Raw genomic sequence first — 236,542 nt, 5'->3', positions numbered from 1 at the left:
AAATTGTTGAGTTTATAGCTACAAGTGAAAGAAAATGTCACGGTGCCGCAAGTATCTGGTTATAGAGGACACAATGGTGGAGTCGAGTAGTGAGTATTTTTTACATTTTTTCATACTTAATATATGATATTCATGAATATTATTATTTACATTATTTACATTTTGACTTTCACTTAATTTCTGTTTATTCGGCTTGGCATATACTATAGCTTAAAACATAATATTTCCATGGTATATTGCTTGTGTGTTTTGAAGACACTCATAATTAATTTGTAATGTACTTATAACACAAATAAATAACACTTTAATATCACTAATCAAGCGTGTAATAATGCTGGCTTCACATGCCATCGGAAATGTCCTACATCTGAAGTTGTGATTACAAGCTTGTCGCATTTAAGTGCTTTGTTGTCAGAAAGAACAGGAATCATGGAGGACACCGGGCTTATTCTTGCCTAGTAATTGGGAAAATATTATTAAAGCCAAAATCATATTTAGCGTCCCATTCATTGACAAGCATAAACATTTACCGCCGCAGTCAGCTTGCTGACGATTTTGGAATTTCAGTCAGACAGGCTATTCTCGCTGTGTATAACATATAAAATGTGTTGGCGTGGACAGAAAGCTCTGGCTGAATTCGCATAAAAGCATAGCATATTACTCTTACTATTTTTCTTTACATGGCTCATGTAGTAAGTATATTATGGTAATATGGTATTCTGAATCCAGTCACTGATTCTGCACTTTTAAAATAGTGAGTCACTTTAAAATAGTCAAAAACACATCTCAAGAACACTTTTCCAATAAGGTGCGCTCCGAGTTGTTTTGAATGCAAAATAATGTCGTATGTACATAATTTTTTAATAATTTAAAAAAAAAAAAAAAAAAAAAACACTGAATTTTTTTTTTTTTACTCAATTAAAGTAATTGTATTTACTCAAAATACTTTTGGATTATAAACAACATTGAACAAATGGATGTCAAACAAAAGGTAGTCTATGACATTTTTATTATAGGCCTATTGTCTAGGCTGTATTTATGTCAGTTATATAACACTTTTATATTGTAGTCAGACAGGTACCAGGTTCAAGGCAGAAATGTTTTCAGTAAATCACACACATAAAAGATAAAAGTTGTAAGTATTTTGAACAGAAACTTTTTTTACTGAAATATTAGTGTGGCGAGAAGCAGGATGGGGACGAGAGCCGCGGGAATGGAGTGAGTTCGGTGGCGCTAGGGTGAATGCGTATATCACCTGTGCGCCATACCGGTCTCGAGTCCCACGGAGTATCTCCGGAAGGATAAAAAGAGGAGTGACAACAGTGAAGGATGAGAGAGGATCAAGCCAGGGACATTTACATTGGCTACATCTGAAATCGCTTTACTAGGCGAAAAACAGTATGTGACAAAAGAAGTGTCTTAATTCACAGTAGGCTATACTCGTAAAAGAGTAGGCAAAAAGTACCCTAAGATGACCGAGATTCTGAAGTGTGTGACGGGCACTTTACTATTATCCCACGAGGCCACGGGAGAGGGGCAGCAGTCATCGATAAGGGGCTGGCGCTTACTTTTTTGTTTTGTTGTTTATGTTTATCTTTGTGATTAAAGTTATGTTTATCGTTCGCCGTTTCCCACTTCCTTCTTCATGAACTTGAACATTAAGGTCAATACAAGACTTTCCTTCAGTGCCGGCCAGTTATTTGCAGCATGCCATGTCGTAATAACCGTAATTTTGAGATGACAACACGTGACATTCATGGCACTCTGAGCTGTTCTGGGACAGCTGACTGAGAATTATGTGTTTCTACGGCAACGCTATCAACTCCTAAATAAATCTGTAGCGATCATGTGGTACAAAATTCCCAGCTTACAAGTTGTAATTACGAGCTCTACTAGGATGTGAATGCTTTTACATGTTGAAATCTTGTAATTACGGTAATTACGAAATAGTGTGAACGCACCTATTTTTACCAGTTTTGTACTAAGTACTAATGTACAAAGACAGTGATATTAACAGACCAAGTTCAGTACACACCTGATTGATAATGCATACAGGCGAACAGATGAGCTCTGAATATGCTCAACTGTACGGTACTTGGCTTCTCATTGGAAACCATTATACAGATGGAAACAGGTGATCCAAATATTTGTAGCTTGAAACAGATTGAAAATGGACAGCCATGTTCTGCAATTTTATGGATGTTTTGCCCCCCATATCTCCATGCCAGTCATGTGACTGAAAACAATGAATATAAGCTTGTGCTCAAAGTGAGAAAAAAAAAATGCAGGTAAGCTTATGTAGGTGTTTTTTTTAATCAAATGGAAGGTGTGCTGTATATCTAATGTACTGTATTGTGTCTTTTTCATTTTTATGCAACTTTCTCTAAAACAAAAGGGTTACGACTAGTTGAACATTTTGCAAACCCCCATTACATCCCTGCCACTGATTGCACACCTGCACCGGCACTGTTTTGCATCCCATGAGCCCGCCGGTGCCAGCAGCACTCGGTGTGTGTGTGTGTGTGTGTTCCCATCTAATGATCATGACTTCCACACATCCTTCTTTTCTATCAGCTCACCGCCATTTAGTACAAATTACAGCCATCAGCTCCACCCACGAAGAATTGTAGCCGTCGATTCCTGAGGGAGCAATTCTTCAAATCTTCTTCAAATCTTCCTTCCACATGCCCAGGTAAGACGTGTTCACCTCCAGGCCAGCATGCATGAATGCCCATACTTGCTGGCCCCGGTTACCCAATATAACCCTTTCAGCTGAACCCTGGCCAGCCATAACTTGATTTAATTACGATCTCATTACTCTCTGCAGCTGCACATACTCTGTCGACTCTCTGTCCTTCTACTCCAGGCTTGTGAATTCCACTCAATTGCCCCGGTTAATGGGGAGAACACAATAAAGCATCGAACACTCTTGGAGGTAGAGCTTCTCTACACGCCCTGACTTTGAGCGGCGAAACCTCAGAGCCTGAATCAGCCACAGAACAGCCTGGCTCTGTTTAGCGGCGCTGGGTTTACATGATCGCCAGCTACGACTACCATATTGATAGACCCTCCACTATGGAGCGGTAATGCAGCCGGAATGAACGGAGAACTAAAATCAGCCATGCACCCTCACGCCCACCGCTGGCGCTCGACTCCGCTGTAATAGTTTCTATTTGTGGAAGAGGAAGGATATAAACAAATGCATTAGCTTTGCCTCGCCACAGGAACGAAGGGGGAAAACAAGTCAAAGTGAACAGCGGGAAAGAGAGGAGGAGAGGCGGTGGGTGCGAAGAGAGAGGGAAGGCAGAAATGAAAATGTTGAGATTGGGATGTAAAACTGCAAAGTGGCGTGAACAGATAAGGGACGGAGAGAGAGAGGGAGGAGGAAGATGGTGTGAGTAGATCCAATCTCCAGCCCTGTCAATCAGAGCTGCAGTGTTTACTGCCCACACATTCCTGCCCCTCTTACAGGCATTACACACGCAGCGAAGAGTGTCTCGAGTCAGCCGTATTGATCATGTGCCAGGATGGACCGGCGGCCTCTGCTGATTGAATATGTTGGATGACTTCCATTGTGGAGCTTCGTCTTCAAAGTGGTTCCAAAGCTCCGGATCAAACGCAGAGTGTCGTAAGTGATTACGGACGGTAATGATAATGACTTTGTTCTGTTCTGGATGACTGTTTGATGAAGTTTGTTGGGCTTCTTCAACGGCTCTGAAGTTCAAAGAGGCATGCCGAACACTTCCTATAGTGAGTGAAATGGTTCCTGTCGTTAAATTAACTCTATAATAAAGTAATTTGCTAGCTCATAAACTGTGATCTCTGTATAAATCTACAATAATTTTTCTACAATATCAGTGTCACAATGGAAGAACTGCTCATCCGTTGAAAAAATTAGTATGGTACTCATAGTATTTCTGCAAAAAATCCCATTTACATTCTAAATTCACAACTTAGACCAGAATAGAGTTGTCACAAAAATTTTTATTCTTCATTAACTCACTCTCATGATTTTCCAAACCCATCCTACTTTCTTTTTTCCATAGAACAAAAAAGGTGAACACTAAACTTATCTGTGCAACGAAGCCATTTTAGTGACCGGACGCCATCAAGCTTTAAAAAAGGACAAAAATACAATATTTTACAATAAACTATATTCCAAGTCCTAAAGCCATATTAGCATTGCGATATGCAGAAAATCTATTTTAATTGATAATTTGTGCTAAAAATGTAATTGCTTAATGCAAACATAATTGGTTCATCTAACCTAATTACTTCCAAAGACTGTGTATATATAGCCCTGTGTTTGAGGGGCCATTTACACCGTTTTCAATAGAAAATGAAAATGTGTTTTTGCCATTCATTTACACCACAAAGGTGTTTCGAGGGCCTGGAAATGCAAACTTTTATAGTATTCAACTGTATTCAAAGTGCAAGTTTTTGAAAACTATACCGTTCATGTCTCATGTGTAAACTACAAAAACGCGAATTTGTGAAAACGGTGACGTCATGCGCATGGCGTGTTTAGTTCGTGTAGTGTTTCTTTACAAAGTGACATCACCAACTACTGGCCTGGCACCATAATGCAGTGTTTTTAATTATTTCCGCGGATTGTTTGGACAACGCTGTCGCCTGTGCACGAAAAACGCAATAGAAAAACTTTTCCGTATTTAGTACATCATTGTCGTTTAAAAATGCCCTCAGTGTTTGTCAGTCATTGTCTTTAAACAACAGAGTTGTTGTGTCTCCTGTTCCCCCTGTGGTCTCATCTTCCTTTTGGATTTATGTTTTCATTTTTGGTATATGGCCATCTGCTTTCCCGTTTAATTTATCTTTTTTTTTGTTTTTGTGGAATAAAGACTGCTCGAGAATCAGATCCTCGTCTCTCTTCTTCCCTGCACACCGTAACAACTGTAAATCATGCGACTTCATTTCTTAATTGTAGTTTGTATACCTAAAATTAATTTTATATTGATCAAGATGATGCAGAGCTATTTTCTCCATTTTTTATGCTTATACAAAAATTCACTCTTGTAATCTTTTTACAATACAAATTCAGAGGTCAGAGTCTTCTTCACATCCCGCATTCACATAAAGGTCGCTAGTGTGACCTTTAACACTGTTTGAAGGAGATCCTGCAATATATTCATTTTAATGGTCTCACAGCAGTATAATTGTATTAACTGCAGCATTTTAGCATAAACCACATTTAAATGAGGGAAAGGTCTGTACACTGAGCAGTTCAGACGAGGATAGTAGTACAAATTACAATTGGGCCAGTAATGATGACTTCTTTTCAATGTCAGTGAAGTGACTGGCCCAGAATGGAGCATGACATAAAGCTCCAACTATCTTTTCTGACAGGCTCGTCTTCATCTCAGTAACTCTTACATTTTCATTCCCTCCTCTGACCTCAATCAAGGCCTTTCGCTTTTATCATAGCGCAATTTCCATCACAGAGATAAACTCATTTGCGTTTATGAAGGTCAATGACTGAATGAACACAAACGGAGAGAGTGACAAGGGCTGGTCTTACAGCAGAATCTGACGTCATTATGAAGTTTCACTGTGGCACGACTCGGTACATAAGCAGCTATCAGAGACATCAGACAGCTGACGACTGCTGCAAAGCGGGACGGAGCCGGTGAAGGACGGAAAACCTACAGGCTGGGAAACACACAACATGATGTACGAACCACACACACAAACACACACACACACACGCACGCACACACGCACGCACACACACACACACACACACACACACACACACACACACACACACACACACACACACACACACACACACACACACACACACACGTAACAATACTGCACTCCTGTAAATATACCCTTCCCAGAGCAACCACTAATGAATGTTAATTTCAGTCCCCTGGTGCTGATCCAATATGCTGATAAAGAGAGGGTGTGCATTTCTGTGTGTGTGTGTGTGTGTGTGTGTGTGTGTGTGTGTGTGTGTGTGTGTGTGTGTGTGTGTGTATGTTTGAGGCCCTTGGGGCCACCTAAGTGTCTCGTGGAGCGGCGCTTTCATATTGAACATTAGTAAAATGGACCAGAACGCCTGGCTTTCTTCTCCCGTCTGTAATTAACGAGTTGATTATTAAAATTAAGCTGTAGATAGTTCCCTTAAGCATGCTGATTCCATAACATATAGAATTAGGAGCTCCATGCAGATGCTCTGACAAGGGTAACTGTAGTGGAGACTCTCTGTATCAGGTGCAACTATCAGTGGCGCTTGGGGGCTCTCACGAGACCCACGCCATCCCTGACCTCTGCTGCGGTTTCCTCTGCCTACTCACTTTCGAAAATCCTCCAGAAATAGAAGAAAATATTGATATTCGACCTTGTGTGGGGTTATAGTATCATCTTGCGTATCCACAAATTGATAAGCTGCATACAGTCTTGCCACTGAAGCCACATGGCAGCTACATGCTCAAAATATTCTTAATTCTAACTGTGGGGAAAATTATAATAATCATTAATAAAAATATTATTCCTAGTCATGTGTTATCATGTTTTTCACTTTAGAATACTGATCCAAGTAAATCCTTCTGAAGTATTTATTTGAGTAATAGTGGGTTACCATGACCTTCACTTTAGAATTAATTAATTAATTAGGTCAAAACATTATTCATGTGAATTATAGTTCTTAGTAGTCCTCTGGAATGTATGAAAAAATTGTTTGCTAATAGTGATAACACATTCAACTGAGCGCTATTTCTTACTAATTTGTTAATCAGAGTTTCTTGTTTGTTATAGTTGCTTGAATGTTAAGAGCGCGTTACTCATTTGTTCCTGTGTAGTTGTTAATTAATGGTGGAACGCCTAACGTATGGTTATGAACTGTGAAATAGGCTCCACATAATGCCTGATATGTTGTTGGGGTACTTTTTCGAAGCCAGTAACCATATATATTTTTATTCTCAGTGAATTTGCATTTGCAAAGCATTTGACATGCCACAGAACTTGTTTTTTTTCTTTACAGTCTACGCACAGAACTGCTTGAGTAAGACAGTAATAGAAGCCTTGAAGTTTGAACCGTGATTTAAGCCCCGCCCACACCGCCGCCTGCGGTTTCATAGCAATTTTTCCCCTCTAAGTGACACGGTTCACCGAAGTGTTAAAAAATAACTTTAAAAGCTCATGTTGATAAAGTGGAAAGCACAACTTAACTGTGAACATAAATGTAGCTTTGCAGCTAAAGGTCAACCTGCTAGATTAACCCTCTGATCTCGGCCAATTTCAGCTGATTCACACAGCGTGTTTGCAGTAAATAGGCCTAGTGCAATAAAAAAACCTTGAAACTTGCTTTTCTTGCTTCCGTTTTCAGTTTATAGCTGTTTGATGGACAGTGAATACGTCGACGACGCCGTTTCCTCAGCAACATCCCTTGACAATGTCATATCTTTTTATGATAAAATAAATAAATACAAAATAATGACAAACAGGCAGCAGACTATAGGCTACTATCAATGTGATGAAATGTTCTATTTTATTACACATCTCCGCGGCAAAAAAAACATAACAAAAAAACAACTAAACTAAATGTACATCACAGAAAACAAATGATTCATCTGCATAATAACAATATAAACAGAAAGCAAATGAGGCAGCACAAGAGCTTGTCATATCAGTCTCTCAATTTAGAACAACAGCGCCTTCTGTTGGTGTGAAATTAAAGCCTGTGATGAGAGATGGCAGAGGCACAATGGTGTCTGCAACACGTCATTCATGTGACCTTGTCCTCTCTTCATAATTCATATCATGAGAATTAAAGATATCAATGAAATCGTGGAGTTACAAGAATTCCAATTTAAATAGTATTCTCGATTATAATACAATTCTCACTTATGCAGAGTGTCAGATGATCATACATGTAGGCTAGCCTATATATACTAAGTGGTACAGAAAAAACACATTGTACTATTCTGTAATCTCTACTCTTGTGTTACCAAACAACCTTTACCTCCATGATAAGTTCAGGAAACTGCAGGGGAAAAAAAGAAATAAAATATATGACCTCTTCAAAAATGTTGCAACTTAACAGTGGTACTTTTTTTTCTGATTTATTTGAAATCCATGTACTATTTTCTGAGTATCAACCCATGAGAAATCACAGTATGAGAGTCAAGAGAATGGATCACATTGGACAACAAACGCATGAACAAACACACGCTGCTTTGGAGAATAGTGCTGCTCGCTCTCCGCTGCTGCGGTTGCTTATGGATTTGCTCCATGCTTATGGATGTTCCTATGGAAATAGAGAGAAGAGGAACGTATCTAATGCCAGTTGATGGATTTCTCTTCATGAGAAAGACTTAATGAAAAAGCTCTCAACCACGAGGTGAATGTATTGGCAATATGCATCTTCTTTTCTTACCTCATCAAAGGTGGACATCAAAAACCTCATCCTGTTCCTCCTGAGAGCCGTCTGTGATGACTGTGACAGAGAGAGAGAGAGAGAGAGAGAGAGAGAGAGAGAGAGAGAGAGAGAGAGAGAGATAAAATTAAAACATTTTAGAGAGAGAGAGAGATAGAGATAGAGATAGAGATAGAGAGAGAGAGAGAAAGAGAGAGAAAATAAAAATATTTTAGAGAGAGAGAGAGAGAGAGAGAGCTTGAAAGTCACTGCAAGTTACTATCATCGTTTATTCTTCAAAAGATAAATAGTACGGTACACTAGACAGGATCTGGTTTCTACTGGGTAAAGACCACTAATGAAAATGTTTTTTTTTGTTGCATTTTTTACATTGAATTACAAATGTGTGTGTTTTTTTGTATTCAGCTTGACAACATATGGACCTTTACAGTAATTTTATTTATTTATTTAATTTTATTTATTTGCAGGTACATGCACGTTTACAGTAATATATTGTTGATGATTTTATTTGTAAGTAGAATACATCTGTTCTTTGTAAATAAAAATATATGTCACATTTTGATTAAAAAAACTATTTAAAGCTGCAGTAGGTTACTTTTGTAAAAAAATACATATTTTTTTTACATATTTGTTAAAACTGTCATTATGTCCTGACAGTAGAATATGAGACAGATAATCTGTGAAAAAATCAAGCTCCTCCCAGTGGTCCTATTGCCATTTGCGGAAATACACCGCTCCCGGTCAGAAACAACCAATCAGAGCCAAGAGGAATGTCTCAGCAGTGTCAATCAAGCTTGTGTACGCGCTGATCGCACCCCTCTCTTGCACAGCACGTACCATCGGTCAAAATCAAGATTGCCGGTGTGTGCCGCAGCAGCTTGTTTCAATGCCGGACAAACAATCAAAACTGCCAATTTCTCGAGTGGCACCTGCTCATACAACAAAGACGGGTAAACGGAAAAAGACAGATGCCGATAAACAAGCGAAAAAGAAAGAATTAGACAGAGCCCGAAATAAAACGAGGGTAAACATCGGAGCGGCTTTTCAGAGGTGGAGGGAGCTCCGTTGTGGGGGAGGAGCTGTGGAGGGGGGGCAGCAGAGAGCAAGGGGGAGTGACCTGTAAGTTGTGCTTGTTCAACATTTTCTAAAAACTCCCTACTGCAGCTTTAACTTGGTTAAGGTATATTTATCTCACAAAAATGATTTGCTCCCAGGAAAAAAGCATACGTTGACTACAACATGATCAGTTACTAATATTTCGTTGGTTCTCTCTTGTTTTTGCATGTATTTATCATTTCTTTGTATGACAGCCTGCCCAAAAATAATGTCTGCACAATTTGGCAGGTTTCATTGCGTTGTCACAAATAAAACAATTGACTCCAAGCACAACGCAATATACATACAAAGTCTTTAACAAATCTTAAATAACATTTGAATAAAGGGTGAAGATGTCAATTTCCCTATAGGCTGGAGGAATCACTTTTCACATTTGATTTGGCCACATACATGACACGCTGCTGTGAGCAAGTAAGACATGCTGCTGCTGCACATACATGAAATAATCAGCAGACCTATACAGGTGGAGCTGGGGAAGGTGGAGGGTTTCTGAAACCAGACTGCTAACAGCAAGTATTTGAATGCTGAACAGCAAGCTCATTGGCTGCTGATGCAATGGCAACCCATCAGCAGCACTATGTAGAATAGCGCAGAATAGAGCCTGTGCCATCTAGAGTTTCATGACAGAACATTGTATATATATATATATATATATATATATATATATATATATATATATATATATACTGTTTATATATATATATATATTGGATTGTGTTATGTAACGTACATGTGTGTGTGTGTGTGTGAGTCTTGTATTCAAGTACACTTGCGTATTAATGTGCATTTACCTGGGGACTCTGCAATCGGCTCTGTGCTGGTGGGAGGCGGAAAGCTGAAGGAGCGCGTGGCCTTAAAGGAAGCGTCATTGTGACAACTGACGCTCTGTGTCCGCTTGCGGCACTCAATGGCCAAACGACTGCAACAGTCTTTATGACAGCTCACCCCACACACTGAAAAAAATGAGAGGAGGGTCACAATGCCACATTCACTCACGCGCACACACACACACACACACACACACACACACACGCACACACGCACACGCACGCACGCACGCACGCACGCACGCACGCGCACACACACACACACACACACACACACACACACACACACACACACACACACACACACACACACACACACACACACACACACGTAACAATACAATTTGGTTTCATACCTTTGCATTTGCATCGCTGTTTGAAAAATCCCCATATCTGCAAGAATTAGCATTTATTAAATAACTCAAAAAGACAAAATATGTAAGGAAAACATGGAAAAAATCTGTTTTAAATGGATTTGTAAACATTTTGTTCTATCCAGTCAGTTGACATTGTAAGATGCTTTGAGTTGGAACTATATTCATATTTTTTATTCATAATTGGATGTATAGAAATCCAGACATGTTGATTTGAGTGTAACATTTAAGAAATTAATAATCTCACAATACAGTTAAAAAGTTTGGGGTTTATATGAATTTAAAAATGTTTTTAAAATAAGTATCTTATGATCACCAAGGCTGCATTTATTTGTAACAGCATAATTTTTTTTACAATCACTTTTGATCAATTTAGTTTATCCTTGCTGAATAAAAATATTAATTTCTATAAAAAATGCTGACCCCTTACTAACCCCAAGCTTTTGAACGCTAGTGTATAGTATATTTAATTTAGTTTTCTACCAAATTAAAATATATTAGTTCTTGTTTCATCGCTCTAATGATGAGTGGATTCTATATGTCCTGTGAGTTGACATAATATTAAATCTTTCAGAAATACTGCTTATTTCTTTATATGTAAATATTTTAATGAAGAAAAATAGACCTTGAATTTAATGACATGTTAAATTACATTCACTGAACATAAAAAAAAAATTCTGGTAAAAAAAAAAAAAAAAAAAAAAAACAGAACATGAAAGAAAAAGGGAAGTTAGAAAATAGGAAGTGGTTACTATCTACACCCAAGTACCGACTGTGAATACAACAACATCTTTTCCTCAGACACACCCTAAAACACACTGCTGCACACTGAGCGAAAACAGCACAAGCACCATAAACTTCTGACAGCAGAGACGAATATGAACAAATGCAAGCCATAAATACAATCTGGCTTATGAGTGATAATAAAATAGGCTTTGAGTACATCTGTGCTTTTTGAAATGAATACAGATCTGGATGTCTGTTTCTCATGACACTGAAAAGATCTTATTTCATCTTATGTGTGGGTTGTCATCACGTCGTTGGAGATGAAGATAAAGAGTTCGAGCCATAAATAAAATGTGTACTCACCAAGCGAGAGCAGTGCCGACAAAATGAAGGCTTGACGCTGCTCGTCTCTGTAAAAGTGTGAACAAAACCCATCTTACAGTTCTGTAAGGAGCTCGCCTTCGTGAAGTACTCAATCATCTCCTCTCGGCTAATTTTACAGTCCCTGGGAGAGAAAATGAAAAAGAGAAAGATGGGACCTTTACTGTACTGGAGACTTTGACAAATGAGGGGAAATAATTCCTCTAGATAAACTGGACAGATGTCTTGATAAACCCACTGGTTTTGGTCCAGTTCATCAAACTTGCCGAGGTAAGGGAAATTGCTCCTGATGATCTCAAACTCTTCTTGGGAAATGTTGCCATCGCCATCTGTGTCAAAATTTTGGAACACTGACTGAAAATAAGACGTCTTCTGATTAGTTCTTTTTCACCGCAAAATCATTTAGTACACAGCTCTCTGGAATACTTGTCAAATTTATGCAATAGCGTGATCTTTCTTTTATTCAGCCATTCTATAAATAAGAATTTAATACAGTTTAACTTACATTTCAGACACAATATTAGCAGTTATTTTTGCTCCACCAAATGAAAATATTTTAAAGTTTCCCACTTATGTTACTGAATGAATCAATGTTTTTGAACAAATCGGTTGAGTGGATGATTCAATGAATCAATCAAAAGGTCAATCACTTTTTTATTTTTGAATTCATCAGTGTTTTAAATTAATTGGTTGTGTGAATGATTCAATGACTCACTCATAAGGTAAGTCACTTGTTTCATTTTGCATTAATCAGTGTTTTTGAACAAATTGGTTGAGTGACTGATTCAATGACTCACTCATAACGTAAGTCACTTATTTCGTTCCTTAAAATTAGTGTTTTTGAATCAGCTGAGTGAATGAAAAGAAGTCACTATTCATCACCTGTTGATGTCAACAGAAGGAGTCACTGTGATACAGTACAACAATACTGATTTATCGAACACATAGTATAGATCAGATGTATAAATATAAAATAATATATAATGACGCAAACTTTATGACTGACCATTGTCCCAGGTAACCAATATCCAACATAGCTGTGCTAGTTTTACACAGCTCATTATTGCATTCATTTTGTGATAAAGACTGGCTCACTTTACTGTATCCTATATTCCAAAACTATATTCTGTGCAATCAGTTTATCTGAGATTCATAATAAATTAATTAAAAGTAGTGCATGTCACATACCTCCACCATTTTTTCAATGTGCTTGTTGATAATCGCTGGATCTGCTTTGGGTTTGACTGAAGATGCCCACTCTTCTATTAGGGGAGACTGTGACTTTGAGCTGGAAGTCTAAGAAGCCAGAAATCAATGGTGTATTCACTTAGCAAGTGGAAATAAGGCACCAGTAGATATGGAGAAATTACTGCCGTCCGTTGCATGAACAGAATAAATATAGAGTAGTGGTTCAGTCTCCCAGCTGCAAGTCTACGTAAGTGGATTATGCAAGCAATATGGTAAAATTAATCTGTCAAATTGTGTCATGAGTGGTTGTAATTGGTGGTTCTACCTCATGGTGGCCACTGATTTGCTATCTGAGCAGTTGGTGTGTCGGTGGGATGACTCACTGATAGTTTAATACTGCGAGGCTCCCTCTGCAAAGACAGCTGATATATCTCGTCCTCTGAGTGGTACTGGTCCAAAGACACCTAGACAGGGACAGAAGATATGCAAATGATGAACAATAATTGATCATCGATATAGATTTCACAAATCATTCAAAGGCTATATCAACCTCAATGTTTCCTTGAGGGATGGTTCGGAGTAATTTCAACATAGCGTCCTTTGCACCATGACCTTGAGCCAAACACTCCCCCCAGAAGCTATTTTTCCCTTGGTCGAACATTATTAAAGTTAGAGCTTATTCAGAGATATCAGCCGAATGGCTTAGTGCAGGCGCTAATGGACCCGAAGGATGTATCTCGTAATTTACCCCACTAATAATGCCGGGAATGGTACAAAACTTCTACAGTGGTACAAATAGGTTCTGTACTCATAAACCGAGGCATTGGAAAGTTTGTAAGTACATCAGGAGTTTATTTAAATAACACTTGCCTGATGGCTTATGATACCGGTCACTTCCGTGATTTGGGAAAAGCCCAACATTCAGCTTTGCCATCACTGGATTTTGATTACAGCAAACCCGTCCCACCCATAATAGACTCACTATAAGCAGATTCAGCAGGTCTGAATTGGCTTCTATATTGGGTGGAGTGCTCTGAATGAGTGCCAGCTCTTCCAAGATGGCATACAATTGATGGGTCTTGGTTAGGTTGACCCTAGTCTTCTCTGGGTCAAACCAATCAGGCAGGGCCACATGGACAGCAATCAGGTCCTTCAAATGCACCCCGAGGATGGGGAAGCGGAATCCCGAACATTCAGAGAATCGCTGACGGTAGCGACTGTAGTTTCCAGAGGAAGTGACCAGCTCCACCAATCCATCAAACACCTGATTAAACACAGAGGAGGCCATCAGTTAGGACGAAGGTCGCTGCAGCCGAAATATGAGGAAAGGGGATTTCAGAGGTTGGTTCATTGGTAAAATATATTTCTGCTCATGTTTGGTAGCCTGATAACAGAGCACTTGACTTGAGTATTGATATTTCTGTGCAATCTGGCAGAGAGTATGAAAATGGCACTCAAGCCACCTAAAGCAAAGTGGAACTTAAGAATCTTATCTCCCATAGCCAGATTTGGAGTGTTACAGCTGTTTGTTTTTCTCGCCAGTATTGGAGGTGTGTTTATAAAAGCAGCTCTTTGGCAGTCCTTACCTTGCGCGTCTCGCTGCCGATGAGCGCCTGGGTATCTTTGAGTCTAGCAATGGAGCTGTTGCTGAGCCCACCCACTACAGCCATCAGTGTGTTGAAGTTCTGCAGCTGCAGTAACCTCTGCGCGCACACACACACACATACATGGATTTTCATATTTAATGAGAACATTCCATAGACAATGATTTGTATACTGTACAAGCGGTATATTACACACACACACACACACACACACACACACACACACACACACACACACACACACACACACACACACACACACACACACACACACACACACACACACACACACACACACACACACACACACACACACACACACACACACACTTTTGGATCCCGCTGTAAACAGATTACATGTCTTTAAATATAAGCAAGCAAGCGAGTTGGATTAACCTGGGCCACTTTGATGAATTCACTGATGACAGTGGCTCTCTGCTGAGCTGTAGGCTTACTGAGAACCATGATCTGGATCCACTGGGAAACACTGTTAAACAGAGTAATAAAACGCTCCAGAACAGGATTATCCACCGTGCAGCCGTGCATCACGAAACTGTGGTAGTCCTGGAACTGAGGGGGAACAGATTTTTCATTTGCAATATGAAATAAGACTTGAGGTCATGCTATAACAAGCACAAACACGTGATTAATACTGCATCTATAAATCAAGAGACTCACTAGAATTTTGCAAAACGATTTGTACTCCATATACGTAAGGTGTCCAGCAAGGGTTGAAGCATCAAGGTGGTCAAAAAGAAGGGAGGTCTTGCGTTTCTTCTGGACAGTCTCATCTAGTTGACGTCGCCATTCGTATGATGGGCTATACAGGCAAAACAAACAAGACATTGTATTTCAGATCTTTCGCCAATATGCCTATATATCATGTTGGCTATAGTTTGGATTAGTGATTTGATTTGAAGTAGATTTTAATTAAACTTAAAAAGACACCGACGTTTAATATGTACTAAAGACTCATTGACTTGACACTCTGGATCTATTAAGTTATTCAAAAAATGCAGTTAATTCAATATTGATTGAATACACATCTTTAAAAGGTTTTGAAATGATAATGAAGGCCGACGTTTCAGCGTCTCAGACATGCAGCTTGTTTGTGATGTTCAGTCCATATTCTCCAGCCCTCCGTCTCAAAGGAGCAGCGTTTTGGGTGAATACCGTGCCCCTGTGACTCACATGCTGTCTATGTCGATGAGCAGACTACGCCTCACATCTCCATTCTGCTCCAGTCGCTCTTTCAGACCGCGGATCTGCTCAGCCAGTTCGGGGTTCAGGTCAAACTCAGCTGGGAACTCAGATATCCAGTACCTGACAGAGAAAAAGAGACGGAAGACAGAGAGAACTATGACACAGTGTAGCTGTGCATGAAATAGGTCTGGGCAAGACATCAGGAGGATGAGTATTTTCAGTGAATAGTCTTGCCTCAACTGTTTTATGTGAATTCACAATACGCTTCTGTGATCCAACCCAGCTGCCTCATGACACAGACCATCACGTCTTTACCAGAATAATACACCAGATGGCCAAATAGTATTTGGACACATAAACAGCACAGCCATATATGCTTTCGGACATGCAATTTCAAAACCATTAGCATTACAGTTTTTTTCGATTGCTAAACGACAGTGAGCACAACTGGAGCTACATGTGCAAAACTCTAACTACAGTCTGCACTACCAACAGTCACCTAAGCTAAACAGTTCACATCACCTGCAAAACTCACTCCAAGCAACACAACTCTTAACACATGGCTCAAAACAGGCTCAGTGCAGCCAAACACTATGCACAACCCTCACTGAGATAACACACACTGTCACTCAGAACACACTGAGAGTAAAAACACAAGCATCAAACACCAATACAGAAAATACAAAGTTTTCATCTTTACAGTTTGAACAATTTCAGTGACTTCATACAAAGTAATATTTTCTTCAAAGAAAAGAGTGACATTCTTTCACATGATTTATTTACAGTAAATTTTTAGAACATAACAATTCTTTAAGGTAAATGAAAATTAGCAGTTTGCTTCACAATAGTCTGTAGTAATTTACAGAATTACAGTATAATGAGGAAAAAAAGGTAGAAACTAAAAGTACATGTAATTCAAACAAATAATTGAGGGGCTAATCCTGCTTATCTCTAGCATCAGGCCACAGGTTTTCATCAACATCACATAAAATGTTCTCTCTTGCCATGCACCTGGGGAAGAACCTTCTGGAGTGCCTTATCCATCCCTGGTAGTCCTCTGGACTCGTGTCCTCACATCCGGCACGCATGGCTTCCAAAAGAGACATTTGGTCATGTGGGTGGTGGTGACCAAACACTTTACACCTCCAGGCAGAGAAAAACTCCTCTATTGGGTTAAGGAAGGGTGAATATGCAGGCAGGTACAAAACCATGAATCTGCGACAATAGCATTTTCCTGCGCATCTGAAAATATGTTTTCTCTTCCTCCTGTTGGGGCCAGCCTTTGGGTTATGTTGTATATTACAGTATATACAGTAATACAGTAAAAATATATTTTACAGTCAAACTTACTGTAATATATATCTGTGTAAATATTCTATAATTGCAATACAAAATATATTCCTGTAATGTTCTCATTTACTGTAAGGATGTAAATCTCACCTGTTTCAGCTGAAGTTGCAATCAGCAGTGTTTGAAAGACACAAGGCTGAAATCTATTCTGTTTTGAATGTGTGGTTCACAGTTTTGACAGCAGTGTGTTAGCATTTGAACAAAGTGCTGTAAATCCACAGAGTTGTGCAGGTTGTGGTTAAAGTCATGGGATAAGTGTGTAGAGTTTTGAAAACTGTGTTCAAGCAATGAAAAACGAACTAGAGTTTGGTCCACATGAACTGCTGCTGTGCAGACTGTAGTTAGAGTTTTGCACATGTAGCTCCAGTTGTGCTCACTGTCGTTTAGCAATCGAAAAAAACTGTAATAGGGAGTAGGTCCTCTTTAAGGGTCTGAGCACTTCACACACAACATCTTTATCTATGAAAAGGCGATAGACAGATGTGCTTGACCAGTGCACTTGCATATCGCATGTTTTGCAGCATCTCACCATGACAGAACTTCTAAAAAAGCAGCGTTTAAGTTAAAATAGGTTGCATTTTTTCTATTTCACTGCTTTGCGTCTCACATTTTTAAAAGCAAAAACATGTTCTGTGGCCCCTAAAACGTGTCCCCTGAGGAAATGTGGAAGTGGAATGGGAAAAAGACAATTTTTTTCAGACTTGAGCTGAGCATCAAGGTTTTAGATTGCAGCGTCATGCGTGAGAAGCTGCAAAAGTATTGCTTCATTGTTCACTGCTCCCATTTCCTGAGCACGGGATATCAGTCGAAGTTCACTTCTCTTGACAAAATGCATTGATTCCGAACATACTAGCCAGTAAACACAGATGAAAAAGTTGTGCATATTAGTAATGACATAAAATACTACCATACATACATGTATGTTAATATATATATATTTTTACATTAAAATGTATAGAAAATGACATTTGAAAGAGCTAAATTTAGTGATAATTGTCTATCAATGTTTAATATGAAAATTAACAATTTGGTTCTATTAGATGTCTTATATCTCATTTAACAGTAAATGCATTGTAACTGTTGCCTTTATGCCCACATAGGATTAATTAAACTCAATAATAACGAGGAGCCTCTTTCTACGTCTTTATTTTCAACGTTTAAAGTGCCCTCAATAATTGTATCTCTTAAAACTAATCTTTGATCACCAAATGGCATATTTATGTTTTTCCTGTGGGGGAAAAAATATTCATGCCTTAAAATAGCATGAATGTAAACCTCCACTCGCTCATTCAGGTTCGTCAACAAGTCGATGTATCAGAATGATAATGCGTTTATGTATCGCTCTCTACAACGTACACATAATGGTAATTAATATGATTAGCCTTTTGCTACTTTATCAAACAGCAAATGATGTGTTGCTAAAATTACACAAAGTGTTTTCCCTCAAACTCTGGAACGAACAGCGAACAACTTACAGCGTGAGAAAGTTTCTGACCGCAGTGTCATACCCATGAATTATTTAATGAAGCCAGCGCTGATCGGGTTATGATTGGTTGTTTGTTGGTTAACATGAGATTCTAATCTATCTCACCCTCTCGTTTCACACGTTTTACGTAACAGGGTTAAAAGCGCCGCTAACCTTGCTGTTGAAACATTGCTTTTAAAGGCAGGGTATGCAATTTGTTCACATTGTTTGTTATGCTGGTTGAATGTCTATTCACATCCTTATAGCAATCACTAAAAGTTAAGTGGTCTAAATATATTGTCTGTGCATGGCCCATAAAATGTTTGTCCAATCATTGCATTTGGTCCTATTATTGTAATGTTATGTGCTTTGAGACATGAGTTAGGCCAAAAATCGCTTGCCCTACCTTTAAGACGGGGGTTTAAAAGATGATAACGCTGGGTTAAGATTGTGTGAAAAGTTCATTTAATGGCCATTTACATTCAGACGAGTGTGATACCGGAAGAGAAAAGGTAGGCTATACGCTCCACTCAAGGTTTGTAGAATGATAGGGTTGTACTTGATTTCATGTACTTGGGTGTAACTGAAATAGCCAAACCTTGGGTGTCACGCTTTTAGCCGCCATGTAGCATATGTACAGTTATTAAGGTTTTTTATGTATGTATGTAAAAAATAAATAAAAAAAATAGGTGAACAAATGGGTCTTTAACCTACTTGACAAGATGACAAATCTGAGACTGGCGATTTGCAGAACAATCCTGTTCCTGAGACCTGTAATACTGTCAAGGTAGCTCCACTTCATTACTATTATCAGCTGTGAGGAGAGTGATGGAAACAGTTTGTGATGCTGTCAGCCCTCTCTATAAATGACAAACCCCACCCATGGCCGACTGTACTAAGTGCTGAATGTCTAGCATAAAAGCCGGCCTGTCACATCGGAAACTAAATGTACGAAGACTTGCATTTTTTTTTCTGGTATTTGACTTTAATGCTAGTTATTTGAAATGCAGAGTTCTCAGAAAGTATAATGTGACAGGTCTTAGGAAGGAGGATACTTGTGCATGAGTTTCTTGGCTAGGTCACTGGATGACAGGAACCAGGGATGCATGGTGAGAAACATCCGCACGAGAAACGTCTCCTTCAGAGCGCCGTCATTGTCTGTGAGGAAGACAGAAAACCAGACAGCGATTTGCACATGAATTAAAATGAGTCCATTAGCCTATGATTTTCATTTAATAGCTTGAACATTTCTGCTCTTATAAAAATTTAACATACAGATGAAACAAACATTTTAAGCTAAGGTCAACCAAAAGGTCTAAAAGCTAAAGTTCAGCTAATTTTTTCTTTGTCCATCCCACATTAAAATGTATCAAGTGAAATGCAAGTTATTATAGACCACACTGTAAAAAGTGGTAACCTTAAAGAGCTGTTTTTAACTTGATTTAACCCATAAATAATAATGTTGTTGGTATAACTTAATGTATTTAGGTTGATTCAGCAAAATAAATGATATTTTGGTTTTGAATAAAACCAGTTAAAGGGATAGTTCACCCAAAAATGAAAATTCTGTCATCATTTACTCACCCTCATGTTGTTCCAAACCTTAATGAGTTTCTTTCTTCTGTTGAACACAAAATATAATATTTTAAAGAATGTATGTAACCAAACAGTTGATGGACCATACTGACTATTTTAGTCAATGGGGTCCATCAACTGTTTGGTTACCATCTTATTTTGTGCTCAGCAGAAGAAAGAAACTCATACAGGTTTGGAACAACATGAGGATTAGTAAATGATGACAGTTTTTTTTATTTCTGGGTGAACTATCCCTCTAACTTAGATGCTATAATTTTTAGGTTACCATTTTATCCCATGTGCATCCCTAAAATATTATTGCATATAGGGGGTCCCTGCTCGAAGACCCCAGAGCTATAGAGAAATATTGAAGAGTGTGGGAGGGAATATTGATAAACAGACACAAGTACACAGTTGAAAAAGCCAGCACTGTTCCGAATGGCTGATCAGATTGTTTACACAAGAGAAGGAAGAAGCAAATATGAGCACTGACCAAAGGCTTTGATGCAGGCTTCCACCAGCTCATCCACGCTGGCTGACTGATCCGATGAAACGCTCTCCATTCCTTTCTACTTCACTGTTCCCCACAGCCCCTCCTTTCCCCCCCACTTAATTTTCCACTCCTCTCTTTGATCCCTCTCTTTTTCAGTCTGAAAATGAGGCGACGGCATGAGCGGCAAAGGAAACAGAATCAATAAAGCAGAGAATGGTTTAGATGTGAGAGGTGTCACTGGTTTTTCATTTTCATCAAAAGCACACAAATCCTGGTCACACATGGATAATACAACGAACAAGACTCATCCGGAGAAAAACAAGGTGCATAAAAGAAAAAGAAAAATCAAAGATCCATAGTAACTGTTCTCAGACAACAGTAGAGAAAAAAAAAGCCTTAGAAATACTTTCAAAGGAACTTACCCGTTGAATCTGGCATCAGAGGTCCAACAGTGATCACTGATGGTATTTGAAAACAGAAGTGCTAATGAACACAGGGTTTGAGGACGGCCTCTCTCTACCCATGTAGTGGAAACCACAGAGGGCCTGACTGAGGTTCACTCGCAGTACAACTGCCGTATACGCTTTCCTGTCAGTTGAGAAACTTACTGTTGCGTTTCCTGTTCATAATGTTGTTTCACACCAAAAATGGGTGGAGGGTGTGAGAAAAAATGGAGAGAGAGAAAAAAATCAAAATTTTTGTCTTAAAAAGAAAAATATCTAAACATCCTTAAAACAATACATATTTATTTGAGAAGCAAAACTACATGTTGTCAGAGAATATATCTTGATTTTGTTTTCTCATTTTAAGCATGAATTAAAAAAGTTATGAGGTTTATGTTTAAAAAATGGGTATACTTTACAATAAGGTTTCATTAGTTAACATTAATAACATAAACAAAGAATGGACAATACTTACAGCATTTATCTGAGTCTTAGATCATGTTAATTTTAACATTTACTTATTATTCAAATCAGATGTTTTATTTGTTAACATTAGTCAATGCCCTGTGAACTAATATGAATAAACAATGAGCAACTGGATTTATTAACAAAGATGAATAAATACTGTAACAAATATACTGCCCATTGCTAGTTCATGTTAGTTAATACATTAACTAATGTTAACTAATGAACTCTATTGTAAAGTGTTACCAGTCAGTCAATAGAAAATAAGCTCATCAAGCCGGCATTTATTTGACCGAAATAAACTGTAATATTGTGAAATATTAATACAATTTAAAATAATGTTTTTTTATTTTAATATACTTTTAAATATAATTTATTTCTGTCATGCAAAGCTGAATTTTCATCAGCCATTACTCCAGTCTTCAGTGTCACATGATCCTTCAGAAATCATTCAAGTTTGCTGATTTGATACTCAGTTATTATCAATGTTGGAAACGGTTTCTGCTGCTTAACTGTTTTATACTTAAATAAAGAATAGCATTTATGTAAAATATATATATTTTTTAACATACCCTACCATTCAACACTTTTGGGTCAATATTTTTTTTTATTTCTTTAAAAAAAGAAGAAGAAATTAATACTTTTATTTAGCAAGGATGTGTTAAATTGATAATAAGTGATTGTAAAGATTTGTATTGTTAGAAACTATTTTTTAATAAATTCTGTTCTTTTTTAACTTTTTATTCATCAATGAATCCTAAAAAAAAGTATCACAGGTCATTAAAAAATATTGAGCAGCAAAAACCGTTTCCAACATTGATATTGAGTATCAAATCAGCAAATTATAATGATTTTTGAAGGATCATGTGACACTGAAGACTGGAGTAATGATGCTGAAAATTCAGCTTTGTATCACAGGAATAAATTATATTTTAAGTAGAAAACAATTATTTTAAATTGTAATAATATTATATTGATCAAATAAATGAAGGCTTGATGAGCATAATATATATTTTTTAAAGTAATGTTTCCAAACTTTTTAACTGTAAAATATTAAACAATATATATTATCTTAAGATATGTATAATTATAGCGTATGAAATTTGATTTCTCAAGTAAATGTAACTTTTTGAGAATAATTAAGGATAACTGTGACTTTGTTTGTTTAAATGGCACGTTGAGCATAACAGGACTGTGATAATAAAGCATGCACACAAACTATTTCACTCATCCACAATCCAGTTCTGAGGGTGTGATGATCAACTTGAACTTTAACAGTTGTGTTGGCTCCCCTCAGTGGCCACATATTGTCATATACTTTAATTTCTCACTCTACTGAAGACCAAAAAAAAAAAAAAAACGTGCTTTATTGAAATTGAAAAGCAAACAAACAAATTACATTATGCTTAATGTCTCATTTGTTAACTCATTTGTAAAAAATGTTTCAAAGTTAAAACCTAAGCCTGATGGAATAAGGAGAAATCAGTGGTGTTTAATTAGGAATAAAATTGGACGTAGATTGTGATTAGGATATTCAATTATTTGCACTGGGAAAAAAAATACTTCCACTGCTTGTACTGCCTTATATTTATCTTAAATGTAGGCCTAAGTGTACATTTAGATTATATTCAGTGCAAATATGTAAATTAGGAAGATATCCAAGAACTGATTGTTTAATTATTTATTGTGTTTTAGATTAAGAATTCATGTGTGGTGCTGTATCCAGATGCTGTGGTGCTCAGCTGTTATATGGAACTATGTGAGCCGCATGCCGTTCAAATATCATGGCCTTTGAGCTGGGTCATCGCAGCTATTAATGTCTTGGGCTCCAGAGATTTCTGCACACTCAAGCTATTGTACGAGTTGCTGTTCAACTCAAAAATACGGGTATTTATCAATAGGCAAATTTACACTTCTATTGAACATAGTATTCAACAGCTGCGTAAAAAAAGAAAACACCGTAGGCTATCCTCCTGTTCAAAAAGCGTAAACTTAAATTGAAAATGTAATTGGCAGATGGCTACGCGCCGACCCCGCCCTCTAATTAATATTCATGAGGGGGACTTTAAATTAAGAGAGCAGTCAACGAGGCATGGGTGCTGTTGCGTGCGGTCTGGTGTTTTACACTCTTACCTGATCTGAAGACGAGACTGCTGTCACCATGTCCAAACCACTGTCAGACCACGACAGGAAGAAGCAGATTTCTGTGAAGGGGCTCGCCGGTGTGGAGAATGTGTCGGACTTAAAGAAAAACTTTAATCGTCATTTGCATTTCACGCTGGTAAAGGACAGGAACGTATCCACCAAACGGGATTATTACTTTGCGCTCGCGCACACAGTCAGAGACCACTTGGTAGGCAGATGGATCCGAACACAGCAGAGTTATTACGAGAAAGACCCCAAAGTAAGTTCGTGCATGTCGAGATTACCAAAGCAAAAGCAAGTCCATGCATGAGTCATGACACTACTGCACCAAAACAAGACATACGCAATTAATAACTACATCCGTCAATGCATCTCTAATAACATGGCATCTGTGCAGGGGCGATGCCCTGCTTGACCACAGCATTGTTGACCTTTTCTGACCCTTCTTGACAGCTCTTCAGAATCAGCAGCCGCCTCTTCTAAATATAATCAGGATTCACGTATAGATTAAAAACAATGTGTAATTTTAACCCATATTAGGTAGTTTAATGTAATTTCTGAAATTACGTTGACTGGCATTAACATAGACCTCAACTTAGGGAAAATTAATAAGTATTTTAGCTGATCAATAGCATGATCTGTACATTACTAGTGCATCTCCAGATTAATGCATCCTGTCATGTGCATGCATAAAGCATCTTGATTTATATGAAACATCTATATTTATATAATATTTTAGGCCTATCTGATTTTACAGCATATTATATTTCATTGAAAGGTTACTAGAGGGACCTTTAAATATTAAAAAGATCAAGCAGCAGTAAAAGTATAACAGGAATGTGTCAGTATTCAAGGCATCAAAATCTGAGTCGGAAGACAGGAGATGAAACCACAGCTCAGCATCCCTGACCTTTTCCTCTCCAGTCTAGCCCGAAATCCCCGGATGGAATTGGTGTCTAGGATATAAAGGTTAAAAGTGGCTCCCTAAAAGAAAGGTCACTGAAGAAACCTATTTGGGAAAATGTGTGTAATTCAGCCTCATAATAAATCAGAGTTATAAAGACAATACAACCTTTTTACAGGAAATATCATAAATACAATTGACCTGGATTTGTTAAAAAAAAAAAAGTTCTGTTTTGCTCGTGTTCCTGTTCGTGGACTTTAGCAGTAAACCTTGATTTAAACACTAGAGCACCAATGAGGCTCATGACTGTTTCCGTGAAAATGTGATTGTGGAAGTGATGTGAGAAACCTTGTCAGTTTCATGAGTTCAAAGCTTTTGGATGCTAAGAAACTGCTGGTGTGGGCAGAAGTTTGTGGTTTACATGGACATTGCCATCTGTTGCATAGTTTTTAACATCATTAAAAACTTGAACAACACATTGGTTGGCACACAGAACTTCTTCATTAGCTGCTTTACAGAATAATATTACACACTCCGTAACCTTTTCTGCTGACCTCACTGCTGGTTATTTTTGCTGGAGTCAAAATGCCACTGTTATATAACACCATTGACCTTCCCCAATCTCTGACTAGTCTGTTTCAGCCCGTCGTGCCGCCACACACCCACTCTCACCTCCACTGTCTCTTTCTCTCTTGCTTTTCATACCCAACACCAAAGGAAGGCCTAAAATGTCAAAGGCTACAACAGGGATGGTATCGGATTGCCATGTGTTAAATTATCCCTCTTCCAGAAAGTATTAAAATAGTTCGACTCCTTAATAAAGTCTAAAAATAGTCCCCAGGCGGAGGATGGTCCGTGAAGAGCTTGACTTGTTAACTCCAAATCAATATATCGAAAGTACATAACCATTACGTAAGCAATGTCATGTTCCTTATATAAATGATATAAAGAAATATTAACACTACAATAAGGTTTCATTTAACTTCACTAGTTAACATGAACTAACAATGCAAAATACTTCTACATCATTTATTAATATTTATCGATTTTTTTAAATAAGTATTTTTAAATGTTCTACATGAACAAAAAATAAACATTTATATTTGTTTCTAACATTAAAGATTAATAAATGCTTAAAAAAAGAATTGCTCAAAGTTCATGTCAGAGTTGTAAAGAGTACCTGGAAACCATGGCTGAGTAACAGATGCCTTAGAGCAAAAATGACTCCATTACAAGTCACTCCGAATTCCAATAAGACTTAAAAGTCATACTGTCGGTTTCACAGACGAGGCTTAAGCCTAGTTCCAGACTAAAATGCATGTTTGAGCTGCTTGTTCGCGTATATGAAACAACTACCTGCCAATGCACTCGCATTCACGTAAAGTAGCCTTGATAAGTTTGGGTGAGTAGTAAGGGCAAAATGCACGAGAAATAGTACCTTCAATGCCCTGTAGGTGGCGATATCACTTATTTAGTAGCAGAAATAAACCGCTGCAGAAAAAGTTAGGTGCCATGCAAAATATAACAAATTATTGCATTTCTCATCACAAATGTATTGAAAATTCATTGGCCGACGGCATCCATGTTTTTTGAGATGCATGAATAGGACATTCATACATAGACAATCTGTGGCATCTTGGACAAAGACACCGCATACAGTTTTCAAGTCCATCGGACTGACTGTGGCGTAGATATAACTGTTTTCATGTTGTTGGTTTTTTCATTTTATAGTGTCACTAAGTGGCCAGTCACTGCGTCCTTTTTCATGATACCACAGACTGAGCCCAATAGGTGTACCAAATTTGGTGAAATTATCTCATTCCATTCAAAAGGGATAGCCATTTTTGTAAAAGTGGTCATGCCCACTTTGAACATTTTGGCCACAGAACTGGTGTGATTCTGATTGGGCGAAAAACTTGGAACTAGTTAGCAAAAGTCGTTTTTTTTCAAATATGCCTTGAGCCAAGGATTCCAATGATATAAGACAATTGAGCGCGACAAACAGTTTAGGAGTTATGAGCCATTACATACTTTTGCTCGCTGTAGCGCCACCATCAGGCCAATTGGGGCGAGCCTCGATGATGTTGTAGACGTTGTACCATTCCTCAAAGTTTCAAGTCTCTATGACTTGCGGTTTGGTCTGCCCCGATCACTTTTAGCTGATCCTTGGAAATTTTAACAATTACAATAGGGTTTCACTGCTACGCGCTTGAACCCCTAATAATAAACACAAACAACGAATGACTCCTGACTAACTCTATCTTATCCTTCTTGTGTCTGTTAGCGTGTATATTACCTTTCCCTGGAGTTCTACATGGGCCGTACCTTGCAGAACACTATGGTGAACCTGGCCCTGGAGAACGCTTGTGATGAAGCCACGTATCAGGTAAGACAACACAATGAAGCCAGTGTACTGCTTTAGATTATTGTTTTTAAAACCAATGAATGTTTACACACCTTGTTCCACAGCTGGGTCTGGACATGGAAGAGCTGCAGGAGATGGAGGAAGACGCTGGACTGGGAAATGGAGGCCTTGGTCGTCTTGCTGGTGAGTAATCTGACCTTAGGTTTGAAGGAGGAACCATCATTCTCAGTATATGGATTTTTTTAAACTTTGCCCAAGAAAGTCAGAGAATAGTGGAACAGCCTGATTTTGAAACAGAACCTTTCACAAGCATGGCATTTCTGTTCTGAAAAGTCGCCCTTGGTCTCTCTCTCTCTCTCTCTTTGTCTGTTAGCTTGCTTTCTGGACTCTATGGCCTCTCTTGGCCTGGCTGCCTACGGTTACGGAATTCGCTATGAATTTGGTATCTTCAACCAGAAAATCTGCAATGGCTGGCAGGTAGTTTAAATTACCTTTAATAGTTTGACTTGATTTGAAAAAAAAAAAAAAAAGATAAACAAACCCCAATTGATTAATGGTGCTTTCTATTTCTAAAAAACTGCCTAGCAACACCCTTTTCACATATGACTTATAATTAAACATGTTTACTCTGCACATATCTTGAAATTCGTATAATATCAATGATGAGATTGAAGAGGCAGACGACTGGCTCCGCTATGGTAACCCATGGGAGAAAGCCCGTCCAGAATATACGCGTCCTGTGCACTTTTATGGCAGGACAGAGCATCACCCAGATGGAGTGAAATGGGTGGATACTCAGGTATAGCATCACCATTCATAAAGATGTACGTTTGTGTGTGTTAATACTATATATTTATAAACCCCTTTTTATATTGTTTACCCAGGTTGTCTTGGCTTTGCCCTACGACACCCCTGTACCCGGATATAGAAACAACGTCGTAAACACCATGAGGCTGTGGTCTGCCAAAGCCCCATGCGATTTCAACCTGAAAGACTGTGAGTGCCAGTGACAGTTATCGTACATGCTGAAAACACCAGCCTAGACCATACTAACCAGCATACTAAGGCCCAATATACTTCAAGCGAAATTGAAGAACGAACAGGTGTGAGGTCATTTCCAACAAAATCAGGCCAAAACTAAGTTCGTTTGGAGCTCGTTTTTGAGAGTTTGAAACTGCTTGCCAAAGTGAACTTTCCGCAAAAAATTTTTTTTCTGGCCGGTAAACACCTGTAAAAATACCACTGGTTCGTGGTGATGATGTAATAGCAGAGATGGTCTTATTATTGGGAGATACGTGGCTCTACGAGAGAGCGCTATGGCTAACTTGGATCACGTGTGCCTTAATAACCAATCACATTACAGCCTTGAAGTCATTTAGTTTTGTTCAGAGTTGCGCAACAGTCAGCCACTGTTTGTGGATACCATAGAAATGAATGTAAACTGAATCCTACCTGTCACGCACTTGTTTGGGACTTCTCTTATAAAAATTTTTTTGGGTGTAAATTCTACAAAAAGAGACCAAAACAAATGTTTAAGTGCAAATATGTTGAAGATTGGCCGATAGGCTGTAGATTCGTTAAATGATAAGCTGTTATCCCACAAAAGCCGTTTATTCAGTGTAGTGAAGCCTTTCTTCCATTGATATCCATAAAAAAGGCATCGGTCTCCTTCTCTGTGTACCGTCCGTAGCGTTAACAGGCATAACCCTTGTAGGCTTGCCTTTAAGTAGCTTTGACGTTATAGTGTGGCTCTGAGGCTCTGCCATCTTTGATGTGGAAATCCTATCTGGTTTATTTCTTTTGTTCAGGTGGTCGAGGTCAAACATGAGTAAAAACATGAACACACTGCTTTATAGTAGAAATTGAAGTTGTAATTCTAATTTAAAGCGACACTGACACTTTTTTCATGTTTAATACTGTAAAGATGTTTGATTTAAAGAAATCAATTGTATAAAATGCTACAGTATATGAATAAATGTGGTGCTATATATATATATATATAACTGCGTTTTTCTCCCCGCTGTCATTTTTTTATGTGTTTATTTTGTTATCGAGTAGTAAAGCATGAAGCACATAATTACATATTCATCTAAATGCCGTTCTCAGCAGCGTTGGCAGCATCAGGATGTTCGCTAACAGTATACCTCTGTTTACATATTTCAAACTTATTTTTACCCATAAGCGAAGAACACAAAAGAACTTCGCTGTGAGTATATTAGGGCCTTAAACCAGGGGTGTCCAATCCTGCTCCTGGAGGGCCACTGTGCTGCAGAGTTTAGCTTCAATCCCAAATAGACACACCTGAACCAGCTAATCTAGTTCTTACTAGGCATAACTTCCAGACAGGTGTGTTGAGGCAAGTTGGAGCTAAACTCTGCAGGACAGTGGCCCTCCAGGAGCAGGATTGGACACCCTGCCTTAAACCATCCAATCTGGAGTCTATCTCACATGTTCTCCTTCCATCCTCAGTTAATGTTGGTGGCTACATTCAGGCCGTGCTGGACAGGAACCTGGCGGAGAACATCTCTCGTGTGCTCTACCCTAATGACAACGTCAGTAAACACACAATAGGTCCTTAAATGAAAAGTTCACAGAAAAATGAACATTCAGTCAATATTTAAATTGAGGAAAATGCTGTTTGCTTTTACAATGTATGAAGACTGAGCCTTTCAAGCTTTAAAAGGGCCACAAAAGCATCATAAAACCATTCAATCTCTGGGTCAACTATTCCGTTAAGGACAGCCATAGTTTTGACACAAGTGGTCTTTAAGCACCTGCCTAAAGCTTTTGGTCCCTGTCTTGTAGTTTTTTGAGGGTAAGGAGCTCAGATTGAAGCAGGAGTACTTTGTAGTGGCTGCGACTCTCCAAGACATCATCCGCCGCTTCAAGGCTTCCAAGTTCGGCTCCAGGGATATTGTGCGCACGGACTTCAGCACTCTGCCTGACAAGGTCAGCTCCGTTCTCCTATCTTATACATATATGAAGATCTTCTAAAGTCTCAATGAAAGATGTGTGTCTTGAAGTTGCTTTTAGCAGTGAAGGGTGTGGGAGTCACAGCTCTGCTTTTCTTGATCTTCGTTTGTTTGACTGCTCTCAGGTGGCCATTCAGCTAAACGACACTCACCCTGCCTTAGCCATCCCTGAGCTGATGAGAGTGCTCGTTGACGAGGAAAAACTAACTTGGGAGAAGGTTTGAGATTTGTGAATGTGTTTTTTAATTTTTTGTATTTAATCATTCCTTCAAGTTTCATACTGCACTAAAAGGCCACAGACTCATAACTCTAGAGGGCGACAGAGTACAGACAAGCTCAGATCTCAAAAATTATACTGAACAGTGAATAACACCATCATTACATTCACTATATTACTTTTTAAATTATATTTGTTTTGTTCCTTATTTATAGTAAACATTAAATAAGTGTTTTAAAATCCCAAGTTACTCTTGATATAAATGAAGTCTACTGGATAAGTTGTAAGCCAAACTGTGTAAACTCCCTCACTCTCTGCAGGCATGGGACATCTGCACTAGGACCTGTGCCTACACCAACCACACTGTGCTGCCTGAGGCTCTGGAACGCTGGCCTATTGACCTCTTCCAGTCCCTGCTCCCCCGGCACCTCGAGATCATCTACGAAATCAACCGCCGCCACATGGAGGTCCAGCTTCAACACAACACAAAACTATGACACACTTTTACACTAAACCAGACAGCCTAGATTTAGCCGTTCAAAAGTTTTGGGTCCGTAAGATTTTGAAGCAAATCTCTCAATGCTTTGATCTGTACTTGATCCAAAATACAGTTAAAACTATTATTGTGAAATATTGTTACAATTTAAAATATACATATGCATATACATATATATTACTGTACACACATTATATAAACACAAACTTTTATGTTCACGATTAATCGATTTGACAGCACTAGTTTTCCACAATTATTTGATGAATAGAAAGATCAAAAGAACAGCATTTTTTACTACATTTTGTAACATGAAAGAAGTCTTTACTTCTGTTCAATTTAACGCATCCTTGGTGAATAAAAGTGTTTCTTTCCTGCTGATAGATGCCGAAACATCAAAAAGCATGTTTTGTGAGTGTGCTGTATACAGAACAGTCTGTTTGTTGTTATAGCGTGTGTCCTCCATGTACCCCGGTGATACGGACCGCATGCGCCGCATGTCTCTCATTGAGGAGGGTGGACAGAAGAGAGTCAACATGGCTCATATGTGCATCGTAGGCTCTCATGCAGTCAACGGTGTGGCACGGATCCACTCCGACATCCTCAAAGCTACCATGTATGTATTCAAACACGCATACAGACAAACCATTTTAATCACAGGTCTTTACATACAATCTTAACTAACTTATGGTATTAAAGAAATAGTATAAATGACAATTCACACGATATGTGTCATATGACAGCTTTCTGTTCCTCGATAGTCTGAAATTTAAGGAATTGGATCATTAAGTCAGTGAATTGAACTTGCGAATTGAATCGGTGAACAAATTGCTGTTTTGAGATTGTGCAGTTTATACGGTTCACTAAACGGACTAATTGATTTGTTGCTGAAATGTTCTTACAAATCACCCTGTCACTGTAGTTCTCAGTGAATAATTGACTTAAATTTTTACTAGTTTATAATGACATGAGGGTGAGTAAATAATGACCCTATTCCTTCACTAAACAGATTCAAAGACTTCTTTGAGATGGATCCAAACAAGTTCCAGAACAAAACCAATGGTATCACCCCTCGCCGTTGGTTGGTGATGTGCAACCCTGGTCTGGCTGAGGTCATTGCAGAGGTTGGTGAGCTTCATAACTTCCTTTGTTGTTTATTAACATAACTGACTGCGACTGTGACAGCAGCTGTGTCTGCACTAATTGCACTTTTATATAATGTATAATGTCATGGTGTGATAGTCATGTTCCTGCTCTGACTTTCTTTGGCCTGCTCAAATGTTAGAGAATCGGAGAGGACTTCATTCGTGATCTGGATCAGCTGCAAAAGCTTCATGATTTTGTCAACGATGAGGCTTTCATTCGAGATATCGCCAAAGTTAAACAGGTTAGAAATTATGCAAATGTGGCCAAAATCAACTACCCAGTGGGTTTTGGAATTTAAAATTGATGTTTTTTTCTTGATGTTCGCACCTATTCCAGGAGAATAAGCTGAAGTTCGCTGTGCACCTGGAAGAGCACTACAAAGTAAAGATCAACCCCAACTCAATGTTTGACCTTCAGGTGAAGAGAATCCATGAGTATAAGAGGCAGCTGCTCAACTGCCTACACATCATCACTTTCTACAACCGTGAGTGGCTTCTGCACTTTAAAGGGATAGTTAACCAAAAAATAAAAAATAAACATCCTGTCATCATTTACTTCTTCTCAAGTTGTTCCAAACCTGTATACATTTCTTTGTTCTGCAAAGAAAGATATTTGGGAGAATGTTTGTTACCAAGCAGATCTCTGGCCCCATTGGTAGTCAATGGTGTCCAAAATCTGCTTGGTTTCAAACATTCTGCCAAATATCTTCCTTTGTGTTCAGCAGAACAAAGAAATGTCTACAGGTTTGGAACAACTTGAGGGAGAGTAAATAATGACAGAATTTAAATTTTTGTGTGTACTATCCCTTTAACTCCTTATTGTCCCCTTCTCATTTATCACTATCAATCAGGTGTATTTTTTGGAAGAGAAAATAAACATACATAAAAATTATATTTTATATTATAATAAAATTAAACATTTCCCCCGTTTTTACTATTGCTTTTAATCAGGGTTGTCTTCTCGGAGGAGAAGTTTTTGACATTTTTGTAAGAGAAAATAAGTTTAATTCATTAAAATTAATTAATGAAAAAAGACTTGTCCTTTTACCACTATCACTATCAGTCAGGGCAGGGGTGTTTTCTTTGAGGAGATATAAAATACAAAATTTATGAGATATATAATATACGAGTTATTTCTATTTTGCAGGTATCAGGAAAGAGCCTAACAAGCAGTGGACCCCAAGAACAATTATGATTGGAGGAAAGGTAATCTTGCCATGTCAAGTGACTCCAATGCAGTTTATTTAATTCTTTTGTCATATCTGAATTTTTGTATGTGTTATAATGTTCTGCTCAATCTTTCCCAGGCTGCTCCAGGCTACCACACAGCTAAAATGATTATTCGTCTCATCACAGCTATTGGTGAGGTGGTAAACAATGACCCGGTTGTGGGCGACCGCCTCAAAGTCATTTTCCTGGAGAACTACAGAGTTACCCTTGCTGAGAAAGGTGCCAAATTACAACATTTCAAGTGTCTTGATATTATCCAGGGGCGCCGGCAGGTGTAAAGATGGAGTTATCATATAAATTGAATGTGCATTTGTTCACTGGCAAAAAAAAAAAAAAAACCCACACAAAAACCTCACAAATAACATTTCATGAGACTTTTACATTCATAAAACACATACACGATCAATGTAATAGAGAATGTTACCTTGATACCTTGATATTTTAATAATATAATTGAAGTTTTGATAATTGGAAATGAGCTTTACTACAGACACAATATTCAAATGAATACTAAATGTGATTAATTAATTAAAAAATGAAAATAACATGCAGCATTGTAACTCTACCTGCCCATCTTCGGTTCCTCACTTTAAAACTCATTCCAGCGCCACTTATACTGCCTTATATTCACCTGCAAGTGTGAGTCATGTGTTGATGAAGAATATCCTTGTTTTTGTCAGTGATCCCAGCATCTGACCTGTCCGAGCAGATCTCCACAGCCGGCACAGAAGCTTCTGGAACAGGCAACATGAAGTTCATGCTGAATGGAGCTCTGACCATCGGCACCATGGATGGAGCCAATGTGGAGATGGCAGAGGAAGCAGGAGATGACAACATCTTCATTTTCGGCATGAGAGTGGACGATGTCGAAGCCATGGATGCTAAAGGGTTTGGGGAAAAAAATACTATTTTTAATACTAAATAAAATATTTTTTAAAAATGTTTTATATATAATAATAAGCACTCACACAGTGTATGTATGTACTGTGACATGACCTCCTTCCATCTGGCAGATACAACGCATCCGAGTTCTACAATCGTATTCCAGAGCTGAAGCAAGCCATGGACCAGATCGCTGGAGGATTCTTCAGCCCAAAACAGCCAGACCTCTTCAAGGATATCGTCAACATGCTGATGCACAATGATAGGTAGACAAATGGGAACAAGAAACATTCACGTAAACATTACCACAAACACAGATAGTCAGTAAAAGACACCATTTTTTCCCCTGATGTACAAGGAAAACATACAACGACCAAGGCATTTTTTACTGTTAATTGTAAATTGTGAAGCCATTCATCCTGGAAACAAAATTCTTTCAGTTTCCAAATGATTTGTATTCTCCTTCGTTTTAACAACTATACACAATATATATGGGGAGATAATTCTAACTTATAACTCTTAAAGGAACTACTGTATCTTACACATAATTTGCTGTTCATCTCACATCAGTTTATTTGAAGTCTGTTCAAAATATCTTCTATCTGGGTCTTTAAAGAAATAGACACCTTTTAATATAAATAATATGCTACTGTAGAACATATTTTAACTACATTTGTATATGAATCATGTTTTTTTTGCCGCACAGGTTCAAGGTGTTTGCTGACTATGAAGACTACATTAAATGCCAAGATAAAGTCAGTGCTTTGTATAAGGTAAGTGTGCAAACTGTTTTTGTTGTTACATTGCCAAACAAATTGAGAAATGATTAACCTTGATGATTTATAAATATCCTCTCGTTGACAGAAACCTAAGGAATGGACCAAGAAAGTAATCCACAACATCGCCGCTTCAGGCAAGTTCTCCAGCGACCGCACCATCTCCCAGTACGCCCGTGAGATCTGGGGTGTAGAGCCCACTCTGGAGAAGCTTGCTGCACCTGATGACCTAAATTAAACCTCCACATGCCCATCTCGAACCAAGAGCGACATGTATGATCGAGCAACGCTAGATGCTCCGTCTTCATGAATCTTGCTCTTTCTTCCTATGGCCACTCGAACGCAATCTGTCAATCTTCAATCTTAAATGTTCTGCCTCATTCACTTCACATACAATCAATAACTCCAACAAACTCAATGTTCAACAGGTAACATCAGCATTATTCAGCAAAAAACAGGGCTGTATTTCCCAAAAGCATTGTAGATCGTAGAAACTATTGGCACAAATGGTCTATATGGCCCTGTTTACACCTGGTATTAAGATGTGTTTTGTTTGATCGGATAACAAGTAGACGAGGCAGACACAAACCTGTTTACACCTGGTGTTTTAATCCAATCTCTTAGTCCACTTTCGAGCACTTCTGTCTTGATTTTCCAATCTAATGGACAAAATTAACTCGTGAAATTTAGCTATGAACACGAAGACGACAAAACGCACTGAGTACATCAGCTTTCATTTCTGCTCTGACAGCCGCAAGACCACGCTGACCGCTGTGAGTACGCGCGTGTTAGAAATCAGGAATGGTGAGAGAACATTGTGCTTGGTATGTTTTTCGTCTTCAAACCAAACTTGGGTCTCCAGCCAACAAAGTTTAAATCCTGTCTCGTCAGCGCACTTCCCAAAATGTTTATGCTTTAGGTCAGTTTGCGAAGAGTAGGCGGTCTTTGCTACTGTTTGAACACATTCGACCACATTTACACTACGCCAGCAATCCAGTCGAATGCGTTTTCGACTACCTCTGGAAGTGGTCTAAAGTGGACAAGCTCAAAACTTTTTAACCCCTTTTACACCTGTATTTAGCATTGTTCACTTGTGATCCGATCGACCAAAATGCATCATAATAACAGTTGTAAACAGGGTCTATGAACTACACGGGCTCAGTGTTGGGGAAAGTTACTTTTAAAAGTAATGCATTACAGTATTGTGTCACTCCCTAAAAATTAACTAGTTGTGTTAGTTACTTTTTTGGAAAGTAATGCATTACATTACGTTTGCGTTACTTTTTCTCATCTGGGCTGGGCTGTTTTTTTTTTTTATAACAACAAAAAAATTATTTTGAAACACAAATGTGATGTTTATTTAAATGAAAGTTCAGCCCCAAAGACATTGCTTAATAAAGTGAGATTAAATACATAAAGTATATTTGTATTCTTTAACATATTCATTATTGCAGGTTTGCATAATATTCTGAGTTTGACTGTTTTTATTCATTTCAAGGTATACTAAATCTGTTTTTGTGCAAGTAAATGCTTTCTCACAATTAGATTAGAACTACATGACCATCATGTTCACGCAGCGCACACAACGCCATATTTCTCAACATGGGAACAATAAATTGGAAAGCAAAGCAACTTGTGTTATTTAAAGAAGTAACTCAAAGTAAAGATATTTTGTTGTAAATGTAAAATGAATACGTTACTTTACTTATTACTTGAAAAAAAAGTAATCTGATTATGTAACTCGCGTTACTCTGTTGTTACCCACAACACTGTTAGGATGCTTTTGGGAAACGCTCTGAATTGCATATTCAGAATGAGATGAGGAAAAATCACATCCAAGAAGGTTCTTGATGTTATATTTGGGTTTTGAAATTCAATAGCTGTTTTTTTTTCCCCTAAACTGTCCAAATACTGCATACTTGAAAAAAAAAAATCCAATTAAATCCAATCTCACACACCGTTGCATTTGGCTGTTAGTTCGTAAAGGATTAGGAGCATGCTTAAAATGACAAGATTGTCAGTAATGTGTGTAAAATGGCTGGTGTAGGTTTTGTGTAGGTTGGCATGGTTGCTTTTAAAGTGAGGCATATGTATGTGAATCTTCACGTCTAACACTTTTTGGACTGTGTAATGTGTAAAAGTCTCTCGCATTAGCTGTTATTAATAATCATAACCAGCTATCCCAAACACAAGAACTTTTTTCAATTATTTTTGTTAAAGAACAACAAAACTGTGTAATAAATTACAAAATAAACTGCTTAGTTCGGTTATTTATTTCACCAGTTTGCTAAGAATGAGAATAGGTGTTATGTAAACACACACTCATTGACCCATTCATGCTGGACACTTTAGTATTTACCCACGTGTGAGCAATCTAATCTCACACACTATTGCACGCATAAGCAATGTTTGAAATCAGGGGTCAGTTATGCTATGCGCTGCCATTAAACAATCATTTTGACGCTCAGTACTGTAATGGGTAACCAGCAAAGTCTAGAGCTTGGTTACACCACCGTGATTGCGTCAGGAATGCTAAATCCCCCGTATTGCACCTTCAACCTTGAGGTCATCTCACAAACTGGAAGGGGAACGCAAGAAACTGGCTTGATCTGTCACAGTGTGTTTCAAGCGAAGGTCTGCGCTGAGTTATTTGCTCTGGCAGCTGGTGTTGCTCTTCACTGGAGCGATTTGGAGATAAACGGGTCCTGACTTTCCGTTCACACTGTAGAACGGGGGCCGCTGGATTATCGCACACGTCTGTTGCTTCGCTTTACAACATTCTCTGCAAAAATGTCTGTGGCTAGAATGAATGTGTGATGTCAGTTCCCCTCAAGTTAATGCAGGTGGAGTTTATCACATTAACTGTGAATGACTTCATTTTACATCTATGTCAGCCTTATTCAGCAAACACTGATGATTCATGATTCTGGTCATTCTAAATATGCAACCACAAGGGCTGCATCCGTAAAACTTATTGGCAGCTGACTTGTAACTTGCCTCGATGACTTTGTTGGCAATGTTTGCGTACAAAGGTACTTCAAGAAACTGATTTCGGACAGACTTCTGAGGCAGGGTAACGGTTTAATGATCTACAGCAGAAACCATCTTTATTCTTTAGCTTAACTGTCACAGATAGGAAAGCACAGGATTGTGGGATATCAAAGATAGTGAAGGATACAGCTATGCTGCCTTCAAAACTCGATCAGATGAAGGGATCTCAAGAGACAGGAAGAGAAGCTAACATTGGATTTGGACGTGCCTTAATGCCTTTCTACCTCGGAAAGGCATTTCTACATTTTCGGACACAGCCAAAGTGTTCACTTGCACAAAATATTTGTTGTTGTATCATAAATGCATACACATCAATACTGGCAACTATACCTTAGGGAACACATTCAGGAGTTTTAAAACTAGGGTCTGGGGACCCCCAAGGCAAATTTGAGACTTAATTTACTTTTAATGTACGTTCAGTATAGTGAAATGCAAATTTTTAATTATTTTTTTTTTCTTATGTTGTAATATAGGATTAAGTTTAAGTCTAATATATATTTAAACATTTAAATAAAATAAATCTATATGATTATATATTTTTTAATAATTATTATATACATTACCATTTCTTTTTTATTTGATCAAAAATACAGTAAAAGGGAATATTGTGAAATGGTATTACAGTTAAAAATAACGGTTTGTAATATATTTTAATCTGTGATTTATTCCTGTGATGGCAAAGATGAATTTTCAGCAGCCATTACTCTCAGTAATCAGTCTGCAGTGTCACGTGATCCTACAGAAAAGCGAAATTTCATAATTTTGCAGATGTGATGTTGTCTTATCACACTTAATTTTCCTCACACAGTTTAAATGGATATGTATATATAAACATATATAGCTGCCTTATACATTTTAGGAAAGATATTCATCACAAGGGGGTCCTAAAATATTAAAGCATTAAAAAGTTTGAAAACCCTGATCACACACAATGATGACACCCCAAACTGATATCATTGATAATTTTTTTTTAATCAATGATACATATTACATATGTTATAAGTGACTTATTCTTTCAAGTCAATCAGGTGTATTGTCTTACACAAGACTGAACATATATAACCTATACTGTAGGTGTGTGCATGTTTATGAGGTATATTTTGAACTTTGAGAGTCAGAGGACATAGACACTGGATAAACATCATTGGTTACTCTTCTACTTTGTCATACCTTTTCTGTCTCACTCATTGCTTGAGTGAACAAAATGTTCTGAATACGCTCAGCTAAACAGAGAGTTATGCCTAAAAGTAATTAATTCACCCATAATCTCCTCCTCCTTTCACATTGATAATGAGACATGAAGTCCCGCACACTAATCTACCCTGAGTTGTACTCAGTTCCTCACAGTAACACCCCACCGGCTCGGACGCTGGACCATCTTCAGGACACAGCAGGTACGAGCACAGAGGTTAGCCAAGGGATTCCAGAAGGAGCACAACTTCAGTCTAGCTGAGGCACCTCTTCCCGTGCCTCATGGAAAAGTCTGTTCGTGCCACAAGCGGTTTAAACGTGGACCTTCTAATCCAGAGCAAACATTTGATGCATTTCCACCCGAAAGCCTGAGGAATTTAAGAGCTGATTATACAACAACGCATAACAGTTTCTCTATTTATTTCTCCTATTAAGAATATCTTTCTAGTTCCATTTGTTTTCTAGGGAGAAAAATCAGGACATCCAAGTCACCACAGGTCCGTGCACACTTGTTTTTTTATCCTCATCTGTGAAGCTTTTTATTTAGTGTTTAATTTTTATTGCATTTGAGGCCTACACTGAAAAAAATGGATATAGAAACAATTTTCTCTCAAATTGCTAGTACATTTAAAAATTAATTACACTGAAAAAATAAGTTCTGAATCAACATGCACCAATTTTCTATATATCCTAATCATTTGTTAACAAACATGTATTCATAACTTCAATGAGCTCATTGTTTCTGCCTTAAATGCATACATTGTTTAAATTAAGAGATTATTAGCTAACTGTGTGATTTGTACATGTACATTTCTGAAATACATAGCTGAGACAGTTGTGAATTGAATGTAAATGAATTGAAAAAATAAGTAACACATTGAATTAAACGTGAAATTGTAAGGTAGAAAGACTGAAATAATAGTTCTTGCAAAACGTAAGTAAAGCGTAATCTTTATGTACAACTTTTTTTATACAGTGATGCCAATATTATTAGCATAATCTCTTTACATCCTCATCTACACTAGTACTTTTAATTATTTGGATAAACACATCTGCTAAAATATTATATTTAAATCAGATATGCTGCAAAGTAATTGTCTTATGATTGCAATATAATTGTATTGTGATAAATGCAGTGTATTACCTATTTCAGAGCCTATATGTGAATTTTCCATAAGGGCTTTTTTTGACCAACATGCCTTATCTTTATATTCCCACAGACACATTTTACAACCTATTTAGCAGAACATTGGGTTATAAACTGTATCCACACGTGAGTTGTAATACCTGTGATATTCCCTGTTGTTGTGGACATCTGAGCCATGGCCTTTTCTGACCTGCTGGAGCAGGTGGGCAGCACAGGACGCTTCCAGATCTTGCATGTCACCATGTTGAGTATGCCCATCCTTATGATGGCCAGCCATAACCTGCTGCAGAATTTTGTGGCCTCTGTGCCACCGCACCACTGCGCCCCCTACGCCAACCTCTCAATGTCCTCCACGGGGGACGTGTGGCGGGCAACGGTGCCCCTGGGCCAGAACGGCCAACCGGAAAGCTGTAGACGCTACACACATCCTCAGTGGCAGCTCCTGAACAGCAATAGTTCAGAGAGCCTAAGGGAAGAGGGCGAGGAAGAGATAGAGATGCAGAAGTGTGAAGATGGATGGAACTACAACATGACAGAAATGAGCTCGACTATTATTAGTGAGGTAAGAGTTAAATGTCTTTCCATTATTATTATTAGCAAAAAGTTTGCTTTCATGGTGACATTAATGTTCATTTCAACATTTAATTTTTTTTTTTTTTTTAAATCAAAAGTTGTTTCTGGTAATATTACTTGCATTGTGTACTAACATTAATAAACAATGAACAACATTTATTATTAAAATGCTGTAAAACATGTTCATTGTTGGTTCATGTTAGCTAATGCATTAACAAATTAGACCTTTTTCTTTTTGTAAAGTGTTAGCAAAATAAGTTAAGAAAAGGTACCATTTGTGCAATAATTCAATGAAAATCAAATATTTGTAAGTGCGCCTTGTGTGTCCAAATACTTTTTTGGGGCACTGAATGACCTCTGCCTGTTCACCAAGCAATAAGCAAAGAAATGAATGTGGTATGTTTAGTAACACTTTATTTTAAGGTGATTTAGTTACACTACATGTAGCCTACTTATATAACTATAGGTATAAATTATAAGTAACTTAATTATTATTACACAGTACTTATTTGAGTAAGTATGTAACTACGTCGCCTTAAAACAAAGTGTAACCGTATGTTTTTTCCTGTGTGTCTTTTAGTGGGATTTGGTTTGTGACCAGCGTGCGCTAAAACAAATGAGTCAAACTACATATATGGGAGGCGTCCTTGTGGGAGCAGCGCTTTTTGGGGGACTTTCTGACAGGTTGTGACAGCTTTTACTGTTAAATATGACAACAACATCAACGAAAAAACAACAACTTAGAAATGCAGACAGAGAAATGCAGCAGGACACTAATTCAATTCCCCTAATCTGTTGTAGATTTGGCCGGCGCATTTTACTGCTGATCTCTAACCTGATGATGGCGGTTGGAGGAACATGTGCTGCCTTCTCCACATCCTTCACCATGTTTTGCATTTTCCGTGTCTGCTGTGGCATGGCCCTTTCTGGTCTGGTGCTCAATTCTTTCTCTCTGAGTGAGTATAGTGAATAACACAGCTGTGGATTAGAGGTTGGCATCTATCCAATCCATGTGATTTACATTATTTGGTGACATCTAGTGGAGAAAGGCATGAAGTGTCATTGTTGCTTCTCAGTTGTGGAATGGATCCCCACGCGTGTGCGGACGGTGGTGGGCACAGGAACAGGCTACTGCTACACCACAGGCCAGCTGATCCTGGTAGCCATCGCTTACTGCATCAGAGACTGGCGCTGGCTCACACTGGCTGTCTCTCTGCCTTTCTATGTGTCCTTCATCTACTCATGGTGTGTCTTCTGCTCATGACGGTTTATACTAAACAAAGTTCAAAAGAACAGCATTTATTTGAAATATAAATCTTTTGTAACATTACTGTCACTTTTGATCAATTGAATGCCCCCTTTCTGAATAAAAATGTCCAAAGCGTTGGAAGTTGGAATGAACAAAGTAGCAGAATCTATGTGCAGCATTATTAAATAACAAATCAAAATAACCAAACACTCATATTACTCAGAACTTCTAAAAAAAACTTGAACGGAACAACCAATACAATAGCAATCATAGACAAAGAACAACTAAAAATAAGCAATAACAAATGAGGGCAAATTAAAAACCATGTCAACAGATAAATTAACACATGAAACTGAACTGGGAACAAAGCTGAACTAAACACAAAGTCCTACTCAAGCGAAACACAAACATAGATCAAACGTGACACCCCCCCCCCCCCCCCTCCCTCCAATAAATAACAACAAAAAGTCCAACAGAGGAGGGTGGGAGGGAACTTAGGAGGAGGATGTATACCTGGCAGATGGGACAACCCAGGACGAGGGAGAAGCCAGGGAGTAGATGATGATGGGAGGAGCCAGGAAGAAGATGATGGTGGGAGGGGCCAGGAAGAAGATGATGGTGGGAGGGGCCAGGGAGTGACCCCAAACAATGTTGCAGGCTGAAGGCCCACTGTGGAGCTGATTGAAGGAGCCATGGTGAAGCCTTGGTCAAGAGGCCAGGCAGAACCAGGGGAATGACTGACAGAGGCAGAGTCAGTGGAGGTGGAGGTAGAGACCCAGGTGGAGCAGAAGTGCCGAAGAGACCGGTTGACACCGAAGGTCCGGCCGTGTTGACGAGTGGCCGAGGTGGAGCCAGGGTGCCAGAGGACTGAGGCAGAGCCAGTGTGACTGAGAACTGAGAACTGAGGCAAGGAAGCTCAGTGGAGCCTTAAGGATGATGGTCCATGGGTGGTGCAGAGGGAGTAAGGAGCCAAAGTGGAGCCAACTAGTCGAAGGGCCAAGGTGGAGTGATGGGCTTGGAGGTTCGAGGTGGAGCTAGAGGATCGACACACCAGGGCAGAGCTGGTGAACAGGAAGACCAAGGCTGATCCGAGCTGCTGAGAGGAGCCAGCAAAGGAGTCGAAGGGCTGAAGGGAGCCAGCAGAGAAGAAGAACTGGATAGCATGGGCAGAGGGTTACAAGATGGCCTCCTTAGCTGTGATAGGGCAGGCAAAGAGATTTTAAAAAATGGCATCCTTGGCCAGTATGGGGGAGGCAGAGGAGGTGGGAGTGGGAGACAGGGTGGGAGTATCATCAACAACACTGACATGGTGCTGGACGACGAAATAGACTTGGTGCTAGGTGACAAAACAGACTTGGTGCTGGGTGACAAAACAGATTTGGTGCTGGGTGACAAAACAGACTTGGTGCTGGACGGGACCAACGGCAAAGGGATATCCTGGGAAACAACCTGCTCCAATTCCTCACACAATTGTTTAGAAGCTCACCCTCTGCGAATGGGCAGGACTCCACGTCATGCCCAAGAACTCCACTAACACACACTTTGGGACGGATGTTGAGGAGCTCAGTTGTCAGCTATGGCATGGACTCCCGGTCTGCGGTGGGCTCTGGCTTACTATCCTTTGTGGGCTTGGGCTCTAGCTAAGTGAAGGATTTGGCTGCTGGCCTGGGGAGGATTGGAGTAGACAATTGCAACGGGCAAGGGGCAAGTTAGTCTGGGGCATGTTTATCTTCCATCGCCTCCACGAAAAACTTCTGAAGCTTACACAAACACAATGTCTATTAATGTTTAGTCTTTTAAATATGTCTTTAATAATATGAAGTGATACATAATTTAAATAATTTAAATAATTAAATAATATAATTATTGTAAATAAATATTTATTGTAAGAAGTCAACCACTTGAAAGTCAGTGTTTATTTTGCTCATGTTTGAGTTTTTATCTTCTGCAGGTGGTTCTTAGAGTCTGCTCGTTGGCTGGTCCTGGCCAAGAAATCAGAGCAGGCAGTAAAAAACCTCAAAACGGTGGCTCGCATAAATGGACGCCGTGCAGAAGCCGATAAAATCAACCTTGAGGTATGACTTTACGTGGGTTGTGTCAATTGCAGCATCTTCCAGGTAATTCGGAATGCTTATTCTGTTGTGGTTATGCATGCAGATGTTGCAAGAGTCCATGAAGAAGGAGATGGCCTGTTCACAGGGGTCTTACAGTGCTCTAGACCTCATGCGCACATCCACTATGAGAACCATCACCTTGTGCCTTAGCGCAGTCTGGTCAGTCACTCAATCCTACCATTTCATTCAGTAACAACCAGCATTTGAATCATACCACACTTGTGACCTTCGAACTGTAACATCTCAGGTTCTCAACCAGCTTCGCCTACTATGGCCTCTCTATGGATCTGCAGAAATTTGGGGTCAGCATTTATCTTATCCAGGTCATCTTTGGAGCAGTGGACATACCAGCCAAAATCTTGGTTACGATATCCATGAGCATGTTAGGGCGAAGACCATCTCAGTGCGGAGCTCTTGTACTGGCTGGTGTAATGATACTCATTAATCTTCTGGTGCCTCATGGTGAGAATTTGAGCTTGGTTAGCAGTAAAGCGCAGTAATAATAAAACTGCAGTCTCATTGTCACATAGGGTCACCACAATTGAAGTTTGACATTCACATGGCTGATCATGGAACTATGTGTTTGTGACACTTGTTTTTGTGCATGTGCAGACATGCAAGTGTTACGCACTAGCATGGCGGTGATTGGGAAGGGCTGCTTGGCTGCGTCATTCAACTGCTGTTACCTGTACTCTGGAGAGCTCTATCCTACGGTCATCCGGTAATTAAATCCCAAAACAACGAACAAATTCCCTACGATTCACAGCTTTATTACACTTCTCCACAAGGCCGTAACCATGTCTTGAACATTAGTGGGGGAGGGTTTTAATGGTCTTTTTATTTAAAGGATACTAATAATTAAAGGATACAAAATGGATTTTAATGGAATAAAGAAAAAGGCAGAAGAGTAGCAACAGAACAAGAATATATATATATTCTTGTTCTGTTTCTTTGATGATTACGGCCCTTTTTGTATATCATTTTGTTTCTTTTTGACAAGCAATAACAAGAACCCCAGAATCCCATACTATTTTCCAGTGCAACTGATGTCAACTTATGCAATGTTCTGATGTGTCCTCTCAGTCAGAACGGAATGGGATGGGTGTCCATGATGGCTCGGTTTGGAGCAATGGTGGCCCCCATGGTGCTCCTTCTGGGAGAGGATTCCCAATGGCTACCTGGTTTTATCTACGGAGGGGCTCCAATTGTCAGTGGGATCATTGCCTACTTTCTCCCAGAAACCCTTGGACAACCTTTGCCTGATACTATCCAGGATGTGGACGACAGGTGAGCCTGTGCACTGTAAAAAAAAGTTAACTTAACTTAAAAGTTAACTTAAAAGCACGTAACATTTAACATTAAAGCAACCAGCTGCAAAGCATTTTTGAGTTCACTCAACTTCAGCGGTCATAGTTGTGCCAAATCATTTTTGAAAGTTTTCTAAACGTATTTGATTAAGTTAATTCTACCTTTCTCAGAAAGTTCATCTACCAGTCCAACTCAAAGAAACAAGTAAGCACAACTACAGAGGCCGGAAGTTCACTAAACTCAAAAAACAATTTTTTTAAGTTGATTCAACTTTCTCCAAATATCTCACCCAGATACTTGAATATCCCTCATATTAAGAATCATACTGTTTACAAGTACCGCAGGTCCCCAGAAGTAGATCCTGATACCTTTGCTCGGCCTCGGAGGCCAGGCCATGTCCCGCCGCAGATTGCGTCTCAGGCAGTTTTAGGCGGAGCTCTCTCGACGAGCAACACCACTCCGCGCGTTACAGCCGTCGGAGTTCGGGGAAAAAAAGCCCTCAGGCCGGGTGCGTGTGGCCCGTTTATGACGTACAAACCATATTGTAAATACAACACAATAGAAAAGGCAGTGCCATCATTACAAAAATTATTTATTGACAACTCTGCAAAACATTTTCATCTTTTTCGTCTGCAAGAAGTTCTACTCCACTCTTCAAGATTTATAAAAAAAGAGAAAAAGATTACTCACTAAATTAGAGTACAACATGGAATACATAAATTCTGAACCTTATGATTATCCATATGGATTGCAGCTATTTGAAGATTAATAATTTTTTGAAGGACCAAACTCTTGCGCACTTGGGGTCAAGACCTAGCCTGGCAAGCCAGACCAACATCAAGATGTTAAGTCTGTCAACTCACCATTGGGATGGCTCAATCCGTGGGGCAGAATAAACGATTGTCGTTCAAATTCCCTCTTCACGCAATAGGATAGCGATACAACCAACCAGAGCAATGAAGAAGGTAATGTAATCAGAGCGGCAAAGATCTGGTCCGGCAAAACTCCAAACACATTTTCCTTTTTTAAGAATGACTTAAGTGCCGTTCTTTGTTCTATTCTCAAAGAAAAGCTTAACTCCAAGTCCTCCAGAGTCGCGGCCAAAGCCGATTCGAAAGACAGCTGTTTGCCAGCAGCAGCAGCAGCCATTCTTTGTTTTCAGGTAGCAGGGATTCGTCGCACTCTGTTGTCATCATGTTAAGCCCGCCCGCCGACTCTATACATGATGTGATTGGCCTGACTAGAGTTCAGTTTTTCCAGCTTGCAAACCAACGGAGAGTTGCTAGACTACCCTTGCTGCAAAAATAAATTTTGCTGCCGCTAGGGTGCTTCTAGATTACTAGGCTAGTCAAGACTAAACACTTTTGAATTTGTAATTATTTTATTTGAATTCTTTAGGATAGTTCACATTGAGGTCATCAATCAAAGAGGAGAATAACAGTTGTGGCATAAGTCTTGCACATTATCCGACCCAATCTGCTCTTATAGTACTACAGAGAGGCACCTTATATTTGAGTTTGAGTGGATGGTGGCAACATCCCCTGTCCTGCAGTAGAAATCAGCAGAAAATTTGGGGCAAAACTAATTTTTTATTGAATCCCAGTGGACCACAGAGTGTTCCTAAACATGTGCTCATGTAACTTCATTTGGAAAATAAAGATGGTCATGTTTTTAAGCTTGTTCAAATTTAGCCATTGAACTAAAACTGATCAACGAAATTCATTTCCCAAGCCCAAACAATCACACACTTGTGCTGTTAGATGCCATATCAGCATTGATGTGATTACCTGTGGCACTTGTTAACAGCAGAATCCATGCCCATTGATTTAAAGCTTTTCATGTTGTTTAAAAGAGATAGGTCACCCAAAATCACACATGCAAATGGAATAAGGAAGTGTATAGGCTCACATTCTGTTCATCGCCCAAACTGATTGTATTGAATCAGGAAAGATTAAATCACTAGGGTCATATGACTTTCATGCTGCCGTTGTGTCCTTTTTGGAGTTTAAAATTGTTGGACCCCATTGACTTGAATTTTGTGGACAGAAAAACCTTCAATCCTTCGAAATATTTTTGTGTTCACCAGAAGAAAGTAAAGACAACAAAAGGTGTGAGTAAATATTTAAGTTCCTCTTGTTTTTATATTCTATATGCATATTATTTCATATTATATTAATTGTATTTACTCTGCTATTGCCATATTACTGTTTAACCTTATGATTGTGCACTGTATTGTTTTCACAGGTTAGATATCAGAGGGAATGTCTCAATCTCAAGGTTTTCAATGTCTCCGGACAGTGTTGCGAAGCAGTAATATTCCATTGTTTTTGCTTTAATATAATAACAACTTGTTGAATGTGTGGTATCAGGTTAAGTCAAACTGATCACAAAGAAAGACTTTAATATTCAATAAAGTAATTTTTACCATGACTTTGTCTCCTGCTTCTCTTTCCTCTGCCTCTTGGCTGATAAGAGAGCAGGGGGCGTTTTCGCAAAACATTTTATCTTACCAGTAAGAGTAAGTCTCCTAAATGACAGTAAAAGTTCTTTATTAAGAGTTTTCTCTTAAAACCTATTCACAATGCTGCTGAGACCAAATTTTACTAAGGAAGAGAGAGAAGTCTTCAGCTAAGAGTAAGGGCAGGGTTGACCTTGTTGCTATGGGTGATGTCAACAACTACTATGACCACAGATATTGGCTGATGGGGGAATCTATGTCTGTGATTTAATCATAGAAATATTGTAGAATTCAAAGGTTTTCAAATAAAAATGTTGGCATATACAAATAAAGATTTTAAAAAATATATGTTGCCATATTCAAATAAAGGTTTTAAAATGTAAGGTAAGTGTCACTAATTAAACTAGTATATGTTCAGCTATTTGTCAGCCTCTTACATGTCTGCATGTCCGACAAATGATGTCTTATAAACAAAGTTTGGGAAGAGGACGTCCAAATGGTCTATCTAATCAGGTCGAGAGGAGGCATATATACACAGCCGACAGCCGACTCACCTAGTTACCTCAACAGTTTTCTGTATCCCTCCACCACCCCTATTGGACTCTCGGCGAAGATACTCTTTGCTCTCTATTGGGGATACGGGGGAGAACGTCTCGGTTACGTATGTAACCTTGGTTCCCTGAGCAGGGAACGAGACACTGCGAAGCGGTCACTATGGGAACACCTTCGGTGTGACGAATGTCTGAAGCCCTTATACCACCACGCCAATTTGATTGGCCAATAGCGCTTATCATCGCCCAAAGAATAGGTCATGTAGCTTAATATCAGCCTGCTGGACGCTATTTGATCAGATTTCCATGACGAAGGAAGCACTAATCGAAAAAATACGGAAAGGCCGACATCGCAGTGTCTCGTTCCCTGCTTAGAGAACCAGGGTTACATACGTAACTGAGACGTTCCCTTTCATATGTTCTCTCGACACTGTGAAGCGGTTGCTATGGGAACTATTTATTCAATAACGCCACCACGTAACTGAGAATAGCTGGAAGACCTTGGAAAGCGTCCGCTCAAGCAGATGAGACCTGGGAGCCAGGAGCCATCTTCACTCCACCTTCATCTTCAACAGAACGTTAAACTTGATAAAGGTGTTCAGAGAGGACCATCCTGCCGTAACACAAATATCCTCCAAAGAAGAGCCTTTAAAAAGAGCTTGGGAAGAAGCCATTCCCCTGATGGAATGAGCACGTATACCTAAATTATGCCTGTAGAAGCCTGACTCCATCTGAGAGGGGGTATTTCTTCTATAGCCCCTTTCTCCAGGAGTGACAAAATCTCCTGACTCAAACTCGAGACTTCCCAAGGACGTACCGCCGTGAGAAGGATCCCGTCGAAAGGAGGTGGGCCTTTCCTGAGCTGGATGGTGTAACCGTGTTGAATGGTGCATAACACCCATTGTGAAATTTCGGGCAGGCGCTACCCAGTGATCCGCTAGAGGTGTTAGCCGTTCTACTTCCAGACCCTGCTATGCTGCAGGTGCCAGTACATTACTGAATGCAGAGAGCCTCTAAGGTCTGCAGAAACAGGAAGTATTGCATTTTTAGTTATAGACCGGACCGGACCTGATTAGGGCTCCGGAGCACATAAGTGGCGGAAACCTCTTAAACAGGGAGCCGCCTCATCGCCGGATCGGGCTGACCCACCACATTGAACGTGGGGGTTTTGAAAGCCACCATACACAGGCCTCACGTATGTGGCCCTAGGGCTTTTTCTCGAACTCCGAAGGCTGGAACGCGCGGAGGGTCTGAGGTGGTGCTCGTCGAGAGAGCTCCGATGAAAACCGCCCGAGACGCAATCTGCGGCGGGACAGTTAAGGTCAGAGCTGGGAGGCCACAATGAGAGATATATCCTTGCGGGGTTCATCTAAACTCTCCGATGGAGGGCCTGGCCTCCGAGGACGAGCGAATGCATCAGGAGCTACTTCTGGGGACCTGAGGTTGAGTGGCCTTGGCCGTCAAACCCATGTCTATCCGTCTACGTCACGAGCAAAACGATGGACGAGTCCTAGGACCCCATTTTCTACAAGGGGGCTCCATAGGCGATGTCTCACTTCGTTGTGACTCACGGGGGCCCTGTAGCGAAGATGACTGCGACCGGACTGGAGGTGGCTGTCGCTCGGCCTCCCTAGACCTGTGTGGGATGAGCTAGCGAAAAACAGATTGCTGTTTCTCTGCCCGAAATTCACCACAGCGGTCACAGACTCCCCAAATAGGCCGTCTTTAGATATGGAGGCATCCAGCATGAAGGTCTTGTCTTTTTCTTTGATGTCCTTCAAAGTCTTTTTAGTCTTTTAACATAATATTATATTTGACCAACTAGTGTAATTTATATAACTTATTTTCATTCGTAAAGCTTAAAGAAAACATATAATTCCGTTCCTTTGGCAGCATGGTTGAAGGAGGAAATGAAACCCGCAGAAGAAAGTACAGCGAATACAGACTACGCACGCACGATACCGGGAAGTTAAACGTTCGTGCGACGAAATCAAAACATTACGTTTTCCCAACTTAATTGTTTGTATTTGTTGGACAAAATAGTAGTAAACATGTAGTTAAATCGTTTTTATGGGTAAACTCAACGTTGTGTTTAAAAATTGTCCACTCGACGTAAAACTTTAAACCTAACAATTTGCAATTGGATTTTTTGCAGTGTGGTGGCATACACATTAAAGTTTTGTGCTGGTTGAATCTGATCAAACATGATGCAATTGATATCGCAAGAGAATGTTACGTCAAAAGTTAAAGTGCAAATGAGCAAAGTGTAAAATTGCTAACAATAACATGTTTTTCAACTCTTTCACTTATTATAGAGGTTTAGGACGGACAACTTCTAAAAGATTACCTGAAAAAGAGGATTTGGCTAAGAAGGATCCCAGTTGTGTCCTCCTGAAAGAGTCTGCCTGAGACCGTCACTTCACTGCAGTATAAGACATTCATTGAGATGATTGATGCCATACCGAAGAGAACTCAAGTGTTAATATGATGGAAACAACCAACGGCTGTAAATGGGGGTTTCTTTGAATTTGAATTATAAATAGTTTGTGGTATTTTCTTGTTTTTCTGACTGCAATTAATGTATTTTAAAAGTATTATTTACTTGGGCGAAGTGAGATAGAGCTTCATGGAGCTTTGTGCTCTTTAGAAATCTTTTACTGTTATATACAGTACTGTATGTGTGTGTGCGTGCGTGTGTGTGTGTGTGTGTGTGACATTTTTGTTTTATTACATGAATGATGAAAAGAAATAAAAAAAACTAATTGTTGATGAATGGGGTTTGTGTTTTTTTTTTGTTGATATTTATTAAAGCTTTCATAAGTAGTTTTCGGTAAAATGCATTCAAATTAAAAAATATAAATGATTAATTATTTAATTTCATGTCATACTATCATTTAGCCTGCTGGCTCTTGGTAGAGCTGTCATCATCTCTCAGATTAAATTAAGTTATTTTGTATTTAATTAAATGATTTTGTATTTAATTAAATGATTTTGTATTTGAGTAAATAAATGAGTGACAATTTTGTAATAGATGACGATCTAAATTTCATCAGCAGGCTCTTGCTTGGACGTTATGCTACACCCACAATTTTTCTCCACATAAAACCTTTCTATGGAACAACTCTAATATAATGATTAGGAATAAATCTGGTTTTCTCAGGAATATAATTGGAATTCTCTCAAATTTTTTATATATCTGGTATATTTTCAATTTTATTTGAAGAATGTATGTCTGTTCATAATTTCCCCTTTCCATTTAAAGAATATATATATATATATATATATATATATATATATATATATATATATATATATATATATATATATATATATATATATATATATAATGCAGTGCTTAAAGCAATTCCTACCGGTCTAAGTCAACTTGTTAAATGTCATTTAAGTTTTAGTAAGAGTGTCACCAAAAAAACCTGATTTGATCTTAGATGGAATAAGTATTTTTGACAAGAAATGTAATAATAAGCATATTCAACAAATTCTTCAGAGTAAAAAATATAATGTTGCTAAAGGCTAATTGTATTGGGCCTCTTTTATTGAATATAGACTGGAAGCCTGGCTGTTATTCCAATAAGACTAAAGAAATTAATTTTAAGATCTTACATAAAATATACCCGGTGAATGATACTGTGGCAAAATATATGGATGTTGATTTTGTTGTGTTCATTTTAAATAATTAAAAAAAAATTATTCACAAGCAAAATTTCTCTAAATCGCAGCCTACTTTTCCACATTTTTGTGTGTGTGAAATGTTACATATATTTTATATAATTTCATTCCTGTAGAAGTTCTATCTGTTCTGTCCTTTATGTCTGCTTATTGTTTGATACAATAAAAATACCTATACTGGGACCAGCCACCAGGGAGCGATCGAGATACTTTAGCTTCACTTTTCAGGACTTGTACGGCAAGCTTGGGTGAAAGTCTGGCACACCCAAAAATGTGTATAAATAATATAAATAATTATATAAATATAAATATTTATATAAATATATAAATAATTTCTTATAGTATGCAGACAAGGATCTTCTGATAACTTGCTCTTTTGCGTCAACTGGCACACGTTCTGCTGGGCTCATGAGGCATGCAGGCGGTTATGTAAAAAAGTAAAAGAAGATTGTTTAGTGACCATTTAACTGTCACCACAAAGAAGCTGTGTCATTGTTACATAACTAACGTACACAAATGTAATGAATAATCTTAATAATGTATAACTAGTGACGGCGCAAGTATTTTTAACAGCCTAACAAACTAAAAATGGGTTATGCACAAAAAACTACAACTCCCACACATACGCATACGGATGTTTCCCATGAGCGCTTGCTGCAGATTCCGGTGTCATTTTCCTCTTCCTGTTCATTACATACTCGATATATCAGAGCAGCAAGATGTCTGGATTTCTGCGGGGAATTGCTCGGATCCGCACCGCTCCGGTTCTGCGGGGATCAACCATCACCCAGCGAGCCAACATCGCCTCGCGTCCAGCCAAGGATGCACTGGGGCCCGCTGTGAGTATCTGTAGAGAGCGGACGAAGTGAAGGCCATGATCTCCCTGGCGTTCACCTTTAGACCCAAAGTGGTCATCGGAGACATACAAATTCAGTTTAGTCTGACCTCTAATTCACACGATTATTATAAATAGATATCGTTTGTACTTTAGCATTATTCTTGGACTAATGTGGTTTGTGGTTGAAACGGCACCCAAAACTTAATCGTCCCATAGCGGTTATTCGGAAGGTCGTGGAGCAAAAGGATCGACGGCGAACTGAATTTCAATTTTTTTTAGTTATATTGCTTTTAGTTACTCTTTAAAGAAAAAAAGAATTCGCGTTTGAGGACCATTGTGTATATTTCAAGCGATATATAATAGTTAACGTTAGCTAGGCTAATACTTATGCTACAGAGGAGTGTAACGTTGCCATGACTTCCTCTAGTGCTACTTTCAATTATCTCTCATCCATTTCTGGATGTTTCTTACGGTTCCTTATTTCTCGGAAGGATGTTTTCGTTTTCTTGCTTTAATTCGAGGGATTCTGGCCACGTGTGTGTGTGTAATATCTTTAATTAAAACAATAATAATAAACAACACTTAATAAAAAAAAATAAAAAAAAAATATATATATATACATATATATATACACATGTATATATTAGTTAGGCTAATACATGGCTATATATACTCTTAATGACACCGCAATAGCAAACTACAACAATACAATCAAATCCCAATGGACAAAATCAAATCCTGCCTTCCATTTTTCTTGTTCGAGAAGCACGATTATTCAAAACAGCTACTGTGTACTAGCCTATCTAATAGTACATTTGGTGATACCTTTAGATTTCCAAGGCAATTTTTTTTTATTCCATTTGAAGTCGCAGTAACCGTTTTGAATCTCAAGATGGCATTGATTAGCTTGCATTGGAATGAAAGTACAAAGTCTGTGCAGTGCTACAAGTGATGTGTCAGCAGGATGTTGCTACAGTTCTATTAAAGTCCGCATGAAACAAGTTGCGGTTCTTTTTTTCTTTCTATTGTTACGCATATCTGAGTGAAACTGCTTCTCGAACAAGAAAAATGGAGGGCAGGACTTAATTTTGTCCATTTAGGATTTGATTGCAAATAATGTAGGCTAGTGGTTTGGTATTGCTGTCACTTGAGTGCAGGTTGTCACGCCATCATCAGAGAAGATATGAATATGATGTTGAAAGGAGTGGAAGATATGTTGATTAACAATAACGAGGGCACATACAAAATAATGTGAACGAATAAATCATAATAAATACTGCAATTTTCCTTATAAAATATACCATGATTTCATGGCGACTTTAAGTGGTTATAATGTTGCATTCACGCTAAGTCCTAATTACAAGATGCAACACATGGCTACCTAACAGTTGTTTGGGTCTTACTCTTATGTCTGTTTTTACAGGAGACAACAATTGGTCTGGCCTTATTTTCTCTTGCCATCCTGGGACCAGCTGGGTGGGTTCTGGCCAACCTGGAAAATTACAGGAAGGGAGACTCTGATGCATCTGAATGATCACTGTCATTGACTGAAAGCAGTTTGTCTGGTTTTATTGCTTTTAACACATTGGGACCACCATCACACAGACCTCCGACTTACCTGAACAGCAGAACAATCTCTCCTTGAGCCACCCAGCTACCTCTCCATGCGACTGGTTACTTTCCTCCAAACACTCCAGTCTTCATTACACCGAGCGTCTGCTCCCTGTTACCAACTGTGTAATAACATTTAATGATGGGTGTTTCTTATTACCTGGAGCTGTTACATTTGAAATAAATCATTATTTAAATCTTAAATTCTGTGTCTGTTTTTTGTCTTTTGTTTTTGACAATATGCTATTGGAATAAAGCATAATATATAATGCCTTTCAATAACCTGTTGCATGATGGGTTTGTATTTGAATGTCTTTTTGCTAAGTCAATGACTGCAAGGCTTGTACAACTTGTATAAGAGAAGTTAATGTTGGAGTCCTGCAACAAATTTACTGAATTATTTATTGGGTCTGATCAAATGTAGATATATGGTGACAAACATCTAATTGCTGACACAAAGGTGTATAATGAAATAAAAAAATAATAATGATACAATTGGATTTATTTTAGTTCTATACTTTATTTTTTTCTTTTAAGATAACACTTTGTTTTCTTAATTAGTAATGTCAAGATGTATACTTATTACCACCAGCTTTTATGGGAGAAATTCGGTTTAAAACATTTAAATAGTCAAACGTTTTTACACGTGTAAAACAATTGTAGTGCATTAGGTTATGATTCAGGTACAAAGTGGTGAAGAATCTCATCCGGAAGTAGATACATCTCCAGCGATTCCAATCCATCAGGTGACCGGAAATGACTGTTCTGCAGGAACATGGCGGAGGAGCAACAACAGGAGATCCCTCAAAAAGAGGCTGATGGTGAGAAGTACTTTACCGCTATTATCTAGAACCAAATTCGCTTTACATCGTTTTGCACATGTCGCTGGTATTTTGAGCTGTATGGAGCACAAGAGTTAAGGGATCAGAAGCTAGCGCTCTGCTAACCTGCTAATAACAATAGCTGAGAGTTCATTGTTTATGTTTGAAAGCACTTGTTTCAGTGTCCAAATAATTTTATCATTCTTTATACGATTAACGTTACTAGCTTTAGCTTAATATACACGTTTAATGAAAATACTCCCTGTGTGTCACACACGCCTTTATAAATGCACTGCACCGTGGAAACAAATGTAGAAATTCCTTTACACTCGTCTCGGAGTAACAGCCAATAACGTTACTAGCTGCTAACGTGTGTGCCTGACCATGTAACGTTAGGAGAAACAAGTATTATTCTCTCAAGCCTCTCAATTTTGTGTTTGTTCTTTGACAGGGCTGAATTGTCTTGCATATGACGAAGCCATTATTGCACAGCAAGATAAGATTCAGCAAGAGGTAATTATTGAGCGATTTACTCATTCATTTGTATTGTAGTGTCATGTGATGCTTTATACACGCTCCTGTAGAGTTAAAGGTTTTTCTGCAAACAAAGCACTCTCAACAGGTCATGATTTTTCTGATTCTGCTTTAGTACAGTTGAAAGATTGTATTAATATTAGGTTCGTTGTCATTAAGTAATTAATGGAAACATAATGTATAAAAAACGTAAACTATGTTTATGTTTAAAAAACAAATAAAATGGCAAAAACACAACAAATCCTAAAGTTTTAACTAAAATTGAAATGAAAAGAGAAAAATACTAGGCTAACTAATTTAAAATCTTACTAAAAAAATATAGTATTTAAATGATAGGCTACTAAAGTAACGTCGCTGATTAAAATCGAGCAAAATGTGTGATGTACTTGAGACAGTTTAATGAGGATCCAGGTTTCCTACTATTATGGAAAACTATTATGGCATTGCACTAAAAAAAAAGTTATTCTAGTTGTTATCATTATTACTTATTTGTTTATTTGAAGAAAAATCATTATCCAGTAATCATGAATGACAGGAAGACTCATGGAAATGCATTGGTCAAAAGGTGTGGGTACTATTTTAGCCACTATAGGCTACATGTATTTATGAATGCACATGATTATGAAAAAAAGCAAGATTCAATCTTTAACCCATCTTGAATGTTATTATAGATAGCAACCAGTATTTCTCTGGTGTCAGAAAGACAGGAACTGTCTATCCTTAAGCGAGAGTATTCAGATGATGACACCATTTACCAGCAGAAGATAAGAGTAAGTGAACCTTTTTAGTAGAGAATGAATGTTTATGGAATACTATGCATACATTATTTTTTATAAAGCAGTTATCTTTGTCTTTTATCTCAGTTATCCAGCCACATACACAAATATGTACTTATACACAAATATTTCCAAGAACCCGTATCTCTGACTTTTCTTTTCAAAACTGTTTCATCAACAGGACTTACAGGAGAAGTACTCATCTATACGCAAAACACGGCCAGATGGGAACTGTTTCTACAGAGCCTTTGGTTTCTCACATCTGGAGTCTTTACTTGAAGACAGCAAAGAATTACATAGGTAACTTCCTGCCAGCCTACATTCAAGTGAACATCTAAATGGCAGTGATCGTCACATCATGCAGCGTTTTAACTTTCAATGTGGACTGACGAGCTACTTGTTGTGTCAAGCCTGTTAAGATACATTTCATGAAAGTATGAGGAGAAGAATATGGTCTCAAGTAGCTCCTGTAACCTTTAGCACACTCTTCTAAGACTGTGTTTGGTTCCGTTCACTTGACAGGTTTAAGGCTATTGCTGCCAAGAGTAAACTGGATCTGGTGAGCCAAGGTTTCACAGAATTCACCATTGAAGATTTTCACAACACAGTAAGTCTTTGGGAAAATGTCCAGATAATGTATATTTTATTATAGTATTTATTACTATTTTAAATGAGTTTTGATTTTTTTTTAATACGTTTTATATATCAGGTTTTATTTAAATTTGAGTCATTTTGTTTTGCGGTTTATTTTAATTTTATTTAAAAAAATATATATTTCTGTTTAGCTTTAATTCATTCTTGTCATTTTAGTACTTCAGCTTATTATATTTTAGTTCGTTGCCAGGGCTACATCTCTAAAGGTACGGTCACACTACACTTTTCGTTCTATTGATTTCCATTCATATGCATGAGGCCGGAAACGCATTTAGCTTTGTTCTAAAGTTTGGATTTGGTGAACTCTGACCTGCGGTTTCATAAAAATTACAAAATAAATTTAGTTATACTATTATGTTAAAATGTAGGATCGAAACACAGCAAACCAACAATCAAATAAACATCAGATAAAAACATGACACACACACACACACACACACACACACACACACACACACACACACACACACACACACACACACACACACACACACACACACACACACACACACACACACACACACACACACACACACACACACACACACACAGGCAAGAAGCCAGCAGTGGGCAGTGAGAGCAGGTCTAGAAGTAAGTTATTGTTGAAAGCGCTGATAATCAATGAGCCATTTCTTTAACTGGATCTTAAAGCTACACTGTGTAACTTTTTTAGTTTATTCTTAGCTAAAAACACTTAGTTCTTTCAAAAATATATGTGCTCATTAATGTATATTTACTTCGTTCAAGTAATAAAGTATTCTCGTGAGTGTATAATATGCCATTGAAAATACATACGGGTGAGGGGTTCGAATGTCGGTCGCCATGTTGTCCCCCTCCATCTTGAAAGTACATTAGCCAAAGAGGGACATACCCGTTAATTCAAGCTTCGCCTTTCACGTCTCCGCAATTCACTGGCACCGGCCCTGTTTTTATTTTTTCCTTTCCCTCTACCTCTCCCTCTCCCTCCGTCACATCAGCTGATCTCTGCTCACGGAGAAAATGATATAGCCTACAATGTAAACGTTGCCTTACGCTAGTGATGTCATACAATATACAGAATAACGATAGCACTGATAAAAGTTACTTTACTAAGATTAGCTTGCATTAGTCTGGGAACCTGATAGCTGATGTTAACAATGAAATGGTAAAAAAATAACAAAAACATAAAACTATTATTAATTTTACATAGATGTCATAACCTATATGTTAACTGACAAATTAAATTACTGCAAATTATAATAGTTTTCTAAAGTAACCTCATCACTTGAAGGAACACTCATGGACGAGGTCGAACTGGAAGACATGTTAATCTTGGACTACATTGGCCACCGTAGGAGTTAAAACTAAATCGGAATTGAGAGGAACAGAAACTAATATTCACTGGATGGTCATATACCTTTTCACCGCTAGATGGGGGTAAAAATCACACAGTGTAGCTTTAAATGTACTATATGCGTTCAGATTTCTGATGGTTATGGGGGTGAGGTTCCACTCACATCATATCACAACCATCACAGTGTCTGAAGAAATATCACAAGCTTAGGGTTATTTACTTGTAATTATGCATAATTTACTGTACTAGAATGTACATGTAGTAACTACGTCACCTTAAAATGAAGTATTACCTTTTTTGTCTCAAATTAGTTTTTCATCTAATATATTTCAGCTTTATTTTAATTAACTAAAATCATTTTTAATAGTTTAAGTTTACAATTACAGCACTGGAAACTTGAAACCAGTCCTGTTGACGTAACAATTATATATGAAAATGAGTACGGTACAACATTGAAGATCATGTATCTCCCGTTTGCCGTTTTCTTTCTTTGGGGTAATCTCAAATGAATTTCTTGCACAATTAATTTCCTCTTGTCTTGTTCACTTCAGTTCATGGACCTGATTGAGACATGTGATAAGCAACCGTCTGTAGGTGAGCTGCTCGGCTCCTTTAATGAGCAGAGCGTGTCGGATTATCTGGTCGTCTATCTGCGGCTGGTGACCTCTGGGTACCTGCAAAGAGAGGAAGACTTCTTCCAGCACTTCATAGAGGGCGGTCGCACCGTTCGAGAGTTTTGCCAACAGGTAACACTGAAAAAGTGATTTATTATTTTGGCTCCTGGAGGGACACTGTCCTGCAGAGTTTTGCTCCAATCCTAATTAAACCTGAACCAGCTAATCAAGGTCCTCAGGGTTACTAGAAACTTCCAGGCATGTGTGTTGGGAAAGGTTTGAGCTAAACTCTGCAGGACATTGGCCCTCCAGGAGCAGGATTGGACACCCCTGTTGTAGATTAACCTGCTCTTCAATGACTTTGCAACATTTTTAACCAGCGTGTCCTTCTTTTTTGGCCAGGAGGTGGAGCCCATGTCCAAAGAGAGTGATCACATTCACATTATAGCTCTGGCTCAGGCTTTAAACGTGTGCATCAAGGTGGAGTACATGGATCGAGGAGAGGGAGGAACAGTCAATCACCACATCTTCCCTGAAGGCGGAGAGCCCAAGATTTTCCTCCTCTACCGACCAGGCCACTACGACATCCTGTACAAATAGCAGATGGGCTTCTAAAGGCCTCGTCTATCTCTGTGCTGTGGGTTTGACTCGACTCTAAACCTGTGAAACCTCGACATTGCAATTTCCTGTCAAAACCCCCCTAAGACTCTTGGAGAATCTGTTATACAAGGCACTGGACATTGTACAGTTTAACCTTCATCAGATTTTTTTTTTTCAGTTGTATATGGTTATTTCACTTAGTGGTTATTTTTGTTTGTTTCTTGTAGTTGAAGACTGCCTGTCATTTATGATAGGAATGGAAATTGCTTTATCATGTTTGACTGTATTTGACTTTCATCAGAATAAAAAATAACTTGCAGTAGTCATAGTTTGCATAGTCACATTGTTTAATGTACGTAGGTTTAAAATTGTGCATCCATACTGCAATTTAAGCTAGACGTGCACTGAAACACACACACACATTGTTCCTCTTAGAGAAGACCGAAGAAGGAGTTTGTCATGACGCCTTCTTTGGCCGGCAGCACTTCCACAGAATCACAGAATGAAGGTGGGATGAAGACATTTGGGTTCTCTATTCCCTCCACTAGGTCAAAGAAGCTACGGAAAGAAGAAATCATGTTGGCCTCTGGATCCATTTGAGGTTGAGGTGACTTTTTATTTGCTTAAATATATTACTTCAGTGATCCCTAGGGGCGAGTAAGGTGTTAAATGTAAAATACTTAGAAACAAATAGGTGATGGTATAAAATAATTGGTCAAATTAAGAAACAATCCAAAATTGTGAGAAAATGTATATTTAACTGTCAGAAAATGTTATTATAGTACCGGTCATAAGTTTGGAAACATTACTGTTTTTATGTTTTTAAAAAGAAGTCTCTTATGTTCACCAAGGCTGTATTTATTTGATCAAAAATACAGAAAAAAATATTGTTAAATATTATTACAATTTAAAATAATGGTTTTCTATTTTAATATTAGTTAAAATATTATTTATTTCTGTGACGCAAAGCTGATTTTTCATCAGCCATTACTCCAGTATTCAGTGTCACATGATCCTTCAGAAATCATTCTAATATGCTGATTGGTTATTAACGTTGAAAACCGTTTTAAAAAGTAATATTTTCTTATAACCTGTGATACTTTTATCATGATTCTTTGATAAAACGTTAAAAAAAAAGAACAGCATTAGCCTTTGACCTGTAGTGTATATTGTTAGAAAATATTTTATTTTGAATAAATACTGTTCTTTTTAACTTTTATTTTTCAGGATTCTTAGATGAATCCTGAAAAAAGTATCACATGTTCCAAAAAATATTGAGCAACTTAACAACTGTTTCCAACATTGATAATAATTTAATACTGAGTTATTATCAATGTTGGAAACAGTTGTTAAGTTGCTCAATATTTTTTGGAACATGTGATTTTTAAATTATATAATATATATTATAATTTTTTCAAATTATATTTAAAGTATATTAAAATAGATTTAAATTGAATTATTTTAAATTGTAATAATATTTCACAATATTACTATATTTTTTGATCAAATAAATGCAGGCTTGATGAGTATAAGAGACTTCTTTCAAAAACCTAAAAAATAGTAATGTTACCAAACTTTTGACCGCTGTTGTATTATAATATACAAACCACATCTGAAATGTTTACTCAGAGTCTAAGGTAATGTCTACATCTGTGACCCATTCAGCATCCACCTTTTCTCATTTTGATTATTAACAGAATTAGTTGTTTTCATGAAGCACACTTTTTGTTTTATGTGCATGTTATTCATTATTCTTGCATGAAGACAGCCTTGATCAGAGGAAGAGGAAAGGCGATGTAAACACATGTAATTGGTTAAGAGTTGCTTGCATAATCTGCTGTTGTTCTTCACCGGCGTACAACAAATGTGGTTAAGCAAAGGACAAGATTGCACACTTGATTACATAAGTATTATCCATGGGTCTTTGGTCTTTAATGAAAAACATGTTAGACATGGTTATAGTTTCTGTACAGATCAGCCTACTTTTGACCACTAACCTTGTCATGACAGATAATTCCCCTTTCTGTGTGAAATCAATGGTGTAGAGAGGCACGCAGCCAAACGCAGTGAAGGTCAGCAGGTAGTTTTCTGCAGAGAACAGTAGAGAACATAAGCCAACTAGGGAACTAGAGCACATTTTATATCGGTTCACTCAAACCAAAACGATATTGTTGTTCAAAACATCTATACACTATAAATTCTTCCAAAACTTGTATTTGTCACTATGGTAAGCCTATTATAAGTTTTTATATTTTAGACTGGTTGGGATTGTTGTGACCGTTTAGAAAAGTAAAAACTTGTGATGTTTTAATACATTTGTGTTGTTTATTGCAGTCTGTGCGAATCATCAGGCAGCATAACGCTGCACGTTACCTTTTGTTTCCTCCGCTGTTCCATTCCAGTTATTGACGAGCAATCCTTGTCCTAGAATAGAGCTGCTACCCAAGACCATTTGATCCAGGAAATGGGCATCATGGGGAACCCCAATATGTCTGAATCGCACCTTTAATGCAGTCTTAACACAAGTTTGGTTGCGGTAGTGGATCTCATAGCTGATCCCCTGTTGAGAGGAGTGCAAACTCTGGGTCATATTAGCAGTCAGTAACACAATCCCCTATGATGAATTTTGCTAAATTTATGTCTTGCTATTTTTCCTTAAATGTGGTTCTTTACCTCTCTAAAGAGCAGAAGTCTGTCTACAAGGAAGGTCTCGCTGCCCTCTTTCCCAACTGCTCGAACTCGGACATTTTGTCCATAGGCATCATAGGAGAATTTCTCAAAAACACGCAAGTGTTGCCCTGGGATGAACTGTGTTGGAGAAGAAGATAATATTACTGAGGGCATTTTCACATAACTCACGGTTTTCTGCAGATATAAGCCAACTAAGAGAAGTTAGAGATCAAAATGTATGTCAAGACAGTCCACTTACTGCGGTCAGCGCTCCCTCTAGCAAGGGTGGAGACTCTGGAAGCCAAGGGAGAATAACAAGTTTCATTTAAACGGATTCATTTAAAAGGATCCAAAACAAGCATATATCCATTTTTTGTTATATTAACTGCACTATAAAGTTGACTAAAATGTGCAGGCAAAGGACAAAAGGTCAGGAGGTCTTACTGCAGGGTTCGGGCCTCTGTGCGCAGCTGCTGAGAATCAGGCTCAGGCAAACTGGGATCAGAAACAGGATCTTCATCATTACCGTGGAGTGCTGGTAAACAGGAACCAAAGCGAATAACAGCAGTGTTTCCAAGCCCACCTCTTCTTATAGAGCTGAATCCGGATCATCGCTCCATGTTTTATACTCACCCATATTGGGCCTTTTGGGTATTGGGTCAGTGATCCAGTTCACTAAAGGTCTTAGAGGCGATACAAGCTTAATTTTATGTATTAGTTGAAATAATCATTTAGTAAGTGCAAAACAGAAGGAAGATAGGATGTTTATGAAGTTCCAATAATAGGAAATACTGTCAGGTGTCACTGTAGATAATGGGTGCGTGTGGAAAACCTGGCCTGGAGTAAAAAAAAAAAAAAAATCCCCTAAGTCACATTTTGAAAACTCAGCATATTATGACCTCAGATTTGCTTGCCACAGGTCAATGTTCAAGTGCATGTGCTAGTCATATAACAATCTATAGAGAAAAACAAGATGATATTAAAACCGTAAAATAAGTTGTTGCACTTGGCAGAAAACTGTCAATTTGACAGAATCTGATGATTATAGCTTTCTAAAAAGTCATATATGTTCTACATCTGCTGAAAAGCCATTTTAAAAAAGCCTAAGCAGGTTGACATGGCTTTCTGAAATACTTAAATCTGATTGGTCAGTTGCAGAATTCAGCAGTCTGATATTTCCTCGCAATCGCCTCTGTCAATGGCAGCTGTATATGAGTTCAGTGGGGTAATCCCTTTAGGGTTTGTGATGCCTATTGAACGTATAAAAAAACCAACACTTATTGCGTCCTAATGTAATTTAAACACTCGTGCAATTCCCCTTCCAATGTAAATACCGTTCTGACTGTCCATCTGCGGTAAGTAGCCTATTAGAATCAAGCCTCTGCATGTTGAACACATTTGTGACTGAACAAGGCCACATCAAAGGAAACATTTATGGTTTAAGTGCTTCATTTAGAGAGTTCTCGTGTTCTCATGCACACACCTTTCCCTTTGACATACAGATTTATACAGTCTGGATTAGGTTTTGATTACTTTTTTACTGCAGTCAAAGTACGACAAACATGGCTCATCTGTCAGGAGACCCATGCGACTCATATGACTCGCGATGTGGCTTCTTTGATTACAGAAGACGAAGACAGTTACTTATTGTTTGGTTCAAGAATAAACATATAGTAAATTGAACATAATTCCTTCAATCTTTCGCATTAAATGGCCTGTAATTACAGTTTATCTGACTTTTTGCCACGATCAAAGGCTTATATTCAGGGCTTTGAGGCTGGAACTGGTGATTTGAACTGATTTAGGACATACATCTCACACATATTATTTCATATGTACCATTTTATTATCATGGACCTTTGAAATTGCAATAAACACCTCACTCTTTACGCGGTTGACCTCTTAAGTTCACTATGTGCTCTCTTTGAGTGAGATCATTGGCAGAGCGTCCACTAAGGAGTCATCAGTTCTGGACCTTTCATCTGGTTGTTATATCCCCTCAGTTACCCCTGTATCTTTATTAAAATCTGTGACAGTGATGGTTTAAAAAGCAGAAATGTGCAGTTTGTATTTATTAAAAACATTTTATTAAAGGAATAGTTAACCCAAAAATGAAAAAAAAAAAAAAAGGTGAACTATCTCTAAAGCACTTCTTTGATTAAAATAATACTTGAGTCGTAAAACTGTCTAAATTTTTATAATTTGTTTTTTTGGCACCACAGTTCCAAATGATTCATTTGCGGTTATCCTATGGTGTGAAAGGCAGAAGACAGGGAGAAAATTCAATATTTGATTTTTTTTACATTGTAAAAAGTGATCAGTTGAAAAATCTGAGGAAACCCGTTGCCTTAAAATGATGTGAACTTGACAATTCCACATAATAATTTTTTTCAATTGCGCATGAAGTTTATTTACTTGATCATTTTAAGTCAATGTGCTTTTCCTCACTTTTTTAAGTTAAGTCAACTGATCACATGTAGAGCATATAAAAAATGGTCACCGTTAAAACATCTATATAATGACATTTTTACTATTTCTGTGTTGCTTGCAAAAAAACATTTGATCAGAATACATGTCTAGTTTTACGTGGCCCTCAGTGGAGATTAATGCTTTTTGCATCATAAAATGTATTTACGGCATCAACCAGCAGTGGCTAACAGGGCCATGCTCCTTTATAAAATGGGCTATGGATAGTTGTATATCACTTTCTGTAATTCTCACAGAAATAATACAAATGGAATGAGTTTGGAGAGGAACTATCAGTTTTTCTCACCAATGGAGAAGGCTGTGTTTTAAGGAAAAAAACGTATTTCTGCAGTTCTGGTTGCCCAAGTGGTGCACAAATCACGCTTCACTATGGATAACCCAGAATATTTAGTGTGCAGGATGATGTAGATGACAGTTTTGCTGCATTTGGCCGGGTTTTTTGCTCAAGTGTTGAAATAGCCTGTTCATTTGAGTGATTGATTTGTGCATTGCTTCATCACAGAGACACATGTGAACATGCTGCACATCACTTTTTCATAAGCACCCTCTGCCACACTCTATCACTGTATTCATCACGCGCTGCCATGAATCAATGGAAAACGATGCGAGAAATGTTGACTTGTTGAAGCAGATCGTGTGAAGCGTCTTAAGATTTCGAAGATCAGTAGATCACGCTTCAAAACTTGCAGCTACTATACACAGACGAATTTTACTTTCATATGCAGCATCTGTGTTCTGTTTGGAGTGCAGACACAGGCAATTTAACATGTAGAGATAGTAAACCTTCCCTCACGTCGTCATCCACTAATGGCCATTAGGGTTTTTTACGTGGAAACATGCATCATCCTGTCATGTTTTCTTTGCCTTGCAATCAGAGAGCGTGATTATGACAGTTCATGTGTGGGAAAGCGTACGGTATGTAATTAACAAGCACTTCTTGAACTTGGTGGGAAAGTGGTGTTTATTAAAAACTCTTGAAGATTCCAGCTGTCTCAGCAGAAGATTGATCTCAGAGACACACCTGCTTCTCAGGATCTGATGGTTTTTAGAAGATGTGTCGATGACTAACAATAGAGCCCATGCATGATAAAGAAAGGGAAACACTTTTGAAAATCTAGTTTAAACATAGTTACAAGTCCTTGGAAAAGTAGTCTTCATGTTGTTTTAATAGGTTTTGAAAAAACAAAACGTTATACCATTTTCAATAAAAGTTAAAAGTATAAAGTTAAATATTTCAGATGTACACATTTTCATCAATATTTTCAACAACAAAAAAAGTGAATATCATGAATTATTAATTCTTCAATATCATTGCATTTTTGGGGAGTCGCATTACATGACATTTTACAACCTATTGTCATATAAAGTCAATTTATCTGATATATGTTGTATTGGTACTTTACAGTAAGGTTCATTAGTTAAACATTAGTTTACCTTAGTAAACATGAACTAAGAATTAACTAATCTTTTATTAATCTTAGTTAATATTAATTTCAACATTTACTAATACGTTATTAAAATCAAAGGTTGTATTTGCTAACATTAGTGCACTGTGAACTAACATGAACTAACAATGAACAGTTGTATTTGTATTAACTACAAAGATGAATGAATACGCTCATTGTTTGTTCATGTTATTACATTAACTAATTATAACTAATGAACCTTGTAAAGTGTTACCATATTAAATATTTTCCCCCTTCAGAAATAATAATAAAACATGGTGCCAAACTATTTAATAGTTTTCTTTTCAAGAGTTTAATACCAGCCAGCCACCTACAAATTATAGAATGCTTATCAAATAACAGGTGTTTGCAATATATTACTTTTTTATGCAATATATTTTTTAATAAATAGATCCAGACAAAAACAAGTGTCATGTGATTGACCCAGATCCTCTTTAGCCAATAGGAGTGGATAGGAGGAAAGGATGTGTGTGGTCTTTGCGAGACGCCTGGTTCTTCACACGCACTGAGCTCTGTCTTGTTATTCTGAGCTCAGGTTAGAAAGAAGTTGGCAGGTTCGGTTCACAGATTTTGTTGACCTCAGTCTGTTGTGGAAGCATCATGCCTGTGCCTGTTGTAACATTAACATGCTTTCAGTTTAGAGTATTTATTTTCTTGTGGAGCATTTCCTCATTTGATGTAATTGGATGTTTTCTTCATTTCTTTTTCCATGTCAAGTCTAGTCACGTTAACTTCGCATTTCCAGCTGTGGATCGATAGTATCAAGTTTTCAGGTTTTGAAAGCCTTAGCTCATGGAAATATTTATACATCCACATAGTAGTGGTGCAGATTGCATGCAAATATAGTAGGATCTTGTATTCATAGAGAAAAAAGTTCAAACCAGCCTAAGCAGGTTTGGTGGGCTTAGCTGGTTATGCTGATCTATTTTATGGTTGTAAAGGGTTCTGGACACCAGGCGGGGAGACCACCCTTGTGAAAAAGAAGTAAACTTTTAAGTGCTATGTACTTACTATGGAAGTCAACACATGTGTACTTCTTAAAAGCATGGCAAAAACTTAAAACAAGCATTCAAAATGCACTTATTTTAAGTGTTAAAAAACAGTAATGAAAGCATACTCAACTTAAACTTAAGTGGCCTTTTATATTGTTATCTAACTATTTGCAAGTAGAGTTTTTTTATGAACTTTTAATATTTTAGGGACATTAGAAATGCACATTCAATACAATTAAGTGCACTTTTTTTTCATAATGGAATTTGCAGCATGGTAAAACCTGAAAACCAACTTAAGCTGGATTAAGCTGTTTTTTTTTTCTTTGAGCAGTGACACATTTGTTTTACTAGCAGATTGATCATGAATGTTTGTATGCTCATTTTACAAAACACTGTAATGTAATGATGTAAAATGTTTGATTTAATTTTAGGTTTCATTTAATTTCACAGCCTCTTGCAACGGGATAAATATCCCGCTAAACTACAATGACATTGTAGCGTTCATTCAGTTTGTTCTCATTATAAAGTCGTAAATTAAATCTAAGCACATTCCTCAACTCCTACATTGCATCACCATTTGTGAAGTACATTTCCCAATTAATGTGTCTGAAATGGTTTGATGCCGTATCCGAAATTAATGAGATCATCCTTTGGCTATCCGGCATTTGGCGAGATGGGAACAGACAATGATGCCAAATCATGTGGGAAGCGATTAGCACATTTGAAGGTTAAGCAACATTTGGAGAGTTTATGACCCAAACGCCTCGTATCAGGTTATCATCTAGAGACTAATATTCCCTTTTCCACACCTTCATCTTAAAATTGGAGCTCACCAGAGAGGAGACAACAGCCGCCCCAAACATGCACAGGATGTTCTTTCACTCCTTTAAATGATTAGACATCATATGAAACTTCCCTTGAAATGGGGGAACCACATCTCTGAACTCAGAGGCAGTCCGTTTATCACCGTGATTAATACTTTTTTCCTGACGTGAACGAATAAAGAATGGAGCCCATGGCAACAACAGTCTATTTCAATGATTCACTGCCCATTCAGGTAGTGAGAGACATTCCCAAGGACATATAACCAGATTTTCAACGTTGTTGCTTCCATGACGGAGGAAAGACAGATATGTATAAAATCTGATAACTGCCTTTGGCTCCAGAAACAAGGTAATATATTTCCTCCAGTCAATATACATCACTCAGTTTTTCCAGTGTTCAGAATGCACTAAAACCAAACTCTCTCATGACAATTCGTATATTTGGTGCATTGGTGGCGAAATTAATATGTTTTCGTACAATCTAATGCCATGTTGAGGATTGGATTTAGTGATTGTGACGTTTTATCTACAAATCATTTGTTTTTATTCAGATCAAATGAATGAATATGAAATAGCCAACTCATATTCTTATGATATGGTTGACTAGAACTTTTGCACCAAATAAAGCACCAGCTTGACCAGTTTAGCCAGATTGGAAAGGCTTGTTCTCACCAAGACAAATGTTTGTCAAGAAAATGCTGTGCTATATCTGCATCGATTAGTCTGTTCAGATCAATGATAAGATAAAAAGTATTATAAAAAGTATTAGACAGCTGTAGTTTTACCAATTCATAGTTATATGTAAAAGCAATGGCTCTGGACATGTAACCAAAAGCGCAAATTTTATTGGTTGGCCAGTTTTCTTCGCAGTGAGATGGAAAAAGTGTTAGAACCCCTCCATGTTGCATTGACATTATGTGAATGTTCGTATCGATTGGAACAGATGCATGGATTAAAATTTAAATGTTTATCGCGCTGAATTTTCCTGAAAAATATGCACGTGTGAACAGGCCACAAGTGCTCAGGAACTGCGGACTTCAGGTGCCAAAATCATCTGAATTGCTGCATTCACACAACAAAAATGATTTGCAAGTTGTCTGTAACACATTACTTTCTTGAAGCCTGCCAAATACTAGCTGCAACGAGCTATTAAATTCAGCTATTCGCATTAGAAAAACTAGAGGTGTATGATGTGAATTCTAAATGACATTGTTTTCTTTTACATTATAGTCCCAAGACATTAGCACGTTTTTGACTGTAAACTGAAGTGAGAATTCACATTACTAAGAATGTAAAAATATGGTCTTTCAGCAAGTCTACCAATTAAACACAATGTAATACTTAATTGCTCTAGTAGTAACAGTGGTCCACATACTTGCATATGACGGTTAGAGATAACATACTCAGCCTGTTTTACTGCATTTGCCGTGTAGAATCAGGCAAGTAATGACCTCTTAAAGTTGTAAGCGTGAAACTTAAAACAGGTAGGCTGCGGTCCACCTACAATTAAGTTACCATGGACTGGTGTGTTCAAGTTTACTTGGCAGCTACTCAACAATATAGTGAGGCATATGTTTCATGTTTAAGCATGTCAGGATTGACCAGAGAGTGCAGAAACACATAAAAACTGAGAGTTGATCAGGGTCATTGAGGGGAAAGCGAAGTGTTGGCGATGATGGGCCCCAGATGAATGTCTTGGAAATGTCTCACAAGACACAAAAAAAATCGCCTCTTCGACACTGAAACTCAGATGTGTGCAGCTGGAGGTACGAGCTGTTGTGAGAGAATCACTCCTGACCTTCACACCAGCCTCCTCCGTGTGTCCATGCCGTAATGTCACAGGTTATAATAATCCATAAAGCATGTTGTTTCACCCTAGTCACCCACAGACATGGGCAATGTGCACATAAATAAAATTCTCCTCTAGTGGACTTTAATTCCTCTAGCCACAAAAACTGTAACTTTTCATATAAATGCTAAACATGGTTGTATGCCTTTATCCACCTTATTTTTCAATGCAAATTTCCTGTGAATGTGTGAAATTTCCAATTTAATAGCTGCTATAGGTAAATAACAAGAAGAATAACAAAGCGCAGTACCGGTTAAACTATTTGTGTGACAAACCAGTTTACAATTACTATAACAAATTAAAAATAAGAAAACAAAGATCAGCTTGCTAATTCAAGCAGCATAAATGACTGTTTTTGAAGAGCTAAAATAAGTGGAAGTGGCTGACACCGGAAACCTCAAGGTAAAAATGGCCGCGCCTGCTGTTATGTTAAAGATAAGTGGAATAATGTATGTAACAGCGTAACATTTTTACAGAGCCTCTGAAACAACACTTTTGCACAAGACACTTTCATGTGCACGTCACTGTGTAATGTAAATTATCATAGCTTCTGCTCAGATTATTTTTTTCAATACAATATGGTGTGAAACAAGATTCTGACATACAGCGTTTCCATTAACAGTAAATATTAGGAAATATCTGACGGTTGGATGCTTCAACTGCCGAAAAAAGCATTCCAGTTTTCATGCGCAACTTCAAGCGTTTCTCGTGGATATGCTTAAGTCTCAGGGATTCCCTTTCGAGATTGTTTCGCTTGACATTGTGTCAGTAGCTGACGCTAAGGGGAAGTGCTCGTGCGATGGGTGAAGCATCTGCTATTGCCATATAAGACGGTGCTGGACCGTCACTACCTCAACATCTTTCTCCTTCTAGATATCAGAATACGACTCACCAATGATCTATGCCTTCAAGAGGATGATCCTCTGTTTTGCCGATCCCCTTCAGCGTTCCGGTGATGAGGAAGATGGCCCTGAAGGCATGTAATGCGTGCGGGGGACCTATACAACTCGCATACTGACATGGCATGCATGCATCTTGTGCCTGGGCTGCACCCACACCGAGATGGCACTTGATGGACCCGGCTGTCAGCACTGTGAGGAGATGACAGTCGACCCATGGGACAGGAAGCAGCAACAGGTGCTGAGGCTCTATAGGCGACCTCACGCTGGCCCACTTGTGTCATGACCCCTGGAGTCTATGCTCTATTATGCAGAGACAATCTTCAACCCTCCAACAAAGCCCACAAGCTGATCTCATTTGGTACCTCGGATGACGATAAAACGTCCACAATGGCCTCGGAGAAAGACGGGCCACAGAGCTGCTGCCCCCAAGTGACCGGCACCTTTTTACCCTTAGGTGCATGATGAGATCTCTCGGTCATGGTGGACCCCCCATTCAGCCCAGGCCCATGCTGGAGGAACTTCTCTTCTCTCAACTGTCCACAAAGCTGAGCGCTGAGGCTATGCCAAGCTGCTGCCCGTCGAGGAAGCCATTGCGGCCCACCTCAGCCCTTCATCCCGGGTCCAAGGCATTGATTCCTTTCAAGCCACGTCAGACTACGGCCAACATAGCAGAGAAGGTCTTTGTCGCAGAAAGACAGGCAGCGTCCGCCCTTCATACAACGGTGGTGGTGCTGCAAGTGCTCCAGACCAAGCTGCTCAAGAAGATAAAGTTCCAGATCTGGAGGTATTCAGGGATCTATGCTTGTCTAAGGACTCAGCTCTCTGGCATACCAAGGTGACTGCCCAAGCTATGGGCTGCAGCATGGAAAGCTTGATGGTTGTGATCCGCCACTTGTGGATGGCACAAAAGATGAAAGGATGGCTCTGTTAGAAAAGATGAGATGGCTCAGTTAGAGTCCCCTGTGAGTCCCCAAGGTCTCTTTGGTGATGCCCTGGGCTCGTTTTCTGAGAGGTTCTTGGAGGCTCAAAAGTAGTCAAAGGCCATACGCCAACACTGCTTCCTCAGCTCCTTGGAAAAAGCTTGAGCCAGTGGTGAGACCCATGATGTCGAGGTACTTTCCTAAGCAGATGGGACCATGACGTGTTCCCTGCCGTGTTCCTGAGAGGTGTAGCATGAGGAGGAAGGCGCTACTCATTGCAAGTGACATGCAGATGTTTGGGAAGGTGGCATGTTGGAGAGGCTGTGCATCTGTCCCCCTGCATGTTACTAGCGACAGCGTAGAGTGTTTGAATGATATGTTATTCCCTGTAATAAAAACTACAATAAAAACCAAACATGCCTCAATATCAGTGCTCTTTTTCCTCCTCTCACTCTTCCAAGCTCAAACAATGTAAGTGAGTCCCCACCCTCAGAGCTGTGAACTGCTGGGTACAAGTCACATTTCTCACTCCAAAGAAATCGAGAGCATCTCCCCACCCCAGAGCGGTGAGCCTTTTCGCTGTTCGTGGATGCGTGGCACACTCTGCCAGCCGTGTCTCGTTGGGTGGTGGTGAGTATGATAGAAAAAGGCTATACGCTTCAGTTTGCAAGCAGACCACCCTGCTTTGCTGGTGTGGGGGCATCAGCGATATCGGACCAGGAGACAGTGGTGCTCTGGACAGACATCCATTTGCTTCTTGTCAAGGAGGCAGTAGAAGTAATACCTTCTATATTACTGACCAAGGCGGTGTCCGGTCTCGACTGCTGAAGAGGCTGGCGGAGCGCCTCCTCTTGTGGGCCGATGCACATCTTGACTCCATCCGGGCATTCTATGTCCCCGGTCGCCCTAAATTGTGGGGTTCCAGTGAGGGTGTAGTCCATGGAGAGTGGCGTCTGCATCCCAGTATGGTACAGCTAATTTGTAGCCAGTTCAGGAAGGCGGAGTTGAGCCAGATGTGTCACAAAGGGTGATGAATACTATAGCAGAGACTAGGGTCCCTTCTAACAGGTGCCTGTATGCTCATAAAAAAGGAAGATGTTTGTGGATTGGTGCGAGACACATAATGAGGACTCAGTGACTTGCCATTTGTCGGTCATTTTATCTTTTCTGCAGGACCACTTGGACAACAGGCACTCGCCTTCTATATGTGGCTGATATCGCATCATTCCATGCCTAGGTAGAGCAATACTCAATCATAATTTAGTGACAGGCAAAATGACCATGAACAGACGAGACAGACAAGAGGTCAGATATGGGCATGTGCCAAAATAATACCAAGAAATATTTATTTTCTCATATGAACAGGTGTTTTCATTTTTTTTTTTTTTTACAATCTATGACAGTCGCGCGTGTTTGTCTCACTTTTTAAAATCCTCTAGCATTTTCCAAGAATGGACATGGTGGGGGAAAAGATTCCTTTTTTTATTGCTGAATGTTAAAAAAAATACACTTCCACTGACTTGAGGAAAACAAATCATCTGCTGCTTGTACCATGCACCCATCTAACCTTGACCACAAGGACATGCAGAGGTGAGGAGGTGTTTAGACGTTTCAAGCGGGGGAAACGAAAAAGGTAGAAATAAACTGGCAGGACATAACCGTCAAGAGATTGAGTAGAGATATCACATTAAACTAACTAGAGCACTGTCTTTTTTGGCATTTCCCCAAACATACAAATAAGACCCAAAATGTAAGGAAGAAAGGTAGGGGATCTAAAGTATTTCTGCTCGAACTTCAAACAAAACATCCCTTCATTTAACATAAGAAAACATGATATTCCGTTGTGCTGTCATAATACAGCATTAAACCCCTTTTATCAAGACTTAACTTGTATATGTTTTTTCTTTACCAAAATAATCACAACTCATCTCTTTTGGAAGAAGTGCACGAAAACGTATTTAGCACGTATCTGTCTAGTTATAATCTTCCTCTGTTATTTGGTGTCAATTTTCTGTTCCTAACCCAATGAACTTCAGCTCCCTCAACTCTATATTATTCTTTACATCTTCTCAATGAGGTGGAAAGCTGATGCTGACTGTGGACGCTCTTTGTAGAAGGTGAAGAGTTAAAAACAGCTGATTTTAGTACACTTCATCTCAGGCTTATCGACACTGACTGGATGTTAATGTAGGAGTGTTTCCATCCAAACAGAGTCAGTCAGTGCAGCTGTTTCTGGTTTGGTTTGGGCCCAATGAGTGCTTTAAAATGGACATGGAGTTGCATATGAAAAATAATGATCAAATAATAATTACAACAACCTGCACTATTTGGTGTCTTAGAGTAACTGTGAATATAAAATAAATAATTATGAAATATATGGACCTAATGAAAAAAAACTGACCTGAAGTTAAAAAAACAAAGGTAAAAAAACAGCCTCAACATTACACACTAAAAATGAAATGCATTGGAACGCAAGTAGAATATAAAGTTTGCATATTTTGGCATTTTAATGACCCCTAATAATTTTCACAGCTATTTGTCTTGTCATTTGAGACTGTGTTTGTGTGTGTACATGATTGTGTGTTCTGCACAGAAATGTCTCAGGGTTGTTCACACAGGACACATTCTAATATATATATAAAAAAAATAAAAAAAACAGCTAAATGCTGCACAGAATTAAACAAGTCTCATAACCCAACCCATTGTTGCGAAATGTAAATATGTTTATCCCACCCCTAGATTAATTTGATTGGTCCATTATTTTAATTTTTAACTGATACTGATCCACTCTACTAAACTTGACACTACGTCAAAAAATTTAAACTATGTGTGTGTGTGTATATATATATATATACACATACATATACATACACACACATATACATACATTGCTTATTCTATTATTTAGAATAAGTGCACATGTATACATTTCCAAAATTGCAATCTGTTTCTTTATACATAATATTTTCAAGGGTTGGGCATTTATGATCACAAGTCGGAAATATAAAGTAGGAATATCCCACATCTGATGTCGAATGGACTGCCTCAAACAAAGCAAAAATGTAAAAATAGCACAAGAACGTGTCTTGTGTGAACAGCCCCTTTACTCTTGCTGTCCCAATGTACCAGGACCAAACGATGGAGGGGACGCATCCGTCAGTCTGGTGTCAGTCTCTCTTCAGTCCTGCGCTAGATGAAGATGTGGAGTGGAATGAAGTCCTGAGACGCTGTGAGGCCTTCCATTCCTCCCGTCTATCTCTCCCGCTGGCCACTCTAACCGGATGGATGTGCTGATAATGAGGGCTACTCGACTGAGTGACGGGAAAGTGGGCTGAGTGGGAGAGACTATATGTTCTTTATTTCTTTGTTATCTGTCAAAAGCTATTAGCACTGACAGCCCGGCCCACGGCCCACTCACAGATTTAACCCCAATCCCCTTTGGAAAAAGAAGGCTCCCGTGTGACAAACCTTACCCTGTAGGGATGCAAAGCAAATCAAGGCAGTGCATCTGTAAGACGACATCAGTTGCCCACATGTGTAACTCAAGACAACAGCAGCATATTTCTCAGAGCCACAGTCATTCCGAGGCCTCTCGCTTTTGGTCGCTCACATTCACACACACGCGCACACACACTACTTTTTTCCGAACCCCCGGTTGCATTTGTCATTGATTTCCTGTTGGCAAAGCAACATGATCATAAACACATCTCTGTGGATCAAATTCATGTAAACATACACCTTATGTTAGAGTGGTTTATATTGCATGACGGTGGAGGGGGGATGTCACAGTTCAAATGGGGGTCAGCTCCCAAAAAACACAACCTTGAAAGGAAAGGAAAGAAAAAAAAAAGGCCAAAAAGAGACAACAAAAGAGTAAACGAGTATAAAAAATGAGGCGTCCGTATAAGAAAGGCTACAAAAAACTCCACTGGCCCTCTGGCATCAGCATACAGCAAAAGGCACCACAATATTACTCTATTTTTTTTTTTAAGTTGTGAAAAAATTGGCACATCTTTTTATGCTGTAAATCAAAATGTACATATAAATAGAGTTTTCCCTATAAAAAAAGTCTTTGCTGTTAACTAGTAGACAACTTTTGCTAAAATGAAAATAAATATTTCATTTGTTTATAATATCTGTCAGTTATATAAAATAAAAATATTTCTTATAGGTGCATGTCTATAGTAGATCGGTTTGTTTGTGGATAGGTGGTGGTCTCTCTAGTGGGGTGCATTGTCCAGTTTGGGGCGCGAGTGCGTCAGTCTGGTCTGTGTGTTGGCACGTGGCCCGTGCCGCCCGCTCTGGGCGTGAGAAGTCCGTGTGTCGGGCACGGGCCTGTAGAGGGCGGAGGGCTCGGCGGCGTTCATATTCTGCATACTGAGGAAGGGCGTGCTCTCACCTTCCTCCTCCTCCGAATCACTGTCCGACAGGCAGGTGCGTGAGCCCAAGTCCCGGGACGGTTGGTAGCCGCGTGGCGCCACGTGGCCATTGAGTCTGGACTTGTGCCAGCGGCGACTGCTTCTCTTTGGTTGCTCCATGGAGGAGAGGTACTCCTGGGTGCTTTCGTACTCTTCCTCCTGAGCCAGCCGGTAGGGGCTGGAGGGAAGGCTGCCCGTGCTGTCCCGCAGGTAGCTGCCGCGCTGCTGCTGCCGGTAGGGCTCGTGGCCCCGTGCCTCGTGCAGTGGCACCTGGTAGCGCCGCAGCAGCGGCTGGTCCTCCTCCGGCGGGTAGGGAGCGTGCGCGGCGGGGGGCAGAGACATGGCGTGGCTGGCGTTGGGAGACGTGATCTGGAAGGTAGGCACCTGCGGGGGCAGTGAGTAATGGAAGTCCACGGGAGACAGGCGAGCCGGCGTGGTCAGCGCTGACACGTACCTGTGGGGAGAGACACAGAGAGAGAGAGAGAGAGAGAGAGAGAGAGAGAGAGAGAGAGAGAGAGAGAGAGAGAGAGAGAGAGAGAGGAAGAGGAAGAAGAGCGGGAGAAAAGAAGGTTGTGTGGAACAGATATGGACATCAGTCAATGGTTTTAAGTACAGATAACAGCAAAGGGACCCACCACCGAGAAAGAAGTTGCATTCAGCGGTTCTCCATTTTTTTTTTTTTTACAGGTCTGATTCACCCAAACAGAATTAAACTTTAGGATCTCACAAATAGCAAATCACTATCTATTAGGGGTGTAACGGTACGCAAAAATCACGGTTCGGTACGTACCTCGGTTTTAAAGTCACGGTTCGGTTCATTTTCGGTACAGTAAGGGAAAGAAATGCAGAACATTAAACTGCTGGTTGTTTACTATAAACTTTTTTTTAACAATTTGTTTACACTTTTTTAAACACACTTTTTTAATAAAATATAGGCTAATAAATAGAAAATATATAAAATAAAAAAGAATAAGAAATAAAATACTGCTGCAAAGTTCTCCACTAAATAAAATACTCTCAAACCAATATTGGCCATGAGTCATGACGCTAGCGAGAGGCTGGGCTAAAGCGAGCGTGCCGTGTATGTGGTGATCTTTATTTATGCGATATTTATGTCCGAGCCCGACCCGAGTTAAAATTCTATTTTTTTTCTCATACTAATGACACATGTACGTTTGTTTGTGTGGAAAGCCCGCTTTTAACAGAAAGGCATTCAGAAATGTCCACAGATGAGTGCATCAGCGCGCACGGAGCTACAAGCGCTCTTAACACAGGCGCGTGTGCACGTGTTTCGTTGTCACAGCAACATAAACAAATTTCCGCACACAGGAAGACAGATGTAATGGTACTATTTTACATGTATTTGAATCACAAAAACGATTAATCAGTGCAACGCGGAGACTTCCGACACTTAATATGTTCGTGTGGAAACTCGGAATTGACCTATGTTCCGCACACAAAACTAGCCTAATTTACGTGTATGATTGCATTCGGTACACATGTGCACCGTACCGAAAGTGCTGTACCGAAACGGTCCGGTACGAATACACGTACCGTTACACCCCTACTATCTATATATAGCATTTTATCTCTGCTGTATATCTAAGTTGGATCTATAAATAATATACACAGTATATAAGATTTTTCTTATGCTCACTAAGGCTGCATTTATGTGATAAAAAATACAGTAAAATAGCAATATTATTACAATTTGATATTTATATATTTTAAAATGTCATTTATACCTGTGACAGCAAAGCTGAATTTTCAGCATTATTACTCCATTCTTCAGTGTCACATGATCCTTCAGAAATCATTATAATATGCTAATTTGGTGCTAAAGAAACATTTATTATTATTAAAGTTGAAAACCTTAATTTGCTGCTTAATATTTTTGTGGAAACCATGATGAATTTTTGCAAGCTTCTTCGATGAATAGCATTTATTTGAAATATAAATATTTTGTAACAGTGAAAAAGTCTTAACTGTCACTTTTGATCAATTTAATGCATCCATGCTGAATAAAAAGTATTGTATTCTTAAAAAATCATGTAAATAGTATTATTACAACACTTAATTTGTGCCCACGATATACATATATTTTGGTCCGGATGTCATGTGCGGGGCTCCATACATTTAATATCCGTATTATTACCATTTACCATTTAATAATAGTAAGCACAAAATAATATATTCAGTAGGTTTTATTGTTGACTATTTAAACGTATGCTAACAACATTAAAAATCACAAATAAGTTATATGTTATATTCACAGAAATCTCCTGTGCCTGACCCCATTGGGCAAACTCAAGGTTCAGAACCTCTTTCAGAGTTCTCACGGTCATTGAAAACCTCGATTTTTAATAGTCTGGAAAAATCATGAAATTCATTAAATCCTAAAAAATGATGGGAATTTCTGAATATATATTGCTTTTTGAGTGCAACCTCTCTAAAATGATTCAAATTCTTACTGCACTGTGAACAACATGGACAATTCACTCATCTAAAGATGTGGGATCCCTGTTCTGTGTTAGCTGCTCATTCGCAGTGCTCCTGTCTTGTATTTTTGCAGAATTGCATCAATTTACGCCCACCTTGCTATGGCACAAAAAAATGATAGTATGCACACTAAGACTCGGCGGCTGAAAGCTCAATAGCAAACGACAGCAGACATGCGTGCTACAGTAACAAATGAGGCCACGTCAAACCTCCCAGTCTAGGCTAAGCATTGTTACTGCAGCACGCCACCAGATGGATGACAAAGCTTGCCCTACAAGTTCCCTTCCGTTAGCGTGCATCATGCTACCCTTAATCATGTAAGCGGCTTATTTTCCCTGACGCCTTTGACAGAAAAAAAAGGGAAAAAAAGTGTCTATCTGCGTTTGTTCCTTTGGCCTGTGCTGTGTGAGTTAAAGTGAGCGTGCCTTGAGAGTGGAGGCCACAGTCAAACTGGAGCAGATAAATTAACGCTGAGCCTGAGGGCAGATAGCCGTATGCACAACAGCTCAGTCAGCTGCAGAGGAGGAGAGAAGGTAGAGAGGGAAATAGTGCAGAGCAGAACACCAGAGACCTGTTTCACCCCTGAGATAATGTGTTGTTCGGCTCTTGTTGACTTAATGAACCCCTCACGGTATAAATTCTCCTGTTTTGGCCCTTACATGGTGGTGTGGGCGTTTCGCAGGCGAGAGATAACTGTAAATACAGCTGGCCGTGGGCTAGATTCTCTCTGCCTTGATACAAATACTGCGTATCTGGAGCAGCGAAGCTTTGCTTGACCCTGACTCCCTCTCTGACATTCTCAGCTGGGCCAGAGCATCTGCACGATCGCGCAATGAATTTTACTATTATATTCGTCATGGTACGCAGTGTGTGATTTGTATAGTGAGTTTTGAGGGGTCAGCTTTCTTATCGAGAGGATCAGATGCGCTAGTGGCTGACGCAGCACAAGAAACTAAATATGTGGATGTTTATTGATGTTATATTTGTAAAAATATATTTATATGATAAAAAATATATACTTTATTTATAATAATTAAAATGTCTAATTAAAATATATTTTTATATTGTATATTATAAATGTAAAATGAATGATATATATATATATATATATATATATATAAGGTAGTAAGATAACTATAATAAAAATTCTAAACAAGAAAAATATATTATGTAGTTAATACAGTATATATTAGAATATATAATATATGTAATAAAGTATAATTACATATTTAAATAATTATATTTATTTTTTTATATATATATAAAATTGTAATATTACCTTATATATAGGCTAATGAAATGTATATATATAATATTAAAATGTGATATATACCGTATATGTCTCTATATATAATCTTAAAATGTTATATTCATATATATATATATATAGTTATATATATATATATATATATATATATATATATATATATACACACACACATACATTTCATTATATATATAATAAAATATTAAATTTGTATCGACATATATGTGTATATGTATATATATATATACAAACATTTTTATATAAATATGTAATTATACTTGATTACATATTTATATATTCTTGTTTAGATTCTTTTTATTATAGTTAGCTCACTAGCTTTCTTTTATTTATCAACATTTATCAAATTATATTAATTAATTAAATTATATTAGACCACACCAAACCCTTCCAAACGACCCAAACCCTGATGGTACATGCTGTGAAATTTGCTATTGAATCTTTCACGCCACCCGTGCCAATCTCCCGCAGTAAAGGAGACTACGCACTGAAATGCAGATGAGTCTTACTGCACACACTAAAATGGTTCTCAGTGCCATGGCTGCAGAGAGGAGGTGCTCCTGCGCACCTGTCGCTATGCGGAGAGTCCCCAAGCGAGTCGAAAGAGTCGCCGTACTGCAGGGCCGGCCGGTGGGGCTCAGTAAAGCCACAGTGTGCGGCACGTCTGGCCCGAGCCTCCATGCACGCAGGACTGTTGCATTTACTGGTCCCCACTGAGGACGACATCATGTCGGAAGGACAGTCGGAGAGGACGCTGTCTGTTCGCTCCAGACTCCACGTTCTCCCTTCATGTCTGAGAAAGACAGAAAGAGAGAAAAAGAATGAAAGAAAAGGGAAGGAAAGAAAGCAGAACAGAAAAAGCACACAAGATGCTTAACCCAGTGGTTCTCACAGTGTGGGGGGACGGGAGGCTAGTTCTTAGATTTCCTTTGTCTTCAAGACTCTGAATATAGCGACTCATATGAACTCGGTCATATGAACTACTTTCATGAGCTTTTTAGAGGTGGACAGTCAATCACAATCCTCTCATGTTTCGTCTAAGTTGGTGTTCCACAGATGGAAATACGAATTGGAACGACACCAAATCGGTGTTATTTTTTTATTTTTTTATATATACTATTATAGTTTTTATACAAATAATTTGACTAGCTTGTATTTTTATATTTTAATTTTAGTTTAATTTTTTTGTAATATTGAGATTTATTTCAATGAACAAAAATGTTTCAGTTAATGAAGAAAACAAGGGGGGTGAATAAGTTGTGGCGAAAGGTAACACAAACTTTATAAAAGTTAATGTATATCCAGTGATGATAATTTCATTCTTTTTTTTAAAGTTTCAGGCAATTCATTATTCAAAGTATAATGACATATATATACAACAAGTATACATTTGGCAACAATATCTTGCAACAATACGGCTGATTGATAACGGAAAGTGAAAATGTTGGGGGCACACAAAGGTTGTTTTTGTTTCAAAGGAGTCATGACAGAACAAACCGAGAACCACTGGTTTAACCCATATGTGTGTGAGAATCAGTTTGAGTGAAAAGCGTGAAGTCGAATCCCTGCGAGGTGATCATGGTGTATAACCTCTGAGTTTCTCTGCACTCACTCACTCACACCTGTGACTTGATTCTAAAAGGGGTGAATAATGGCTGCCTGACTCGGATTCCACACCTAGCGGGTGAAAGGAAAGAAAAAAAACAAAAAAAACAAATGCTGAATGCGATGAAAGCAGACGTATGACATGGGCCATGACCCCTGGCTATGATGATTCCACACACAAATCCTCTGCTCATTTCTGGTCAAACATGCCACGTTGTCAGGAGTGTACCTGTGAGTGGAGGAATGAGCCCGGGTGGAGGAGTTGTGGGATCTGGAAGACTGCCGGCTGCCAGGAAAAGGTGCCTCTGCTCCGTGTCTAATGACTCTCTCAGTTGCCGGTACATTTTTGGAGATATACTGCGATTGAGAAAGAAGAAAAAAAAAAGAGCCCTATTGTTACCGACAGAAGATACTACATCATAACCAATCACATTTATTAAGAGGAGTGACGTACATCTACCATGGGTATCTCCTCAGGACCTGGGCCTGGGTGATTGGGTCCGTTGGCCAGGTTTCGGTTGGGATGATCCACATAAAGGTTCTGCCTCAGATGATTGTGCATCTTCTTCCTCTGTTTCCTGGGGGGGAGGCTACAGTGAGGCAGTGTCACTCTCTCACACATCGGCCCAGAATCACAACCATCACGTCACATTTAAAAGCTCACTACGCTCAACGCCGCTGCTAGATTTAGTGCTGATTATAAGCGAAGTTAATTAATTTACTGTATAATGGCGGCAAAATGTATTGAAACCACTGAAGCCACACTTAAAAATGTGATTTCATTCGATAATACAATATTAAACCTATTGGCATCTGCAAACAAATGATGCCAGACCGTTTTCTTTTTTTTTAAAGTTTAAAAAATGCTGAAAAAATTCCACTTGAACTGATATTTTATAATGTTATGTAAAATATATCTACTTAAACATGTTTAACTTTCTATAAAAATTTGTTAAATTAATGCCAAAGCAAATGTAGTTTAATACCAAACTTTTTTACTTTTTTTGGCATTTTACTTTAATAAAATACGGTAAAAAAAAAAATTGCGGTCAGTAAATGAATAGCTTAATGCAGCAAGGATGTATTACATTGATTTTAAATGTCAGTAAAGACATTCATAATACTAAAAAAATGTTTTAAAATAATTGATGTTCTTTTGAACTTTATATTTATAAAAAAAGAATCCTGTTTCCATTCATCGCAGTTTCCAAAAAAATACTAAGCATCACGACCGTTTTCAAGCTTGATAATAATAAGAAATGTTTGTTGAGCAGCAAATCAGCATATTATAATGATTTCTGAAGGATCATGTGACACTGAAGACTGGAGGAATGACGCGTAATATCGTTTCACACTATTTCTGTTTTTACCTATGTTTTTACATCAAATAAATGCAACCTCGGAGAGCATGTTACTTACCGACTATACTTGTAGTCGATTTTAATGAAGTACTTGAATAATATCTGATTTCAGTGTTGATAGAAATTTGTCATACAACTGAAATGGATACATTTTGAAAAAAAAAAAAAAATCTGTTTGAGTACAATTTTTTTCTTATCACTGCTACAGTAAAACACGTATCATTTAACTTCTAAACTAAGTTTAAATCGTTGTTTTTCGACCTCATACTTACTTGGTTTTGCAGTAGGCCACCACACAGACTATGCCCACCACCAAAAGAGCCACACAGATGCCGGTGATTGTCAGGACTCTCTTCTGATAGAGCTCCTCTGCCTCTGCACATTGTCACACACACACACACACACACACACACACGCACGCACGCACACACACACAACACAACAAAACCAGAGAACAACCATCAGTCTCATTTAAAACTACAACTGGTTCTAAACTCTCTCGTAAACAGTCCCCACTGCTGCGGCGGTCCTCTTTCATTTCATAGTGTCTGAGATATATCATGTACAGCCCGGATTAACATGTTCTTCCTATCGGGCATTTAGCATGACTCAGATCCCGTACGCTCTCATTAACTGCGTGGATATGAGGATTAATCATGAGATGGGAACGAGGCTCAGGCCTCAACACGGGCTCTAATGGACCAGCTCAGCAGTGGAAACTGCTTGCGCGAGGAATAATGCGTATCATTATCGCGGACGTGAGGGAAACGGGCTGTCTGAACAATCTCCCAATGGGCACTGATGATTTCTGAGAGTCCATGGATGCCTTCCTCCACTGGGGGGCATCGTAATTCAGCTCAATTTACAAGCTCAAAAAGCATTTCAAGAGGACAATTGAAATGTGGATGAATGTACAGGGCAAATTGGTTTAAGAGGTGAATGCGTGGAGGCTCAGATATAATCATCAGGGTCTTTGTTTGGCTTGGTCAGTTATAGTTTATGTATTCATAACCAATCAAAGCATGGATTCTTAGCCAGCTTTAAAGGCATATTTTGGATACAGTGCAAGTTAAGCTTATTAGACAGGATTTGTGATATAATGTTGATTAGCACAATTTTTTTTACATTTTTTTTTTTTTTTTTTAAAGGCAAAACTATGATGAGGACATTCGCAAACCAACTGAATGGGTTTTATTACATTTTTCTAACCTTAAAATATTCACTTTTTCACCATGATCAAAACATTATGCATGTTTACATGATTTTGATTTCATGAATTACTTAACCACTTTGTTGCCATGATAACATGCCATAATCCATAAACTGACTAGAGAAATGAATTAAACAGTTTCTCAGCTTAAATAATACACGTGTTTTAACTACAGAATTAACGTAAGCCTCTCATTTCTGCTTTTAAATCCTCCCCATTTAATTCAATTGCAAGTGTCTCACTGCAACCTTAATAAAAAAGGGGGAAAAAAGAAAACAAGGGATGAGTCGAATTATTTTTGGTGGTAATCAACATTATGCCACACATGCTGTAAATCGAGCATAACTTCTTATCAAACACACTGAATGTTTGGTACAATTCAAAAGGACGTTTTTCAAATATCAAAACCACAGCCTTCTGCTTTTTCCCTTGGAAATGGGCCTTGGTTTGGTCTCACAGACCGTCCAAAAGGAAGAGAATGTGTGTCCGAGAGGGACGGGGGCTAGTTAGGGGAGAAATATTTCATAATCGATAATGAAATGATCCAGCTGTCGTTCGCTCAGAGCGAGAAGGGGAACATTATTTCTGAAGGGCCTCATCTGTGCTAGTAGGAACAGAGTTAAGGATGTGATTTAAACACAACGTGACTTCATAGAGGGCCCAGTTTACACGTACCATAAAATGGATCATTTTCAAGGAAAAACAGAGGCTGTTTTTGTAAGCAAAGAACAGACGATTGGGAGAGGTCATATAAACAACCTAATTATGGTACTAATGCAGTTTGGCATGCTAGGGCACTAGGATTCAGGTTGTCCAAGCCTGGTCAAAATTAAGAACAGAAAACAAAAGAGAAACTGCATTTAATTTGAACCATTATCAAATACAGATGCAGAAATCACACTGGTGAAGCAGAAGAATGGTAAAGTAGCGTGCAAGGATAGACATAAAGGGGAACAAATAATTCAGCAAAGACAACGGGAAAGAGGCCAGATGGAACAGGGAGAAGAACTTCGATTAGAATAAGGGGAGAAAATGAAAGTAAAGGCACTATTTTGTTTGAGAAAAATGGACTCTTATCTGCAGCACTCATCCATATTGTGTTGAAGGTCAACAATAAAAGACCATCTGGAGAAATTATAGCTGGACAAGATTTTACCTAAAAGTTTTGATCTGTCTTTCTGCAGTTTGTTTGTCGACATTTTTATAGTAAAGAAAAAGAAAAAAAAAAAAGACTTACAATTACTTTACATTATTTAAAAAAAAGTATAAATTATACCAAATATTTAAATTACAAAATTATATTCTCTGAACGTATTAATGTTACATAATTGTATTGATTTTTTTTTTTTTTTAGTGTCAAGTGGGGAACCCAAAGAGTTCGCTGGGAATCCTGAAAGTGCGTGCGTAAGGGAAACTGAACAACGTGAGCCAAGGCTTCCGAGGTATAACATAATTAGATTTAATGTTAGTACTACTCCAGTGCACATAAATTGACTTGAAGCTACACACTTGTTATGTTTACTGTTCAGTAAATACAAGGTTGGTGTGTACACTGACAGAGGTTTACACAAATCACCCCCGCTTAATGCTCACTCCTTAAGAGCCCGAGACTAGTTGCATACACTTGAAGAAATCTGTGTACATCTTCGAGCTGATTACAAAAAACTGACTCATTTGCCGGCTCTTTATGTCGTGCCAACCAATTCAACAAAATATATGGCTGTCAAAAATCCTACGTAAAACTTGAACTAACTACGCACACCGTTAAATGCTTACAGTAAAACTTTTTGGCAACGGTTCTTGGGCTGCTAGAACATTTACGGCTAATTTTAAAAGAGTGAGCTGACTGAAACTTCTTATAGGCTTTGTTCGCGTTGCACACAAATCCAATTTAGTTATCAAATCTGATCTTTTGGAATTTTTTCAAGGGATAAAATTGGATCCATTTGTTCAAATAGTGTTAGTTAATATCATCTATACGTGCATCGGTTGCCAAAGACTTTCCTTTAAAACAATTAAGAGTATAATGTCAGGCATTTGATGAACATACTGCGCCCAAAATCACTTATTTGTTCCCTCATTCCTGTATAATGAATGGCACAAGCCACATATGAGGAAAGAGCAAAAATGAACGATTTGGACATGACTAGATTCAATATTGTGCACTTTGTATGATGTTACATGTACGTCATGTCACGAATGACAGAAAAATAAAGACAAAAAAAAAAAAAACATTCCAAAAATCAGATTTTAGACCATATATGGATGTTTATAAACATCAGATTCATGTTGTTTTTTCCTAAACGGATTTGAGTCGGATCCGGATTTTTTTGTCTGCCTGTCTCAACAAAGCCTTAAAATCCCACTGTGACGAGACCAGGGCTGCAGATAATGATTCCCATGCTAACTCTTGGAAAGAGGAGCTACTATACAGAGCAACGGCTGATTGACAGATTTATTTCTTCATCAATTTGTTCATTTGCTTTAGAGTCCATTAGAGAGAGGCTATGGAGGTGTGTCAAATGGAATGAGAGCTACACAGTTCAATCTGGAAAACGGAATGAAGGATTGGTCCATACCCATAAATTCAATCCCAAGAGATTCTGCCAGTGCAAAGAGTTGATAACGAAGAGCAAAAACAAAAACAGAGAGAGAGAGAGAGAGGAAAAACAAGAACAAGATTTAGGAGATAGATATCCCACCATACATAGGAACACACATTGGCATAATGAAAGTCATATCAAGACATCATGCAGATACTACAATGTGAAAAGGCATAAGTGGTTAGATAATGCAGGTTAGAGCACATATGAAATAGGGGTTTCTTGAAACCAGATCTGGATTAATGGGTAAGAGAAAATAAAAAAGAGTAATAAAGAAGAATTATTATCAAAATCATCAAACTAGCATCTAGCATCAAATTATAGTAGTTTATTTGGTAGGTATTTATTGCATGGATTAGGATCTGAGATTTTGAAACGAGCAGCTAGGTTAGTAGATTTTATTTGATGAATTCATGTCATTGTGGGGTAATGTCAGAGGCGCATTGTTAGACACTTTTATTGATGTTATTTTAGGGGTGTTATTTCATCTCTATCATTAATGTAATTATTGTTATATACAGCAAGTATGCAGGAATGCAAGTAAACGGATATACATTCAAGAGTTCATTAAGTTTCACAATTCAAATATCTCTGATGTGTCTTACCTGTGGGGCACACAGACAGCTGATATTATTCATAAAAACAATTTGATGCATGTTTGTTTATGTTAATTGTTAATGACAAGATGCTATTTACACTTTGGGATGTTATATTAGTAAAACATGCGCTATGCAACAAATATCATGGCTAGACAAATCAATTTAGGTGTTTTTATATTAGAGCTGCGTAAAGCTAAAATCTCGATTTAAACACCCACGTGATCTCATTCCTATGAAAAGCATTCTCCTGTGGTTATTAAACCTTTCGATCACAATGAATATTCAGATCCAGTGAGAGCAGTTCTCGTATGAAACAAAGTATCATTATTTCTGTGTTACTGGGATAAAAGTTTGTAGTTCGGATGTAAACACTGATGTCTACGATAGAGATAAATACTCAAAATAGAGTAAATCAACTTTTGAAAGCAATTCGGCACTTCAAATACCGATTGTATTGATTACATCGACAAATGATGGTTAGAAAATCTATTTGTCATTGAATCATTCATTACAGCTCATTCAAGAGATTCGTTCAAAAACGCTGATTCATCTAGTAATGACACAAGTGATGCGTTTATGAGTGAGTCGTTGAATCATTCATTGACTTATTTAAACTGAATTATTAAAATAGTTGAGATTAAATAAACATTTTAAATAGACTACAGTACTTAACATTTTGTCAGAACCTCTAGTAAATTACATGCTTTTTTTGTTGTCTTTTCAGAATTATGGGAGAATCGTGATCTCTTTTTGAAACAAATTTTTTTTTGATTCTCAATTTATCCAGAGTCGTGCAGCTATATTTTATATTAAACGTGTTCTATAATCTACAATCAATCCAGACTGCAGATAAAGACCAAAGACGAAAATGCAGTCGTCGTGGTTTTAATTGGGGAAGTCTGCGTGTCATAACTGGTGGTGTACTGTAGCTGATAATGGCATCAAAATATGTTCTTACACAAAGGGCCCTGGGATCAAGATAATTCGATTATTTGAATTAATGGATGAGCGACGAGCACTTTTCTGGGCAGCTAACCTGCCTAATATTAGCTGCAGGAAATTCCCACTGTTGTCATGACAACATACTTTCACAGGCTTGATAGAGGTGGAACAGATGTTGGAGCGATCGTCAGTTAGAGATACGCTTTTAATTTGCATTATAAAGTAAAAAAGGAACATAACCATAACCAAGAAAACAAAAATATTACTATTCCAGGTGCCTTATATATAAAGACCAATTTACACTTTGAAATATTAAAGTTACTTTATCTATATTAAAGAACTCATCTGCCCATGTTCACTTTGCTAGTATGGTAAAAAAAAAAAGAAAAAAGAAAAGAAGAAAAGAAAGTAGCTTGGACATTCTTTAAAATCTATTCTTTTGTGTTAGAATTTCATGAGAGTGAGTCAGTTTTATATTTTGAGGGAACTACTCCAGAGCACATAAAAAATAATTTGACAAAAAAAAATGTTTTATACGAATGACAAGTAAAATAAATATATAAATAGATATTTTTCTGTAAGATTTCACAGGGGTCCCAGTCTAAAATCCCCTGGGCTTTTGCAGTGCTTTTGCCAGAGAATATTTTAGCTCTCTACTATGACTCTAATTGGTAGAACGATAACAATTCTCTCAACAGCGAGTTGAACAGAAAGTGACAGAAAATCACTTTCTCTCAGGGACGACAGCTTTGAGGACACGTCTGCCCTCGCGCGCAACCTCCAACCTGAGAATTACAGCAGGGCGTTGCATGTAGAAATGACATTTTGTCAGATGTTCTCTGTGTTCGAATATTCCTACCCTGCACTAAGATGGGAAACATCTTCTACCCGTGTTCCCTGGCGCCAAAGCCATTTTTTTAAATCACGCTGCTTGTATGTACACGCACCTATTGTGCTACATTTATGTTATTTCCATTTCCTCCGGTCTAAAAGCCTCAATACCTCCACTGTTTCAACATCTAATGTTGACAGACAACCATTTCTAGACCTCCCAAACTGAACAGCGCTACTAAGTACGGAAAGGAAGCCTTGGTTGTTGACTGTTTAAAAGCTAACAATCCACACATGTCCAATTATAATTTTTCTTGTTTTGCATCACTTTGTGTATATATACTGTACGTCATAAATTATTCTTTTTTATACGGTGTGGAAATCTATTCCGTTCTACGTGCAACTTTGTAGGCTTTCCATCTGCGGTTCATTTTGTTAACATCAATCTTTCATATGCTGTACTTCCTGTCTTTTTAAAAGTGAATATAAAAGCGAATATATGTTGAGATTTAAGGTCATGGTAAAATGTAAACAGAGGTAGCAGAGCAACACCGTCGAGAGCACAAAGGCCTGATTATACACACTATGCGGACTCAATAGCTCACAGGCATGAGCTGTCAGGTGTAGTGATCCCTGCGCCTCCCTCTAATCTAGGTGTTATTCTGTAGTTGATGGACATGTGCGGTGGAGACGCCGAGGTGTAGCCTTATACGGTTAAAATGTGTCACCTCGGGGAAGTGGAGCTGTTTAATTTCATAGCATAATTAAGGGGTGGATTTTTGAACTGCGAGGGGATTTGTGACAGGATTGTTCGAGGGAAACAATGGATGTACTTCGCAAACCGCTCTTGTTTTACACCGTACTCGCTTGTGAAACTACAGAACGATGTATTGTATACAAATTACTATGAAAATCTGTCTACAAACTCAAAAAATATATATTGTTTTACTTTGAACTAATGATGTGAGCATATTATGGTATTAAATCTATGAAATTATGAAATTGCAGAACTCAATAATAATTTGAAATATATTTACTATACAATTTGGTAGAAAAATATTTAATTTGCATTTATGCATTTGGAAGATGCTTTATGCATTTTATCGCATTCAAGGATTGACCGTTCATATATTCCCTGAGAATCAAAATCTTGGGCGTTGCTAGCTTTATGCTCCATTGTTTGGACCATAGGAACTAGTGATGCATTAATATTAAAATTCTGGCCGATAACTATTTTTATGTTTTATCCGATAAATGGTTAAACACTAAATTCTAATAAAACACTAAAAACTAAAATTGATCATTTTAAATGCTAGGCTAAATGTGAAGGTGTCACAATATTATAATGCACAGAATGACAAATGGATATTCATTTTAAGATTTACTAATGGACATTTAAATGATTAGCGCTTTTAAAGATTAAATTGTAAATGTAATCTTAAGCCAATATATATCCAATATTAACAGATACTGATAAAAAAATGGCACTGATATATTGTTAATATGAACGTTTTATTTTTTGTTATGGACATTTTTTTAAATGTAAATATTATTTGCCATTTCGTGATAGCTATTGTGCAATTTTTTTATCACAATTATTAGCTGACCAGTCACATGTTTGTGACATCTTCTATAGCATGTGTTTATGGTTAGTAAATTTACAGTAACTATATTTCTGTCGTATATGTTAAGGAATGATGCAGCATATCTTGGTGGTGTTTTATTGCCATTATGATTAAGACTAAGTTACGGTTCAATTTATTAAAGAACATGCATCATAACTGAAAACATGCATCATTGATCATGTTAAGAGGTAATGTAATGTAGAATCAATTAACCAGTGATGCAGGGGGTAAATGACACACTGGACCAAATAAAACTCAATAATTGTAAAAAAAAAAAAAAAAAAAAAAAAAAAAATTAATGGATTTGTTAGAACAGGAAGTAGATTAATAACCATTACAGAACCACATTCCACATCTCCGGTTTAAGCATGCAAACCGGACAGACAGACAGACAGAAGAAGAAATGGACATACGGTAGAAACTGGCCATAACGTAGGTTTGACAGCGATCACCAGTAAAGTCATTTGGACACCTGATGAAAAGAGACAAAACCATAGAGAGAGAGAGAGAGAGAGAGAGAGAGAGAGAGAGAGAGAGAGAGAGAGAGAGAGGGGGGAGAGAGTGTCGAGCAGAGAAAAAAAAATGCAAGAGAAAAGGGAAAGGGTGAAAGCAAGAGAGGGAGAGAGAGGGGGGAAAAGAAAGCAGAGAGAACATTAGGACAATAGCACAATTATGTACAGCAGAAGCAGAGGATCCCACTGGAGGAACCACTGTGTCTATTTCAGGACAGACTTAAGCCAGCAAGCCTTGGGAGGCGGAAGGAGGTAAAGGAGAGAACACAGTGGTGACCCAGTGACAGCCGGTCCTCTGTTTGCTGCTGTGCATCTCAAGTCAACATACTTTTATTAGGTTTGGGCATGTATAACCGCTTGGGCTCTGTCTGCAAGCACCGCTGGCCGAAGTATCCGTCCGGACATCTGGGGGAAGGAGAGGTGATGAAATACAGATATACACCAAACAAACACACAGATATCATACATAGAGGAAATTACACACAGCGGGGTCAGAAACACATCCACACACACATCTGATAGTCAGCCGATTATCCAGCCGACGTTCAGACGAACACTTTCTGAATGAATTTTGTCTTGTTTTCTGAGTATCTATCAACTATTCTTAAAACAAGATTAAGATTTTGTTTTTCAGAGAATATATCTTGAATTTACACTATCATAGTTTGATGTTTAATGTTTTTTTTTGAAAGAAGTACATATACAGTACAATTGTGTAAAGAATGTATAGTAAACACTATTTAAAATGTCCAATTTTAAATGACTGCCTTATTTGAATATATTTCATAATGTATGATTTACTGAGATGGCAAAAGTGAATTTTAAGCATCTTTCCTCCAGTCTTCAGTGTTACATGAAACTTCAGAAATATACATTATATCTGATTTGGAGCTCAAGAATTTTTTATTATTATTATCATCAATGTTAAAAACAGCCGTTTAATATTTCTTTGGAAACCAAGATACATTATTATTTTTAATAGAAAGTTCAAAAGAACAACATTTTTGACATTTTTATTTTTGGTAATAATGTAAAAGTCTTCACTGTAAAAAATATTTTCATGATTTGTTAACAACTTTCTTTTCTTTTGTCAAATCAACTTAGATATTTATTGTGGTTTAGATAACATCATGTTTTGAGTTTGTTAAACCAATCTCCATTGTATTACCTAAAATGTTTCATTTCAATTAACTCAGAAAATTAAGTTACCTGGTTGCCTTCATTTTAAGTTAAACCAACCATATTTTTTTACTGTCACTTTTAATCAATGTAATGCATCCTTGCTGAATAAAAGTATTAATTTCTTCTTCTTTTTTTTTAAAGTAACGTACCTGACCACAAACCGTTGAACAGTTTGCTAAAATATATTCTCTGAAAATTTTCTTTTTTGTCTTGTAAGCAAAAAACAAAACAAAAAAACATTGAAGTATAAACAAATCAAAAACAAAAATCACCACATTTAACTAATTTTAATTAAAGATATATTCTTTGAAAGCTAATCTCTTTGAAAGCTAATTTCTTTTTAAAATGATGCACAATTTACAATAGTTTGCTTCTCAAGAAATGTATATTGTCGTCTGGAAAACATTGCAAACACCAACAGCTTAAGCGGTCTCTGAGCCTATAAGCAACATGTCTCTAATATGGTCGCCTGATTATGACATGGCTCTCATTCATGGCTTTGATTGGCCAATTATGCTTATTCATGTCATTCCAGTAAACAGATTACGCCTCATCAGTGCGCAATGAGCGATATGAGGGTAATGTTTTCACAGTGTTAATTCCTCTAACTCAGTAACTGCTCTAGTCGGCGATCAATCACTGATGAATGGCCACCTTCAGTTTTCAGGACAAACAGAAATCGTGAGCGAGTGTTTTCTTCTGAACGCCGTCTCCCTGCACATCCAACGCTGCACCGCCAGAGGCTCAAAATTATTCGTTTTCCAGTCAAATCTCAGCATCCTCAAAACAAGTCCATTTACTTGGGAAGCATTAAAGATTTGTTTTCAAAGAATATGACTTTGTACCCTGCTGGCAAATAGTTTTTTCTTGCTTTAAGGTTAAATCTTAACACAATTCAGAGCGATTTATGCTTAAAGCAGCACTTAGCGGGCACGCATACACACAACACAAGGCCCCTGTTAAAGTTAAAAAAGCCCTTTTGAAGTAGGATGTGAGGCATTACGCGTGACACTGTACATGCAGCACACACACGAAGCCATTGTTTATAGAGTGTAAAATGAGCCACGGTTCAGGCCGTAATCTCTTCACTGTGCTGCTACAGAACCATGTCACTGCCTGGCACGCGGTAAAACACTGCAGGTTTAACTACGGAGACCCTGGGAATAACGGAGAGATGGTGAGAGACCATAAGATGGTGTAGTCTTTATGGGAATGCAAGAGGGAGAGAAGTTGGGTATGTGCCGGAGCGCAGACATGCTTTAAGTAACATGTACGCCGCTGTGGGGGTCAAAGGTCATGGAAACAATGTTATCCTGCTGGAGAGTGCCAGAGAGACGGACCGACGTGTGTGCACACGTGTGCCTCTCAGTCTGGAGAGGTCCTCTGGGATTTTAACTCCTCAACTTCATTCATTCCTTTCTCCAAATGAAGAACAGATCCTATTACGTCTGTCTATGTTCATTGTTTGCATAAAGCGTACAGACTCAGACTGGTACCTTGAAGAAATGTGGTAATATTTTCAGGTTGGTTAAAATTTAGATAAAAAAAAAAAAACTAGTGATAAATTATAAATTGTTTCTTTACAAAACCAAATGTTTTACAATAAAAAAAATCTGAAATAAATTAGATCAACTTTCATTCATGGTAGAAAAACTTTCTCACAAAAATTCTTTTTTTTTTCTAAACATTAAAAAAAAAACATCTCAGGATGCATTGGGATTATGATTTATATTCATAATTATTATTAATAATATTATATATTCAATATTTGAAAACTATTGCAGGATGCATTGATTATTACTTAATACTTATTATTATTAATAGAATTTTTTATTTGTTAATAATAATGTATTTATTATTTTGGAACAAATCTTGGCTTTTTTTTTCTTGCAATTGTGAGTTTATATCCCGTTATATGCGTGATATCAATTACCAGAAAAAAAGTCAGAATTGCGGGATATAAACTTTTAAACCAATTCTGACTTTATGTCCAGCAATTTTGAGTTTATAACACACAATTCTGAGAAAATGTAAACTCGCAATTGAGAAAAAATTTTTTTTTAATTGTGAGATAAAAAGTTGAAATTACCTTTTTAATTTTTTAAAATCTAAAATGTGTAAAATAGTGATAAAAATAATAAAATAAAGATATTAAATTATTGGTATAGGTGTATCTGAACTAATGATTGGTCCAGCCAGAAACACCTGCTCTATTCTCCACCCTGACGCTTTATTTCTTGTAGATCGTTGCATTTTTTTTTTTTTTTACTTCATATTCTGTCTCTTTCCATAGTTTTCCCCCCTACTTAACCTCCGCCTCAACCCCGAGTGCCCCATCCTCAGTTTTGGATATGCATTTTTCATTCCCTCTCTCTGGCAGTGGGAGCCGAAAGACTCCCGTTTAGTGAAAATCTACAAAGGCGGTGAGAGAGAAATAGAACAAGTTTTTTTTGCCAGAACTGGGCTGTAGAAGTAAACCTGAAGAAGATAAACACCATGATATCCCAAACAAGCCTAGATGTCAGGGACACAGATACCAGTTCCAAGAATCCAGTTCCAGGTGGCCAAATATATATATATATAATAACGAAATATATCTTGAATATGGTTTATTTATGGTTCAGTTCTTGTTTTAACCACAACATTTAAGGGGTTTGTGTGTAGAACAAGAAAACAAATCCTAATGGTCTGAGAAAAATAAACATAATTCAAGATAAATTATTTGAATACACATATACAATGAATGGTAACTAGAACAACTGTTTTAAACATTGATAATAATAATAAGCAGCAAATCAGCATATTTGAATGATTTCTAAAGGATCGGGTTACACTGAAGACTGGAGTAAGGATGCTGAAAATTCACAGGAATAAATGACATTTTAAAACTTTTAAAAATAGAATTTTTTAATTCCACAACATTACTGTTTTTACTGTATTTTCTGATTAAATAAATGCAGTCTTGGTGAGCATAAGAGACTTCTTTCAAATACATAAATTGTAATGTTCCAAACTTATTTTTTGACAGGTACTGTAGATATGGATTTAAAAGACCTAAAGTCCTAAACCATTTTTCTTCTCAAGAACATTGGTCTTGTTTTAAGGATGTTCCAACATTTTCAACAAGGTTTCACAAACTGAAAATGTTTTGTCAAAAACTTTAAAAAAAAGTATAGTTAATGGGGTAAGATCTGAATTAGAGCAATGAATGCAATTTTTAAGCGACAGATCAGGAAGAAAGAGTTCTGTAATGGTGTGTTCACACTTGTAGTTCGGTTCTCTTGGTTCTTTCGGTATGGACCAAAAAATAAATAAATGTAGCCCTGGTTCACTTAGCATTCACACTGTCATATTTAAGACCAAAGAGAAAAAAAAAAAATCTGCTTTTATGATGTATATTTTGCGGTTGAACTTACCGAACATCCAGAACAATGCGGTGTGCAGAGCTAAACACGCTTGTTGTATGTGCATATGAAAAGGCATTTTCAACCAGCTGTTGAGTCAAAACAGCAGCACTGTTACACACGAACGAAAATCTGATGCGATAGACGCTGTACCGAACTGCAATGGGCAACATAGCTCCAATGGCGAGAAAAAACAGTAACTATGCTTCAGGTATGTCCTTTTTAGGGTCGCATCTCATGACATCACATCCTGTTTTTAGTTTGTTTAGATGTCTTTGGTTCATGTTGCGTTCATATTTCAGTCAAATCGCACCAGAGTTGGTTTGGAAGTGGATCAAGACCCACTTTTTCAGTGGTCTCGGTCCGCTTGTTTGGTGCGCACCAGGGTTCAGATGGCGGCGTTCACACTTATTCAAATAAACCGCACTAACAGAACAATCGCACCAGAGTTCGTCTTAATCGAACCAAACCTGACAAGTGTGAACACACCCTAAATGAACGACCCATATTCACATTTACAGTGGAATACACTGTAATAGAGAGTACTGCAGACAAAAAAAAACTAAACCCTAAAAATAGCTCCCTCAGTCTGCTATAGTTATAACATCATCTAATCCTGTTTTAAACACACATCAGTCTCAAACCAGCACCACTGGCACATTACACATAAACATCAATCAAAATCTAAAATGCAACTGTACTTACATGAAATATTTATTTACTGAATCTTTATGTTGTCATTCTGCTAATCAGTTTTCTTTATCTAACTATTCAGTTAAATATTGAATGCTTTACTGTAAGGCTGTAGCCTTTCACTGGGTAAAGCTGCCTTAATTCATGAGCCGCTCTTAAAGTGCTGAGAGAGAGAAAAACAAGAAGAGCAAAGCGGGTCTTTCTTCTGCGTCCTGTTGCCTTCGCTCAGGTCACTGTAACTCTGTAAAATGAGAGGACCAGCACTGCCTAAAGGAGTCCGTTCTGACCCAGAAGGCTTCGCATCATTTCTACCCTGCCGGCGAATTTGTCAGAATTAATCAAATAATGTCGAAATTTTCCTGCACACACGTCATACCTAAACGACATTCTCATGGAAATAAAGCCTGATCTCTTGATCTTCATTGTGTTACATAATAAAGGATGCAGCATCTGGTCTGAAGAAAAAACTTTCGATGCAGCTGTTTTCATGCACTAATATTTGGAAAGTTTAATGGCGCTTTCCACGAACAGAGTACACAAAAGTGCCTGAGGCTCTTAAAAAAAATGAAATGTGCGTTTTTTTCAACAAATGGACAGTGAAAGGAGGCACTTAACTTGTTGATCGTCAACCTCAGGAGGTCAAACTAAGTATTTTATAAGTGGCTTTATTTGCTGTTCATTTTATATGAAGTTTTATCGATTAACAAAATTTGGGACACGAAAAATAGAGTTTAAAACCATGATTGTGTATTTTTCTAGCAAAAAAAAAAGAAGATGAAATACAAGTAATATACAGTATGTCCTAAATTAAGTTATGCAGAACAGGCTAGCCAGCTTGTATATGAATGCTCTTTCATAATTAGCAATAAACTTATTTTTCAATTAATTAAAGAAAAGATATTTGGTATTTTTTCTTACAGTAACTTGTAGAATTGAAGGATGACCTTAATGGATGCAGTCAACCAAATTTTGTTTTTGTTACAATTCATGATAATCAGATTATTTACTTGTTTTATCACTGTGTACACAAATAATGTTCTTCTTAAAGGGATACTTCAGGATTTAGCATTTAGCTTTGTATTAGAAAACCTGTAGTATTTTCAAATTACTGTGCTTCCCTCCCTCATGTCCCCCTGAGACAAGAGATTTATGTATTTTTTGTCTGTAACAAATCCTCCGATGACCCAAAAATCGTCATTTTGCGTCATCGGAGGCTTTTTTGGCCAGAGGCTAAAAACTACAGCCAGTAGAAGGCGCTAGAGCCGCATGTTTTCAACCCGCCCATAGAGGATGGGATCTCACTCACAGAATGTACAAATAGTGTCAGCCATCTTTTTTTGGAAGCTAAGCTAACAGGCTGTTGCTCTGTGGAGAAAGCTGAGTAGTAGGGGTTACCATACTCTTTTCCCCGGACATGTCCAGCCGTCGAGATCGTCCAAAATGTCCGGGATTTGGCTTTTGTTTTTTTATGTTATGTTTTTTTCACTGTTCTAGGATTTTAAATTGCTGGATACAGTCAGGAAGATCAAGAGATCAGAAGTGGGACAGGCCAAAATAACCATTTTAAGAAGAGGCTTTCACAAAACAGCAGAATACGGTTGTCAGTCCTGTATTTGATATGCGATTTGTGTTTACGTTCACACACAGTTCAGTCATTTACAGGAGTGACAACCACATTCTAGAACCGAACTCACAGCCGTACATTTTCAGGACTCACAACCAATGTGTACTGTGTTCATGAGAAGTGAATAATATAGTTAGAGATGTCCACTAAAAACAAAACTCCGTAACCTACAGTCTGCAGATCAGAACTTGTCCTTGACGCAGAGCCGAACACTACAGGGCATGAATCTCCTCTGGCATTTCTCTCTCCTCCTCAGTTTTGTCATCTGTCCCAGTCTAATGTAAACATGACAGGGGTGTCGATGTGGAGCTGCCGTAACTTGGCAGGGCTGTGAAATACTCCCCCCCCCCCCCGCCCCATCATTCCAGCAAGAAAATAATTTTAGCCCGGGTCATTTATTACTTCTTCCTTCACCCCCATATGTGTGTGTGGAACTTTGTATTTCAATGAAAAGGAGGCAGCCATAAATATGAGGTCGCTTGTATGGCTAGACTTGTTCAGCCGGTGAGTAATTCCTATGGAAGCCTGGCCTATATTGAATGAGATAGCTTTGGGGCAACAATTCCCAGCGGGCCTCGACTGCATTATCCGACTTTTCTGGACCTGTGCCTCACCCATGAGTGAATTAGCTGCAGCAATTGAGTTATTGCTCCTTCCAATTTGTACACAACTTATTGAATGGCTGTTGCAGCCATGTCCTGGCCGTTTGCTTGCCAAGCAGTATTCCAGGGACGCACACGCGCAAACACGCATGCAGTGCATCTGGACTGAAAATACCAGCAGGTGCACTCATAACATGGCGCAACATGCGGTCTGAAATTGATTTTAAAAGAAGAAGAAGAAGAAGTAGAAGAGAAACAGCACCTTACATTCCCTGCTATAAGAGCTGGTCACATAAACACAAACTCGTTTGCATGTGCTCCTGCATCCTTGTTTGTTATCTTGCCCTTCGCAGCTACTTAATCGCCCGGGTCTTGTTTTGATAATCCGGGCGAAAATATTTTTTCGGCCCATAACGAGACGTCCTGAGCACCCCCGATTTAAAAGCATCTGTGTAAATCGGTGTCCTTTTCCCCTGTGATTGAAATGTAAGCAAACTGACTTATTTACCTTGTGGGAGGCCTCTGGCTCTTGTAAATATTTGCTCTAGCTCTAAACCAGCATGACATGGCATTTCACAATGGTTTGATGCACACCGCTCCAGCACGCTAAACGTGGGCCACCGGAGGGGGGACGAGAGGTCTGTTTTTTTTAAATTCCCCAAGCACATCACAGTCATATCGCACTCAGCAACATCTGCACCAGTGAGTCAACACGCCGTACCCCGACACAAGAGGGACACGAGCAAAGACAGATGCGATAGATGGAGAGAATGAGAGAGAGTTTAAGAAGAAAAGGATGGGCGACTTGATGGATACCATTTGGCCATTGCTGGAATAAGGCAAGGGATCCTTACTTCACTTAGCGTGCAGTTCTTAATCTCTCACGTATGAGGAAACATTATGATGAACCTAAAGTGCCTACAGTTTAAGAAGAACCCATATACATTAACAGCAAATATAATGCATATGGAAGCCCTTTGATTTGATTTACCAGGAGTATATATATATATATAGACTGACATTAGAATAAAGGAAATGGAGAGAAACTCACTTGCAGGAAAACTGATTTATACCATGTATGTAGAAACAGTCACCGCCATTCACACAGTATGCCTTCTCTGTGTCGTTGCATTTTCTGGCGTGGCCCGAACCGGGAGATAACGTTGTGGTTACTGCGGGAAACAAAGACACAGACATCTCAAGACATCAACAAGGCATGCCAACCAAAACACAATAGACAGAGCTTTCAGTGAGTGCCTAGTAAACAATAAAGAGAACAACCATGTGGTTGTGCAAGAAGCAAAATACACGCATGCCATCTTTTTAGATAGCATTCAATACAAGTTACTGATCATTTAGCACACTTCAGTTCACGTCCCATTCCCTACAATAACAGTCATTCACTAGAACAATGACTCTTTGGTTTTCATCGCAAATCTCTCTGTGCATCTTTGCTGCTCGGCTTAAGTTCGAGACGTTCGATATAGGCAAAGAGAAGTATTTCAGGAAGCGCTGGAACCCCCCAGCCCACGCCACCTGCTCCGGCTGATTCACAGGTCTGGAATGGATCCGTAATCCCGCAGTATTATCGGAGCAGCGCTCAACATGTTTTGGGAATATTGCACCTCATGGGTAAGAAAAAAAATGAGAGGCCTGCAGGAAATGATATGTGGCGAAAACACATTACGGCCAGTTTGACAGCAGTTTGTTTACCTTTGGTACCAGTTCAATGGGTGAACGTTGGGATGCAAGAACATGTTTATTGAAAATGTAATCAAAAGCAGAAACGTGAAGAGTGACTGTGCAAACTGTTTCCCGCAGCCACATTAGGCACATACCTTTGTCGTTTCTCACCGCTGTTAAACTGAACATGTCTACAAACACTCATGTCATCACCACCCAACTGATGCCTTTTCAAACACGCAATGGCTTTTTGTTTAGCGCAGCGGAGCATCTTTGTCAAGCTGAAACGGCATTCAAAGCAAATGTTTTGAAGGAACATGCTTATTTAATCTTGCTAATCACAACGAAAAAGACAAATGTCTCTCTTCCAGAAGTTTTTAACATCACTTCACCACATCAAGCCCACTGTTATTTATGTAATTAAAGAAATATTGTGATTTTTAAACTAATGTTGTTAGTTTGGCTGGTTAGCGCGGCTATTAGTTAGCCCCTGCTGGTAGATAACGTTACTACACCATTTGGGAGCTAAAAAGCATCTTTCTGCATTGACGCACAGATTTTGCAAGCAACATAATAATATAATAAAAAAGGGACATTTATAAATGCATTTTAATTTAGATTTAAAAACGTGTTCATTGAAGAAGAGGTGTATTCAAAGTATTGTATGTAGTTTTGCAAGCAACATTTTAATATAGAGGGTCAAAAAAGGTCAATTTATGCCCCCCATTAATAATATATAAAAATGTGTTAATTTGAAAATTAAAAACATGTTCATTATTACAAAAGAGGTTTTAATCCAACGCAAGTATTTTAGAATTTTTTGCAAGCAACATATTAATATAAAGGGTAAATTAATGCTGAAATATGTTTGTTTTTTTGCAAGAAACATATTACTCTAAAAGTTAAAAAGATATCGTTATGCTCCCAAAAATAATATACAAAAATACCTTTTAATTTAGAAATTCATTACAAAAGACATGTATCCAAGTCATTGTGTGTGAATTGCAGTTTCAATTGTATTTTTACATAAATCGATCTAGACAAAAAAAATTGTTATGTCACTGACCCATTGGGAGGTTTTTCCACACACTGCATGTGTGGCATTCTAATCACCGCTGAATATTTCCATTCCATGTATATTTTATTTCTAAATGCGTTTCCTATTCATTTAAATGAGGGACAAGTTGAAATGATGGTCTGAGGTAACTGACAGCATGTGGTAGCTTCATCAATCTAAGGTTGAAAGCAACCAAGCATATTCGTTGAACAAGTCTGGTTTCATGTTCGAGACACTCCATCCAAACGTTTATTTCTCTAACAGATTACACAAACATGGACTCATGAACATGTCAGGCAGTATGGTGAATCAATTGCCTAAGGATGAGGGTGGGACCTAACATTATTGGAATGAGTCATGGCTTTACATGTTCTCCTGCAGGATTTGAGATGTCCCATTTTGTGCTTCAGTGGAAGAAAGAACATTTGATCGTGAATTCACATGATCGCAAATTCATTTTGATTATTTGATTAGTGACCTAGAAGCAGTGAAGAATCTTATACAGTACATTTCTTATTCATTTTTTATCATAATGTTTGTTTGTTTAAAATTATTCAAAATTCCTTTTTTTTCAGGATTAAATTAAAATTGTGAATGCCAGACTTACAATTACACTGTATAAGAGATAATGCTTGTTGTATGATGTTCAATAATACATAAGGCAACATTCACAATGATACAGTACAACAACATTGATATTTTTTGTAAGATCTGAAAACCCTGAACTAAGGACTGACAATAATATACACTAAAGTGCCCCTATTATAGTTTGTCGAATATCACCTTCATGCAGTGTGCAATACAGCTTTTTGTGAAGGTAAACGATTTGCAAAGTTGTAAAGTGCACAATAAATAAAGTTATCAATGTCGAAAGTTGTGCTGTTTTTGTGGATTTTTTTTTTTTTTACAATATAAAAGTCTTCACTGTAATTTTTGATCACTTTAATGCATCATTGCAGAATAAAAGGATTAATTTCTTTACAAAAAAAGGTCAACTTTTGAACGGTAGTGTGATTTCTTAAAGAATAAAAACTTTATGGATAAAACAAAGGGGTTTCCCCCTTGAATTCAGACATGATTGAAGACCGTCTTGTTCCGAATGAAAAAAAAAGTGTGATAGTAAGTCAAAGTCAAAAATTTGAAGGCAATTGTCTTAAGTGTAGCCTAAGGCTTGAGCGGAAATAGGTCAGGAATTCAGCACAGAACAAAATGAGCCATCTTGTTCTTTTTCTCTCTGCGAATTAAATAATCCACAGGATTTCCAACCATGAGCAGCTCATCGTAGGACTACGGCAACCCCACACACACACACGTGTAACACCCGGCTGTAGTCAGGCCAAGAAAAGTGAAACGTTAGCAGATGTGGAAATGCACTTTATGCGTATCGGGGCCTATCCTGATATCAAACATGATCTAGAGGTACTAATGTTACCACATCAAATCACAAGTGAAATCAGAGCACCCTTGTGGTTTGGATTTGAGGCGCAGAGAGTTTCTGAACTTTCTTGTTGACTTTCATGTTCACGAAACTGCATGTCTAGTCAGGTTGTGTATTTGTGTATAAGTAATAATCACATTGTGTGGCTCTGGAACCCTAGACAGCTTACAGGACATCTTGTGCCAGTTTGTTGAAACAAATACAACAGACGGTGTGGAAAATCAGGGTGTTTTCAGACTTGGTCTAAGCGCAGTTTGTGTGAATTTTGGCCCATATGTGAAGACTCCAAGAGGTCCCTGACCCCTTAAAAGCTAAGCGAACCGAGACCATCTCGGGAGGTGTCTGAATATGGAACGCTTTCAGCTAATGGTACGGTTTGCTAAAAATGTCTATAGTGAGCACAAATCAGTCCGGGCTCACTTGATTTTTCTATTCTCAAAAGGTTGGTCATCAGATGCCGCCGTACCAATCGCCTGTTCATCATAACTGTTTAAGAGAGACGCGGCTGCGTGCCTGGCCAGTTTAAAATTCTGATATACAGTTTTACGAGCACACACACCTTAAGCACATGCATAGAAAGCCAGCTGTTACAGAGTGTGTACAAAACTAAATTCTCTTTAGCGTCTTATTGCGTCTAAAGTGTAAAAAACACACAAGGCTCGCATAAACAGTTGATTTTGTCTTAAAGGGCACCTATTATGACATTTTAAATGTTCCTAATGTTGTTTAGGGAGTCCCTAACAACAGTTTTACATGCATGCAATGACAAAAAACACTTTTGTTGTCGTATAATATGCATTTATTTTTACCTGATTTGCTCACCGACTCCCAAATGATTCGTTCAACGACTCATTTTTCCAAACCCCTCGTTTGCGCGACGCTAACGCGTTGATTGGTCAGATGACCCAGCAGTGTTTACAGAGATAATACTTATTGTTTAACACGGAGTACAATGATGCTTTTATCAATTAAATTAAGTCCACTGCTTTGTAGTTTGTAGTAAAAAACTAAAAATAAGATAAATAATTTAATGTTATGTTAGCGAGCATAGCCCAGAGTTCATATTGTAAAAGCACAATCAGTCTTTGTTTGCGTTAGCCCGATGCATAAACATAACGTTTTTACAAAAAAAAAAAAAAAAAAATGCAGTTACGTTACTACGAGATATTACTCTATTCTTTAAGACAACTCCGAAAACAACGACAAACACTTCACTTATCTCAATACAGTTGTCATTGAAGACCTAGAAGCTAAACGGTGCTTACACAACAAACAAAATAATGATTAAGCATGCTACATAAAACATAAAAGCAACAATTATTAATAACACTTACAGGTTGTGATACGGAGGAGGAAGCTGATGCAAATACACTTGGAACTGAACCTTCCTTCAATATCAGCCGGCTCGCGAATCCAAGTTTGATTGCATTTAAGTTGGTAAAGCAATCGTCTTCAAAATGGCGCGAACAAAGCACAGGCTCAGACTATACTTCTGTGGTATAGTTGTATATATGAATTGTAGCCTCTTAGTCTTCAAATGCTCCTCCTTGGGCAGATGTAAAAAGTTGGCTTTTGAGTGGCACTTCAGAGCACAGCGTCTCGTCGCCATGATGTTTTCCAGTTTTCCCTGCTGGCCTTGGAGCGCAATAAGTGGGCGTATCGTATTCAAATAACTTGACAAGTTGACGTCATCTAGTCAGAGAAAAAGCTTCGGTCTTCTAACGATTCATAAAAATTACTCAGAGTCGACTCTTACTTTTGAAAGACAATAACTTTATATACGGTGCACTTTCATATTTCAAACTTTGCAGGATGTTTTTGTTCACTTAGATCTATGTTACACACTACATGAAAGGTAAATTTCAAAATTCCATAATAGGTGCCCTTTAAGTGAATGTAAACATCTGGGATAGAAATCGTGTATGTGTATCAGTATATTGGATCCGTGAATTACTGTAGTTCTTAAAGTGACAGCAGCCTAATATAAGAATCAATAGAAATAGAATCATCATATGTTTTATTCATACAGTGAAGATTATGCAGTTTTATTTTTTCATTTGATTGGTCCATTTCTTACTTGAATACTGCTTTTAGGTATACTGTACCTGGAAAATTTAAAGCAGTTTGTTACACCTGCATCTTTCTTTTATTGTATATTGTGTCGTATTGTTGTTGTTTTTTTCTATGCTGATGTTATGTTAAAAAAAACATGATGCAAGGAAAACAATTCAAAATAAATGTGATTTCCAAAGGTGGATCGGATGTGTGATATAGTGCAAGACTATGGATGTAGAATTTAACATTATGGATGTAGGGCTTAACTTAGACTTAAGCCCTTTCAACAGCATTTGTAGCAATGTCGTTTTACAAAATAATAAGAATAAAAATCTTTACAAACAATGTAAGTGAATGAGATCACATTTTAAAGGCCATAGGGTCAGCCATCAAACACTGACCTGGACTACATCCAAAAAGCAACAGTATGAACACAAAAGAGGTCTGAGACCACATTCCTACTTAAGTGGAGCAAAAGGATCCGAGTTCTCTTTACAGGGATAGTGTGAACGTAAAGAGAACTGGATCTTTCACTTGGTTCACCACTTGGTCCACTGAGGAAACAAGTTTATTAACTTGTTTTCATTTACAGTTATTATTTGACAGTAACCGTTCTCAAACGCTGAGACACATTTGCCATTGCTCAGCCAAAGAGATAGCCCCGCCCCCAAACACATGCCATTGGTCAAGGTTTTTCTTCTTCTTTCTATTTGGATAGGGCCACACATCTGAACACCAAGGCTCCAAGAAAACTCATCTTGCAACATTTTTAAATGTTTATATTTCGAAATTCACTCAGCTGTGTGACATTCAAGAGGGAGAGAGAAAACAACAGCAATTTACAACTATAATAACACTCCTTTCAACAACATGCATACGGGTTGGCCAGGATCCAGCTGGTTGCTGGGAGGCACACATTCCCTGCCACCCCGTTCCTCCCCTCCATGCCCGCTGAGAGTTTTAGCAGTTATCTCAGTGCCTATTTACCCCACTAGAGGACTAATGGCACAGCACACTCAACAAGACTCAAGGCTCCTTCCTGGATGGAAAGATGGAGTGAGAGCAGCCCTCAGAGCCTCATAAAGACCACATCCAGAGGCTCAAACATTCAGATCGGCCTTTAAAACATCTGCACACTCTCCCAGAGCTTTAGGAACAGCCATGTTTGTATCCTTTACAGTCGACTCTGTTTATGCCCTTGAGGGTAACCGGGTGGACTGCAAAGCTGGCAATATTAAGACGATATTCACTTTTGACTATTTAACGCAAACGCAAGTAAGCATTCTGGTACATGCAAAAATTCTGAAATTGGAAAGCTGTATGATATGCATTTAAATTTTCTTCCTTGTTTTATGAGAACGGAAAGTTTCAAAGTACTCTCTGACAGTTAGATTAAAAAGAAGAATGTTACTAGGACTTTTCTTCCAAAGCTGCAGAAAGACTTGCGTGTCAGCAGCCTGTGGGGTAATTCTGCCAATGTCTGTCATGTTTATGCCTCTGGTCTAGTGATACACTTCAAAAATCTCCCTCCATCAGTAATTGAGCTCTGACAGTTACACGCCTGTACAATATTCCCTCCTGTTTCTGAGGTTACCATCAGCTGTCTGCTGGAGATCTGGAAAAACTCGCCAAATACCTGCTGAGGCTGCATGTGCTAGGGAGATGTGGTGGAGGGGGAATGTGTGAAGCAGAGAGTGAAAGAGTACGGGTGGAGATTTGGGGGGAAGGTGGTTTAAGAACATTATTTGGAGAAAACTATCAATTTGAATCTCATCCATAACACCACATAACTTTGTGTGCCAATCACTTGAGCTGGAAATGTCATGTGACCACTAATGCAAACAGCCATAAGCACTTAATCAATTAAATTATTTATATAGTTATAAATCATTTATTATAAAATTCATACAATATAAATTATTATAAATATTTTTTACAGTATAAATTATATATAAATTAAAAGTATTTTCACATATATAAAAAAATATATACATTTATGTACATGTATTAAATGATTTTTCACTTTTTTAGGGCCTTCCAATGTAATATTTTAGTAATTCTGAATGGCTGTGAATACAAAAAAAAAAAAAGGAGAAAAAAAAAAAGAATTTTTTGGATCAAGATTTTTATACAAACAGATTAAGTTTGTCATCTGTTAGCATGACATGCTAACTAGCAAATCACTGACCGCTTAGTATAAGCCACATGCACACACTTTCCAGCTATTAAACCTTTTATGAATAAATCTTTTCCTTTTGAAAAATAATAAGAAAAGAGCAGCTGAGTAGAAAATAAGTCAGTTTGCTATTCTCAGTTGCTTCTAAGCTAAACCAGACTTAGGCTAGCCACGTTCACGCCACAGTTCACGCTAAATGATCAACAAAGCATTCCAAGTTAACAAGGTCAGTTTCACTACAGTCCTTGACAATCGCTGTTTATTCAGTCTCACACTCACCCTCTTTTTACATTCAGCTGCAGTGCCAGGTCATTTTCCAAGCCTCATGTTCACTTGGTTACGTTTCTATCCCTGACATGCTAAAGTTCGTAATGGCATGCACTAAGCAACTTTCACTACAGCTCCCATGAGAGGTCACTTTCTCCTGCTTGAAAACCCAAGGGTTTGGTCAGCGAGCTTAGCCCTGAGTTTGATTAATCCTTCATGGCCAAGGAACTGAAAAGAGGGCCTGGGTGGGGGCAAAACGGGGCCATCTGGAAGGCTTCATAAACATGTCTATCTTTCTGCACTCTCCAAAGGGTTCTATGAAAGTCGTAAAAATGAAAGGAGAGGTCCCTTTGCTGAGAGTGTTTTATTTTTTCTTCTGGAGACACATTCACCAGGTCCAAACCAGTAATTCCATAAGTGTAGGGATGTTCGACAGGTGCCCCTTGTATTCATTTGCAGGCTTAACCCTCATGTTCTGTTTGCAGACTCAGAGACACAATGGCTTAACAGCTTAAAAAATATACTTAACAGTGAAATATCAGGTTAATGACTTTCCAAATCTTGTGATTTATGTTTATTGACATAATTTCAACCTGATAACATGCTTCAATAGTCCTTCACTAAAAATGTTACAATGCTTATTTTGGGGGTCCTGGAGGTCCCAGATATAAAACATTTGATTCTCTACTTTAAATGGATGAATCACATTTCTTAAGCCTATTCCCAGACTAAAATGCATGTTTGAGATGTTTTAACTGAAAGCTATTTGAACTGACATACCTTAAAATAGGTCACTGATATAATTTTGTCTCAGGATGCACATCAGTAATGTTTTTTCAATGGGATATTTATAAAATCTACTTAAATGCCTCAATTAAGTAAGGCCAATACTGGCTTAATCCAAGCCCTGTCTGTGAAACCAGGCCTTTGAAGGGAAAATAAGTGGTTCATTCCAAATCACTTTTATTATTTTACACATAAATCACTGAGGTCTCTGGGACCCCAAACATAAAACAACCAAAATCAACTTAACAGAACATGAGGGTTATTTCAGAACTTAAAACAAATAATATCCACTAGCTCCAATTACTTCCACATTTGCTGATACATCCTTTGGTAGTTTGAGAGCCAAAGAAAAAGTTCAAAAGCTCCAGCGGATGATAAATGATGCTTGAGAGATCATGATAGTGAAGCCATGGTTAACCCCCTATGCCAGGAGATGTCTCTTGTTACAGCTGGGAGCAGAATCCCATCACTGCAAAGAGGTAAATTTATACAGCATGCAATCTTACAGCTTTTGAATGCTTTCCATTATGCGCATCCCTTTTGTTTAAAGGGGTTGCCAAAGCCTTTCAGAGAGGTCTTCTCAATTTCACATTTATATGTGCACCACTGCATTTATTAAAATCATATGGCCCAGAGCAAGTAAAGAATAAACAGCTATCACACTATCAGTTTTGTAGCAACAGCTTTGGTGCACTGCAGGGCACGAGAGTTCAGATGTCAGTGGTGTTTTGATTGTGTCGCAGACTGGCGCTGAACTGTGGAACTGATGCCATTTTTTGTATCTTTGGACAAGTATGCATGATTGTGTGCTCAAGGGCAAGTGCAAATAAAAAGCAATAAAATAAAATAATAAACAAAGAAATAATTTCCTTTATTATATATTATAATATATTTTATATAAATGTTTTATAGTGAACCAATTTCCAATATATATATATATATATATATATATATATATATATATATATATATATATATATATATATATATATATTCCTTAACTTGTATATATTTTCTACACAAGTTAGAGACATTTTATTTAATAATAAAATAAAATAGTACGTTTATTTTACAATTTGACCAGCAGATTCATTATGTAAGGCACAGCTACAGTTCCTATTACGTTCCACACAAGCTAGCATATAATCCCCATAGGTAACACATAATCCTATGTGCTATTTTACATAATTCTCTTTCTGAGTGTTCCATGTGTAGTAAAACAAATACATGTGTGCGGTGAATGTAGAATACAGCTGTGGTGCGGGTGCATTCTTCAGTGCTTTAAGGGCCCTGTGTAATCTATTATCGCTTTAAGACCTTTAGTGTGGACTTGAGACTCTTCATGTTTGCATTAACAACGACGCACACCAGCAACAAAAGGCGAGCCTGTTAGGAAACAGAGCTTTCCCTGAAGTGTGATTGCTATAGTGATCTGGTATTTGGATGTTTACTTAAGTCTTTGTAAAAAGAGACATTGAACCAGTTAGTGGAAAAAAAAAAACTCAATATTTACGCCTAAAGACATGCTAAACAAATGACTCTTCCATAACAGCTTCACAAGCATAAGAAAAAGCAGGTAAGACATTTACATACCGTATTTGCATATTGTATACTGTCAAAGGCAGTTTAGCAAAAGTATGAGACACGTGTCAACATCTTTCCAGTCACTGTTTAGGCAGGAGGCCAAAACTAAAATGCACCCTGTCCAAAGAATCTCTATGACTTGTATCATAATGCTCAAAAAACCTCGTACGAGTAACGCACCCCAACTTCAGAAAAAGACTTAGAGGGTACTCTTAACCCTCAGTCCACCCAAACGGAAACAGAAATAATGAACGCAAGAATAAAGACATGCTAAACAAATGACTTCCATAACAGCTTCACAAGCATAAGAACAAGCAGGTAATACATTTACATACCGTATTTGCATATTGTATACTGTCAAAGGCAGTTTAGCAAAAGTATGAGACACGTGTCAACATCTTTCCAGTCACTGTTTAGGCAGGAGGCCAAAACTAAAATGCACCCTGTCCAAAGAATCTCTATGACTTAATAAGATAACATAATGCTAATATATATAATAATAATAACATTATGCATATAACATAATGCTCAAAAAACCTTGTACGAGTAACGCACCCCAACTTCAGAAAAAGACTTAGAGGGTACTCTTAACCCTCAGTCCACCCAAACGGAAACAGAAATAATGAACGCAAGAATAACAGGAGCCTAAAGTGAACTCTGTCCTGTATTTTTTCCTTTTCATTAACAGGTCTTTATTTTTCTCCTCTATTGCATGCTTCCTGCTGCATAGCTGATGTGTCTGGTCTTGTCCTCCACAATCATTTCAGAGATGACTCTGGGAAATCAAAGAGTGCTATTGCTCGGGATTGCACAACAGGACGCGAGTGTAACAAGCAAGAGTCTGGGCACTTACCCAGAGGGGGTGGGGCGCTGCTGGGCGGCGTGAGGGCAAGGGCAAGGGTGCTCGTTGGGCTTGAGGTAGGCTCGGAGGAGGCCGTGCCCGGGGTGAGCGTGGGCAGAGACTCGGGGTACCATCGGAAGGATGAGACGGGACTGCCGTGCGTCCGTGGAACATCATCTGTGCTGAGCCCCTCCTCCTCATCCTCTCCCCTGAGAAGATCCAGCCAGTCGGGTTCCCGGCTACGACCAGCTCCCTGAATCAGTGCCCGGCGGAGCAGCAGCAAACAGGCTCCGAGTCCCAGTAGCAGAAGCAGCAAAGCGGGTACAAGGAGCAGGGCTCTTCCTCCGCATGCTCCCCGGCAGCAGGACCTTGGAGGGCGGCGCGGGGTCGGCTGTGGCGGAGGGAAACGCTCACCTCCAGCCCCCGATACAAGCCCAACGCTCTGCCCCTGACAAAGAGACACCAGAAGGACGGGCAGCGGATAGACAGACACATCTGGGTCCATCGGAGGCTTGTCCAAATCCTGCTCGATCCCTCCCTGCTCGTGCTTTCTCTGCAAGCGCTCATAGGGCTAACGTGTCCGGTACGAAATCTCCATTGCACACTTCTCAAACTGCCCTGCACACACACATACCGTGGGGCCAGTTGTCAGGACTCACACAAGGCCGCCCTCACACACTACCGGGCGTGAAATTGCGGCATTGCGGTTCTTGGGGCGAGCTGGCAGATAGAAAGAGATTGCTAGATGTGGGGCTTCAGATTCGGGAAGACCCCACCCAGAAACAGCAGCACCAGCCCGACTGCCCCTCTTGCACCAGCTCTGATGGTCACAGCCAGCTGCAGCAAATCCACCCCGCTGGAGCACACATTCACACACCCACATATATACCAGCATCTGGTCTGATGGGGAAAACAGAGGGGCTCTTCCCACCCAAACACACTTAATGAAGTAATGAATACTGCGGGCAAGACCACCAGCAACATGTGGCACGGGGGAGTGGGAGGGACAGCTGTGGCAGGCGGCTACAAAGGGCAGCACCTTTAAAAGAAGCAAGCAGGAATGGGAAATATATGTATTCCTTATGTGAACAGATAGAAGGCCTCAAACACAGCACACGGGCATAAAGAATCTGACCCCGGAGTCAAAGGTCACACACGGCACCTAATGGGCAAAGCTTCGTAATCCGAAACACGCTCCCTGGCGAATACAAAACTCCTCTACTGTACACACATACACATGGCCTTAAGCACCATTGAGGGGGACACATCTCTCCCAATAATCAAATTTGTGGTTGATTATTGTGGGTTTTTCAAAGACCAATTCTTGGACTTTACAACCTTGAATATTCGGAAGCATCCTTGCAGATGAATTTCACACAAAAAAACTGTCCAGGTCACATTTCACCCAAACCTCAAAGGTGGAAAAAAACTATTATATTACATTATATTAGATTGCACTTTAATAAATCACATTAAAATGAAGCCTAATTTTGAATATTAAAATAGTTTGCATTCTCTTCATAATTTAAGACATGGCAAAACACATCGGCCTATTCATGCGTTAATGATACATGGTACAGTTACACTTTATTTATTAACAATTTAGGTTTCCTTTTCACTGTGTAATTATACAAGCAGTACTAAGTACTGAGTAATAATACTTACCAACATGTACTAACTATATGAGTTAGGGTTAGGATTAGGGTTTGGTTTAGTTGATTTTAATTATGCATAATTTACTGTGAGACATGAAACAGGCAAGAAGGACACTGCGAAATTAGGTTACCAAAAATGTAATACTGTAGAAATAGCTTTATTATCGTAAAAAATATATATATAATGCAAATTTTTAAATATATATGACAATACTGGTCATTTTATTAATTAATTTTTCAACTTTGTAATGTAATGTATGTATTATAGATAACTTGAGATAATGCTGTGATGCCTTAATTCATTTTCAATTAATTTGACATTGCCCAAGATAACTGTTTTAAGTTTTTTGTGTGCGTCTGTTATATTTATATATTAAAAATGGCAGAGATTTTCAATATGTCATTAACCAGCCGTAACATGAAAAAAAATTATAACCTTACTTTTAACGGGCAGAATTGTAAAATCAGTGAATATTAAAAAAATGTATAATAATTTCTCTCAAATTTGAGATGAAATATGACCGGTACATATTCCAAGACAAGTTTCATGAGATTCGCTCTCAGTCCTCATAAAGAAAACTCAGCAGAGCTATTTGGGCTCTTGGCAGTCTTTTGTTTGTTGATGTGTTATGTAAAGCCACCCTATTTGTGCTGAATTAGGGCTGTTGTCACCAGTTGTTCGCGTCGGACTGTAAATACAGTGCGCTTGCCATGACTCTCCCTGACTGATGGTCGACACGGCCCGTACCGCTCACCCACACCGATCAATGTCTTCAGTTCCCTTACAGATACTTGACATCCTAGCAAAGCCACTGCCAAACGTCCCAAAAAGATTTCTAGGATCCTTTAAGCCCAGTTAATCTTGTCATTTGGGCTTGAGGAGAAAACGAAGGGTTTTTTGCAACATAACGAGAAAGAGAGGTTGGGTGGTTATATAGAACGCTGCTTAAAAGGACAAGAAAGAAATGCCTGGAGTTAAAATTCTACATTAAAGACAAGTAATGGTTTATATAAGTCAAGTTAAGCATAAATGGATAGTCTTTCATCACAGAGGCAGGTGTTGTGTGTGTGAAGTTTTGTGAGGAGCTTCACACTGGTGTGTGAGAGCGGGAAAGCGGCTGAGAGAGAGGGAGAGAGAGGGATTGCTGCTGGTGGGCCCCAGCATGACTGATGAGTTTGGAACAATCGGCCGCCCAGCTGCGTTTTCCATCAAACACATTCCTCTCACCTCACGCTTTCCCTCTGTCCCACTCGGTCACTCTGCGGCTGTAAGCAGCGCCCCCTAGGGACGTGATTTTTATGTGATGGACAGAAAGACTTGAGCCATTTGTGGCAGGAATATCCTCTAGTATCTATACTACCACAGCCTGGTTTTCACATCATCCTATTTTTCCTACAGAAAATGATCTTTGATTCTGACGAGATTGAATATGATCTGATTGCGTGCAATTGAATATCACTCTTCATTTGGTTTGAATTAGAACCAAAGGGTCAAAATGAAAATATGATCCATGTGTACAACTGCCGTAGGTATTATGCAAATAAAGTCCCAGTTGTGAAGTTTTCTAAAAGTGTCACGCACAGGTTGAGAAACAGGCATTGTGTGCACTCTGAAGCATGAAGACTGCACCAAGCCCTCCTTAAAAGGGTCCAGCAGTCGGCATAGAGGAGATCTAAGGGAGGAATCACCTCGACTCTTTCTAGCCGGAAGTTCTGGAATAACAGAGAATCCAATTTCAAAATATGTGCTTTTGAAATCCTAAAGCATGCACTTAGCAGATGTTTAGGGTTTCGTAGATTCAACAACAGCCTGATATAAAAGCAATATAATGACCACCTTACACATGAAAGTGAACAAAAGTCAAATTGTCCCCTATTTACTTAATACACATTAGAGGCATGACTAGACATCAGCCGACATTGCCTCAATACATTATAATTATTATTAATGCACAAGTGTCTGATAACCGATATGCAGAACGGATCTTTTATATTGTTCGATTTTTCTGCTTTTTGACAAAATAATGACTACATGAACTTTTAATAATAATAAATGTCTTCATTGTTTTAGTCATGGGATCATGTAAATAATAATAACAACAGCAATTAATAATGAATGCATCATATATGAATAATATGTAGTTATAACATAATAACAATACTATTAATATTATTATAATATGTATTATTGTAATAGTAAATATATATATATAGTATTATTAATTATAATAACAACAAAAACCATAACAATGCTTGATATTACCAATATTGTAATATACAGTTATTTATGCCATTATCCCACCTTACATTTTTCCTCATTGGAAATCCTATTTCATTCCTTAAATACATTATCCAAATAAAATGGCTTGTGAAAGCCATTTTAAGGTCAGATTGTTAGCGATTCTGCAAAGGAAATGAAGAGGTTGAGCTTATGAACATTAATCTACATGCTATTCTTTAATATGGAATGAGATAACAGTGGAGGGCTTGAGCATGTTTTGGTGCAGCAGAACATTTATAACACTAATACTGCTGTCTGTATGGGCTGATCGTTTGCCCACTAAGTATTTGTCCATAGGAGAGGAGCGTGTAACCTTCTGACCTTTTCATGTCCCGCTTGACCCGTCCGGTGACCTGTGACACCACAATGCTTTGATAAACCAGAGTCACCTTCAGCACAGACGCATACACAAACACACGGGAGCAGCAGGCAGTGAAGGGTGACAGTGCTGTGGTGTTGAACTGAGAGACAGCTATCATGGGTGTGCTGTGCAGACAGAAGCAGCAGTGTTTCGGGGAAGGGGGTGGGCTCTAAAATAGTCTGTTGTTTGTCTTCATTAATTATAGTCCCAAGGTCACAGGGTCTCTGGACACCCTCAGTTCACCTCCCCTGAACGGCATTAAACTTCAGCCCAGATCAGCTATAATTAATGAGTCCAATTACTCAGCTCACTTATCTTGTTAAACGTCCTGCTGGAAGAGCCAAAATATGCATGTGTGTGTTTACTGGAGTTGTTTAAAAGGGAGGTGTGTGATGAAAAACAGCCTTTATGAAAGAGAGATTAATTTCCTGTGTCATACCACTAGTGCAGCAGTGACAAAAATCCGCCTGGGAGTCCTGCAATCTGATTGGCTGATGGAGTGAGAGGCAGCACACGATTGGCCGAGTGCCTGGACAGAGCCAGCGATCTACAACTGCATTATAAAATTGGTTTGAAAAACTGCCTCTGCAAAGCATCTGGCTCTCCTCCTCTTAATTGCTGTTTTATGCTCTCCCTCCATCTTTGTTCCTTTGCTCTCCGTTTCCCCCTCTTTTCTTTGCTTTACAGCCCCTCCCCAACCCAATGCTTCTTTTCCCTAAATCGACCTCTCCATCTCTCGTTCCTCTTCATAGGCAGATTCACAGATAGTGCCGGTGCGCACAGCTGCCGCAGGCCGGCAAATGGCGTAGCTTTTCTCAACAGTAGCCGCTCTACCGATGACCTCAGGAATAAATCAATCTCGTCAGCGACTGGAATAAATGAAAAGCCTTTGTCCTCAACGGAGTATCGTGCAAACAGTACAAGCACTCCGCATAATCTGCACCATAAAATATGCCAGACCCGATTTAGGTGGGCACTCTCCATTTTGTCACTTTTACGAATATTATGCATTGATGAAATTAGAAAATAAAATATAAAATACCAAAAAATTAAAAAATTTGCCACTGATTGCCTGTTTCTGCCACACATTAGGCTAATTGTGACTTTTAGATATAGGGCCCTAGGCCGCCAGGCACGACAAGTGTTTTTTGCTAGTTTCAGCCTGACGCAGTTATCATTTTCACGTCCTGCGCCACATTGTTTAAATAGCAAATTTTTCCATTTTTCCCGCCGTTAAACTAGCAAAAGTGGATTCGGACACACCTCAAGTGCGCTTGCGCCATGCGCTTTAGACCATACGCTTAGATCAGTAAAATAGGGCCTATTAAGTCAGTGTGAATCGACTGTGAGATGATTGTGAGGATTCCTTTGTTAACATTAGATAACTACATTAGATAACATGAACTAACAATGAAAAATACATCTAAAGCATTTATTAATTGTAGTTCATTTCAAAAATTTTTTTAATACATAATCAAAGTCAAAAGTTTGGAGAATGGAGAGACCTTAAGGTGCGGGAAGGCCTGAAAATGGACACAGAGGTTGCCTTATTTCTTCTCGATACGCAGGTAACGTTGTGTTTTCTTTCACAGAACTAAGACACGTATTTTGCTTAAATATATACTTGTGCGTCATATTCGCTTGTTTGCATTGCTATTATTATTAGAAGCCTGGAACGTTTAAACCTCCTCCACCGCCTGTTTCAGGCATTGGCTCCAAAAGTATGTCAGAAAAGTGAGATAACATTCCTAATATATGGTTTTTCTTTTGGTTCCTCTTTTAGTAATCGCTACAACCCCTTAATCTCGTCACATTTTTAATATGCTAGTTACTTGGACTATCGGGTTATGTAGGGAGCTGTAAGGAATGAGTAGAGGAGCTAAATAACAATTAGACATTCAACCAGAATTATCATTGAAACGCATATTGCTTTCACTTACTGATGACATCACACCCTCGGACGACAGGCAAATCGGCAGATTCCGCCATAGTTGTTGCCTGTGTTGCATAGCGTGTACATGAAAGTGGGGGCGGAGGCATCAAGATAGAGGTGTGATCCTGGCGTGTTTGTCTTGGTGATTTCAAATATCAACAGCGCTTACCAGAAATAGCTTACTGGCACCTTTAATGCATTAAGTAACATTAACTAATGCGACCTTATTGTAAAGCGTTACTCATAATTGCGACATTAAACCTGGCAACTGCAACTTTACTTCTTGGAATCGCAACTTTATATCTCATAATGTGGCTTCATGTCTCGCCATTCAGCATCATATCTCACAATCACAATGTTTGTCTCACAATTGTTTCTCATAAATGCAACTTTCTTTCTCATAAATGTGACGTTATATCTTGTTTATTACCAGAATTATCTTTTTTATTGTTTACTCTGAGGCAAAATAAAAAAGTGTTTCAATGCAGTAGATATGCATCTACCGACAATTAAATGTAGTTTTTACGTGTGTATTAGAATGATCAGTTAAGCATGAGTTGAACTTGTGACCTCTTGCACTTAAGGCAAGGAATATTCCTTGCATCAGCTCCTGCTCAGGTGGGGCACGACCTCCCCTGAGACAGAAATCCTAGAATCGCCCTTTTCTGCACCGTCAGAATGTAGGAGGACGGGAAAACAGTGTACCGTACAATCAGATGAAGGTATTTCCTAAGCTGCTAGATTTATGTTTCTCCCCTGGGCACTTGAGCACTTCACTGATGGTGGCCTCATTCAGGCTGTTATCTATGTTGCACTCTCTTTTTTCTCTTCACTTTTTGAGTATTGTCTTGGGGGCAGGCCCCTCCCCGAGCCTGGGGCCACACCACCTCCGATGGGCTTGGTCTTGCCTCCACCTTCCTCCCATCCGTGTGTGTGTGTGCGCAAGTTGGCTGCCGTGACACTGTGAGACTTGTTCTGGGGCGCCTGACATGCCGACAAACAATCAGAGTGAAACATACACAAACACACGCATGCACGCACCTCTCCCAACCCTCCTGCTGCTGTAAACTTCCACACGCAACTTCAAAATGTGATGTTTGAGTCATTCCTGCTGAAAAATCCAAAAGATCTTGACCACCTTAGGATAGTAGCTGGTTTTTAGCAAGTCTCTAGGCTAGTAGAACATCGTGGATCAGCAACAAACCCGACATCAGTAGTTCATACCGAGTTAAGGTGGTCGATCTGGTTTTGAGAACACTGTGGATGCTCGACCAGCTAAAAAACATTTTAGGCCAGCTAAAAACCCAGATACCAGCTTAAACTAGATCTTCTATCAGGGGTGAGATACCAGGAGTAATCTCAGCTTGGAAGCAGCCAACTACGCACTTACAGATGTACGCAAAAGCCTGAGGTAAACATACAAACACACCTTCTTCTTTTTTTGAGGATTCTGCCCATGTTGTGATCTTCACGTACACGTCTTCATCTCTCATCACGACACATTGTCAGCAATATATATTTGGCATTCACCAAAAATGACGGCAGCCAATCATCAAAGACACACTCTTGTCTTCTCTGTTGTACACCATGCTGATTCACTATTTTAAACAAAAGTTTGTACTTACTGCTTTGTACTTGCACTGCACTGATGCCGTTTTCCTTCCCCGCAATATTCTCTGCCACACATGTGTAATTCCCAGAATCCTCCAGCTTTGCACTGCCGATCTGAACTTTGGAGTTTTTCCTTCAAGAAGAAGACACACAGGAAAGAGTCAAGGATTTCCACTATACATATGGAAGAGGGAGAAACTCTCCAGAAAAAAACCTCAGTATCTCAGTTCTATAAACAGAGATAGAAGAGAGCCATATGACACTCTGAGAATCCCGGTGTTCTGGTTTGTTATAAGGGAGCTTCACATTGCTGTAGCACAGCCACAGTTGGTTCTTTTTTTGTGTGAAAACATGAGAAATGAATCAATGAAGTTAAATAAAAATCTCCATTACACATTAATCATTTATTTATGATGTCGGTTTTGTAGATAATTTCAAGCCAATCACATACAGTGCCTGGATCTCTCTAAAATCATTTAAGCTCACTTTCATGTCATTCCAAACCTTTACATTTTTTATTGTACCCAAAAAGTAGGTATTTTTGAAGAATCTTCGCACAACTCTATCATTTTCATATTATATAACGGAGCTGCCCAATCCTGTTCCTGGAGATCTACCTTCCTGCAAAGTTCAGCTCTAACCCTGATTAAATACAACTGAAGCAGCTAATTAAGATCCTCAGGAGCACTTGATAATTACAGACAGGTGTGTTTGATCAGGGTTAGATCTGGGCTGAATCCGAAATCGCCCCCTAAACCCTCATTCACTATTCCCTACGTTAGTCCACTAATACTTGAAGAGTGAATGACAAGGAGTGAGTGAATTTGGACAGCCAAACATCGTTTGTACACTCGTTATTGCAGTGCAATGTGGGATTGAATAAGTGCACTCAATAATGTCCACAATGGTTTCGGACAACACTACAAATGGCTGTCCCCTCAAATAACGCCCTATTTGAGGGTATAGGGGGCGATTTTGGATTCATCCCTGGACTCTACAGGCAGGTAAATCTCTAGGAAAAAGATAGGGCACAAAATTTGATTGGAACAAGGATTGGGACAAAAAGCGTCAAAAATGTGTACTCCATATTAATTGTGTGATATTATCCATGTCTTTAGAAGTTATACAAAAGCATTGCATTGAGGGACAGACAAACATTGAAGTCACTATTCACTAAAAGTCTTGTGTTCCCAAATGCAGCCTTGAAACTTTGATGGATGTTGCTTCAAAAGATTACTTCAGTCACTATAAATATATATTTTTTTTAAATTACAAATTTGAAAAATTTCTATTTTGTGTTAAATAAATTATATGAATGTATTATTATTACTATTATTATATTTTTTTTTTCATTATGATTTATTTGTATTTATGCCATTATATTTTTTGGAATGACATGAGCTTAAGTAATTAAATATCAATAAATAAAGAATCTTCCAGGTTTTAGAGAGGTTTTGGATCCTCAGGTTGGGAGACTAGCTTCCCCATAAGATGAGACAAGACCAACCTAAACTAGCTAATATCATTTAAACTAATAATGTTGTTTTCAGCAGAGTTTTAATTTCTTGTGAACCATTGATTTTAATTGTGATAATATTAACAATATAATAGACATGCATGCTGAAACACTTCACTTTAATTGCAAGAGCACAGGCAGTCTCTAGTACATTGCCCAAAGTAAGCCCTTCTCTGATCATGAAAAGGTCACAATCCAGTCTGAGAACTTCTGATATACGTCTAGAACTGGATGTTGGCTTCTGCTGGTGTGGGCTAGTGGACATGCTGACTCACTTGCCGTTCCTTATTCTGATCTTTTTGCTCTTCTTCAGTTCAACGCCATCTTTGTACCACGTATACTCCGGGGGAGGGTTTCCGGAGGCCTCACACTTCACAATCAGCTTGCTTCCTTCGTCCACCAACACAGGATTCCTCATATGCTTCAGTATAGGAGCAGCAACTGAACAATAGAAAGAAAGAATATAGTGTTACAGTACTTTCTTATTTATAACACCAATGGGGTTGATGCAGTGATGGAGCAGAAAAGAAAGGGAGGGACGCAGAGAGAGAGAGAAAAATCCAGAAAAGTCTCTTAGCTGGCCAGATGATGTCACCAGAGACACTGGCAGTGTGAGGCAGTCCAGCGCTGAGCTCTATCTGCTCTCAGGGATCAATGCAGCACAATTACAACACTCACAACCACGCATTTTGAGCTGCCCTTCACTTTGTCAAACTTGACAACATATGTGAACATGCTAAAAACAACAACAATGTGATTCAAGTTTTGGTGAGTAGCTAACTATGTTAGCGACACTACTAACTCAATTAAAATGTGTATGTTTTCAACTCAAGTTACATAAAAATAGAGTGCATTCTAGTTTATAGCTGTTTATTAGTTTGATCATGCATTGTTTGTGCCCAAACATTGCTCTGATTAAAAATAACTAAGTAGCTTTGTTTTTAGCATAGCTAATCAACAGTATTTTACTCACAATTACCTTCCTCATATGAAGGAATCCCTAGAAACTATGATTTGGTGACTTTATCTTGTCAACAAAATACATCTAATCGCAGACATAATCCCAAGAAGTCAATGATCTTCAATAAAAGCTGTGTAAAAAAAGCATGTGGAACGCTAATGTTTGAGGAGAAATTGGAATTAAGCTGAGAGACTTAGCTTGTCTTTTACACGTCTTTTGAAATTATGCAACAAGCCACTGATGACAGCTCCTTCATAAATCCTAAAGAGACACTCAATCTCAGAGAACAGTCAAAACACCAACGAAACGGAGGACAACAGCACTGCGAGGCGATGAAGTTGCTACATGTGGGCCTCCACATGCCCAGACGCTGCCATGCATAGTCACTCAGGAAATGCATTATGGGATTAATGCAGTCTCAGACAGCAATCATGCGGCTTCAAAGAGTTTGCGGTTCCACAAACGAAGGGCAGAACTGGGCGATGCTCTTTGGCTGTACCCTACTGTCCTGGATGAGAGAAGGGCGCATGCTGCCCCAAGGCTGGGGCAGGAGTCTGTGTATCTCTCTGGGCCTCCCCAAAGTGAATCCATATAGGCAAATACACTTTTACAATGGCTGCCTCTTCATTACTTGACAACGCATATGATCAATGCCTAAAGTCTTCAGCTATTATTGCAAAAGATGGCAAGTATATAAAAAAATAACAGATGAGAATACACAAGCATTAACATCAATTACAATCTTGACAGAGGTTTCTAAAACAATCAGCAGTCATCCTAATTTTGGAACTACTGTCCCAATTCCCCGTCCCAGTAAAGGCAGCTGTTTTATCTGAACGTCTGCTTTCATGTCTGAATGGTGCAGTCTGTTCTGATGTTGCGTACCTCAAAGTAACATGACAGGTTCTGGCACAATGTTTGGGTTGTACTGTCAGTCGAATAACGTCTCAGGTTTCCCATGACAGGCTCTAGTGATGTACATTCTCTCAGAAAAACCACCAAGTGTCCGATGTAGTTCTGCTCCACACCATTTAATACTCACTGCTGTGGTTACCCATTAGAGGCCAATAGACCGATGGGATACAGTGCGCCAGCAACGCAGTTCTTTAGTCAAATATTTAAACACAGTGTAATCTCCCTGTATATTTGTGCTGAAAGCCATACTGATTTAATCGCCTGAAAACCCCTTGAATGCAATAAGCACAGTTTTCATTTAATTAAACAGAAAAGTTTAAGATGTTTAATAAAGAAACAAACATCAACACTGGCTAAAAAGGAATTAGATTTTATGATACCCAACACAAAGTCACTTGGAAAAACAACCTGAAAACTTTGCTATCTGAGGCTTAATGTGACCCAAACTGATTTTATCATCCATCTCGAAGCTGGATGAGTACGCAACGGTCTGTTCTTTTATTTTATTTCATTGTTAAATTGTAGCTTTTTCTCACCCCAAACTCAGGGCACCTGCATCATTACTCAGCATGCCTTTGGAGTGACTGTGTTGTGCAACACATCCCATGATGAATGTATGCCGAATAAGTGCGTGTCTTGCATTACATGCTGCCCAACATCTGTCACTGAGACTTTTTAAGTGTGAGCGACAGACGCATACTGGCTAAGTAGTGTGCATTGGGGTTGAATTGGGGATCAAGAAGGTCGTGTTTAAGGATATGACATGTATGTGAGGGTTCTATGGAGAACGACTAACATGAGGCATCTTGTTCCGAGTTGCTTTTGTACATGCAGGGTGATACTTGCCCGTGTTCAGATAAGAAGGGTGGGGCGTCTGATTTGTACGTTACATGTTTTCCCGACTCCAGAGTAATACTCAGAGCTTTATGTAGTCATTCTCCATGACAGAGTCATTCTAGACCATTCAAACTCATAAAAGAAGATCAAACAGAAGTATGTGGTTTATTAAACTAAGCGCTGAAAACTGTCAAATCACACTTAAATGGCAAGCCATAACTAATGCCACATGTGCACGTGATATATCACGCATACTCATGTCTCAATTTAAGGAAGAATAAAGCACTATACAGACTAAATAATCACCAGCAGAGATGGAAAAACATTTTTCTTAGAGTTTATGGCTTCTGCTACTGTGGCGGGAATGTTTGTTTGCACTTCCTGAGCATGTAGATTATTTCTCCATACCACCCCTCAGGTAGCGTATTTCATCAGAGCTTTAACACAACTGTCACACTTTTACTAGACACATGACACGGTCTCGGTGGCCCTGCCTGTAATTCAGAAACGGCTTGGAAATGCATAACCTGAGGGACAGTGCCAAAGCTCAGTTTAAGCTGCCGGATTCATTCTGCAGTCAGGAGAACGGGAAGGATTATGAAAAAAAGGTGTAACCATACAATCTTTGCCATCTAGCCATGGCACAAATCGCAGTTCTTTCACCTTCCCGCTGTTTCCAAGGAACCAAACGTTTATTTTCACTTTCATGTTATGACACATATTTCGTTTGGATACATAGTTTAAGTATTCCAAGAAAATTCCTCACGCAATAGCTGTCAGAGTAAGGTGCAGAATCGTGCTGGAGGTGTTTTACACACGGGTGTGTGGCATGTGTGTGTTCTTGAAGATCTCAGTTTGTGTCTATGGCTGTTGTGCTCCTGTTGAGAGTGACAACACAAAATAATTCACTGGATTTTTGCCAAGTCGCCATGAAATCAAAATTGATCTATAGTGTGCTCCAAAACAATGACACAATTCCTATCTAGAAGATATAAGCATTCAAAAAATCATCAGAAATTCTCTCCAATCAAATGCTTTCAAGAATCTGAAGCGTCCCGCCTCCTACATTATAAATGGACGCTGAAGCTGCGGCTAAAATCGTCAAATCCACATTTTCTACATGGTGAACGGCATATAGTGCACTATATAGGGGATAGGGAATGATTCAGACAGTGTAAATAATGCTTTCCATTGGAACGAATGAAGTCTGGTTTCCCGTTAGTGTCACGCGAACCGCTGCAACGCACCAGTCTGCTCGGGGCAGAGATACAAAATTAGAGAACGGATCAAATGCGTGAGTTGGCGCAGACCAAAATTTTATATTTTAAAGCAATACGGGAGGATATCAGGAGGAGAAATTGTTTGAGATTAGTCGGCTTTACTGAGTTCATCTCAAAGGCTCTGGCCAAGCTTTTTTTTTGGAGGGAGGGGGGAGGAGCTGTTTGATATGTCACCGGCTGTCTTCCTGTTTCAGTGGAAATTACGTCAACATATTGAATAATGCCGCGCATTTCAAGGCACGTCACTTCCGTGATTTTCTCGTGGAATTGGACTAATTTTAAGTTATTGCCGAGGGTAAAACATTTTTTCCACCGGTTGCTTTCCACCCCCTAAGCACGATTTCGGCGCTCCAACACCCCAAAATTGACCCCCAGACGTACAAATTCAGTGAAGAATTCAGCTGGCTGATGGAGAAAATTGCATTGGGTTATTTGTGGGCTACTTTTGACTGGCCATTGGGTTACTTTTCTTGCACAGACCTGGCAACCCTGCTTCACTGGGACTTTATTTTAGCGTTATTTTAGGATCCTGCTGCAGCAGGTTTAATAAGACTTCTCTTTATTGCAATTGATTTGATTTTTCACTTTTCACTGTATTCTATGGAAACTTGTTTCTGCCACAAAAGATAAGAAAGAAAATAGCCCTAAAAGTAATTGCAATACTTTACTCTCACAATTGAAAGATACAAACTCGCAATTTTAATGTCAGAATTGCAAGATATAAACTTGCAATCCTGACTTTTTTCTCGCAATTGCGAGTTTCTATCTCACAATTCTTTCTGACTTCTTTTGTCCGAATTGTGAGATATACACGTAATTACGAGTAATAAAGTCCAATTCTGAGGAGAGATACTTTTTTTCTCAGAATTGCGAGTTTATATCTCACAATTCTGAGAAAAAGTCAGGATTGAGAGTTGTAAACTCTTTTAGCTTTCATAGTATTCATACCAAGTATACCCAAGTTTGAAATATAATCAAGTGTACAGGTTTCTCTCTTTCTAAGTTTTTAGGCAAAGTGAGTAAATTAAACAATTGCAGCTGAGGTTGCAACTCTACTTCAAATGTTAAGCAAACGTGTGCTTGGTATGGCAAGTAGCCACAAAAAACCTGGTTCATCAAGGAATATTTCACAACGGGGCAAAAATGCAAATATGCTTGTGCAATGGAATTTGGCAGCTTACTTTTCTTTTGACGTAACAATGCAAAATTACAATGCTAGCATACTGAATAAATATTCTGGGGGGAATTGACTAAGAAGGAACTGTCAGTTGTTTGAGTACCTGATTCAGTCCTATGTAAATATTTTATGCAAAAATGTTGTGGTGAACATACTGAATGACATGAGGTCTTTTCTGAGTACTGGCTGTAGATAATGCAGTACACTACCTCAATATGGCATACTTTATTGAGACTGTACAGCATTCCTCCACCACTGTGATCAACATTGAATATGTGCTTTGAAATGTAGACAGCGCAATTGTGTCTATATGGCTGGTTATAATGATCTTCTCCATCGCTGCGAAAAAATTCAATCAAAAATATAAACAATATAATAAAATTGTATTTATTGAATGCCTTCTGCGGTTGGTAATAGTGTGACATTTATTGCACCAATCAAATAGTGCTTTATATATAGAGTTTTACATTGAAAAAAGGCACAATTATATTTAAAAAATGCCATGTTTCTGCTGAAATGACAATTAATTGAATTACGTGAATTATTAGATTGCATGTGGTTAGTTGTTTTTGGACTGAAATACCACACAAAAAAGGATGAAATAATTTCATGAATTCGCCCCTCATTTGCCTAACATAAGATTTAAAAAAATAAAAAATAAATGAACAATATTGATAGAAGGCTTAGGCTACTTTACAACTTAGTTTCAGAAGGTATTCCTTTTGTGCCAAACATGATCCTGAAACACTTCCTATCCATGGAAATGGATACAATTCTGCATGCAAAAATGGTACAAAAATAAACAAATGCAAAACATTCTTTCATGAGGATATACCCTCCTAACTCCAGGATATTTCTTCACATGGGGATATACCTTTAGAACAAGTAGCATGTTTCAGCTCTCAGTCTCACCCACACACAATTCACACGTATGCATTTTTACTGAAGGCAAAGCCTGTTTTAGAGGAACAGTAAATATCTATAGCCTGAGGAGATGCCGTGCTATCTCTCACGACTTCGAGCTGTGTGATTCAACCGTCATGGAGAGCCACGGTCAATGCGCCACTCGCGTGTTGCCAATCAGATAGGATTCCACACACTGCTATAATATCCAAAATAGGCATGATATGTAAATATATGATTCATCACATAAAAAACCCTTAATAGTTTCCTCTTCCTTATTCGAACACTTATTAATATAAACAAGATAAGTACAGCTTGAAAATGATCACAGAAAATCTAAAGAGACCATCAAAATCTGAGAGGCAAATGTGAACATTTAAGTCTCAGCAGTTCCTATCTAGCCACAGTTATTCGACAGACTAAATAAAACCCAACCAATATGTAGAGTACATGATCACAAAACTGAGCAGAATATCTGTATCAACATATCCAGGAACAGAGAACAATTTCCAGATATTCTTGTGTATAAACTAAAATGTGGTTTATCACTCAGAGAGGAACGATTAAGGTAGACACAATGACAGAAAGCCATATGCATGTGTGGTCTTGGCAATCAGTTTCGTAGTGCGTATGCCAAATATAGCCACATGTTAACACAATCAATCACTTCAAATATGTGTATAGTTTAAAATCCTTTTGTTTGTTTTGTTTTTTTAAATAGATCAGAGGAAAGCACGCCATTTCTCAGAATTATCAAATGCGTATTCTCTGATTCGGTAAGTACTTTGTTAAGTCAGTCATGAATCCCGCTATGCTTTCATGTCATTTCAAATTCAGAACTGAGCTAAATCAGGACTCGGATAAATTTAGCAAGAAGATGTAGTGTAAACCAAACCAGAAAAACACAACTACACACAGGGTTAACGCCAATATCTTTTCTCTCAGGAGGCACAGTATAACTTCTCCTGGGCACTCTTTTTTTATTCACTCTGTGCTTTGTTTCCGTAGACACAGCACAGGTGATTAGTATCGCTCTAAGACACTGTTCTTCTGTACCACGACACACACTTTGATGAATATCTATGACCACAGCAGAAAAAACAAACAAACACCATCCATACAATGTTATGTCTTACACAACCACAAGCACACTGTGAAATTACACCTGTGTTAGTATTGGGAGGTTAAGCGTGTCAAACGTCAGAAATTAGGACCACATAAAAGCTGGGAAACACAATACTCTCTCTTTCAGAGTTCCCCTCAAATCAAGCCTCCGGGCACACAGGGTACAGAACACCATCCTAAAGGGATCAGACACTGAAAGACTTTTACATGTCTGTATAATGAATGAAAGGTGGGGGGGAAGTTGTGGGAGAGAGAAAGACAGCACAATACTAAGCCTCCTTGTCCTCACCCGCTAATGCAATTGAAGAGTATAATATCAAGGTGATTCTACCAAGCACTCAAAATAACTCGGAAGGGACCTGCCATTTGGACTGTAGCAGCTCCTCACCTCAATGTGACGAACACTTAGTAGTTGCTCTAGGGAGTATAAGATGCACTATTCTAGTGGTATAGCTTTTGATTAGCGTACAAGGGAATCCCGGTTCAAATCCCAGCATAATATACAATCTATTTCTTAATATACTAAACGGAATTCAAATTAAACTGACAGCCAGAGTGAATGCACATTGGTTGGATGGGAAATATCAGCTTTGACCATATGTAATACCTCTTGTTGTACTGCACTGCTAAATAGTACACTATGTGTTTCAAGGTATTAAAATGATGTCAGAATTTTGAGGTTTAGAGTAAATTATAATGGACATAAATGTGAATGGGTGAATTCTGTCACGTTTTAAACGGTAACCCTTTATTTTGATGGTCCCTTTTGAATATTCTGATGACAATAAGTAACTTTGCAACTACCTGTCAACTAATTCTTATTAGACTTAGTAGACTGTCTGCTTAATATCTGCTAACTCTTTATTGTGATGCTCCTCCAACAGACATTATACTGACTATAAGTGACTTTGCAACTACATGTCGACTTTTTCTAACCCTAACTCTACCAGTCTACTAATACTCTACTAACACTCTAATGAGAGTTAGTAGACATGTAGGAGCAACGTTACTTATAGTCAACATAATGTGTTAAAGGGACCATCAAAATAAAGTGAAACCTTTTAAACAAAATGTTTTTCTGAATTGCACTCAATACACTTGACTAAAAAAAACTATAAGGCATGTGCCACGTTGAATGAGCATAATGGGAACAGGGGAAAGACGGGAGTCTTCTATGAGAAGTGTGAATCATCCCATCATAAACTAGCATAGTGGGGTATGTGACCAGGCAATAGGGGATTTGCCTCTCTCCTGCTGAGTCTCCCTCCTCGACCTCAGGGTCAGACTGCAGTGACAAGCCGTGACTTGCAGCAGGGCAGAGTGAAAGAGAAGGAGCTCAAACTCTTCAGCCCCCATTCAAGAAAATCTAAGCCATGACGTTTGAAAGGTTTCACAGCAACGACCATCTCCCTAAAGTGCAATCTAATGGAGAAAATGTGTGGCAGCCACTTTCAGAAGTGCAGAGAGTCAGCACCAGTGCAGAAATAAGAACAAGCCCTTTACAAGTACTTGAGGAATGAATGTCTATGAGAGGCAGCCCACAATTTGGCTGAATCTCGGTAACAATGCAACTCATTAGGCGACAAAATGCTGAAACCAGGTGAGTGGTGTAGGTGAGAGTGCTGGGAAAAAACGCCACCACTCGTGACATAGGAAAACCGGAGTAGGAGTTTATCAACCACGCCACACTGAATGGGGATCTGGCTTGCACGCAAACCACACATTAATACAACAATTGCACACTTATGCCACAAAGGCTAGATATGCTGCTACACGTTGACTGCTTTAAGATGTCCACCTGTGTGACAAGCATATGCAGCAAGCTTTGACAAGACAAGGGAAGAGATACTTTCACATGTCTCACACCCCAGAACCCCCTTCTGCCACAGGCACACATACCTTGTGTATGTTTTCTATTTACCTTGTGTAGGATCTTGGCTCTCCTTTGGTCCTTTCTTTCCCTTTTTTTTCCCATTCCGTTCCTTCTTCTTACCTTCTGACATTGTGTCAGTACCAAAAACAAGAGAGAAAAATGTAAATCCACAATGGAAAGGAAATACAAATAGTCCTATGGGGAGTGTGACTGGCGCACTTGAAACTCTGAACTTGTCAGAGCGTTTGGGCTCCTATATACACTCACTCTCTCACATCACAAATAGCGAGGGGAAGACAGTAGAAAAGAGAGAGAGAGAGAGAGAGAGAGAGAGAAGGGGAGGGGAAGAAAGGGAGGGAGGGAGCAAAGGGAGCAAAGGGAGGCATTTCCCATTGCTGTCAAGCAATTAACTGTTCCCTGCCTGGATCTTTCAGATCTTTCAATGTCTTCCAGGCCCTGAAGCTGGTGCCTTCTCAGTTCACATGCACCTCGTGGCCCTGTCCCTTTCCACCTCTCTTCCCGTATCTCAGGGCTGCAGGAGAGAAGATTGCCGAATCCACACCTCAGCGGATCTGTAAAGCGGACCCCTAGCTGATCTCTCCCCCACACACTGCTCTAGAACCCGCAGACATACAAAAAGCATTCGGTGACACAGCAACAAAAAAGGTCAAAATTCCGTTTTATTAAAATAATGCATACGACATGACACAAAACAATCCTACTGTTCTCTCTCTTTCCGTTTATAGCCTTTAATGTCCCTCTCTACCTCTCCTGCTCTCTCTCTCTCTCTCTCTCTCTCTTTCTGCTTTGCTCCCAGTTTCCCATCCTCTACTGTAAACGAGTCACAACATGTTCCTGATAGTGTCTCTCCCAGCTAGAGTGTCGTCAGGAATCCCAGCAGGTAGCACGCAACCAGAGTGGGAACCTTGTGAGAGCACAGAAAAATAAGGCCACAGTGTTACACCTCCAATACCTGTGCAGCAAGAGATATTGAAAGAAAGAAAGAAAGAAAGAAAGAAAGAAAGAAAGAAAGAAAGAAAGAAAGAAAGAAAGAAAGAAAGAAAGAAAGAAAGAAAGAAAGAAAACAACAGGAAGAAGACAAACAGGGAGGAAGGGAACTAAAAGTTTAAGAATAAAAAGGAAGGAAGGAAGGAAGGAAGGACAGAAAAAGGAACAAGACAAACATACAGTCGACAGACAGATAGGAAGGAAAGAAGGAAGGATAGATAGGCAGAAAGACATGAAGGACAAAATAATGAAAAAGAAGGAAACACAGGAAGAATACAGACAGGAAAAATACAGGAAGGTAAATAAAAAGGAAAGACAGAAAGGAAGACAGGAAAAAAGATATGATGGACAGAATAATGAAATAAATAAGGGAAGACAGACTTTATGAAGATAGTGAGGAAAAATAAAAGAAAGAAATGTGCAGAAATCTAAACTACAGTTATGGGAATAAATCTGGTATAAATCTAGCAGTCCCACGTGGACCGTTTTAAAGGGTCCATCCAAAAGCTTGGGGCACTGGTTGGCTGGAAGCCAGTCACATGATTCTTGAGATGAAAATATCAGAGGCCATCATACCTCCTCTCCAAAAAAATATTACTAGGGAGGAATAAAGAGCTAAACAGGAAAAACAGCTGAACTGACGTTTATATGACACCAGCACTGGAATGAAAGATGTTCAAGAGCACTGAACTCTACGATGTGCAGCAAATGAAATACACATCACAGTACAATTCATTAAATTCTCTGTCTTATCCCTTGTGACTAATACTGACAAGTTTTCTATGAATTGTGAGCTTTATAACATACAGGTTATGTCATGTCATGGCCCATGTGGAATGCAATTTTCAAATAACAAACAATGACGATACACTAAAAGAATTAATATTTTAGAAGACACATTTTCCACTTCAATCAAAGGGTGATTGCTAAGCTCAGATAGCGTTAATGCCGACAGCAACAGTGTTTTACGGGTTCAAATCCCATGTGGTATCGTTGTGCCTCTAAGCAAGGCACCAAAGCTTAGATAAGAGACGCAAGATATAGTATCAAAAGTGGCTTTATAAGGGTTTCCTCAAAACAAACTCATATCACCATTCTAATCGTGCAAGATGCATCAAGACCAACATCTGCCTGACATGATGTCATTCTGTAAACAAACCTCTCCACATCATTCTGCAACAAAAGAATCCTGTCATCTAAAAACACCCATCAAGGAACCTGCACCTTGATCCCAAAAATAGAGGCATTTCATAATTCCACCGAGCAATGTTTCATCAACATGAATGAAAGGTAAACAGTTCAGGGGTGTGCTAGCAGAAATAGATGGATGTGTAGATGGTGATGAGAATGAAATCATGATGGGGGAAGTGGAGGATTACGTCCCATACGAAGTGATTCACAGGACTTGCTGTGGTATCAGGACCTAGCCATTGCCTCTCATGACTCTACCCTCCTCACAGCCATGTCATTATTCAGCTGATGGGATTGTATGTGTGTGTGTGTGTGTGTGTGTGTGTGTGCACAGGGAGGTGGGGGGGGGGGGGGGGGGTAACTGGCATGTCCCAACACATCTGACCATGCAGTGCAAGCCTTCACTTTAGAGAAGATCAAAGGACCACGTTGTAGGCATAAACCGTGTGTGTGCGTACATGTGTGTGTGTGTGTGTGTGTGTCTGGAAGTGCTTCCCTGATGACAACCTCCTTGTGGTGAGTGAATCTGTCAACGGTAATGACACTGAGCGCAATGTGTGGGTCACCCTCCTTTTGTTGCCAGGCATGATGGGACTTGTCACCCGACCTGCTCTCTGGCACCTATGTGTGTGTACGTATATACATACAGAAGTGTGAGATATCCGAATACAGGTGCTGTTCTTTCAAAGAGGAACTCCCTTAAAAGATTATTATCCTCCTTGAAATGCAGTAAGGCTCCAGTGTTAGATATGCCCTGACGTACAGTGAAATTGTTACATTTACTACACAGGTATTGAGCATTTCTGGTGGGTGGGGCTGACATCACGGGATACAATACCACCAGTGCTATGTTGCAATATGCTGTTACCGAACAAAAGGAGGAGAAAGAGAAAAAAAATGTGGGTGTATCAGTCACTTGCTCTGCTTTATTTTTGCTGTGAACCACCCAACTGGCAAGAAGCACAAAGCCCTCCAGCTCAAGGTGAAATAAAAGACTGACAAGCATTTGTATGGACGAATTGCTCGCCATAATGACAGCCATTCAAACAAAAACAATACAGGAGATAGTTCTCAAAAATAGGGGCACTGTCACGCTTTCCCTGTTCTATTCTGTCATTAGCTCTCTTCCCATCCGTATCCCCCTCTCTTTCCCTCTCTTGGAAATCTCTCAAAATATTCCTCTTTTCCTCCATTAAAAAGCATCTGCTGTTTCTCAACTTAGGTTGCCCCAAGGCACTCGCTGCTCTGATCGGGTGGGTGGGGATGCCTGACATTAAGAGTAAATAAAGAGAATGAGGAGCCACCCCCTTAAAAGTCCTGGATTGGATTTTCCTGGATCACTCCCACTCCTGTACCCTCACAACCAGGCCCCATACAATTTGCTGCCCCCCCCCCCCCCCCCGGATAAGTGTAGCCCACCTCCCCCTCTACCAGCCTCCCGCAGTACCTGCACACCATCACAAATATATACCGCCCCGAGACACTACTGGCATTTCACAAGCTTGGCGAGTTTATCTTTGGAGACCTAATGGTTTTAAACACCCATCTGGTTGTTTAGATCAGTGTGTTTCTCCTAGGGCATGGTGTGTGTGGGGGGAGATGGTGGATCTGAGTGGGAGGTAAAGGGATGCAGATCCCTGCGTTTAACACTCGCCTGTTGACTTGACAGAGGTGAATCAAGTGCACCCGGGGGGTGCAGAGGCACTGCAGAGGCAAGGATAAAGTAGAAAAATCGTAGATGTACTGTCGATTTCGACACTCTGCTGAAATGCCCAACAGTTGCATTAGGTGGTACCTTGACGGACGGAACCGTGGAGATTGTCATCCATGATGGGGTGCGGATTCTAAATAAGACGTGTACACAATATCATTGGATGCAGATGTGCACAATCAGGCCCAAGACTGTGCCCTCCCTACATTTTAAAGACAGCTTGAACTAGTCTGTACGTAGATCATCTGTGAACGATCATGGTGCCCAGGCCCGGTGCCCGGGAGCACGGCATGTTTCTAATGCGGAGCTCCTTAAGGGTCGGAAAAGAGTTGAATCTCTAGAATTGAATCTCTAGTTCAATCTCTTTGAAGGTAAATCTCATTGAAAACATCACACACATCCGTAATGGTAAAGGAAGGATATGCGGTTCCAGGTGCCCTTGTCTACGCACAGGCAGAGTGTGGAGTCCAAGACGGGATGTCTCGGGGCACTTACAAAAGCTTGACCAATCAAAGTCAGAAAGACCCTCTTGTACCACTGCAGTGGTCAAATCTCGGGCAGATGAGCCATTGAACTTCTAACCGCACAGCCGTGTGTGTTGTAGTAAACAACCACCTGTGTTTGTGACCACAAGCAATAAGACGTGTGAATGAAAAGGCAGAATGAGTGTAAGTGATTGCAAGCATTGCATGCAACAGAGACTAAGGATTGTTCACAGGCAACCTGCATATGTTTCAGTACAAGTGGTTATGTGCGTAAGCTTTCTGCACTGCGTGTAAAAAAGCTTGACCCCTGTGTTCATGCGTATACGTTCAAGTGGTTAATGGTGAGATGATGTGAATTCAGCCCTGCACCGTTTTCACTGTGCACAGCTGTCACCATGGAAACCATTCAGAACAAGGGAGGAGATAGAGAGAGAGAGAGACATTGCACCACATGAAAACAGAGACGTCCATGCTGCTTAGTCCGCAGGGAAACACTGCGGCGAGAGACGCAGGCAGCAGTTAGAAAGACGGTAAGAGAGAGCATGCTTCACAGGCAGAGTGACATTGCAACTGCACACTTTTTAAGCTGTCAGATTGTCCCATCACACAGCTGTCAATCAGAGTTGCCACCGTTTAGCCCCGCCCCTACTGTATACCCTGCCTTCCACACACTGCAATGGCAAATCAATCCAGCCAGTGTTCAAATGATTTATGAATGAAAGGATGGCAGAGAGGCTGGCTGGTATGCATCCCCATCAGAGTGTATCCCTGATGAGTGCTCAATGTATCAAAGATTCATTTCACCAAAAAGGACATATAGCGATACGCATAGCAACACGGCAGCCAATAGGGTACAATTTAGCCCTGGCAAGTGCTGTGAGGTGCCTTTTCATAGCTTACGCTAACCGAGGTGCATCGGATCACAGAGGGATTCACATGTCTGCTAAGAGCTATGACAGTACAAACAAACACGGGTAAAGCCTAATGGAATGAAGTCAAAGACACGACAACAAGTTGCACGTCTTGTTTAAGGTTTACTAACCTAATCCAAGATCCTCAAAGATGCACGTCATGATAGTGTGGCTCATCCTCTGTTTGTACCATCATTGTTGATTAGGATCATAATCCTAGACCTTAATAAGGGTATTTTCAATATTTTATTTGATGCAATCAAAAACAAGGCTGTGAGGGATGTAGATGTATAGTCAGAATTGTGTCCATTGAAATTTTTGCATAAAAGACAAATCAACACCAAGGTATCCCTACGGCATTTGCGTAAATATGACACCCTGTATGAAAGAAAATTTACAAGAAAATATCTATTTCTCCTAGACAATTATGACAACAAATGGAGAATGGCTTTTCTGATTCTTCTCCTGACAAAAAGATAGTAATCTAATATGCCTCTACTCTAGTTAAAGAAGAGATATTAAAGGGACTGTCCACCCAAACATTCTCAAGATCATGCATGCAAGCATTCTTCTGTTGAACATAAAGTGTATTATTTATGTATTTATGTATAAGAAAGATAGTCATACAGGTATGGAAAGGTGAGTAAATGATGATAACATTTACTTTCGGAGGCATTTTTAACAGTCCAGTTAATTTTTGTATCACTTTAAGAATGTATCAAACTATCCTCTGATTTTTGCAGTATCAGAGATCTCAGTATCACCTAAAATATTTCTCCAACACTAAATTATCTGAGCTACAGTATGCCAATAAATTTTCTAGCTCTATACTTTTACTCTATGCCAACAATAGTCTAATTTGTGAATGTTTTCTTTATTTGTGGTAGGCTTTTGTCTCCATCCCGTATGACAGTTATTCAAGTCTCTTCAATATGTGGCACTCAGATATACCGCAGTCTTTGGGTGATACATTAGAGTCTCACCCGAGTGTGCGACAGATTGTTTTTGAGATAGTGTCAGGGAGAGATCTACTCCATCCATGTTTTTTCTCTCTTTCTCTCTCTCGGTTTCAAGAGAACAGACAAACACACTCCCACACACTCTCACGCAGTTTAACAAACAAGCGCCCACATCACCGTTGCAGCGTTAACACAAACACATACACATGATGTTCGCATGCCTTCGGAAAGGGCCAATGCATAGCAAGCCAAATGTATGCCCTTTCGGCAGAAAGTAAACATGCTAGCGCACAAACATGCACTCACGCTCTTTTTTTTTGCCCTTCCAGGTCTAGTTTGTAAAAAAGGCAACTGGCATAGTGACATTTGCTAGGATTTGCTGGGAAGGAGAGAAGAAATGGATGCTCATGGGAAAGGGTCCAGTTCTTATCAATACCCCTCCGCACACAAAGACACACACGTCCGCTCCCAGCTCCGCATTCTTCAAATCAAATCAAATTCCTTGCGCGCTCTCAGCTCGTCCTTTATCTGGAGAATGTACGCAGAGCGGAGCACAAACATGTCACAGTGAGGAAGCCAAAAGTCTCTATGCTTGCCAAAAAAACGCATGCCCCCCCCCCCCCCAAACTACCACACACACACACCAATCATTTGCATTACTGTTCTCGCTTCTACGAGAAGAGCTGCGTCTTATCAAGGGCCCAGCTTATCTCTCAATTTCTCTTCCAGCGTAGCAGAGCCTTCCTGAAAAACACAGTTTTTCTAGCGGCAAGCGTCCTCTGGGGCCCGGCTGGTTAAAACCAATGGCTTGAGGTTTTCTTTCGGAGGGGCCTCAGATAATTTGAGGGGAGAGCTGGTGAGAGATCAAGTGTGTGGCCCCGGGGTACGAGTGGCAGGACGGCCCCTCCATGCTCCGGCTCTTTTGGGAGGAGGGATTACAGGAAACCCGGAGAGCAACTGTGCCATGTCAGTGGGACAGGCAGACGGCCCGGTCACAGATACGCTCCCTGCTGTTTCAACGACAGCAACACTGCATGCCAGAAGCGCACGGACTCATTCGGACTCAGTCCCTCATCAGTCATCGTCTACAACTGGCTATTCTTTGCTGTCTGGGTAAAATAAATAAAGTGATTGGAAATAAATAAATAGATAAAAATGCAAGATGAAATTGAACTGGACATAAGACATACAACATACTGCACTCTAGATACAAGTTGATGCCCAGGCAAAACTGAGATGCAGCCTAGAATTCATGGAAACACGACAAACTGCGAGGGAAGGTTTGGGAATGCTGGGCCGATGGAGGTTGTGTGTAGAGCAGTTTTGTTTGTGGGATGTGGCGCGTTCAGCCCTAAATGTCCCTGACCTTGGCTCACTTCTCCTCTCGGATGGACCACGCGGGGGAGAGGATTTGCATTCCACAGCATCCAGAGAATAAAAATATTAGCAAAATATGCACACACATACACATTGCACTCGCAGAATGAAGTGCCTAAAAAGCCACCATTGTGCACACCAATTTTCAAGCAAGGGCATAACATTTTTATTTGCTTGCTCTCCACTGTCAGCAATGTTGAATTTTTTTTCTTGTTTTTAAGTATAAACCTAGATAATTCCCTTCAAAAAACGTATGTAACTTTGCGTCAATAAATAGTTTTAAAGATGTTTCGATATTTGTAAAATAAATACTGATTAAGAAAATTATTTTTGCAGTCCCAACTATCTTTCAACAACAATATGAGAGAGACCAGACGGAAAGAGCGTGTGTTTGTACGGGGAGATAGACACACTCCTGAACTCCTGAGTCTAGGCCACTCAACATGACACCAGCAACATAGCCAGAGATTAATATAAGACAGGAATGAAAGCAAGACTTACGGTAAGCTGTATCTCTGCTGACACTCTGAACATGTACAACCTTTGCCCAGATAGTTGGCTCAGGCCAATGCTCAAGATCTACAACTGGAGGTAAATCAATACAGAGGCAATATCTCAATCGATGTCTGTTTAAATCACTGGAATGTTTTCTTTCTCTCTTTTTTCCCACTTCAGATAAACCTAGCATTGCGTTAAAGAGAGAAACAGCTTTCCAAGCAACAATAATGCCAGAGAGCATCTTGAAACAAGGAGAGAAGGCAATCACCCTGTATGCATCTACTTTCTTCCTGGCAACTTGTTCAATGACAACGTATTCTGGGAACAGTTCCAGCCAACTGCATTGAGTTCACCTCTTGCTCTGCACAGTGGCACACAGGTGACTCTCACCTCACAAATACGGAGTTTGTGATAAGACAGGGTGCTAAAAAAAGAGAAAAAAGACTATGAATATGAAAAAAGTGAAAGAGAGAAAAAAAACTGAAATGAGAGCTACAGAGCCAAAACAACACGATAAAAAGCACTAGGGAATATGAGTGTTGTTGACATGCTGTGACTAGTGTGAAAGGAAAAGCATCCACGTCACATTTCCTCCCAAAGCCCTCATAATTACTGCATTAATTATTCCACGTAAACAACAGATTCCACAAACACGTCGCTGAAGAGATTCTCGCATGGTAAACCCTGTGACCCGATAGGCCCTTGTGAAGAATTGCTATGGCAACGATAGTTTTCACCAAAATACCAGGGTAGCATTTTATAGTTGTTGTTAAATTTATACTCACACTGTCAGCAACATGAGAATATAAGAGTGATTCTTCAACTATAAGCATGTTTAGCTCTATACTTTCTTAGACCACATGTTTCGCATTTACTAGTTTAATTTGAATGTCTACAAACAATGTTCAATGTTTTCTGAAAGTCATGAACAATTTCAGCATTCATATTATGCATTTGTTCAATAGCATTCTGTGATGGAAAAGAATGCATTTTTGTAAGAAACTTTTATAGCATTCAAAGATGCATATAACAATTTATTTTATTTAAATTCCCCTTTTTGGGGTCAAATTTGTTTGCTGAGGTGGAATGTAGTTGCAATTTTTTTAAATAAAAATAAAAATATAAATCATTTCCAAACAATAAATATTTAATTGATGCATTTAGCAGACACTTTTGTTTAGATGATCATATCTTTAAACATACCAGTATCTGATTTTCATAGTTTAAAATGAAAAAAAGTCATTTTAAAAGTAGCAACAACAAATTATGAAGGTATGGGGGAAAGTTTTAATGTGATCTTCATATAAACAAAAAGTAAACGTTTAACAGCAAAGGACATCTACACATTTAGATGTTGAATGTCAACTTAAGGCAGATGATACTGCAATGTACACATCTAATAAGACATCTGCTGCAAAGTTGCAGGATTTTTCAATGAACATATCGAGAGGATATCCATGTGGCTCCAGGGAAATCATCTCACTTTAATGTTAAGTTTTTCTAATAGAAAACAAAAAGAAAAAAGAAAGGGTACATAGCAAAGAAATAGAGGAGGTAGACGAGTTTAAGGTTTTAGGTTTGTTTTAAATTCACACCTTAAATTTTGATAAACAAAAAATGTTTTAATAATGGTAAGGATTAATCTTAACTGTTTTAATCTTATAAGACAGTATATCTCAAATCATGCAGCTCGTCTTTTTACGCATGCTATGCTTTTGTCTCGTGTTTCTTACTGTATTACAGTATGGACTCAAATAAATGACTTTGGTACTTAAGATGTTGTAATCAGGCTCTAATAATGGATTAAAAGCCAAATCATCAAAAACATCACTGTCATATTTTTAAATAACGGAATATGCTAAGTTTTACAGGAAAGCACACACACACACGCCAACAAACAATTCAATTCATTTTAAGCATGTGCTCCTGCAAGTTCATGTAAACTGAAATGCATTACAAAACTCATATCATCATGCATAATGATATCAAAGGCAACAATTCATCATCATTAAAAGTAAAAGCTTTTCCAAACAAACTTTTTTGATCATCATCTCTTACTGTACCGCTTCTACTTTTGCTGTAAAAGTGTAATTTAATGGGCTGGGCTTTAGATGAATAAGGCCTGATAAATGGTGTTCAATCTCACGCATGTCCCTGCATTCATCAAACTCTCTCCCTATGGACAGCTACTGCCCCATCACACAAAGCAAAATCCTTCTCTGTCCACCTCTTAACACAAGCAAAAGAACAACTATTCATTAGTTTTTAAGCCTTTTCATGTTAAGACACACATCAATCCACTCCTACGACATACCTGAGGAAGCAAACACTGGCGGTCGTTGTGCATGGAGTGTGCAGCAAACATGGCCGGACACGTCCCTCAAGTGGAGCGCAAGGCTCGCAACGGGAGTGTCGGCAGACCCTCTTTTCAACTATCTGGCACTCGCACATAAACACATGGACGCCCTTCCTATGCTCCTTTGTTCCTGAACCTTTCGTTTGTCAGGTTTTGTTCGGCCCACAATACATCGGATTGCCGTACACACATACAGTATTCATACAGGAGCATTAAAGCAAATACAACACAATGTTAAGGTGTTTTTGGTTACATTTTTATTTATTTTTTATTAAATATCTGACAGTGTTGACAAAAAAGCTCAACAACAGAAAAAAGGCCTTTTTGGGAGGGCTGTATTTCCACCCTTCTAGTTTTAATCTACAAGAGATATTGAGTTATGGCAGATGTGGGTCTGTTGTTTCACTGTTCCCTGAAAGATCTGATTGTGTAAAGAGTTTTACAATAAAGAATGACAGGATTTTGTTGGTGGAGAAAGTGGGCACATATACAAAAAGATACAACACAAACCTGTAAATAGCCACAGGAGCTCAACAGTAGCAAGCGTGTTAACCACAGCACCATGGTGTCTAGAAAAAAGGACAAACTTAAAGTAAAGATCAGTTAACTATGTCAGTCTAACTACATGACTGATGCTATGATTAATATCAAATGTAAGAATATGCGCACTACGATATGCAAAAGCATACAAATGTTCCTAATAGTTTGCATACAACACAAAAAGTGCTTTCAAGCACCAGCTATTCATGGAATTGTTTACAGAAACACACCCCGTGTCTTTAGCAACCGTGGCATTAGAGCTGCACGATTAATCGTTAAAAGATCGCGATCTCGATTCCAACACACACTCGATCTCATTCCTAAATGACAGCGATTCGGCTAAGTCTATTAAACCTTTGAGAAAAAAAAAAAAACACACCGGAACATTCAAATCTGTGTTCGCGCTGCCGCTGAGCCAGAGAGCAGTTATCATGACAGTGAAACGGCTTCACAAACAGTCTTTTCAACATCACAGTATGGCTATTTCTGTTACAAATAATCAAATTATTACATAAGTACTGGGATAAAACAAGTAAACAGTTCGGATAAACATGGATGTATAGCGATCAAATAGAGGAAATCACCTTTTGAAAGTAACTAGGCGCTTCAAATAATTGTATCAGTTACACCAGTAGGTGGCGACAAGTGACTGTTAAAAAATGTATTTGTCAATTAATCGTTCATTCAAGAGATTCCAACAACAACAAAAACGCTGATTCATTCAGTAATGATGAAACTAGTGAGTCATTGAATCATACCGATTTCAATAGTTCGCCTGCCCATTCAGCCTTAAAGGTTAATAGTAAACTTGGCTTGCTGTCCTTGGAGGAGGCTCGAACCCGAGGCTCAGCTTGAGCTCCGAGTTAAAACTATGATGGAATTGTGCAAAAGAGGATAGAGATAATTTACTGGAGGAGGGCTGCCAGAAGAATTTGTCAATGAGATGATGTGGTGTCTGTTGCTTATATAGTATGCTCGTAATGATGATTGATAGGACTGAATGTTTAGGCTTCTCCCGAAGCTAAGTTTTGAACTTCATTTTAAAAATATAATTCATTTAAAATAATGAAACATTTTCAAATAGACTGCAACAATTAGTATTTTGTTAGAACCTCTAGTAAATTACATTATTTGGTATAGTTGTCTGTTCAGAATCGTGGGAGGATTGTGATCTATTTAAAACAAAACAAAAATTGTGATTCTCAATTCATAACCGTGCAGCTCTACGTGGCATCATATTAATAGGCCTCTGGAAATGACAAGTTAGAAGATGCTGCAGTGTCCTGCAGACGCACGCGTGTGGAGAAGCATGCATGCGGTCTGAGCCCAGAAAAGGAGAAGTGCAGGTGCAGCAGGAGGTCACCTCCCCGGTGTGCACGAGTGCGCAGCACCACTACGCACGAGTCCTGAGTGGCAGGATTGTACACATGCCATACTGCAGTAGAAAAGTGCAGAGACTTAATGATGAATAGTTGATGAGCAGCTTCTAGGTGGAAAGCAGAGGGGCATTTTGTCCATTTTTTTTCTAGCTACAATCTCTCCCTCTCTCTTTTCTCTCTCATTTACATCATGTACTCCTCTCCTTCAACATCTCCACTCCTTTTTCTCCTTGCTGTCAAGGCTGTAAACTACTGCGCCTTATTGGAAGGCCGTGTGCTTGGATGATTACAGAGGAGAAAACCATATGAATGTTCCTCACCCTCAGATCTGAGAGGAGTTGTGTTTGGGGCCAGGTTCAATCACATAAAAAACAAAAGTCTCCATTATCAAGAAAAGGATACATTTGGAAAAAAAGCAGGAAAGTTTAAAACAAGGGTTATTATAGTAAAACATGCATTTACATAAATAAATAAATAAAATAAAACAGGAACCATTAAAAAAAATTTAAATACATTAAACATTACCTGAAATAAAATACAAATTTAAAACTTAAACTTAGGTAACACTTTATGTTAAGGTGATGTAGTTACACATTACTAGTTGTACTTACTATAGTAATAGCAGTAAATGATGTATAATTACAAGTAACTAAACCAAACTATATCCCTTACCATAACTCTATATAAGTAGGCCTACTTCAAGTTCATTCACATTGCTCAGTACTTATTTGAGTAAGTACAATGTAATTATGTCACCTTAAAATAGTAACCTAAATTTGCTAGCTATTTTCCAAAGCAACATTTCTCGTTTCCATTCAGTTTAACTTAATAACTGAAATAAATACAGACATAATATACACTCAATTATATATTTCATCTAGACCAGATGATAACACTAAATTATCTAAAATGACAGAGTGTGTTAAAGATATAAAATATTGGATGACGTGTAATTTTCTTCTATTAAATTCAGATAAAACGGAGGTATTACTGATTGGTCCAAAAAACTGCCCACAAAACCTCTTACAATACAACCTTAATCTAGATGGACGTCCTGTTACTTTATCCTCTACAGTAAAAGACCTGGGTGTTATACTAGACCGCAACTTGTCTTTTGAAAATCATATTTCAAATGTCACAAGAACAGCCTTTTTCCACCTTAGAAACATTGCTAAGCTACGTAATATGCTATCAGTTTCTGATGCAGAAAAGTTAGTTCATGCATTCATGACCTCGAGACTAGATTACTGTAATGCTCTATTAGCTGGTTGTCCTGCATCCTCAGTAAACAAGCTACAGTTAGTCCAAAATGCAGCTGCTAGAGTTCTTACTAGGTCAAGAAAATATGATCATATAACACCAATTTTATCATCTCTACACTGGTTACCTATTAAGTTCCGTATCAATTACAAAGTATTGTTACTGACTTATAAAGCCCTAAATGGTTTAGCTCCTGTATATTTAAGAGATCTTCTATCGCCATATATTCCATCGCGCTCTTTAAGATCGCTAAATTCAAGGCTTCTGGTCGTACCTAGGATATCTAAGTCCACTAAAGGAGGGAGGGCGTTTTCACATCTAGCTCCTAAACTCTGGAATAGCCTTCCTGATACTGTCCGAGGCTCAGACTCAGTCTCCCAGTTTAAAACTAGATTAAAGACGCATCTCTTTAGCCAAGCATTCACATGATGCATCTCATACCTTTTATACTACAGTTAAATCAGATCAAATGCATTCGTATTAAGAACAGCAGCTACGCTAATTATTTCCCATCTGCCTTTTTTGTTGTTATCTCGGGACGCCTGTCCCGAGATAACTCAAATAGAGTTTGTCAGCTCCAGTTAGTATCCAGCCTCTCATGGAGACTTCAGATGCCCCAACGCCTGTGATGAGACGACTCGACGCCTGTGAAGAGACGACCCAACGCCGGCGATATGTTATGCCCTAAATTTCATGATTAACTAACTGTATTTTTGTATGTTTTTGTATGTAACTGTATTTTTGTATGTATTTGTGTCAGCACCGCTAACACACGAACTCTTTTCAAGACATTCAACTCTCTCCTCTGTCCACCTCCACCACCACCCACCTCCTCTTTAACTGCTGATGATTTTGCCAACTTCTTCACCAACAAAACAACAACCATCAGCAGTCAATTCTCAACTCCACACACACAGGAACCCAGTCCAACCCCTCCCAATCCGAAACACCTTCTCTCCTCATTCTCTCCACTGACCGAGGAAGAAGTATCTAAACTTCTCCTCTCCAGTCACCCCACCACCTGTCCTCTAGATCCCATCCCCTCACACCTTCTACAAGCCATTTCTCCCACACTTCTACCAGCACTCACACACATCATCAACTCATCCCTCCACACTGGCACTTTTCCTACAGCATTCAAGCAGGCTCGGGTAACTCCACTGCTTAAGAAACCCACATTAAACACATCACTCTTAGAGAATTACAGACCTGTCTCTCTCCTACCGTTCATTGCGAAAACACTTGAACGAGTTGCCTTCAACCAAGTAACATCCTTCCTCTCTCTGACCAACCAACTAGACGTAAACCAATCTGGCTTCAAGAAAGGGCATTCAACCGAGACTGCATTGCTGTCAGTCACAGAAGCCCTACGGATCGCAAAAGCTGCCTCCAAATCATCAGTTCTCATTCTCCTGGATCTGTCTGCTGCCTTCGACACTGTGAATCATCAGATCCTCCTGTCCACCCTCTCATCACTGGGCATCACTGGAACTCCTCTCCACTGGTTTGAGTCCTATCTCACAGGTAGGTCCTTCAGGGTCGCATGGAGTGGCAAGGTATCCAAAGAACATCAACTGACTACAGGGGTTCCTCAGGGTTCAGTTCTTGGACCGCTCCTCTTCTCCATTTACACCACATCACTGGGACCCATCATACAGGCACATGGCTTCTCTTACCATTGCTATGCTGATGACACCCAGCTCTACCTCTCATTTCCACCTGATGATCCCACAGTAGCTACACGTATCTCAAGCTGTCTGGCGGACATCTCGGCGTGGATGAAGGAACATCACCTGCAGCTCAACCTGGCAAAGACTGAGCTTCTCGTCCTCCCTGCCAACCCGTCCCTGCAGCACGACTTCACTATCCAGCTAGACTCAACTTTAATCACCCCATCAAGGTCGGTCAGAAACCTTGGAGTAACATTTGATGAGCATCTGACCTTCACAGACCACATCACAAAGACAGCTCGATCATGCAGGTTTGCACTGCACAACATCAGGAAGATCAGGCCCTTCCTAACTGAGCATGCAACACAACTTCTCGCCCAGGCCTTGGTTATCTCTAGGCTTGATTACTGCAATGCTCTTCTGGCTGGTCTTCCATCATGTGCAATTAAACCTCTACAAATGATCCAGAATGCTGCAGCCCGTCTTGTCTTCAACGAGCCCAAAAGGGCCCACGTCACTCCTCTGTTCATCTCTCTGCACTGGCTACCACTCGCTGCTCGCATCAAGTTCAAGGCATTGACGCTTGCTTACAGATCGACCACAGGCTCAGCTCCCTCCTACTTTCACTCGCTCCTACGAGTCTACATCCCTACCAGAAGCCTGCGATCGGTCAATGAGCGACGACTCGTGGTACCATCACAGAGAGCCACAAAATCACTCTCCAGAACATTCTCATTCACGGTTCCTTGCTGGTGGAATGATCTCCCTACCCTCATCCGGAATGCAGAATCCCTGACCACATTCAAAAGACAACTGAAAACTCATCTCTTCCGTGAGCACTTGACCTAAAAAAAAAAAAAAAAAAAAAAAAAAAAACCTCTCCTTTACCCTCCTTTGTTTTGGCTTATGCTACTCTGAGCAATTCCAGAACTTTGTATTTTGAGCACTTCTTGCGTTATTTTTGCTTCTTCACAATGACTCGCTTGTTGTAGTCCTCAATTGTAAGTCGCTTTGGATAAAGGCGTCTGCTAAATGACTAAATGTAAATGTAAATGTAAATGTAAATGTATGTATATTTTTGAAATGCATTTTCTGTAAAGCTGCTTTGAAACAATGTGTATTGTGAAAAGCGCTATACAAATAAACTTGAATTGAATTGAATTGAATAATAAAAAAAAAGACTAAAACTTTAACTAAAATTAAAATTAATTATTAAAAAAAACTATAATAGTATCTCGACTATACTAAAATAACAGTTTAGAACATGTGCTTGAGAAAAAGTTTAAGTTTAAGGACTCATGTGTAACCATTGGGTTAGTTTACCCAAAAATGAAAAATCGGTCATCATTTAGTACCATGTCGGTCGTGGAACTTCGGCTATTTCTGTCCCTCCATTGACAGTCCGTGTAAATACCACTTGAACACTTCAAAAAGATCATAAAGAGACCATAAAACTAATTGAGCGGTATAGTCAACATTTTCTGAAGAGACACGATTGCTTTATATGATGAAGAGATTTAACTTAGTCTTTTATTCACATATAAACATTCATCAACTCACACATCAGTAATGGTAAACGGAAGCCCAAGCATATTTGCCATTGTCAATGGAGGGACAAACAACTCTCAGATTTCATTACAAATATCTTACAGGTTTTGAACGAATGAAAAAAATTTTTTTTGGGGTGAACCAACCCTTTAAGTAAAAAAAATAAATAATAGATCCATACACCCTGAATACATGTGAACGTACAAATGTATATTGTTTTCAAATACAAAGGGGTGAAAAAAAGTATAAATATATTTTTATTCATAAATATTTTATATTTCTGGAAGTCACACCACATGACATTTACAACATGAACTAATTGTGTTATTTTACAATATGTCTGACCACAATACAGTCATGAGGGTCTCCAGGTATCTCTCTATAATGTAACTTCCTTTTCTTTTCTTTTTTTTCCCTTCTTTTTTTGCATGTTTCTTTGTGAAGGTCGTACCACATGATATCAAAAACATTTGATTTTAATACAGAAAGTAATACATTTTTAATAACTTATTAGAAAAAAGCGTCATGTCATTGGCCCATCCTCATCCAGCATAAAAAGCTCAGTTCGTGCACTGTGAACGCCTCACCTGTCATGACATCCTACCTCTGCCGCATGTGCGCCTACATTACATGTGCACCAGATACATTATTTACTACAGAGAGAAATGCACTCGAGGCAGGGAATCTACCAAACATTACTTTTAGTGGAGATGACGTGTGGAGAATGAGCACTTGAGCGTATGAGACCCTGATCTGAGAGCCCAGTTTGCGTTTAGTTCAGTAAACAGCAGAGTAAATGGACAGCTGAGTTTAGTCTACACTTAAGAACAAATGTAGCCTCTGTAATATTGCTAAATATCACAAGCATAAACAAGCACGACTACCTTTCCAAAGAGTAATCTTTTCAATACAAGGGATAATAATGGGGAATTCCCAACAACAGAAAATAAGGAAAGAAACATGGCAACAGGGAGGGAAATGACTAAATAATACATTGAGAAATCAACAGTTTTCAAGTCATGTGGTTAGCCTATGTGTGCAGTGATAGTGATGCTTTCCAAGAAGACTAGTTTATCCAAAAGTGTAATTCTATAGTTTAAAAGGTTCATTCTTGAACCAATTCCTAAATGTTTCAGTTGAATAGAGGGCAAAAGAAAACATTTTAATAGCAAACAGCAAAGACTAACACAAAAATGTCAACTCCCGACGCCCCTCCACCCAAATACTCCCAGCTAAACATTCAAGCAGCCTGTCAGTTTATTTTCCCTGTGAAGGTCTTGTAAAAAAGGGGCCAGAAGTTCAGTTAAAACTAATATTTGCCAGATCACCTCCCATGATCGCCGCTTCCTCTAATAGTGATGTCAGTTTTCATGCCAGCTGCGGCTAAGTAACTGCTTACTGCTCGCCACACAAGTACAAGTCTTTTTTTTTTGTCACCAACCTGCCAGCTCAACTGATTAAGCCGAATTAACCTGAACAAAGCATTCCGAATATTAAAGCCAAGTGCACTTATAACCATAAACAACAATCAAGTCTGAGCAGACTGGAAAATTAGAGCCATTTGACAAATTCGCAAGAAAAGATCCTGTAGATACAGTTGTTCTTTCAACAATCAACATCATGTTGACTCACACGGGTCAATTCATTATAAACAACGCCCGAAAAAAGCATTGCCTCATATCTGCAGAATACAAATAAAATAAAAGCAAAATTATTTAGAATTTTTTTTTGTTAGGTGTGTCCCTAGATTATACCATTTTTATTCTGAAAATTCAGCTTTTGTCTTCACAAGAGTAAATCTCATTTTTATATAACAGTTATTTTAAATAGTTTTTTGATCAAATGAATGCAGCTTTGGTGAGCATAACAGACTTCTTTCAAAAACATTGAAAATAAATCCTGCTCAACCCAAACTTTTGTACAGAGCCTCTACAGGGACATGGTGAAGGAAAAAAAAATAGATGGCAGGAAAAAGTACGTCAATGATTTTGCGTTCCCCTGAGAAACTTTGTGTTTGCTCCTAAAATGTTTGTGTCCCCTGAGAAACTGCATTCCCTCCCAAAATGTTTGCGTCCCCCCAGAAACTTTGTGCTCTCTCCCAAAATGTTTGCGTCCCCCCAGAAACTTTGTGCTCTCTCCCAAAATGTTTGCGTCCCCCCAGAAACTTTGTGCTCTCTCCCAAAATGTTAGCGTCCCCCCTGACACTTTGAGTTCTCTCTCAAAATGTTTGTGTACCCCCAGAAACTTTGAGTTCTCACCCAAAATGTTAGCGTCCCCCCTGACACTTTGAGTTCTCTCCCAAAATGTTAGCGTCCCCCCTGACATTTTGAGTTCTCTCCCAAAATGTTAGCGTCCCCCCTGAAACTTTGAGTTCTCTCTCAAAATGTTTGCGTCCCCCCAGAAACTTTGCGTTCTCTCCCAAAATGTTTGCATCCCCCCTGACACTTTGAGTTCTCTCTCAAAATGTTAGCGTCCCCCCTGACACTTTGAGTTCTCTCCCAAAATGTTAGCGTCCCCCCTGACACTTTGAGTTCTCTCCCAAAATGTTTGTGTCCCCCCTGACACTTTGAGTTCTCTCCCAAAATGTTAGCGTCCCCCCTGAAACTTTGAGTTCTCTCTCAAAATGTTTGCGTCCCCCCAGAAACTTTGAGTTCTCTCCCAAAATGTTTGCATCCCCCCTGAAACTTTGAGTTCTCTCTCAAAATGTTAGCGTCCCCCCTGACACTTTGAGTTCTCTCCCAAAATGTTAGCGTCCCCCCTGACACTTTGAGTTCTCTCCCAAAATGTTTGTGTCCCCCCTGACACTTTGAGTTCTCTCCCAAAATGTTAGCGTCCCCCCTGAAACTTTGAGTTCTCTCCCAAAATGTTTGCATCCCACCCCGAAACTTTGCGTTCTCTCCCAAAATTGTTGCATCCCCCCAGAAACTTTGAGTTCTCTCTCAAAATGTTTGCGTCCCCAGAAACTTTGCGTTCTCTCCCAAAATGTTTGCGTCCCCCCTGAAACTTTGCATTCTCTCCAAAACTGTTTGCGTCCCCCCAGAAACTTTGCATTCTCTCCAAAACTGTTTGCGTCCCCCTGATACTTTGCGTTCTCTCCCAAAATGTTAGCGTTCTGTGTCAAAATGTTTGTGTCCCCCCAGAAACTTTGCATTCTCTCCCAAAATGTTTGCTTCCCCCGTAAAAAACTTTGCGTTCTCTCCCAAAATGTTTGCATCCCACCCCGAAACTTTGCGTTCTCTCCCAAAATGTTTGCGCCCCCCCCAGAAACTTTACGTTCTCTCCCAAAATGTTTCCGTCCCCCCTATAAAATGTGCGTTCTCTCCCAAAATGTTTGCGTCCCCCTATAAATTTGTGTTCTCTCCCAAAATGTTTACGTTCCCCCAAGAAACTTTGAGTTTGCTTGCAAAATAACGCAGTTCTCTGGGGAACGCAAAAGTTTTGTAAGCGAATGCAAAGTTTCTCTGGGTAACACAAAAGTTTTTCGAGTGAATGCAAAAGCAGTGAAATATATTTTCCATCACCATGTCCCTTTAGGTGCTCTGTATTTTTGAACAGTAGTGTATACGACCAAATCGGTGTATTAAGACAAACAGCCTTTGGCTAAAAACAATCAGAAAAAAAACAGACACAGATACAGATTTAGTAGCAGAAATGTATATTTGTTTATAATAGCATCACATTTTATCAGAACCATTGCCTGATATGCAATTGATGAGTATTGGCTGGGAATTGGGTCCATTCTACTACAGGATTGGAGACTATGCGGTTTTAAGTCTCTGGTTTTACAGCAGACAAATAATGAAGAAGAAATTCAGAGTAAACAGAACAGGGTTCCAGCAGCTTCACTGCTTAGACCTCTAATGACTTACAGACGTGTCTTTTCACATATGACACTTGCCTTGCCAAATGTTTCAGAGGAGTTTAAATGTTATCATCCGTGGCAAGACAATGAGGCACAAGATTCATTTGTGCATTAGAGCAATTTAAACATTTGTGATTAGCCATGATTTCCCAGTGTGTTAATGTCAGACCTGATGAGAGTAACACCACATCTGCAGGGTGCAAACTCTTGGGCCTGTTTGTAATTTTTTGGGGGATGTCAGAATCCTGTTCATATACTGCCTCTAAGTGGTGAATACTGTCCCTTCTTCTGTGGATAAACCCCAGAGAGCCAAAAAAAGAAACAAATAGTGAGCAATGATGCATTCTATTAAGCTATATATTATATCTATTTTAATATAGCATAACAAGTATACAGTATGTTCTAAATTCTGTACTTCCAGCTAATCATTTATAATTCCCTTTGAGTGTTTCCTTCATACATAACTACTTCATAAAGAATGTAAAATGCAAAACACACTCATCCTACACCTGACTCCACATTTTGCACTGCCCACGCATAACATCTTGCTGGTATTTATTACCCATATGGGTAAAGAAGCATGTACTAGGTTCTCAAACGTAATTTGCAGAGCATGTTCTCTTTGCCAATATAAATATGCAGTTAACTCATAAAGGGTGTGCAGTTTCTCTCTCAAATGGTCACAATGCACCAGTACATTGAGTTCCAATAAAAACACACGGCTCACACTCAACTGCCTTTACAGCCGGAGCCTAAAACACCCTTACTCAGATTTACAGCTTGTCAATTACAAGGTATTACGCAGGCTTGCCTCTGCCGCCACTGTGCCTTCGTAACACTCTGCAGACAATCCAATCCCTGTGGGCCTATTTTCAGATCTCTTTGAATTTAGCACACGATGGACAGCTCTGCCACTACTGTAACCCGGCAAGGTCACTTTAGTCAGAGATACTGTGTTTAAAGCCAGAAATCATTACCTTCGTGGGTAAGGACTGCAGAAGAGTTAACCCTCATGCAAGTCAGCATTTTCAGCAAAATGATGCGCCACTTACGTTAATGGAGGTCGTTCTTTATTGTGGGATTCATTTATTCCCAGTGCATTAAAAACTTTAATTATAAGAGGGTAGCCCTTGTTAAAGACAGATTGAAAGGTTGACCACAATATAGCATAACTAACCTTGCACCCAATTGCAGTATGATCACTGTTCATGGTCATGTTTATTTTTATCAGCTTCCTTCTAATGTGAAATCAAAGCATTGATGGTAAGCCATTATTAAGAACAATACTGTAACCCATAAACTGCACTTTTAGAAATCTAAAGTACCCACTCTAAATTTATTAAAAACACTCAAACTTTAACACTAGGCAAAACCACTTACAAAAAAAACAACAACTAAATGTCTGATTCTAAGGGTCAGGGATTTGACAACAAGAGCAAAGCTGTGGAAAATACTAAGAACTTAAGTCCACAGTAAAAAATAATGGCATTCGGATCATTACCGGTTTACTTTTATGCTACTTTTGCTAGCCTAATTATGTAGAGATGATCTTTTCAAAGTTAAAGTAGGCCTAGTCCCAAATATAGTTCTTACTACTTAAGTGGTCACTTTAGCCACACTTAAAAAAATAATAATAAATATAATTACATTGGGGGGTGACAGTGGCATTTATGTTACGAAAAATTCAGCAATTCTTAAATCATTTACATAGGCCTACACTAGGCTACTGTTCAAAAGTTTGGGGTTTAAATGTTTTTGAAGGAAGTCTCTTAAAGGGTTAGTAAACCCCCAAATGAAAATTCTGTCAGTAATTACTCACCCTCATGTTGTCGTTCATCTTTGGAACACACATTAAGATCAGAATGTAGGTTCACTATTGGCCAAAATCACACACACCTAGCCTACGTTCTGACGTACAACCAAGAAGCGCTGCGCTGTTACACTACGTGAACTCACTCAGAGGCCCACACAGAACAAAATTAATAGTCGAATAAAGTCTTTATTTTTGTTTGTTTTTTCGCGCAAAAAGTATTCTCGTCGCTTGATAAACTTAAGGTTGAGCCACTGTAGTCACTTGGACTATTTTAACGATGTTTTTACTAACTTTCTGGGCCGGCAAGTTTCAATTACAATAGAAGCCTATGGAGGAGTGAGACAGCTCTCAGACTCAGATTTAATCAAAAATATCTTAATGTGTTCCGAAGATGAGCGAAAGTCTTACGGGGTTGGAACAACATGAGGGTGAGTGATCACTGACATATTTTTAACAAACCCTTTAAGCTCACCCTGGCTGCATTTATTTTTAATCAAAAATACAGTAAAAACAGTAATATTAAGAAATAACTTTTCTATGTGAAAACATTTTAAAAATTCAATCATTCTAAAGGCTAATTTACACGGCACCAACAAACAGCAACAATCACAAGATTAGTATGTCGCTTCTCAGAATATAAAACGTGTACATTAAGTTTTATATGAAAGTCTCAAAAGGTGCGCAAACAGCAAATGTCTGTTTTGAGAATTTTAAATGTAATGCAATGATATTCACACATTTTGAGTAAGACGTCGTCATTCCAATTTTAGGGTCTACTGTAAATGTAAACTCCATTCAGACCATGAAGTACATGATTTTCAGAGAAGTTCTGCTGTAGTTGGTGTGTTTGTTCACTGAATAGTATAAGTTCTGAACTCTGTCTACTATTTTGTGTGGATGTTGAAATCATATTGTGAGACAGAAGGTGGATCGTTTCCGAAGTAGAGGGAGAAGTAATGAAAGTGCACATAGGGGCCACAGTATATGAGGAGACATGAGCTGGCGAAAAGTTCCAGAGGAAAACAGACAGAATGAGGCCAAACAGTCAAGATTATCTTTCTATAGACCTTGTGCACCAGAGAAACAACCGTGCAGTCATACTTAGAATATTGTCTTTGCACTTCCGTTTTTTTGGTCACTCTGAATATTTCTATGGATATTTCTATGAAGAGTAATTAGCTAGTAAAGAAGATTTACCTATTGTAAAGTTAAGGATAGTTATCATTGTAATGTTTGATGCGGATTTCATAACAAATATCAGTAGGCCGAGAAGATTTGAAAATGTACGGCTGTTCGTTCATAAATCCGTAAGATCTTACCTTCATGCTGTGGAAATACAAACCGGAAGATAGAATACAAAAAACGCAGTGCTGAAAAGTACATGAGGTCTATACAATGAGTCCATCCTAAGAAGGTTGGTTGTCTGAGTAGCACTCAAGCAAGAAGGTCTGTTGCCCAATAACAAAGTTAGCATTCCTGTTCATCTAACTGCCACTTTCTTGGATTCTGCAGAAGTACATGACTTCAAATCTTTGCTCATAGAGGCTCAGTTCTGTTGCCAGGTTTTGAATCAATCACCTGAGCAAAAAATGTCATGTGGCTAATGACTCTGGAGCTGCAGGTAAATTAGCTACATCATGCCAACTCTGATTGGCTGATGACACCATATGAGCTGTGATGTCCTGAGCTGTGATGTCATTGGTACATTTCATTTGTACAGAGAGTCTGGCCTCTCTCCATTGACAAGCGTTAACTTCCTTGAAGGCGGGTACTCTGTTGAAGTTTAAAACTATTGGATCTGCCCAGAGTCACTCAGGATCTGCCATATCCAATCGCTAATGTTTGGTCTACAAGTATGACGACTCAAACTTGCCCACAACCTCAACGTCATCGTTCTCAGCCACTCCCTCTGTTCGAAGATTGGACCGGTAAAAAATTGACTGGAGAAAACCCAAGAATATACCACAATCCCAGACGTAGTTCTGAAGGAAAATTAAAATTTTCCTTCAGAGCGGAAGTATGTAAGTACTTCCGCTCTGAGCAGAAGTACGTAGCGGAAGTACGTAGGAGGACGGAGCCAGGCTAGTCAAAAGCAGTAGACAGGGGAAAATATAAGCTTATTTCTAACTTCTAAAGTCAGCGACTGCATGAAACAGAAATTGTGAATAAAATGTTGGACAGGACTTTTAGAAATTGTGCATATAATAAATGTGCAATATACATAGTTGATGTGCACGGATAAATAATTTATAATTATGCTGCAACATGGCATAATTTAAAATAAATAAATACATATCAAATATGATTTAATGACTAAGATCTTAAAAAATCTGGGGCATTGGTAAAATATTTACCAGTATAATGAAAAATATTATTTCAATTTAAATGCATTTTTTTTATTTTTTTTTTATTAGAAAAAAAAAATTGTTTAAATGTTTTAGTCTGAATACATTATTTTGCCCTAAATGCCCCATTAGGTGTAGTAGCAATATCTACCAGTGGGGGTAACCGCGACCATGCAAATGAGCAAAACATTCTCTCTCCTCCTCCTCCTCAACACTTTTAAAGCAGGTAGGAGTCAAATTTAAGCTGGGTGCACACTGTGTGCGATTAATAATAGTGCTTTACGACTGTTGCTTGATGTATGAGCATGATCCCCGCTGTAAGCCGTGCCACTCTGTAGGATTTCAGCTGTCATTATTGTCAAACTGTACGGCAGTCAAGAAAACGGACGCACACAAGAACACTCGTCCGGAGTTTTACATCATCAATCCGTGACACATTCGGTGACTGAACTGCATTTACATGCGGGATTGAAATGGTGGCTAGCCTAGCATACAAAAACTATCTCTAGCGTTAAAGTGATACTTCATCCAAAAATGAAAATTCTGTCATTAATTAACGTTACTCACCCTGATGTCGTTCCAAACTCGTAAATCTGAGAGCTTTCTGTCCCTCCGTCGACTATGCAACTACCACATACCAGTTCATAAAGAGATTGTAAAACTAATCCATATAAATTGACCGGTTTAGTCAAAATTTTCGCTTTATATGATGAACAGATTAAATTTAGGCATTTTTATATATTCACATAAACATACATCAGCGGAAGCTCAAGCATGGTCGCTTGACGTGCAAGAACCAATGAGGTTTGACTGAGCACGTTTGAGCTTCCTCAAGAACCAATGAGGTTTGTTCTCGCTCGCACATCAAGCAGGTTAGGTTGAGCTTCTGTTTTTATTCGCTGATCAATGTTTTAAGCGCCCCTATGGTTTTTGATTTGACTGTTGTCAACTTCATAGGAGAAACCACACTGCAGGACTTTTGTGTGTGTGTGTGCGTGCGTGCGTGCCTGCCTGTGTGCGTGTGTGTGTGTGTGTGTGTGTGTGTGTGTGTGTGTGTGTGTGTGTGTGTGTGTGTGTGTGTGTGTGTGTGTGTGTGTGTGTGTGTGTGTGTGTGTGTGTGTGTGTGTGTGTGTGTGTGTGTGTGTGTGTGTGTGTGTGTGTGTGTGCGTGTGAATGACTGTGCCAAAATTTTGTCTAAGTTCAAATTTGGCTGTCATTGAACATGTCAAACTAACGATTAAAGCTAGGTTCTGGGGAATCTTTCAGGATTCACAAAATTTGTCACAGAGGGCAAAATCGCGGCTAAAATCGTACAATGTAAACCTGGCTTTAAAAATAAATAAAATAAAGGGGTCAATTCTATCTTGTATGCAAAAATCGATATTCCGCAAGAAAATACTATTTTCAATATAAAACAAGTGATGGCACAAATCCGACATAGGAATCATCTGGTTTTCTACTGTTTAAACGTGCCAAAACTGAAATGATCTCCTGAAATGTTAGAGAGCAGGACTGAGAACTGAAAGCCATTATCAATGCACAGTAATTAAGTCTAGGTAACAATATGTGTTCCAGAGTACAGCCGAGCCGACACTCGGGAGGGCCTGCTCCATATGTCTCTCCATACAACAGCGACGAAGAGGGTCACAGTGTATGAATCTATCTTCAGAGGGAGGATGCAGAGCAACCTGCACAAACATCCATCATCATGCGTGACCAGGATCAATGGGAAGCCCATCTTCGGTATTCCACCTTCAGCCAGTCGATCCACACCACTGCTTTCACCCGAGAGTCACTCACAGCAGTCATTCAACAGCAGGCGCTCAGAGGGACGGACAGTAGGCCTGCACATGGACAGGCTCTTAAAACAAGAACATGGAGAAAAAATCAGCTTCTGTAAATTTGTGCTGAATCCTAACTATGAATTATGTTATTACGAATTGATTGCATTGTTTTCTCCTCTACCTAGAAAAGTGAACCTACAGTATAAATAGTCTGCCTGAAAACCTAATATGCAACTGCAAATGTACAAGACAGGGTACTAATTGTGTGTCTTAAATTGCATTTCAGAAGCAGAATGTCAAATTGTATGTTCCAGGTCTGAAATAGCTAATATTATGCTTAAAAGAAAACTACCAGGGGGACAAACTGTCCAGCAGAGACCGGGGTGCTTTAAACAAGGTCTTGTACATGTTAATGAAGTCTTGTGATATACATCGTGGCACGTTTTAAACAAAGACATAAACGCAGGAAGAAATGCGGAAACAATTTTAAGTAAGGTTCCATTTGTTGATATTAGTATAACTCATTAACTACATGAACTACTGTTGTACCAGTATCTTCATATTAGTCATCCATTTCAATTGTGAATGAGGAATCGATGTTCTGAATCTGAATAAACCATCAGTCAGTGAAATCAAGATCTTGCTCGTGTTTTACTGGAGTGAGCGACAACTGTAACAAAGACAAATACTTCTAAAGCATTTGTTAATCTTAATGGTAATTTAAATACTTATAATACATTAAAATCTAAAATTGTCTGTTAATATTATTTATTGACTTGAGCTAACATGAACTACCAATGAGCAATGACATTTAACTAACATTAACAAAGATTAATAAACAATATAACAAAATTGTTAATTGTTTGGTAACATTAGAAAATGCATTAACTAATGCTAACTAATGGGACCTTATTGTAAAGTGTTGCCAGAAAATCTTAAAGGGAGAGTTCACAAAAAAAAAAACATTGTCATCATCATTTAAAGGGATACTTATTGCAAAAATAAAAATGCGGTCATCGTTTTCTCGCCACTAAATGACTTTCTTCCATGGAACAAAAATATATTTTGATAAATGTCTCAGAGTGTGTATGCTTGTTTTTAGGATTTATACAAATTGATATAATAACATGGGTATTACACTATTAATGAGGACATTACCTGAGTCCTAGTAAATTAAAAATTACTTAACATACTACATTTTCTTTTATTAAAAAAGTAAAAATTCAGAGAGTTTTCTGTGAAGGGTGGGTTTAGGGGTAGGGTTAGTGTGGGGGACGCATGTAATGTCTTCATAATGATAGGTGCACCAAAGTGTGTGTGTGTGTGTGTGTGTGTGTGTGTGTGTGTGTGTGTGTGTGTGTGTGTGTGTGTGTGTGTTTTTTTAAATTCTAAATTTAGAAGATTCTTCTAAACAGATTCTTAATTTTTAGCTCATATTTATAAGACTGTATAAAGAATCCAGTTGAAAAAGTAAAAGTCAATGCATGGGGACCAAAACAACATTATGTTTAATGGACAAAAGGCACTTTGGACAAAAAAGCATTAAATTACTTTTAAATTTTTGGCTAAAAATATCCCTTTACGGGAGAGGATGCTTTAATGCCTTTTAGCCAAACTGTAGGCCTACGTTTGCCAACAATTTCTAAAGCCAGTGGTCGTGTAAACCGAATATTTTCTGTTTGAATTTTTTTTAGCAGTGACGTAGGAATCTGAAGAGTCCAGTTGGTGGCGAGCACTGAAGATGAAGGCCAAATAACAGATAATGTTTATCATTTACCGTCACAGAGGCGAGCATCCAGTTTAAATCCATGCGGGCCAGGAGGAATGTTTGAGTTCAGGCTGATACAGAAAGTTGACAATTAGTCATTTTTTCTTCATATTTTAATCATGTATTTTGTAATATTGCATTGACCATGTTTTAGTGGCCTCTGCTGTCAAATAATCTTCTTCGTGTGGACACGAAAAGTGAGGCGCAGTCTCTGTTCATCTGTTCTCTTCATAAATAAATAAATGCATAGTCTAGCGCGTATATGCTCGTCCTGTAAGTTCATGAGTAAAAATTAAAATTGGAACGAAAACAAAAGCTGTATATTGTCTTATCATTAAGATATAGAAAATCCAAATGACGGGTAATAATAGATTATGGCGGAATTTGTACGACCCAATGAGAAAGTCTAACAAACCACTGACTAAAGCATATCAATATTGGTTTGTTTTACAATTCGAATGCAACAAAACAAGCAGGTTTTCACCGAATACTTGTGTCCAGCTCATGAATTATGTGTGGGCGAGCTGCAGAGAGAGATTTCCTTTTCTTGGAGCTATGGGAAAAAGTGGGCCATGTTGGAGAAGAGAGTGCATAATCCTGCTTGAGTATCCTAAATATGACCAAGTTAATAAAACTAGTGCTTTGATATGGCCACCATCCCATTACAACCCACCATGAGTGTCCAGCAATAAGACGGCAGTCATCAATTTCCTTCCCAGAGCCGAATCCAGCTTGTAGCTGAGATATGTGTCTAATCATAACTAAATCTCCTCAGGCGGTTCTCTTGTTACAGCCTTTTAAATCATGCGCTACTTTCCTGAGGTAAATTATCCATGTCAGTCAGAATGAGAAATACACAGGATTTTGTTAGGACACAATCTCCGCGTTTGGTCTGGCCAAAAATCCTTCATGCATCTGTGAAATAAGTCCTTCCCTCTGTGCATGTCAATCACCAGCTGTTATTCTTGTCCTGTGTCATGCAGTTTTGCCCGAGAGCTTTTTCGGATCAATGATATTGAGCCACCGGCATATTCTGGACCGCCACCTCGATACAGCTGTGACCTCCACACAGGGGGAATAATCCCCCCTCCACACATCAAATAATCCAAACGTCACTATCATCATTTTCAAATCATAATTAACTAAATATCTTTTGTAAAACACATTTTGGAAGAGAAGCACGCCACAACAGCATGCACCCACCCACTTGTCACTCCTCATTGGTGATATGTAGGTCTCCCTGTACAAAAAAAAAACAAGAAAGGAACTCTTCAAAATACCTGCATTGCTTTCAATCTAGGCTGAGCCATTAGGGACAGAAGAAGAAACACGTTTTTTTTCACGCAAAACTTGAGGCACCCATCAGACCTGACATATTTGAAAAAGACTTGTGCCTTCCAGTCTGAATCGTATACTCTGTCCAGAGAGACATACAGTCATGCCAGTGGAGGTCAGATCGTGGCCATGTTTCTTTTTTACCCCTTCAATTTCTTACAGAACCCTTTAACATCACTGTCAAACATGTATGGTCACTTTAAGCATGACGATGAACAGAAACACTGTAAGTGAATGGTGGGCTGCGGTCTCATTGCAATATTTTTGTTGCATCACACAAGTTAGTTCAATGCAGAGGTTAGATTCACGAAACCTCCCCTGGAAGCTTAAGAGAAGAAACTGCAAAGTCATCTTATCTAGTGAGCACTCGTTGATCTTTGAAAAGAAACCATGGGACAAGATTATCAATTTATCGATGTGCTTAGAAAAATCAAAACGATTTAGTTTATTCAAGGCCTCTGTGTGCTACAATATGCACATGCAGCTTATGAAAGCATATTGTAGCAAACTTTTTAACATTTATTTCTTTAAATTTCATTTACATTAATAACTACTAAGTAAACCATTGTTTTTCACCATTAACTCATAGTAGTACTTTTTCATTGCATTCAATATCTTATTAGTAACTATATGATTAGGTTTTATAGTACTTATTTATTAGTTCCTATGAGACACATTAGATTCTTATCCATCTAGTAACAATTGATTTTTTACTTGTCATATAAAATGACCAATTCTAAAAGGCACAAATATCTTACTATGATTAACATGTGACTAGTAACAACTGAAACACCAATGGTTGATAAATAGTTAGATGCCACTAAACAATAATTATAGAGATAAAACTAGAATTGGTACAGCAACAATTAAAATGCATATTTGGAAGTAAATAGTTGGTATCAGAAAATTCACAAAATGTTGATATTTGTTAACCATAACAATGGAATAGTTACTTGCAACTTGGGACAGTGAAACAGAGAATATAAGAACTGGGCGACATAATCAAAAAAAGTTAGTGAAACTTAGAAGAAGAAAAAAACTGACGTTATTAGATTACTTAGTACTAGTAGTATAGTTACTTAATAGTAGTTAACATAAAGCACAAGTAACAAACATAGACAATAGTTATGTTGAAGAATTACATCTGAAAACGGCCAGCCATTAGCATATTCCCATTCACCTTTTTTGACCGTACAGCACCCTGGACAGCGACCATCTAAAACTAAGAGCCCTCCGACAGTATAGGCCTGGGGAAAACATTTACTGACACAGTAGTAGCACCTTCTAGTTATATCACAACATTGAAAAAAAGATGCAGTGGTGTTTTTTCTTTTCTTTTTTTCTTTCAATTGTGAGATTTGAGTTGCCGCGTTGAATCCCAAGAATATATAATGTGCTTTCGAGGAATATCCCGACAAAAAGAAAAATGATGGGATGAACCTATTTCTTATTATAAAAAATGAAATACGAATGCGGCGCGCAAACAGGTGACACAAAACAGTTGCTGTTGGCTGGAAGATATTCCCTGCGTCCTGAGTGGAGTTTTTAAGGCTCCACTCCCAGTGCAGTTGTTCCGAAGGCCCATTATACAAGCGCAGACCAGCAACTTTCTATTCCCAACAGAGCAATGAGCTGTAGGTCCTGACGGCCACGTTTGAAGATATTCTGAGTCATTCTGACTTTCTGCACCTTTTCATTTACGGACAAGCCTTACTTGGCTATGGGCCCTGTCTAATGGTGACGCCATGATCACTATACATCAGTTTATTACAATTTTGTCTTAAGGAAAGAATTCTGGATCCTACAAATGAGCAAGGAGCGCGCGTGTGCCTACAGCGTATGTCTTTGCATATGCCTGATGATACCATGAAAAACCTTTGAGCGCTTTATTCCTGCCCAATATTGCTGCAGAGACGCCCCCACAAGCCCCCATCTGTTACTTACACCAAACATTTGGATGTCATCCGCACTACACATAAGCATACAACCGATGCCGACGGCCAAAGTCAATTTGCAAGCCCCTGCACAAACATTTTGTGGGCATAAACTTACCGCAGTCTTCACACAAGATCCTCCCAACATCTTTTTTCAGGTTCTTCCCACTTGTATCTAAGGGCGCAAACGACGCTTTAAAAACCAAGGGTTCATCAGTTGGGTCCATGAAAAATATATACTTGTGATTCTTCTTCACTTTAGCGCACGGAGCCTCCGAGCCAAATTCCCCCACGGTGACGAGCTGCTCCCGCTCCAGACCCCCGCTGTTCAGCGGCCACACGTCCAGGACTTTGACATTCACACTGTACGGCTCCGCTGAGACGTTCTGAGGCGCGGACTGCACCTTGCCCTCAATCACCACGGCGGATCTGTAAGCCTGGTCCTGCAGGGAATTCAGACTCGGGGAGTAGCAGGCGAAGGAGACCCCGATGAGCAGCATGGATAAGTGTACCGAATCAAGCCTCCTCATGCCGCCTGCTTTGGCTCGATGGTCGGTGGTCGCGTTGCGGCAGGGCTGCGGGGCGATGGCGGTGGAGCTGGGTTGAAGGCTGAAGAGACTGCGAATAGGCTCCAGTAGCACGGCGGCGCGGCAGACCTTGCGTAAGTGTCCATGCCATCGGGATCCGCTGCTTTTTTCCGATAGATTTGCAATCGGGAAACACCAGCTGGGAACCGGAAACGGCGTAATGCTGCTGGGTTAATACAGATCCCTCAACTGCATTCTGCCGAAGCGCATCCTAAAATGCAGGTAAAGTCGTGGACGCTGCCTCCTCCGAAGACACGAGCAGGTATCCGCAAGACGCCGCCAGTCAATCTTTGCCCCGAAATTGCAGTGGTGAGCGCGCCCTACTCGCCACTGGTGCTGTGCATCTTCCACTGCAGTCGAATGTGAAATACTGCAGTAAACTATTAGGGCTACTTTCGATATCCCCTCAGCACAAACGTTGTAAGAATCCACTATTGTAGCGATAAAACGCGTTTGCCGTATCCCTCGCGCCCCGTCTCTGTCCGCCACCCCGATCTATCAGGGCAAGATTCCCCGCACAAACGGCAGATTCACGGCTGGGGTGCTGAAACGAACGCCCATGCGCCGGCGTGTGCGTCTTTAGTCTCCGACACCCCGAGAAAAATGGTCAATCCATGATCTCTCTCATCGCCAATCCTCATCGAATAAAAAAAAGAGGAGGTTTTCTAGGTTTGCGCTGCTTTGAGTACGGTGGCTAACAGTGCGAATGAATGAGCTTTGAATGAGTTTTGCGTCTCATTCCATTACTAAATCATGCCCTGCATTCAGGTCACATTCGCTGCTCTGCCTCAGAGAAGAAAAAAAATTATAGTGAGGCGTTGCATCAAATCCATAGGCTACGTCTGGTATTCGTTGCATTGCTGATGCCTGGCCGAATGAGAACATTTTTAACAAATGAAATGAAAGAACATCACGGATGAAGCAGCAGACTGCATCAAACACAAAATATGTGCACAAGACGGTAAAAGATTTATAGACACATACTGTGGTGTTTATGAATAGTAGAAAAAGACACATAATGTTTAAATGAAGATGATAAAGATCAATATTAGACTTTCACTGGTTAGGAACGATATATAAAATAACCTAAATCCTGAACTAAACGAAGGCTGGACCTGTGGATCTGCAAAGGAGCGTATAGCTCCAAATTCACTAAGGGCGACATCTGCTGTTCTCTGCGCACAGAACGTCAGAGCCACAACCCTTTTCTAACATGTAAGATGACTGGGAATCATGGGTCAGAAATAGCGCAAATTGTGGTCCCTCAAACTTATTAGGCCTACTCAATTGTAAATGAACGAGCAGCATTGGTAGTAGGACCAGTGTCTTTTGGACTAACTTGGGGTTATAGTGTTTTGCTCAGTGGTAATAGTTCATAAGTTGCCCCATGGTGAGTTTTTACTGCTCATAGGATGCTTATTGCTTTCTTCAAGACAAAATTGTATACTGTTCATTGCCTGTCAAGAGATTTAAGATATACATCATTATATGTTATGCATTCTATCAGACAAATAATGTCTTTAAGTGTTAAAGATGAATATTGTGCAATCCCAAGTTAAATTTGTTAAATATATATATATATCATGATGAAAAACATAACAGGGTTGACAGTTTCACAAGGTCATGACACCTTCAATGTGTTTATCAGAAAAAAAAAGAATAAGGTTAATGCCAATATTCCTACAAATACCATGTTTTTAAATAATCATATATAAAACTGACTACTTGCGATTGTCTCCTGCTGATAAACATAAAAACACAAAAGTAACAAGATAAATTGATCTAAAAGATCAGACGCTTGTCCTTATTAAAGGGTTAGTTCACCCAAAAATTAAAATTCTGTCATTAATAATTACTCACCTGTAAGACTTTCGTTCATCTTCGGAACACAAATGAAGATCTTTTTTATTAAATAGGAGTAATTTCTGTCCCTGAGCTATAAAAGATAGCTTTGATGCTTCAAACAGTTCATAAACATTTGTAAAACTAATCCATTTGAATAGAGCGGGTTAGTCCAAATTTTCTGAAGAGATAAAACTGAAACTGTTTTATACACTGAACATATTTCATTTAAGCCTTCTTTCCCATACACATTCATCAATACAAAGAGCAGTTATGGTAAAAAGAAGCTCAAGCATGTTCGTTTTATGTGCAAGAACCAATGAGGTTCATTCTCGTGTTACACAGCATGTTTGAGCTTCAGGGAGAACCATTTAGGTTCATTTTCGTGTGTTATGCAACACGTTTGAGCTTACACAAGAACCAATGAGGTTTATTGCATCAAACAGGTTAAGTTCGCTGATCAATGTTTATATATAAATAGAATCCTAAATTCAATCTGTTCATCATGTAAATCGATCAAGTCTCTTCAGAAAATGTGGACAATACCGCTCAATTCATATGGATTAGTTTTACGATCTCTTGATAAACTTTTTGTAACTTCTAAGTAGTTGCGTAGACTGTCAATGGAGGAACAGAAATCTCTCAGATTTCATCAAAATATCTTTATTTGTGTTCCGAAGATGTCTTACAGGTTTGGAACGACATGAGGGTGGCTGATTAATGACATAATTTTAATTTTTGGGTGAACTCTCGCTTTAAAGGGCATCTTGAAAGAAAGTGTTTATATAGTGCATTATTTTTATAGACTTGTGACAGGTAACAAATAACATAAGGACTTTTAATTTTAATAAAATGAAATACAAACGTAGATTTTATTGCTGTAGTCTATGTTTTTCAGTCAAAAGAATATTTGCAAGTAATAACAGCAAGAGTTTATTTTTGTTGTTGTTGATATGTTCAGAAAATCCCTTATAGCACACAATAACAGCTCAATATAATAAAAGTTCGACAGAAACGGCACCATTTTCGTGGAATGAAATCAATAGGTTACTTAACACTCAGATCACTTCTTATGTTTAAGTAATCTGAAGGTTGAGTACTGGAGTTACACATCTCTTTATTAATTGTAGGTTAATTTTACACAGGCATACTACCAGCTCGCTAAAGACAACATTCAAAACCAATCGATCTTTAGAAACGCAGTGATGCGCGTGACGGACTCGGCGGTTACTGTCCATGGTTCTGAAATGGCGCTGCCCTCGACCTCCACCGACCAAACTACATATTCTACATAGCTAATCAGTTTAACGAAGTTATTCATAAAAGTCTTTACACCGTAAAAACACTTACAACTTAGGCCTGACGTCAGATCCATAAGACAATCCACGTGTCCTCAACATATAAGCTACACATCCACCTATCTCTATAAATCGTTTGATCATATCAAACATGATAAACATCTCAATCACGCCTTTCTAAACATTAACAACTTTTGAATAAATAAGTTTAATCTCCACTTGCTACACCCTTAAAAAATAAAAATATATTCTAATGGTTCATTTAAGCACATAAGTACAACACCCTCTTGTTTTTCCCAGATGAGTTATATATGTCTCTTTGGAGAATTAAAAATTCCATCAGGTTACCAACAAATTAGTTCTAGATATCATCCGTTGACAATACAAGCCCTTCAAGGGTTATTTGAAACAACCTATTATGTTAAAATGATATGGAAGTAAAACCATAAAAACTTTTTCATAGGTGGCTAGGATAAAGAACTGTGACATTTGAGGAAGATAATAAAACACAATCGGTGCATATTAAATACGCAACCCTGTAAAAAGGTTCTTAAGACACTGGTTTTCGATTCTACAACACTTGCAGCTTCTAGCTCAATAAATATCATATGAGATATATGTGAACAATATCTGAACAAGTTTGACAGCTTCAACAGCATATCCAGCTGCAATATCGCGAAAGCAACACTGCGAGGCGCACGAGCTGTTTGATTTTCTCCAGCTGAGCGTGCTGACATCAGACTCCACGCGCACAGCGTTGAGCTCGTGCGTGCGTCCGTCTCCATGCCACGACTCGCTCTTTCGTTCCATCTTGTGAACGGCGCATCGGTGAAGCAGCACCGCGACAGTGTTTACAGTAGGCCTTCGGGGCTTACAGGTTTTCATCTTTGTTTTTGACAGTGTTCAACTGCGAAGGGCTTGCACAGGGGCTAACGCTCCGCCTGCAGACTGAGCGGGGTAAGATATGCCGAGACACGTCGCTCGATATGAGGTCTGCGACTTTGGCAACAGCACTGCACTTACGATCTATGTCATGGTATTCCGCGGTATACCGTTTTTTTCTGGTCAGTATAACAACCACGGAATTAATATCCGCAGCCGTGGGCAGATTGCGCAAACTCGTTAACTGTTTACAGTGCTGACAGACTGCGAGGCTGACACACACTGTCGGTTGCGGCAAATCCAATGCCATTTAATGTGACTGTGATACCGTTATGAGTTCAAGCTTGCAGAGTTCACCTTCGACCAAAAGCAAGCTCACCTTTGAGTAACGCTCATGAGTTGAGAGACGGTCCTTCTTTCCTTCACTCAGTGTCTTTTTTACGCACTGTCACTTATGCTAGGCCCATGACAAGCAGTTTACACGTGCATTAGAAGTTGCAAATAAGAAAATGTTAAGTTTCAATTAAGAATAACGAGTTAAGATATTCTTCATTCTAGCAAGCAACAGGCCACACAAAGTCAGTGACCACTAACTTTTTATATGGTTTGCCATGAGGTAATATAATTTTCTTTTAATCATGGAAAAAAACAAGCAAATAGGCATATTATTTAGATGCTTTGTATTGATTTATATATTTGTTTTATTGTATGTTTAAATATATTGAATGACATACAAAATACATGCTCTTTATTTATTAAAGCATATGTTAGAATAGACATACATATGTGTAAGCAATTGAATACGTAAAGTAGGCCTAAACGTATTTTTCTGGAGGAATGAACCCATCTAATCTTTCAATTAACTGCCGGAGCACATAAGAAGCCGCTCACATTTCTTACTCATCAGCTGTTTTGACATCCCTCCTACCCAATGCATTATATGTTTAACCTAAATTTAGCATAAAGAGTATATGGGCAAACGAAGTCGTGAAATGTTTAACGTGAATGCGTGTGCTCGGTGTTTAGATTATGCAATGAAACATTAAACATTGGGGGAAAATGTCTTGCAATGCACATACATATTGGATTTATGAATGCCACATATTTTAAGTATTCTAGAGTTTCTTTCTCGAGGCGTGAATAACTGCATGTTATGTATTGTTTTATTATTGTTAAATTATTTTGTATCTGTTTATTACCTCCCTCACAAACAATGTCTGCATGGAAAACACGTCAGGTTCTGTCAACTGGACATTAATAATATTGGTAACTGTTTACAATGAGGTCTCGGTTTTTAGCATTATCAATGCATTAACTAACATGAACTAGCAATTTTTACAGCCTTTGTTAATTTTCATCTTTTGCATTAACTAATGTGAACAGATACAACTTTTGATTTTAATAATGTATAAGATTAGCATTAACTAAGATTAATAAATGTTGTAGAAGTATGGTTGATTGTTAGTCCATGTTAACTAATGTTAACTTATTGTAAAGAGGTAGAGCCTACCAAAATAGCCTATTGTTTGGGTAATCTGGATGTTGTCCATCTTATATATATTCACTCATTTACCAAGGCATAAAGTGAGTATATTTATCTAATTTGTCCCTCTTTAAAAAAGGATATTCTATATATCTCATTTGTTATTACAATGCAGACTTAGGCCTGTAGATTGTATTTTTGTTATAGCTGTAACTTTAAGATTAAAATAGGCCTACTATCAAGGTACAAGAAAATAGTTTATTAAAGATGACGTAATATATGTATGTGTGTATATAGGCTATATATATATATATATATATATATATATATATATATATATATATATATATATATATCCACAGAACATTTGTGAAAGTAAAAAGATACGATTATACGCATTAAAATATTCAGTCTCGCAAGACGTTCTGTGTCGAAACTGATACAAGTCTATCACAGTTTGACTTATTGTTAACGAACACGTTTTAGAGATTAATTATTTAAATGTTTTCTAAATTATTAAAGAGAATCGATCATTCTTGCAGCGTAAAAAAAAATTAAACGCTTACAAAAAAGGTGATAATTTTTTTAGGGTTAATACTTGTCATTTCAATTAAATTAAACAACCGTTAAATAAAATTCATTCGAAACATTTGTGTAATTATCCAGTTTCTACTTTTGTCGGATGTTTTTATATATATATATAATTGCGCTTGAATATGGGCAATATTACAACTACTGGGATACACGCAAATAAATCAAATAACTGACAAAAATAATCGTAATCAAAGTCATGTTCTACGTTTATAAAACAGTTTGCTTTAAAAACATGTTTAGAAACGAATGCATCGTTTAATTGTGTATTACATGGCCAAACATGTTAACATTTAGCATATGAAAGGATTTTGTGCGGAATAGTAAGAACAAGACCTTTAGATTTTATTACATTATGCATTTTAAATGGCTATTATAGTAAATTATATTATTTTACTAGTTTAGTTTAGTATTGTTTTTTTTATATAAAAAAAATAAAAAAATGTCTGAAACTCATACTCAATTGCATATGCATACGAATGACATAAATATTTTGTACAAGCTATGGCCTAATATCCGAGAAACGACACAGCTGCATTGGGACGAACTGCATGAACTATTATTGTTCTTATTAAACATAGCCTACATATTTTAGTAGCTCGAGATGTTTTCTTCTGCTTAACCGTCACACAACACATAACCTACATATTCCTGTAAAGCATCCATCACACGCAAGATCAGAAAACAATAGACTAAGATTAAACTGTTGTTTTCTTCTAACAGGTCATTAAAACAATATAACTACAAAAGTATTTTCACGCCAACTGCCTTGATTATTACATGGAGGTGAAGGTGTACATTATTTAATTAACCTCGGATTGTTTTTTTTAAAGGATATCTTTTTTTATAAGAAAATGTGAATAACTGCAAAACAACAAATATTCGGGTAGCCTATGTTATAGGCCTAGTTGATTATAATAAATTATTTGCATCTGGTATAAGTGCATACAGCAACGTAACCTATTTGTTAAATAGGCAATACAGGCAACACAAACCTGCAGAACATATAGCCTATCATAACACATTAACCCAAATAAAATACAACAATTCAAAAGCTTTAATCTATTTATTAGCTCAAAATCCCAGGCATTTAATAGGCTACAATACGAATGCATCAACATATATTTCCAATAATCTATTTTTAATTTTGACATGACAAAAAAACTATGATTGAATGAAGTATGAACAACTAGGCTAAATGACTATCCCAGCACAACCGGTATGCCCTTAAACGTCCATATTTGTCCAGTTTATATATTGGAAAATTTCTCATTAAATATTCCTAAATTCCAACGAGATCCATGTGCGACATTAAAGAATTTGACTAGTTTATCACTTCAGATTTAGAAAAATCAGTTTTCGGCATAATCTTCCGACCGCTTTCAACATAATAGCCTAATAACAACAGCCTAAAGTAATGATGATAATAATAATGCAAATAAATAAATAAATGAATAAATAAATAAATAATAAAAACTAGACGACAACGAACACGTCAGGACTTCCATGTCGATATATAGCTAATATACATCGACGGCTGTGGTGGGAAAAAAATAGGCTATTAGCCTATATTAAGGTAGCCTACGGTAGCTAAGGCACTGGCAGCACAAACTCAGAACGCAATTAATTACATTTTCAGTTTCAATCTGAAGTGAATTTATCCTCATCTTCCAGGACGGACATAATATATGATTAGACATCACGGCTGCAGCGTTAGCCCTGAATTCAGCACGATTAATTTATTGGGAATCTGCACTAGTCTGAACAGCGCTCGTCTTCTCTCCTCACGCAGATCTCGCGAGAGCGGTGGCGTGGCTGCTTGGCAGTAGCTTGCAGTAAGACAGAGGGAGAAGGCAGGCAGCATCATGGCGGACAGAGACAGTGGAAGTGAGCAGGGAGGAGCAGCCACGGGCCCGGGTGTCGGTTCCATGCACCCAGTGACAGGAGGGGCGGGCTCGGCTTCCGGGCTGCAGCACGAGACGCAGGAGCTCGCTTCGAAGCGGGTTGACATCCAGAACAAGCGCTTCTATCTAGACGTAAAGCAGAACGCGAAAGGCCGCTTCTTGAAGATAGCAGAAGTCGGGGCCGGGGGAAACAAGAGCCGTCTCACTCTCTCCATGTCTGTCGCTGTCGAGTTCCGCGACTACCTGGGAGACTTCATCGAGCACTATGCCCAGTTAGGGCCGAGCAATCCGGACGTGGCGCAGGACGAGCCGCGGCGGGCGCTGAAGAGTGAGTTTCTGGTCCGGGAGAATCGGAAGTACTACATGGATCTGAAGGAGAACCAGAGGGGCCGCTTTCTGAGGATCAGGCAGACCGTCAACCGGGGGCCCGGCTTGGGATCCACGCAAGGCCAGACCATCGCTCTTCCAGCCCAGGGACTTATCGAGTTTCGCGACGCTCTCGCCAAACTCATCGACGACTACGGAGTGGAGGACGAGCCGGCGGAGCTGCCCGAGGGAACCTCGTTAACTGTGGACAACAAGCGCTTTTTCTTTGACGTGGGCTCCAATAAGTACGGGGTCTTCATGAGGGTAAGCGAGGTCAAGCCCACCTATCGCAACTCTATCACAGTGCCCTACAAAGTGTGGTCGAAATTCGGCAGCACTTTCTGTAAATACGCAGACGAAATGAAAAAGATTCAAGAGAAACAGAGGGAAAAAAGGGCATGCGAGCTTCAGCAGCAGCAGCAAGAGGAGATGCACGCCGACGACGGGGACGAGGATTGATAGTGGAGGGAAACATGCAAAAAAATAAATAATCCGAATAACCTAAAGAGAAATTATACGTACTTTGCTGTTAAAAAAGAAAAAAAGAAAAAAGAGAAAGATACATAAAAGATAAGTAACTGTTTAACTCCACGGGAGCACCACCCACAAAAAATACAAACCTCCACAGACTGACAGTCCACCCATCGCTGGATGTCATCCACTTACCCACCATTAATACCAGTAAGCGGCTGCTAAACCAAGTAATAACATTATATATGAACTGTGTTTCTTACTTGACGACAACAGAACTGAGTGTTTCTTTCCCTTATTAACCGAGAACTTTTTTACACGTTCCAAGATATTATAGAAGTGTTTGCAATGGAGTTATTGCCGAGATTACGAGGAAATGGTTCCTTTACGCTAATGACTTCAGCACAAATCAGATGTTTTAGTTTTAGTTTTTAACCAAATTTTCAAATCAACTGAAGAGGTTGTCATGGTAGTCATGCCACTACTAGATTTTCCAAGCATCACCTGAGGGCTAGCTATAGGAACCCTGATGGGGGGGAAACAAAAAAAAACAAAAATCAACCTGTTGATTGATAGAGGCCAGCAGAGTGGTCGCTGTGTGCAGGTGTCTGGAGGTGGTAGTCGACCTCTTCGCAAACATTCTGAGGAGTATTACCAGTGTATTTTTTTAATTGAAGTTATTGTCTTGCAGATGATATGCCATGTATTTGTGTCTCGTTGTCATTCAGTGTATAAAACAGGTACTCGATAAGTAAGAGCAATGACAACAGAAGAGAAAGAGCTCTCGAAAACATTTTTGTAACCGAAACCGGACCCCTCGATACAAACATAGCCTACAAAGAGTCGTATGAAAATGCTCATGTAGAAAAACATACAAAGTATGATTTTGTGAATCAGATATATTTCAGTGGAGAAGAAAACAACCCACGTTTTTAGTGGGAATTTGACAAACAATCTGTTAAAGGGTTTAAAATATATAGAGAAATATATAGAAATATATATATATCAGTCTACCAATGAGAGGATGAGTGGCGCCAAGGAATGCTGTAGTTGCATGTTAGCCTGTACACAGCCACATTGAGGTGGATTTCTCAATGTTCGTCCTCAAGGACTCTTTTCTGTAATGGTTTCAGTGTCTATGAAGTCTGTAATGTTTGGTCAGGTTGGTAGTTGATACTCGTTTTTCTTTCAAAGAATGAGTGTACATAAGATAATATATCAACACTTGTTTGATCAGACATAATGGAACGAAAGCCCTTTTTCCACGGGGGCCCTTGAGGACCTGTGTTGGGAGACCCTGACTTTAATGAAACTTGTTGGGGAGCATACTCTTCAGCATTAAACAACCTGGTGCCTTACAGACTCTGCATGCTTATACACTGGCTGGTGCTTTGGATCTAAGTTTGGGTCCCCTTCCCCCTCCCTTTTTTTTTTTTCCTCTCTCCTCGTCTGGTTTTGTTTGGCCCTGGCCCTCCTGTATGCTATTGCATAACTCATGGTCTTTTCGGTTGAGAAGCAAATCATTATTTGCAGATTCTGATCACAACACGTGACTTTGAAATCACTTAGGCGTTTTCCCCCCCACCTTGACGAAAGCAAGACGAATCTTCCCTTAGTTTTTAAATGCTTTGTGCCAGGCAAAACGTGAGGTAAACTTCCGCACTGAAGCCTTTCTGTAGTTTGGCAGTAATGTGTCATTGTCACAGACCAAAAGCCTAGTTGAGGGGTGTGGCCAGGATTTTTGTTTTCTCCCCAACCTTTCAGTGTTGCTTCATGTAATTTGTCATTTTGGAAACTTTAGGATTTATTTTCTCTTCCCAGTGCTATATTTCATTACTGTGTGCAATATTGAACGTGCCAATGTTGGCAATATATGTATATCAATTAAATATATGATTAATATTTGAAAAGCATGTGGCTGAACTCCACGTTTATTTCTTTAAAAGGTCTTTTTTTTTTCTTTAAAGCCTTTATCTGCACTTAAAAAAAGGTCTGTATCTGGAAAAGAAACCAATCTCAATGAACAAGCTTCACCCAGGTGAAGGAAACACACAGCAGTTATATATCCAGTCTGCACTTTTTGTGAATGTTCATGTCATAAATGCCACCCCGTTTCGTCTCTGTTCAGGTTACAGGAATGGGGCATATGAAACAATGGGGGTGTGAAGGCCTTTGGGTTAGGGGCAATGAATATGTATCCTTAATTTCCCTTCTAAATACATACATGGGATGATTCTAATGATGAAGGTGTGTGATGACCTCTTCTGTCTTCAGTAGCACATTGCTTTCCCAGCTGGAGAAAAAAAAAAATGTTTGACCAATGTTTGTTTGAAAATTATCTCAACAAGGAATGCCTTGTGCCGTTTTTTCTTTCTTTCTTTATCTCTTAACTTATGTTCCTTCCCTTTGCAAAGAGGTTCACCGAATTACAAATTCGGCGGTTATGAGTCAAATATAATTTATGTACATTTTACAAATTAAAAAAATAAAAAGAAATGTTAATTTACCCACCTCTTATGAAAAGAATGTTCAATATCAATGCTTCTGTGTTTCTTTTTCTCGTGTGAAAGTCCAGATAGTGGTTGATATTGTGGCTCTGACTTCAATGATGTTTTTTCTGTGTTCACAGTTGATGTAGTACTTTTAAAGGAATAGAATTATGACCTGAAACATGCAGATTAACCAATATTTAATAACATGTCAATGTCATTTGATGCAATCTATTTTGCTGTATATTCATTGGTTCCAATGGTTAACCAATGCAATACCACTACAATTTTATGATCATATCCAAAACCTTTTATCATTTTCAGAATAACAACCATAATAATATTATGATACGGTTTGAGCTGCAGTTCAGAAGTCTTTCAGTTGAATGTATCCTGAAAAAGCATATACATTTGTCAATTCAAGAAGTGGTAGTCTAATTTTATGTCTTAGTGCTTTATACAAAATCATATGTTCACAAAATATTGCAGATTCTCAGGAAATTGATCTCTTGCTCTCCTCATCATACTTTGTAAAAATAATAATAATAATTACTCTCTGTTCGGTATAACCGATGTCTGATGTTCTTGCTGCAAAACAAACAAATGATTTAATTTTTATTTAATTTAGTTTTATTTGTTTCTTCATTAATAATATTATTAGCATGTTACTGTGCTCCAGGAATGTCTTTAAAAACTTAAATGAACTTGACTTAGTTTGGTTTTGAACATGAAATAATCTTTATTTGATATGGCCCTTGAGTTGTGTATGGTCATGCAACATAGATTTAAAGGCATTGATTATGGACATTTCTATTGTCTTTATGATGAAATGGGATTTGAATGAACAGTTTTACATGAACATCTTCAGTAAATTATGATTCCTAAATATTAATATTTTTTAATTGGAAAAAAGTTTTAAGTAAACCACACGTTTAAATCACTTATTGCATTTCCCCCACATGAAGTAAGTTTCAATTGTGATAAAATATGGACAATAACTGCTTTGTTGATAAAATAAATAACCACTAATCGTGAATAAGTCTGGCTGGGCAATCATAAATCAAATATAACAAAATACAACTTTAACCATTATAATTCATATAAATTCAAGCAGCAATTATGAGGCTAAGCACAGTAATAGTATGCATTTTTTTATGATCATGTAGATTATTTTGGTCACAGACCAGAAGTGAATTGAGGAAAAGAGCTTCTAATTAATTTAAACCTTTATACATTTTAACCAGATTTATTTGATATTCTCAAGGCATTGCAATGATGTTATAATTCACAATGATGTATAAAAAGTTTGTATTAAGCTGTATTACAAATACCCCAGGACAGGTGTGCACTGCATTTAGGGTGCGTCTCAATCGGCTCCCTGGTTCAGTAGTCAGGGCACTTTTTATGGGCTGACTTAATCGCAAAATCGCTCCCTAAAAAAGTCTCACAATGCACTATGAAAACCAGGAAGGATCGATGCTCACTGGCTGCATCCGAAAACCTAGGCAGCTGACTTGTTGACTTGCTACCTTATCAGGCAATGACTTTGCAGGCAACGTTTGCATACAAAGGTACCTCAAGAAACTGATTTTGGACAGACTTCTGAGGCAGGGTAACGGTTTAATGATATACAGCAAATCAGAGCAAGCTTTGCTGATAACTAAGCAAATATTTAATTACTACAAGTAATTTCTCGCTAGGAATGAAATCAAAAGTGGAAAACGTTGGTCAAAAACATATACACACAAACTGACCATCAACCGCAACTTTCAGGCGCCATCTTTATTTTTTAGCGTAACTGTCACAGAATGGAAAGCACAGGATTGTGGGATATCAAAGGTAAAGGATACATCTATGCTGCCCTCAAAAATCGATCAGATGAAGGGATCTCAGGAGACAAGGCAAGCTAACATTGGATTCGGACGTGCCTTGAAGCCTTCCTTCAAATGCATCCTCGAAGGCAGCATTTTTAAGTTTTTGGACGCAGCCTATGTTCCCTTAAATGAAATTCTGAAGCACTAAATCGTGTGAGCCAAGTTAACTCTCTACACATGATGACACGTGATGGATGTTTTAATAAGCAAACCTTTATATAATTATACTTTTGCATAAACATAGATCTCTAGAAAGATAATAAACAATCTAGGCCTAGCTGACATAATTTACGGATGAAATGTTGCAGGTATATGTAACAAATCAAAGTATATGTCATAATCTACAGTACTTTAAATAACAAACATGTCAGAAAGATATCTGTGCTGCTACGGTTCATACCAGTAGTGACGTACAATGAGGACGTTATTTTTCAACGGAAATAGACCCATCAGTGTCCCAGTAGTGAGCCAAGGATCTTACTGTCCTTACCAGTGCCTGAATTCACGATGTACTGATTCACGACCTAGGTAGGGAGCGGATTGAGACGGGTACCCATAGATTTATGAAATTTTGATCATAGGTGATGCTGTCATCAACCACACCTACCAAGGCTGCATCCCAATTCAGATTTATACAATGCACTTCCTTTGGAAAGTATACGTGCTTTTAGGATGCAGCAAGATTATGCAAGTAATATAACATTTCATATAATTGTCTTGATACCACAGACTTAATTGTTGTTTAGTTAGTGCATCCTGGCACTGTAAACTGGTCATTCACTCATCCGGTTCCAGTTAACATCCTGACATTTCTTTTTGCTACCCTTCATTTCATTTCCCCTGTACTACAATGCTTTCTACTGTATTGGAGAGACAACAAACAGCAGCACGTCACTGAAGATCCACCAGGACGCATAACAGGGCACTTTGTATGACACATCTCTTTATGTATTGTTTTAGACTGGGATTCCCATGTTATCCGACTGATACAACAGAAGGGTATACTGTACACATCCGGTTTCTTAATGGAGAATGTAACTGCCACCATTTCAGTAACACAATTAATTAACTAGTATAACTATTCAATAATACAAAATTAAAATCAGTTTAACATGGGTTGCACACTTTTCCTTGAAGATGTTCAAGAAACATAAAATGCACACAAATGAGCATTATACATGCAGTAGATGTGCAAAAGCACCCCAGTTAAGATTATTAATCATTCAAACCCTTTAATAGCAGCATTTCTGTTCTCTGTGAAAAGGGAGCAGCTGGCGTTCACCTCTTAATAAACTAATTAGTGTCTTTGTCTGACCTTGCAAGAACAAAGTAGTTTTTCTTTTTTATAGCATTGAACCATTAAAGGTGAAATGTGGGATTTCTGAGTGTGTTCACGTAGTGTAACAGCGCAGCGCTTCTGGGTTGTACGTCAGAACGTAGGCTCAATTGGCCAGCATCACACGCATCACACACATGACCAGCGGCGGCCAATAGTGAGCCTACTTTCCGACGTACAACCCAGAAGCGCTGCGCTGTTACACTCAAGGGGGTAATCCAGCATCCGGAAAGCGTACCTTCTATGGGGGCATCCATTGGCTAATAAGCCATCACCTGCTGTTAGCATTCCATTGACTCCCATTCATTTTGGCGTCACTTTGACAGCGAATAACTTTCCATCTGAGGCGTTTAAAGACTCTATTTGTCCATTGTTTATTTCTAAAGAAACACGACAATGTATAAAAGGCTCCATTACCTTGTATTTTATGTTATGGCCCCGTATAAGCCATTTTTGTAAAAAATAGGTTAACGATTGCGTCATAACCGCGCGACTCTGTCGCAAAGTAGAGAAATGGCCGTATAGACAGGAGGAGAAGCTCGCAGGCAATCGGGGGGACGTGGAGGCAAAATGACAAAATAATTCATCAGAATACTTACCAAAAGTTGCTCCTGTTGCTAGCTCATGGACAGCTCCTCCTCACGCTCTCCGTCTCTGCAAGATTAGGAAGGGAATGATTCAGATTTCTCTCAGCACAGCTACTAGAAGACTAACAACTGTCAGACAGGTTGCTCACGTCACATCTACGTCATCGAGCTCAGTTTGAGGCTGCGCAGTACACTCAGCCACCAGGAAGTGATGACTTCCCTTTTCTCCGTTGAAGTCTCTATTGGGTCGCTGTGTCCATTTATTTTACTGTCTATGGTTACACTACGTGAACACACTCGGAGGCCCACACATAAGAAAATGAATAGTTGAATAAAGCCATTATTTGTTTGTTTTTGCACACAAAACGTATTATCGTCGCTTGATAAACTTAAGCCACTGTAGTTTTTTACTAGCTTTCTGGGCCGGCAAGTTTCAATTACAGTAGAAGCCTATGGAGGAGTGAGACAGCTCTCAGATTTAATCAAAAATATCTTAATTTGTGTTCCGAAGATGAACGAAAGTCTTACGGGTTTGGAACAACATAAGGGTGAGTAATTACTGACAGATTTTAAATTTTTGGGTGAACTAACCCTTTAACTCGTATTGGTGAAAAGAGGCAGGCTAACTGATATGAATCAAATTCCATCCATGCTCAAGTTTAATTATATCAATCTAAGTGAAAGACTCCCTGTTTTGTGCCAGATAAATATTGATTTCTGAATTGGTTGTAATAATAATACATTTTTACTACACAGCTCTCTGGATTACTTGATTCTGATTGTTCAAGCATTGAGCGGTCAAGCATTTTCATGAAATGACCGCCAACGTGTATATTTTACTGTAGGACATGGAAACATATTGGTGACTTATCTCGTGTATCTCAGTCCATCTGGCTACAAAAAACATATTTCTCCACTGGCTGCTATTCAAAATATCTGTGTATTATGACTAAACAATTTGCCAACGATATTTAAATAATAAATATTTCATTTTACTAGATGTTTTCCATTACCTTTTATGATTATTTAATTATTTATTTTTAATTCATGTTACATTTTTATTTGATGTTTACACAGTGTAACTATAGTGGTACAACCTTATTTTTTTAAGCAACAACAATAATTTTTGTGCGTAAAATAAAACTAAACAAAAATAACGACATTATTCAACCATTTCTTCTCTTTCTGCATGCGTGTGGTGCTGACAGGAGCTGGCCAATACTGAGCCAGCGTTCTAGAACCCGGAAGCGCTGCTCAGTGAGACTGACAATGAAGAGAATAAATTGTTGAATAAAGTAGTTATTTTGTTTTGTGCTCACAAAAAGTATTTTCGTTGCTTCATAAAATTAGGTTGAAACACTGTAGTCACATGGACTATTTTAATTATGTTTACTTGCCTTTTTTACTTTACAAAACACCTCTGAATGAAAAGAAAGTGTAATTCTGTAAAAATTGAACTTACCTGAAACAAAGTTGTCCTTATTAACCCCTCTTATAAAACAGCTCCCAAAAGAATATGTTTAAGTACCCAGACCGTCCATTTACGATGTGACATATGCGTTCCCACTAATAAAAAGCTGTTCTATCATGTATTTCAATAAACAGAAGACCACCCTCCTCCGGATAATGTCGCGTTTTGAGGTTTGGTCAGCCAACAAGGTTTGTGTGTGTGTGTGTGTGTGTTTGTGGTGCCATTAGCCAATCAGCGTTGGCTTGACGTCACTTGGGCCCCTGAGTCATCATTAGTCACGTGGCATTTAGGTCCAGGTGATTGGTTTAAAAACCCAGGCTGCAAAAGTCGGCGTTCACATATCGCTTATTTCGTGTCCTGCTGCACCTGCGGAGCAAGTGCGACTGAGATGAACGCGAATGCGAACTGACCTTTTTCAAGGTATTGCATAAACGCCATTGATATTTGGTAGGGCCACAAATTGAATCGTTAAAACAGGGAAACTGTTGCCGCGTAGGCCGTCAAATGTTTCTGTTTAACGTTACATGGCGCTGTCTGTGTTTTGTGTTACCTCTTCGCACATGGAAACTCTCAGTTGGAAGTGTTTTAATTTGCAAGTCATGACGATGCTCTATGGCAATTGTAACACCCATGAACTGGACAGCTTCACTGATGATAATTTATTCGAGAGAAAGTCGACTTCGCGCGGACAGGGTGGTTGTAATGCCAGCATTAAGTCTAATGATCGCTGCTGTTATGTGGTTAATTTTTGAATAAGTTTAGTTTTTTCACGCTACACAGTTAGAGCACCGATGTAAACAAAGCTGACGCTTAGGTAACGTTACATTATAAACGCAACTTTTGTCAGAGTCGTGCGGTGCAACACTATTATTTGGAGTAACGTCATTGGCGCCATCTTCAGACTTAAATGCTTACTGCGACATTTTTAATTTCATGGTAAACGTAGAACCAGAGGCCCAGGAGTCTCCAGATAAAGCAAAAAATAATAATAATAATAACAAGAGTTTTTGAGCACGTTAAGGCCACCAAAAGTGCCCAAAAGGTAGTAAAATAATAATAATAATAAAGAATAATAATAATAAAGAATAATTCTAAGGAAAACAATAGGGCCTTCGCCTTTTCCAGGCTTGGGCCCTAATAATGATTAGATGAAAACTTAAACGAAAATTAGAACATTTTGCCATGGGAACTGACCTTTTAGAGCCATTAAAATACAAATGACAAAAACAGTAAAAAATTATTACTGAAACCTAACATTAAAATGAAAACTAAAAATATTAAAATATATCTAATTCATAATATTAATGAACATAGTATAAAAATAGACTAATAATAAATAAGCACAATTTCAACAGTGCAATTTCAAACACTTCAGGAAGTTTGAAGCTCTGTTTTTTTTTTTTTTTTTTTGTGGTTATCCATTTCAAAGTGTCCAGATGTTTAGGACTTCGACTAGTGCCTCATGTGAGTCAGTAGTGACCTACTTCTGTGTTAAACCACTGACGGGTGTGGTGCTTTCATCAAGGAGCCAGTTTTGGGTTATCTGTCCTGAGCAGAAGCCTTGTCTGGTTTAGTCCAGTCTTTAGTCAGTTGCTTCTTCATATTGCGGCAGCCATAGTCTCAATTTAAGTCTCAGTTTTCATATAGCCGGCACTCAAATTCTGTGTGAACTACTTTAAACGAAGTATATTTGAACTTTTGGAAGAACCTACAGCATATTTGTCCTATTTCTAAACATCTGTGCTAGCGTATTGGTCTTATTTCTAAACATCTGTGCTTCTTGGAAACCGCAAACAGTGTCTGTGCTTCAGTCTTAAGTGTCTTTAAGGACCAGATCAACAATGTGAACAAGCCTGAATTATAGTTTCCACACTGGATGGACTGAACATTTGAACACACTGTCTGAATGTCTCTTTTAGACAGCTAATAAAGTCCCTTTGACAGTCATTCAGTTTTTCTGATCTGATAGATGCGCCATCTGTTGGCTGAATATTGTCAATAAGTTATAAGAAGCTAATTTGGTCAGACGTCTAATAGTCTTTAACTTTCACTTTTGCCATATCCCAACATTATCTAAATTACTTTTTTTTTTAAATCAGATTTGTTGACCCTGATATTAAAATGTATATTATTTATTGATTATATTGAAGTCTGATTATTTGTTGATACATAATCAGCACATATTTGGTATGGTTTTAGTAGCTATTCAATATTATTTTTTGTTATTCTTGATATGAGTAATTTGCGGCTGAAAATACAGAAATTTTCCATTCAATTCAATGTATTCCACTCAGATATTGTTTCAAAGGGATGAGTGGTTGACCTTGAAAATAACAGTCCAGGAGCAGTCCAAAACATTAATATCCGAGCTGAATCATAAGCGTGGTAATTCTGAAATGTCAATAAGAACATTTCAAAGAACATTGGAAAACAAGCACTAAAGATGTAGCATTAACTCTAAAAATTGCACAAATAGATGCTGACAAATTTTCGGCTGTATATCAGTATATAAACAAACGTTGTCGACAAAGATATAAACATTTAAATGAATAAAAAGCTATGCCAACATAATAGACGTTACATAAAAAAAAGCTAGAAGACAAAAAATTTTCATTTGTTTTGTATTAGGGGTGTAACAAAACCCTCATGTCACGATTCGATACATATCACAATCCTGAGCTCACAATACAATATTATTGTCATACTCCAAGACATTATAAAAGGTTAACAAAAAATAGGCTACTGTTGACTAAAATGCTAAATTTGATATTACATTGTGTGTGTAAATGAATAGGCTTCAACTTGGTGCTGATAACCCAATGCACAGGACAATAGTGACACCAGAAAAAAAATATTCATGATTCTGAAGCTGAAAATACAAATTATTTTAAATGAATATGCTTGCACTCTGTTACTGACATATTTAAAGGTATAGGTATATTTAAAATAATGTAAGCCACTTTTTACTGCTAACATAAGACATTTGGCATTATCAGGGCCCACAAATATTCCCCCATTGCTTTATTATACATTGTATTCAACATTATAGTAGCTTAAATACTGGCACTAAAACTTTAATTATCTCTAACAGTTATTTTTATTTTGGGTGAACTATACACAAAACCGATCCATGATACATGCTGTTGAATTTTTGTATTGCGATACAATTGGATTGTGACACAATATTGTTACCTCTATTTTTACATAAGGAGCTGGGCCTGTCAAACTTAAAAAAGACGATCAAATATTATAAAATAAGTCCTTATGACTCCAAGCCTTCTGAAGTCATGCAATAGCTTGATGTGATTAACAGACTGACATTTTGGTTTCACATCTGCTGCATCTTCTAATCTCATCATCTCAATCCTGTATATTCAGACAGGAGAACTTTAGTGAGAACTTTTTTGTCTGTTGACGTCAAATTTGTCAAGATTGGAACTACAATTTATTGAAGCCTAGCGCTTCAAGAGAGAGAGGGGGAAACGACCTATTTTAGGTGTTACTACTCTCACAAATGTATTATGACTTAAAATTATTTGGAATTTAGAGTATGATTTTTAAAAAAAAATGTTTATCTTGACATCATGGTTCCAATGAAATGTTTTGAAAAGACCTGTGCAATGATTCTTCAGAATTTCTTCTGTGTTCTACAGAAGTCGTACAAGTTTAGAACAACTTGAGAGTGAGTAAATTATGACAGAATTTCCCTTTTTTGGGGGGTAAACAATCCTTAAATTAACATTGTCCATTCATAACTGACCGTTAAACCAGTAGATGGCGCTGTTGATTAAACTTTAGTATTGAAGCCGTGACGAAGCAAAGGCAGTCTGCCTTTTCTTTTTGCAGAAGAAAATCATCTTCTTTAGGGTACATACTTGCAGATAAAAGCTGTCATTGGCAATAGACCCAATAATAACTGAGAGGGAAGGATGAAATTAAAAACAAGAGAAACTAAATTCCAGAGTGGCGGGATTCATTTCAAATATGACTGGAAGTTTATGTGACCAAACAAAAAATCAGGGACTTATTATATTTATTTATTTTTGAATTAACCGAATGTATCACTGTACCCTTTAATAAAATCGGTAAAGATAAACAAACACTCGGGCGCCATCTTGTGTGTGATTAGGGTAAAACATCTAATGCGTATTTTTAATGTCTTTTATACATGAACAACGTCTCTCTTTTTTTTTTTTGCATTTTTAAACGAACAATCTTATAGCTTGTAAATCAATGCAATTCCTGTATGTTAATTTACTGATTTAGAAGTATTGGTAAAATTTCAGAGAGGGGAAGTGCGTTATTTTTCAGCAAATACCGTACAGTGGTGTTTTATTTTTGGCCCTTAAAAGATGCTGAGTAATTTGAAGGTCCTTATGAGTGTTTCTGTGGAAATTCTTTTGCTCAAGAGTGAAGTTCTGTGTCATTTTCTCTTCTCCTTTTAGCCGCCCCTCCTCCTCTCTCCCAAAATCTCTCCCGTCTCTGTAAAACAGGATGCTGCTACTTCGTTTGCGGTGCCAACAGCTGAGGTCTGCTTCCTGAGTTTCCCTCCAGCCTAAGAGAGTTGCAGGAAAAGAAAGGAAGTGTGTGTTTGTGCGAAGGCAAGGGACAGTGTGTAATGTACGTTTGTGAGAGAGAGCAAAAGAAAAAAGAGAGAGAGACTATGGAATGCTGTGATGTCACCAGCTAAGTTATACACAAAGGCAAGAAGGACACAGGCACTCACTCTCCCTCTTACTAAAGTCTGCCGTGGAGCGTCCGCACCCAGCTGTGAGTACATTTGACTTCACACAGGCTTTTTTTCTTCTCTTTCCAACTTTCTTTCCACTTGCCACCGTATTTCTCTGGTTCTAGACATTAACTGCAGTCTATTAAATGTGTAGGCAGGCAGACATCAACTCTTTTGTCTCAGTTGCTGTTGTCGTGGTGGTACTTTCTTCTCCCCCCACCTCCCTCCCCCTTGTGTATATATAATGGGATCTCAGACTTTTTTGTAGTTGTAGACCTCTGTCTCTCTTAAAGAGGTCATGGCATGCTAGTTCAGCTGTGGCCAAAATAAGACAATGTTAAAATAGAGCAGAAGTAGCCTATATTGTGAAAGGAAGGGGGAGCTGCTGACAACTGAAGTAAACTTTCGTTCCTCAGGAATCCCCCAGTCAGGCCTAAGAAGAGCTAGGAAACCACGTGTCTGAGTAGAAATTACACCTAGGACCACCAAATATGATGATTCCCCCTTTCTAAAATGCAAAAGCAGCTACATATTTTGATTTGATTTCTGTTTATTCGGTGTCAGGACATAAGTGTGATATCAGCATTATATTAAAGCTGTTTGTTTTATTTAAAATATTCTTTATAGTAATACTAATATTATTTTAAAACTTTGTGATATGTTGACCGTGTATCATATTTTACCTATTATTATTCAATTATTTTTACATGTATAAATCTTTATAATAATAATAATAAATAGATTTGTTTTAAATCATTGTTTAAATAATTATAAAACTATAAAATCTAATGTTATGATTTCTGCCCAGTTTTAAAAATAGATAATTATATCAGTATATAAATTATATAAAATTCGATACATTTTGGAGTAAAATGCATTACATATATTTAATTAATATCTTCAAAGTAAGTTAACAGCTCTAAAAATAAAAAATCTAAAAACAGCCCCTTTATTTAGTTATGGTAATTATTAAAAACATTTTATCAACAAATAATAAAAGAAAGAAAGAAAGAAGGAAAGAAGGAAAGAAAGAAAGAAGGAAGGAAAGAAAGAAAGAAAGAAAGAAAGAAAGAAAGAAAGAAAGAAAGAAAGAAAGAAAGAAAGAAAGAAAGAGATCAGAACCTTTATTGGCATACTGTTAATTTAAAATAAAACACAAAAAGTCTAAAACTGCACAGGAAGAGAAAGGGCAAACAAACTATTAAAGAGATCAGATTGCTTCCATATGTTGTAATCTGTCATTCCTTGTGACAGCGTGTCCAGTTGATGGCTGCTGATCAGTGATGAGAGCGTGTGTGTGGTGAACGGACCGAGCTGGGCTTCATCGTCTTTACCACCGTCATCCTCGTTCTGAAGGGCTGTTGCTGAATTTCAGGATCTATTCTGGTGCACCACACACACGGCCATGCTGCAGCAGATCTTGAATGATATGTACATCGACCCGGATGTGCTGGATGCTCTGAACGACGAGCAGAAGAAGACGCTCTTCCTGAAGATGCGCGAGGAGCAGGTGCGACGCTGGAAAGAGTCTGAGGAGAAGCTGGAGAGGGAACCACTCAAACCCAAACCAAAGACAGGTGGGAACTAGGTTTATAACGCACCGATGCAATCTAAAATTGATATGTTATGTGATCTGTGCATCTTATTGAAGCGAGTTCTCTGAGAACTTTTAATACAATTAATTACGCTTACAAATTTGTATTCGATTTAGTTCTCAAAACTTTTAACCAATTTGCAGATTTGTTATCTTTAATCAGTGCTACAATTTTTCCTCTGTATCTACTACTGGATAAGAGCATAAGCACAGTTATCATTGATCATGATAAAATTGAAGAAAAAAAAAGTTATATTAGTCATTTTTATTATTACACTTTATTTATATTTTATTTATAATCTATTATTTTTATTAAATTTTTATTACACATTTTTAATTTGTATTTATTTTGTCAAATTATTAATAGTAATAATAATTTATTATTAATAATAATTATTATTCAGAAATTAAACTTGACAGCCTTTAATCCGCATGCATTTTCATGAAATGGAAAAAAAAAAAAGTGTTTTGTTCCACAGGGAAAAAAGCAAGAGGGTGGTAGTGATGATAACATTTGATAACACTGTTAAATAATAATAATAGTTTTAGACATGCGCCTTTCTGACTGGTTATGTCTCTCCTCTAAAAGACATACAGTTTACTTATTAGAGGGACAGTCTTTCTGAAGTTAAAGTTCTTATTCACATGGTCATACAGCAACTCATCAGTATCTGTTTAGATCAAGGCTTTGAGGTTTGAATGTGGGACCTTTAAATCGCTAGTGCAGATCTTTAATCAGTGCGTTCTCTGTTCCCACATCTGTTGGTCACAGAAAGCTGGAAACATCATACCAGGCCTTTTTATTGCTGACTTTAAATGACTTAATATGGTCAGAATCTTAATGTGGCACATGACTCAGTCAGGACAGAATAGCCGAGCTGATAAAACACGGTCCGCCACTGTGGTTCTGCAGACTTCATGGGAAAATGTCTTGTGAAGTCCTAATAAGCTTGTAGAGGTGGACGTAGATGTTTGGACAAAAGAAAGTGCTTTGAAATCTGTTTGAGACGAGAGCTTGATGCTTCCGCTGGGAACATCTGTCACTGACAGACTCAAGACTAGACAAGTTTACAATAGTTTGACTGAGCAGAAGACGTCAATGGAAAATTTGCATGACCAATAGAAGCTAATATTTGTTAAAGGATCTTCTCAGTGTGTAAACATCTGGTCAAAAATAATTTACAACATGGGGATTCCCCTTCAATTTCACCACTTCTTAACACTCAAGGGTCTCAGACGTCACACATGCGAGACTTGCGTGAGGAGGACAAGTGTCTAAAAGAGGGAGAAGTAAACAGCTGAGATATGAGAGGAATGCATCTAAGAGATAGAGGGTATCTGTAAAACGGCGAAAGAGCTGGAGAGCAGTGAAAAGGCAAACAAAAGAATCAAAAATGAAACTTTGCATTGCTTGGCTAAAGTTACAACCCGGTTTAAACTGGTTAGACATACAGAAAAGTTATGGAATCTGGCATATCAGCTTTGTTACTGGAAGGGCCAGAACTTTCATGGATTAAAAAGATCAGAGATGACAGATCTTCCTCAACTAGATTAGTCAATGAGGTAAAACTTGAAAAAGTTGCCATGAAATTAATGTTTGAAGTGAGGCTTAAGTGTCCAAAAACTCTTCGAGGCCACAGTATAGTAATTTTCTTGGGTTCATGCAGTAGATAATGTGCTGACCACTGAAACAATTTAGGTTGACATGTGTAACTCCAAGAGGAAGTCGTTTTTGGCTAATAACAAAGCAGTTGTTATCGGGTCCCTGAGTTTCAGACCTCAGAGGAGAACAGAGAGTCCTCTATCTCCTTTAGACAATGGCAGCTGTTCTTGCAGGTCAATGGTTTCCCCAAGACGTACTGATACAACATTTTGATTGCCACTGTGCAATCTCTGTCTTATAGACGGGTTCCTGTTAGGAAAGTGGTTAAAATGTCAAAAGTCATTCAAGATTCTGTTACACAGTAATATAACGCGATAATAAAATCACAATAAGGAGAGTCTCTGGAGGCTGGCTACACAGGCCAGAGGAAACATTTCTGTTACTGACCCAGTTTTTAGAGCAAGAAAGGAAATTTCAGCCAGGCCAAGTTCCATTCCCTCACACACATGACTGCCAGCAAAGCAGGAAGTATACAGGAAACACAGGCACTCAAAACACACTGAGGAGGAAGAGAAAGGGAGAATGTGGGGAGGAGACACAGATTGTATGTCTGATTATCAATAGTTGTAAACATGATGTTTGTTTTGTCTTGTAACTTAGTTTTTTGCTCTTAGTCTTACTTTTTAACGCTACCATTCAAACGTTTGGGGTCAATATGATTTTTCTTTTTGATGATTTTTTTACTTTCGAAAAAGTAATTATCTTTTTTTTTTCCAGCAAGAATGTACTAATTTGATAAAAAGTGACCGTAAAGACAATGCAATAAAATACGTCTATTTCAAGTAAATGCTCTTCTTTTGAACTTTCTATTCATCAAAGAATCCAGAAAAAAAAATCAGTTTCCACGAAAAACAAAATTAAACAGCATAACCATTTTCAAGCAGCTAATCAGCATATTATAATTATTTCTGAAGGTTAATTTAGCTTTACCATCACTGGAATAAATTACATTTTGAAATGAATTAATATAGAAAATTTTAACTTCACAGTATTACTGTTTTAACTGTGTTTTTGATTAAATAAATGCATGCAGCTTTATTGAGCATGAGATACTTCTTTCAAAAACTTTATAGCAACCCCAAACTGAACGATAGTGTATGTTGTTTAGCATAGATAGCATCTAGCTATAAGGTGTCGAGTAAAAAGCTCTTCTCCTTTAAATGCTGTATATATAATATGCTATTTTGTTGTCATCAATGTGGATATAAAAATAATATAATATTACTATCAGTGTTGTAGCACTCGTCTCAAGTCCGAGTCCAAGACCATATTTTCTATGACCAGGTCAAGAATCAATTTGAGTGGAAGTCTAGGCCGGGTCCAAATCCTCCTGAAAATATGTTCTTGGGACTCGGACTTAAGACGGACTTCAGTACTACAACACTACTAATATTAATAAAAATACAGCAGTTTGTTGGCTGCTGCTAAAATATGGAGAATAAATTACCTTTTTCCTTTTAATGCACTGAATGCCTTAAATGTATATATTAGTCTCATTTAATATGTTGTAACCAACATTAGCTTTAACCAAAATCAAGTTACTGGCAGGAATCATTATATACATTATGTAATAAAACCAGCAAAAACATTTATCTATTACTGAAACCTTTTTGTTAGGCTAACCTGATATGTTTGAAAGACAAAAACAAATGGTTGCTATTTTTACTTTGGTTTGTGTTCATTTGCTTATCACATGGTCCTTTTAGCTCTTGCGGCAGTTTTAGACTGTTAGATTTGATGCTAGTTTTGTCTTGACTGGGATCGCGAGTGTGTCAGTCAGGCTGTTAAACTGGAATCTTGTTGTTTTGCCACAGGGCCTGCATGAAGAACCAGTTCATCTTGGGAGGGTTTTCCTTATTTGCTGTCAGACCTATTTTTCGTCTCTCTTATGCGTCATCTTTCTTTTGTAACTAACTCTGAATTTAAATTTGTTGCACTATTTGTTGGAAAGACTTGGCAAGTAGTTCATAAAGGAAAAAGCTCCTCATATAAGAATGTGTAGTGATAAAATATGACGTTTAGTTTTATAGATCCAATAAGTAGCCTTAAACTGTTTTACAAACACTATTTCTTTTGAACAAAAATGAGTCTTGTTATGGCTGAGTGCATTCAGGAAACACAATAGATAAATAATGATGTATAATAGTACATTTAAATATGTAAATGATGATCATTCAACTAGGCTTGTTGCGTTTCAACTAGGCCAACCAACCACTAAGATTCTTTCTTTTTTTTTCCTTTCCCTTTGTAAGCTCATAGCAAGAGTGTCAGCTGGCTGCTGGGAAGAGATGGAGACGTACAGGTCATTGTCATCGGAGAGATGGATGAACTCAAGTCATCCAAGATCATCTATTCAGGTTTTGGAGAGAGAAAAACGGCCAGCGTCCTCAACAATTCACAGTATGGACACAACTTCAGTTTAAACTGACAAAAACACTGGGGCCTGGTTTCACAGACAGGGCTTAGATTAAGCCAGTAGTAGGCATTAGTTAAATTAGGACATAAACATGCCTTAGAAAAAAACATTAATGGTGTGCATCTTGAGACAAAACAATTGCACTGACATGTTATACGATTTGTTGGTTTAAGTTGCTTTCAGTTAAAGGTGGGGTAAGCTATATTTCAAAAATGCTGTTGGACATTGTTGATATTTGAAATCAACCCAAAGAAACGCACCCCTCTTCATTGCTCTGCCTCCAAAACTCACACTCCAACCCTAACCGCCCTGCTCTGAGTGAGTCTCAGTGTGCTTTCACACCTGGCTCATTTAGTTCGGTTGAATCGCACTTGAGTTCATTGTCTCCCTTGGTGCCTGATGTGGTTAGTTTGGGCAGGTGTGAATGCAGCAATCGCACTCGGGTGCGGACCAAACAAGCATACGAGGAGGTCTCTGTACACTTTCAAACAAACTCACAAACTTTGATTGTGGTGAGAACGTGATCCGACCTTGAACAGACCCAACTGCCAAAGAACTGCGCATTTTTGGACTAAACCAGCTACCGTAGTCAGCAGCGTTCACCAGCAGAGCCTCATAGAAGTTTGGTCTGATGACCATATTAGGTCCCAACTTTCAAAAACTCACGTTTCCCTGCACGTTAATTCTGACTAATCGAAGTGCAGTTCTGGAAATGCGTTCAAGACATCTGGCCAACAAGTAATGTGGATGTTGTCACGTGACTGAAAAATGCTGCAAAGTATAATTTTTCATCCTTGGTCCGGACCAAATAAACCGAACTACAGATGTGAATGCACCCTCAAACCCTAATCCCCTGGCATGCAAGTATTGTGCACTAACAATGACGGTAAACACTGCATTATCTAGCGGTCGTCAGCGTGACTCACTAGCTGGCCTCCGTTACACACGCAATCCAAGAGTGGATGTCCGTTTATCATAGCAGAAGCGCAACAAAATAATGCTTCAGATGATTATTTGTGCAGATGATGAACGAATGTTCAGAAAGCACAAAAAATGTACATGCATGCACAAGAGTAATTACAAACAAGAGTTTGTTGTTTGAAGCCAACAGCGCAGCAGCTCCAGACAATGACACTCAAACCCAGTGTTACTCACGTGTGGAGCGAAATCAAAGCAACGTCCGGGTCTGTTTTCAGGCCTTCCCGCTTAGATCTCTCCAGCACTGGAAAGCCTAATATTAACGTGGGTCCTAAAGTTGATCATGACCCTTAATTTTCCAGTGATATTCTTATAAGCTTTTGTTTTGTCTCATCTCTATTTCTGCAGTCTTTCTTCAAATCTCCCTCTTGCTCGTTCTCTCTCCTCCACCGCCATCTACTGCTAGTAGGCTACACACGTTTGTTGTTGTTCTTGTGTCGGTCCAAACTTCCAAACAGCGTTTTTCAAATACAGCTTACCCCACCTTTAAAACAACTCAAACATGAGGAGCTGGGACTAGATTGAAACCTTGTCTGTGAAACGGGGGGGAAATGTACAATGTGCTACACCTCGAATAAAAAAAAAAAGTTTTAATGCAGAAAGGTTCAGGCCTCAAATATGACCTTTGGCCCCCAAGCCCATGGAATTTGAACACCATGTTGTTTAGTTTGATGGTATATAATGCTGAAACAAATCTGCTCATTTTACTCCTGAAAATCTGAAAGATATTTTAATGTTTTTACTACCTGATTATGCAGTGTGTCATAAATATAATTTACAATACGGTTTAAAAATGAGGACAAGTCTCTACTCAACAAGGCTGTTTTTTTTTTTTAGCAAAAACTACCGTAAAAAGAGTATTATTATTATTACTTTTTTAAAGTATCTATTTTAATATATTTTAAAGTGTAATGTAAAGCTGAATTTTCAGCATCATTACTCCAGTCTTCAGTGTCACATGATCCTTCAGAAATCATTCTAAATGAGATTTGCTGCTCAAGAAACATTTGTTCTTATCAATTTTGAAAACCATTGTTCTGCAAAAATGTTTGAAAACTTTGTAAATATAAAGTTAAAAATTATACTTGATCAATGTCTGCATCCGTGCAGAATACATTTATGAATTTCTTTCAAAGAAAAAAATCTTACTGTTCCGAAACTTTTGAACAGTAGTGTAAATAAATTTAGTTTAAAAATTGTAAAACTTTTTCCTGACCAAATGCAAAACAGAATCTGCATAGATGAGCAAAACTGTAAATGATTATTCCAAAGAAATACTGTCTCAACATTGTGTCATCATGAAAACGTGTTTGCTTGTGAAAGGCGTCGATTCATTTGTTGTGCTTCCACGTGTCTTTTAATGTATTCAAGCAACCAGCCCGGCACTTTGAAGAGCAACTTGACCAACCGAACATCAGCAGAACCTGTACGATCAGGACGAGAAAACCTTCCTCCTAAAGCACATTCAGGAGTTCAGCTGAACTTTAAGGTGTGTTCACGTGCGGGTGTTTGTTTACCTCCACGTTTGCTCCACTCTTAAATTGGTGCCACTGTGTTTTCATGTGGCTGTGTGTGCGAGTGTGTGTAGGTGACCTTCCTGTTGCCGCCATTAATCTCGGACACAGCCGAGGGGCAGCGAGACGGACTTTCTCCACAGGGAGAGTCATCGTTCAACAGCCAAATAAATCACAACCTCCATCTCTCCCTCTTTTCGTGCCTTCCTTTCCCCTTTCCTCCCTTTTTCATTCCGTTCTCCTCCATTATTCCTTTTCATCCTTTCAAAAAAAGAAACCCTCCCACACGCACCCACCCACCTCTCCATCTCTCAGGCACAACAACTCTCTCATTGCTTGGCTCTTTGCGGCTCCTTCTCTCTGCTCATGTATCAATATGTCCGTCTATGTGTGGCCAGTTGACGTCCATGACATTTTGAACCGACAGACAGTCCAACTTATGCAGTAACAATGTGTCCTTACCATGAATGATTCAACAAGTTTCCTACCATGTGAATTTGAACATGAAATTATTGTGCGACGTGATTAAAACGCATTTGAATTTATATTTAATGCACCGTTATGAAGAGCATGATTTTTGGACCAATTAGAATTCAGAGTGGGTGGGGCCACCCATAACTATACAGTAGAAATAGGGGGAGTTTTTTTTTTTTTTTTTGGTCACTTGTAGGTTAGAATACAGTATGAAAGTGCAGTGATGTCACCTTTAATTAATTAATGTATGTGTGTGTGTGTGCATGATCAGGATCTCAGCCTCAAAAGTGTTTTAAAATTGTCTATCCAGGTTTTTCACTTAATATGTGGAGATCTCGCCACCTTCTCTTTCCTGTTGTACTAAGGTGGGTGGGTGGGGGGGTTCGCACTAGGGTTTCCATGGCAACAACGTGCGCAGTGAACACACTCCTGGGAGAAGATGTGCTGGCCAGTATCACCACACTATGATCCTCTACTTGCTAAACACAAGCATCTGTCCCTGTACCTCAACACATGTGGCTTACTGTTGCCAATTAGTGAAGGGCCGCATTCTAGTCACAGAAACACCATCCCAAAAGGGCTTTCAGATTTTGAACGGATCATGGAGTTGACCGGCTAATATCGGAGTTGACCGGCTAATATCATTGTCAACTTTTGAGATTGCAATGATAAAATGACATGTAGAAGTGTGGAGTTTTGCTCAGTCTTCTTGTTTTCACAGGACAACAGTGACAAAGACTTAAGGACTCTGCCGCCTCCACAGGTGAGTTTTGGTGTTGCAGCAGATATGATGTTCAGCAATGAGTGAGATGTTTTGTTACAAGATGATACTTAAAAATTAGTGCATTCTTTTTTACATTTTCTAAATCCTTCTCCTAATCCTGCAGATGCCAGCAAATGAAGAAAAGCCAGCAGCACCTTCAGATAATGTAAGTACCATGTTTCATGTGTTTAGTTTAGTAATGTGTAGAGTTGTTTTTAAATACGAATACCTAATCCATAAAAATATGCTGTTAAAAAACATAATTGTAAGAAACTTAATTTTGGACACTATCATGGTATGTACATATGAAATACCATGGTATTACCAATGAGAGCAGAGCAAAATGTTAAATATATACACCATTTTTTTTTCTCTTGTATTGAAGCATGTATAAAAGTTTTGGTACAGGGAATTGACACTGTTCACAATTTCAAGTCATTTTTCATTATCGCAGGCTCATTGGCCTGATGTGATATGCTGTATGACCTCAGAGATCTCATTTACACCAGAGGCCGCTGGAAAGTCCCAGGATCTTATGCCCACTGTTCATTGATACTGCTGCCATTTAACACAGAGCGAATCAACAGATTGGGATTATTTCTCTGCCCTCTTTCTGTCTCTGCCCTTTTCCATTTAGTGAAACAGCTTCTCGAACAAGAAAAAAAATGTAGGGCAGGACTTATGCCTCGTTTCCACCGAGCGGTACAGGACAGTATATTGCAATACGATTCGGGACGGTACGGAATTAGGGTACCATTCACAACTTCTGACAATGGAAACGGCAAAAATTGCGTACTGTACAGCTCGGTCGAAACGTGGCCTTAATTATAGATTATGAAGGCACATGATTTTTTGCACTGATAAATAATTTATAATACTGCAATATTCCATAAATAAGAATGGCCCATCTTGATTTCATGGTGACTTAAAAGAAAAAAAAGAAGAAAAAAAAAGAGTAAGAAATATTTATTCTGCACCATTGTGCACTAATATCAGGAAATTATAAATAATTATAATTATACCTTATTGTATTTAAATTATTTAATTACATTTTTCTATTAATTTTGTTATGCTGATAATAAAATTTGATGTTAAATTAATAAAGAAATATTCTGATAATATTGTTATTAAAAATGGGTATATGTGTGTGTCTATATATATGACACACAATCTAAATTTGTCACGTCACCCAACATATGCAGTGTAAACATGGTGTCGGTGCATAGGAATGTTGGTGGTCTGTTCAGGCGCACGGCTCTGGGTAGAGGGGTTGAGGTCAGAGCAGCTGTCCTTGTGCTCTCATCTTGAGACCCTTTTACCCTCAGCTGTCGCTCTCTGCCACTCTGATCACACCTGTTTCAGGCTCTTGACCCTTCCACCCCGCAGCAGCTGAACACGACATGTGCTTTGAACAGTCTTAGACGAGTGTGCAAGCATTCCGTCCAAGTTTCATGCCCTGTAATTAATATTCATGAGCAACCCGATAATTTGTGTTTTTATATCAATCCTACACAAAGAGGAATAAAACTAACTTAAAATATAAAACGCATGTAAGCCTGTAATCGATTGAGATTTATAAAACATGCATTGCATAAGGCGAGGCATGTATTTTAGGTCGTCGGAAATGCAGACTGAGAAGGAACGCTGAAGGAGATAATGGAGTACTGCTCTCAGTATGTGGCCTGTGTGTGTGTCAGAGTATGAGGACAGGCAGGGTGTGTGTGTGCGCTGCAGGAGGACCTGAGAGAGCCCAGGGGCTGATTTGGGTCCCTGAGTTCTTCAAGAGCAGATGGTTGATAAAGTTGATCAGGGAATTAAAGCAGGCGAGACGGCGCGCCTGTCAGTCACAGATGGATGGGATTGTGGGACTGTCCCTTAGGGTTTGGGCAGGGACCCCTCTTTGCCTCTTTTTCCACTTTTCTCTCTCTTTTCACAACAGATTTATTCCTCAATATTAACAAACCCCTGGGCAGGGCAAGTCCTCACACATCACACGTTTCTTGTTCCATCGTATGTGTGTGTAAACACTAAACGCGGTCTGTGCTCGTTACAGTCCAGGCCTGCAATATCTGCTGTCTTTGGCCACTCCAGAGCTATTTTGTTTTGTATTTTATTTTATAATACTGTTTCACTTTAGGCAATTTTTGATATTTTAATCAAAAAAAAATAAAAAAAATATATATATAATATTACATATTTATATATTTTAAATGTATATTTTATATATATATATATTTAAATGTATATTTTATATATTTCTTTTGGTCCATTTTATTTAGTCATTTTAGCCATTTATATTTATTATTATTTTTATTTTGGGGCATTTAATTTTAGATCATTTTCAAGTTATTTAATTTTTATTTTGGGCTATTTTATATTTTATTTATAAAATATAAATAAATATATATATATACACATCAGCCTAAAATAAAATATAAAATAGCCCAAAATAAAAATTAAATATATATAATTATTATTATTTTTTTTTTCATAAAGGAAAGGTAAGAAATGTCAAATAAACAGCCTGAAGCCATCTTTACATTTCCAGAATTTGAGTTTTACAAAATACCAATTGTTTGGTGTTGTCTTAAAGGATTAGTTCAAACATTTTTTTTGATAATTTACTCACCCCCATGTCATCCAAGATATCATGTCTGTCTTTCTTCAGTCGAACAGAAATTAAGGTTTTTGAGGAAAACATTACAGGCTTTTTTCTACACAGAATGGACTTCAATGGCAACCATCTATCCCAATGTTCAAAAGAAGGTTCAAGGTCCGTCTCAATGCAGCTTCAAATTCTCGACACAATCCCAGTCGAGAAATAAGGGTCTTATCCAGCGAAATGATCTGTCATATTCTAAAAAAAATATATATATATACTTTTTAACCACAAATTCTTGTATCATCTCTGAGATGCGCCACATATCACATTGGAAAGGTCACGAAAAATAAATAAATAAATTAATAAATTAAAACAAAGATGTCGGACGATTTTGAAGTTGGAGGAGAAAATGAGATGGAGTTTTTCGCCCTTCCCTACCTTTTTGAACTGAAGTACACTGACAAATAACTTAGATGAGGTGACGTGTGACCTTTCCAACATGATGACGCAATGCATCTCAGAGATGGTACACGACGGGCATTTGTGGTTAAAAAGTGTGTATATATATATATATATAATATATATATATATATTTTGGTGCAAATAACTGATCGTTTCGCTGGATAAGACCCTTATTTCTCGACTGGGACTGTGTCGAGAATTTGAAGCTGCATTGAGACGGACATTTGAACCTTCTTTGAACGTTGGAATATTTGGTTGCCATTGAAGTCCATTAAATGGAGAAAAATCATGGAATGTTTTCCTCAAGAAAAAAAGAGACAAATGAGATGCTGTTGACCTAAAGTGATTACCATAGACCAGGTCATATTTGTGACATTGTGGAGATCTTTTTGGAAACTTTAGAGGCAACATGTGAAATTGCTGTGGTCTGTTTCTCCAGAGAAAAGCTCAAGTTTCCATTTGCTCTCCTTAATCTCATAGCGGTCTACACACAATTATCAAGATATTAACAAGATCTCATTTGTGTTTTTGTCCTCCCTTTCCTCTATTGAACGTTTTAACAGTGCTCTGTTTAAAACTATAGCAGGGTACTCAATCCAGTGTGCTACTTTTATAAATGGTGTATTTTGTTTCTGTGGCAGGTATCCCATCAGCCTCAGGAGTCCAGAGAGGAGGCTGAGTCAGGACACTCAAAGGATGACTCAGCACTATTGTCCTCAATTTGCTATCGGGCCCATTCGAGATCTTGCCTCCCGACACCCTCAGCTCTCAGCAGACCTGTCTATACAGACACTGAGGACACGACGACCAATCAGCTGTCTGACACCTCCAGACTCCATCCCCAAGACACCCCCAAACCTCAGATCAACAGAGGTGAGAGCCGGGTGTTTGTGTGTCAGTCTCCCATATGTGTTTGTGTGTGAATTGTTTTTATTTATATTCAGGGGGAATTTATGCTGATCCATTTTGTGCTAATCTGAACATATACATTGTTTATTTGACACTGGCTTCACACTTGTCTCTCATTGAATCGCTGGTTTTCCATGACTGATTCAGTGAGATATTTCATCTAATTTGAAAATGTTTGACCTCAAGAAAATGTCAAGGTCATATTTCACCTAAAAAAATAAAAAAGAATTTAATTTTGCTAAAAGATAATAAAGCTTATTGCAGGACCATTCAGATTTTTGTTCATAAAAATATGAATCTTGTTTTGAATTATGGTAGGGTATTAATCTGCTACATTGCCTATAAATATGTGTTTTAATTAAAAACAACTCTTAACAGTGTTTTACTGTAATCCAGTCTTAAATTCCCTACAGGTCAGGAAATGAGAATCATCATTGAAAATATAAGGATGCAAAATATAATATCCAAATTTTTAATTTTTTATTTTAGGGTGAAATGAGTCGGACATTTCTTTTCAACCTTCACGAGTTTCATCCATTTGCTTTTGCATAATAACATTTCTCTGAAAAGACGAGTCTTTTTGATCTGGCATGCCATAGCTGTCTTTGCAAGGAATAGAGAGGGTGAAAGGAAAAAACTAGTGTCTCTGAAATCTGTCAGATTTTCTTTGGTTTCTCATTTGCTCTTCTGGTTTGTCCCAAAAATGATATCTTGCTCATTACTAACAAACAAAAAACACCCAGGATATGATAATTTGTTCTGAACGCTTTCCTGGTGTTGTGAACCACCTCAACAGATGTTATGACTTACTCCAAAAGCTCAACTTACGCCATCCAGTGTGTATTATTAAGAATTACATGCAGTTCACTTCTGCGGTTTCTGTTGACTCCCCCTGCTGGACACAAAAGTGAAATGCAGCCTATAAACTCCCCGATAGCTCTCACAATTACCTAGGCCAGGTAAGGTAATCGAGCACATTTTTGATCTAGAATATTTTTGTTGCTTGTAAAAAATAAATAAACAAATCTCTAGGATATACACTTGGATATGCATTTGTGTTCATCTATATGAGCATGTTTAATTTGTGAATGTTTAACTTTGCAGTGGGCTTGAGAGCGCGTAAGTCACAGGAATGTGTGTGAGTAGCGTGTATGTTCATCCTGGCATGTGCGTGAAAGCAACAGCTTCCCACAGCTGCTCGTTCCGTCTCTGCATGCACGCACGTGTGTGTGTGTGTGTGTGTCCCTTCTCTTCACCTTCAGAGGGAAGGACACACATTCCAGCGCTGCTTCCCGACTCTGGCCCTGGGCGACGCTCGGCCGGAGCTGATAAGTGACAGGGCCCCCAGCCTCCGCTCCGCTCAACCCCCCTCCCCACCTCCCCCTGGCAGCCGTGACCCCCCTGCGGCCTGGCTCAGCGCACAGACGTGCTGCTCCGGAATTCTGCCCTCTGCCCCACTTCTAACTCACCCCCCCCCCCCCCCCCCCCATTCACAGAGGTGGGGGCGTTTAAAGAGATAGCGTGCTTTTAAGAGGCGCTGGGCTGTGAGTGTGGCTCATCTGTTCTGTCTACATATGGTGACTGTGAAATTGAAAACATCCCGTTGAATGCGTTCCTGTTTTCAGACACACACACATCAGTTATTGACGGGGCAAACAGAGAGCAGTTTTTGCTGTTCGGTTCGTTGCAGTCAGGTGCTTACAGGCTTTGTCACAAGTGATTGCATGGTGAGGCCGGCAGGGGCAGTTTTGGCCGGTCTGGACCGAGAGTTTGGTTTCAGCTTTTGAGGAGGAGTGATAGCTCTGTGAAAGTGTCTCAGGTTTAGAGGGGTTGTGGGAGGATGGAAAACAGCAAACGGCGGCAAGCGATGAGAGAGAGGCGTAGTCGTTACGCTGGTGTCAGCTAACAGCAGGGAACCTGTGTGTGTGAGTGTGTGAACGTACAGTCACAGACATGTACGCAAACACACATGTGTGTTTGTAGGACACAGAACGGACTACTAGTGGGGCGTGGAAAATGCGGTGGAACAAACAGCTTTAGATCACGAGTGTGACTCTGAGAGTGTGTATGCGTAAGAGCGCTGTGCACGCATGAGTGTCCGCCTCAGTCGTTGGAGCCTATCCAGGGTTTCCGTGGCGACCACACAACACAGTGAGACAATCAGTGGCAGGCCCACGCAGTGCGGCGAGAGGACATTAACACAGGAACCACAGGTCAGGGGCCACAGGGAGGGAGGGAGGGAGAGAGAGAGAGAGAGAGAGGGCGGGAGGGAGGGAGGGAGAGAGGGAGAGAGATAGAGAGAGAGCGGGAGGGAGGGAGGGAAGGAAGGCAAGGCAGAAAGAAGAAGATAGGGCAGAACTTGAGGAGCAAGTGACTTAGTTAAGTGCATCTCATGAACCTGGGTCATATTTCACCCCCCAAAAAAAAAATATATATATATATATTTTGCTTTACTTTTTTTATCCTTTTATGCTAAACTTGTATGCATGTATGTTTCTAAATATAACAGGGAGTAGACCATAAATACAAGGCTAACACAATGACAGACAGATGCAGATAATAAAATATTTATAATATATATATATATATATGTTAAAAAAAAAAGTATATACTTTTTTTTGAAGGACCATTCAAATTGTTTACATTATTTTCCTTCTGATCTTCTGAATGAAAAAAATCTCATTCTGATTACTTTTTAAAGAAATATGTATGCTATTAAAGTATTTCTACAAGTATTAAGATTTTTTGTCAAATCAATGAGACCTAATACAAGGTTAAAGAGAGAAAGAGAAGGAAAAAAAAGCAACAAGAAAAAATACAAGGTCTTAAAGTGAGACCAATTCAGTTTGTGTCTTTAAAGCTGATGTTTTCTTATTTAATACTGGGACATTTCCACTGACACAGCCACATGTGGGTCTCTTTCAGGGTGCGTGTGGGAGCGTTTTTAGGAGAAAGAGTTTGTGAGGGGTAAAATGTGTGTCATAGTTTGTGTGTGTAAAGGAGAAGGGGTATATGTGTTTGTGAGAGCGAGCGAAAGAGCGAACGCACTCACACATCTGTGTCCCCTGGGGACGTGGCTAAAAATAAGCAGCTCCTCAAGCCTTCTGGTGTCTGAGCAGCGTCTGTCTGCTCTCCGCCGCCATCCCTGCGGCCCTCCTCTCCTCATCTTCCATCCCTCCATCTCTCAATTACACACACACACACACACACACACACACACACACACACACACACACACACACACACACACACAGTATAACCGCACACTCTTACGCACCCATAACAGTGTACACAAACACACACCAACTACACCCAGCTGCGTCCCTGCTCTACTTCCTGCGCCGACGACCTCCGGTCTGGCAGTCTGTAGCCATGGAAAAAAGGAAAAGAGGCTGAAAAAGGGCAGAAGAGAGTGCGGAGAGAAGTGAAAAACTGAGTGAGGGAAAAGGGCAGAAGAGAGGTGTGGTGTGGGAGAGGACGATTGTGAGAATGTTTTGAAGTCGTCACCTATGAAAACAGACCTTGAAGGTCATAAGTCCTTGTCTCATCACTCTTACTCCATTTACAGGTGATTTCCGAGTGGTCGCCGCCTCTAAACGGGTGGATGTGGGGTCCGAGGTAGCTGAGGAGAACTGTTTGGGACGAGGACGGGTTGCTCAGCTCATGAAAACTTTCAGTGTGTCCAGTGAGTCTCCGGCCTCCCAAACGCCACCCCGTGCCAACAAACCTCCAATCCCGGAAAAGCCTAACCACTTGAGACTCCGCCCCGCACCCTCTCTCAGGTAATCGACAAGGGACCAAACCCTGCGCCACAATCAGGACACCTAGCCAGGGGGCTTTGTCATCAGCTACATTTGAAGGGTGTGGGTGCTTAGCCTCTCTCAGGAATTTGAGTATTTTAGTTACCAAATTAATGAAAGGAAATGATTTTTTTCAGTATTGATGTACGTTTCTTTTTTACATGGTATGAGTGATTTGTAAAAAAAAAAAGAAGAAATCAGCAGGAATGAAACGTCAGTCATATTGCTCCATCGCTCAAACATTCGGCAATATTGTTGACCTGGCTGTATCACTAAACTGCACTCAGATGCGTATTTACAAGTGCCTTTCTGTTTTAAAGGGTCACATGAAATCTTAATTAACAGTATAAGATTGAGATAACTCCAAAAAAACTAATCATGCTTAACCAAATTTAATCAGTCCGTTATATACTTAATATGTTGCTTCCTCAAAACACGAAGGCCAGAGTGTGTATTAAGGCTGTCACGTTTTAGTGGGGAAAAGTCCGATTTCTGTACAAGTGGTCAAATGGTATACATATATATTTGTTTTTGGCCAATGCAATATCAGAGTGCAGGGTGGCTAATATAATGCCCATATTTACTGTAAATTACTATTTAATTGTAGCAATTAAGATGTACAGAAAGTTGCTTAATTAAAATGAATACGTATATTACACAATATTTACTCAATTCACTAAAAATACGAGGAAATTCACTGATAAAGCTACATTTTGGAACTGACACTACTCTAAACAGTGCCAAATATTGGCTAATGAATCAGCCTGGCTGATATATTGGTCTATCAATTCTCTGTTGCTGGTTTCATGTGTTTTTTCTTTTTCTTTTTTTTTTCTTCTTCTCTTAGCCAGACCTTTACTTGAAGGTTGTTGGTCTTGTATTTAAGTTTTCAGTCTTTGGTAATCACGTCAGTAGGGCTGTTGTCACCTTCATGTAAATTGTTTTCTCACAGTCACATTTGCTTGCACATAATGTTGGGTTTTTTACGTGTTGTGATCTGGAAGAGTTTATATAATTACTCTGTGTAAGGCTTGAATGTCCTGTCCACACATTCAGGATAAGTGTGGGATATTGCCTCTGTAATAAAATGATCAAACCCCCTTCTGCCTCTGGTTTCAATTTTATCCTCGGTGGCTGGACAGGCTTCAGGCTGTGTTTATGTTCAACATGTGCTTATGACAAGCATTTACTGGAGTCATCTGAGGTCAAGTCATGCGGCCAAGAACATTTCATATCCTCATCAATGCACATTCATTCAGAATATATAATGTTTTTTGCGCAATAAATTACAGTGCATCATTAATGAAAGATGCTTACAAATCATATAGATTGTAAATATTGCACACATTGAGTATTTTAGCTGCTTTTGGTAGTCTGGTTGTAGAGTGAGCTTTACTCTTGGTTGCCCTCTGCTTGCTGATCACAATAAACCAGAGCTAGTTAGAGAAAGGCTGACAAGCCAGATGGGAAACCACAATAAAACCGTTTATAGCAAATTAATTGTAAGAGTGTCATCAGAGCTTTCATAACACGCAGTGTTTTTAATATAACACCTTAATGTTAGACTTGTGTTGTTTTAAAATTTACCCTTTTTTAATGCAAAGTTAGCTGTTCAGAACATTTATGAGCTAGTTTCTGTAGCAATAACATTAGCGAGCGACACAGGAATTATCTGAAAACTGGAGAGTTGTATGAATAAGCTTGGTGTACATATATAACTGGGTGACATTTTTTGCTGTTAGACCTAACAGAGACTTGTCCAAATACCCACACTTGCGGTCTTTGCACTTGACCACTTGTCTACTTGCATTATGTATTTCCTCTATTTGTCCCAGGTGTTCAAGTAGGTGCGTAAAAACTGCAAGTGTGTGTAGAACTTTTGATTACTCGATGGGACGCACTTATAGTCTTGCAAAACATGCAAGTGTTTACAGAGCTTTTATTTATTATCTTTTCAATACTTTGAGTATTGAAAAGATATAGAGACCTACCCAGCTTTGCATGAACAGTGTTGCTCCTTGATATTGTTAGTCCCAGCCTCCGTCTCGATTAGTAGGATATGCAGTGGTTAATTTTTTGACTGTGACCGTTACGCTTTTGCCTCTATTTGGATGCCTTGTTGTTGCTTGCGTTTATGTCTTGAATATAGCCTTCGAACGGATATTGCAGCCCATTTTGCCTACTTCTATCGGACACTTTATTTGCTGCTTTATAAAAGTTTGATAAAATTTCAGCAGGAAGAGCTGTCACATCATAAGCCATGTTGATACCAAACCAGAGCCCAGATGAAGTTGACGGACGTAGCAACAGTAACTAAGGGGGGCGGGGCTTAGCCAAAGGTGAATTAAAGCAGGGCTATGCAGTTTCGGGAATTTATTCGCTGTATTCTCGCTTTTTGCTTGCAGGTTTCTCTATAGAGTTCCCCCTACAGCTTTGGAATAGATATTTGACAACACTGTCGAAAAACTTGTTGGCTACTCTCAGATAGCAGAGGCTAGTAGATCAACGACATAAAAGCAGATGGGACATTCTTTAAAACGTTGTCTTCATTCGTGTTCGACAGCGTGAGGGAGCGCAATAATGATAGAATTTTAGCAGATTTCTTTTTGCCGTAAAGCAATTCTTTACATCACGAGACCTGATATCACGCGATACTTCCTGACGCCGCGTCCGGCAGCCCACCAACACTCAAAGTTGCAAGTGTATTTTTTCCGCTCACATGCGATAGGGGGGTGTGAGACGACCACCATTCAACCCGAAAAAAAGTAATATAACCATTCCAATGACTCCGAAGTTGTTCGGTTAAGGTAAAAAACCTGCATAGTTCACATGTAAGTGATAAAAACAGTTGTAAATGTTGTACAAAATAGGCCTACATATACCATACTCATCTTTGCACCAATACAATTTACAACACTTTGTTTTTACTACCAAATTTTATGTATCAAATTAATTTAAATTACAGTGGAATGTTTTCCTCGACATCTCGTGATTTTGGGGCACATGAGTTCCCGAACATAATGCATGATGGAATACCGCTCCGAAAAGGTATTCGAGATAGTGTGGGTTTAGTGTGCATTAAGGGCACTGCACTTGGGCATTTTTTCATTGGACACTTCCTGTCACTCTCACGTGGCCAAGACCGCAAGTGTGGGTATTTGGACAAGGCATTAGAATAGAGGAAAGTACTTCTACTTACTATCTGAGCTTTCATTCAGTTCTTTGCCATTGTATCTGGCTGCCAAGTGCCTCTGCTTGATCTTGGTTTTTGTTTAAAGAAAACATGATGGCCTTTTAACAGAACTTTTGAAATATTATCATAGTTCAAACATGTGAGGGGACATGTCATCACCTAATTACAATTATGCTTCATCCATGAGTAATATCGGGCGGCAGTGGCTCAGTGGTTCATGTAGATTGTCTACAAACCGGAAGGTTGGTGGTTCAATCCCCGGTTCCACCTGACCAAGTGTCGAGGTGTCCATGAGCAAGACACCTAACCCCAGCTGCTCCCGACGAGCTGGATCGCCTTGCATGGCTGACACCGCCGTCGGTGTATGAATGAGTGAGTGAATGGGTGAATGTGAGGCAATATTGTAAAGCGCTTTGGAGGCCATTGGGTCTGTGAAAGCGCTATATAAATGCAGTCCATTTACCATTTACCATTTAATATCGCAAACTTCAAGCACAAGTGTTTTTCTGGTAATGTTGTGAGCTACACAAGATTTCTTCTTTCCTAGTGTGTGACATCATCTAGATCTTTAAATGCGTCATTGGCCCTGCGTGAAGGCACACTAGATCGCTAACCAGTCAAAAGACACAGACAAATGGGAGCTAGTGCCCAGTCCTGCAACAGTGGGTGCAACAATAGCATCGGCTGTTCTCCTATGCGCAGAGACATCGGTGAGTTGTTTCCAGGCAAGTGCTGGAGGCCCCTGGCTAACAGAACCCGACCCCCACCCTCCCCTACCACTGCAAAGCCTGGCCCCCGCTGACGGGGTCCTCCGATGAGCAATAAAAAGGGGCCGTTGTTGCCGCTGTGGTGGAGGGAAGATGAGATGGACGCTTCTGTTTTTCTCTCCCTGAATCTATCTCCTGATGCCCACAGAAGGAAAAAGAAGAAAGAAAGAGGAAAGGAAGCAAAGCGTGGTGTTCTGGGGCGTTCCGCCTCCCCCCGCCTCTACCCCAGAGGAGCTGTGTTGAGGAAAAGAGAGGGGGCCTGGGCCATGTGATAGGGAGAGCATGCGGGCATGGTTCGGCCCCCAGGCAGAGAGAACGGGGTCTGCTGCATGATTAATCTGGCTGAGGGCAGGAGGACTGCCACAGGCCTGCCGCATTAACTCCCTGCTCTCCCTCTACACACTCACAAACAAAAAAACACACACCCACGGAAAATCTGGGTTGATGGCCAGAATGTGAGCCAGTGTGTCCACCTGCAGCAGAGGCAGGGTTAGTTTGTTTGAAAAGTAGAGCGAGCCTTTGTTTTTGCCACAGGCTCAGTCTCGCCTCTGTCACATGAGAGCCTGCATGCAGGAAGTCACAGGGATGTTTGTCTATTGACATGCTGCTTGGACATGGTCACTGGATGTTAAACTTGTGCCTCGGAGCAGATAAGAAAGTCCCAAAAGATTAAGAATAAGACAAGAAGAGATCTGTCGAGGATATGGAGATGCATGTCAACTTAGTATTCAGTAAGGTGATCATTTCTGATATGTACTCATTTCTATATGGTGTTTCATTCAATTCTGTTCTCTACTAAATAACTTTCATCAAATATAAACGAATATTTATGATTTTCCACAGGTTGGTCAGAAAGCACTTTGTGGTCAGACTAGTTCTCAATGTGCATATGCAGCAGTGGAGATCTTTGGTCAATTGCTTGCCAGCGCCAAGCCCAGGCAGACAGAGGGTTAAACTCTTGCAGTCCAGCCGCATTAACTGGAAAGGAATGAAGTGTCAAGCGTGTTCTCACCGCAGCGAAACGGTCGAAACCCTAACCCCCCACCCCCCCCAGCAACCTCCCACAGCCGTGACCAAATTATTTCCTAGCCTCTTGAGATTCGCCTCGCCAGACAAAAATCTGCAGCGCAGCCCTGATTCAGTGCACAAACATGCAGCCTCCCTCGTCTCTCAACGCCTCTGTGCCGCCACTTTGAAGAAAATAGGCCTCCTTTTTTTAACAGGCCTCCGTTAGGACAGCTCCGTCTGTTTACACTCGACAGATTTAAATGCTCCCAAAAATGGCACCCACAAACAACTTGGCTTCCTCCATGCGTGAGGGCCAGTTCAAGAGTCTGCTTTTTGTTTGACTTCCCTATCTCTCTCCCTCTGTCAGTTTCGCTTTTCCTCAGGTTTGGACTCAACACATATTAAGCAAGAATAACCAAAAACTCCAACTGATAGTAGTTTTGAATTTTAACAGAAGAGGTAGGAAACAGGGTGGAGGGGGGAGGGGGGGTAGTAGAGTGAACCCCACCAGTCCGCACAGCCCTGCCAAACTGCTTTAAAAAACCCTCTGTTTTATTTATAGTGTGTTGTATCCATGGCAACCAAAGAGGTCAGGCAAGCCAGGCCTGTGTTTCACCCTGCTCTGGGGATTAGGATTTCACAGAGGTTTTCTGATGTGCAGAAGGTGGGCTGGAGCTGCTCACCAACTGAACGCCACCGAGAAAACTGAGAAAACTGAATTCTCTGGAGTCCTGAGTAGAGGCTGGAGATCTGCTGTGGGAATTCTGGGGAGAGAGAGAGTGGGTGGGGAAGATGGGGGCTCCAGCAGACTTACGGAAATGGAGAGAAGTGTGATGCCAACCTTAATGAGCTGGTCTAGGCTCTGGAGAGCAAGCCGGTTGTACTCAAGTGGAGTTGTTTTTGCTAGTTCTCACTGATACCCAGACCAACTGATACCCAATCCAACTTTAAGGCTGTTGGCAAAAGCAAAGCCATAAATATTTACCACAGAAATTGTTCCAAGTAAGCGAAACATCTAACCTTCTCAGTGTAGAGACGCCTGACAGTTGCAGTCATTTTAAATGGACTTGCAACAATAGTGTCACAATACACCAGTGAAAAGGGTTCAAGAGAGGAAGGAGAAGTTGCAAAAGCTTGTGGAAATTTGGGGCAAAACGAGCAATCCTCAATACCAGTACAATCTGGAGTTATGCTAAAGTAGAGATTTACCTATTTTTTTGCACCTCAGAACTGTCCTGGGCTGTCTGAGGTCATAAGCCCATAACTCATAACAGAGAAATGATAGGTGTCGGAAAGAGAGAAACTCTGTGAAGCGGATTTTTGTGGCCTTGTTATTTTCATCCCAGGCACTGCGTGCAGGAGCCGTTCCAAATCTGTGCGTGGGAGCCAGTTGGAGTAGACCAAAGAGAGGGAAAGGGAGAGAGAGAGAGAAAAGAAAGATTTGGAGGGGGTGCTTTGACATGCTCTCCAAGAACGGCACCGCTTGAGCATGTGGACTTCCGGATCCCTCCTGGAGTGCACGCAGTCAGCGTTGCTAGGAGACAGACTTCCGTGGGGTTGGTGGAGGATGACGCCTGGCAGGGTAGGAGGTGGAGTATGATTGTATGATTGGCCTCCACTTTTTTGGTTGGAACAAACTCAGTCCACAACTCGTTCTTCACAGTGTTGTCTTTCCTCTTACCTCTACACCTGTGATGACACCCCCGATCTCAAGGGGGCGCCATCAGCATCTGTGGCCACACAGCTTGTAGCACAGGCTCCACTGCTTGTGACCAAGACTATGAAGACTGTTGCCAGGAGACCGAAGGTGTTAGATGTAAAAGGCTTGCACTGTTGCCAGGAGATTGTGGTTCTGACTTTGAGGGAAACTTGGGGCTCTCAGGGGGTTGGCGTCGCCAGTGGGACGAGGGCTGGCGTTGTTAAGAGATGCTATTGGCCAGCAAGAGTTGTGTGCTGGTGAGGAGTCAAGGGTACAAAAGACTATGCGTCAATGGGCATCATACTGAGGACAAGTGTGTGTCACATTGGTGACTGATTAAAAACTAAACCGGTTGAAAGGGTGACAACATGCCACAACTCATTATTATACATCGCAGAGAACTTCAGTCACAATGAAGTGCACAGTGAGACATCTGTATGCATAAACAAATTGCTCATTATCACAATTTACCACTAAAGAGTACCTCACTGTGAGGCGCAACAGCTCCAAGTTTGTTATTGCTGACATGTCCTAGAGACTTGAAAATGTTTTAAAGCCCAAATGCAACTTGCTTAACAGATTCCTATTATTAGCGAAGACTATAGAATTACACACGACGCGTCACTTGTATTGTTTTGAATGGGAAAAAGTGCAACGCTCAATATGGTGGAATAAGTCCCGCCTTTTAAATAAGAGCCAATCGCCGATTGGTAAAGTCATAGAGTCACTGAAGTCAGACACGCACTTCCACTGCGCATTAGCTTGTTCCTGACTGAACATTTTAATTTTTCAGTCCACAACTCTTCCTTCACAGTGTTGTCATTCCTCTTACCTCCACACCTGTGATGACACCCCCGATCTCAAGGGGGCGAGCGTTTAGAAACTACATTTCTAAACTAAACTTTTTAGTTTAGCAACTAAAAAGCGAGACAGTTGTTGTCAGATTTCATATGAAATTTAATTGTAGGCTTGGCGAACAGTTTAGGATAATTGAATATTTCCCCATTCAAAAAGATAGGAGCTGCACTTGCATGCCCAAAAGGCTTTTCAAAGATGGCTGCCGAGTGAAATGACTTGTCTTAAAGGGACTTAGTTATTAGTTGGGGTGACTTTTGATGTTATCAAGGTCTCAGGTCCTTCATGCCTCTCTGTACAAAACCTGTGATGTCACTTCTCAAGTATCCAAATCCCATTGCAACAACACCAAGAGTACACATGCACGCAAACATGTGCGCACACATATGGACTGGGCTTGTACTGCAATGCCGATCCTTTTGCAGAAGCTGCAATGCATGCTGGTATATAGCTGTTGAGCGTGAGCCCAGCTGAGCCTCAGAGCTTCATTTATCAGTAGGGACACACACACAAAGGACTCAGTGTGGGGGGGCAGTAATTGGATCTACGCCTGCCTGGTGCCCCTAAGACCTACTCCAGCCCCCATCCCCCAAATCCTCCCTCTCTTCCTCACCCTTCTCTCCTTCATCTCACCGTTATCTCCACACCGCTCAAGAAACATGCGGCACATATGTGTGCAGATACAGACAGATACGAGCATGCCGCACACACATGCTGTGACATGTCGCACCCTCTCTGGATTCTCAAACATTTTATGCTGTTATGTTGCGAGACCTAGATGGCTGAAAACTTGAAAGATTTCTCTCCAGCTGTGGGCTGCAGGGAACCAAACTGCCCCACATCTGTCTGTAACATCCCTGTGAACTTATTTCTGCTCTTGTCTTAGTGGAGATGTTGAGATTTTGTCAATTTGAGATATACAAGCTAACATTAACATGCCAGTACACAGATTAAGCTTACAGATCGGCTAAACCTCTCAATCTCTCTGTTTCTCATCTTCTTTCCCTTTACTGACATTGTTCTTCTCTTGTTTTTGTGGTTGTTGTTGTCATTTCAAGCTGTGGAGCAGAGCGCGAGGTCTGATCTGGGCTGGATTTGTGCTCGGCTGTAGTTGTGGCTGAGGCAGTGCTGTTGGCTCCTGGGCAGGCAGGCAGGCCCCTGCGGCCCGGGCCCTTTTCCAGCATGGGCGGCAGCAAATCGGACAAAGAAGCTCAGTCTCTCCGGGTGTGTGCCTGTGTGTGTGCGAGTGGTTCTGCAGAAAGACCCTGGCGAGCCCTGCGCGAGGGTCTTATCCTCACGGCTCAAACACACGCCACCAGCTGCTGCCCTCTTCCTGTGCTTTCATTAAGGCAGCCTCCGTCCTGTTCCGTAGGGTAATTCACACACAGTTACAGTGTTCCGAAAAGGGAAAATATATCTCTCATCTCCCCTTCCTCTGTTTCATTTCTCTCTCCCTTGCCTCTGTTGAAAGCTACGCGACCAAACTAGATAGCTCCCATTATAATCAACCAAGCTACCCTGCTAGCACGCAACAGCTTTGTTGATTATAATGGGAGCGATCTACTTTGGATGCGCTGTTTGCTTGCAGTATAGACACGATGGTACGCTCTCTCTCTCTCTCTCTCTCTCTCTCTCTCTCTCTCTCTCTCTCTCTCTCTCTCTCTCTCTCTCTTTTTCTCTATCTGTCTAGCACACTGGCCAGAGCAAGAAGAGATGTGCCAGCCGGAGCTCATAGCCGCAGCATTCACAGCACAATGAAATATCTCCGTCTTTGGCCGGCTCTAGTCAGCACTGGCCTGTTTTGTCTTTGTAGTGTGCATGTGAATGAGTGCGTCTGAAGGTTACCATATTTCTTCATGTGCATTTCTAAGCGGTATGTGTGTTGTGTGTGTGTAAAGTCTGTTGGAGCCGCAGTGTGCGGAGCTCTGAGCCTAGAGCCAAGCCAGGCATTGCCAGAGGGAGCGCCTGCTATGTAGGGCGACGGGCAAGCTGGACGCCAGTGGAATATCAACGCAGAGCTGCCGCCACTCCTCCCAGCAGCCCACCTGCCCACTCTCTTCACTCCAGAGAGAGAGAGAGAGAGAGAGATGGACAGTGGGAGAGAGAGAAGGGGGGTTGCAGGAAATTGCCAGGTAGTTTCCAGACCCACTTCCCTGTGTCGCGGCCAATTAATCAGGGCCGCATCCATGCTGGCTGCCCCCTCCCTATTAACAGGAGGTGTGTGTGTGTATGTGTATGTGTGTGTATACAAAAGTGACCAAGAAACTTCATTAAATGTGTTTGAGTCACTGAGGTTTGAAGTAGCTAACTTTTTTAAGTGCTATAAAGCTTTTTATGTTAAGTTATTGTGCTATGCTTTGTTCTCATTTACATGTGTGTGTGTTCACAGGGCTTGACGGAGTGTTTGCTAACACCTGCGAACCTCACATTCTCTCATTTTTACCTCCTGTGGTGCTTGCACACCTGGACACACACACACACACACATACACACACACACACACACACTAACACCAGCTCCTTTTGCTGAAAATGTTCAGGTTTCCACTGATTGTTTGGATGTTTTTGGGTTTTAGCTTCCCATCATGATGTGATTCTTAGCTGTCTTCATGTGTTTGTGTTTGTGTGTGTGTGCTAAAAGATTGCAATCAGCCACCACTGTGTGTTTTCACCTGCGTGTCATTATTTCCAACCAAATCAGTGGCTAAAGCTGCCGTGTTTATATTGGTCTTACCTGACACATGGTCCTGCAGAACTGTCACGTATTGTACTATTTATGTAAATTAATTTGTATGTCAGTTTTGCAGATGTCACTCCCATCGTTCCGAGCATGGCTGAGTTTATTTGAGGGGAAAAAAAGTGTATGTCTGCCTAAAGTAAACTGTGTGTGCTTGTGTGCGGTATAATCACTGCTCTGGGTAAACCTGTGTGTGTGTGTCTGTAGCGTGCAGTGCTGCGTGGAGGACGGGCGCGGTGTGAGCAGAGAGACAGCTGCCCTGACAGATGCCAGGAGGCAGGACCCCACTGGGGAGCAGGGGGGGACGGAGCTGGCACTCTCTCACCCCAACGGAAACACCATGGGCTGCAGAGGAAGTGGGCAGGGGGAGAGACCCTGTTTGTGTGTGTGTGCGAGGTGTAGATGATTCTCCCTTCATCTCAGCTTGTGTACGGCAGGGACAGTTTAAAAAACACTTGAAAGTGCAATGAGGCAGATAACATTAACAGTTTCCTTCATACCTGCTGGAATAATTACATGCTATCAGGATGCTAGCAAACACTGCCACTGTTTGTTCTTTTATAATTTACTATTATCTGCCTTCTCGTGGAACTCGGACATTTAAGTTGACCTTCACTGTCTGGTATTACACTTACACAAACATACTGTTAAAGTCAGCTTAATGACAATACAAGATGGTAGTACTTTGGTATTTTGATACTGTATACCATGGTATTGTTTGGTTTCTGCAGTATATGATATCTAGAAGAACCTGCAAGTTCTTCTTTGCAAAGAAGATATCGCTTGTAAATTCAGACTTCAATCTCAATCTAGTAATGCTAAATAAAAGTAGACAACCAACATCAAAAATTATTTTTCTTTTTATGATTAGCTCAAAACTCCCATTTAAATGATTTACCCAATTTTGTTCTCATTCAACATAATGCTGAAGTTATTTTCATTAGCACATACCAAAAATCTCAATCTCAGCAATGGATCAAATTTTAAACCCAGGAATATTGAGTACAAATTTCACACGTCTTTAAGTCAAGTCACCTTCATTTATATAGTGTTTTAACAATGTAGATTGTTTCACAGTGATAATAGGAAATTAAAGTAACAGAGATTGTTTTGGCTTTACAGCAGCTCTATAATAAAATTCTCGTCCAGCTAAAGTTAGTTTTGATTGATTCTCTTCTGTCGCAACGATCATTAGTTATTATATAAAGTTATAAAATTTTGAGATCGCAATAGACGTGACGGACTATAATGCGTTAAGAGCTCTCTCAAGTACTGGGGAGCTAAACCATTTAGTGCTTTGTAAGTAAGCAGCAATATTTAAAAATGTATACGAGGTTTAATAGGGAGCCAATGCAGAGTTGACAGAACCGGGCTAATGTGGTCATACTTCCTGGTTCTGGTAAGAACTCGAGCTGCTACATTTAGGACCAGCAGTCTGTTTATTAAGCGTGCAGGGCAACCACCCAGTAGAGCATTACAATAATCTAGCTTTGATGTCATAAACGCATGAACTAACTGTTACGCATATGATGTAATTTAGATATATTTTTAAGATGGAAAAATGCGGTGGAAAAAGATTGGTATCAAAGAGCACACCCAGGTTCCTAACCGACGACGAAGACTTGACAGAGCAGCCATCAAGTGTTAGACAGTTTTCTAGGTTATTACATGAGGAAGTTTTATGTCCAATAACTAGAATATCTGTTTGTTTGTTTTTTCAGAAGTAGGTTAGTAGGAAATTCATTTTTTTATATCAGCTATGCATTCCGTTAATTTTGTGAATTGGTAAGTTTTGTCAGGGCGTGAAGAAAAATAGAGCTGAGTATCATCAGCATAACAGTGAAAACTAATGCCATGCTTCCTAATGATATCTCCTAAAGGCAGCATGTACAGAGTGAACAGCAACGATAACAATACATAACAGGATATAATGCAAAACTATATCTTTGATGACATTCATCTAATTGTTGCCTACTATTTATTCATTTATCAGTTTAACTCTTGGAGCTCCCGCATTTCATTTAAAGTATAAGGTCTTTAACCGATCTGAGCAGTACATAAATCAAAATCTCAACAAATCTATTCTATATCTAAATACAGTTGCACATATCTGCGCTATCCATTGCAATCAACAGAATTTCGATCTGATTTTGGCACTCAAAAAAAATATGTTGGCTTTAATTAACTTTTTTTATGTCAACAGGTCACACATAACTGGATTACGTTAAACAAACATAATTTGTTCATTTAACTTCAACATCATGGAATTAAGTCATTTTAAGCAACCCAATTTAAGAAGTCTCAAAGTGAATTTTTAAAGGCTTCCTGACATGATTCAGGAGTTTTTTATTTTCAATCATCCATTAATATTTCATTTATTTTAATGACACATTATTAAATGTATAGATTATAGCTAGATATTTGCTAGCAGTAGCACATATTAGCTTCATTAATGGTAAGATTTGAATGCTCCTTCAACCAAAGCAATTGTAAGTCAACGAAAATCAGTCCACAGCCAAACAAAATGCTCCACTCTTCTCCACAATAGTAACCCACTGTAATTTAAATGGTTCTTGAACATTAAACACAATTACACACTATCAAGTCTTCCCCTTTTATAATTTTCTAAAACAAACATAAAATAACACTTAATTTTAACATTTATTCTCTCTTAATTCAACCGTATGCAAAGCATGCTGGGAACTAACAAGCACCGCTCAGTTTCAGTTAATGCAACACAAACCATCCATGTAATCCAACACAAACGGATTAAGTAAACTTAAATTTAACATATATTTAAGCAGATTGAACACAATCAAATTAAGTTAGGGCAAAATGGCAGTTGGCGTCGCACTATACCGCCACCCTCTGGATGTATGAATTTTTTACTTAACATAAATGGTTTGTGTTTAGACAACGCGTTAGGATTTTGTACTGTTAAGTTGAGACATAATTACGTGGACCTTAATAGAAAAAAAAAAAACATTTCAAGTCAACAAACACAATTATTATAAGTAAACTAAATATAAATATTATGTAAAGTGCACAATCTTCCTAGTTCATTTTTTTGAGCTGACACATGATTCACCATGGATTTGATACACAAATGCTTTTAAGATTAGCAGCGCCCTCAATACCGTATAAGAACTTTAAAGAATGCTATGGTATTTCAAGTTTTTTTGATACTACAATACGATTTTACCATGCTCCATTTCCAGTTTTTCACTAGAAAATAAAGAAAATTGCTTTCATTATGCATGTAAAGTCTATGCGAATTGCACCGAATTTCCCCACTATCACAATGGACAATTCCTCTAACATGACCACACCACTTTGAAATATGTGTTAAAAATATTGTAATGCTAATTGTTGCTAATGGAGTCACCAAATGTTTGAATTTCATTTAGGAACTACCGAGTACCAAGGATAAGGGGACAGAAACAGAAAGACAGAGGAGAAACATCTGGAAGTGAAGAGCGGATATGAAGGCTGGACTCATGTGAGAAACTTGTTCTGTGTTACAGATGACCCACTTCCACACTCCAGTCCCTCTCTCTCTCTCTCTCTCTCTCTCTCTCTCTAATATGTGTGAATCTCGCACACACTGCTCCCTGGTGTCTGCACACGCAGAATCAATTTATAAAATAAACATGCAGGTGTGTGAAAATGTGACATAATAAGCAAAAAGTCACACTCACTCAGGAGGATTACACTGGTAAAATGCAGATTAAATAATAAAATGAATAGCATATCAGTATGCTGAAAGTCCATAGCAATCCATTTTGCTATTGAGTTTGGCAATCTGGAAGTATACTTTCAAACAGGTAGGGCATCCGCACATACTTTGGCCATTGCATTGCATATCGCTGTTTTTTCAGCATCTCATGCCATGAGCTCCATATTTACAAAATTCGGCGTGATGTTAAAAGTAGTTCAACTCTGACCGCTTTGCTTTGTTTCATTCTGCTTTGGCTATTTTTGAATGCAAGTCACTGTGACAAAAACATGAATGTGGTACTTGAATTGATGTGGTGGTATATGAATAAGAATTTCACAAGGCACTAAACAAGCTCTCGAGAACTTCCTGCTGTCCCTCAGAGGGTTATACAATTGCTGAGATCATGACATTAGTTTTATGTCGCATAGGTTCTGAAAATAGGCCAGTTAAGTGGCTTTAAACTGCGTTAGTTCGTGTGTATGTGGTCCAGCTGCAACGTCTGCGCAGGAGGAAGTGTTGCCATGGTGAGGTAGACCGAAGGGCCAGAGACACTGTCCTCTGTTCCACGCTCGCTGCAGCTGTCCTCTCGATGTGTGTCAACGGCGCGCGTGTGCGTGTTTCTGAGTGGGTGTGTGTCGGAGAGCAAAAATAGTTTTTGCGCAAATGAAAAACAAATGGTTTGTGCTTGTTTTCCATTACTGCTGTCCAGGTGATGGCATGAAGACCGCCGAAGCTTTTTTTTTCTTCTTCTCTCACACGCAGTTTACATTTGAAGGGTGTGCCTGTGTCCTTCAACTCTGTGGTCGCTGATCAGTCTCTAGCCGTCGTCCCAGTCCGGGAGTGAAGGGATGACCTCACCACTGCAGCTTCTGGACTTCCTGTCCCAGCAGCGTCGGGTTTTTCCATCTGCGGGGAGTCTGTGTCCTGTAAGCCTGCTCGTGTGAAAGCGGCCCACTCAAGGGCGCGTTGATGAAAGCTACATTGTTGGTCTGGAGATAGCACTTTACACACACACCTGAAAATTCACAATTCTACATACACAAAGCAGTGTGTTGAGATTTTTGTCCGTAGAGACCATGCCCATGGAGACCGTGTCCATGGAGACTAGGCTACATTCATGACAGGGTCCAAGTAAAGCAAAGTTGGGAGAGGTTACAGTGTGGTAGAAGTTAATCGAGGACTGAAGTCTGCATGAGTTTTTGTGTGTGTTGGGTTTTGTGTGTAGAAAATGAATAGAATGCTACTTTTTAAACGTGAATCTTATTTCACAGCCTATACAGACAGAAACATTTTCAAATTTCACCTGTCACTTCCAACAGTCGGGTCCGGAAGTAAAAACTCCACTAATTTTCTCCATACAGAAATATATTTTTAATGATCAATTATAAACCATGTGAAGGTAAAAGTTGTGAGGTTGTTATCGATGATATATGGTTTTGTTGAGGCCATCTGTTTGCATTAATTCAACTTATTAAAAAAAAAATCATGTTAAACTACATGGCCCATGATGTAGGCCTAAAGAAAATTCCACCAATCAGAGTCGTGAGGAGCAAATCGTCCCAAAAGAGCTTGCAGGAAACGCTCACTCCCATGAAGTACCATGGATGACATAATAGAGTCGGTCTTCCTGCACTCTCAAACTACTTGTATTATAGGCCTATATATACACTGAACAAAATTATGAACGCAAAACTTTTGTTTTTGCCCCCATTTTTCATGAGCTGAACTCAAAGATCTAAGACTTTTTCTATGCACACAAAAGGCCTATTTCTCTCAAATATGGTTCACAAATCTGTCTAAATCTTTGTCAGTGATCACTTCTCCTTTGCCGAGATTATCCATCCACCTCACAGGTGTGGCATATCAAGATGCTGATTAGCACAGGTGTGCCTTAGGCTGGCCACAATAAAAAGGCCACTCTAAAATGTGTTTTTATCACACCGCACGATGCTGCCACAGATGTATTTGATGCATTGTGTACATAGAAAAAGTAGATCTTTGAGTTCATCTCATGAAGAATGGGGGCAAAAACAAAAGTGTTGCGTTTATAATTTAGTTCAGTACATATATATATATATATATATATATATATATATATATATATATATATATTGCAATAAACTTAATGTATTGTTTCTGTAGATACAATCAACAACTTTATATTAATAGTTTCATATTTGTCCATCGTTTTTGTAATTTGCAATATGAGATTGTAGTTCTTTCCATCACTAAAGCCGTTAACTACACATTCTTGTGCTTTTGACTTTTTATTTGATTTTCAAATACTTTTTTACTTCAAGTAAAAGTTTCTGATGTTGTGATTTACCTCGTAACTGATTGGCGTGGTCCATAGCACATTAATTTGTATAGCGCTTTTCACAATATAAATCGTTTCAAAGAATATTTACAGAAAATGCACGCGTCTACTATTTATTTTAGAGTGAGGTTACTAGCTTGCTATACTAGCTTGTACTATACTAAGTAACTATACTAGCTTGCTCTAGTATAGTTACTATTTATTTTTATCAGAGGTGACAGTGTCCAAGTAATGCATTTCAGAAATGTACATATACAAATCATGCAGTTATCCATGCATGTATTAATATTTGGCAAAAATAGTGAGATTATTGAAGTAATTATTACAACTTGTGAACATGATTATAATATATAGAAAATGTAGCATTGGTGCATGCTGATTCAGAGTTTGCGTCATCTTGAGCCCTCGCAGGACTTTGAGTCCTCTCGAGTCTCTTCACAGGTGTTGGGTCATCTGGAGTCTTCCTAAGAGGCTGGATCCAAACTGGAGCTGTTGGGCTCTCTATGGGCATCCCTATATAAAACAGAGAGAAGCAAATGGAAACTAATTAGCATAGCTGCTGTTCATAACATTAAGCAAAAATAATGTGCATTTGATCTGATATAACTGGAGTACAAGGTTATGAGATGCATTATGCTGCTTGGCTAAAGAGATGTGTCTTTAATCTAGATTTAAACTGGAAGAGTGAGTCTGAGCCCCGAACATTATCAGGAAGGCTTAGGAGCCTAATGCGAAAACGCTCTCTCTCCTTTAGTGGACTTAGATATCCTAGGTACAACCAGAAGTCCAGATTTTTGTGACCTTAAAGAGCGTGATGGATTGTATGGCGATAAAAGATTGGTTAAATACACAGGAGCTTAACCGTTTAGGGCCTTATAGGTCAGTAGCTATAGTAATCGATACTGAACTTAATAGGAAAAATGAATGGGAAAAAAATACTTTCAGAAACAACGGTGCTGAAAAAGTGGTTCAACAAACCTGCATACAACAACTATCCAAAACATTCCTGGGAGACAAAATCAAGGCCCGTCTTACTTTTTTTTTTTCTTGCTCTAGTATCCGTTTCTACTCGAAAACATGCACCTTTTTGGGTAGATATGGTACAAACATTTTTGAAGGCCTCAGTGACTGATATATATATACCATACACTCCAAAATAAATTAATTCTGGTATAATTAGCAATGGATAGAATTATATCCAGCCCTCTCGCTGATTGTCCTGTTTCACTCTGAAATACGTCACAATATGAAAGTAAAAAAGTGTTGCGAAGGCAGTTTTGTGTTGAATTTTCCTGTGAGCCTCAGCTTCCTCTTCTAAGCTTAACACCTGAAACTAGTCACAGAGCCCATCTCCTGCCATCCGTTTCTCTCTCTTTTTCTCTGAGTTTCCATCTTTCTCTTGGGGCCTTGTGCCTGACACCGCTGTCACCCCCCCCCCCTCCCCCCGCGCGTCCTCTACACCCCCCACCAATCGACATGCTCCACTTCATTTTACGAGCAGCACACTGCACTTCACTAAAAGAAGAAAAAAGAACGGGGGAAAACTCACTGAAAAAACAGAGGTTTAGAGAGGGTGAGTGTATGCAGGAGAGAAAGAGAAAAAGAGGGAAAGGTGTTTGTTGGAAACGGAGCGCTGAAGGAACTGGATGACTGAAGACAAGACGGCGGGCAGAGGAGGAGAGAGGGATGAGAGGACAGGAGAGGGAGAGTTTACGCATTTACTCTGAGTTTGTTAATAATTAATGTGTCACAGGCTTGAACGGGGATATATCTATCTCTCCTCTCACCCCCCCACCCCCCCTCCCCTCGCTCTCTCTTTCTCTTTCTCGGCAGATACGCATGGCCCTCACTCCCAGGTGCACAGCAGAGGGAGTGAAAACATCTGAGCTGATCCATGAGGGAGCACAGGACATGCTCTTCTCCTCAGCTCACATCACAAAATGGCCGCCCACTGACGCCCTTCTACCCTGAGGATGGAAACCAGAACCAGACAGAATCCAGTTAGGTTCTTATTCTGTTGTTTAATTGTTAGAATAATACAAAAATAAGTCCTAATCTATAGTGAAGTGGTGTGTAACCAAACAAAGTAGATCTATATCCACTATACATTTATGTTTACAGATACAAAGAAATGTTAGACCTTAAAATTCAAGATGGGCCCAAACTCATTTTAGTAAAACCTAGAATGGCATATTTAATTTGGCATGGAATGGAAACCAGGCTGTGAGGGGTAAATGTACAGCCTGGTGGTCTAGGGTCATATGTAATCTTGACAACCCATGTTTTCCGAAATATGAAAAGTGTCCTCTTGAATTGTATTTGAAGTGTACTTATCTATTCTAAAGCATTTTTTTTTAAATCACATCAAATTAAATATGACGTCGACCAGAGTTGTTCGTCATTCACAATTGAATTGAGAATGCATTTCAAATTTCAGTTAAATTATATTTTGAATTAAGGTAGCAAACAGGTTGCAGTACTGCATTTCGAATTTGAATTTCAAAGTAGAAATAAAATGAAACTGAAATTCAAAGAAATTCTTATAACCAGGAAAGAAAGGTTGAGGTGGAATTTGAATGATTGCTTGACAATGATGGCTCTCAAAGTAAAAAAAAAAAAAAATTGTTTACTTGATGTTTCAGGGTTTTATAGGTTTTACAGCAAACATATCTGTCTATCAGAATGTCACTTATAGAAAGCAGAATGCATTACCTGTGTTGAATTTCTTTGAATTGTAAATCGTGTGGCCAATTAAATTCAAATTCATGTTAATGAACTGAAAGGAAGCCAATTCTTAAATTCTTAGTTTTGCGCAACCCTGGCACCAACCTTCAATAGGGTCTGTGTCAATCTTTTAAGCTAGTTGTTCTTGCATGAACCATCATTTGACATATACGGGATAATCTAATAATTGCACTCAGCATATTATAAAGTTGTCCACAGCCGCCAGTTTTTCTTTCCCTCTAGTAATTATGATGTGGGGTGAGGAAACTGATCCTAGACCATCATTTACAGGCAGCATTATCCCTAGGCAGCAATTATGATTACCAATATGTATCTACAGTACACACACACACACACACACACACACACACACACACACACACACACACACACACACACACACACACACACACACACACACACACAGCTTTCTCTGGCATTACACTGAGGTTGACCAGCCAAAACCAGCAAGAAAAGGCCCAAAACATGCCTTATACTGGTAACTAGCAATAAGGTCACCAGCTAAATCGGCTTAGCTTGTTTATCCAGCAGCGACGATCTAATTGATCTAATACATTTTTATAATGGAATCTGATTGTTAATGATCTTGTAAAATGTACTAGGATAAATGTATGATTAATTTGTTTCTCTGTGAATGTCTTCTGCATATTGAATGCAATCAAAGCAAGCTAGACTTGATAATCTCCTCTCTCTCTCTCCCTTTCTTTCTCTCTCGCTCTCTCTCTCTTTCTCACAGAGCCCATCGTAGTGCCAGCCGGCTGGCGCTTCAGGGTGCTGGACGACGCAGGCAGCAGGTGACACGGATTTCAATAAAAGGGATTATGGATGTGAGGACTGCAGAGATGGAGAACACACGCAGGTAACATACATGCGGACACATCTTTCCCGCATGTGATCTATGCGCAGTGTTTTTAACAGCACCTCCAGTCAATTATGCATTTGAATTATACCTAGAATTGTCTTTGGAAAAAAATATCCATTAATGAACTGCTGTGCTAACTTTAAGCTACTTAATAATAGTAGTTTACATTAGTTATATGTGCTTTTTTGCAAGTCCGACAACTTTTGGAAGTTCAGTACTGGCCCAATTATTGGTGCTGCCCCAACTGTCCTGACAGGTAATGCAAGCTCATCTCTCTATAATTGGAAAGAAAGGGGAAATAGCATTTGGCGATACATGCAAATGTACAAAGAGTATTCTCAACTACTTATGTCATGGACGTAGAAGACGACATAGTTTAGCGATTCGCAGTTTCGTAAAAATTCTTAACAAGATTGTCTGGTCCGAGTGCATAAGAGACGAAGATTACGAACATATTTTAATGAAGGCTCAATGGTATTGGCCACTTCAGTGGTCTGTCTGAGATGTCCAATCCCAAATAATTGTTTGCATTGTCCTTCACCCCATTGCTGCAATACTTGATTGTGTGTGTGTGTGCGTGCGTGTGTGTGTGTGTAGGTGGACAGAAGGCCTTGGCGTGACCTGCCACAGCCTCTGAGGAAGCGAGCTGACATAATGAGGCCGGTAAACAAGCGGCCGTCACCCTGGTCGTGTGGCACATACACACACACACACACACACACACACACACTGACACCGCTCCACTATCTCACCACTCTTTTCCATTGGGGTTCAGTTGTGTATCTCAGCAGGCAGAGGAGAAGAGAGAGACGCACACTTGGAAATCTCTGCAGCCGTGAAATGTATGCCTCTGTGAAAAGAGAGCAATATATAAAGAGAAATACTGAATATCATCGCTCGGATTCATTTCCAAGATCACCTGCGGTTCATGTAAAAACGTTCCTTTTACCTTGGTCTTCATCTACTGCCTTTGGAAGTTGTCTTCGAGGGAGAGTTTATGAGAATACAGAGACAGTGTGGGGTGTTTGCTTGGTATCTGGGTCTCTAAAGGACTCGTGTTTTCCACAGGGAGACGGCGTTGAAGAAAACAACAGCTTTGCCTGGGGTCACTTTCATTAGGCAACCATGTCAGGGACCAACCACCTCCCCATAAACACATGCCTATACATGCATAGACACGCATTGTTGCAGTGAAATCTTAAAACAGCAGTGCTAGGGAGTAACTATAGTTAGGGATAGTTATAGTTAGTCAGCTATAGCTGAGAGTAGCAATGTTGCTAACTTAACAACTGTTTTCGGCAATAATCAAATGCAGAATCCTTAAACGTTCTGATTCCGATTCATTTTAGGGAATGTGTTTATCCTTTTCAAATTAATCAATTCCTTTGAATATCTTTCCGTTTAATGTCTTTTTTGTTCTATTTTTAAAGAGGGTCTATTATGTTTTTCTTTAGTGTGTAATGTTGCTGTTTGAGCATGAAATAGGTCTGCAAAGTTACAAAGTCCGACTCAAGAGAGTCATTCTCTATATCTGAACTCCCTGAAACGCCTTGATTGTAGTCTTGAGTTTTCTTCCAGGAAGGTGCACGTAACACCATCCCTCTAACGCATACGGCAAATGTGCGCTTGTAGTGTGTTGAAACTTACGGAAGAGGTGTTTCTGAAACAAATCGCAACACACTGGTTAAGTCAACCAATCAGAGCACATTGTTCTTTTCGGAAGGAGGGGTCTTAGAGACAGGAACTAAACAGAGCGTTACTGGCAGACTGGGAAAAGAGGCGCTGCAACATTGTATTAACAAAGTGTTTTTTGAACATTCAAGCAAGAACCCCCCCAAAAAATCAAGACTTGGTAAAAAGACATAATAGGTCATCTTTAAAATATGTAAATGCTATACAGTTCATCATTGTTTGTCTGTAAATTGATCTGTTATAGTTACATGTTGTCGTAATTGAGATCCATGTTGTTATATGCCAAATCAATAATCTACTACTTAGACTACTTAAAAGATCCTCCTTATATTTTAGCAACTCATTGTTTACCTTAAAATGAACTTAATTCTAGATATATTTTATGAAAACAAGTTTTAATAGCTTATGTCATTTTTCTTCTCAAGTAAATTCATCTCATGTAAATGATTTTTCAAATATTTTTTAGAAAAAATAAATAAAATGATTGAGAAGATGAGATAGTCCAATATAATTTAAAGTAAGTATGTATACATCGATATATTAGTGTTATGCTGATATATGAGCATGCAATGAGCTGAGCAGCAATGAGCAATTTATTTGTGGCAAGATTTTTTTGTTTCATCATGCTTTAAAACACACATGCTGATGTAGTAAGCGATTAAATCTGAATACAGTGGTCACATGAGACTTATTTGAGATGCATTTTAATTCAAGGTAAAGCAAGGTCTCTGTATGCTCTGACCATTTGTGATCAGATCACCTGTGAATGTTAATAGCATTAGCAGATGTAAACTGACTGATTGTGATGAATGGTAACAAATAGCTTTCTCCAGGTATATACAACTCTTTGACTATCAGTTTGCACAAGCCTAAAATGTATCTCACGCCTGGACATATAAAGGGTGATCTGGGGTGAATGCCAGTGGACCTTTGAGAGTTAGGACAGGGGGATTATACGAATACACTATTCCAAAACTTTTTGTTTCTAAGCTTTAGGAATCGGTCATGGGAATTGGCTCAGACACCCTGGCAAATCAGCTGTCTTAAAGACATTTATAATCCAGCTCAGATGAAACTGTCTCCTGTTACACCATTTCACATGTTTTCACCTCGACTTCACCAGTAACGGAGTATAATGGAACTGGTGGAGATGGAATCAGGTTTTCCACATTGGGCTTTTACCCAGAAAAGCAACAGCGGAAGGGAAAATAGAGAAATGGAGAGAGAGGCAGAATGGCGGCTCGGCCGGGCATAATTGGCAGTCTTTGTAGAGTGGGGCCCTTGATTTAATAGGCACGGCTGGTGACTGAGGCAGTGGAGTGCGAACGGTGCGGAAATGTGCTGGAGCTTGGAGCCCTCCGGCCCAACAATACCAACCCACCCCCTCTCGTTCCCTGTCTCTGAGGACGACTAACTCAGAGCTTGCCTGCCCCGCACACACGCACACGCACGTTCACCTCAGAGCATAAGAATCTACAAACTACATTAAACACACGATTATTCCGTATATTCTAGTGCAAACAGACACATTACCCACACACTGCAATAACTGCACATTACATCAGTACGTTGCTCACAGGTGATGCCACACATGACGCTACATGTATACACACCAGATCCATCCAGATAGATAGATAGACATTTTGCAGTTTGAACATTTGACTCCAGTGCATTGCAGACATGTTGTGTGACCAATCTCAGCTAACACGCTCTAGTGTCAGGGTCGGATCACAGTGTCAAATTTCAAGCGACGCCCAGCCTTGAAAACCAGAACCGACGCTCAGATTCTTTGACCAGATCTATACATGGATGTTTAGCTGTGAACGTCAATGCGTGTGTGTGTGTGTGTGTGTGTGTGTGTGTGTGTGTGTGTGTGTGTGTGTGTGTATCACATCATCAACGTTCCTCATCCTGGGCTCTCTTTGAGAGGGTGGGTCTGGGCGGCAGGTCTGTGATTAGTTCAGGCCAGGGGAGCGCTGGTATTGATTGGCAGGCTGGAGACACTGGGCTGCCTTCCACGCCGCTCTAATGAGAAGCCCTGACCTCCTCCAGTCAGCAAGGTCGCCAAACCCTACTGTAATTGCACTCTCTCTAATGGCGTCAGTCACGCATCCGCTCCAGCCTCGGTAATGACAATTACCATAATGCTGCTCCGCTCGCTAGGAGCCTCTCCATCACGGCGCTAGCTTCGGAGGGGAAGCGAGATCTGGAACACTGACGCGCAGGACGAGGACACTTAGGTCTCTTTATGTGTTTCAAATAGCCTGTGCATGCGTGTATTTGTGTGTCAGAGAGATAAAAAGGGAGGGTGTTGTAACCTCAGACACAAAATGGCCACGGACCAATATGTCAATGAAGTGTGATATTTACTGATCAATCGGCATTTGGATCAATCGCAAGCATGCTAATGCAAACACGTACCCTCGCATCAAAGTGACTTATCGCACCTTTTAGAATAAATAAAAAAATATGTCCTCTTTGCAAGAATTGATGGAATGCTGTTTCCTCCGCCAGGAGACAATAAGGTTACTTACTGTAACTATCTGAACAAGCAAGGTAAACCAGCTTTACCAGCCAGGTTTTGCTAAAAAACGGCCATCTAGACCAACACCTGCCACCATGGAGATTCATGCGAGTCCCACATGGTGTATTCAGTGGTGAATCGAAAAACTTGCAAAACTATCCATGATATTTATAGGTTCTCCATCCATGCATTTTATTTACCTTCATTGCAATCAATGATTCACTGTCTGACTCCTGTGTAACATAAACACACGCCCTAACCATTGATCCATGTGGCCCACAACAACATAGCTATGAAATATAAGCCAACGATGAAAGCAGACGCTCAGGTTTGTGGTGGAGCAGAACTTTGGCCTGGACGCAGAAGTGTGGAAAGGTGAAGAAAGGAGAGTAGAAACAGATGAGAGATAAGATCTTGCGAATATCTCAGTTATACATACCCTTAACAGTACTTACACAATCCCTCCCTCTCTCTCACACACACACACAATCGCAAGGGAGCTAAGTTAGAGATTGTGTTGTGATGCAAGAAGATTCAGGCAACAGTCAATGCTTTCAGAGCTTTTACAGTGTGTTTGGCCAGAGAGAGAGAGAGAGATGGCAGAAAGGAGCGAACGAAGCTCCGGACGTCACAGATTTACTGCCGCGTCTCTAATTTCAGGCTGCCGACGTATTTAAGTGAGACGCTCATAAAAAAAAAACTAGTTTGTAAGAAAGAGGGCTGGACGCTAGCTAAATCAGCACGGCACAAAGAGGCAGGCGTCTGAGAGCTATTGACCCCACATCGATCCGCAGGCTGTGCGCTGCTATTGACCAAACAGGGGAGAGACCAGGGGAGCCAGAACATACCGCACCCAACCAGAATGAAATGGAAAACAACTTCGTACGTGCACACACTGGAGCACAGAATCATGCAAACCTTGTATGTGTGTGCTATTGAGGCTTTTCCTTTGTATGCAATGGGTTGCGTCCTTAGTCTTATTGGTTGGCGCTCAGCACCCAATTTCGCTCTCGCTTTCTCTTTTGGCTGAATGAGAGCACTTCCTTCCTGCTATCCTCCACTGATGCAGGTGACAGGAGCCCAGAGACCTGGCAGGACACGTACACACACACACACGCTTGCACACACGCAGGCCAGATGGTCCCAGACCCCGGTGACTGTCAAGGTGGGCCACGACCCAAAGCGAACTACCTCCCTGTGCCCATCTCCCCTGCTTCTAGGTCTCTTTCTTTCCCCTCTTCTCTTCTCGTCTCCTTTTTTCCTCTCTTCTTCCACGCCATACCTTATAGTCACAGGTGAGTCACGCGGTTGCCAAACTCTGTGTAAATGTCAATGGGTATTCACGGGGCGTCCGGATGTAGAAAACCCCTAATGTCCTCTCTGTCCTCGGCACTGCTTGATTCAAATCATTCTGGAAAGAAATCAAGTTGATTTTGTGCTTCCACCTTGCTCGAACACGCTGCGGCGACAGTCACGTGGCTCTCGGAAATCAGCGGAAGGGTTCGTTTGTCGCCTGTGACAACAGGTGTAGAGTCGCAATCCCTGGGGGAATGGAAAGGATGTCAGATTGGTAATTGGCGAGTGGGGCGTTACGTGGAACTGCGGCAGCCGCCTGCGTTGTGGGGGGAGAGTCCTCTGTAGGTGCCTGAGAGGCAGAGAGAGAACGGACCGGGGATCGAGGCAACAAGGGAAGTGAGGGCTTTAAGCGGAAAGACGGAAAGAAACAGAGGGAGGGGTGCAGATAGTAAGAGCAAGAGGGGTGGGGGTCATTAAACTGGAAACCAGGAACCACACGGGAGGTAGAATTTTAAATGATTCCCCCACAGCAATACCAACCTAGCGGTAGGGCCATCTTGCTCGCCCTCTCTCTCTCTCTCCCATCTCTCGTTCTCTCGGAGATGCAATTAATTTGGATGGAGGCTGCCAAGAGCAGAGAGATAGAGCGTTGAGGGGTGCGCCCTCTCGCACTCTGCCTGCCTGCGGTCTCACTCTTGCAGAAGAGCACTTTTTTCCCTTCCATTACGGCTACCCACCGTCCGTCTGCTTGCGCACGGCCTCCAATCCGACAACACCATCCCAGCATCCAAACAGCTGCCGCGCTGCACCCAACAACCTAGCACTTATTTTGGAGAACAGGAAACGCATGTTTGAGACAGGCTGCTGTTGTTTGTTTGTTTGTTTGTTTTTAATTGCGCTGCTCACACTTTGCCGTCCTAAGAGACCTCCTAGCTTCACATTCGGAATGAGTCATAGGTGCTTCTCGCTCCAAAGGCCGTGGTGGAAAGAACTGAAGGCAAGGAAGGGTGAGAAAGAAAAAAAAGAGTGAGTGAGTGAGGAGGAAGAGAGAGAGGTGTCATGGTACACAAAGCACGTAGCATGTAAAAAGCAGGAGGGACTAGCGCTCAGGGCCAGAGCGTGCGTCGATACGAGGGAAATTGATCGTAATCAACAGCGCCTGCAGAGCGAGCGGCTGCCCGTCGAAACTCTTCCCCCTCTCCTCTCCTCTCCTCTCCTCTATTTCTGCACCCTGCACCTACCTCTTCGCTCATCCCCAGCAAGTCCCTCCTGGAGCTTTCAAAGTCTATGTAAACAACACAGAACACATGTGTGTGTGTGTGTGTTCATAGTATTTCTTATGTTAGTTTGTTAGGTTTAAATGCCCTCGGTAAACTGCAATAAAGGTAGCTTGTCATTAAAAGGCTGCATGATCTTTAGAAGAATACAAATTATTTAAATTTAAAGTTTAATGAAAAGCATACATTTAAGCGATAGCACATATTTCTGAAGATGTATTGTTATTTGTTGAAGACAATGCAAATAAATCCGTACCGCATTAATTTATTAGAATTCATTAAGCAAAGTTTTACTTTAATTAATATTCAAATTAATAATTGGGTATGCATGTATGCTTGTATACAGTTTAGAAAAAACAAAACATAATGGTCATTCCAAGGCAATGTGCATCTGACATCATTTCCTCTCATGCCTTTAGTTTGCACAGTTGGTGGAGAGCAGCTGAGGCATCTGGCTCAAACTGTGGCCGTGAATTTTGAAACCGTTTTGAGCTTCAAAAACATAGTTGCTAACAAATTGCAAAATAATGACTATAACAGTTGCCCGCTTAATTGCACTTCATTTATCAAGCATATAAACTCACGTAGGCAACGGTGTTAACCATGCACTATTTTTCAAGTATGTATTAAAAAAAAAATTGTAAAATAAATGTAAAAATAACACACAAAACACTTTTTCTGCCACCTCCAATAGCTGAAAAAGGCTGCCTCCACAGGCATTATATACGAAGGAAGGAAGGCAACAAGGCATGTCTGAATCCTACGATCGTGTCACATCCTGTCTACTGAGGTACCTTCATTTGATTATTTTTGAAGGTAGCATAGATGTATCCCTCACTGCCTATGACATCCCACAATCATGTGTGTTCGATTTTGTGATAGTTGAGAGAGAAAAAAAATCAATCCCCCCCCATTCTTTTTTTTGGGGGTGGGGGTGTGGGAGTGGGGTCATTAGACCGTTATGCTGCTTCAGAAGCTTGTCCGAAACCAGTTCCGTGAGGTACTTTAAAGGGATAGTTCCCCCAGAAAATTAAAATTCTGTCATTAATTATCACCCGCATGTCGTTCCAAACCCGTAAGACATCTTTGGAAAACAAATTAACATATTTCTGATGAAATCTGACCCTTTGAGAAATCTTTCTGACCCCCCATAGACTGCCATGTAATCACCACTTTCAAGGCCTAGAAAGTTAGTGTCGTCACATGGACTATTTTAACGATGTCTTTACTACCTTTCTGGGCCTTGAAAGTGGTGATTACATTGCAGTCTATGGGGGGTCAGACTCGGAAAGCTCTCGGATTTCATCAAAAATATCTTAACTTGTGTTACGAAGTTGAACAAAGGTATTGCAGATTTGAATGACATGAGGGGGTGGAGTAGGCTAATTAATGACAGAATATTCATTTTAGGGTGAACTAACCCTTAAATGCGAAAACGGTGCCTTCAAAGTCATTGCCTGGTAGGGCAGTGAAAAAAACTGCCTAAGCTTTCAGACACATCCAATGTCACACTAGATATTGACAGCCATGACTCCCGCCCACTGAGTTGGCCTACAAAATGACGTCATGACCGACCACCTCCCTAGGGTAAATCTTGATTTCAATGTGACTTTAACGTATGATTTTAAAGTAATTTAAAATAATTCGATGATCTAAATAATCTTATTGATAGGAGCGTAAAAACATTTCTCTCCTTTAAATGTATCCCAGCTGACAACTCATATTGGCTATATGTGGAGAGTTAGAGAGAGAGAGAGAGAGAGAGAGAGAGAGAGAGAGAGAGAGAGAGAGAGAGAGAGAGAGAGAGAAGCTGCGGTATTAGAAAGGGTGAAGGTCCAAGGCTTTTACGCTTCCGCTTGCTCACTCTCTCGCTCCCTCTTCCTCTTCCTCCACACACCATGGTATAATTTCTCATTTGGAAACGCTGGCATACCTGGCTGTGTGGCTGTGCTGTTAAAAGCACCGGCCCAATTATAGCATAACACCTAGCCTTACGGTTTCCATGGCTGCGCGATGTATCTGTCCCGCGGGACGCGGCGTGGAGGAACGAGCGTCTTATCAACCATCACCCTGGTAATAACACTCCCCCGAGCCTCCGCGCCTCAGCCAGGCCTTAACGAGAAGCCAGGGTGAAATCTCTCCTCCGCTTCAGCTCCAGCCATTGATTTGAGCTTAATCTGTTTCTGCGGGTGTGCTTGCTTGCGTGCGTGCGTGCGCGTGTGTGCGTTTGTGTGTACTTGTGTGTGATTGTGTGAGTGTGTTGGGAGGGTTGATGGTGGGAGAGTGTGAGCGCGTGAGAGGTACCATTTATTTAACTGAGATTCTCAAGTTGCATTTATCCGAGATTCTGTTAATGCAAGCTCTACGCTTCAGAAATAAAATAAAAAACAGAGTTGGAAAGAGAGGTTTCACTCCCCCCCCCCCCCCCCCCCCATTTATCTGATATATTGCAATTAAAACCAAAAATTCTTATGTTCTCATAAGAGTGCCTCTACAAAGTTAATTAGTGTGTAGGCTAGTTATGTTTATTTACAACTAACACTAATATGCAGAACCATTTTGTCTGCTTTTTGCGATAAGTCAGCAATTATCACACTGCAACAATTAAAAAGATATGCAGCATAAATATCATACAATTATAAATATGATAATTTCACCTAAAATGTTTATTTACATTTATACCACACATTAAGAAAATGTGTATTTAATGCTAAACAACACATTTTTAGCATGACTGGCTAGTAAAATGAAACTCAAATTAGCTTAATTGGTCATCGGATCATTAATATCAGGCAAATCATTATAAAAAGTCTGATTATTGGTAAATAAATAAATGATTTAAATTATTTTAATGATTTGTGTTTTACTTTGCTTGACAGCTCCTGGTCACTGTATGCTTTCGTTGTGTGGAGAACAGTGGTGCATCTTTTCCGCAATGGAAATAAAAGAAAGAAAGAATGAAAGAACGAAAGAACGAATGTTTGTAATGACATGAAGGTTGGTAAATGCTAACAGAATTTTAATTCATGGGTGAACTGTCCCTTTAAAGGATAGTAGATGAACTGTCACGCAATGTTCTTCACTGCAATGGCTTTGTTTTCATATCATGCTAGTATTCCCTATAGAGCAGTAGAGTAGAAATGTGTCAATCAAATTTTATTGAAAATTCATACACTAGAGTGTCATGTGCCCTTATAGCATGTATATATCTACCATATGCACCCTAGGCAATACATGTCTCATGCATGTACTGTAATAAAACAATGCCTTCCTGTCATTGTTTACGAGACAGGTACCTGTCTGAGGAGACATCTGTCAGCTCACCTAAGATGTGAACATATTCTGGTGCCGTGTTTCAAGGAGAAACTCACCAATTTGTGAAACAGCTGCCTGGCAGATATTGTGTGTTATGGTTTGGAGGGGTATTGTTATGTACAGTGGTGAGTGTTGGTAAGGGTGGAGATCTTCAGAGGGATGGTGACGTGTCTTCCTCCACTGCAGCAGCTCATTGGGTTTGCTCATTCACGCCTCACCCAGGCCCTCAGGCGTTCTGCCTCCCACAGCGCTGGAGCCTCTCTTCCTCTCACTCTTCCACACCCCGAGGAGAAAAGCCGGGTAAGGTCGCTGCTGAGATCCGCACACCTAATTCAGTTACAGATGAGGAAATGTTCAATATAATAATCACGGTGGTCAGTGTCACTTTTTGAATAATTTTGGGTCATTAAGGGAGTTCGTGATAAAGAAAAGTTTTTGGGCTTTTTTGCAAATCTGGTTGCACCTGACACATTTTTAGAAATTGACTCTTCTGCATGTATATGGTTTCTCCATACACTGGTTTTCTGGGGGTAAAAATGTTTAGAGAGTTTAATCTTAAAGGACAAGTTCGGTATTTTACACTTAAAGGACAAGTTCGGTATTTTACACTTAAAGCCCTATTTACAGATCGTATCTGATGAAATAGAACGGTTAAGTTTAAAATTTGGACACATGTTCCAGTCCCGAGAATTTTGTGTTTATTTCGCTTCCCCCCCACCCCCACACAATGGTTGTCTATGGCCACTGGAAGATTCCTTCCTAAAACACATTAAACTTTCGTTTACAAAGACGTGAAACTCACCGAGTGGTCAGGGGTGTTCACTGATACGGGCCCAAAAAAAATCGCTGAAAAAGATGCTTTCCAACAGGTTTTATCGTAGTGTTTGTCCACCTCCATTGACTTGTATTGAATGTGCTGTGTGAGGTACGTTATTCCTCCGCCGCTTCTTCGTCTGCTTCTTCTGTGTATTAAATGAAATGCCAGCGGTTTGCTTGCAATCGGCAAAGGTGCATTATCGCCACCAACTGGTGTCTATTATTCAAGCTCTCAACGGAAGAATCTGGGTGTGACGCGTTTGGCAAAATAGGTCCACAAACGCTAAATAAAACTAAAATTCTCGGGACAGGAGCATGTGTCCAAATTTTAATCTTAACCGTTCTATTTCATCAGATACGATCTGTAAACAGGGCTTTAAGTGTAAAATACCGAACTTGTCCTTTAAAGCCCTATTTACAGATCGTATCTGATGAAATAGAACGGTTAAGATTAAACTTTGGACACATGCTCCTGTCCCGAGAATTTTGGGTTTATTTCGCTCCCCCCCCCCCCCCCCCCCCCCCACACAATGGTTGTCTATGGCCACTGGAAGATTCCTTCCTAAAACACATTAAACTTTCGTTTACAAAGACGTGAAACTCACCGAGTGGTCAGGGGTGTTCACTGATACGGGCCCAAAAAAAAACGCTGAAAAAGATGCATTCCAACAGGTTTTATTGTAGTGTTTGTCCAACTCCATTGACTTGTATTGAATGTGCTGTGTGAGGTACCGTATTACTCCGCCGCTTCTTCTTCTGCTTCTTCTGTGTATTAAATGAAATGCCAGCGGTTTGCTTGCAATCGGCAAAGGTGCATTATCGCCACCAACTGGTGTCTATTATTCAAGCTCTCAACGGAAGAATCTGGGTGTGACGCGTTTGGCAAAATAGGTCCACAAACGCTAAATAAAACTAAAATTCTCGAGACAGGAGCATGTGTCCAAATTTTAATCTTAACCGTTCTATTTCATCAGATACGATCTGTAAACAGGGCTTTAAGTGTAAAATACCGAACTTGTCCTTTAAAATAAGAAAAAAGTGTCTGATAATTATTTCTTATTTTAAGCATAAACTCACAAATTTAAGTTTGATATCATTTTCATTAAAAAAAGACAATATCTTACGTCATTTTGCTTCTCAAAGAAATTTATCTTGAATTCTAAATTTTTCAAAATTTGTACAGTAAAAATACTGAGTAAGAAATTTGTTTACCCATTATGGTTTCACTTTATTTGGATGCTCCCTTTAACACATTATGTTGACCATAAGTAACGTTGCTCCTACATGTCTACTAACTCTCAGTAGAGTGTTAGTAGAGTATTAGTAGACTGGTAGAGTTAGGGTTAAAATAAGTTGACATGTAGTTGCAAAGTCACTTATAGTCAGTATAATGTCTGTTGGAGGAGCATCACAATAAAAAGTTAGCAGATATTAAGCAGACAGTCTACTAATACTCTAATGAGAGTTAGTTGACATGTAGTTGCAAAGTTACTTATGGTCAACAGAATGTTCAAAAGGGACCATCAAAATAAAGGGTTAACCAAATTATTAATTCAAAAATATTACGTTTTGGGACATTTACGTTTCGCACCGCATGATATTTTACATAATATTCAATTTACTGACAAAAGATTGACATATTAAAAGGCGGTAAAATGGGTTTGTTTCTTTTTAACTAAAAAGACTGTGGACTATTTTTAATTATTTTACTAAGAAATAATCATTTTTAAAAAATCCAAGAACTTCATTCTTATAATGAGCATTTCTTAATTTATTATATTATATTTGGACATTTACACACACCCCCCTTTCCCCATTAAAATCTTAATACACAATTTAAAAAAAGTCCAACAAGGAATATTTAAATTAATTGTATGTGTGAACTAAATTCTTATGAATTATTGAAGAAATTAATATATTTTCATTTTGATTATAATATATATATATATATAATATATATATGCAGAGATAACTAATCCATTTGTAGGCTTATTTCGTCCTTTGGTGCTGCTAGTGATGAACCAACTTTCACATTTGAGATAAAACGTTAGATATAGCACCTTCCGAAGTGTTAGAAAATGTTGTGTACATGAAATGATCCAATTTACATTAGTGATCTTGGAATCAATCACCGATTATGCATTAGGCTTTGATGTTCTGCCCGTTCTTGTTTGCCTGTATGTAGCGCTGAACGTCTCCAGCAAAGCGGTCCAGCAGGGTTATTGGGCTCTGCTGGCTGTCGCTGTTGTCTTGGCTCAGGCCGTGGCGAGGAAGCGAGCGTGGGGCTGGGGGAAGGGCACGCGCGTGTTGGCCGTGAGGGTGAGCAGATCAGCGCGGTTGCATGTCTGTGTGCCGGTGATAAGATTCTAGGATTCTCCCACTGTGACAGGTCTGCTCGGCACCTTGACCTTCCAATCCACAGAAGCGTGATTAACCCTACCTCACCATCCACCGAAATGTCCAGTACTGGGACAGTGAGGTTGTGGTTTGCCCACCACAACCTCACTGACATATCATGAATGCCCACAATATGCTCAAAGAACCTTCCCAGAAGCCTTCAACCTTGCTGAAGCATCTACAGCTTCATGAACAACCACATACTCACCTTTAGCTCTGTACTCCACATGCGACATCTAATGCTAACCTACTCTGCTACTGACCACAACCCAACTATGAAACAAACAAATGGATGAAATTGCAAGATTCTGTATGGCGGCTGTAGGACAGGAAGTAGCCTACCGCCTAGAGCAAATCACATAAAGGGTTAGTTTAGTCCAAATTGTCTGAAGAGACTCGATCGGTTTATATGAAGAACAGTTTGAATTTAGGCTTTTATTCACAAACATTGATTTGCGAACATAAACAGAAGTTCAACCGAACCTGCTTGATGCTTGAACCACATGTGTAACACATGAGAATGAACCTCATTGGTTCTTGCTGAAGCTCAAACGTGCTGCATAACATGCTTGAGCTTTCGTTTACCACAACTGATACGTGCGTTAATTAAAGTTTATGTGAATGAAAGCCTCAATTCAATCTGTTCATCATATAAAGTGATTGTGTCTATTCAGAGAATTTGGACTAAACCACTTATTCATATGGATTCATTTTACGATCTCTTTATAAACTTTTTGAAGTGACAAAGTAGACTGTCAATGGAGGGACAGAAATCTCTCAGATTTCATTAACATATCTTCATAACTTCTATATTTCCGAGATGTACAAAAGTCTTAAGGGTTTGAAACGGTATGGAGGTGAATAAATGATGACAGAATTTGAATTTTTGGGTGAACTATGCCTTTGATTTGTAAAAGTATTGTCTGCATTTTGGCTCTAGAATGCATTTACATGTTAGCTGGACATGTTAGTCTGAGGAAGGGCCATGTAGGCCCGAAACGTCACCAATAAATTTTGTTTGAATGGGAGCTTATTCGGTGTGCGGATCTGTCACTTTCTACTACATGATCATATTTGTGATCCAGCACCCGTAACATAAATAAGATGTGCGTGATTCACTCCTGTGGATACATGTTAGCTGGACCAACCTTAAAAAAAAAAAATATATATATATATATATATATTTTTTTTTTTTTTTTTTTGCATGATTTGAGCTAAAGAGGCAAAATATATGTGTCTGAGTATTTCAACGTACATGTAGATAAAAGCTGTTCTTGAATAGAAACCAAGAAGATGTCCAAGATGACTTACCCCAAAAACTTTAGATATGCAAAGACAGTGCACTCATATTACTTATGAATAAGAGAAAGTGCAACGCGCAGGCGGAACTTTCTAAATAATATTATTAAGAAGTCCCAACTTCTAAATAAAAGAGCCAATCGTCGATTGGCAAAGTCATTAGAATCTCCGTTAGAATCTCCGCTTGCTAGAAACAGTGGCATTTCGCATGCTCTCTAATAGGTATTTATTTTTAATAAGTAATTACTCCACAATCGCTAAAGTTCTAAATATGAGTGTGTGTATGAATGTAATCTGAAAGTACATCCATCAAGCTGTCATTATCATGTGACCAGCGTCAGTTGTGTCGCTTCACTGCCATTCACAAATCCTCTCCTGTGGCCTCATGATTGTAAAGTGTCCATCATATACACACTTCATAAACTCGCTGGAAGAAGTAGGTCATCTGGGTACTATTTGCCTAATATTTTATGAGTTCTGTGAATTCTGACATACTTCTTTTGTCACATACTTTTATTCCCCTATATATAGTGATTTCGGATGCAGCCGGATGCAGTCCTGAGGGTGATCTCGCTTTTTTTTTAAACATATTTAAGCATAATAAGCAACATAGGGGAGAGTTCATGTCAGATTTTGTTGCTGATTTCAAATATGTTTTTAAATGTGAGTTTGACAAGTCGTTTTTGAGATTTCAAGATTCCCCCATTTAAGTAGGACTTGGTCTTGGATGTTCAAATTTTGTGCCCGGAGGCGTTGCAAATATGGCCGCCGAGTTAACAGACTTTCCTTGAAAAGGACTTTGATACTCAACACCACAAGGGACGAAGTTTGGCTTATTAGCTTCATCTCTTCGCCCCTGCGGGTAGATGCCATAACTATCCTGCTAAAAAAGCATTATAAACTAAGCTTGTTTGCTGGTCTATTGGTCTGGTTATATTTAGCTGTCAGCTGTTTTTTTAGTTTTGAGCACTGTTCAGCTGATCTGGCTGGGATACCAGCTTGATGCCCACTAAACCTTTTTGAAAGCATCTGTCAAATGCATAAATGTAACTGCCATTGAAATGAATGGGAATGATAACCGATGCTAAGAGATCGCTTTCACCAGATAAAATATATTAAGGCCTAAACTTGGGCCTAACCAACCTCATATGAACAGTGTTGCAGATTCAAACACTGTACCTCTCTAAAGTCGAGTTGTAATGAAAGTAGAGACAGATCTTTTCTTCTTATTGTGACGGACATCCCCATTGGTTGTTGATCGGTTGGAGGCAAATCTGAGTGCGAACTTGAAGTCCGAGTGCAATGAACATACAATGAACAGAAGTCATTACCGCAAATTACATAATCGAGTCTTGCTATGCTATCAAAATACCGAAATATTTGTATATACAAGCATATTTTGCAATAAACTTAAAATATATTGTTTCAAAAGATATAATCAATGAATAGTTTTATAAATCGTTTTTAATTTAATTATTTGCAATGTCTCATCGTCTTTCCCTCATGTACACAGTGTTGTACCTTTGTATTTTTGTCAGATTTTCAAATGCTTCGCTTCAAATAAAAGTTTGTACCGTAATGTTATAATTCACCTCGCAGCTGGTTTGGTTCATGGCTTATAACACTTTGGCGAAGTCACTTTTTAGCCTCATTTAGCATTTAATTTGCATCTATAAGGAGGTTTATGCTAACAGAAATTAGTAACTTTATAGGAACGTGTCAGTATTGTTGGAATAACGCTTTAACACTATAACACCTTTTCCCTGTAATAGTGTGCTCAATTTTAGACAGAAAACTGTCTATTCAGCACACGTAGATATACATGCAGTTTCTTTTCTGTGCCTGTATATATATTGGCTGAAAACTATGTTCTCTCTCTGGCACATATATATTCACACTGACCAAAAGACAAAAAACATTGTTTCTTCACCCCAACA

General features: G+C 39.1%; 9 protein-coding genes and 1 long non-coding RNA gene across 23 annotated transcripts; 6 read left to right on the top strand and 4 right to left on the bottom strand.

The window, feature by feature from the left end:
- Positions 1-7,485: 7,485 nt before the first annotated feature.
- Positions 7,486-21,322, bottom strand: rasgrp2 (RAS guanyl releasing protein 2 (calcium and DAG-regulated)). Its single transcript, XM_079586206.1, has 17 exons — positions 21,126-21,322; positions 20,704-20,860; positions 19,691-19,793; positions 19,350-19,406; positions 15,809-15,940; positions 15,296-15,437; positions 15,014-15,187; positions 14,600-14,716; positions 13,996-14,277; positions 13,397-13,477; positions 13,014-13,121; positions 12,064-12,179; positions 11,808-11,949; positions 10,701-10,737; positions 10,309-10,470; positions 8,402-8,461; positions 7,486-8,272 (listed from the first exon to the last, which is right to left on the bottom strand). The coding sequence occupies exons 2-16, from the start codon at positions 20,771-20,773 to the stop codon at positions 8,406-8,408; spliced, it is 1,779 nt and encodes a 592-aa protein (XP_079442332.1). The 5' UTR covers positions 20,774-20,860; positions 21,126-21,322; the 3' UTR covers positions 7,486-8,272; positions 8,402-8,405.
- Positions 21,323-23,692: 2,370 nt separating this feature from the next.
- On the top strand, positions 23,693-36,447 carry pygma (phosphorylase, glycogen, muscle A). Its single transcript, XM_079586205.1, has 20 exons — positions 23,693-24,015; positions 26,945-27,046; positions 27,130-27,208; positions 27,399-27,502; positions 27,693-27,824; positions 27,910-28,021; positions 29,495-29,577; positions 29,831-29,974; positions 30,123-30,215; positions 30,535-30,681; positions 31,160-31,323; positions 31,717-31,831; positions 31,993-32,094; positions 32,190-32,337; positions 33,000-33,058; positions 33,160-33,301; positions 33,763-33,970; positions 34,096-34,230; positions 34,671-34,737; positions 34,829-36,447. The coding sequence occupies exons 1-20, from the start codon at positions 23,773-23,775 to the stop codon at positions 34,976-34,978; spliced, it is 2,529 nt and encodes an 842-aa protein (XP_079442331.1). The 5' UTR covers positions 23,693-23,772; the 3' UTR covers positions 34,979-36,447.
- Positions 36,448-39,072: 2,625 nt separating this feature from the next.
- slc22a6l (solute carrier family 22 member 6, like) lies at positions 39,073-51,153 on the top strand. The gene is made up of 11 exons (XM_079586204.1): positions 39,073-39,479; positions 40,203-40,691; positions 41,283-41,386; positions 41,504-41,658; positions 41,779-41,947; positions 43,903-44,026; positions 44,109-44,224; positions 44,313-44,527; positions 44,678-44,786; positions 45,149-45,352; positions 50,698-51,153. The coding sequence occupies exons 2-11, from the start codon at positions 40,305-40,307 to the stop codon at positions 50,789-50,791; spliced, it is 1,677 nt and encodes a 558-aa protein (XP_079442330.1). The 5' UTR covers positions 39,073-39,479; positions 40,203-40,304; the 3' UTR covers positions 50,792-51,153.
- A 1,576-nt stretch (positions 51,154-52,729) lies between these two features.
- On the top strand, positions 52,730-54,722 carry cox8a (cytochrome c oxidase subunit 8A). Its single transcript, XM_079586748.1, has 2 exons — positions 52,730-52,908; positions 54,331-54,722. The coding sequence occupies exons 1-2, from the start codon at positions 52,789-52,791 to the stop codon at positions 54,439-54,441; spliced, it is 231 nt and encodes a 76-aa protein (XP_079442874.1). The 5' UTR covers positions 52,730-52,788; the 3' UTR covers positions 54,442-54,722.
- Positions 54,723-55,162: 440 nt separating this feature from the next.
- otub1a (OTU deubiquitinase, ubiquitin aldehyde binding 1a) lies at positions 55,163-60,172 on the top strand. Its single transcript, XM_079584948.1, has 7 exons — positions 55,163-55,339; positions 55,791-55,852; positions 56,545-56,643; positions 56,831-56,949; positions 57,172-57,256; positions 59,188-59,382; positions 59,653-60,172. Exons 1-7 carry the CDS (start codon positions 55,294-55,296, stop codon positions 59,848-59,850), a joined length of 804 nt encoding a protein of 267 aa, XP_079441074.1. The 5' UTR covers positions 55,163-55,293; the 3' UTR covers positions 59,851-60,172.
- Positions 60,087-63,116, bottom strand: epdl2 (ependymin-like 2). Its single transcript, XM_079584949.1, has 6 exons — positions 62,965-63,116; positions 62,780-62,814; positions 62,524-62,658; positions 62,224-62,410; positions 61,848-61,938; positions 60,087-60,408 (listed from the first exon to the last, which is right to left on the bottom strand). Exons 1-6 carry the CDS (start codon positions 63,041-63,043, stop codon positions 60,282-60,284), a joined length of 654 nt encoding a protein of 217 aa, XP_079441075.1. The 5' UTR covers positions 63,044-63,116; the 3' UTR covers positions 60,087-60,281.
- Positions 63,117-73,355: 10,239 nt separating this feature from the next.
- Positions 73,356-161,943, bottom strand: nrg2a (neuregulin 2a). 12 transcript variants are annotated; one of them, XM_079586820.1, is made up of 10 exons: positions 161,123-161,943; positions 120,475-120,640; positions 118,698-118,816; positions 100,007-100,127; positions 91,352-91,410; positions 86,918-86,941; positions 83,401-83,503; positions 82,222-82,345; positions 81,997-82,124; positions 73,356-76,832 (listed from the first exon to the last, which is right to left on the bottom strand). In XM_079586820.1, exons 1-10 carry the CDS (start codon positions 161,532-161,534, stop codon positions 76,181-76,183), a joined length of 1,908 nt encoding a protein of 635 aa, XP_079442946.1. In that variant the 5' UTR covers positions 161,535-161,943; the 3' UTR covers positions 73,356-76,180. The 12 variants fall into 12 exon arrangements, with proteins under 12 accessions (XP_079442946.1, XP_079442941.1, XP_079442950.1 ...); XM_079586815.1 differs by having other exon boundaries at positions 82,222-82,357; positions 161,123-161,697; XM_079586824.1 differs by lacking the exon at positions 161,123-161,943 and adding an exon at positions 129,319-129,550 and having other exon boundaries at positions 82,222-82,357.
- A 3,452-nt stretch (positions 161,944-165,395) lies between these two features.
- puraa (purine-rich element binding protein Aa) lies at positions 165,396-172,954 on the top strand. The gene is made up of 2 exons (XM_079586813.1): positions 165,396-165,688; positions 169,480-172,954. Exon 2 carries the CDS (start codon positions 169,553-169,555, stop codon positions 170,414-170,416), a length of 864 nt encoding a protein of 287 aa, XP_079442939.1. The 5' UTR covers positions 165,396-165,688; positions 169,480-169,552; the 3' UTR covers positions 170,417-172,954.
- LOC306984995 lies at positions 172,940-178,359 on the bottom strand. 2 transcript variants are annotated; one of them, XR_013794714.1, is made up of 3 exons: positions 178,177-178,359; positions 176,727-176,781; positions 172,940-173,092 (listed from the first exon to the last, which is right to left on the bottom strand). It is a non-coding gene; the product is annotated as an uncharacterized lncRNA (long non-coding RNA). The 2 variants fall into 2 exon arrangements; XR_013794715.1 differs by having other exon boundaries at positions 172,940-173,068; positions 178,177-178,350.
- Positions 178,360-178,464: 105 nt separating this feature from the next.
- On the top strand, positions 178,465-201,581 carry LOC306984390 (uncharacterized protein). 2 transcript variants are annotated; one of them, XM_079585700.1, is made up of 9 exons: positions 178,465-178,605; positions 182,631-182,955; positions 184,169-184,491; positions 188,424-188,571; positions 190,937-191,054; positions 192,275-192,316; positions 192,441-192,482; positions 196,022-196,253; positions 199,858-201,581. In XM_079585700.1, the coding sequence occupies exons 3-9, from the start codon at positions 184,320-184,322 to the stop codon at positions 200,073-200,075; spliced, it is 972 nt and encodes a 323-aa protein (XP_079441826.1). In that variant the 5' UTR covers positions 178,465-178,605; positions 182,631-182,955; positions 184,169-184,319; the 3' UTR covers positions 200,076-201,581. The 2 variants fall into 2 exon arrangements, 1 of the variants encoding a protein (XP_079441826.1); XR_013794530.1 differs by having other exon boundaries at positions 178,484-178,605; positions 191,154-192,316; positions 199,858-200,267.
- Positions 201,582-236,542: the final 34,961 nt, after the last annotated feature.

Source organism: Phoxinus phoxinus, assembly GCF_949152265.1.
Source record: "Phoxinus phoxinus genome assembly, chromosome: 17".
Lineage (NCBI taxonomy): Eukaryota > Metazoa > Chordata > Actinopteri > Cypriniformes > Leuciscidae > Phoxinus > Phoxinus phoxinus.
The sequence above is the reverse complement of the archived record's forward strand: the minus strand, read 5'-3'. Positions and strand labels throughout refer to the sequence as shown.

What these genes read in the sequence shown, in the direction of transcription:
- epdl2 (XM_079584949.1), bottom strand. Translation starts at nt 63,043, where the DNA reads ATGATGAAGATCCTGTTTCTGATCCCAGTTTGCCTGAGCCTGATTCTC. An exon ending in TAGAGGGAGCGCTGACCGCA is followed by an intron (nt 62,659 to 62,779) that starts GTAAGTGGACTG and finishes TCTCCAACACAG; the next exon opens with TTCATCCCAGGGCAACACTT. An exon ending in GACTTCTGCTCTTTAGAGAG is followed by an intron (nt 62,411 to 62,523) that starts GTAAAGAACCAC and finishes TCCTCTCAACAG; the next exon opens with GGGATCAGCTATGAGATCCA.
- pygma (XM_079586205.1), top strand. Translation starts at nt 23,773, where the DNA reads ATGTCCAAACCACTGTCAGACCACGACAGGAAGAAGCAGATTTCTGTG. An exon ending in GAAGCCATGGATGCTAAAGG is followed by an intron (nt 33,971 to 34,095) that starts GTTTGGGGAAAA and finishes TCCATCTGGCAG; the next exon opens with ATACAACGCATCCGAGTTCT. An exon ending in AAGTCAGTGCTTTGTATAAG is followed by an intron (nt 34,738 to 34,828) that starts GTAAGTGTGCAA and finishes TCTCGTTGACAG; the next exon opens with AAACCTAAGGAATGGACCAA.
- LOC306984390 (XM_079585700.1), top strand. Translation starts at nt 184,320, where the DNA reads ATGCTGCAGCAGATCTTGAATGATATGTACATCGACCCGGATGTGCTG. An exon ending in CAGCAGCACCTTCAGATAAT is followed by an intron (nt 192,483 to 196,021) that starts GTAAGTACCATG and finishes TTTCTGTGGCAG; the next exon opens with GTATCCCATCAGCCTCAGGA. An exon ending in CAAACCTCAGATCAACAGAG is followed by an intron (nt 196,254 to 199,857) that starts GTGAGAGCCGGG and finishes CTCCATTTACAG; the next exon opens with GTGATTTCCGAGTGGTCGCC.
- rasgrp2 (XM_079586206.1), bottom strand. Translation starts at nt 20,773, where the DNA reads ATGGAGAGCGTTTCATCGGATCAGTCAGCCAGCGTGGATGAGCTGGTG. An exon ending in CAGATTTGTCATCTTGTCAA is followed by an intron (nt 15,941 to 19,349) that starts GTAGGTTAAAGA and finishes TTTCTCTGTCAG; the next exon opens with GTACTGGATATCTGAGTTCC. An exon ending in ACCTGCTGAATCTGCTTATA is followed by an intron (nt 13,478 to 13,995) that starts GTGAGTCTATTA and finishes GTCCCTGTCTAG; the next exon opens with GTGTCTTTGGACCAGTACCA.
- slc22a6l (XM_079586204.1), top strand. Translation starts at nt 40,305, where the DNA reads ATGGCCTTTTCTGACCTGCTGGAGCAGGTGGGCAGCACAGGACGCTTC. An exon ending in TTTGGGGGACTTTCTGACAG is followed by an intron (nt 41,387 to 41,503) that starts GTTGTGACAGCT and finishes AATCTGTTGTAG; the next exon opens with ATTTGGCCGGCGCATTTTAC. An exon ending in ATCCAGGATGTGGACGACAG is followed by an intron (nt 45,353 to 50,697) that starts GTGAGCCTGTGC and finishes CACTTATTATAG; the next exon opens with AGGTTTAGGACGGACAACTT.
- otub1a (XM_079584948.1), top strand. Translation starts at nt 55,294, where the DNA reads ATGGCGGAGGAGCAACAACAGGAGATCCCTCAAAAAGAGGCTGATG. An exon ending in CCCTCAAAAAGAGGCTGATG is followed by an intron (nt 55,340 to 55,790) that starts GTGAGAAGTACT and finishes GTTCTTTGACAG; the next exon opens with GGCTGAATTGTCTTGCATAT. An exon ending in TTTACCAGCAGAAGATAAGA is followed by an intron (nt 56,644 to 56,830) that starts GTAAGTGAACCT and finishes TTTCATCAACAG; the next exon opens with GACTTACAGGAGAAGTACTC.
- puraa (XM_079586813.1), top strand. Translation starts at nt 169,553, where the DNA reads ATGGCGGACAGAGACAGTGGAAGTGAGCAGGGAGGAGCAGCCACGGGC.
- nrg2a (XM_079586815.1), bottom strand. Translation starts at nt 161,534, where the DNA reads ATGAGGAGGCTTGATTCGGTACACTTATCCATGCTGCTCATCGGGGTC. An exon ending in TGCAGTGCAAGTACAAAGCA is followed by an intron (nt 100,128 to 118,697) that starts GTAAGTACAAAC and finishes TGTTTCCCGCAG; the next exon opens with TAACCACAACGTTATCTCCC. An exon ending in TCTTGGGATTGAATTTATGG is followed by an intron (nt 83,504 to 86,917) that starts GTATGGACCAAT and finishes GACAATGTGCAG; the next exon opens with AGGCAGAGGAGCTCTATCAG.
- cox8a (XM_079586748.1), top strand. Translation starts at nt 52,789, where the DNA reads ATGTCTGGATTTCTGCGGGGAATTGCTCGGATCCGCACCGCTCCGGTT. An exon ending in AGGATGCACTGGGGCCCGCT is followed by an intron (nt 52,909 to 54,330) that starts GTGAGTATCTGT and finishes CTGTTTTTACAG; the next exon opens with GAGACAACAATTGGTCTGGC.